The 283,153-nt window shown below is 51.6% G+C and overlaps 5 protein-coding genes, 1 long non-coding RNA gene and 2 other non-coding genes across 17 annotated transcripts; 5 read left to right on the top strand and 3 right to left on the bottom strand.

The window, feature by feature from the left end:
- Window positions 1–20,285: 20,285 nt before the first annotated feature.
- Window positions 20,286–21,455, top strand: TPBGL (trophoblast glycoprotein like). Its single transcript, XM_044260714.1, has one exon. It carries the CDS (start codon window positions 20,286–20,288, stop codon window positions 21,453–21,455), a length of 1,170 nt encoding a protein of 389 aa, XP_044116649.1.
- An 11,162-nt stretch (window positions 21,456–32,617) lies between these two features.
- ARRB1 (arrestin beta 1) lies at window positions 32,618–106,597 on the bottom strand. 6 transcript variants are annotated; one of them, XM_044258520.1, is made up of 17 exons: window positions 61,615–61,685; window positions 58,749–58,779; window positions 56,862–56,922; window positions 53,734–53,778; window positions 52,681–52,877; window positions 51,349–51,408; window positions 50,435–50,502; window positions 48,107–48,242; window positions 47,206–47,290; window positions 46,695–46,767; window positions 45,742–45,879; window positions 44,503–44,586; window positions 43,242–43,265; window positions 40,922–40,992; window positions 40,004–40,055; window positions 38,482–38,626; window positions 32,618–35,157 (listed from the first exon to the last, which is right to left on the bottom strand). In XM_044258520.1, the coding sequence occupies exons 1-16, from the start codon at window positions 61,668–61,670 to the stop codon at window positions 38,515–38,517; spliced, it is 1,293 nt and encodes a 430-aa protein (XP_044114455.1). In that variant the 5' UTR covers window positions 61,671–61,685; the 3' UTR covers window positions 32,618–35,157; window positions 38,482–38,514. The 6 variants fall into 6 exon arrangements, with proteins under 6 accessions (XP_044114455.1, XP_044114457.1, XP_044114458.1 ...); XM_044258522.1 differs by lacking the exon at window positions 61,615–61,685 and adding an exon at window positions 106,485–106,597 and having other exon boundaries at window positions 32,618–38,626; XM_044258523.1 differs by lacking the exon at window positions 61,615–61,685 and adding an exon at window positions 71,982–72,022 and having other exon boundaries at window positions 32,618–38,626.
- Window positions 106,598–122,801: 16,204 nt separating this feature from the next.
- Window positions 122,802–136,378, top strand: LOC122914078. Of its 2 annotated transcripts, none has more exons than XR_006385768.1 (3): window positions 122,802–123,172; window positions 134,489–134,544; window positions 135,857–136,378. It is a non-coding gene; the product is annotated as an uncharacterized LOC122914078 (long non-coding RNA). The 2 variants fall into 2 exon arrangements; XR_006385769.1 differs by lacking the exon at window positions 122,802–123,172 and adding an exon at window positions 132,097–132,116.
- A 5,951-nt stretch (window positions 136,379–142,329) lies between these two features.
- RPS3 (ribosomal protein S3) lies at window positions 142,330–147,924 on the top strand. The gene is made up of 7 exons (XM_044258518.1): window positions 142,330–142,396; window positions 143,577–143,707; window positions 144,154–144,247; window positions 144,642–144,736; window positions 146,543–146,730; window positions 147,189–147,385; window positions 147,850–147,924. The coding sequence occupies exons 1-6, from the start codon at window positions 142,367–142,369 to the stop codon at window positions 147,380–147,382; spliced, it is 732 nt and encodes a 243-aa protein (XP_044114453.1). The 5' UTR covers window positions 142,330–142,366; the 3' UTR covers window positions 147,383–147,385; window positions 147,850–147,924.
- LOC122914848 lies at window positions 143,275–143,422 on the top strand. The gene has a single exon (XR_006385914.1). It is a non-coding gene; the product is annotated as a small nucleolar RNA SNORD15 (small nucleolar RNA).
- On the top strand, window positions 146,939–147,083 carry LOC122914847. The gene has a single exon (XR_006385913.1). It is a non-coding gene; the product is annotated as a small nucleolar RNA SNORD15 (small nucleolar RNA).
- Window positions 147,925–160,035: 12,111 nt separating the features above from the next.
- KLHL35 (kelch like family member 35) lies at window positions 160,036–173,556 on the bottom strand. The gene is made up of 8 exons (XM_044260204.1): window positions 173,388–173,556; window positions 170,311–170,443; window positions 166,722–167,606; window positions 165,382–165,566; window positions 163,650–163,768; window positions 162,846–163,034; window positions 161,285–161,473; window positions 160,036–160,317 (listed from the first exon to the last, which is right to left on the bottom strand). Exons 1-8 carry the CDS (start codon window positions 173,554–173,556, stop codon window positions 160,129–160,131), a joined length of 2,058 nt encoding a protein of 685 aa, XP_044116139.1. The 3' UTR covers window positions 160,036–160,128.
- GDPD5 (glycerophosphodiester phosphodiesterase domain containing 5) lies at window positions 172,911–255,524 on the bottom strand. Of its 4 annotated transcripts, none has more exons than XM_044258515.1 (18): window positions 254,820–255,524; window positions 225,375–225,458; window positions 214,166–214,342; window positions 199,158–199,261; window positions 196,016–196,109; window positions 195,329–195,388; window positions 189,285–189,383; window positions 188,859–188,952; window positions 188,375–188,520; window positions 183,756–183,838; window positions 182,567–182,717; window positions 181,839–182,057; window positions 181,221–181,378; window positions 180,840–180,987; window positions 179,552–179,634; window positions 178,997–179,011; window positions 176,711–176,823; window positions 172,911–173,912 (listed from the first exon to the last, which is right to left on the bottom strand). In XM_044258515.1, the coding sequence occupies exons 3-18, from the start codon at window positions 214,280–214,282 to the stop codon at window positions 173,764–173,766; spliced, it is 1,833 nt and encodes a 610-aa protein (XP_044114450.1). In that variant the 5' UTR covers window positions 214,283–214,342; window positions 225,375–225,458; window positions 254,820–255,524; the 3' UTR covers window positions 172,911–173,763. The 4 variants fall into 4 exon arrangements, with proteins under 4 accessions (XP_044114450.1, XP_044114448.1, XP_044114452.1 ...); XM_044258513.1 differs by having other exon boundaries at window positions 254,842–255,524; XM_044258517.1 differs by lacking the exon at window positions 178,997–179,011 and having other exon boundaries at window positions 254,842–255,524.
- Between the last annotated feature and the right edge of the window lie 27,629 nt (window positions 255,525–283,153).

The raw sequence follows: 283,153 nt of genomic DNA, 5'->3' as shown, positions 1-283,153 counted from the left end.
GTTCAACAATGAAAATCTGACCATGCCTCTCTCCTTAGCCTAGCATTTAAGGCCCTGAAAACTCTCCTGCAACATATCCTGCCTCCAAGAGGTGGGGGTGGGTAAAGAGGAAACCAACACGTCCTGGTTTTCCCTCTGTGCCAGATCCTGGCTAGGCCCTGAAGGTTCCCTGAGAAGTGTTGCCTTGTGTAGAAGGACTCACACCTGCAACACTCTGCCAAGTGGTATCACAGAGGGCTCCATGGGCAGGATGCAGAAGGAACCTAGACAGTGAGGGAGGCCTCCCAGGGCCAGTGCCAGAAGGCTGCCTGGAGGAGGCAGTACTTGCACTCAGTGAGCCTTAAAAGAATGGATTAGTGGGAGTTCTTCAGGCTGACCTGGTTGAGGGAGGGCCTTGAGCAGAGGGAACAGCATGTGTAAAGGCATGGCAGTGAGACTGCCTGGCACACATTCAGGGAACTACTTGGTGTGGATGGAGCCTACAGCATGAGGTAGGAATGGGGGAGATGAGGCAGAAGACATAGCCAGGTCCAGGTCTCACTTCTGATGGCATGCCAAGAAAGGACTGAAGCAATAATCCCAGAGTCTCTGACCAATCCACACTTCCCAAGCACTGATATTATGCCAGGCCCTGTTCTGGAACTGGGAGCAGGTGGGGGTGGGGGAAACAGAGATGAACGAGACTTGGGCACTGCCCTTCAGAAGTTCTAGAAGGACACACAGATATTCCCCCTTATATAGTCCCAGTTTGGCTCCAGACGGGATTCAGGCCTGAATGGTCTCTCTGGAGTTCCACTTGCTGGCTGGTCCTACCTTCAGTCCCCTGCCTGAGACACCCAGGCAAGCAGTCTTACTGGCCAAAATTGAGCTGGCTGCTGGGGATCCATTCCTGGACGCCTAACTAGCCTCCTGAAGATCAGTCCTATGATGAGCGAAGTCCCCATAAGCAAATTCAGAAAAAGAGAACCAGTGATGGGCTAAGATGATATTCTGGGGATGGAGGCAAGGTATAGATGAAGAAATGTTTAGGAGGTGGACTGGAGAGACATACCAGGGTTTTTCTCTTGGGCCATGTCATCTTATGGGAAACCCAGATCGGGAGGGGAAGAAAATGAGCTGCCAAGGTCTCAGGCTGCTTAAGTCACAGGATTCACCTGGTGGAGGTCCAAGGAGCCTGAGGAATTCCAGTGAACAACACACAAGTTGCCTAAAGGACGCAAACATAGAAACCCATCCCATACACACTATCTCCTTTAATTCTTTCTTTCAGCAGCTCTGAGTAAGTCCTCTCTCCAGGCTGGCTCTGTCTGGGCTGAGCTGGGAGGCAACGATCTAGGATCATCCTGTTCTTTGTCCAAAAGGCCAGCAGTCAGCACAACACGTCTAGCACATTCAGGACCTTCTGCATTAAAACTTTGGCTGGTAATTAAAGCGAGTGCCTAAAATTTATTTCCCTGTTGAAATATTTAGGATCTAACCTTTGTGGTTGCAAGCAACAGAAACTGACTCAGACTAAGCAAAATAAAAAAGAAATTACTAGCAGTTCCACTGGGCAGCTCAGAATGGAGGATAAAGCTGGAGAATCAGATGAGTGGGCACCTGAATTCACAGCCAAGGTCATACCATAGGGACAGCTGGTCCTGATGCCTCTAACAGTATGGCCTGTGCATTTCTTCACAGCACTACACACCCAGACACGGCACTGTTGCATTACATAAGTGCAAATAAATTATCTCTTTTAGAGTTTAATTATTTATTTGAGAGACAAAGATTGAGAGAACAGCGGGAGGAGGGGCTGAAGGAGAAGCAGACTCCCTGCAGAGAAGGAGCAGAGAGCCTGACACGGGGCTCCACCCCCAATGCTGGGATCATGACCTGAGCCAAAGGCAGATGCATAACCAGCCGAGCCACCCAGGAGTCCCAAGCACAAATACATTCTAAAGAATCTTCCTGCAGCCTCACTAACTGTCGCATCAAAATCCTGAGCCAGAAATGGCTGGCCAAATTGCTAGGGGGTGGCAGTGGGAGAGTATCTGGCCCCCTTTGGGGGCAGAAGTAGAAGGTGGGATCCCACCTTCCATAAGGACTCACCTCCTGGGAGATTCATTCAAAATATAAAAATTTATTTGTTTTAGGCAGCAAAAAAAAAAATGTGACAACAGTCTACTACATGTTCATAGAGGACTAAGTGCTAGATGCATTGCCAGATGTTTCATTTACACACATCTGTGAAGCAATTCTCTGAGTGATGGTTGATCTCATTATCTAGTTAAGGAAATTGAGGTTCTAGAGGTGAAAGGAACCTTCCCAAAGTCACTCAGCTACTAAGTGATAGAGCCAGGATTTGAAAACAGGTAGGTCTGTTTGTGTAAGTAGGGTCCACGCCCAGTGTGGAGTCCAAAACTGGGTTTGAACTCATGACCCCGAGATCAAGACCTGAGCTGAGGTCAAGAGTCAGAAGCTTAACTGACTGAGCCACCAGTGCATCCTCAGGTGGGTTTTGTCGTTGTTGTTGTTATAAATACCTTATGCTGTCTCCCACACTGTAAACAGAGCACTTGTACTTAGGGTTACTAACGTGTTTAAAAAAAAAAAAGTGGGGCAGAGAAAAATAACTAGATGTAAATATTTCAGTGTCTTCACACAACAATGGGAAATTGGGATTATGAGTAATTTTTCCAGCTTTTTAATGTTCCCCTATAATTTATTTTAAAAAAAAGGCAAAATAAAACTTAGAGCATGCTTTACCTAAAAAATCCTAAGGGGGAAAGAAAGTAATAAAACAGTTTTAAAGAGGAGAGCGGTGTTAACACAGTGATGGAGAAAATATGCATAGGAAAAAGACTAGAAGGAAATCTGTCCAAAAGTTCTCTGCATAGTGTGATTATGGGGGTGTTTATGTTTCTTTCAACTTCCATTTTCCAAAATTTCTCCAGTGAGCACACTCTAAAAAAAAAAGCAAAATGACTTTTTGAAAACAAGCATGAAATGATATTAAGGAGACAGCGCTGCCATGTTTGGGTCCTTTTAAGTTCCCGTAGTCATGTGTAGAGTGGTTTGGAAGTCAAGGCAGTTCCAGGTTTCCCGGGGCAGCCTGGCAGTCCCTGTAGCATCTGGCCCTGTCAACCTGGACTGCGGCCACCTCGGGTTATCTCAGGGGGATGCTCTGAGCCAGGGTGGGAATAACCCAACATTCCCACCTCTTATAACAATGTGTAAGTGATCAGGCCCTGCCACACTGTGAGGATTCGGCCCCTGAAGCTGGAGTCCTCCTCTCTGTTGGTTTTCTCTCTCACCTCACAGGCTCCAAGGTTCACCTTCCCCTCTGGGAATGAGGCAGGGCTGGTCAGTCATGTTTAGGCCCCTCTGAACGGCAAGTCCCCAGTCCCTTCTCTCCCCTAGCCCCCAGGGCCATGGATGGACAGAGAATGGAGGTTCAGTCCTGGCCTGGCCTCAGTCTGGTGGGGGAGTCAGTCTTCTAATTTTTGGGAGATTCCAGACTATTCCCTGCCTTAGGAACATCTCAATCAGATGGAAGAAGCAGTCCTTATTTTCCAGGAGTTCCAGTGTGATGCAGAGACGAGATGAGAGAGTGGGGCTGATTCAGTCTCAGCCAACCTTGACTCCAGAACCTTCTGTCCCAGGACTCCCATACCTCTCCAACCCCTCCTCCAGGTGGGATAGTTAACTGCCATGGCCTTCCCCGGCCTCCATGGCCCTCTGCTCCCCCCATCTTCCCCACCTCCCCAATCACATGGAGGTTTCTTATGCCCTGTATATCCTCTGGCAAGTCACACTCCAATCCCCACCCTGGAAGAGTCCCCCCCACCCCACCCTGGCTCCTCAGTTTCTCCCCAGCCAAAGCGAGGGAGCTGGATACTCTCAAAGATCCTCCAACCCAGTGGAGACATTGTTAGCCCCTTTCCAGACCTTCTCTCTCCCTTCTCAGCTTCTTATCTAATCTGCTCCTACTCTTCCTCCTTCCAGGTACATCCCCTTCTGGCAAAGCCCCCAGAACCTCCAGGCTAAGACCCACTTTGGCTCTTGCAGTGGCCAAGCTGCTGCAGTAAATGTTGCAGTGGGTAGAGCAGAGGTGGCCAGGGAGGGAGGAGGGCTCAGGCCAAGGCCGAGGTCGAGGCGGCTGGGCAGGGCAGGCGGCCAACCCCAACAGCCCCAGCCAAAGCTACCTCAGCAGCTTCTGCAAACCCTAGCAAGGCATCTCCGCTTCGGTGGAGCTCCAGAGTGGAGAGGCTTGAGGGGGAGGGGAGCACTTGCTGAGGTCAGCACAGCCTCCAGAAATCTCTCCAGAGGAGGAAGAAACCACAGAGAGTCCCAGCCCAAACTGGACTCCCTAGGGGAAATGACTCAGGTCCTGGAAAGCTAGAATGCAGGGTTGAGAGGGTCCCCAGAGGACACCTGCTAGGAACAGGAATCTCCCCTACTCCCCCATGGGCCCACAGAACCCCTGCTCTTGTGCCTTCTGGAATAGGAGGCTCATTCCCTTCTACGGCAGTCCCTTCCTCTGAGAGTCCATTCACGCACCAATTATCAAATTGCACCCCACCCCCAACGCCTCCTCTGTGCCAGGATCCGTGCTGGCCTCTGGGGATGCAGAGATACATGTGGTCCCTGACCTCATGGAGCCTGCCATTAAAGGGGGAGGCAGACGCCAACCACCCTCTGCAGTGAAAAAGCTCTGGAAGCCCAGAAGGGGCTTTTGGGGGGGTCAGGTACTGCCTCTCAGAGCAGGCAATGGACCCAAGGGGGCCTCGGTAAGCAGGCAGCTTCAACTGGCCCCTAAATACTGACAACTCCAGTTCTGCATCTCCAGCCCTGACATGGCTGTGAAGTCCAACCTTAAATATCCACCTGCCCATTCAACTTGGATGCCTCTGTGTCTCTAATGCAGAAGCACCAAGGCTGAGTTCACCCTCTCTGCCCAACCTGTTGCTGCCACCATGCACAAACCAGATATCCCAGAGCCATCCCTCCCTTGGCCCCAGCAACAAGCCCCCCACCCCTCCCACCTCCACACCACCACCGGCCCCAGCTCCACTGTCTCCCACCTATACCACAAGCACTTCCTTTGTCTTCTCATACTTGGGCCCACTTCAATCACATAGTGACAGCAATCTCTCCAAAAAGCAAAGAAAATTGTCACCTCTCTGCTTAAAAGCCTTCGGTGGCTTCTTCTTGCCTTTGGGATAAAGGTTAAAATCTTGAACAAGACCTACACGGCCTGGCCTTTACAGACCTTTCCAACTGTATCCCAGCAACCCCCCCCCACCTCCTCCATCTCCAGACCTCTTGTCTCTGGCCCACCAAGCCCATGCTCTGAGCTCAGACTTCTGCAAGTGCTATTCGCACTGATGGCCCATGGCTTCAAAAATCTGGGTTGCCCTCCTTCCCTCTTCCAAATGACTCCCAGGACATCTCTTCTTTGCATGTTCCCTGGCCCTGAGCATCAATCTCAGGCCCCTGAAGGAACAGCTGTGGCCACAGCCAGTGGTTACAAAGTAACTGGCAGGTTTGGAGCCCAAGGTTCCAGAACCTCCCAGCGTTCCCAAAGGAAAACCCCTGACTCCAGCTCCCAGATGCCTTCCAGATCTCCCACTCCTCTCCTGCTCTCTTCTTCCGTTCCTCAGCTGTGAGCTGGGGTGGGTGGGGTGGTAGAGAATGGACAACCTCCCCGTCACCGCGGCCTGGTTTCTCTCTGGGCCTTCCAGTGGGGCCCAGAGCTGAAGGGTAAAAGAAACCAAGTGTCCAGGCTGCTGCACCCCACCTGGACTTGTGAGCCATGTGCTCCCTGAGCTCCCCAACAAGCCAGCCAGGCTCAGGCCTCAGGCCAGGCACTGGCTCCTCCGAGCAGTGTGCCAGGACTCCCTGAAGAAGGAGGCCCAGTTTTCCCCGGGGCTCCCGTGGCATTTGTGTGACCAGCACTATCAAATTTGCCTGTTGTGTGGGTTTTTCTCCTCCAGACAACTCAGCTTGCTTCCGGGCCACATGATTTCATCTCTGTACCCCAAGCCGGGCTCCAGGGTGGTCCCAAAAGAGAGGCTCAAAATATACTTGGCATTACAATTTGGGATTAGCATCACATAAATATGTGTTTTCTTGTTTTTTCCTGTAACTGCCATTAAACTGTCTCCTTTGTCTTGAACATTATGCGAGAAGGTGGCTGATCAGCCTCAATTTTGAGCTAAGCTCCCCCTTTACTAGCTATGACTTCAAACAAATGCTCAGCTTCTCAGGACCTCGGTGTCTTTCCCTTATAAAATGAGAACAATGTCCTCCTCTGAGGGTTTTCATAACTAAGTGAGTCCTCTTATGCAAAAGTTATAGCATACAGTATGTGCTCAATAATCCCTTTCCTTCTCCCCACCCTGGCCTTTGAGCCCCAAAAAGGAAGTTGGCATTTAATTCCATGAACTTGAACCTATGATTGTCACTGATACATCAAGTCAATACAGATCATTTTGAATCCCAGTCCTGCCCCTGACACAGTCTACAGATTCGATATCCATCTTTTATTTGGCTTCATCCAAGTCCTTCAAAAAGACATCAGACCAAGCATATCAGCACGGAAGACTGAGTCCTGAGCAGGGCTGTAGTTTGCCCTCCAGACTGCCATTGATCCACCAATCAATTTTCCTCCACCAGCTGTCCAGGCAGCTAGGGATTCCCCTAGAGTATCACTATTTGATCCTGCCCCTCATCTTGCCATAAAAATACTTTGGGAGGTGTTCCAAATGCCTTTTTGGAATCAAGATTCTCAGGACTCTGACAGACCCCTAATCCACCACTCAGGTTCTCCCCAGAGAAGAGAGGGGAAATTAGCCTGACTTCCTTTAAGCAAACCAACCTCTGCTAGGTCCTGGGAAGCCCTACATTTTCTTCTACTTTCAAGGACACAGATCATTCTCTTTCTACCGTCTTTGCTAGTGCTGTTAAATCTGCAGAATTTTTAGTCTTCAGTGAAAAGTTTCACTTAGAGGTGATCGAATTAACACAGGCGACTTGCCTACAACAAACAGTTCAAAACACTTAAATGAGAACCTCCCGCTCCCACAGCAAATCTGCTTTCCAAATGAATGAAGGTTTTCTATAAGAAGGTAAATGTCCATCCTGTTCTTCTGACTCATTATAAAGGTAGAACTGTTAAATTCAAATAATGGCTGTCTTCTTGTACTATTGAGCTAAACATTCACTCGTTAAAAATATAACAACATTGTATCTTAATAAAAGCTTAGCTGTGTATTTTAAGACCAAGAAAACAAGCTTGGCCAACTGTGATTTTCAAAGTTTTGTAAGATTGAGAACACAAAAAGCCAGACAAGAGGGAGCATAATGAAATCCAGCAGGAATAATTTGTAATTAGAAAACCCCACGCAATTCTTCAGCCAAGGATAATGGTGATCCCTCTTAAAAACACATGTGTCCCATGCTGGGCACTGATGAGCCTAATCAGACACACTCCACTGACATTCTTCACAATGCCGAGGGGCCCCTAATTGCTGGTGGGTGCAGACAGGCAAGCTTCTGCTGCTGCTCTCAGGAGATGATGATGACGAAGGGCAGGCCTGGAGCCAAAGAGCCAAGGGTGGGATCCCAGCCCTCCTCCTACTCACTCCATGGCCTTAAACAAGTTACTTAGCCAACCTGTGCTTCAGTTTGCTCATCTTTAAAATCAGGACTGATGGGCACCGAGGTGGCTCCATCAGTTAAGTGTCTGCCTTTGGCTCGGGTCATGATCTTGGGGTCCTGGGACTGAGTTCCACATCAGGCTCCCTACTCAGTGGGGAGCCTGTTTCTCCCTCTCCCTCTGTTGCTACCCCTCGTGCTTTCTCTCGCTGTGAAGTGAATCAATAAAATCTTTTAAAAGTTCTTAAAAATAAAATAAAATCACGACTGAGAATCACTACCTTTGAGGCTGGCGGTTATAAAGACAGTGGCTACGTGAAGTCTATCTGACCAAAATGTTTTCTCTCCTATTTCCCAGTTGCTACTGGGCTGATCATAAGCAGGGCCGGTGTGGGGGAGGGGGGTCTCCTTCCCTCTCCCATCCTGCTGCCTCTCTCCTCTGTTAGGGATGCTCAGCCTCTTGGCCTGTGTGGGGGAGCGCTGTGCCCACAGCAGCCCTGCCCTGAGGCCCAGTGTATCCTCTCCTCCTCGGTGCCCCCCGCCCTGCTCTGGACCACAGCCTGGCCCTGGCCCAGCTGGCCTGCTGGGGATCGGCCCAGGCTAAGCAGAGGTGGCTTGGCTCCAGCAAAGGCTAAAGGTTCTTCATTTTGTTTTCTGCTTTGGCTTAACCATCTGGGGTGGGTGGGAGGATAGGAGGAGTGGCAAAAAGGAAAGAAGAAATGCACTGTTCCTGCACGTCTTCCTCCCCTGCCTCCCCCACAGCCGGGCACAAACTGTGTTCTGGCCTGCACTGTCCTCGGCCCCAGCAAAGCTGCCCCAGGGGTCCCCTGCACGATGTCCCAGAGGATAGAAGTGATGTGATCTATCTCTGTCGTGCCTCCATCTTCCCTCTGTCCCCCTCTTTTTATGTCCTTCCTTGGATCAGCCTGTCCTGCCTCTTGAGTGGAACAGCTCTTCCCTGCACTAGCCGTACGCCTGCCCCTCCCTGGGCTGTGCACTGGGACACAGGCGATGATGCAGGCCAGGGCTCTGCCCTCTAAGCGCTCATTTTTGAGCACCAAGAGCCCAGGCTGCCAAGCACACAGCCTAAGCTGGACTTTCCACTCGGCCCCTTTTAAGCTGTGTGATCTTGGGTCAACTACTTAACCTGAGTGTCCACTTCTTAATTTAAAAACTGGGGCCAAAGTACCTCCATTTCAGGACCACTGTGAAAATTAAATACAATCATGTATGTAAACCTCTCAACTTAGCACACTGTGTACGGTCGATGCTCACTTGAGTCTGTCTGCCTTCCCTCCCTCCCTCCCCCCTACCCTTTCCTCTTTCTTCAGAGCCAGCCGCCTCTTCTGGAGGAGACAGCCATGACAGGTCTATAGGAAGCTGCAGAGCCCACCCTGAGCTGAGGATCAGATGGGCTTGTGTGGGGCTAAGCCCCATGCTGTGTCGTGTGGGGGTGCAGACCAGCCATGGTTCTGCCTGCCAGGTGCTTTCTTTCAGAAGTAGACTCAGGCCTCTGACCTCCTTTTCTCTCTCTCAGTGGCTAATTAGGGCCCATTGTGGGCTCCTTTTTAGCCTTTCCTTTTCTGAACTTCCAATTGGCTTCTTTTTTCCTTCCCCAGGGCAGGGCTGGGACATACTGGCAGGCCAAGCTGAAGCCCCTGCCACAGCAGGCAGTGCATTGAGGAGGGGTGAGGGCAGTGTATGCCGGCTGTGTCATGGGAGATACTGAGGCCCAGACTCGGGTTGGCCCAGCACAGTACTGCTTAGGCAGCTGTCCACACATCTGTCTTGAGGTTCCTATCCTAAGTCTTGGAATATGTGGGACATCCAATAATCAGTGTTCTGGCTAGCCTTCCAGATCTTCCTACCCACCCAGGGTCTTCCAGAAAGTGATGGGCCCCTAGAGATTCCCAGGGAACTCTGCCCTTAGAGTTGGGGGGAGCTACCCCAATGCACCTGAAGCTGAATGTTTTCTGGGACACAGCTGGGGAAATCTAGGAATTCAGAACCTGACCTGCTGGGGGAAGCCAGCACTTGATCATCCTGGCCAGTGTAAGGTGAGAAAGGCAAGAAGTAGCTCCTGGGTGGCAAGAACCTCCAGTTCTTGAGGTCTAGTCTGGTGGCAAAAGATGATCTAAGTACAAAGAGCAGGGATCTCTGTGTGTTCCTTCATAGGCTGGGAGCTCCTGCACTCCAGAGATGGGAAATGAGTCAGGTGTGAGTCCCAGGGCCAAGGATTAGCAGCCAAGGGGGCTGAGACCCAAGGTGGGACCCAAACATCTTCAATCACTAAGACAAAACTGAAACCACAGTGAAATAAAGCTGCTCTAGGGGCACAGAGAGGAGGACCACAGTGGCTGAAGCCAGGCAGGGCTGCCCCTTACAAAGAAGCACAGATCCATGGAAAGGGTAGGCATGTCAGGGCGATGTTATATAATATAGGAGCTTTGAGAAGAAGCAGAGAATAAAGCAGAGAGCAAAGGAGTCATCAGGAAGGCTTCCTGGAAGAAAAGTATCACTGTGAAGGTCAAAAAACCTGGCCTCAAAAGTTCACGAGATGAACTGAAGGTCAACCATCTTGAGCGCCAAGGTCTGGGTTACCTTTGCATACCAGGTGGGGGCCAGGGCAGTGATGCTGGAAATTACTTAGGCCAAGGTGTCCTCCACCCTCCAGCTCCAGCGGGCAGGAGGCTGCCACATGTTCTCATCACGCCTTCTCACCTGGAGCCAGAGCCTGCTGCCTGATGGCTCCTCTGCTAATGGCTTCCAGGTGTGTCCTTGGGCCCCTGGGGGGAGACATCCTGGAGGACACACCCTGTCCAACCTAAGTCCCACCCCTCTGGTCACCTTCAGCAGCAGAACCTGGGCTGGCCTAGGGCGGGCCACGAAGCACTAGTGCAACCTCACTCCAGCGGGGAGGAGTATCAGAGGTCACACTGAGCTCTAAGCCCCCTCAGCAGTGGCATTTCTGGCCCTTGGCACCTTCAGGCCATGGGAGCTAGGACAATATGAAAGTTGTCTTGTGGAATAAGATGGCTGGAAGTCCTGTGTTTCTGGGGAGAAGGGTTGGCCTGGTACCTCCCTATGAGACAAAGTATGTCTATGGGTCTCCGTGACTATGGGGCTGTTTCTTTCTTAATATCTCTAACTCTCTCTGTATGTCTGTCTTTGAATCTATTTATCTCTATTTCTGAGACTAATGTCCATGTGTTTCTCTGTGTATTTCATAGCAAAGCCCTCCTTGACTGCAACAACAAATTCCCTCATTGTTTACGGCCTAATAAATGGAAGTTCAAGACTTCCCTTGCTGCTTCACCACCCTCAGGCCTTAAGTTTTCATTCCAGAGTGATTTCCAGCCTAAATGGGAGGAATCTGATTCATGCTCTGCTGAGCGTGACTTGGACCCAAGACAGGAAGAGGCTCAAGGCTGATGAACTGCAAAGCATCAGTGCCCCTGTGGCTTGGGGAAGGCCCCAAACTCCAAACACCTTGTGTCACTGAGTCCATCTTCTGGTATTTTGGTCCAGGCTGATGCTGGAGTGAATCTGTGTTCCTGGACCAGAGCTTACATGGACCACCAGTTTTATCATTACCATTCTCACCACCGTCTTCTTGATCACCATCACGGCTACCATTGCCACCACTACTGTTATTATCCCCTCTAATACCACCAATACCACCATTACCATTACTGTTCCATCAATGCCACAGCTAGTACACCACAGTCACCCTCTCCATCAGTGCCATTGTTCTATTACTAATATCAGAGATTTCTAGTTACTTTTCAGTAGCTATTTCTCCTTCTTTCTTAATAATAAGGACTACAACTTTTTGCTGGGCACATCACCTCCCAGTTCAAAGACTATTATTTACCATGTTCTTTGAAGTTAGTTAGATGTGGCCATATATAGGTGAAAGTACTGAATAAAATTATGGGAAGTAGCACCGTTATTTATCTTTTGTCTCCATCTGCAATCTGATGTGATGGGTGGTGCTCTAGCAGCCATTCTGTACCAAAGAATGAGGACCACACTCCAGAGGCAAGTTTCTAAGGAAGGCAGAGTAGGAGGTGGGAAGGAGTATTGGCTTCTCATGACTGTGGAGAAACCATTCAGATTCTAAACTGCTACATTTCGATTTTTTAATGAAAAAATGAAGTTCTATTTTTTATCATTTAAGATACTGTTGTTCAAGACATTCTGATGCATACCCCTGAAACTAATCCTAATCAGTGTATATCACCACATATTAGCTTTCTTTAAATGTTCCAGGCTAAAGATCTGTGTAAGTGATTAGGGGGGCTGCAGGAAGGTAGAAATGGGAGATGCAGAGGGAGGAAGAAAGGAGAGGAAGACAGAGAATGAGGAAGAGGAAGGGAAGGAGAAGTGGAGGCATTGATTGAGAGGTTTAATTCTAGGACATAGAAATGATTCCTACCTTTTGGAAGTAGCCATTCTGAGGCAGACCGTGGCAAGAAGGAAAAAGACATTCAGCACCACGGACAGCTCCAGGAAACCTGTGGCAACAAGGAAACCGGAAAAAATTCGTTGTTTGATGGTGGTGGTAGGTAGTTTTCTTCAGTTTATGTTCATTAACCCACACTCTGTGCCAGGTATTGTGCCAGGAACTGGGATTAATACCAAGACAAGTTATCCCCACATCAACATTTAGCTCACAAGGCCAAAACAAGCAGATCACCATAGGAAGGCTTCCTAAAGTGGAAGGAAGGGATTGAAAAGCCAGCTGAGGAATGGGGCAAGATGACCTTGTGACAGAATGGGCAAAATGCCAAAGAATAAAGGATACTGTGGTGGGGGAGGGCTCCAGGTTGGAAGAAGGTGAGTGGATCAATTGGTCTAGCAATCAGTCTGTAAAAGAGCTTGTAGCACTGAGTGGGAGTTAAAAAAAGTAAGGGCCCGCTATTCCTCAGGTACTAAATACATCAATGATTCCAGTCTCTGGTCCCAAGAACCAAGATTCATGCTCATAAGGGTATATGGAAACTATGACTAATTAGAACAATTCTAACTCTAAGCCTCTGAGTCTACTGCTGTCTAACAAATCACATCCCCTCCAAACTTAATGACTTAAAACACCAACCATTTTATTCACAATTCTGTGAGTCAGCAATTTTGAGCTTGGGTCAGCTGAATAGTTCTCCTGATCTTTTCTGGGGTCACTCAGGCAGCTGACATCACCTAGAAGTTCACCTAAGAGTTGGTTGATCTAGAGGGTTTCAGCTGGGATGGCTCACTTCCGGTTTCTTCCTCTAAGAAGCTTGTTTGGGTTTCTACACATGGAGATCTCAGGGAAACAAAAAGAGGGAGGCCCCAATGCACAAGCACTTTTAAATCCTTTGCTTGCATGACATTTGCAGATGTTTCATGAGCCAAAGGAATTCATTTGGCCAAACCAGTCAGTATGGGAAGGGACAGCCCAAAAGTATGCATGCAAATACACAGGATTCATTGGGGGAGATAATATAACAACCTTCCACAAATTCTAAGTGGTTCATTTACCACTCTAAGAGTCTTACATTCTTATTCAAACAGACCATGGTTCTATGGCCTTCCAACTCTGTGGTTCTTATAATTCAATGTTTAGATTCCAAGATTCTGTAATTCTAGGAGTAGAAGGCTGAGGAGGATCATGAAGACTCAACAAGAGTATACTAAGGAAGTCAAGCAAACTAAGGTTACTCCCAGATCTGGGGCACTTGAGTGGCTCAGTGCGTTAAAGCCTCTGCCTTCAGCTCAGGTCATGATCTCAGGGTACTGGGATCGAGCCCTGCATCGGGCTCTCTGCTCAGTGTAGAGCCTGCTTCCTCCTCTCTCTCTCTCTCTTCCTGCCTCTCTGCCTTCTTGTGATCTCTGTCAAATTAAAAAAAAATCTTAAGGTTTCTCCCAGACCTAAGCAAGAACCCACCTGCCTCTCCCATTCCCATCCCTCAGCCCCCAAATTCCTGCATGCAGCAGGATGGTGGGATGAGCACCAAATTGGGAATCAGAAAACCTAAAATATAGGCCCTGTTCCATCATGAATTTGGGATAGCCCCAAGCATCACTCTTAACCTCCCAATGTTCTCTTACAACCAACAGAGATTTCAATTCCTATTTTCTGAAAGACAAGAATAGTGGTAGAGCCCACCAATTTCCATTATCAGGACCCTGAACCAGGTGCAGCTTAGAGTTTTAATCCCACCTCCTCAAACTGCATCTACAGCTGCAGAGACCCTTTCTTTTTTTTTTTTTTTTTAAAGATTTTATTTATTTATTTGACAGAGAGAGATCACAAGTAGGCAGAGAGGCAGGCAGAGAGAGGAGGAAGCAGGCTCCCCGCTGAGCAGAGAGCCCGATGCGGGACTCGATCCCAGGACCCTGAGATCATGACCTGAGCCGAAGGCAGCGGCTTAACCCACTGAGCCACCCAGGCGCCCTGCAGAGACCCTTTCAAGGAAACCAAAATTTAAATAGGTTATTGCCCTTGATCTGTCCTGACCTCTACTTCTCTACTTGCAGAAGAAAGGAAGAAGGAAAGGAAGGAGATTGGAAGGGAGGGAAGGGGAGGAGAGGAAAATTCCCCAATGCTGCTCCTTCCCTTTTCTCCCATCAACTCTTGCCCCAGACTCAACTGAGTTTACACTGGAACCCTGGAGCCAAACCCTGCCTGGCCTTGAGCCTCAGTCTCCTCTGCCTTCAGCTTCCCCAAGAAGAGGAATGTGGAGTTGAAAGTAGCTGCATGAGAGAAGACCTAGGTCAGGGCAGCAACCCATGAAAACTTTATAGCTAGAGGACCCAGCCACAACCCACCAGCTGAACCATCTTGTAGCACAGTTAAGGAATTAAAAGCCCAGACTAGGACATGAACCTGCTCACTCACAGTCACAGAGCCAGCAACTAGTAGACCAAGACCAAAAATGAGATGGGGGTCACTTCCCTTCTCTAAACTTCAGGTTCCAATTCTAACCGGGAGATGAGAGACCCAGACTGGGACACCACTTAGAAACTATAAGGCATAGTGCAAAACTAATAAGCAATCAGGTTTTTCCCAATGGCCTGGGAGTCTGGGTGGGGGAGGGTGGGTTGAAGTGGAGGCAGGAGCACTTACGACTTTCAGAGGACTCATCCAGCTCATTTATTCTAGCCTTTCCCCCAGAGGCCCAGGCTGCAGAGTGGAGGAGGGTATTAAATATCAGAGAGTTATTTAAAAGCCAGTTGCTGGCCCCTCAGAAGCAGAGTGTGGCCTCTGCTGACTCAATGGAGAAAATGAATCTTGGGTCTATGGATTTTCCTGAGTCTCATGTTCGGTGCAGCAGGGGGTAAGGGGAAGTGAGAAATGGGAGCAGCAACGCCTGTGATGGAGTTTTCCCCTCGCTGCCAGTGCAGAAGCTACACTAGAGGAGAGAACCTGGGGCCTCCCCCACTACCGAATGACTGAGCTTCATCATGTCAGCCCTGTCCAGCTGCTTCTCCACTTGCCTCAGAGGAAGGGGGGGGGTCAGAGGGAAAGGGAGTCTGCCAAGATAAAGGGACCCTGGATATCACAGGCTGCTATTGACAGAAGGACCCTCCTCCCCCACCAGACTATGCTACCAACACTTGAGTTGGGGTGGGGCCAAGTTCAAGGTAATAGTATATTGAGGTGGGGGCACCAAATGGAGCAAATCACAGTATTACCTTCCCCTCCATGGTCCCCATCCCTAAAAGGCCAAGAGGCACAGGACCAAAAGCCTTCCAAGATCATCCTGTCTACACAGTTTAACGTCTTTGCAGACAGGAAACAGATCTGAGAGAGAAGATTTGCCTAAGGACTTGAGGAACACTGAAGCACCTCTGATGGACAAGTTGGAACTGGAGGCAGATAGGGAAGGTGATCCCTGGTGGGTGGCCCCAGGGAACTTGTCAGACCTCTGCAGGCTCCCTATCAATGCTCAGTGGACCTTATGGAAAGCAGGGCTTTTGTGGAGAGAAAAGGACCCCAACAAAGGAGCTGGAGTTAGGGGAGGGGCAGTACCTTGGAAAGCTCAGAGAGGGGCTCTGGAACCTAGGAAGGGTAATAAATTCAAGAATTGGGTTTCAGGGGGCGCCTGGGTGGCTCAGCGGGTTAAAGCCTCTGCCTTCGGCCCAGGTCATGATCCCAGGGTCCTGGGATCGAGCCCCGCATCGGGCTCTCTGCTCAGTGCAGAGCCTGCTTCTCTCTCTCTCTGCCTACTTGTGTTCTCTGTCAAATAAATAAATAAAATCTTAAAAAAAAAAAAAAAAGAATTGGGTTTCAGGGGCATCTGGGTGGTTCAATCAGTTAAGCTGATTTCAGTTCAGGTCATGATCTAAGGGTCATGACAGAGCCCTGTGTCTACACTGAAGATGGAGCCGGCTTAGGATTCTCTCTCTCTCTCTGCCCTCCCCCACCCAGCTTGTAGCATGTGCTCTCTCTGAAAGACAAAACAAACCAAACAAATGAAAAACAGGGTCTAGTGTAGTTGACATGGGGTTGATTCTCAACCCAGCAAAGGACAATCACTCTGCTTAGGTGGGCTGGGGTGACTAGTTTGCTGAGTACTAAGGCAGCCCTGAGGCCCTGAGCTCTTTGTGCACAGGGTCCCCTGGGGCCTGACCCAGCCACACTCTCCAGAGAGAGAGAACCTAGAATGGGGAGGGCTCCAGCATAGAAGATGAGTAGGAAACCCGAGCTACTGTCAGGATTGAGTCTCACTCAGTTGTGCAACCTTGAGGAAAGCGCTTCACCTTTCTGGGAGCCTGCCTCCTGGTATAAAGTATAGACAGGAGCTCCTCACCTAGTCTGCCTCATAGAGATGAGAGGAGCAAGCCAGAGATTTTTAAAACATTATCTCATCCAATAAATGTTCCCTGGTACCCTCTCCATGCTGAGCTTTGGGCTGACGACACAGGAGAGCAGCCAGCCCTGAGTCCCAGGTGCTGACAGTTAGAGGGGTCAGAGGAGTTCCAGCCCTCTGGCTGCTAAGTGAAATTCAAAGGAGAAAGAAGGAGCCATGAAAGCTTCCTGAAAGGGGAAGAACTCAAGCCAAGCCCTGAGGATCAGTGGGCTGGGCTGAAGAAACAGTCAAGGGGAGAAAGAACCCCAAGCGGGGCAAACAAACCGAGCAAATATACTTCCACTGGATGCATTAGAGAATGAACACAGCCCCAGACACAATTAGACGTACATTTATTGAACACCTACTGCATACAGAATACTGACAAGATTGAGGGAAGTTTCTCCAGAGAACAGAAACCCCTAAATGGCTTGCAGACTTCGTTCCAGAGTGAACCTGAACAGAGTAGGGGAACAGCTCCATGAAGAGGGGAGGGCAGGGAGGCTGGGAAGAGGCATTCACAGGGAGAGCAAGTAGAGACTCATTCCTTGTATCATCTACCATGAACTTGCTATGGGGGAGGAAGACGGAACAGGGCAAAATGACATGGGAGCTAATTTGTCCCAGAAAAGCTTAATGCCTCATCCAGTCATATGGTAAAGGCCCCCAGACCCTAGATGATATGGCCTTTCTTGTTTCAAAGCACTTTCCATTCACTTTGTCACGATGGCCTTGAGAAGATTAGGAAGGATAGGATTTCAGAAGCCCATCTACTTTCCAGAAGTAGAAGTCGACATCCCAGAGGTGGAGAGAGGTCCAACGTCACATCACATTCACCCTGGCATCTGTTGCTGGGTTCAGCTTCCTGGGGTCAGGATGAGATTTCCTGGTGCACTGGCCCTTCTCAGATGCAGCCACTATCTTGGAAAACGCCTTGGGCACCGAGCCTGGGGCTAGGCTAAGCCCTGACAGCCACTGGCTTTGAGGCAATTCCCTGGCCCTCTGGCTTCAGACTCCCCACTTACAAAACACAGTCCCTGCCTTATTCTCTGGTACCTGATGGTTCTAGGTTCTCTCTGGACCTCCTTTCTTCAATTGAGATGTCTAGTACCCCCCAGTCAGTTTATGGCTATACCATGCCTGATCTCATTTAGTAACCCCCAATCAAGGCTGCCTGCTGCCCTGAGGCACTTTCCCAAGGAGGCCATTAGCCCACCAGGAACCAGTCAACAAGGGGCCCTGGAGAGGGTACTCTTGCCTTGGCAGCTGGTCTGTTGATTCTCTGGCGGCTGAAAGCAGAACGGGCTCTATGCAGAGGCAGAGGAAAGCAGAGACCTTTCCATTCATTCGTCCGTCCATCCATCCATCCATCCATCCATCTTTCTACAAGCACTTACTGCACACTCGCTCATGCTAGTCCCTTTGCCGGAAACAACAGGGAAAAGGAGCCGGTGCCTCTCACCAGGGAGATGTCAGAGCTGGGGCTTGGAGCTGACATGGGCCAGGGCTCAGGGGAGCACAATAGCTGAGGGTACAGCCCAAGGGGCTGTCTGAGCACCTACGTCCATATGAGCAAAGGTAGCTCAGCCTGTTACTTATACAGACCAAGGGCATAGTGGAGGTCAGGAATGGGCTCAGAGTATGTCATCTAGTCCCTGGATGCACGTGCTTGCATGCATGCATCTGTAATGTTGCATTGCCCCTCTGGGAATGTCCCCAGGAACCTACATGGTCCCAGAAATATGAATGTTCAAGTATTTACGTGCTTAAGAGTGTATAGACACATACCAGGATGGACTCAAATCTGTGTTAACATGTGCACCTGTATGAACGAGCCTGCATATACCTGTGTGAGGCATATCTGAGCCTGCCTACAACCCTGTGTGGGCCTGTACCCACCGGCCCATGCACGTGTACGCACATCCAAGGAAGCGGGAGTCTGTTTCCTCATATGTGGATGCATCTTGAACTGTTTATGTGTCACACATGCCTCCACATATACAGGCACGTGTGTGCGTGTACAACCTACATGTACACCTTTGCAGACACATCCAATCCTGCAGGAGCAAATTACAGTTTTCATCTGCCAATACCCGGGAGTGATGACAGGGATGGGGAGAGAGAAGGAAGGGGGAGAGGAGCCCCTACCCCTCACCCCAGCATCAACAGATCTGGCCTACAAGGTTGGTCTTTGCCTGGGGCCCAGGCCACCACAGGGTCTGCCTCTTCTCCTTAAGTGGTATTGATCTCTTGGTCAATCTGTTAAATATAACCTCAGGGAAGAAGTCAACCCAACAATGTCCCTAATTCAGGAGAAAGACTGATTGTTATGGGGGGGGCAGTGAGAGGGGGGAGCCTCTATCCCAACCAGCTCTGCTGATACCAGAATGGCCTGTGGATCAAGTGTCAGCCTCTCCAGACTGAATAATTCATGCCAAGACCAGGAGTGCTCCCTTCTCAGGAGCATATCTCTTTAAATCAAGTCTGGAGCTTCCCAGTTCTGGAAAAAAAAAAAAAAATCCAGAACAAAACAAACCTATAAACAGCTCAGGCCCTGGCCCCCTCTGGGACCACCCCCCCCCAACTCAATGCTGCAAAATCCGTTAGGTCTCCAAATCTCTAGAGCTCCAAACCCTTCCACCCTTTCAGCATTTACAGGTGGGATACCCTGGAGGGGAGGAGGAGCAGTCCAACAACCCCAGGGGCCTGATACCGGGTGGAACAAGCTAATGGGGTGCCCAGGTGCTGGAGTAGGGAGAGGATGGCAAAGAGCTGAATCACCACACCCACCAAGTTCTAGGGCCTAGGGAGAGTGCCTGGGGGAGGAGTCCAGCCTGGTGGAGGAAACCAGATGGCAGAACTCCCAGCAGAGCAGCCCGTGAGTTGGAGGGGAGTGGAGGGCGCGCGGAGGGGTTGTTGCTTTCTTCCCTGAGTGGTGGGCCGATGGGGTCGAGAAAACGCTGGTCCCACAGGACTTGCAAGAGTGGTGACCCAGCCAGGCCTAATGTAACTGGCGTTGCTGAGGGGGTAACCAAGGCTGGGGATTTTCCAGTCTCTGCTAGTACAGCCCCCTCCTTGGTCACACAGATCAGGAAGAGGCTGAAAGATGAGTAACTTTCTTAGCCCACCCCTCATCCTTGCCTGTGCTTGTAGGGGAACCCTAAGGTTCTCCCCCCAATTCTTGCTCTGTGGTGCTGACCCACCTGCCAGCTCTCCCCCGCTCGGCCCCGCCCCACACGTGCTGTAGAGGGAGGAGGAAGGAACCAGCTTAAACGTTGCGGGGGGGGGGCGGAATGGGGGAGATGAGGGTAAAAGCAAGTCAGAGCCTGGGAGCGCCAAACTTCTCAGCAGCCCCGGAGCGGGAGAGGGGGGAAGAGAAAGCGCAGCGGCCGATGGCCCTGATTCTCGGGAGCCTCCCACCCCACCTCTCGGCGAGGAGGGCGCGGAGACTCCTTTGAGGGGAGGAGGAGGAGGCCGGGAGGCTGGGAGGCTGGGAGGGCGGGGGGGTGGGGGGGGTGACAAACCCTGCCCACTCGGCTTGGAGCCCGGAACGGCCGCGGAAGTCGGAGGCCGGCGCGCAGGGCGAGGAGGGCACCGGGGGCGGGGGGCTCCGCTCCCCGCCTGACCCCTCTCGCCCCAGCCAGGAAAGTGAAGGCTCCTCGGACTTTAGAGCCAGCGGACGGACCGACCGCGACCGCCAGCCGCTCCGGGTCAAGGACTTGCCCCGCCCGCCCCCCTCCCAGCCCCCAAGGCGCTCCGAACTCACTGGTGAGCGCGGCGGCCCGGGCGCTGGATGCGGGGGCAGCTGCGATGGCCCCGCGCGCGGGACAGCCGGAGCAAAGGGGGCCGCTCCTGCCGGGGCTGCTGCTGGTGGCGGCGGCGCTGAGCCAGCCCGCCGCACCCTGTCCCTTCCAGTGCTACTGCTTCGGCGGCCCCAAGCTGCTGTTGCGCTGCGCGTCGGGCGCGGAGCTCCGGCAGCCGCCGCGGGACGTGCCTCCCGACGCGCGCAACCTCACCATCGTGGGGGCCAACCTGACGGTGCTGCGCGCGGCCGCCTTCGCCGGCGGGGACGCTGACGGGGAGGCGGCGGCGGCGGGCGGTGTGCGCCTGCCGCTCCTGAGCGCGCTGCGCCTCACGCACAACAACATCGAGGTGGTGGAGGACGGCGCCTTCGACGGGCTGCCCAGCCTGACGGCGCTCGATCTGAGCCACAACCCGCTGCGCGCCCTGGGCGGCGGCGCCTTCCGCGGGCTGCCCGCGCTGCGCTCCCTGCAGCTCAACCACGCGCTGTCGCGAGGCGGCCCCACGCTGCTAGCCGCGCTGGACGCCGCGCTCGCCCCGCTGGACGAGCTGCACCTCCTGGGCCTGGCGGGCAACGCGCTGGGCCGCCTGCCGGCCGCCGCGCTTCGCCTGCCGCGCCTGGAGCAGCTGGACGCGCGCCTCAACGCCCTGGCAGGCCTGGGCCCCGACGAGCTGCGCGCGCTCGAGCGCGATGGCGGCCTCCCCGCGCCGCGCTTGCTGCTCGCGGACAACCCCTTGCGCTGCGGCTGTGCTGCGCGCCCCCTGCTGGCCTGGCTGCGCAACGCCACGGAGCGCGTACCCGACTCCCGGCGCCTCCGTTGCGCCGCCCCGCGGGCGCTGCAGGACCGGCCTTTCCTGGACCTGGATGAGGCGCGGCTGCGCTGCGCAGACGGCGACGCCGACAGTCGCGGGGAAGAAGTGGACCTCGCCGGCCCGGAGCTCGAAGCCTCCTACGTCTTCTTTGGGCTGGTGCTGGCGCTCATCGGCCTCATCTTCCTCATGGTGCTCTACCTGAACCGCCGCGGCATCCAGCGCTGGATGCGCAACTTGCGCGAGGCCTGCCGGGACCAGATGGAGGGCTACCACTACCGCTATGAGCAGGACGCCGACCCGCGCCGAGCGCCCGCCCCGGCCGCCCCCGCTGGGTCCCGCGCCACCTCGCCGGGCTCGGGCCTCTGAGGGTTGCCCCTCTGGGGTTGACGGCTGTCCCTGCCAGCTGATGACTTTACTGGGATTGCCTGGCCTGAATCATGGGTGAGACGCCCGCGAGTTGGGGGCTTTCAGACTTGCTCCTGACCCCTGAGACCTTTGGATTATGGCATTCCCCCACCCCACCCCCACCCGGAGGCCCCAAGCTGTATCCCTCCTCCCCAACCTCTGAGAGCTCTCACCATCCAGGATCAAGAGACACCCTTGCTGATTCCAGAAACCCTATCTGCCCATCTCAGGCTCGGACACATCCTTCCCGAACCCTCAAAAGCACCCTCCCCCTCGAGAGACTTGGCCAGGAAACTTTGTCCAACCATCCGAAAGCCCCGGGACTGCCTCCCACCACCCTATGCTTTGAAGCCTGACCTCTCTGGGAAGTATCACCTTAGAGACATCACTGACACCCATCTCCAGCTTGGAGAGCTCAATTCCCTTCCCAGGCCTTGGGGACCCTCTCATCCCATTCTGGTCTTGGAAGCAGAGCACCCTTCTGAAGGCTTTTGTGGGCTTTGACCCTTTTTTCTCACCCCGGAGCTCTGAGCCTTCCCATTGTCCAGACACCCACATCCCAGGGCTCTGAGGGTCGGGCACCCTCCCCCAGTCTGGGGTTATATTTCATACTATCCCCAGCACTGCAGCTCTGACTCAGGCTCTTCCCTTCCTTGACCCAGGCTTGGGGCTCAGCTCCATCTGTCTCCCATCCCAGGGACAGTCACACCCTATTATAGCCTTAGTATGGAACAGATCCTCAGCCTTTCTCACTGGGGCTCTGATCCCCCAATACTCAGTGCTTGTCCCTAATCTCAAGACTCTCAGCTCTTCACCTTGATCAGAGTTTAATCCCCCTGCCCAAGTCTTAGACTCTCTAACCCCCCCCACACACACACACCCATTGCTTGCATTCACTGGGGCATGGTCCAGTGAGGAATCCATTCCTGGGGTGCCCACCTCCCCTTTCCTCCTGGGAGGAGCTCTCCAGACCTGCAAGACAGGTCCCGAGGCCAAGCATCCCCCAACCATACTGGCAGATCCCCATGGAGGAGGAGAGAGTCCTAGGGGTTCAAAGCAGTTGGTTGGGCCTCAGAACCGGGATCACCCATACATCGTGGCCTCAGAGAGGGGTAAGGGTGAAGGCTCTGAAGGGCTGGGTGCTGCTGCCCGCAAGCTCTTTCCCACCCCTGTAATTCTCCTCCCGTGAAGATCCCTTGCTGCCATGCCCCCCCATGCCTTTTAGAAGAGGTGAGGGGCCTCATCTCTTGTCTCAGGCACAAGTCCTCCTGTTTAAGGTCAGAGCCTCAGTGCCCTGCCTTCTGCATGATCCCAAAGCACAATTGGTGAGTGGGGAGGGGGCTGCCCCCCCCCCCCGACTCCCATCCCCTAGGTCAGGCAGAATGGCTGGCCTGTGCTGCCTCTGCACACAGGAAGTCCCTCCTCCCCAATATACTGGCTTGAGGCCTGCCTTCCCATCCCCTCCCAAGACATCTGGATCTCCCTTGGGCAGTTTTCTATAAAGTCTACAATAATCTCGGATACTCTACCCTTGTAAGTGGTGCCATGTCATTCCTGCTGACCTTGGGGTGTTGAAGGAGGTGGGAGGGGACACTTGGTAGAGCATTTGGGACCTCCCTGAGGTGAGGCAGTCACCTTTTGGTGTCTTCTGGTGTATGGGAGAAGAAAAAGGCTCTGACTGCGTGTAGCAGGATTGAGGTGAGACTCACAGAGGGACTTCCCACTGGGATTCCATCGCTCTCCAAACCAGCCTGCCTTTTATCCTCTGAGAGGGGGCTATCCATAGCCAGGGTGACATCCTGCACTTCCTCTACATCCTTCCACCCTGTCACTCCTCATCACTGCGGTGGGGGTGGAGGAGGTGAGGTTGGACTAGAGGCACGGGGGAGGTGCTGTTGGACTGGAAACATTAATTAGAATCAGATGAGGCCATCAGGGAGGAAATCCAGCTACAGAGAATCAGAGGCAGTTAATTCAGGCAGGAAAGGAGGGATCATTATTTAGTGCTTTGGTGTCATCCCCTCTGATGAATTATCTGACACTCCCTTATAACTTGTGTCATGCTATGCTGTCCTGGGGAGAGGACCACAGACTGCACCTCGGGTATGTGAGAGGCTGAGAGGGGGTGGGTATGGATAAAATGACCTCTTGAGATACGGGGATCGAGGAGACAGGTGAGTTCTGGGCCAGCAGGGCCATGGTAAGAGGTTTATTTCCTGCCCCAGGGTCCCCAGACTGGATCATCTCACATTCAGTTTCTCAGACCCCTAGAACCTCATGGCAGAAGGCTAGTATTCTGGCACTTGTGCATCTTAGAGCCACATAATGCTAGAATTCGTGCCTTTTAGACACTGGAAAGGACCTCAGAGATAATGTGGGAAGCCTCCTAGACCCTCTCAATAAGGGGCACCCTCTCTTGGTGAGGGGTACACTTCCTCCCCTCCTGGGAACATCCCTTTCATTGCCAGGGGCATCTGCCTGGAATTCCCTGACAGCCCCAGCTATGCCTTGGGCCCAGAAGTATACCTCACCCAGCACTGCTCCTCACAGAGTTGGAGACTCCCAGCCATTCCTCGTGAGAAGGGCTCAAATTCCCTTGAAGCGATCCCACCTGTGAATGACCTTCGGAATGACCTTCTCTGGGTTCTCCAGGACAAAATGGAAGGCTATCTCTAACACAGGTTAGAGACCTGTGTGTCTATCAGGTCACCTCCCCAGTTCCAAAGACATGCCCTCGTAATGTAGCCTGAGACTACAGTAGGTCTTGGCAAATAAAACATGGTGTTCGCTGTGGGTTCGTTGTCAGCAAAAATTTTTGAGGGTTTTATAGGAGAGCTGCTGCTAAGCTAAGTACCAAATCAATAGTTGTCAAAAATCAACTAATTGAGTGTCTAGTGTATGCCAGTTGATATTTAACCTTAGTGCCATTCACCAATTCCCATTAAATGTCCTTTTTGGGGTGCCACCCTTTTTGTAAATCCATCAGTGACTTTAGCCTGATGGGACTCAGTAGGGCCCTTGGGCCCCCAGTCTTGCTTCCTTTGCAAATCCAGCCAGCGATTCCTCCTCTACTGACTACAACTTTGTCAGTTCTAGAGAAGCTGATGACCCAGGGAGAATCATATACTTTTATTTACTTTTAAAAAATTTTTATTAACATATAATGTATTGTTTGCCCCAGGGGTACAGGTGTGTGAATCATCAGTCTTACACAATTCACAGCACTCACCATTGCACCTATCCTCCCAAGTGTCCATCACCCAACCATCCCATCCCTCCCCCCACCCCCCCACAACCCTCAGTTTGTTTCCAGAGATTAAGAGTCTCTTATGGTTTGTCTCCCTCCCCGGTCCCATCTTATGGGAGAATCATATTTAATCACAGTCTAGAGAAAAGAAGTCCCGGGAAACAGAGCTTACTTAGAGTAAGGGCCTCTGACCCAGCCTAGAGAGACTTCTACTTAGAGGAAGTTCCTCGTGAGCAGAGTTTTGAAAGATGAGTAGGATTCTGAACAGAAGGATCAGCGGTATCCACTCTATGCAAAGCCCTGGAGGCAGGAAGATCTTGGTAGTCTGAGAACGGGGAAGACCACCAGTGGCTGGGGTTCAGTAGGTGGAGGTGTGTGCCTGAGATGGATCTGTGCTCCCCACCTTCACTGGGAGGCTCTAGAGGGACCTCTGCCCTTGGAGGAGAACTCAGGGAAGTGGAGACTTGGAATATGAGAAGCAGGAGAGCTGCCCAGTGCCTCTTACTTTTGCTTCCTTCTGTCCATCCTTTTTATGCCAGACCTCATGCTGGGCACTGAAGACAGAGGAGTCAGACAAAGCCATGCCCATGGGAGCCCAGATGGGAGGGGGACAAGTGCAGTGGCTATTTTAGGATCCCAAAAGAGAAAGGAAAGGGTGATATGGAGGGGTCTGGCTGGCCCTGCCCTGATACCCTGCTGTCACCCACCGCTCCAGCCACTCTCAGCAGCACCCAAGCCTCACCGAATGACCAGCGTCCCCATCTACCCCAATGCTGCTAATGCTGCTAGACGTCTGAGGGGGGCAGGGCGGTGCAAGGGCCAAGTGCTAAGGGGGGACGAACTCCATCTCTTTAAGGATGTCCCCTTGAAGAGCAGCAGAGGGGCGGAGAAAGGGGTATAACTGCCAGAAATGTGATAGACAGGAAACGACACACTTTGAGAAACGTGTCAGACTTTGCAGGGTCTGTGGTCCTATAAAAGCTGAGCTTTCCTTTCAAAAACAAAGGGAAGCCATGATCACTATCTCCTCAAGAAGCCTTTTACTTCTGCCACCCCTTTCCTCCCCCACACCCCTCAGGTCCGGTGTGGGAACTGGTAAGCGCCCAGCTAGAGTCCAGAGGACTGGGTTTGGGTCTGAGTTTCATATGACTTGCCACACCGTTTGGTCCTCAGTCAGAAGTACCGGTTGCGCCCCTACTGTGCGCTGGGTGCTGGGGATTCAACAGTGAACGGAGCCACTCCTGCCTTCCTGGCCCAGGCCAGGGTGTTCATGCACACCCCAGACCCCTCTCTGATTCCAGGTTCCTTTTGTCCAGGCTGGGGCTGGACCTGTGACCTCCAGAGAGACTGCCTGCTCTCACTGAAGTTCACCTCCTTCTTCATTAAGTCTCTGTCTGGCAGACTCACAGCCCTAATTTATGGACACAGCCTTTGCCAGACTGGGAGAAGCGATGGGACAGTTAATATTCCTGCGGTAATGTGCTTGGCAGCCTTTGGAGTCCCCTCCTCCATGCTCCCACCCCTCCTCACCACCCCCCTCCTCCCTCAGTGCTACCTCAGACCAGTTCACTTGGGGCGAGCTAATTTCTTGCAGACCACCCCCAACTAACCCTACATAATACCCATGGGGAAATTGAGGTACAGGAATTGCAGGAGCCCATCCAGAATCAGAGCAGATCCAGAACCCAGGATGGCCCCGGGGCCATCCCTGTCCTACTCTGGGTCTGAGTGTCTGGCAGGGCTGTCCTATCTTCTCGATCTCCTCGAGATCGAGATCGAGATCTCCTCTATCTCCACCCCTCTGTCATTGCCTCCTGCAGCCAGACCCACACCTGTGGTGGCCGGGAGGCAGGGGGCTGTGGGAGGAGGAAGCCACCTAACAGAGAGATGTGGAGGACTTCTCAGCCTCCATCAGCGGCTCCCAGCAGGCCTTGGAAACCTCCCTCAACCTCTTATGGGCAAAAACCCTGATGGGCATCCTTCCCCGGGGGAGGGGCATCTCTATCCCTCCCTGAGAGGAGAGAGGGCTTTGCTCTGGTACCCCAAGCTCCATGGTCCCCAGATATAAAACTCCTCCTTCCTGAACCTCTACTTTCTGCTGAGCACTGGATGAGATGGGCCAGATCCTGCAGCTGTCCCCAGTAAAGACGAGGTCACTATAATAATGGAAGCACACGCGGCCCCTAAATAAGGGGACCAAACAGTCCAGGAAACTTCAGGGAGTGAAAGCGGCCACTATTAAGAGTTAAATTGGGACAAGAACAATTCAGGACTGTACCAGGCTGGTGGGCCTGGGATTCCAGTGACTTTTGACAAGACTGGAGGGGAAAAGAGAAAGTGCTAGACTGCTAGACTTGCTAGTCTACCAACACTAATAATAATACACTCCCAATCCTTGACCTTATCCTCCAGCCATGATGAACACCTTCGTGAATGCCGTTCTCCAGCTACAGCAAGTGACTCTGATTTAAGTACCCAAGCCCAGTGATTCCAGGCCCCGTGTGCCTTTGCTCACATAGCACTCTCTGCCTACTATGCCTTCCTTATGCAGAGAGCTTCAGGACCACTTGAGTCCCCTCTGCTGGTCCTAACCTCACCTTTCTTCCCATCACTGCCCCGCCCCCAGACCTTTATTTGTATAGATCAGTTTTCTGTCCCATTGTCCACACCAGATGAGAAGTTCCCCTTGGGGGCTGGACTCCCTTTTGGTGACCCCCAGTCCTGGGGCACAGAAGATTTACCAGCACTGTCCCTGCCCCACAGAGATCCACATCACACAGGGCTCATGGCCTCCCTCTGCTGCACTCAGATCTGAGCTCACTCCCTTTGACTCTCATAATCTCCCACCTCATCCAACTGAGGTTGTGGTTATATAAGATGCCTGCGTGGTCAGCTCCTTGTCACTATTTGATAAAAGTGATAAAACAGAAAGAAAATGCAGCTATAGAATATGTTACCGTGTACAACATAATTCAGCCTTAGCTTCTCAACCTTGGCTTTTCAGTGTGGTTACAACTTTTGGGCCCTCCACTTGAAATACTTGTCTGGTATCCTATCCGGGTAACATAGCTCACCCTGTCACAGGTCTTGGTTCCTTTACCCAGAGAGCCGCAGCGACATCTGTTGGCCAATTTGTGTCAGGGCAGAACCAGTTTTAATTTTTCTTGCATACATGCATCATCTGCTGGTGAACGTGGGAAAGTTCCTTCTTTAATTTAGCCACAATCTGTCCAACAAGTATTTTATAAAGTGCCTACTATGTGCTAAGCACTGTATTGGGGAGAAGCTGGGAGTTGTTCTAGGCACTTTAGATATATTAACCCATTTTAGCCTGATGACAATTCTGCGAACTAGTTATTATTCCTACTTAGAAATGGAGAAGTCAAGGCACATAAATGCGAATGATTTGCTCAAGGTCAGATTGGATTTAGAACCCAGAGCCCACGTTCTCAGCAAGGGCTTAAGCAAGCAAGACACTTCTTATGAGGGAAATAAACAGAGTGATAGAAGAGCGATGGGGAAGGATAGTCAAGGACTACCCTGATACCAGGGTAGTCAGGCAGACCCTTCTGAGAAAGTGGCTTTCCATGTAGGCTGGGAGCTCCATAGGAGCTATGAGGTTGCGCAGAAGAAACAGTGGGTGCAAAGGTGCTGAGACTGAATATCCAAGTATTGGATGGGAGGTCAGTTCTGGCCAATGTCCATAGCCTCCCCTCACCTGCCTAACTCCTTCTCAGCCTTCAAAACTCAGTTGAAGCAATTCCTCCCCTAAGAAAGCTGCCTGATTCCCCATCTCACTCACCCCAGCTAAACATGATGACCCCTCCTTAGTGTTCTCACGGCATGCCGTGAATACATGTCAACCCCATCTCCAGTAATCCTCAGCAGCAATTCCAAACCTTTGTTGTCATGTCTTATCCTCCTGTGAATCTGTGAGCTCCTGAAAGAGATTATCTTATTTATCTTTATGTTTTCAGGGTCCAGCATAAACTCCAGCAAAGGGCACCTGCCTAGTAAATATTGTTTGCATTCTGTGATATAAGCTGTTTATTTTGGGGATGCCTGGGTGGCTCAGTTGGTTAAGCGGCTGACTTTGACTCAGATCATGATCCAGGGTTCCTGGGATCGAGTCCCACATCAGGCTTCTTGTTCAGCGGGGAGCCTGCTTCTTTCTCCCTCTGCCTGCTGTTCCCCCTACTCATGCTATCTCTCTCTCTCTGCCAAATAACATTTAAAAATAATAATGATAATAATAAATTGTTTACTTTCTTTGTCCTCCCCTCCTTTTTTTTTTCTTTTTGCTTTTTTATTGAGACACATATTTGCAAAAAGTAAAATCCACTCTTTTGGGCTTACAGATGATTTTGACAGTCAAGATACAGAACAGTTCCATTGCCCTCTCCCCCAAAATCCCTCTCCTTAGTCCCTTTATAGCTGACCCTCCCTCAAACCCAGCCACTGGCAGCTAGTGGTCCGTTTTCTGTCCTTATCCTTTTGCCTTTTCCAGATGTCATATAAGTAGAATCACACATATGTGTCCTTTCAAGTCTGTCTTCCTTCACTTAGCGCCATGTATTTATGATTCAGATCATTGCAAGCATTGCTAGTTTGCTCACTTTTACTACAGAGCTGGATTCCGTGGTACAGCGGTACAATAGCTCATCCCTCTACTCCAGTTGAAGAACGCTTGGGATGTTTCCAGTTGTTGACAATAAAGCCATTTTTAAGGTTCACATACAGGTTTTTGTGAGAACATACCTTTTCATTTCTTTGGGGAGTAGAACTGCTAAGTCTTACGTAAGTATGTTTAAATCTGCAAGGAACTGGCAGACTGTTCTCTAAAGTGTCCACACACTTCCCATTCCCACCGGTAGTGTGGACTGTTCACTCTCTACAACCTCCCAGCACTGTTCACTGAAAAGGCAATTGTATTGTCTTTGCACCTTTTTGGAAAATTGATTGGTGGTGTATATACAGGTCTATTTCTTGATTTTGTCCCATCTGATGTCGATCTCTATTCTTTTTTATACTACCACACTATCTTGGCTATTATGGCCTCGTGATAATTCCTGAGATCAGGTAGCAGAGAATCCCACTTTTGTTTTTCCTTTTAAAGATTGCTTGGCTAGGGATGCCTGGGTGGCTGTCGGTTAGGTTCTGTCTCTGGCTCAGGTCATGATCCCTAGGGTCCTGGGATTGAGCCCTGCATCGGGCTCCCTGCTCAGAGGGGAATCTGCTTCTCCTTCTCTCTCTGCCCCTCCCCCTGCTCATGCTCACTCGCTCACTCTTGCTCTCTCTCTCTCTCAAAGTACTTAAAATCTTCAAAAAAAATTGCTTGGCTATTCTAGTTCCTTTACCTCTCCATATGAATTTTAGAATCTGCTTGTCTCTATCTGAAAAAAAAAAAATCCTGACACAATCTTGATTCAGATTGCATTGACTCTAAAGTCAGTTCAGAGAGAACCGATATCTTAACGTATTCAATCTTCCAATCCATGAACATGGTAAATGTCTCAATTTGGTGATTTCTTTCACCAGCATTTTGTGCTTTAGAGATGTGTGTAGAGATTATGTGTATATTCTGTCACATTTGTACCTCAGTATTTCCATGTTGGTGCTGTTGTAAATGGTGTTATCTTTTGATTTGGCGTTGTCTTTTTAATTTCAATTTCCAAAGTTTAGGTGTTACTATCCAGGAGTACAATTGATTTTTGTGTATTGATCATGTATCCTGTAACCTATGTAGACTCATTCATTAGTACTAGAACATTTTTGGGGTAGAATTCTTGGGCTTTTCTACATAAATAATCATGTTGTCTGTGAATAGAGAACATTTTATTTTTTTCTTTACAATCAGTAGGCCTTTTATATCTTTTTCTTGCCTCCCTGTATTGGCTAGGATGTTAAATAAGAGGGCTAGGAAAAACCATCTTTGCTTTGTTCCCAGTCTTCAAAGAAAATCATTTGCCACCACCACGACACCATTTCATCACTAAGTATGGTTATTAGATTGTTATTAGATTAAGGAAGTTCAGTAAGGCTTCAGGTTGTTGTTGCCTTTTTTAATCAAGAGTGGATATTGAATTTTGTCAAAAGCCATTTCTGCATCTATCAAAATAATTTAGCAGCACCTCACAGATTTGTTTATTTTTGTTTTCATTTTTATTTAATTCAGAATATTTTCTAATTTTCCATGTGGCTTTCTCTTTATTAATGAGATTGCTTAATTTCCAAGTATTTGTAAAATTTCCAGATACTTTTCTATTATTAATTTCTAATTCAATTCTGTTACAGTCTGAAAACCTATTTTCTATTATTTAAATTATTTTAAATTGGTTAAGGTATTTTTAGGCCCCCAAAATTATCTTTCTTGGTGAATGTTCCATGTGCACTTGAAAATGATACACATTTTATTATTTTGAGGTGAAATATTTTATTAAGATAAAGTAAGCCATGTTAGTTGATAATGTTCAGGTCTTCTCTATCTTTATTCATTTTCTATCTTCTTACTCTACTGATCACTGAGAGGGGAGTGTTGTAGATTCGTGTATTTCTCCATTCAGTTCTATCAGGTTTTGGTTCAAAAACAAATACTTCTTCCATATTTATGGTCCTGTGTGGATATCAGGACACTCCTTCTCAATTGTGGTATCCAGGCCAATATGACTATTTCTACTTTGGGGGTGCGAAGATTGAGGAAGAGCTGGTGATTTGCCTATTGGGTCTCAGATCTAATCTCCTGACTTTTCTGTTCTGTACTGCGAGGCACCAAGATCTTCCAAAAGTAGGCATGGGCCTGAAATCAAGGGGGCAGAAAGAGAGGAGTGATTCTCTCTCTGCTTTGGGTAGCATCCCCAGCGACAGACGTGTTTCTCCTGTGGTCTGAATTCCTCAGATACCTTCCTCAATGCTCCTATTTCCTCAGGGCTGTCACTCCTCACCCTGTCCTTCCACTTCACAGGTAGTAGTGGTTTCCGGTTTACACCTAATCTCTGGGTCGCCTCACATCCCTTGCCTCACTTGCATTTTAACTCTTGCAACATTATAGCCAGTGTCATCAGTAAAATCCCTGCTACTGAAGTATGGGCGGAGGCTATTTCTCTGGACCTAGACTGATACAGACCATATGGGAAGGCTGAATGAGAGCCCCGAGCTGAAGCCTCCTGATTCAAATGTCAGCATCTTCCCACCACCCTCTCTGGCCCAAAGGGAGCATCAGAGGAAAGAGACTTCCTTCTGGTCAACCAGCAGGGCAATCTTTGATCTAAGTCACACATATTTTAGAGGAATGTAAAAACAAAATCTTTTTCATGCATAATCAGTTTTCCAGGAAAGCCATCTCACATTCATTGGCATCCCCCTTTTGTGTTAACGCAACACATTATCATTTAGAACTTCTAATCTTCCTCACATATATCCCCATACTTCCCATGTGTTCTTTCGAACAGGCATTGGGTAAGTCATAGGAAAGTAAAGTGACTTTGGGGAGACCCGCGGAACAGGAGATAAGTACTGAATAAGACCCAGGGCTGAGACTGGGGCAGGATTCCAGCTGGAGTGGTTGGTGGTGCCAAAGAGAAGATGGGATGGCTTTAACCTGAGCAGCAAGTCAGGGGTCATGGGATCCAGTGATGTCTGAGAGTTTTGGCAACATCCCCAAGGCCAGAAGACTGGTAACTGATGGGGAGGGGAGGATCTCTTTGTTAGTTTCCAGAGAGGGTGCAGAGACTAGATTGGAGTTGGGGCCACAGAGAAGGGAAGACAACACCTGACCCAGTCACGGGTCCTGTCCAACATTCCGAGGCAGTAGGGACAGGATTTGCTGATCTAGGTCTTGCCATAAGCTGATGAGACAGAAATGAATGCACGTGGAGCATCTGTCACAAAAGACCTTTAATGGTCTCCTAATTATGGTTCTCTTGTTCATTTGTCCTGTTAGAGTTGAATAAACTGTAATAACTTATCTGACATAATAAGGAATGCCACAGGTACAACAGATAAACCTGGCAGGTGGCCCAGGAAAGAGGGTGTCACAAAATAATCACTTAACAGAAGGGCTACAGACCTGGAGACCTGTCCCAGCCACCTGTCACTCCCTGCGTCCAGGATCCACAGTCACTATGCCAGGCTGAATGCTGACTCCCATTGGGTAGGAAGAGGAGGAATCTCCCATAGCATCTGTGGTCCTTAGCTCTGAGCAGAGATGGGGAGCAGAGTCGAGTCTGGGAAGTGCAAGAGTATGGGAAGATGGCATTATCCCATACTCATCCCCTCAAGTGCTCTGCTGATCTGCGGTGCAGGCCATGACCACACCCCGAGTTTGTGCGGCTCCCACCTCTCATAGGACATCACCTATCATACCCCCCATGACCTTCCTTTTCAGTAATCTGCGAGGTGGTCAGAGCCCGGCACAAGCCCCATCTTACACACTGGGGAAACTGAGGTCAGTGGGATACCTAAGAGTGTACTCGGACTGAACATAGAACTCTCTTTCTCCCATGCTACATGATCTGCTGGGCCCTGAGACCCGCATTTTCACCTAGAATGCTCTCAGTGAGAGCCCCAGGCAGGATTCTGTGTCAAGGGCTAGTCCGGGTCTCACCAATGTGCCACCCCTCAGCCAGCCCTGGTGGGGGGGCCTGAACAGATGGACAGGTTGGCAGAGACTGTGGGTGGAGGACCAACATCTCTTCCAGAACCTTCCTGTTGCCCACATATTTGCTTGTCCACAGATGTGGGAGTGGAAGCCTAGTAGAATTTCTCAAGGGAAACTGGCTGCTTTAAAGGTCTCTGGAGGGACCCTGTCGTGTCCTCATGGAGGGACTTCTGTATAATGTCCTCCCTCAATTTTCTTTTGTGAGAACCCAGACATCCATCCATCTGGCTCTATGTAAAGAGGAACCTGAGACTAATTTCTCCTTCTCCCATCATGTGTCCCATAGGCCTGGGTCAGGGAAGTGGGGTGCAGACATAAGTCGTGAGGTGGGGGCTGGGCCTATTTCCTTGCTCTGTTGTCCCCCACTCTGCATGGCTGATACCAAGGTAAGACCAAATCAAACCCAAGACAGGGAAGCTTCCATGGTGGGTGAGCTATAAAACCATCAAACGAGTACGTGTATTTAGTGTAAGCAAATGCTTGGACTTGGGTCTGCAACCCAAGTTCCAGTACAAGCCACTTTGTACTGGAATGCTAAAGCCATTCCAACATGAAAAGCAGGAAGAGAACCTGTGCTTGCTGGTTGAAGATCAAACCTCAGAATGGTGGTTTGAAGAAGCTTTTCTTCAAAAGTTTGAAGGTGGAACCTCAAGAGGCAAGACAGATAAAAGCAGAATTGTCCTGGTGGAAGTGGGGATTGGGGAGAGCTGGAGACCGAGCCTTTGCCTCCACCCCCACTGTCCCACGTTAGCAGCCCCTGGCGAAGCTCTGTGGAACTCCAGGGGTTCCACAGCACCTGGTTTGAAAAACCACTGCATCAGAGTGTCTATAGGTCATGGGTCCTGGGGACCTGTGCTTTGATTTCCCTTTTGGAGAGAGTGCTGGGGTGGGAGGGTGCTCCCCCTTTGTTGGGCCTCTCGTTGAAGCCACCGTGTAGACACGGGAGTGGAAGAGGTGGGGATCCTGCCCCACAGGTAGGCCATTTCAGCCTTGGATGGGGGACAGAAGTGATGGACCTCCCTGGACCAGGATGGCAAAATGCCATCAGACTGCTCGACACAGCCTTATGCATGAGGGTCGGAGGGTCTATTTTGGTCCTTTTTTACTTTAAAAAGAAAAAAAAATTAGAACATAAGCCTGTGCCCATGAGACCCTATAATACAAGATTGGGGTCAATGCCTTCCTCTGGGATGGATGGAGAATGTCCAGCCCCCAGTCACTGGCAGGAAAGGCTGCATTTGTGAGAGGCTGTAACCATGGGGAGTGAATGAGTCCACAGGGACTCAGCTCTCAGGGGAATGTGCCTGGGTTTCCCCTGGACCCGAATCCCTTCCAAGTATCACGAAGGAGCCTCAGCAGCTGTGCTTGATCCTGGATTGCGGGGCGGGGGGGGAGGGAAGGGCTTCTACTTTGAAGGGCAATTTCTGTTCCACCTCAGCCTTGGGGTTCTTTGATGGAATGATAGTTCATCCCTCCCTGGGCCTGGAAGTGGGTGGCTCTCCCTCATCTGGGATCAGAGCCAAGGCTTCCTGTCCTCTGTGGGATCTGAAAGACGGGAGATGGGGGTCCACCAGGCCTGGAAGGGTCCAGGATGCCCCCTGCCCAAGCCCAATCACTTGCAATATCCATGGCTTGTCTCTCTGTCATGATTGCTGGGACCACTATCTGTGGGCAAGGCATTCCTGAGCAGTGTCCACATTTGTCTCTCAGGTGGGTCACCAAAGCCAAGCTAACTGCATCTCCTCCGGGTTGATGTCTGCCTAAGGGAGAAGGGGGCAAGAGATGAAGACCGGTGGGAGGAGGACACAGCCCGCAGCGATCTTCCTGTGTGACTCGGAGCTACAGAGCTGACTCTTGTCTCTTCTGGGCTTCAGATCCCTTGCATCAGGTGGGGAAGGGATTACAGTCTCATTTTCTAGTTAGGGAAACTGAGCCCAAGAGGGTGAGAGACTTGCTCAAGGCTACTCAGCTGGTTGGTGACAACTGAGCTGGAGACACCGTGGGCTTCCAGGCCAGCACGCTTTTCACAGCACCATGTGGGAACCAGCTCGTCAGGGACAAGCCAAGCAGCTGAAGCAACCCCACCCCCCACCTGGTGTGCCTATGGAGGCCGACCTAATTCAGCCCTTCTCTTCACAGGACTTCACCCTTCTCATGGTCGGAAAGCTGAGGGAGCCCAGCTTGCCTCCGCCTGTAGACTTTCCCCCAGCGCCTGGCCTCTCCTTCCTGCCCAGACTGCTCTCTCTATGCCACCCACAAGGGGCACTGGGAGGTACCAGTGCAGAGCCCTGGGGTCAGCACAGAGCCAACACTGTGGGGTCTGGAGCCAAGCAGAAGCTTTGAAAGATGATATGGGTCTTTCTCTCAGGAAGTGACCCAAGGAAACACTCCAGCCTGTGTTGCACCTGGCTGGGGCGAGTGGGGCTGAACTCCAGCCTATGCGCCATTCTCAAAGCTGAGCATTCAAATGGACGGAACCCACCTGGAAGGGGACTGTTTCTACTTCACATCAAGGCACTATATGGACTAGCAGCAGCCAAGGACCCCTGACTCCAATGGCCCCCATTGCTTCCCCCTAGGACTTTCACCTGACCATGAGCTTCCTGAGGACAGGGGCCGCCCTTCTGCAGCCCTGGGCCCAAAGAGTAAAGGTCTAGATGGGAGTATGGTACTTCCTGCAGCTGGGGGAGTCAGTGATACATGGACAAATCCGAAAGGGGGAGTGTGGATGTTGAGGTGAAGAAGCTCCAGAAACCAGAGTGACAAATCTGTGTGCACAGCTGAGGGATGGAGGAAGAGGCCAGTCGGTAGGGGAGTGATCCCCTCAAATCCTCCTACCAGCCTCAAAGTTCCCAGAGGAAGACACAGGAGAGCATATGCTTGGCATGGGTTCCAGCCCTTCATCAACTCTTCAACTGTCCGAGGAGGTGCGAACTGCCAGCAAGTTCTGGTAGGGGCTGGATGCCTGGGGTACCCACAGCCAGGACCCCAGAACTGGCCAGAAGATCGTGGCCGCTGCAAGCTGACTTGGCCTGCTGTGGGGTAGGGCTCCCTAGAATTGCAACTTCATGAGATTCAGAAGGGTAAGGGCCAGGGTGCTGAGCTGGGCTTGTGAACTGGGCACTCTTGCCGTGGAGAATGGTTACCCAGCCCACCCCAGGAGGGGCTGCCCTGAAAAGGGTGGAGTCCCCATAATAACATTTTTGTTGTCTCCTTTTCCAGGCAAGCATGGGAACAGATAAAAGGGAGCAGGGATGGAGGAGACATTCCCCTCACCCTGCTAAGAAATATATTTGCTTGTGTATAGGGTGAGCCTTAGGGGGTCTGCAGCCACAGGGAGCTATGAGGTACCCAAGGCCCTATCATAAACAAATATAAGCTTTGTCTTCTTTAATACTGGGTCTTAGGGCCGAGCAGCTCATGCTAGCTACGGCCACAGCTTAACATCAGACGACCCTCCAGTGGCCCAAGAAGGGCACGGAAATGGATGGGCTAGGAGATCTCCAGGGCCCTGCCAATTCTGGGGCCCTGAATCATCTCTGGAGGCAGAGAGACCAGAGTCAGTGGTCTGGATGGTTCCACCCATCATACCAGAAGCTCTAAGGTTTACAAATTCTTCGAGGCCAGAATTGGGAGTTCCCACTGACCAGAGTCAGTGGTCTGGATGGTTCCACCCATCATACCAGAAGCTCTAAGATTTACAAATTCTTGGAGGCCAGAGTTGGGGTCTCCCTTGGAGACCAGAGTCTGGTCAAACCCTTCAGTCTTCTAGGTGAAGAACTGAGGCCCAGAGAGAGAAAGAAACTTGTCCAAGGTCACACAGTAAGTGGGCATCAAAGACCAGACAAGAACAAATACCTTTTATCACTTTCTGCCTCATCATCTGCCTTGCCCTGTCCCAAGTCCCAATCACATCAACCCCAGCCAATGGGTACCAGGCATCCATGACACCAGGACCTACTGGGGGATCATTAAATCCCCAAAGAAATGAAGGGTTCCTTGCTACCCAGCAGCCCCCTTCCTTCTAGGGGAGGGCATCTTGATGGATCATGCCACCTCCTGGGGCAGGAGGCCCTTTGACTGTGGGCGTGATGACCCCCAAGCACACTCTCCCATCCTGCGGGGCCAGCCCAGCTCAGCCCTGGAGGGCTGTGAAGGGAGGTAGTAGGGGACCGGACCAGTGTCCCCAGCCCCATCTGAACCTCCAGCCTTACTTCCTGTGGGATCACTAATTGCTCTTAAGTCTACAAAGGAGGGAATTGAGCAGATACTCATCTTCCTACCCCTAACCCCCATCTCTCGGAGCCATCCTTCTGGAAAAGCCCCCAGGAGCTTGGCCTCACTATGCGGCCTGTTGGTGCTTTGCGAAGACTCCTCCCTTCTCCCTCTGTGCATGTGTATAGATATGACACACGCATAAGGTACAAGGTAGCTAGGATGTCACATCCTGAGAGGATTGAATTAGACTTGGGCTAGTTCACACAGCTTGCCTTAGACTGGGTAACTGCTGGTAAGAAAGTCAGTCCAGTGGCTTTTCTCTACTTCTGGGGTCTGTGAACCTTCACCAATGTCACTGTGAGACACAGAGGGACACAGGATGGGGACGGAGGGGTGGAAGAGGAGAGGTGTTTGGCGGGTCCGGACTGTAAAAAGTATTGAGAATCAATCCACAGGTGTGCCTCTCATGGCCAGAAGAGGGTAGCCCTCAGTGTGGTCATCTTTTAGCTGCCAGAGCTGTGCCAGCCACCTGGGGCCACAGGCATCCTCTCCCGTGTCTCTGCCCCACCCTCCCCGTTCTGCTCCTCATCCCAAGTAAAATCCCAAGGCCAGAGCCTGGATGGCCTTTCTGGGGGTCAGCAGGAAAAGAGAAGAGGCTGGAGGGGTGACCCATGAGTGGGGTGACGGGGGAAGGTGGTCCTCGTGATCCTGTTGGCGTGGGGCCAATCCTGAGGCCAGAGGTTCACCACCGTGACCTGGAAGACCGCTGGGTACCCCCGTCCCCCGGAAGGAACTAGAAGGACAAGGGGGAGGGGTAACAAGGACAGGAAGAAGACGAATAAGCATCCTAGTGCATGAACGCGGACCTGGAGCTGCCCGGAGGAAGGGCCGGCCCCAGTCTATCTGTCGTTGAGCTGTGGCGAGCCAGTACCATCCTCTTCCTCCTCCTTGTCGTCCTTCATGCCTTTCAGTCTCTGGCGGGCAAAGTCCTCAAACACGATGTCGTCATCGCTGGTGGGAAAGACAAGGAAAATGGGGCCTGTTTGCCAGGCAGGGAAGCAGGAAACCCCAGAGGCTCAGAGGGGACTCAGAGGCCGGTCCCTGGGGCAGTCTGTGGACAGAAAGCCCTTCCAGGCTGGCATGTCTAGATGCCCTCTGGAGACAGTGGGACTGGTCGCATCCCGGCTCCAGCTAGTTTTGGAAATCCCAGAGGGATGCAGGAGTTCAATTCTCATGCCTAAGGGCTGGAAAGTGACCAGCCTAGAAAGTGACCAGGACTGGACGGTGACCCGGTTCTGAAGGATCTGGGAGTGGGGGAGATATCAAAGAGGGATGAAGGTGCGGTGTAGCTAGGCTAGGGCCAGAGGGAAAACGTAGTCCTACCCGGAGAGGCCAGGCCACCAGCATATTTCGAATCCCCCAGAACCGGCCCAAGAAACCATACCACCCACCAAAAGAACTACCCTCAGGAAGAATTCTTGTTTTTGCACAGCACCGTGTGGGCTTGGCTTGGTGGAAGAGAAACCCACAAACGCCCTTTCTCCAGGGAGCTGTCAGCCCACTCTACTCTGAGTGATCTTGGATAGGAGGGGGTCTGGGGGTAGCAAATCTAAATTGTGGGGTTAATGGAAGGGTAGGTGGGGAAAGGGGGCACCTGAGTGGGCTTTGGGGACGAAGGCTGCTTCTAAGAACAGTGAGTTCTGTTCTATCACGTAACATGTAGAGTTAAGCCCACCAAGTCCCCCACCCCACAGAATTCAGCCAGCCCCGTGAGACATCCTCATGGCATGACTTGAGACCCCACACCCCCAAATATCTCCTGGGAGACAACGAAAGGTGGATTTGGAGCTGGAGAGAAAGCTGCTTGGCTCTGGAGGTGGTTCAGGAAGTCCGCCCAGGTCCTCCCCCTCCGGCCACTGTCCTGTGAGGCGACGGCCTTTGACAGCAGGGAAATCCGCATCTGTCCTCAGGAGTCAGAAGCAACAAGAGCTCCCCGAACCTTCCCCACCCCACAGCCTGATTCCACTGGCTGGGTGTGGGCAGGGCTGGAGAGCCGGACCCAGGGCCCCCAAACCCAATCAGCCCTGTGAGAGCCGAGCAGGCGCTGCGGACGGACGAACGGGATTGACGGACGGACGTGCAAGGATGAGGGAGGAAGACAGACCCCACCAAGGCAGGAGGAAGAGGAACAGGCACGGAGGGTCCTTCAAGTCACATGCAGGCAAGCGGGTTGCTGAAGAGGCGAGCAGAGGCAGCTCTCAGCACATGGGGTTAGACGGACTGTTCCTCAGGGGTCAATAAGCATATATGCAAATGACCCCATTGCCCCGCCTCCACCCCAGGCACGCCCCCCCACCCCGAGACGTCTGCAGACAGGGTTTGGCTTACTTTGTGTCAAGTTCTATGAGATTGGTATCTACTGGCGCCTCGTTCTCTGGAACTAAACACAGGGTGGGCAGAGGCCCGTGGGTTAGTGGGCAGGGCAGGGGGCACGGGGCAAACGGGCACAGGTCCCCACCCTAAGGCAACCAAGCTAAGGTGGGGAAGGCTAAGAAAGAAGGGAGATGGGGAAGAAGTGTTGGTCCCTGGTCTGGAAAACACCCCCCAATCATCCTAATGGCAGGAAGGAGAGTCCAAGGAGAGTCCAAGGAGGCCCCAGAGGCCCCTAGCACTGCAGGACAGAAAAACCTCTGGACCCTGCTCTTTGGCATGTGTTCTGCATGACTTAGATTCTTTTCTTAAATACATGACTTGCATTTAGTGTTAAGACAACCATTACTTTCCCCCCACACCTGCGCACCTGCACATCTCTGAACTCAGGGTGTATTTTACAACCAATGGCATTTCACAGTTTAATTGTGGGAACATTTTTCTTTCGTTGTGGTACAGACTATAGTGTTGCCTCTTTCAACTTAAACAGTCTTAGATTTACAGAAATATGACCAATCTGATATCACTTCGAAAAACCACTAAGATATGTCCAGGGACCATCTTAATCTGTGCAGCCCCTTCCCGATGCCTGGATGCAAGACAAGAGCTCCAAGAACTGCCTGAAGAGCTCCAAGAAAGCTCCAGCCTCCCTCCCCATGGAGAAAGGAGTCAGACTTCTGTTTCTTAGGGGAGTCAGATGCAAATAGAGGACTGTAGGCCTCACAAAAAATCCTGGGGAGGGTGAGGAAAAAGGGTGACCCTGGCCTGCAGGCTAACCCACAGTTAGATGGTGTGATGGGGAGAGACAGTAGCTGGTGGAGAATGGTTTGGGCAACCAGGAAACCCCCACTCCAGTGACCCGCAGATCCTGCTTACCTTCACGATGTGGGGGTTCCTCTTTGGGCTTGGGGTGCATTAGGGTGAAGGGCAGTTCTACGGCCACGTCACTGAAAGAAGACCCAGACCCAGTGAGGCTCAAGGTCAGTCTGAGGCTAGAAGACTCAATGCCCTACCAGTCTGAGGCCTGGGGAGCGGTTTATGGTTGGAGGAGGTAGCTCTCAGTTGAGGCAGGGAATCCAGACTCAGGCCCCAGTTCTGTCATTCTCTGAAGCTTACTTCCTCTAGAAGTTGAATTAGAAGACCTTTTCTGCTGCCTCCAAAAAGAAATGGAAACCTCCCTTTTCCTGATAAGGATCCCTGGGTTCTCATGAGCTGAGACGAGGCAAGGGGGTGGGGAAAGGACTGCCCAGGCCCATGTACACATTGGTCCCTGGGTGACTCCAGAGGCGCCCTAGGACCCCGAAGGCCTCAGACTGCTGTGGCCAGCCCAGCCTTCCCTAGCACTGCCCTCCTGCCCTTCCCTCTCCACCCTACTCAGTCCCACCTCCCAACATCTCCAGGAGGCTCTTTTAAAAGTTCTCTGGGGGCCCTAGCCCCCTGCCACCTGGATGATGTACTGCTGAGGTGAGTTTAGTCAAATTCAGGTTGTCTGGGCCCAGGGCCACTGACATCATGCACTGAGCCTTCCTTGAAGCCCTGTAGGGATGGAGGGTCTGGGTGGGGGGTGGGGGTGGAGAACGGAGGATGTGCTGACACAGGCCAGTGCTTCTGATCCAGACTTCCCCCTGCTGGGCCCTGACAAGCAAAATAACAACAAGAGCAGACACATGGTACTGACTTCGTGCCAAGGATGTTAAGTAGCTCATTTAATCTCCACAACAGTCCCATTATTGTACCATAGGTACAGACTAGGAAACTGAGGCACAAGGAGGAAAAATATATCACACAAGACCACACAGCTATTAATGGGAAATGAGAGACAGGATTCCTCTTTCTTTCTTTCTTTCTTTCTTCCTTTTTTTTTGGAAGTGAGAGAGAGGAATCTGACCACATAATTCACATTCTTACCCAACCTCTGCTCTCTACTCCTAGAGAAGCAGCCACAAAAGTGCCTCCTCTCAGCTCAGGCAGGCTGGTATCACTTAGGAGTCCCTGTCAACTGTGACCATGTTCAGGCACAAGCTCATCTTACTGACCTTTCTGCCTGGGGCCCAGGTGGCAGGGAGGAAGGGAGAGGGGAACAGAGCAGGAAGGGACAGAGGCTGTTCAACCAGAAAGGTCCATTCTCAGGCCCCCAGCAGTGTCTCGGGGGACACTTTTGTGTCTTCAGATCTCACTGAGCTCATCTGGAAAATGGGAATAACAACACTTAACTTCTAGAACCACTAGAACTTCTAGGAGATGATGTAGGTAAAAGGTTTGATTGAACTGTGAAACTTACACCTGCCAGATTCAAGCTTTACTTCCCCTCCATGGGGACATGGGGATTCATAGATTATTGAAAAAAATTGGCTCCTTTTTTTTTCTTTTTGCTTGCCAAGCATATTGCTTTTCCAGATTCACTTGGAAGAGTGAACTAACAGAAGGGAAGAATGCTTTTTGCCAACCTTTGTGAAAGCCATACAGTAAATGGATGGGAAAATCTGAACATTAACCTTCCAGCACGCCATGAGTGATCAAGGGCGGGGTAGGTCTGATTCTTCCCTGGGGCCCCAGAATTGTAGCACAAGGCTGGGCATAAATCTGGATTCCAGAAATCTTTACTGAATTATATTGAACTGAACTCAAATAATTAATTTCACCTCTCCAAAGAGCCTGATTTCTTGGGGTGAACACTACTGCCATCTGGTGACAAGATGAGGCAAAACCACTGCATGTGGGGCACATGCCTTTTTTGGAAGGTGCAAGGATCCAGGTGCTACAAGGAATCTTGTGTACAAGATCAGAACCGCAGGACCTCTCCCTACGTCTCCCTCTCCACATGGCCAGCAGTTAATTCTCATTAGGGTACAAGTCTGGAAGCCATAAAGCCTGCATTTCTCCAAAACATCAGACTATGTGATGGGGGCCGGGGGTCTATTCCCCCAGATCCAGGAAGCTGACTTTGTTATCTGCAAAGGTTCCTTTCACTTGGCAGGGATGGAAGAACGGGGCAAGGTTGTTTTAAAGCAGAAACTGAATCTCCCTAGTCCCTCTGGAGAGGATTCTAGTCCTAGCACTTTTGCCCGAGCCTGGCCATTGAAAGTGGCTGCTAAGACTCCTCCCAACCCAGTGCCCTATAGTTCCGATGGTCAGCCCAGGGGTCTCTGGACCCTCCAGGAAGGTGCATGGGTCAGGCTGAAGGGAGGGGCTTTACCTGGATGCAAGGTCTCCCAACAGGCTGGGTGGGTCAGAGGAGGCGGGAGAGGTGTTCAGGAGAGAGTTCAGAGAGGAAGAAAACAGAAAGCACGTTCATTCACCACCTTGCTGCCCTCCGGGGTAGGGTAGACCCTGAGACGCACTCCCTCCCACCCACCGCTCTGCGGCTGTGACTTCTCATTCAGAGATACACAGAAATGGCTTTAGCCTTGCGGGGTGAGGAGGAGGGGCGGGTGGAGGACGGGGGGTGGTACCGAAATCCCAGGACTCACTGAGCCCCCAGAATCCCCCTCGGCAAAGGAGACATGATAGCCAACCCCTGTGCGGCCTGCCCTGCGGAGGCCTCTCTGACGGCAGAAAAAATCAATTTGGGATTCACCGAGATTTCCTCAAGGAAGTTGTGGAGAGTCAAAGAACACAGGATTTGGGATTTGCAATTCTGAGATGTCCTAGAACATGCAGTCAGTATTAGATAAAGCCATCTACACAGGGCATGACTCTAACATCTAATGCTATTAGCTTGTAAATCTTTTCATAGAAATTTATGAATCAGATGAAAAGCCCAGATTCAGAATTCTAGGTTTAGGACAATGCAGGCCCCATCTGTGGGGAAAAGTTGTTCTATCTGAGCTCCCCCCTTTTGAGGTGGGGCACAGACCATGCTCTGGGGCAGAAATATTTCTGGTCCACTGCAGTGACCCCAGTGCCCAGCCTGCGACCTGAAGGTAGGGGAGGACATTTCAGGAAATGTCTGGAGAATGGTTTGGGCCTCTGCTTCCCCATCTGTAAAACGGGAGAGTCCGAACATCCCTAATCCAGCGCTGGGATTCTGAGCCCCTTTAACCATTTCCTTAGCAGATCAGCGTGGGCATGAGCAGGGGTGGGTGGTGGGCCCCAAGACATAGTGAGGGAATAGAACCCTCTGGAGACCCCACAGCACAGACTCTGAGGAAGCTTCCCCCACAACAACCCTGTGTGTCCAGACAGGGACAGGGAGGAAGAGGAGGGGGAAGAGGGAGAGAGAGACATGGAAAGGGCAGGGGAAGGGTCAAAAGCCTCTGATGTGGGTGAGGGAAGTGGGGGGGAGAGGAGGAAGAAAAGGGAGGCATGAAGGAGGAAGAGAAGGAACAGGAAGTCTTCAAGCTTGGTTTACCCTCTCGGTGGATGCAGCTATCAGACAGATGGGGCAGTGAGCTGCGGGTGATCTGGGACACCCCGTTATACACTTAGGGAGTCTTGGGCTGGCCTAGAACACTCACCCGCCCCGTGATACCACAAGCTTCACTTTCACTTTGTAGGAAACAATGATGCCCAGGATTTCCCGGTTGGCTCCTTCCCTCAACCTGCAAGGTGACACAGGGAAACAGGTTCACCAATGATCGCTGGGTAGAAAAGACACGGTAAGAGGGGGGTGCAGTGGGGGCAGTTGCCATCTGTCCCTCTCTTGAGTAACTTAGCCACCATGTGCAGAGCCCAGTATATAAGAAAGGGAAGCTTTGCCCTGAGTCGGGGGGTAACCTGGATCCCTGGGTCCCCTATCTGGCCGTGAAATTCACTCCTCGGGCACACTTGATAAGCCCCATTCCTCCCTGGGTCTGAGTCCCAGCAGCATGCGGAGGGGGGGGCTCCTACTACCCTTGGGTGGATGGATGTTTCTCTCCCACTACTGAGCAACCCATGGGGCACAAAGGGCTAGGCAGGGAGTTCAGAGAGAGGGAGGGAAGTTGGCAAGGCAGGGGAGGAGGTACTGGGGAAGACCCAGAAGGAGGTGGTCCCTCCACCAAGTCTTGATGACTGGTAGGATTTGGGCCAGGGTGGAAGAAGAGGGCAAAGGCTTGGAGGTGAGCGGCTAGCATGCCTGTGACCAGCTGTGTGGCTGGAGCACAGGGTCCACGTTGGGAGTCCAGGGTAGGGGTGCAGCAGAGGCAGGCCAGAGTCCCGCAGAAGGGTCAGACCTCAGTGGATAGGGTGAGATGAGCTCCCTATACCCCAGGTCTCCACGAGAGCAGGGCAGCCTCCAAGTCAGTGATGCCCATAAGACAAGAGTGATCATGTGGCCCAGGGATCCCTTAGCCTAGCTCGCTGTCCACATCTCCCCAGACTCCCCACTCACCTCCTGATCCATCCTCTCCCACCCAAGCCACTCCTTTCCTTCCAGCCTTGCTCTGCCTCAGGGACATACCCCACCTGACTCAAGACACTAGGTCAGGAGCTGCTGCCTCCTGCAGGAAGCCTCTCTGGGTTGCCCTCCTTTGGGAAGCCAGCAGATCCCAGCACTGATAGAGGGAGCTTGGTCTAGGGGCCCATCTGGCTCTCTGGGGCAGCCCTGGATAGGGATGGGAGTAAGGGGACAGTTTCCCTACAGTTCAAGCTCCTGAGGATGGGGCCAGGGACCATGCTTGGGGAAAGGATGACCACAGCATGGACAGGCACTGGTGGGAAAGAAGGCTGTGGACCCCCGGGGAGGGGGGCAGGGAAAAGGGCAGGTGGGTCCTCACAGGGTGCTGGAGGCCAAGTTCGTGTCTTCATGCTTGAGCTTCCCGTCCAGAGCGAGGCCCCGCTTCTCTCGGTTGTTGGCCAGGAATGGGGTCAGTGTGTAGACCTTGCAAAAGGTTGAACTGGGAGCCACGGTGTCACTGGGAAGAAGGGAGGCAGGTATGGAAACACACCCCATCCGTTACCCCCATAGCCCAGTTATAACAACTCAGAGAACACAGAGTAGCATTAAAAACATGTTTGTAACTTTCCAAAATACTGAGGGCTAGATTAGTCCATAAACACACAGGTACACGAAAAATTACACGTAATGCACTTGCTTCCCAAAGGGAGGCAGGGCCAGGAAAACCCAAAAACCAGGTGTGTCTTCTAACAGGAGCATCTACTTCCTTCAGGTGAGAAAAGACATTTCACTGGAGAGCTCTCCCCTTGCCTGAGTTGCAAACAAGCTTGAGACAAAACTCCAAGCCCAACCACAGTAGCTGCCCCTCAAACCTAAATTTTTTATATATAATTATTCTCGACCTTCCCATATACAACCATTTTACCCAATGAGCTGGATTAGTCTTTCATCAGACAAGAAAAGCTATGTACCTAGTGCCTTACCCTCTTTGCCCTGGCTGCCAGGAAGCTCAGAGCAAAGTCTGCCCTTTAATCTAGGTTTCTGGCACAGTGTAGTTACAGCCCCGGTCCCCTTCAATTCAATAGCTCTCATTTTGTCATTCTAGTTTGAGCAGATCTTTCCCTTGACTGTAGTATGCATTTTCTTGTAGCTAAAATCAAGTGGGTGTTTTCTAAAAGGCTGTTTGGGATCATGTACCATGAGTGGCTGGGAAGTCCAAGGCCCAGCCCTCTGGCAGGTGGGGAAAAACCATGTGCCCCTGTCCCTGCAGCCAGGGCTTCCCATTTCCCTGCCCAGCCCCACACATCCAAGGCTGGGCTTGTGCTCACTTACTCGGCCTCTTCCATGGCCACGGGGCACTTGTACTGGGCTGTGTTAAAAAGGCAGATGTCCGCGTACTGGCGCACTGGGAGGAAGAGGGAGACAAGGTGGTGTGAGCCAGGGCTGCCACTCCCAGGCATCCAGGCTCCCTCGACTTGGGGATGTTCATCCCTGGAGTGCACCAGGGGATCCTGCAAGAGACCACCCCGTCTGCACCCGAAGCATAGCCCAAAGACACCCTTCCCTCCCATCATCAAAACCCTCCCTTGGGGACAGCTCTGCTGAGAACCCAGGGGACCAAAGAGTAGGCAGCTTACACAGTAAACTTATTACCTGGCCAATGAGCAGCCTGCATTACTAGCCTCAAAAGCCTTCCCCTTTGGCTTAGAGGAGGCCCTGGTCTTCCCCTCAGGCTGGTAGTTCTCTACAAGGCTGTTAGCAAGGGGAGAGCCTTCAGCTACCCCCAACCCTTGGGAGGAGTCCCTCTTGCCCTCCCCTTGGGTTGGCCCTCTGCCCTGGATACCCGAGATCTTAATCTTCTTTACTGTCTTGTTGGTGTTGTTGGTGACGTGGACGTTAACGCTGATGGGTTCTCCATGGTAATAGATCTGGGAGGCAGAAGAAGGCAGGAGGGTTGGACTGGTGGGGGTACCAAAACTCTAGACAGAGGGAGGGAGAAGAGGCCCCACACACAACTCCTGACCACACAGACTCTGGCCACTCTGACATTGGTCTCAAGTTCCTGAGCCACGTCCCACTAATGCTAAGGCACTGGGCAGGTTAGACCGGTGCTTTCATGGGGTTTTGAAAGATAACTGGATTAGAAGGTGATATTCCTGGGCTCCAGTCCTGATCTGGTCACCAGAAAGTGAGAACAATAGTAATAACAATGATGAAGAGAATGAGAGCGGCGTAACCTTGGGAAAGTTACCTAAACCTCAGTTTCCCCCTCTGATCTGTGGAGGATTTGGACTAGGTGGTGTGTCAAGTCCCTGCTGGCGCTGGAGGCCAGGAATTCTAGACTCAGGGGGGTCTGGAAGAAGCAGGAGAAAGGCTGGCTCACTGAGGAAACCGGGTCAGAATTCTCACTGAAGGACCTCAGCTCAAATCGTGCCACCAGCACTTGCCCTCAACTGTCTCCACAGAGAGAGGCATGCCCACACTGCAAAAGGGGGCGAGAGGTGCAGGAAAATGGCCAGGACCCATATCCCTTCAAGAGGTACCCTGACTTCAAAGTCGATCCCATCCTTCAGCTTCATGCTCCACTCTGCCCCTCCTTTTGGCCTCCAAGGCTTCCCTACAACCCCCAAGGGAGGTCTCCGATTCCCTGAATCCAGGAGCTCTAGTGACCAGGAGCGAGCTGAGCTGGAGGTCCCCACCACCACTGAACAGCCCCCACCCCTTGCCAAGTCCAAGCCTCCTACCTCCTTGTCCAGGGAAGCCTCAAGATGCAAGGGCTTGTCCGACATAAGGAACTGTCTGGTGGTCTCAGCTGTGGGCTGGGGGCCAGGCCTCTCAGGGGCATACTGAACCTTCCTGATAACCAGGCGCACAGAATTCCTAATGGACATGGGCAGAGCAGAAGATAGCCAGAGTCACGTGCCTCTATCCCCTTCCCTTGTAATCCTCCCTTCCCTGCTCAGGAGACTGCCATGGCTCCCGTGGCCTTCGAATCCAGTCCAAACTGCAAAGGCAGACACAGGGGCCTTGTCACCACCTGGTCCCACTCCATCCTCCTGCCTTATGTTTGCAGCCATCCCCACTTCCTCTCTGTCATCCTAGTCTATCTAGTCCTGTCTCTGCAGCTTTACCTCCACTGCCTCCCCTCCCCCCCCCGTAATACCTTCTTCCCACTTCTGCCCTCATTTAGGCATTTAGTTGGGCCTTCCTTCTTCAAGGCCCAGATAAATGCCTCCTCTTCTAGGAAGCCTTCCTGAATCAGCTCACTTGATCTTCTCCTGTCTGAACTCCCACCCCATCAGAGCTGAACCCCTGTGGCCAGTCTTCAGGATGACAAGAAAGGGACTACGTTTCACTTCCAGCCTCCCTTAGGTTACTTAATAGTGGCAAGCTCCGTAAGGAGATAAATTTTTTTCTACATTGTTCACTGCTGGGTTTTCACCACCTCTGACAGTACCTCCCACATAATGAACACCTTCCAAATATCTATTTGATCAAAATATGCAGAGGGGCCCCGTGAAGAAGTGGGGTCTCAGAGAGGTGAAAGTGTTCAGTGAAGGGGTGTGGATTCAGTCAGGGGGATGCAGGTCAGTGAAGAGAACAGAGACCCAGTGAATAGATGGAGGTCCAGAGATGAGATGGATCTCAAGGATGGTGACAGGGGCTTAAGGAGGAAATGAGGACACAAGGATTGGGAAGGGATGGGACCTGGTGAGGGAGTGTCTGTGGCGTGCTAGGGGACCCGGCATCCCTGTTGCTCACCTTCACTCCCTGGAACTGGACAGCCAGGCTTATGGCCTTAGCTCTCCCCTTACTAACTATACCCCCTTGAGTAAATTCACCTCTGGGTCTCAGTTTCCTCATCTGTAAAATGGTAATAATAGCAACACCTCTTTCCCAGGTTTGCTGAAAGGATTAAATTAGTTCGTACATGTTTGTCACTCTGAATAGTGTCTGGTCCTTAATAGGCCCTTGATAAATGATAGTTGCTATATCATCATTAGTATTAACTCTGGTATGGACTTAAAATGTGCCATTACGGTGAGCCGAAGACAGTAGCCCTCAGTGTTGTTCCTCTTCCTTGCTCTAGTCAGGCCCCCTTCAAAAAACCACACCCTCCCTTCTCTCCCCTGTTTCGGGTCTTAAGAGGAAAAGGAAGACAGAAAAGCAAGGGGAAAAAAGTGCCCCATCTCCCGACACCCCAGAGTTGCCCAGGCTGGAAAGGGAGATGCCTGCAATACACTCTCCAGCCGCCAGGTGGCAAGCTCAGCCCACTTCCTAGGAAGTTGCAGCGCCCACCCTCAGCCAGCCTCCCATAGGGTCACTGACTGCCTGGTGAAGTGGGTTCATCAGAGCTGGGGGCTGAGGCCAGCCTCACCAGGAAGCAGGGCAGGGCCTGCCTTGAGGAGGAGCAGGCTTGAGAGCAGGGCTGGGCAGTCCATCTCAGAAGTCAGGGCCAGCTCTTTCCAGCTGCCAGCCTGGGCTCTCTGCCCAGGGCTGTGCCTCTCCAGGAAAATGCTACCTTCTCGGATATGTGGGCTGACTTTCCCCCCCTCACTCTCCCCAGAGGGGCTTCTCTGACTACAATTCCCTCCCTTGCTTAGAAGTTTCCACTGACCCCATAACCAGTCCCCACCACCCGCCCAACCATCATCTGCTGTTAATGGCCCCCCAGGAGGAGAAGTGAGAAGTGGGGGTCTAGGATGGCTGGGAAAAGTCTTGCTCACTGTTAAAAACAATCCAAATTTTGTTTCTTTATGAAACAAAATAAAGAGCCATGCAGTCTGGTGGGGCAAACCGAGAGGCAGGGAGCTGGAGGAGGGGGTTTAGGCAGTGTAAAGGGAGAAACACTGAGGCCTGAGCCCAAGTCCTTGGACCACCTGCCCCAGGAAATGTTCCATGACTCGCCAGCCTTCCAGAGCACCCATCTTGGGGTTCCTGAGGCTGGAATGCGTGGCCCCTCCTTGCACACTTCCTGGTATTGTTACTTATCTCTTCAGGCTTTGCTGGCCCTGTCTCCTTCCCACTGCCAGCGGGCAGCCCACACCCCACAGAAGCTGCGCCCGTCTCACCGTTTGTGGATCTTCTCTTCCAGGTTCTCGGCACAGAAGGCTTTGACTTCATAGTCCACACCGCAGGCCTGAGGGGAAGCAGCTGCTGACCACAGGGTCTTGGACAAGGCAGGGTCCCCACATCACAGACAGCTCCCTCTCATTTTACAAACCAGGGCACTGGATAGGAACACCCAATCCCACAGCCTGGTGCGCAGCCTGACTCAGGACCCGGGGTCAGCCCCAGCACTGCGCTTCCTCTGGGGGTGGCTGTCTCCCCCACTTGACCTTCCCACAGAACTCTCCCAGCACCGCCCACCCCCGCCCGCCCCGCCTCTGGACATCCCAAACTGTCCTAACTGGGCTCTACCTTCAGACACCTGACTGGTCTGCGTGGCTGTCCTCACGGAGGCAGCTACCCGGAAATCACAACGGATGCCTCCACAGCCCTGCTTGGGGAGGCACATACTGTGTGCAGACCGTCGGGCGCTTCAGGGCCTCACTCCACTCTCAACCACAGAGGGCAGCACATCCTACTGTGCCCATTTTTCAGATGAGGAAACAGGGGCTTAGATCTAGGGCCTACAACACAAGTGGTGTCACCTCTTTTGGGACCTCAGTTTCCCCACTTGTGAAACCAAAACGAATGCACCCCCATGCAAGGTAGTGAGGCCAGGTGGTAGTTCAGAGAACATTTTGGTTTTGCTGCAGCCAAAAAGCAGCCCAGGAGAGACGACACATAACTGAATGCAGGGGGCAGGGGAGTGACACCCTCTTTTTATGAGAAGAGACTGCTTATTTGAGGCGGTACTGAAGTGGCCTAGACACAAAGAGGCTTCCACACAGAGGGGTCCATGCCTCTCAGAGAGCAAGCCAGGGCCCTGGTGATACAAATGTCCTATGCCCAGAGAGATGCTACCAAAGACGTGACCCACCTTCCCTGTGTCTTCAGGCCCTGGCTGCAATGTCACAGAGCACGGGAGGTTCGGAGGGATCTGTTAAGAGGATAGACAGAATAGGTCTCCTGTCATATTGACCCTAACCTCCCCATGTTGCCCACACCACCACCCCCATACATGTTCGTCACACCAGGGGGCCCCTAGCAACAGGCCATGACTCATCCATCAGACTAGGGGCTCCAGAGGACAGATGATGTCTTCCCTGTCAAATCATCCCAAGGATAACCCACACTGGGCCAGAAGCCCCTTTGGCAAAGCCAAGGATGTCAATGCTTTTCTTTGTCTAACAGGTCACCCCTAGCTTGTGGTAAAGACAGAATAAGAGCCACCCCCCTACATCCCCCTGCCCTCGCCAATGATGCCTACATCTTAATCCCCAGAACCTCTGACTGGCAAAGGGGACTTTACAGGTGTTAAGGATTAAATTAAGGATCTTGAGACGGGGAGAGTATCCGGGGTTATCCAGGTGTGCCGGATGTGACCACAAGGGACCTTAGCAGGGAAAGCCAGAAACAGAAGTGTCGGTGTCAGAGTGTGGGCTCAGAGGTAGACTGGCCAGCCACTGTGGGCTTGGAATACAGAGGTGTAAGCAACGACCGGCCAAGGAACACAAGCAGCCTCTAGAAGTTGGAAAGGGCGGGACCTAGAACCTCCAGAAAGAATACAGCCTGGTTGACACCTGGATTTTAGCTCAGTACGACCTGTGTTTGATGTCTACCCTCTGAAACAGTAAGCTCATCCACGTGTGTTTTCACGGTCATGTTTCATTCCCCCCAGGTTGGCGGTGGCTCGTTACGGCAGCCACAGGAAACCAATACATGCACGCTGGACGGAATGACCGTATCCTCCCTCCCGCTCTAGCTTCCCAGAAAGCCGGTGGATTTCACTGAATCACAGAATCGGAGTCTGAGAAACAGGAAATTTTAAAACCCAGAGTCTGGGAGCCTTTCTATTCGGAAAAGGGGCAGAGCAGGGAACTCGCTACGTGCCGTGCCTCGTTTATGAGCTGGGCTGGAGAAGCCAGGCGTGTGGCTGGTCTGAAGGAGGAGGCAGTCCCGTAATGACTCAGGGGCAAGACAGGGCTCCCTTCTTTTTCCACAGCCTCTCCCCCACTGATGAGCTGGACTCTGGAGGCTCCAAGAAGGAGCTCAGAGGTAAGGTGACACCCTGGCGGTGGCCAGAGAAGAGACACTTACCAGGCAGGATCAGTGACAGCGCCCCAGGTCCCAATGTACACTGAGAAACTGAGGGCTGCCCTCATGTGCCTGCCCACAGGGCTTCCTAGGGGGGGGCGCGGCCGGCCCTAACCTCAAAGGTGAAAGGATAGGCATGTTCGCCCAGCTTCTTGATGAGGCGCTCCTGCAGCCGCGTCAGGGCCTTCTTGTCCTCAGGGGCTGGCGGGAAGGACTGCACGTTGGCCACAAACAGATCCTTGCGAAAGGTCAGGCCCAGGACATCCAGGTCCTCCCGGCCATAGCGAAAGGCGCAGGTCAGTGTCACATAGACTGTGGGAGTAGGGGATGCTGAGGATGGGCCCAGAGGGCAGCAAACAAGTCCTCCCCCCCCCCCCACAACCCCAGCACTCCAGAGCACCAGCTGAGCCCTGGGACTGGCCCAGTGGGAGTTCCCAGGTCTGTCCCAGAGCTCCTGTAGGAAAGGCTGTGCTACCCTGGGGATGGGGGAACCAGGTACCCAGGGGAGCCACTCAAGCCTGGTCCCAGGGGTCGGGGAGGTAGGGTCTGACTACTGGATTGGTTCTGTCCTTCCCCATCCCCCACCCCCACCCACTCTGGCCAGTGGAGTGCGCAGGAGCACGGGAGATGGTCTGACAGGGTTGGTGAGGGCTGGAGTAGGCTGGCAGGATTGTGGGTGGGGGTGGCTGGGGAAGAGTTGTGGCTGGAGAGAGCGGGGGGGTAGGGGGAAACAAGTGCTGAGTGGTGTCTGGGAGGCACGGGGTTTTGTCCTAGCTCAACCTCCACCCTGTGTCTTCCTGCAGACCCTGGACAATCCCTTCACCTCCCTGGGATTCAATTTCCTCATCTATAATGAGACCCTTATTCTTGACCTATTGGGCATCCTAGCCTTGCAAAAATCACCATATATTGACGTTAGCATGCTTGGGGCACTGACCAGGTTCTTCTAAAATGGGCAAGGGTGGACTGCCCAGGCCAGAGGAGGCCAGGGCACCTGCTCTGATGTTTGTTGAAGCTACCAAGGGAAGAGCCAGTGGGGCTGGGCAGGTCAAGGCCGCAGAATTAGTTAATGTCCTGCCTGGACACGGTCTCAGGGAGGCCCTGGGCTAGAGGTCAGTGGGGAATAGGATGCCGCCTCACAGGCCGGCGGTGGGGCCTACCACCTCACCTCTCCTCTCCTTGAGATACTCAGGATCCACGAGGACCACGCCATCTAGAAGAAGGACAGAGAGTAAGCATTCCCTCCCAGCTCGACCTCTCAAATTCCTGAGCCAAAACACACCAAGCCAAACCTGAACCTAACTATCCCTCTATCGGAAAGCCTCAGGAGAGACATGGGGAGGCCATCACCCAAGGGAGGGCGCTGCTGTGCCCCACCCCCTCCCTGCAGGCTGGACTTATAGGCCCAGCAGATGACTTAGGGCAGGTGACTGCTCTGTTTCTTCCCTGTTCATAAGAACAATACAGGCCCGAAACTGCTATGATCAGGTGTACTTTAGAATTTTGAGGTTCTGAACTGTGGAAAGGCCACAGGGTACATCGTCCATATGCTCTGTAACACCCTCTGCAGGATCTGGGCTCAAACCCATTAACACCACTGCAGGGAAACAGGAATATTTTCACCGAGAGGCGGAAGTATAAAGACCTTCCTGTTAGTTCAGGTCAGGTTTTGCCACTAAATGAATCCCATGTCAAACTTAGAAACGAGTGCAGACTTCTAGAGATTGTTGGATTTGGGATTTGCCATCAGAAGTTGCAATCCTGTAGAACCAACCTCCCAGGGCTGCTGTGAAGAGGAGTTAATACATCTAAGGCTGAGACGGTATCCCGTTCATGTGATCCCAGAAAATGTCCCCAGGCCTGACCGAGGCCATGTAGAGACCAGCTGGACACAAAGGACATCTTCTCCCGGCAGGACCCCAGGAGACCAGAAACACAGGCTCAGGGGTTGCCTCCTTGCCTGACATCCCCAGTGACCTCTGGCCGAACCTCACCCAGCCATACCCATGGAATAAGCAAAATGTTCTCTCCCCAGCTCTCATCCACTGCTACCCTCCCCCTAGCCGCCCACACAGCAATCTCTCAGGGAATCTCAGGGTACCACATCTGGAAAAGAGTGCCGGAGGGCTCCTGGTCCTATCCAGCCCTGGGCGGAACCAAGGGATACCTGATCAGGGGAGTGTCCACCCTGTCCCCAAACCCGTCCATCTTCTCTCCTTCTGCCTCTATCCCCAAGCACCAGGGGTTTGCACAAAATCTGGGGAGAGGGCACTCCCACAACCAGGGGTGTCAGGGAAGGCTTCCTGAAGGAGGGAAGCAGGAGCCAGGTCTTAAAGGGCAGTATGGGTCACCAGTTAGATGACCATGGGGCATAACAAAGCGGACAGGGGGAAGGGTGTGGCTCTGAGGCTTGGGAGAGAAGATCCTGGGGGTGCTGGAGGAAGCAGGGCCAGGCCTGACCAGTGGCATCCTGTCTATAAGACAGGGGGTGGGGGGGCGCATGTGATGGGAGTCTCAGACTTGCCCCGGAGCCTAACAGGGAACCCTAGGGGACAACTATGCATTGGGAATTCATAATCAGCCAAATGTCATGATGGGCAAGATATTTTCTCTCTGTGGATCATATGATCAACTCTGGACAGTGCCCCAGAGCTCTCTGGGATCCCCAGGGCCCAGCACAGGGCCTGGCTCAAAGTAGCTGCTCTGCTCTGAGAACACTGACCAAATAGTTCTCAGGGTGCCTGTGTGCACTAGAGAAGCTGGTTCCCTCCTGCTCCTTCCCTGCCCCCCAGCCTCAGTGCCACCCCGCTGCTGTCCTTAATAGGCCAATGAGTAGGGACAGCCTGGCCCCAGGTATTCTGCCGGAAACTATGCTTTGTAGCAAGCCATAGATAAACACTGGGATGCTTGCTCACTTCCTCCAAGAGGCAGCTTACGGAGGAGACGAAAATGGCAGGGGGGACAGGGTCCCCAGACAGCACAGGGGAGGAAAAGTGGGGTCATCCTACTCCAGGCCAGGAAGGGAGGGCCTAACGGGGGGCTGACCTCCCTGAGCCACAGCCCTGTACACACCCCCTCAGCAGAGAGACCCCAGGGACTCCCCAGTTCTCCTGCCCCCACTGTCACAAAGGGATTCCTCCCAGTGAACCAAAACCTGCCAGCTATGCTCTCTCTGCTCCCACCTCGGCTCTGGAACCGCATGCTCACGTCTGGCCCCAGGACAACTCCAGGGATATGTAACAGAGGCCACATTCTCTGTGAATGTTCCCTACGTAACACATCTAGTTTCTTCACCTGGACTTGGCCTCAGGCAGTTTCCAGTGTCCATCCTCCCCAGCGGTCACCTCCTTTGGCCTTACTCTGGTTTGCTCTCGTCCCTCTGAAATCAGAGCTGCTTTGGACCTCACCATCCCCCTATGTGAAACAGGGATAATTCTGGGCCTCCCCCCTCCCTCCTATAGCTGTGGAAAAAAGGCAGTGAGGTCAGGCTCTTCTAACGAGGGCTATGGTTCTTAGAATCCTAACTAGGGTTGACTGTACCTCCTAAGAGGAGATCTGGCCATGTCCAAAAACATGGGATGGAGAGGGTAGTCCTAAGGTCTAATGGCTAGAGCCCCGGGATATTGCTAACCAACCTACAACGCACAGGACAAAGAATCACCCAGCCCAAACTGTCCAGAGTGCCGAGGGTAAGAAAACTTGAGCTAGAGTAAGACTTTGAAAGGTGACTTTAGCCCCAACCCGGCGCATGCCAAGACCCCCATGTGGGTGAGTACAGCCCCCATTTCATAAGCTCCAAGGTTTTCTTCTCACCTTTGCCATCAGGATGCAGCAGAACAAAGGTTCTGTGGACCCAGGCTGCCCAGGTTTGAATCCAGGCTCCTCAAACCACTAGCTCTGTGACCTGGAGGAAGTCACTTGACCTCTCTGTGCCTCATTCTCCTCAGCAGCAAAGCAGGGATAATCATGGAGCTACCCCAGTGTCTATGTGTAATGAGCCTCGCACTGGTGGCTGCTCACCGTACTCACGATCATCTGGCCACGCTCCAGGCATCCCCCCTCAATCCACCTGCACTTTCCCCCCACATAATCCTCGCTGAGGGACAAGGAGCTGCTCAGTAAACATGGTATATGCTTGCCAATGGTCACAGGAAGACACTCACTCCCTGTTCTTGGTGCCAGGCCCATCTGGAGACCTGAGGGCCACTCCCAGGTGGCTTTAACACTCCCTTCCCTAGAAGGGACCAGGTCAGCTCCACCTTTCCCCACCTTCCTCCACAGCCTACAGACACTCACCCACAGGGTCCACGAGGTCGATGTGGTCCACAAAGTCCCGCTTTCCCAGATAGACAGTGAGCTGGGGAAGAGAGGCACAGGGGACATTAGCAGCTGTGGACCTAGAGGACACATCCCTGAAAAGCCCCCAGCCCTTGCTCGGGAGGAAACCCTGGGAGCTGCTTCTGCAACCACTAAACCCAACCCAAGCCCACACTAAAGTCCACACTGGACCTGGACCTGAGCTCCAGCCCTAATACGAACCAAACCCTTGTACAATTTTGAAAGTGCCTATTTATCCTAAACCCCTTCGAAGCAGTTGTTACTGTTCCCATTTTACAGATGAGGACACTGAGGCCTGAGATCTTCACACCAAGATTGACTGCTAAGCGTCAAGCAGCAGCAGCAAAGAAGTCTGCGGCCCGGGAGGTGCTGGGCACATCTCCGAGACAGCAAGGGCAACTCAGCGTGGGCTCAAAGGCTCACAACCCTGAGCTCTGTGCTCCTCACTGCTCCTTGCCCCTGTGCAGTCTGGCCGGGCTCCACTCATCCTAGGATTGGTTTTTCGAGGCAAATGAGGAACGGGGAGCCAGTGCCCTGCTGGGAAGACCCTCCAGAGCTAGGATCCAGAGTGTCATGCCAGACACTTTGTGTTCCGGCACAGTCCCTGCATCGTGCTGAGTCCCCCCTCACCCCCATCTGTCTCGGTCCAACCCTCCTCCTCCCCACAGCCTCCGTTGCCTGGACAACACACCAGACACACCAGCCCCCTCCATGGCCTGAAGCTGGCGGCCTCACATGCTCTGGACTGGAGGCCTTTCTCCCCTCCTTAGCCAGACTGGTTCTCCTAAAATGCAAATTCAGTGCTGTCACTCCTGTCTGAAAACCCTCTAATGGTTGCTGTGCCCAGAGGTGATGACAAAAGGGTTTCATTCCAAACGCCAGCTCTGATAGGTCAGGGGGGCTGCCTAGGGACTCTGGGCGGAGAAGGCATCTAAAATGGAATCCTGGCTCAGCAGGAAAGGGCAAACAGGGATGCGTGATATCTCCTTGGGTGCAACGCGGTGCTATCTGCCAGCCCAGGCCGCAAGTCCAAGCTCCTGTACCCGGCAACCGCCTCCCCTCAGCTCCCAATCCCCCAGCGTCCCTCTGGGCATTCCAACTCAACAGCTGTTGATGCCTCCACACTCCCGATGAGTTATGTTCATGCCTAGAATGCCCTTCTTCACCCTGCCTCGCCTGGATACGCAGCCTCTTTGGAGAGAAGCCATCCCTGACTGCCCAGGCTGGGTCCTGCCATCCCCAGGCATCCCTTGATCTCACCCCTGCTGCCACACATTGAAGTAATGGGTGTCTGTGTCTGCCTCCCCCGTCTGGCTGGGAGTGGCCTGAGCCGTACCTCATTTGTCTCAGTATACCCTGTCCCGGGCCCCGCCGGCCAGGCCTGTACCCGACAGGGAATGATGTCAGTAATATCTATTTGCTGAACTGAAAGGAAAGCAGGATGGAGCCTGGGGCCTGTGGAAAGAGAGAAAGCAGGGCAGGCCCTGGGAGCTGCTCCAGAAAACTAGGTGAAGCCATGGTTCAGAGGAGAGGCTCTAGTGGCCTCTCACACCAGGGGACCCAGTGCTTCTGAGGCCCTTGGCACTTAGTCTAATGACCACACTTGCACTGAAGTGTCTCTAAGAGAGGCTGTGCCTCAGCCTGGAGTAGGGGCTCCCTGAAGTCCAGAGGAGTCGGACTGCCCCCCTCAGACAGAAAGTTCCCTGAGAGTCCCTCCCCTGTGGCAGACAGCTCCTAGGGACTGACGGGGCTGTGCGGGGGTCCTGCATGGGCAATAGAAATGCCCAAGAGAGGACAAGAATGTGGGGCCAGGGAGGAGCTGGGGTGCGGTTGTTATGGACTCACCTTTCCATTCGGGCTTGCCTTCTTGAAAACCCTGTGGACAAAAAGAGGAAGCTAGGATTAGTGCATCCTGCCGGGTGGGAGATCTCCACACGCCATCCCTCAGCAGGACAGAGAACAAGCACCTGGAGTGATCTCCAGTCACTGTCAAGCCTTGAGAGCCAAAACAGCATCTGCAGTCATCAGATCTTACCATCTCCGGCGCTACCCCACCCAAGCCTCTGTTAACTGCCATTGTAGCTCTCGTGGGATCTGCCGTGGCCCCCTCAGCCTCCTCTTCACACAGCAGGCTGAGGGGCTCTCAAAAAACATGTCAGGCCTTGCCACTCATTTGCTCAAAGTCCTCCCAGCTCATGCAGAAGATAAGCCCTGTGAGTGGTCTTCTCTGCCTCCTTCACCCGTCGACATCAGCTCCCACTCTCTCGCACCCTGCCAGTCACAGTGTCTCTCTGCTGTTCCTCCAACTCACCAGGGTGGGTCCTGCCTCAGGGCCTTTGCTCGAGCAGTACCTGCCCCATCACAGATCTGCTGGCCCAGCCCCATGCCTTCTGTGATGGGGCTTCACCATGGCCACGCCCCGCACTCCCTCTCCTCCTCTGGCTCTATTTACTTTCCCACAGCACTCAGCACTTGCTAACCTACTCTCAAGTGACTTGCTAATTTATGCCTGTCTGGTCTGCTAACATGCCAGCTCCATGAGGCAGACAGCCTGAACTTTCTTCTCCACGGATGTGTCCTGAGTCCCTAGAATGGTGTCCCTAGTAGGCGTTTAATAGATCTGTGTTAATGCATGGCAGGTAGCAAGCACTTGACAAATATTAGTTGAGTGGGTGCCGAAGGAATCAGTGAAGGAATCAACTAAGAGACTGAGGCCCAGGAAAGACAGGGGATGTGCCCTTGGCCACAGAGCAGGGCACTGGACACCGAGTCAGGCAGACACACAGCCCCCAACTCCTGCGAAGTGCTCTCTGGGCCTTCTAGAGCACACTGCAGTCTCCACCAGGCCCTGTCCTCTCCCCCAGCTTGGTCTGGGAGCCTGAGACCCCCTCACCTAACCCCATCATCTAGCCCCAGAATTGCTCAGAGTAATGTTGGAAAGAGAGAAGAAAAAGCAAGGAGGCAGAGACCAGAGAATGTACTGGAGGAAGAGGGAAGGAGGGAGAGGAGGGGAGAGGGATGCTGCCCTGCAGGTGTGAGCATAACAGATGGAATGAGAGATGAAACAAACCAGCCAAAAACCCGGAGTCAGGCCACCAGGGCAAGGTGGGGTGAGCTCCACAGTGCCATGGGGACAGTTGCTCCTCCTTGAAGGGGTGGGGGGTGGCTCTGCTCTGCTCTGCCTCCCTGGACTCCACCACCCCACTCCCACCCTAACATCTAGGGCGCAAGGGACCACTGAGAGGGCTGAGCTTGGCTTGCAAAGAAGGCACTGGCACTTCTCTCCCCTCCACCTACCCTAGTTCTGGGCTTTTCTCCTCCTCATAAATATTTATCAGTGTTTGGAGTGTGAAAATGCCACAGTCAGCTGGGGTGTAATAATCACTAACGTGAGAAAAAAAAATACAGATCACACAGTTTGAACCAGCAGCTCCCAAGCTAGGACTGGACCTGTGTCCAGGAGACCAGAGAAGTCACAGGGATTCCCAGCTGCTTCCAGAAACCTCAGCCCACCTCTCGGGAGCCTGGGGCCTGACTGAAAGGAGAGAACACAAATGCCTGAGTTCTAAGCGAGTCAGGGAAAGCCACTGAGGTGATCCTGGAGAGGAGCGAGGGACATCCTTACCACAGGTGGGGGCTGGGATCCAACCAGGATAAACGATAGTCGAGAAGAGAGGGAGGGAAGGAGGAAGGGCAGTAAGACATACAGAACTAGCATTTGTTGAGTGCCTAATTAGTTCTTTCTCCTAACACACTGTAAAATGTAACTCCCATTTTACACATAATGAACTCAAGTTTCAGAGAGATGGAGCAATTTGTCCAGGAACACAGAGCAAGCCAAGAGTCTAAGTCAGGATTCAGACCCAATTCTGTCTGCCTCCAGAGGCTGAGTACTTTATATCCAATTCTGCTGCTTTCCTAAAGCAGGTGTTTTAAAAATTTATTTATTTATTTATTTATTTTCTTTTATCAGCTTCGGGGAAACGCAGAAAACAGGGGAAATGAGTCTGGAGAGGGGAGGGGAAGGGAAAAGGAACGAAAAGGTGCGTATGGGGCGAGAAGGAGATTGAGGGCAACGAGGGCAGGAAACATGGCCAGTGTGGGGAACGTCCTGAGCTAACTCAATCAGCCCCCAGGGCCACCTCCTCAGGAAGCCTGGACTCTGACAGCTTCCTCAAACAACAACAGCAGCCTCCCATGCCCCAAGTCCATATTCTGCCCTAGTCCTGCCTCTCGGTAATTTTCCCAGGACACTGCTGATCCTTCAACAACCCCATTTCAGAGATGAGGCAACTGAGGCTCTGGAAGGTGAACTCTGGTTGTGTGTCTCCAGAGCCCATGTCCTATCCGCTTTGTTGCATAGCCGAGGCCTCCCTGAAACAACCCCAGGAGGGGGGTGCGGGTGTTCCAGTTCCCTGGACCCTGAGATTGTGCAGCACCACGCAGATGGCTTCTGCCTGTCCACTGTGAAGGGCAAGGACACACGTGCAAGACTGTGGGCTAGCTGGGTTTGGTCCACCACCCCCTACCCCCTCAGACCCATCCATGCCCCACTAGCCTGATTCTAAGAGTCAAAGCTGAGTCCCGTGTAAGAGAAACACCAGGGGTTGGTTCTAGAAGACTAAAGCTCCCTGGAGACAAGGAACAGAAACCCAGCGAGGGTGGCTAGAGGAAAGGAGGCGGGAGGAGAATAAGGAGACAAAACTCTCACGGGAAGGATGCGCAGGCAGGACGCAGGAGTGCTGGAGCCACGAATGGGGAAGCCATCAGCCTCTCGGGTGGTAGCTCTTTCTCAGCCTCTCCCCCTGGGGCTGCATGTTCTCGGGGCTGTGCTGTTCTCCAGTCGGCTGCTCCATTGTCTCTGGGGACCAACTCTCTCTGCTTACTCAGGCCTTTTCTGCTCCTCCGTCATTCTGGCTCGCATGCGTCTCACTCCGACCCTCTTCCTACTCAGCCTCTCACTCAGCTTCACACTGTTAACTGGCTGAATGGCCCAATTCCAAATTCCCAGGAGAGGAATTTGATTGATCAGCTTTGGTCAGGTGCCCCCCTGCCTGAACCAATCAGCTATATCGAGGGCGTGTCATGTGTTCCATGAGGGTTCGCGGAGGAGGGTCTACAGAGCAGTGTTTTACTAATCAGGGCGTCGCAGCCCATTAGTGAATCACAAAATCGACTTAAAAGAGTTGCCACAAGGGGCGCCTGGATGGCTCAGTGGGTTGGGGCCTCTGCTTTCCGCTGGGGTCATGATCTCAGGGTCCTGGCATGGAGCTCCATGTCGGGCTCTCTGCTCAGCGGGGAGCCTGCTTCCCCCTCTCTCTCTGCCTGCCTCTCTACCTACTTGTGATCTCTCTCTCTGTCAAATAAATAAATTAAATCTTTTAAAAAAAGGGGGGGGGTTGCCACCAGCACTTTGTTGTTTTGTTTTGTTTTCACGGACTAGAATAGAAGACATCAGCAAGACACACAGATAGCAGGGGTAGAGCAGATATGACTATATTCATCAATATGCCATTTCCCTGTAAGGCTGGGCACGTTTCTCCAGTCCTATGAAGTTAGGCATGCCCACGTGGCTTGCTCTGGCCAACAAGAAAGGAGTAGAAGTGTCACATATCACTTCAGGGGAGAAGCACATAAGGGCTACTACACGTTCTGTCTCCTACCAAGCTTGTGACAAATGACTGCAAACTTCACAGCTTAAAACAACATCGTGATTTGATTCCCTCAGGGTGGTGCTCCCAAGGTGGGCAGACAGGTCAGCTCTCCAGTAATCAGAACGCTGTCTTTTCCAGTGAGCCCCGTTCCCCACCTGTAGCAGGAGATACCTTGAATATTCTGCTGCCTTTTTGTGAGCCACCTGGCCTCCCAGTGTCCCCTTGTGCCTGCATCATGAGGGGCCCATGACAGATTAGCCAAAACCCAAAAGTTTATGATTCTGTGTGGTACAGCTAAACAATGGAATATTACATAGCACTAAAATTATTCTTACATCTTTTAAACACAAGGAAATGCCTATGATAGAATATTAAGCAATGTAAGTTAGGATTCAAAACAACATATTTGGCATGAGCTCAACTTTATATCTAAAAATACCAAAAGAAAGTATGAGAAGACTTAATGTTAAGATGGCAATACTTCCCAAATTGATCTATAGATTTAGTGTAATCCCTATCAAAATCCCAGCTGGTTGTTGTTGTGGTGGTGGTGGTGGTGGTTGTTGTTTTCCAGAAATGAACAGGCTGGGGCACCTGGGTGGCTCAGTTGGTTAAGTGTCTGCCTTCAGCTCAGGTCATGGTTTTGGGGTCTGGGATAGAGCCCCACTCAGGTGGGTGGGTTCCCTGCTCAGCGGGGAGTCTGCTTCTCCTACTCCCTCTCCCTCCCCTTGCTTGTCCATGCTTACTCACTCTCTCTCCCTCAAATAAATAAATAAAATCAAAGAAAGAAAGAAAGAAAAAGAAAGGCGGCCCTAAAATTCATATGGAAATGCAAAGGTCCAGAATAGCCAAAATAATCTTGAAAAAATATAAATTTGGAGGATTTATACCCCCAAGTTCAAAACATACTACAAAGCTACAATAATTAAGACTGTGTGAGGCTGGCATAAAGATAGACACAAAGATCAATGGAACAAAATTGAAAGTCCAGAAATAAATCCATATATTTATGGTCAATTGATTTTTGACAAAGGAGCCAAAGCAAGTCAATGGGGGAAAAAAACACAAAACAGTCTTTTCAACAAATGATGTTGGGACAACGGGATATCCACATGTCCCCTCCCCCACCAAAAAAAAATTAGACTCCCTACCTCACACCATATATGAAAACTAACTCAAAATGGATCAAGGACCTTAATCTAAGAGTTATAACTATAAAACTCCTAGAAGAAAGCCTAAGTGTAAATCAACATGACCTTGGATCAGGCAATGGTAACCTTACATATAATACCAAAAGCATAGACAACTTTAAAAAGAGATAAATTGGAGTGCCTGGGTGGCTCAGTGCGTTGGGCCTCTGCCTTCAGCTCAAGTCACGGTCTGAGGGTCCCGAATCGGGCTCTCTGCTCAGGGGGAGCCTGCTTCCCCCTCTCTCTCTGCCAGCTGCTCTGCCTACTTATGATTTCTCTCACTTTCTGTCAAATAAATAAATAAAATCTTTTTTAAAAAGAGAGAGAGAGAGAGAGAGAGAAATTTGTCTTTTATTAAAATTAAAAACTTTTGGGGCACCTGGGTGGCTCAGTGGGTTGGGCCGCTGCCTTCGGCTCAGGTCATGACCTCAGGGTCCTGGGATCAAGTCCCGCATCGGGCTCTCTGCTCAGCAGGGAGCCTGCTTCCCTCTCTCTCTCTCTCTCTGCCTGCCTCTCTGCCTACTTGTGATCTCTGTCTGTCAAATAAATAAATAAAATCTTAAAAAAAAATTTAAAAACTTTCGAGCTTCAAAGGTCACTATCAAGAAAGTGAAAAGACAACCAACAGAATAGAGAAAATACTCTCAAATCATGTATCTGATAAGGGTTTAGTATCCAGGATATATAAAAACCCTATTACAATTCAACAATAAACAGGCAATTAACCCAATTAAAAATGGGTGATGGATTCAAATAGACATTTCTCCAAGAAGATACACAAGTGCCCAATAAGCACATGAAAAGATGTTCAACATTATTAATCATCAGAGAAATTCAAATCAAAGGCATGATGAGATACTTCATACCCACTAGGATACCTACAATCCAAAAAAAGACAATAACAAGTGTTCTCAAGGATGCATAGATATCAGAACTCACCTCATACATTGTTGGTGGGAATGCAACGCGGTGGGGTCACTTGGAAAAACAGTTTGGCTGTTCCTCTGAAAGTATGACCCAGAAATTCTATCCCTAGGTCCATACCTTAGAGAATGGAAAACAGATCCCCACCAAAAACGTGTACATAAATGTCCACAGCACACATTATTCATAATAGTCATAAAGGGTGAAAAAGAAAAACAAATTCTCATCAACTGATGAATGTATTGTTTAAATGTGGTATCTAAAGAAATATTATTTAGTTATAAAAAGAGATGACATACTGATTCCTGCTACCACAGGGACAAACCTTGAAAACATGTCATAGAAAAGAAGCCAGACATAAAAGACCACCTACTGTTTGATCCCACTTACATGAAATGTCCAGAATAGGCAAGCACAGAAAGCAGGTTAGTAGCTACCAGGGGCTGGCATGAATGGGCAATGAGGAGTGACTGCTAACGGGTAGGGGGGTTCTCCTTGGGGAGATGAAAATGTCCTGGAATTAGACAGTGGTGATGGTTATTCAACCTTGCGAATATATTAAAAACCACTACATTTGGGCGCCTGGGTGGCTCAGTGGGTTAAGCCGCTGCCTTCGGCTCAGGTCATGATCTCAGGATCCTGGGATCGAGTCCCGCATCAGGCTCTCTGCTCAGCAGGGAGCCTGCTTCCCTCTCTCTCTCTCTCTGACTGCCTCTCTCTCCGTCTACTTGTGATCTCTCTCTGTCAAATAAATAAATAAAATCTTTAAAAAAAAAAAACCACTACATTTTACAGAAAAATTCTGACTATTACAGTATGTAAATTATATCAATTGAAAAAAAAAAAAAGACTAAAAACAAACCCCCAAAAAGTATGTGAAAGAAAAGGAAACATGACCAAATATTACCAGGGCTTGAAGGAGACTCCCTCTACCCACCAACCCACTTCTTTATAGATCTTATTTTTCTGTGTTGTACAATAGGCATAAGTCACTTTGTAAAGATGCCAGGGCTTCCCTAACAAGATACGTCTCAGGTCTTGGTGAAAGAAGAGCCTGGAAAAAAAAAATATTGTTAGTAGAGAAATATGGAACCTATTACTCTAAATCCTTTGATGTTAGAGTCTCTGATTCTGCGATTTTACACTGTGGAGTCTGTTTCTCTGTGATTGCTCAGATCCCTCCAGGGCCTGCTGTGCCAGCTATGAGAACTGCGGTGCTGTCTTCTGCTCAGCTATTTCTTTCTCCAGGAAGCCCTCCCTGACTCTTCCAAGCCCTACACCCGGCAGGGAGTCACAGCATGTCCCACATTTGGCAGTGGTTTGTTTACTTACTTTCTGCCTCACTTACATAAGTGAGAGCACAGATCTTACTTGTGTTATCAATCCCTGGGGCATAGCATGGTTCCTGGGGCACAGTAGGGGCTCAGTAAATAACAAGGGGGTGAATGCTGTTGAATGAATGAATGAACTCTTTAAGAGAGAATGGTCAAAAGTGAGGATGGATGAAGTTTAAAAAAGATGGTGAGTTCATGATGATCTTCTCTGGCTAGCAGACTCCAGAGATTTCTTCTTGGAGCTATCCTTCTCTTTGGATGTTAGGATCTATGAAAATCAAGCTTAGAAAATGCTTCCTAGGGGCAGGGTCCCAGCCACCATCAGGCTAAGTCAAGAATACAACTGGTGTATCCCAAACAGGTCTCCTCTACTCAGCTTTGATAAAGTTTATCACTCACCTGCCCACCTTCACAGAGCCCCTGTCACTGCCAGGCTCTGGGGGTACTAAGGTGAGCATTTCGTGGTCCCTGCTGACCAATGACCATGGCATAGTCAAGTTAGAGGAACCAACCACATACAATGGCCACCATGCATTAAGCTCTCCCTAGCAGTCAGGTGCTATGGTGAACACTTTACACACATTAAGATACTATGTCATTCCAGGGCACCTGGGTGACTCAGTCAGTTAAGCGTCTGCCTTCAGCTCAGGTCACAATCCCAGTGTCCTGAGATCGAGCCCCGCATCGGGCTCCCTGCTCAGCGGGGAACCTGCTTCTCCCTCTCCCTCTGCCTGCAGCTCCCCCTGCTTGTGTCCTCCCTTTGTGTATGTCAATTAAATAAATAAAATCTTTATTAAAAAAAAGATACTTTGTTATTCCATCTAAACATTCCTATTTTTTCCAGAGGATAAACCTAAGACTCCAATAAATAACATCCAAAGTCATGACGTCAGTATCAGAAAATTATACCAGAGAGAAACCCCACTTACAGGGAATCATTTAGACAGAACTTGTCTTACTCACTATCAGATAGAACTTGAGGTCCAGGAACCTCATCCTGGACTACCCACGAATGTGGGTTCACTACCAGTGAACTGGAAGAGTGCTGGTTATAATTCACTCCTTTATGAGCATCCGGAAATTCATGGTGGAGAAAAACGCAATGAATACAGTGAATGGGGGAAGACCTTCAAATATTACTCAATCTTCAATCAACATCGGAATACTCACTCTGGAGAGAAACCAGGTGCCAGGGACTTCTCTAAGTGCATCATAAATATCAGCTCTTGTGTTCCTCCAACAACATTATAAGGAGGTACGACTCCATCTCCATTTCAGAGATGCAGAAACTGGGACACAGACAGATAGTCTCATTTTCCCAAGGTCACACAGCTAGTAAGGGGTGTAGCTAGATGCTGGAGCCCAGGCCCGTCGGGCTCCAGAGATCACACACTTTTAACCATTCACACTCCCTTCTAAGTGGGATCGTGTGGTTCTGTCTGGCGAGTCAGGAAAGGCTTCCAGGGAGGATGGGGCAATGAGGAAGACCCTGAGGAACGGTCAGAGATGAAGGCCAAGGTCTGGAGAGGGCGACTGAGTCCACGCCGTGCTTAGGAAGTGGTTGGCAGCCTGGTGTGGCTACTGTTTGTCCTGCAGGTCTGAGAGGAGCACCAGGGAGGAGGACAGGCCAGAAAAAGGTCCACTCACAGCCCAGACAGTCATGGAGCACCTCCGTCCATCAGGTCCTGGGCTAGGTGTGAAGGGCCTTGAATGCCAAGCTAAGGAACGTGAACCATAACCAGAAGGCAACAGGGAGCCTTGGGCCTTTGGGGGAGGGAGAATGATGGGCCAGGATTGTATTTTGGACACAGACGTGCCCCCAACCCCATAAATTTCCTCTATCCCTGGCCTGATAGGCAATCATGGACTCAATTGGGCAGGGTGGGGACAACACAAGGGGGCATTCCTTCTGCCCTACATTCTGACCCACTTTCTGGGTGTGAGAGCAGCCATCAGGGAGCAGGGAGGCATGAAGAGCAGGTGGCTATGGCAGCAAAGAGGTTTCTAGGGCCCCTATCACACGCTCCCTGGTAGCAGAGTTATTTATGTACAAGCTCGTCCGCTCTGGCAAAATTGAACACCCCGCCCTGTGTCAGAACATCGCCTGCTTGTTTACCTACCATTAGTGCACCTGCAGTTCAGGACAGCCCAGGAGGGGGAAAGGGCAGGAAGACAGGAAATGTCACCCTCATTTCACAGATCTGGGGAGCCTGAGGGAGCGCACTACAGCCTGCTTCATTCCACAGATGGAGAAATCACAACCCAAGGGAGGGAAGGGTCCCTGCGGAGGCCAGGAAATAGGCTCAGAGAGATTTGCCCACGTGCACAGAGTCCCAGACAGGGAGGGGAGCCCCAGATTCCTGGAGTTCTTGTCCTATTGCAGCAGCTCAACACCTGGCAAGGCTCCTGTGTCCAGAGGGCAGCGTGTCTGGCAGGGCTGCGGGGCAAGGGTGGTAGATGGGGGCTCTGACCAAGTCACGCTCCCAGCCTCTGGACTTCCCATTGGCTTCTGAGCTGACAGCAACCCCTCCCCCTTCTGCTTGCATTCCCAGGTTCCCTTTTCTGGCCTTGAGCCAGATCTACAGGGTGCAGAGTCAGGAAGGAGGGGGCCCACCAGGTGGCCCTGAAGAGAGAGGAGAGTTTCTTAAAGAAGCGTGGCGCATTTGCTGGTAACCTAAGAAACTGGAGATCTGAACATCAAAGGCTAATAAAAATTTCAACAAGCGGGCTGGCAGCTGGATCCCAAAGAGCCCACAGACCGCACCTGAATACTCTCCAAGCTTCTTTAAGCTTAGGGAAGACTGCTGGCGGAAAAGTAGGCAGACCCGGCCGGAATCCTGTGTGTCCTTGGGTGAGTTTAGCACCTCTCTGAGGCATACTTTCCCCCCTGAGGAATATGGGGCGCTATCTACCACACAGCATGAAGGCACATACAAGGACTTGGTACACAGCAGGGAACTGATAAAAGGAAGCCAACATGATTGGTAATATGATGATTGTTGTTATCATTGTTCCCCTCCCCCTCCAGCACCCAGGGGAGAGTTCTTGCCTAAATGTCCCTTGAGTGAGAAGGCCTTGGGGTGGGAAGAGATAGTTATGTTACCCTTGCTGGGCCAGGCAAGTTTTTTTAGTTGTCTGTCTTCCTCTCGGTCTCAGATGGAAAATAATAGTTTGTAATGTTCTCTTCCCAGTTTAGACCCTCACAGTTCAGAAATCTCTGGGGACATGCCCTATTTCTTCTTTCTGTACTAGCCTTTCCGTCTGTTCTCCCAACTGCGATCCTTTCTTCCCGATGTCACCTCATCCGAGAAGGCTTCCCTGACTGCTCTCATCTCCAGAGGGACTGTGCTGGCTCCTCTCTCCTGCCTCTTTCCCATCTCCCCTCTTTCTATCCATCTTCCTTCCTTCCTTTATTTTCTTCCTTTTATTTTCCAATCTCTGGGCCTGCCCCAGTTCTTACCTCCAGGAGATCTAGGCCCCTGCGCCCTGTCCCCAGGGTACCTACACTCTGGAGCAGGAAGACAGATGCTCCACAAATAAACAAAGCTTCCCTCAAAAGCACAGTGGGAGGGCGGAATGAGAGGATGTATAATGTCCAGCTCGGTTCCAGGCACAAAACAGCCACCCACACACATTAGCACCTGTCCCTCCCCTCCCCCATCCAGCGCCCATGTCCCCTCGGCATCCGCACTGGCTTGTATCCCACCTCTCCTTGGAGACAGCCATGCAACACTGAGAAACTGCAGAGATCAGAAGCCTCTTCCCTCAGTCATTTACTTTCCTCGGTACATGGCTGGTGCTAAATAAATATTCTGTATGAATGAATAAAGGAATTAAAGAGAGCCAACCCCCAAACATGAAGCTGGGGAGAAACAGACCAGGGCCAAGTGGCAAATCAGAGGTGGGCAGCCTGGCCAGCAACAGGAGACGCGGCGCGTGGGCCTCAGCGGGAGCCCGGGACACACAGGGCGGCCCCAGACACAAGGCAGTCAGATGTCCCCAGAGGAAGACTTTATTTGAAGTTTCATTTGTTTGGGTTTGGTTGTTTTGTTGTTTTGCCAATTCACACATACAAAGTTTTAGGATCATAGAATAACATATCAAAATGAGACAGCAATACTTTTTTCCTTCTAGTGGGTCATAAAACAGCAGAGCCGATCTCTATGGAGCGCATCTCGGACTCTGTGTTGACCTCCCCAGGGGCGGGTCAGAGGCTGAACGTCTTCTGTGGTCAGGGGCTCTGTCCAGACTGAAAGCTATGGCCTTGGTGGCAGCTCCTCTCTGAGAAAGAATTCTAAGGGAAAAAAGCCATGTCTCATATTTAGCCAGACAAGGTGCCTGTGACCTGCAGGAGGAGGCTCGTATGGGATGAACAGAGCCATTGCCACGGCTCGCCACGGCGGGGTGAATGCGCCACCCCCCATCCCCCACCGGGGACATTTGGCAACGTCTGGAGACATTCTGGAGGATGGGTGCCAGCAGCATCCAGTGGGTGGAGGTCAGGGATGCCACCTGCACAAGACACAGGTCAACCCCATTCCCACCACCAAGCAAGATTCTGCAGCTCAAAGTACTGATAGTGAGAAATCCTGCTCTAAACTTAGAGTTAAATAAATTGTATTAAAAACAAAGGGAATACATACTCCAAATTTATCATTACTGTAATTTCACTAAATTTCCCTACGATGCTCTTGAGGCTACTTATGTCGCCGTGGGAATGCTGTTGGATGGTGTCCTACTGCGCATCTCTCCCCATCCCCACGTTCAATGACATCACTTTAGTAGTGCGAACTCCTTGGTGGGAGAACTTGGTGGCAAGTACCACCACACCACCTCCGTTGTCTTCTGGACAGCCAGTTGTTGTCAGTACACCACTGGGTGTAACCCTAAGTAAAGAAGGGAATTCACAAGCCTGGGAGATGCTGGTCAGTTTCCAGCCCAGGTAGATGACTCAGAACCAGCCTGCTTCCTGCAGTGTGGAACCAGGATCCAAATGTGCACAAAGTCTACACCCCTCATACACACAAGTGCCACGCACACCATACACACACACGCATAGACACACACACCCCACACATACCCACAGAGACCACACAAACACTGCACATCCCTCACCCACACCTACAGACACCATGCACACCACACATACAGAAAGCTCCCACATATCACACATGCCACAGCACACACTCACTGTGCACACTTGCCACCTACACCACACACGTCATCATATGTGTGCCACACCTCAGATGCACACGGACTCCACAGACACACACACCACTCACGCCTGCAACACATATCTCACTCTAATATCCCCACACACAGGCCGTACACACACCACACAAACACACACATAAGGAGCCTTCTGGTCGGCAGAGACCAATAGTATCTGAAATCATGCAAACAGTGAAAGAATGCCAGTCTGACTGACCACCTTCTTCAATGTCTCAGTACCTTTACCTTTACTCCCTCTTCATCCTCTGTGGCCTACCCTTCCCCACACACCACCTCCCCACCAGCCTCTTGGTCACTGGAGCCCTGGCTGCATGGTTCCCCATCCCTGCTCTGTGTCCAGCTCTCTGTACGCTGAGCCCTGAGGGCTGTGGCCTCCGGAGTCTGGCCCTCCACTCCTTCCCAGGGCGCATGACAAGCAGTTCCCTGGGTGACTCCACCCACCCAGCCACTTGGCTGCCACTCAAGGGTGGTGAGTCCAAACCCCATCTTCAGCCAGATCCTCTCTGACCCCACACCCACCAGCTTTGTGACATCTCCACTCAGATGTCCTCCAGCTCCTCAGACAAGTCCCACACGAACTTCCTGTCTGTCCACATCTGTTCCTTGCTTCTGTTCCATGCCCCTGCCCAACCCAAAGCTCCCAGGTGCTCAATGTCCATCTCAGGAATAAAGGAGTAAGTTATGTAAACCCTACACAGAGAGGAAAAAAACAAACTTCCATGTGAGGCAGATAGGAAGTCTTACCCCATTTTACAGATGAGAGTCCTGAGTTTTGGTGAAGTGAGGGACCAGCCCAGAAGCAGCAGCCAAGGGGGCGGGTAAGGCTGTGTGTGTAGGACCCAGAGCTGGGGGCTGGAGGCAGCAACAGCCAGGCCAGGGCAGGCCCTTCAGCTCTCCCCAGCCCCGAGTGAGGGGGTTAGTTACAAAGAAAAGGAAAAGGCGTTCCTGATACGCGTCCTGTTTCCTCTCCTCCTCCGGGCTTCTCGGGCCTTGGAGGGCGGATGTCTCTGGGCTGACCGCACTCAGCTGTGTACAGACAGAAGGTGAGGGTCTCCCTGGGGCCCGTCCACCCCAGCAGTCAATCCTGCATGAACAGGGGCTCCCTGGAGTGACCTCTCAAGTGTTCCTTCCCAGCCCAGGGGAGCCTCTACACATTATCCCCCAGGGGATACTCATCACAGTCAGGCACCTCTTGTGCATCAGACTGTCCCATAAAGACACCTCTACTGGGAAGCCTTCCATGTCACCCTCACTTGCTATGAAGTCCCTCTGTAGTCCCTCTTCTTCCCTTCCTCCCTGCCCTATAGCAGCCACCCCCCCCCCAACATACATGGCACAGCCTTCTGTGGCTATTGTCTGTAGATCTATGCGCCCCATAAATCATGCTGGGGGGGGCGGGTAAGCAGAGAGGAGGGAGACAAGGGCAGAGGCCATCAGTGGGCCTTCCTGAGTGACAAGATGAGCCTCCCTCAACAGACAGGAGACCTTCCTGAGGGCAAAGGGCAGATCTCCTCTATCAAATAAAGATTTCCCCTGAGGGAAGTGGCTGTGACTTTCAATCATTAGAGGTTCTTGCAGGACAAAGATGATGCCTCCTTCCTTAAACAACGAGAGCTGCCGGTGGACAAGAGAGCTATGTCCCCTCCATTAAATGGGGAGCCCCAGGAAATAGGAGCCACATCCCCCCCCCCCATCAGACAGGAGTCTCTCTCCTGGAAGATGGGGCCATTCCTCCTCCATTAGACTAGGAACTCCCAGAGGGCACCCCCCCCACATCTGCTTGCCCCGACAACAGTCCTCGGAACAGACTTCATTCAGTCAAAGAGGAGAAGGGCTTCCCTCTGGGGGCAGAACCAGGGGGAGTTCTGCCCAATCGTCCCTTGTGCAGGGTCTCCCGCCACCTCCCATTCATGCCCTCAACCGACCCAAAGCAGCCTTGCTGTACTTAAGATAGCCATGTGTCTGGATGGAGGCCAGCGGCTGCCTGTCCCAATCCAGGAATGTTGACTTCTCAAGCGATTTTGAAGGGGTGACGAGGAAAGCCCTGACAGGAGGATGGCCAGGACAAGCTGGGCACCCAGCTCTGGCCTGGATGCCACCAGATGCGCGTGGGCTCCCTGGGTTTCTGGTCCTGCCTCTTCTGCCAGCCGGGCAAACCTCTTCCCCCGGGGACCACTAATGCCCCACCAGCCCCCAAATCAGCACCCACTGCTGGCTACAGTGACAGGAGGCACAGGAGAGGAAGGACAGGTCCCGCTGTGAGGACATTAATGGCCTCCCCGAGGGCCAGGTGCCATCCCTGAGCCTGGTCCAAGCTGCCTTCACAGTCCTCTTCCCTACATGTGCCAGCTCAGGGAGCTGCTATTAGTTAGCATCGATCCACAAAGTGCTTTGCTGACACTTTTTATGAGCTTAGCCTCACCCGGGGCCCTGGAGGCTAGGAGCAAGATGTGGAAATGGAGCCGGGAGGCCCAGGCCACTGCGCAGAGGGAGAGAGCAGTGGAGACCCGAGGCCAAGGCCCAAACAAGCCCAGGGCCGGCACCCAGTAAATGTCAGCTGAATACATATTCGCTGAAAAGCCACCTTAATCTGGTAACTTAACCTGGGTATATTTTGTTATTATTACTATAAGTTCTATTTATTGCATTTAATACAAGCTCACTGCTATTGTAAACACTATATTAACTCATTTAAACCTCACAAGAACCCTGTAAGGTAGATACTCTCATTATTCCCACTCTACACAGGATGAAAATTAGACACAAATAGGTTAAGTAACTTGTCCAACATCACAGAGCAGAAGAGAAAAAACAGAAGCAGCTCAAATGATCTGCTTCATCAATTAAGAAGTGAAAATATAATTACAATGCTTCTGAATTTTAAAAGACTTATATACTTTTGAAAGATATAATTTATCCTGTGTTCCAAATCAAATACATTCATTATTGGACATACCCGTGGTATTCTCAGGATGTGAGAGGTCCTCTCAAAGAATAATAGTACGGATTTGTAAAACACAAGTTTTTCAGTCCTCTCAAAATACAGTTCTCCTCTCTTTTTTTAAAAGATTTTATTTATTTTGAGAGAGCAAGCAAGAGTGAGCCCGTGTGCCAGGGGAGGGGCAGAAGGAGAGAGAGAGAGACCATTTCAAGCTGACGCCGATGCAGGGATTGATCTCACCACAAGATCGTGACCTGAACTGAAATCAGGAGTCAGATGCTTAATGGACGCAGCTGCCCAGGCACACTTACACACTTCTCCTTCTTTTGAAACTTCTCACTGAGCAGTTTTATTAAAGTTTAGAAAGTAAGAAAAATCCACAATAGCAATCGGTTTAAGATTTCTCATGTATTTGTTATGTGCTAGGTATTTTGCATAGTTCTCATGTTTAATCTTGAAGACAAATTGAGAAGCCATTATTCCCTTAGTCCCTTGAGGGCGCCTATCTGCAGCACCTTGGTGGGCGTGGTGGTGGATGTGACCCACTGATGTCCGCCCCGCCCAGGCTGGGAGCGGCTCCCGGGAGGGGGTTGCGCTTGGCACAGAGAAGGTCCATCTAAGGGGTTAGCGGCTTGAGGTCAGGCAGAAGACGGGTGGCTTCATCAGCCCGGGCTTCAGCTGTCTGCAGGGTGAAAAGTGGTGAAAATACTAACCACCACCACCATAAACAAACTTGCTGAGTGGCCTTGGGCAGGTTCCTGCCCACCTTGGCCTCAACTGGCTCACCAGCTCTCAATCCGGGTCACGTTACCTTGATGGGCCTCCGCAGCTGAGAGGAGGTAATGGGTATGAGGAGTTCCTAGGAGGCCAGAGACAGAGGCCTATTATGAGAACAAGGCTGAATTAGCAAGCATTTTTAAGAAATCCATTTTCATTACTTTCAAGAACACAGAGGCCTACGGATCAGGTGGGCACAGCAAGGCCAGCGAGAGCAGCTGTCCTCAGTGAGGCCACAAGCAGGAAGGAGCCCTTAGGGCATCTCCAAACCTCTCCCAGAACCACACCCTGGGACTTAGTAATCAACACCTCCATACCCAACCCAAACCCTCCACCTGCTCCTTGGGATTCCCTTCTTTGTCCTGGGAAGTGTAAGAAGCCTGCCAGGAGGAACAGTGTGGGGCTCCTTCGTTAGCCACCCATCTGGAGTGACAACTTTAGAACCAGCTCTGGCTGCCCAACCCAGATGCTTGTAAATCTAATGGAGCTGGTTGTGGGGACCTGCTCCATTCTGAGGATCGGACTGCCCCGTGGGGACCTTGCCCCAGCCAGATCCCAGGAGGCCAGCTTGCCCAGCCTTCACCATCCTGCCTCTATTCTACTGCAACTATGGCAACTAGGGGGACACTGAGAAGCAGAGGGGGTCTGGGGTGAACACAAGGCCCACATGTGGTAGGGGACGTAGATGCCACAAACCAAAAACAACCCTGCAAAGGGACTATGAGAGAGAGTTGTAAAGAAGGTGACAGTGATTCCAGGAGGTGGCTCGGAAGTCACAGAGAACAGGCGACATGTGAGATGGGACTTGGAGAATGATTAAAAGTTTGCCGGGTCATCAACACTGAAGTGATGTGAGTATGCGTGGAATTCTAGAGCAGACTGTATGCTTCCAGACCATTCCAATATCACGATCTCATTCAATTCTCTCAAATCCCATAGTGGTGTTCTTACCTGCCCTCTCTCACTGCCCCTCACGCACATGCAAATAAGGAAAATAAGGTCGAGGGAAGACAGATGATGAGCCCAACGGGGGCCAATTTCCCGGGGAGAGGGTACGAGTAAAGGAGGGATGCTGGCCGAGATAGCCTCTCCCCATGAAGGGGGTGGTATTCTTATTCCTGTTGGGCAATAGCCCCTCATTCCCCGCCCCTGCTGGTCTGTGATGCCCTCTTCCCAGCCCCAACATACGTGCATTCTCCTCCAGAGAGGCCAAGGCCCCTCAGCAGGGTGGCTGGCAGAGGGACAGAGCAGCCTTCAGAGGAGGCCAAGGAAGAGCTGAGCTTCTGAGAGGCCCAGTTTGGAGGCGCCACCCCCCACTCCCGAACGCTGATAACCTCGACCTCTCCTACTGCAAATATCCTATCCTCTCCTGAGCTCCCACAGCTGCCGCCAGCCGCTCCCTCTCCTCCCTCCAGCTCTTGCCCTCCCCAGGGAGCAGTGAGCTCAGCCTTTCCCATCAGCCATCCCTGGGAATGCTGGGAAATGCACAGAAGGCCAGGAACCGGCAGAGACCTGCCCCAGAGAGGGAGGAGGAGGAGAAGATAGGCTTTGGGCTTTTCCGAGGGCCACTGGGGGCGTCCTGGAGGCAGGGCTCCATTCTGCTGCTTCTGCTGAAGCCCAGGCTAGGCTAAGGGCACAGTCTGCCTGTCCTTACCACTTGCTCTAGATGAAGGTGGGATCTAACTGCTGGGGCTGGAATGGGCCTCTTTTTATGGATAGGGAGACAGAGGCCCAGAGAGAAGAGGTCAAAGAAGCATGTATGGAGACTGACTGCCATGTCCCAGGCATTGCTGGAAGCTTTCACATTTCTGGTCTCCTTAATCCTCACAACCACCCTGCAAGGTATGTGTGGCAGGCTGACGAATGGCCCCCTGAGATGCCCACATCCGAATGCCTGGAACTGTGACTAGTGTAGCTTACATGGTAAAAGCGTCCTCGCAGGTGTGATTTAGTTAAGGATCTCCAGATGGGGCGACTCCCCTGCATTATCCAGGTGGCCCCAGTGTCATCACAAAGCTCCTTATAAGAGGGAGGCAGCAGGGTCAGAGAGAGAAGAGGCAACTTTGTGCTAAGGGAAGCATCGAGAGAGAAATTGGAAGATGCTAGGTTGCTGGCTTTACCGGGAGCCAAAGAATGCAGGCAGCTTTGCAAAAGCTAGATAAGGCAAAGGAACAGATTCTGCCCTCAAACCTCCAGAAGGATCGCAACCTTACCAACCTACTTGAGAACTTCTGACCTCCAGAACTGTAAGAGAAGAAATATGTGCTGTTTTAGGCCACTAAATCTCTGGTAATTTGTTATAGAAGCAACCTGAGACTAATCATCCCATTCCCATTTTGCAGATAGGGACACAGCCTCAGGGAAGGCACGTGACTTCCTTGGGTCCTGCATGCTCCCTCCCACAACACACTTCCTTGGGTCCTGCATGCTCCCTCCCACAACACACTGGAGGACCCCCTGGGACTCTCCATGGGCTATGAAGGCTGGGAGCCCCTTGGCCAGGGCTGAAGGCTGGGGGAAAGTCTGAGAGGGAGGCAGGGGTCTACTACTGCAGGGTCAAGGTAGAGGAAGGATGGGATCTGGGGAGGGTAAAGCCGTGCCTACAAGGAACTGTATTATGGCTGGGGCCTCCTGGAGCCAGTGACTGAGTACTACCCTGCCCCAAACCGTGAAGCGGGGGAGGCCTGTGACAGGGAAGAAGGGCCCTGGCTACGCAGCTGGGCTGAGTGGGCCACGAATTTGCAGGATTAACCAAGATTAGATGAAGTCTCCCCATTATCTCTCTTTGCTCCTGATAAAACCCCTGAGAGGAAGACTCCTTATCCTTCTTCCCATAGGACTGGTGGGGAAAATGAGGCCCTGGAGGTTAGTGGTGGCCTCAAGTTCTCATAGCTGGTAAGAAGAGGAATCTGCGTGTTTGTGACCATCAACGTAAGGAAACCATGACCAATGGCTACTGAACTCTGTGTCTCCTGTCGCTGACATTTTCTGTCAGGCTTGATGTGTACCTGTTGAGTCTCTCCTTGGCCTCAAACCCCTTCACTGCTCCCTGCAAGCCTTTCACAGTCTGAATCCACCCACTCCCGTCCCCCCACCATACACACGCCCTCCAGCCACACTGACTGCGGTTACTTCCCTAAAGACACCAAATTCTGTACAACTCTGTGGACTTTCCCACAGGAGAGAGGCTCCTGCCTCATCAGCCCGGTACACACGCACTCATGGTCCTGGCCACACCCGTTCCTCTTTGTGGGTAAGGGAGAGGGAGCAAAGCCAGAGGTCAGCCCTCAGCAGCAGGAGGCCTGGCAGACTGGAGCTGAGAGGGCCCGAGTGAGCCAGTCATTTCCTACACAGTAAAGGAACAGCACCCTGGATGGGGCACAGAGTGTGGTGGGTTATCTTCGCGGGGGAGCGGGCCCTCCCAGAAGTGCAGACCCCAGGAGTGGGGCTGATGGGGTCTCTAAGAACGTTAGGGCCCACCCCTCAGGACACACGTAGTGGCACGGAGGCCCAGAGAAGGACAGAACTCGCCCCTCGCTCCACACTGTGTCACTATGGGAGTTTGGGGTCTGCCACTCACAAGCTGGGTGACCTTGGGTAAGGAACGAGTTGTTCTGATCCTCATCGATAGAATGGAAATAACAATGCCTTTCTTGATGAACGCATGGACAGGACCTGGTGCTGGGAGGCCTGCGTGAAGTGAAAGCCACTCTCGCCATTGAGAGAGCGGGGACTGGACTCAGGACACTGGCTGGGGGAGCTCATCCCTCTCTGTGATATAGCCGGTGGGTTTCATTTAACGCCGGGCTGGGCCCCGAGGTGGGGGACACCCAGACAGAAGGATACTCAGCTGTCTGCAAAGCCGCTGCTTCTGGGCCCCCAAAGCTGGTTAGTTCTTAATCTCACCAGATCGTCTCTAGGAAAGGGATTACCAGCCTGATTTTCCTTCCCATTAAAGAAAGGACTACCCCAAGGGAGTCAGCCTGGGCTACAGGGGCTCCTGATCCAAATCAGGGCACTGCACTGCCCTCCCGGAGGGAAGAATCCACTTCCCACAGGCAGCACTGTGCTGGGCTTCTGGGCTGTCACTTTGCTTATACCTCACTCACCACAGCCACCTGAGGGGACTAGGAGGCCCATTCTGATGAAGAGGAAGCTGAGGTTTATGGAGGGTCAATAACCTGCCAGCCACGGGAGCTGGCAAGGACACATTCCTACTGCTCCAGGAGGCCTCCAGCAAGAGTTGTTCCTATTCTAAAGCCTTGGGTCCAGGGGAGGAAGCCAGAGCCATGATCCGGCCCCAAGGCAGCCAGCCTCCTGACCAGTCGCCTGCGGCCCCTGGGGCCCATCACCTCCCTCCAGGCCCTCTCCCCTTACCTCAGCCTCCCCAGAGATCCGCTGTTGGTAACTATAAACAGAGCACATGGCGTTTTGTTGCCTCCATCCGGACAAGGCTGTCCACCCCCCACGCCAAGTTCACATCCACTCCATCTCAGATACTCGCTCATTGGGTACATCCTCAGAAAGCCTTTGGTGACCTCCCCCAAGTAGGTCAGCACCCCCTCAGGTATTCTCAGGGCACCCCTCACAGTGGGAACTCTTGCCATCTCTCTGCTCCAGACTGAAAGCCCCATGAAGCCAAGGACAGGGTTTGTGTGCTGCCCTGGTTTCCCCAGGGGTGTGCCTAGAACTGGCACGTGGCCTCGGCAGGCCACTCTACACTGGCCTGGGCCGGGCACCGGGCTGACTGCTGAGCCCAAGCTTCATGCTGAATCCTGCGATTACTAGGACATGGGGTTTCTCATCCTCCTGTATAGATGAGCATGTGAGACCAAGAGAGATAGCGGCTTCCCTGAGGACACCCAGTTAACCTGGCCCATGGCTGGGACCAGCTCCTAGAACCAGCTAAGTCATCTGCGCACCCAGTGCCAAATGGAAATGCAGGGCCTCTTGTTCAGATGTCAAGACAGTGACAGAAAAGCATTTAACCAATCCAGAGGGCCTCCTGAGCTTGGGGCTCTAGGTAACCGTACAGGTCACCCACCCGGAAGCACTCCCATGTTCTGACTCCTGACCCAAACCCAGGCTCCTCTGGCTGAGAGGCCCTTGGGCATCAGTCTCTTTTGGGAAAGGTTCTCACACCTGAGCATGGGTCAGAATCACGTGGGAGACTTGTTAAAACCCAGCTTGCTGGGTCCTACCTTCTGAGTTCCCATTCGGTGGGGAGGGGGGGAGAGGTGGGCCTGGGAATATGCATTTCCAACTGTTGCCTTTTTAGAGGTACTGCAGACACAGTGGCCCCGAGATGCTGAGAACCGCTACCCAGAGGAATGCACACTTAGAGGCATGCAGAATCCAGGGCGCTGTGGAAGAAGAGATGGGCTATCAGCGTTGAGAATATCCTGCGTCCTTGCCAGCGGACCCAGGCCCCCAGTGCAAAGGGCCAGCCCTGCCAAGAAGGAGTGTGGGAGTGGAAGGGGAGAAACGAGGAAAAAGAAAAACTTTACACAGGTTACCTTAATTTTTGTAACGGTCTCGAGAGGCAGCTTGTGCTTTTTTATTGAAGAGGAAATCTCTCATGCAGAAGTCAGTGATTTGCTCAGGGTCCCGGCAAGGAAATTATGGAGACCGCAGCTGAACCTGGTTCTAACTTAATTGTTGTCACAAGCCTGCTTCATCCAGCTGGCCCTGACAGGTTCTAATCCCATGACCTGCTCTGCCCAGGGGAACAGAGCTAGTGGCCTTGGGTTCACGCAGTCCCATGCCCCAGCAAGGCCTCGAAAACCCTGAGGACCCTCCCCCTCCACCACCTGCCTGCCCCCCCCAAACCCAGGCCTACAGCACAGAGACCTGGCACCCTGCTGAGCGGGCTAAGTGCTGGCACCATTCCAACAGGCCGGGGCACCCATCCCCAGAACAGAGGCTCCTCCCACATCCCAGTCCTTTCTTTCCAGCCTCCCTTCTTTCCACTTACTCGCATCTACTCTCAGCCCCAGATCACACACCCTCTGTTCCTTCTGTCTGGAATGCCCTCCCTACCCTGCTCTCTGTCCAGCTCTGACCCATTCTGAAACACCACACGTCACCTCCACTAGGAAGTGCCCCTTCAGCACCTTATCCGTCCTCACCCCTCTAACGTGCCACACTCTGGTTCACTGGCTGCTCCTCCAGAAGTCATTCTACAAATATTTACCAAGTTATCTGCCCTATTCCAGACACGGTGCAATGTGCTGAGGGTACACAGCCCAGGCTGAGCTCCATTGGGCCCGGGTATGGGTCTCCTTCACCCTGTGAACCTCCTCCAGGAGGGGCAGATGGAGAAGGGGTCCTTGAGGGTCCTCAGGGAATGATGGGACCTCAGCTGGGAACATGAAAAGGTGGTTGGGGCTGGGGGGTGGGTAGTGCAAATTCTGTACTCCAGGCCACTGCCTAGCTGGAGGGAGCAGCTCCCCAGTGTCCCATGCCTGGAGCACAGATCCTTGCCAAAGCAGCACAAAACTACAATGAAATGAACACAAGGCACGTTATGTGCCCTGACACCAAGGGGCTGCTTATGCCATGGGCTCCACAGGGAACCAAGGCCTGGAGGGGAAAAGGGACACCTGGAGCAGGAGGCAGCTCTAGAATGGGCCTGCAGCCTCCTCTCCCAGGAGACGTGGGTTTTAAACAGGAGGGGAAGGTGGAGGCAATGGGCCCCCACCCTGAAGGATATGTCCCGTGGACTCCTCGTCTGGAGACAGAAGGCATTAAGGGAAAGCCACAGCCCGCAGAAGCCCCAGGCGGGAGAGGACGGCTACTGAGGAGCAGGGAGCCTGGAGTGCGGCCAGACTGGCAGAGGAAACATCTTGAGAGGCAAGAGGGAGGAAGGGAGGAGGAATGAGAAAGGAGGAAAGAGCCAGACACGCAAACACCTCCGCCTCCTCTTTCCAACCAAAACAGAATCTCCAGAAGACAGACCTGTGAGGAAGGAGACAGGGAAAGAAGCCGGGGCCTCAGAGGGGCAGTGTCTGGGCAGGCGCCCAGGGCTGGAGTCTCTGGAATCTTCAGGGACTGGGTAGCCCTGCTAGAGACTGGAGCTGGCTGGCATGGGGGGTGGGGGTTGGGCATCAATCACCAGTGCCTGCCCAGCTCTGTACCCACAGGAGCTGGGGCTCAGGGCGGGAGGTGACAAGGACTCTGGTCACTCCTAGTGCTCCTTCAAGATCCACTCAGGTACCGACTTTTCCCAAAGCTCCTGAACCAACCTCTGGGCTGGGCTGGGCTCCACACAGGATTGAACACAAACTCAGAAAATACTGGGCAGCAAAACTGACCTGATGGTATAGTCAAGGCTTAGCCCTCAGAAAGGCCACAGGCCGGTGGGAAAGCCAAGGAATTCAACGGATGGAGAGCAGGCACTGAGGCAACTCCGAACTCCCAGACAAACAGGACTGGCAAGCACTGTGGGACAGTCCATAGAGCCTTAATGGGTCCCTTTTACTCTGGTGGGACAGGCTGCTGGGATAAGGAGTCAGGAGGAACCAGGGGAGAGGAAGGGGGAGTCCTCATCTTTGTCCCCCACCCCTACTCCACACTCATACTCTCATACACACACACACTCCCACACACACTCTCTCTTGCAACACAAAGAGAGTCCTGGTGCTGAGGGGCTTCCAGGGATCTGGGTTCTCATCCTGGCTCTAGGACTCAGATCATTCCCTTGACTTTTCTGGGTTATTCCATTCCCTCACCTGTATAATGGAAATTCTCCTATCTGTTTTCCTCTCAGGAGAATCACCAGGTTAAGGACAGGTCTCCACATAAGTAAGAGCTGAGGCCTCTGGTATGACGTGGGCACATAGGAGAGTCCCACCCCATCCCTGTCCCGGCTGGTACCTTCTTTCCTGAGGCCTTCATTTTGGGATAGCGAGCTGGGGAGACAGAGGCTGTGGTCAGGAGAATGTGGCCAGGTCTGGCATCCAAATGGGAGAGTGGCCCCAAAGCAAATTCACTTCCTGCCCAGGGGCCCTTTCTCTCCTTCCTCTCTCCCTACTGGAGGAAAACAACCCTCCCCGCACTACGTCCTCACCACTATGTGAGAAGCTTTATTGCAATGGGGTGTGTCTGGGCTCTTCCTCATCTGACCAGCTCTAAGCTGCTAGAACTGAGGGATCCTTCTCTTGTTTGTTTTTTTATCATAGTGAACCAGTCAGCCTCGGGTGAACCTTCCACTCACTAGAGGACGTAAGTCAAGTGACTCCCCCTTCCTCAGCCTGTTTCCTCATCCAAAACGAGGCGATGACAAGAGGGCCTACCCTTTAAGGTTGTTCTGAGGATTGACCAAATATAATGCCTAATGCTTGGTAACACATATAGCTCTTATTATTATGAATAATATTCCAAAAATATTTACTTCCATGTCAGACACTGCTGACCACCAAGGAAGAATGGTGACTAGGGCAGGTTTGTGCAACGGACCCAACGTTTCCCTTCTAGCAGCGAAGACAGCAGGGCTCCACACTGCCCAACACCAGGGGGTTCCGTGGCACGGGCCACAATGCCAACAGCGTCACCCACAAGTGTACAGCTCCACAGCCCTGCAAGACAGACATCCGAAAATAGTCCACGGTGACTCTTACAGTAAGGGCTGCCAAATACAGGGCTCCGAGAGCCCAGGTTAGGTAATGGACCAGCCTGGGAAGTTGAGAAGGCTTCCTCAGGAAAGGAGGTCTGAGTTAGGAGCTGAAGCAGCAGCGGTAAAAACTCGGAAAGGGGCAAGGGGTGGCCCATTACACAGTGGCTTGGAGGCAGGGGCAAGCCTCATTGAAGGTGCTGAGGGAGAAGGGGCATGCGGTGCAGGGGACAAGACCAACAGCACCCAGTCACCAGGTGGCCTTGGTCACCAGTCGGGATTTTAATCGTCAGCCTGATAAGACATTGGCAGGGTTTCAGCAAGGAACGGATGCAAACAATGGAATGACCCTTAAATGTGCTCACTTTGGCCACTAGGCGGAGAATGGAAGGGCAGAGAGGCTGGAGTAGACCCTGGGAGACCAGTTTGGGTGAGGGAGGCAGGTTCAGTAATAAGGCTGCTCTGGGTTCAGATCCCACATGTGCACTTTCTGAGCGGGAAGCGAGATCCCAACAGCACCTGCCTCCTTGGATCGCTGTGAGGACTCAATGAGCAACTTCACGTACGTCAAGAACTGGCAAGAATCCCAGGCCCACAGACAGCCCTGTGTGTTCAGCTGGCATGGTTTGTCCAGGGGAGACACGGACATGGAGGCTGCCCTCATGTGAGAGGGAGCCATGAGACAAAGGGAGGCAGGGCCGGACTCCAGTGGTGATAGCAACAAGAGCCCACTTCAAGCACCAGCTGCTCCAGCCCCAGGGCCAGCTGTGACCGCGCAAGACCCTGAGCCAGACGTGCCCAGCTGAGCCCTTCCCACATCCTGACCCGCAGAAACCAGGAGAGAAAAAAAAAAAAAAGAACGTTGTTATTTCCAGCTACTAAGTTATCAGCTGATTGTTTATGCAGCCAAGGAGAAATGCAACAACTTGTACTGAGACTGACCTGGCGGGCGCCTCCTCTCCCACAGGCAAGGCACTGAGCCTTCACAGCGAGAAAGGCCTGCAGGGGAGAGGGAGGACGGGCAGCTGCAGAACCTGGGACCTTTGCAACTTCCAGGATCCTGCCCTCAGAAGGTCACTGGGTGGTTTCGAAACTAATTGTTTCAGCATTATTTGGAATAGCAAAAAAACTAGAAATAATGTCTATGCCAAAGAAGGGGAGAGTTCGGTAAACTGAGGAGCATTTGCATGAGGAGCTCTGTGTGTCATTAATAAATATGGATTTATTAATGCTAGGTTAATAGCAGGGAAATGCTGGAGGAAAAAAGACACTAGTCCAGATGTCACAGACAGCTTAAGCACCATTGTGCCTGAACACACAGGCACCTGCACACATACACGTACACACACATGCATAGCAGAGAGGGCAAACACTGAAAAAAAATTTTTAATGTTCTTCCAAAGCGATGAAATTATGGACAACTGCTATCTTCTCCTTGTCTAAACTGAAGGTTTTGTGTTTTTATTTTTTTTTAAATTTTACTTCATTATTTATTTATCGGATGGAGAGAGACACAGGGAGAGAAGGAACACAAGCAGGGGGAGTGGGAGAGAGCGAAGCAGGCTTCCTGCTGAGCAGGGAGGGACTCGATCCCAGGATGCCAGGCTCGAACCCTGGACCCCCGGATCATGACCTGAGCCAAAGGCAGACATATAAGGACTGAGCCACCCAGGCGCCCCTGATTTTGTGTTTTTAAAAATAGTTATTGAATGATAAATATTAGTTCTTTTTAAATGTGCCCTCAGAACTCTCGTCACTGTGTCTCTGGGATGGCACAGTCCCAGAAGGCTAGCCTGGTAAAGGTAAGGGTTCTTGCCTTTGTTGTTCTGGGCCGGTGCCCTGGTGCTAGAATGGGGCCTGGTACGCAGCAGGTGCTTAGCAAGCCTTTGTTGAATGAGCAAACGAATGCATGGCACTTATCAGACCGCACTGTGTGCTTCTGAGTGCCCAACAGCCTCCGGAACCAGCCCTCAGACGGGGACCTGGTCTGGCCCCACTCCATATCCCCAGGATTCGGCACAGGGCCTGGCACTGAAAAAAGACCCATGGATGAATGAAAGGCTGAATAAATGAGTGTTCTACCCAAGAAAACTTCCCTGAACCCAGTGTGCCAAACCCTTGAGAGCCAGTGTCCACATGTGCAGGAGTGTGCTGTCTGTGTCTGGGAGAGAGGGGAGGGGATATGAATGCATCAGGGCTTTCTGAGAAGCCAGAGAACTCTGCCTGGCCTGACGCTGGCTCTGCTTTCTTCCAGAGGCCCTCTAGCACAGCGCCGCTGCCTGTTTTATCCATCCTCCCACCACCAGGGAGGAGTTCTGGAAGCCTGACTCAAGCTACTTAAGACGTAACTTTGTTTTGAGAGAAAGCAAGCTCCTTCCTGGAATGACTTTTCTGCTCCTTTGCCTGGGGACAACCTCCATGACAAGCAGCTGGCAGGGGAGCCAGCAGGTGGAGACAGAGCTCTAGGTGGAAGGAGGGCAGGTGGCTGGGGGTGAGCTGAGGGATGCAGGTGGAAGAAGGGGAGTACAGGAGCTGAGCAAGACTCCCCTGTGGGTGAACGGGAGTCACCAGGACCTGGTGATTGTGTGTGTACTGAATGTCACAGGGAGGGAATGTGACGGAGTGGAGTGACGGGCTGAGGACAGCAGTGGGAGGGGTGCCGACATGGACGGATTGACAGAGCAGAGATGGGCGGCAGCCAGAAACAAACTGTTTCAGTCCATGAGACTCTGAGCCTGAATGACTGCTAGAAGAGTCGGGGAGGCCGACAGAGGCTGGCCAGGCCCAAAAGGAGGCAAAAGCTTGAAGGCGGGAGCTCAGGAGAGACCCCTGACTCCCTCTTTTATTTTTTTTTTCTTTCTTCCAATTTATTTATTTTCAGAAAAACAGTATTCATTATCTGACTCCCTCTTTGACCCCCTACCTCAGTTGTCCAGAACGCAAGCCCTAAAAATACTATCCATTTTTTATAAATTAAATCTCCACAGATGTGACATGTCAGGCCCATCCCACGCATGGGCTCAGGTTTGGAGGTTAAAAGACACTGACAGCCCCAGAGCACAGCCTGACCTCTCCCAGGATAAGCAGGGAAACCAAGGCCCAGGGACTTACTAACGTTCCAGAAAGCCCAAGGCACCAGCCCCCAAGACCCAGGTGTTTTCAAAAGCCAAGAAAGAGGACTGCCAGGTCCTAAGGGAGACAGTGCCTGCTCAGGAAGCTCCGAGAACCGGGAGGTGATGCACGATTTTCATTAACAGCTGGAGCTACAGGATCAGCGGCGGGGAGGAGGTACAGTAGGGCCTGACTCTGCATCCAGATATGAGGGCGGCCCTGAGAACAGGACCCGGCCCCTCCCCTTCCCACCCCCACCTCCCTGCTCTCCCAGCCCCGCCCTCAGGGCACAACCTGGGCCTGGTGCTAAGTGAGCAAATAAATGAAAATATGAATGAGCGACAGTAACAGCAGCTAACACTCAACGCGGTACCCACTTTGTGCCAAGCACCGTTCTCAGCATTTCGCAAATATTAATGCATTTAATCCTCAGGAAAATCTTATAATTTCCATAATAAAAGATTACGAGTCCCATAATAAAAACTTCATTACTCCCATCTCACACCTAAGAAAACAGAAACAGAGGGGTTAAATAACCTGCCAAAGACCACAGAGCTCTGAATCCCCTGTCTTATTCTAGAACCCTTGGTCCTACCAGTCTGCCAAACTGCCTTCCACTTGACACCTGCACACTTCACGGCTGTTCAGTCTCACCCCACCTTCCTCCAGGAGGCTCACCCCAACACCCATGTCCCACCTCCAGCATCCTTTCCTTACGGATGTGTCTTTTTTTGGGGGGGGGGCATTAAAAAAAAATAATGTATTGAGGTGAAATTCACATAACATAAAACTTAGCATTTCAAAGTGAACAATTAGTGGCATTTAGTACATTCAAGATGTGCAAAAAAAAAAAAAAAAAAAAACCCAACAACAACAAAACAAAAAACCTACCTCCTCCATTTCCAAAACATTTCCATGGCTCCACAGTGAAATGCCTCACCCATAGGAAGTCTCTTCTCCCCATTCTCCCCTTCCCCCAGCCTCTGGCAGCTACAGATGGATCTATTCTAGACATTTCATATAAATGGAATCATACAATGTGTGACCTGGGCAACTGGCTTCCTTCACTTACAGCAATATTTTCAAGGCTCGTCCCTGTCACAGCAGGCACCACTGTGTCATCCCTTGTTATGACTCAATACTCCTCCATGGTTTGGACTGACCACAATCGGTTTAGACATCCATCCACTGATGCACATTTGGACCATCTGTTTTCACTTTCGGCTGCCTTTTGATCCTCACCATGACCCTGTGAGTGAGGACTATTGTCCTGTCTCCTTTCTGGAAGCAATGCCGATATTCATCTGTGGTCCAGAGGTGACTCGGAGTGGAGCCCCCTGCCTGCCACCCTCGTCTACCACCAGCCAGTCACCCACCCTGCAAGCCACACCTTCCCTGGACATCAGTTACCACAAGCCAGGCTCTGGGCCAGGTGCTGACAACACAGAGTGGAGGGCTTAGGTGAGGCCCCAGGGTGCCCCAGGGCCTGAAGCTGCAGAGATGTGCTCCTGCCCACCCCCGGAGGTTCCAGAATCCAGGCACACCACATCCAGAATGAGTGGGGCAGGAGGACCCTGCTCCTTTTCCTCCCTAAGCCTTAGCTTTCCTTCCAGCATAGAGGGAAGATGGCCCCAGCAGGAGGCTCTAGAGAGTTACACAGCAAGACTGCGAGTGGAACAAGACTCCAGAAAACACAGGACTCACAGCCACGGAGTGGAGAGGGGGCATGGGATCAGGACAGCCACGAAAGTTTCCCCTACGATCGGTCGTTTCACCCCTAAGACATAAATGCACGAGATAAAGCCCTTTGTCTGGAATGTCCACTAAGCCTTCCTGCTGTGGAACTTTGAGCTAAACCTTCTCTGAACCTTCTCTTTGCCCAAAAGTTGGGGCTTGGGCGGGACTCTAGAATTCTAGATTCTAGGTTGAGAGGAGTGAGCTGCCTTCAGAGGGCCCTTCCTTTTGGTATTTTTTGTTTTGTTTTGTTTTGGTTTGGTGTTTGGGTTTTTGATAATGAGGGGGAGAAAAAAAGAGAGAGGTACGGGGAGGTGGGCGGCGGAGGTGGGGAGAAAGAATCTTAAGCAGGCCCCGTGGCCACTATGGACCCAGACGTGGGGCTCAATCTCACGACCCTGAGATCATGACCTGAGCCCAAATCAAGAGGGAGATGCCTAACTGACTGAGCCATCCAGGGACCCTTCTGGGTTTGTTTTTTTGTTTGTTTGTTTGTTTGTTTGAAGACTACTCCCCTTCAGGCCACCTCTCTGTTTAAGACAGTGGGACTCTGAGCTCTAGAGACACACAGAGGCCACCTCCTTCCTGTCCTCCAAGAAACTACCTCTGCCACATGTTTGACTGTTAATGGGACCATCCTGAGGGAGCTTCTGGAACTCAGTGTGGAGTTGGTCAGTCTCAGTCGTCACTAACAGTCAGCACCGCCTCCTCAGGCTCCCCTCACAGAGGCCGGACAAACATGTGGCAAATGAACAAGAGAACCAACAAGCAATCCCTCGATGATTTCCCAGCTTCTAGCCTCCCTTCCCAGTCTATTTTTCCACATTGCTACCACTTGAACCTTCACCTCCTGCCCCTCCTGCAGGTTCTGTGGCTTTAAGCAGGCTGCTTAATTTAGCTGAGCCTTGATTTCCCCATCTGCACACAGGGACTCTCCTTGGCAGCGAGGGAGATGAAAAGAGAAAGCAGAGGCCCAGTACCTCAAGGGCTAAGGAGTCCTCCAGGGAAAGCAATTGAAGGAAAGCTGTTTCTCTTTGGCACCCCACCCTATCCTACACCTCTCAGCCTGATCCTCTGATCTCCCTCTGTTCCAGAGCCTGGAGGAAAGAGCCTAGCCCCTGGGCTGGCCCCTGGCTGGATGTAAATGTTTATGCCAAGTCCAGCCTCCCAGGGACAAGTTATTTGCTCTGCTAGTAATTAATTGCAGTAAGACTGCCTGGGTAATAAACTCTGCCGGGGAAACATAAACAGTTTGCACTGAGCTCCAAATCCATTGTGAGGCCAGCAGAGAGGGTCTGCAGGAATGGAATGTTCCCCCTGCCAGATGACAAAGACCCCTGGAGATCATGCAAAAAACAGCAGCTGACATTATGGGGTGCTTACCTTGTTCTTTGGCACAGTTGGGCCCTTGGACATCTGATACCACTATTTTCCCCGTTTTAAAGAGGAGGAAGCTGAAACTGAACAAGGCAGGGTGACTTGCCACAGCTGGAAAGTGGCTGGGCTGGGAGGGACACAAAGCCTGACTTCAGAAAGGAGGGGGGGAGAGAGGGGAGGAAGGCAGCCATTCATTCACCAAAAATGTATGGGTACCCCTTGTGCCGGGTACTGGGACCAGAAGCAAAGAAAAGAAAGTCGCTGGTACAGAGGGTGACAGCAAATTACTACTGACAGTCAGTGGCCATTCAAGTTACTACTGACAAGCAGGGCACAGACCACCCATTAGGCCTCTGGCAGGAGCGCACAGTAGGTGTGCAGTAAGTGAGTTTCTGGCTTAAACGTCCTGCACCTTTCTTTGACCCAGTGCAGCTTCTCGCCAACCAGTTCAAGGTGTCTGGAAGATACTGTGCCAGGGCTGGGGGTGTAGTGATGGATGAAAAAAACACAACATTTGCCCTCCGGGATCCCAGTCCAACCAAGGGTATACGCATATGGATAATGGAGTAGAATGCAAGACAGTTGGATGAGGGTCATGGGGGAGGAGTGAGGGATAATCAGTATTTACTGAGCACCTACTGTGTGCCAGTGCTAAGCCCTACACCATCTCATTTAGGCAGTGGGGAGAGAATATTATCACCCCCATTTTAAAGATAGGAAAACAGAGGTTCAGAAAGATTAGGTAACTGTTTCAAGGTCAGAGACATAAGCAATAGTGGCTGGATTTGAAAGGTAGCCTCACACCAAAGTTTCTATTCCTTCCTCCCAATCCCCACCTCACTGCCGTTCCCTCCCCTCCCTGAAGGGGGCGCTGAAGTTGTGAGGGGCGGGACCACCGTCATTAAGCTACCTTCCCCTTTCCCCAGCTCAGCGCCGGCCTGCACGACGTGGGAAGCAGCGCACCCTGCCGGCCTGGTTTCCCTTCTAAGCAGGAAAGGTCTGGCTTGCCTGCTTGGGCTGCTTCACTCAAACCAAACAGGTCAGGCTGATGACCTCTCACCCCCAGCAGCAGGAAAGTTCGATCCAGATTTCCACTCTGCCCTCCCCCACCAAAGGGCCACTCAGTTTACAATGGCCCCTTCCCAGGAAACTGTACTCCACAGCTATTAAACCCTTTTCCCCTCTTAGCTCATCTGACCACCGGCACCCACCCTAGCTGTCTGAATGCTGGCACCAGGCCCAGCACAGTATAAGTGAATCTGACAGAGACCCCAATGGAAGGGGTGCCTCCCACCCCGTTCCCCCAAGCCTCCAAATCTCCCTACCCCCCATCTCTATCCAGGTTCCACTCATTTACTGAGCTCCCGCGACAAGCCGGGGGCTGTCCCAGGAGGTTTCACCTGCGGCACATTATTTAGACCTTTCCAGGCCTTTTCACGTAGGGATGATGTCCACGTTACAGATGAGTACGTCTGAGGGCTGAAGGACTTCTCCAGTCTTTCCTTTACACAGCCAGGGAGCTTGGCAGCTGGGCCTGGCCCGGAAGTGGCTCACCCAGATGGCTTTTGGGTCCTGCCTCAGCAGGGAGGGCCGTAACTGATGACCAGGTCCGCGTGTGTGGGGTGAGACCTCCCCGAGCACACGCAGGGACATGGCTCTGACATCCTGGCACAAAGGACCACCTGGCCTGAGCAGGGGCGAATTGAGGCTTGAATGAGTTCATAGAGTTTGGAAGCCCTCTTTAAAAAAAGAAAAAAGAAGAGTACAAAAATATCTTCTTTTTGCACCATTCACAGAACCTCTGAGTCCACGGACACAGCGCTAGGTCTTGGAAGGGGCCCTGGAGCACAGAGGGCCTGAAGCTGAAGCTGCGCCAGCCTCACGGTGAGTCCGCCCCTGGGCTGGAGGAAGGGCCCAGAGGCGATCCGAACACCACCCGCCTTCACAAAGGCCCTGCCTCCAGCCCAACTGACAGAGGAGGCTCCAGAGGACATTCCTTCTTCTGGTCACGCGTCCTGCTGCAACTAAACCCTCTCTGCCACAGGACCAAGTCTGGCTGGCTGGCTGTCTCCCTCTCACCAGGGTTTCAGAAGCTGCAGAGCTCGTCTGAGCTCAGGACCCGCCCACGGAATGTGCATGCTCCCATGGACAGCAGCGCTGGACTTCTCTGTGATCCTGGAGCACGCCTCCAGGAGGGTCCTCCATGCCTGGGTGGGCAGGGTCGCCCCCACCTGTGCCTGGACCTCTGGGCCAGCAGAAACAGCCCCACCAAGAACCCCAGCCCCAAATATTTTAAGGCTATGACACTGTTTACCCAGTGTTCCCACATCCCGCATCCCATCTGGTCCACACATCAGCCCTGGAAGGTAGGCAGAGCTGATTGTATTGTCCCCATTTACAGAAAGGAACAACAGAGGACACGCATTTTATGCCTCGTCTGGGCGAGACATGCCAAGGGATCTTTGCAGGTGACATCTCACAGACACCCTGGCAGGAAGGGCTGGATCCTCAGGGAACAGGTAGGGAACTGAGGCCTTGCTAGGTCTCTGGGCCAAGACCAGGGAATGGGGCTAGAGCCCTGCTCTCCCATCTCCCAGCCTGGACCTTGGCCTAGTCTCTTCACAGTCTGGAGTACACAGCTCCTGAGGAACACCATGTGTCCTGAGGAACACCATGTGTCCCATGAGGAACAATAGGCCTCCAGCTTCTGAAGCAGAGGAGCAGCCAGTGGCTTATTACAGGCCTTCCTAGAAAAAGGGGATCAGACAACGAGTGCATATGCTTTGGAAGCCTGAAGCTTGCTTAAAAGCAACAGCCTCGCAGACTCAGGGCCTGTACCTTTCCCTATGCTGCCAAGCAGCAGAAGGTCCTGAGCCCACCTCCCACCTTCCACCTGCTCCGCTACCCAGACCCTTCACGAGACCAGCTCTCCCCTGACAAGCCAGCTGCCCCGTGCTTGCTTTTGCTTGCCCAAGTCCCAGCTCTGTCCTTCCCTTATGATTTACCCACTCATATGTCTGTTCTACAAACCCTTATGGAGAATGTAGTGTAGGGTGACCACCTGTCCACAGTCGCCCAAGACAAAGGAGTATCCCTAGATGGACCAAGACAGTCCCAGGAAAACTGGAATGACTGAGCACGCCGCTGTACTGTATGTCTGGCCCTGTGCTGGTCAAGGAGGACACACAGGATCCGGCTTCCAGCTGGAGAGTGGCTCTCACTCAGTGAGGAACTACCATCAAAGGCGCCTGCTGGGCACCTCACACATATGATCCATTGTAGTCTCAGGAGGAGGGTATTATCATCTCCATGGTATACAAAGGAAACTAAAGCTCAGAGAAGTGACTTGACCGGCCCAGAGGCACAGAGCTATCAGTGACATGCCAACACTTGAACTCAGATCCCCTGAGACAGAAAAAGGAAAGGGCAAGTTCCAACATGAACATTAGGAAGACAGAAAAATATAAAGATATGTTTTATCTGATCAGTTTTGTGTATCAGCCCCCGATATTTGGCATGTGCTAGAGGTTCAGAAATGTATGTGGAAGGGAGGCAGGGAGGGGAGGGAGGTGGGAGGGAAAGAGGGGTGCTGGAGGTAGAGAGGGGAGCAAGGAGGGAGGGAGAGAGGGGAGGCAGGAGAGAGAGAGGTGGGGCAGGAGGCAGGGAGGGGAGGGAAGAGGGAGGGAGGAAGGGAGGAGGAGGAAGGGAGAAGATAATGGAGACTGGGAAAGGAGGGAGGAAGGAAGGGAAGGGGAGGGACTACTGGGAGGGAGGGAGGGAGGGAGGGAGAGAGAGGGAGAGAGAGAGAGAGGGAGGCAGGGAATGGAAGGGAGGGAGGGCAAGGAAGGAAGGGAGGGAGGCACGTGCCTAATTTAATCACCTCCAGGCTCAGAGATCCCAACCCCCAACTCACAATACTGACATTTTCCTTTCCACAGCCGGTGTCAGCTGTTTTCTTAAAGCGCTAGGGCCAGGAAGGAAGTGAGAAGAGGGAAAGAGTGCTTCTCCTTTGGGTCAGCAGCTCAGGGCTCGCTTCCTCCAGGGAATCTTCCCTGACTCACACCTCCACCCAGTTCTGGCCCCTACGTGTATGAGTACAACAGCCATGGGTGTCAGAAGTGTGTGAGTTTGCACACATGCCCATGGGTGTGTGGGGCTTGTACTCTTGCTTCAGTTCACTTCTGCAAACCTAGACCTCACGGGGCTAGGCCAGCCCTATCAGGAGCTGGGGGGCCAAGAGGTACCAGACACAGGTCTGCCCGCAAGCACAGGAGACTGATGTGTCAGCAGCCAGCTCTGACGGAACGCGCCATCCCACCCGCAAGACTGTGAGGTGCGAAGGAGCACGAAGGAGGACACTGACAGCCTTGGTGCAGGGTGCCCAGTCAAGGGAAGGTGTCACACCTGAGGTGCTCAGTACAGATCAACTATACTACACGGGGGTGAAGTTCAACCTTCAAATAGAAGGGAGCTGTGCCCAGTCAGAGAAAGAAGGCATTCCATTTGGAGAGGCCGGCTTGAACAAAGGCACAGTGCGGAGAAAATGTGAAGACTGTAGGGGAATATCCAAAAAAATCAGTGCAGCTGGGGTGTGGGCTGGGTGGTGGGGAGAGCTGGGAAAGGAGCACAGGAAGGAAGTTTGGCACAGACGGTGGAGGGCCTCCAATGCCCCCTGGAGAATGTGGACTGTCCTACAGGAAATGGGGAGCAACCGGCCAGTTTCTAAGACAGAGGAGAAAAATGGAGTCAGATGTGAATTTCAGAATAAGAGGACGGTGTGGGGGGCATCTAGACTGAGCAGCAGGACCAGGATGGAGCCAGAAGATTCTGGTAACAGTCCAGGCCGGAAGCAGCGCTTAGCTTGAGCCAGCCAGCCGAAGGAGAATAGGGAGAAGAAAAGCACTTCGGTGATAAGGACATGTATATATCACCATGAGGCTGGGTGTCCCAAAGGTAAGGATCAGGAGCTTGGCACATCCCTGCCCTCAAACACTCCAACAGAAGCTGAGGCTGGAGGGAGCCAAGTTGCTGTGTGTGTGGCCTGGGACCGGACTCCATCTGGGACTGGGCTATGGTTCTTTGGTTGAAAGTTCTACTTACCAAAAAAACTTTTACCTTTTTTTTTTTTTTTTTTTTTAGCAAAATTGACTGTAAAAAAGTGAACATCAGAGCTGATCAGATTGTCTGAAGTCTGCACACTGAGACCTTGCTGCTAAAGTCAGCCCTCTAAATGAGAAATGAATACGAGCATATTTAACCATTCCATTATCCCATGTGATCATCTTTGTCATTTTTAGGATATTAAAAAAAAAAATCTCTTGCAAAGAAAAAGTTCTCCTTACTGAGTTTTAAAAATGCTTCCTGGTTTCTTCCACTGCCCTGGGGCTATAAATGTCCATAATAAAATCATCCTGCTGATGTGCTGGGCACTTTCATTAGCACAGATACAACAGAGAAAGACCGGAAGCTTTATGCCCATAGGCTGAAAAACCCTGGGAAGCTACCAGGGATACTGGAGATCCTGCTAGAAGGAAGGTGCTTCTCTTGGCCACCCAGCCCCTCACCTCCAGAGACGGACCTCAGACCCACGTGTCCCCCACCCCCACTGCCACGCCACAGCCCCAAAGCTTAGCACTGTTTCTCAAAAGACATTGTTTCCCATTTCATGTCCATTGCTCATCTAGAAGTCATCAGACCTTCTGCAGATCTCCTCCACTGGGAAAAGTCTTTGCTCTGATGGCCCTCCACCAGAAGAGACCAGGACAGACCCTCCCCCAAACTGCCTCATTTCCGACGGTGGGTTTGCAGGACCTGGTGTCTCCTCCTATATCCATCCCATTTCTTCCGTCCAGGCCCCAACATTCACTGTCAGGCCATGAGGTAGAACCTTGAATTTCACCCTAAATATTGTGCCCCCCCAACCCTTTGCAGCCCCACCTGGGAGGCTCAGTAAGTTAAACGTCTACTTTCCGCTCAGATCATGATGTCGGGGTCCTCGGATCAAGCCCAGCCTCATTGGGCTCCCAGCTCAAGGGGCAGCCTTCTGTCCCTCTTCCTCTGTGCCACCCCCCATGCACCCTCTGTCTCTTTCTCAAATGAATAATATCTTTTAAAAAAAATTTTTTTTGTTTAAAAACAATCTACAGCCTCCGCCTACCCCTAATTAACAGCAGCTGAGGGGTCTGACACTGTGCCTGGTACAGACTCACCAGCCAAAGCCTGCTCCAGGGTCCCCCACTTCTAAGGAGCTGCCTCTGACCCTGAGCCACTTGGCGGGCTTTGGCACCCCCCCCCACCCTATATAAACGAATCCACCTTACCCCCTTCTTCTAGTGTGTTGTGATGATCTATTTCCTCTCCCCTAAAAGACAGGAGCAGCCCCAGGGCCGAGACTTGCATGTTTCCTCCTCTTCGTGCTTCAGATGCCCAGCCCTGAAGTGTTCATTCACAGGTCCCTTCTTGGGAGGACTGGGGTGGCAGAAGAGAAAGGGATAAGCCAAGCCTGTAAATGCCCAGCCCAGAGCAACCCCCATGGTGTTCTCTATCATGGAGGTCTCCGCCACCCCAGCCCCCGAGGGCTAGGCCTTTGAGAAGGGCTTTCAGGTGGGGGACAGGAGCAGAGCTGCTCCGCAAGACAGCCAGGCAGCGTGGAGACATGTGTTGAGTGGAGGTCTGGGCCTGGCACCCAGCGAGTGCTTGAGAAATGTTTGTGGAACCTAGTGGAACAAACTGAAAAATGCTGGCTATTTGTTCCTCTGGCTGCAAAGAGGCCAGGTCCCTGCTGGGGGTACTTCGTGGGCAAATTATCTCAGGACACAGCCTGTTTCCTCTAATGAGGGCTTCTCCCCCTTGCAGCTCTACTCCCAGGAGTGTGGGAGGGGGCAGTGCCTGGAGCCAACCTCAGCGGCCCTACAGCTCTCCCCTGGAAATGGTGTGGGCAGCACATACCACCAGCCCAGGCAGGGGACTGCTCACATTGACATCTCAGGCCCAGAAATCCCCAGCGAAGCAGTTCTGGCCTCCTCCTGGGCCCCTCTGGGGAGGAAGAGAAGAAGGAACCAGGGAGTTGGGCCGAGTTATGTAACCAGCTTCCTTGGAGTCAGAGGCCCTGGCATGTCACAGCCCAGCACTGCAGGGAGAGGCTGGGGGAGGGCGAGGCAGCTTGCTTCCCTTCTTTGCTGCCTCTCCTCCAGACCTCAGCAGACCTCGGAGGCTGGCGCTGCTCTCCAAGACTCTCAGCTCCAAGCAGGCACCCTCCTGCTAGGGGTGGGAACCAGGAAGGGCTGTTGTCATCGGAGTGTGTGAAACAGTGGCCTGCTGGCTTCCTGGGCAGAAAACCTGGCTCTAGTCCCCACAGCAGCACCTGAGGGCATGGGCTACGGGAGAGAAGCCTGGGGCCCTCCACAGTGTCCACCCCTGCCCCAGCTTCTTGCCCCCCAGATTCTCCCCACTGCCTCCTAGACAATCTGTCATAGGTGAGGGGCCATAGGGCTGGGGGCTTAGGCTGCCCCGCAGCACCCAGCTCTGCCCCTCCCTGGCCTCTGGGCAATCTCACTTCCCTTTCCTGCCTCCATCTGAACTTCTTCTCTAGCCTGGTGCAACCCCCACCCCCGCATATTCATCTGTGTGCACAGCACCAGACAGGGCAGGAGGGAGGGGATGCGGGAGACAGGGAAGCAGAGAGAAGAGCTGAGACCCACTCCTGGTCTTGAATGACAGTGAGGGCTTCAGCAAATCCTTACCCTCTGGGCCACAGCAACCATATGCACTAGGTGATGTTATCATGCCTACCGCACAAATGAGAAAACTGACACCCAGAGAGCCTTCCCCCGAAGTCATGGATCTGGTGTGCAATATGCTGGACAGCAGAACTGCCCAAGTCTGCGGGACTCTACCATCCCTGTTCCAGACTTCATGGCTCTAGCTTTGGGGATCCCCATACATCCAGGGGTGCTACTATTGGGAGACACCACACAGCCCTCACTGGTCCCCACTGAGGAGGCTAGTTTGGGAGCTAGAGGATGGCCATGAAGACAGGGACAGGGCACAACAGAGGCCAAGGGCTTGCCTGCTGCCTGCCACCCAGACTCTTCCCTTCTGATTCAACTCGAGGCATTCCATCTCAGGCGGGATCACACCCACCCACTGCCTGCCCCTTCCAGACACAGGGCTGCTGGCGGCCAAGCTATCCAGCACAGAGCACAGCCTGACAGCCTGCTGTCTCTGCCTTCTCCCCTTCCAGCTGTAGAACTGAGAAGGAAAGAGTACTAAGGCCCTCCTAGGCCAAAGCCCTTTCTCCTTCCTTCTTGACACACGGAGAAACTGAGGCCCAAAGAGGAAAAACAGCTCATCCAGGGTATCAGAGGGATAGCAAAGAAGTGGGGTCCCTGTTTCCCAGGTCAGCACCCCTCTCCTTGACTTATCTCACTTGGCTGTTGTCCCCAGATAGCACTCTGGCTCATCCGTCTGTCTGTCTGCCTCTCTCCCAGCTCCCCCACTCTCTCTCCCCACCTCCTGATTTCTTTTCCTAGCTCTGCCTGCAGGCCCCATGTCTGAAGCCTCCTTCACAGCCTTGCTCGCCTTCTCACATTCTTCTGAGCCCCACCACCCCCCACGTTCTTCCTTCCCCTCCTCAGGGCCAATGAGCAATTCTTGGGTGGTTTAATTAGCTGATCATGACCGCAGGCTGCTGGTCATGAACGCAGGCTGCTGCCCAGAACGCTGTCCCCAGTAATTAGGTGGGTCCTGAGTACTTGCCCAGTGGGAAGCCAAGGGGGGAGATCTCTCCAGCTGCATAAAGAGCTCCTTGATCACCGGTGGGTCATCGGAAGCCACGGACCCCTCCTCAGGCCAGGTCAAACCATACTGGGTGTTCTGGGGCCAGATCCACATGTCCATTCTAAAGACTCTACACTCACCTACACCATAGTCCAGACCCAGGAAGGCTCAGGAAATGTCTGAGGATGGGGATGAAGAATGGAACCCACACTCTTGGGGCCAGCAAGGGACGGCTCCACGGCTGGGGCACTTACTTAGGGAGAAGGATTTGGACAAGCGGTAAGAAGCAAGGATGGCACCCTAAATGGGGGGAGCAGGAGACGCAAAAGCAAGAAGGCTGGAACGAGCCACCAAACCCCATGCCGGCTAGCTCTGGCTATCAGAAAACACGTGCTCCTAGCCAGGTAAAGCCGCTCATCCAATGACCTCCGCCCTTTGGGTGACACACACACACAAAATCACTTGTAGGTGTCTCAAAGCCGGCAAAGATATCCCATTGTCCTCACCAACCATACTGCCCATCCCCCTCCCCTGCCAAGTATATCTTCTCCCAGTGAAACACCTACATTCAGCCTCCTTCACTGAACAAATATTTACGTAGTTCAGTGCACCATGCCAGGTCTGCACAGGTACAGGGACAAAAGACTCAGGACAGGTGTCCTTGGTCTCACCCAGGGGACACTGCAACTATGTAAATAACCAGGACACATTGGGGGTGTGGGTGAGTGGATCAATGCCAAGACTGAGAGAGAGAGAGAGAGAGAGACAGAAAGAATGTAAAACAAAACAAAACACACACACACACACACACACACACACAAGAAATAAAACAAAAACCCCACAAGGTACTTGGTGATCAGGGTGATCAGCGAGGGCTTCCTGAAGAAGGAGGCCATATATGATGCAGGCCTTGAAGGACAGACAGGAAGGGCACTGTGTTGGGTCAGGTCACCACCTGTGTACTAAGGGCCAATGATGAAACAGGCTTGTGCCAAGAACTTTGAGGCCTCAGGAGTGAATCACAGAGGGTTACTGTGATCTGTGGGAGCTCACAGCCTGCTGAGGGAGCTGACCTCAAGTAAATACCGCCCTTTGGCCAGGGACTTGTCCCTGAGCTTTACCTATTTCAGCTCAGTTACTCCTTGAGGCAACCTACTCTATAGGCACAGTTGCTGGCCCATTTCCCGGAGGAGAGTTCTACAGCAGAGGAAGGGTTAAATAATAGAAGTCACAGAGCTGGTAAGTGGCAGAGCTGGCATATGAAACCAGGAAATCTGGTTCTTCCTAAAGCCTACCCACTATACTAATCAGTCTATATTAATCGGATCACAGAGTGGGCTGAGGGCACAATCCACAGTCACCCAGGCCCAGCTCCCCTGCAATCTCGGTCCCACTGGTCTGTGACAGAGGCCTGAACTTTGCCCTATTCCCCACTTCTGGTACCCTCTGGAAGAAAGATCACCCCCACGCCCACTAGCAGAATACAGGAAAGGGGATATCTCAAGGAGAGTTACCTCCTTGCACAGCATGGAGGATTTGACTTCCACAGAGACACCAAGACCCAGAGAGGGTGAATGTGGTGCATGGATCACACAGCAATGATTAAGCTTTAGAGCATACCTCTGGGACCCTCCAGTGATGGTACATCCCAGCTGTCCACTCCGCCCCGCCCCTCCCTTGGTCAAAACACACCCATGCCCACTAATGGCATGGGAGAAGGCAGGAGGATAGAGCAGCAAAAGAACCAGGAGGACCAGCTGTGGGGCCAGAGGCACACAACCACTATGGGAGGGCCCTTTGGCTTCACCCAGGCCCATACCCATTCCGTTTCCGGACCTGTGGGTGCCTGCCATGTTGCCACTGAATGCTCAGACTTGAGCAAGGAGTAAGTCTCCAGCCGGCCTGACATTAGCCAGAGTGTCCCCCTTGTTCCAGGCTCTTCGGACCAATAGATGGATTCCTCTCCAAGTACAAGGGGCCCCACGGATTCGGCTGTGGTCCCAGCCAGGCCCAGCCCCATCCTCAGCAGAGGGAAAACCACTCAGTGGCTGCGGTGACTTCAGCCATACAGAACTCCAGGACCTGTCTGGTCCAGTCCCCGAAGCCCGGCCTCATCTGGCACCAGGTCTCCTGGGAAGGAACAGGCAGTTCCTCTCAAGTGGACTAAAGATGGGGCCTGTCCCAGGAAGGAGGAGGCGTCTCCAGAGAGATGACCCTGCCAGGGCCCCTTGGGGAGGGAGGGCTGGGGCTGGGACAACAGACGCCTTTGTTCCCCTCTCAAAAGCAGCCACCCTGTCCTGCCCCACCCCCTCTGTTGGTTGGACACCCCCCCCCATTAGGACTCCAGCCACTCCTGGGGCAGGACCCATCCTGCACACAGAAGACAGAGAAGGAGCCTGAAACCATCCCAGATTAATACCTACTCATACTGAGACATGCCCCACCCTCAGCAGCCTTCAGTCTGATGGGGCAGACAGACCTTCCTCTTTCGGATGCCTGTCTGATGGGGGAGAAACCAGCTTCACTCTGAGGAACCCCATTCTGATAGGGATGGGACCTCCCTCTCCTTCAAGACTTCACAATCTGATGGAGGAAATGGACTCCCCACTCTCTACCCACCAAACCTAGTCTAATGTGGGAAACATGGCTATCATCCTTAGAATTCCCTAATGGGAAGGGCCTAATATTAGCCCTTAGGATGCCCCTGGGCTGACAGCAGAGGCAAGAGGGGAGGAAGGATTCAGTGCACTCAACTACCCTTCCCAGGCATCTCCAATGAATCAGACCCAGAAGTGGATAACAGACCAGCAAACAGAAAACAGAAATAGCCCCCAAACCACAAGAAGCTCACCAACTGGGAAATAAAAACACCTGGGGTATGGATAAATGTGTGAGAAACTGCCAGGAAATTCACCCACCCAGTACCCAAGGCCTACTTCCTAGGGCGGCCTCGTCCCTCAGCAGCCACACTCCTGCGCCTGCAGCTGCTGTCCGCAATTTCTGTCTAGACGACTCGGCCTTCCCCTTGCTCCAGAACCCAGCTCAGAAGGCACTTCCTTATGAAAGGCTTCCCAAGACCCCCAGCCACAATCAGAGGCCCCTCTTTCACCCTCTCCTGTGACCAGCTTGCATTTCTACAGTGTCCCTCCCACCCCTAGCTGAGCCTGACCCCCAGGTTCCCCCACCCCCAGTCCCCACCACCTGAGCCCAGGGCCTCATACCCTTCCTCCATGAGACCCACCTGAGCTCCAAGCACGGGGGAAAAGCAGGTCTTCCCCTCTCCCCTGTGACCCAGCTTTACCCTCACCACCCCATCAAAAGCCCTCTCACCAAGTCACCAGCCGCTGCCTTCTGGCCAACTCCCAGGTGCTCAAGCTGGTCCCCTCTTCCCCCTCAGGCACCTGAGCTCTCCAAGGCCCCAGCTGCCCCTAACTCTCCTCTCTGTACACACCATAACTCTTCCCTATGCCACAGTACCCACGCACCCCTGGAGGCAACTGCCACTTCCAAACCCAGGACTTTCCAATCCCCACCTCCCTCCACCATCCCTACCCCCAGGATCCTGACCCATCTATGCAGACAGAAGTCTCCCTACATCTTTCTCAACTTCCAGTCTGGCTCCCTGCCAAACTGCCCCTTCCCTGCCGGCCTCAGACAGACAGATGGCCAGAATGGTCACTCTGGAAGCAGTGGAGGGTGGCCTGGCTGACGCCAGGGGCCACTTGGGTGGTGTTGACTCTCTGTTGTTTTTCCATTGTCACAGCTCCGAGGTGTGACAAGCCCCCTGAACCCATGCCAATGGAAAACTTCAGCCTCAGGCAAGGATGCCCAAACTTGGAAGGGAAAGAGCTGTGGCCAAGTCTGAAGCCCAGAAGCCAGCCTAGACTGGGCACCAGAGATGGTAAGTCAGGTTCAACACTGCCATTCCCAGCAACCCCCGATGCGTCCTTGGACAAAGCCACAAGACTTCTCCCTATTCCTCCCAAGATAGGTCACAGAGGGCTTGACTGCTGAGAGAGAGATGACAGCCAAGGTTCGAAAAGCTGGTGATGACATGTGTCTATCACACCCGCCTTCCTCCCCTTCCAACAAAGAAAACTTCATAACCATCTGTAGGAACAAGAATTCCATTCCTTCCCATTGCCTCTCGGGAAGTCCCTCCTGTTATCTCACTCTGATCGTTAGTGTTGGCAGCTGAATTAGGAAGAACAGCAAGAACCAGAAGGGATGCACAGCCCGCGAGAGAGTGGACTGGCCAGGGAGGTGCGGGAGGCTGTGTGGGCCATTCAGCCCTCTCCCTCTGGGTGGAAGCGCGGTGCCGCAGAGGGCTTTGTGAACACACGGGCTGGCTTCTCCGCTGAATGGCAGTGGACAAATTACTTAATCTCTCTTAGTCTGTTTCTTCAGCTGTAAAAGGGAGTAACAATCCCTCCATTAACAGGATCACTGGGAGAACCAAATGAGATCATGCATGTCAGTTTCCTGACACATACCAGATACCGAGCAGTCAGACTAATGGACACCACCTCCTCATTCATATTTCTCAGTTGCGTCCTCTCCCCAAGCCTAGCTTGGATCCTGCTTTCTCCCAGGCTCCTCCATGGCCTCCTCACCCAATCTCCCTGCTTCTGCCCTCTGCACCCCTGCCACTGCCAAAGGCGTCCCTCTGCAAGGGAAATCTGCTCTCGTCTCTCCTCTCACACTCCCCCCTGAACCTCCACAGACTCTCTCCTTAGTGACGTTCCAGGCTGTTGCTGACTAGCCTGCACTTTTCTCTTGAGGCTCACCTATCATCACCAGCCCCACCCGCAGGTCGCACACACGGGGTGCTTCGAGCCTCCCAGACCTTTTCACATTCTGCGCCCTCCGCCAGGAACACCATCCCCAGGGCCACCGCCTTGGCCTCCTCATCTTTCCAGATGAAGCTCAGGGGCTCCAGAGCCACCTCTGTCCCAGGAAAGCGTCCCTTACCATGTCCCCCACTGGGACTGGGGTGGGGACTCCTCCCTAGGCCTTCCACGGCACCTGTCACCCTGCAGTGTAGTCACCTGCTCGGCTCTAAATCCTTCGGCGACAGAGTGGGACCCTTCCTCTCAGAAGCCCCAGCCCCGGACACTCCGTCAACATTTGCTGAATGGGTGTACGATTGCTCCCAGAGCACCTTGCTAGAACAGTCATCGTAACACCTGCCCCGTAATTAATCCCATCCACACATTGGTCTCCCTGGCCTTCCCCCTGGACCCTAAGACTTCCTAGAGGACAGTGACAGTTTCTGACTAATTCTCACTATCACTTCCACATGGGGCTGAGTCCAAGTGCTTAGACGGATGCCATGACTCCTGAGCCTTACAGTATGAGGTATTTGCAGTTTCCTCTTCCAGGTCAGAGAAAGAAACCCATGGCCTCCGAAGTGAGGCACGGTACAGCCCATTATTGATTTCGTCCTTCTCTTCCAAATTCCTCAGGAAATCTGGCCTCCTGGGGCTACAAGAGAGGGCGGGGGGAAAGCAGGGCCACCATCCATCAAATGGACTTTAGCCAAGCCTGGGCTCCAGGCTTCAGGCAGCACCTCTTCCCTGCTCAGCAAATTCAATAAACACAACAGAGCCTTGAAATGCTTAAGTACTGACAGCTCCAATTTACAGACAGGAAAACTAAGGTCCAGAAAGGTAAGGACAAATGTCCAAGGCCCCCCTGTGAGTTAGAGGCAAGTAGGGGGGGGGTCGTGGGAAAGATCTTGACCCCAAAGACAGGATCTCCAACAGGTACTGCGCTGCTCACAAGCTCCCCATCCTGCTGGCACTCTATGCCAGCATGGGCAGCAGTGACCCACCTCTTCAAGTCACAGAGAGGCAAACCAAGGCCCAAGAGGGGCTGAGTCACCCTGATGGTAGAGCAGCACAGGAGGAATAAATGAGAAGGGCAAAGGCTCCTAACGCTCACGGGGAGAAAAGTCTCATCTCAATGGTCAGGAGGATCTTGGCTTTGGGGGACATTAGCCATAGCAGAAGAGAGAGTCGCACATCCTAGTGAGGACAAAGACATGGTTGCAGTGCCGGCCAGCCAGCTGCAATGAGGACTAGTCATCAAGGTGAATGCAGAAGCTTCAGGATCTTCTGCAGCCTCGCCTCCGAGCCCGGGGCCTCCACACACAGAGCAGGGCACCCTCAGGGCCCATGAAGGGTTTGGCACTGCCCAAGAGCAAGCCCCAGAGAAATGGACTAAGCGGAGTCCAGCCTCTGCCCAGCTTCTGATGTCCCCTGACCTTAAGAAAGTCAGGTAACCTCTAACACTCTGGTTCCTCTTCTGGAAAGCAGAAAAGGAAAATTAGCCTCCTTGAAAAAGATGTCAGGGGGATGGTTGGGAAGCAGTTTCTAAATTATCTTCAAGCCTCAGTTTCTTCTTCTGAGGAGAAGAAAATAGTCTCTAGAGGATCTCACTAATGCTGTTGAGGAAGAGTGTCAGACAGCAGGCTGTGTGAAATTGCTTTGTCGTGGTCGCGAAACGTAATGACCACTGGGGTCATGTCTTCCTAGTCTAGCTGCTCTTTTGGGAAGGAATAGGTCTTACATGTCTTTGATCCCCACGCCATGCCTCGTACACAGCAGGAACTCAATAAATAATTATTGGCAGCAAGAAGAGAGGGAAGAGAGGAGAGAGAAGTGGGGCACAAGGATAGAAGAAGGTAAAGAAAGAAAAAAATGAAAATGAAGGGCTTGTAGAAGTGGTAGGGGGAGGAGAGAGGGAAGCATCTAGTGGCACTTAAAGGAGCAGGCAGAGGGAAGGGGTACAACCAGGGTGACAAACCAGAGTGCCTGATCTCGGCTTGTCTTGTCTACAGAGGCTATCCCCAGGGGCTGCCCTGCCCCAGCTTCCCCCCCTATTTTGTACTAGTTTTCCATCTCAGAGGCAAAGCCTCTCCCTTTTTGAGCCATGCCAAGCTCCTAAGGAGATAGGAACCCCTCTCCCCACCCCAGCTTCAGACAGATGGTGGCCAGCCACCCCAGGCCTCTGGAGGTCAGAGGGAAGGAAACAGAGTGGATGGGATGCATTTTTCCCAGGCTCTGTGGGGGCCTGCCACCCTGTGTGATGTGTGTCTTTCCACTTCGTGCCATGTAGGGACTGGAGTGAGTGTGTCAGCGGCCCCAGGGTCTGTTGGCTAGTGACCATGGGGCGCCAGAGTATGTGGGCTTTAGTCTGACTGTGGGGGTCAGTGTTGGTGGGTCTCACAAACAAGGTGTTGGGGAGATAGGTGCCACATGAGTGTGAGAGGGTATATCCCAGAGTGTTTGTTACAGTGAGTGCAAGTGACAGTGTCTGTGTGTATCTGTGTAGGCCACCATGAGTGTGCCAACATGAAGGTGTGGTAGAACTGATGTGTGTTAGTGTGTGACATGTGTACGACAACATGACTGTCAGCAAGAATGTGTTCATGAATGTGTACCAGTGAGTGTGTGACGGTGTGTCATTGTATGCGATAAGCTTGTGGCAGTGAACGTCCGTGTGTATGCCAGCAGGAGTGTGCCCATGGATGAGTGTGCCCGTGTGTCTCCAGGAGCGTGTGTGCCATTGTGTGTTAACCTGCCCCCTTGCGTCTATGCGTCTGCTGGCCTGTAGGTGCTGGGTGTCAGCAGTGAGTGAGTGAGTGTGTGTGTGTGTGTGTGTGTGTGTGGCGGCGGCGGCGAGGAGCTGCGAGCCAGATGGGGCGTCCAGGTCCTCGCTCTAGGTACCCCCACCCAGGACCCCCCGGGTCTCCTCGGCCCCGCCAGCGACCACACACAGGAGACCTCTGGCACAGGAGAGCTGCGTGCCGCGGAGCCAGGCGTCGGCGCTCCCGGGGTGACCGACTGGAACCCCCGCCCGAGCCCGAGCCCAGGTCGCCCCCAGGGCACCCGGCCGGGCCGCCGCCGGCACTCACCGCGTCCCTTTGTCGCCCATGGTCCGCCGCGGCCGCAGGAGGTCCGAGGCGACAGCGCCCAGGCTGGAAAATCCCCGGCCGGCAGGAGGAGCGCGGGCCAGCCGGCTCCCGGCTCCCTGCTCCGCCTCCTCCGCTCTCCCGGCCGCAGCCGCCGCCGCCGCCGCCCCCGCCCCGGGCCCGCCCGCCGCGCAGCACAGCGCCCGCCGGGGCCGCGGCCAGGGGCGTGGAGCAGTGCGGGAGGGTGCGTGTGCCTGCGCGTGTGCCTGCGTGTGCGCGCCAGGGCAGGGCGGCGGGCGCGTCACGGCCTCAAGGCCGGCATTTGGGGGTCCACACCGCCGTGCACCCCGCTGTGTGTCTGTGTACGTGAGGGCGCACGCTGGGGTGTCTATACGTGCGCGTGTGTGCACGCGAGTGTGCCGGTGCGTGAGCACGGCCGTGTGCTCCGGCCGAGTCGGGAGTGTGTTCGTGCGGTGGAACGGTATGCACGTCTTTGTGCAGTTGTGCGTGTGTGCAGGAGGGCTCCCCGGTGCTAGCGAGGCAGCCTTTTGTGTATGCGGGAGGGTGGAAGTCCAAGGTCGGCCCACCCCAAGGCCTAGCTCCCTCCCAGCGGCGCCCCTGGTAGGGGGCGAGTGGGGACCTGTAGAAGACCCCGGGTGCCTGGCACCGCCTTAGCCCTATGCCTCACCCTCCTCCACCCCAACTCCCCGCCCTTCTGGAGAGATAACACCCAACAACCCTACGGGGACAGGAAGAAGGGGCGGGGTCGGGGGGAGGTTGGAGAAGGCAGCCATCAACGCTGGGAAACTGATGAGGGGGCGTGGGCCGGAGACCAGCAGGGGGCGGGTGGAGGTGGCTGCCTAAGAAGAGGAAGCAGTGAGCACAGGAGGTAAGGAAGAAGCTTAGAGCTGGTCTCCTGTGGCCTGGGAGTCTGACCTGGTGGGGTAGCACCGTGGAAAGGCCCCTACCGAGCTTCATGGCTTTTTACGGGTGACGCTGGACACCAGCCCTCTCCAAAGGGCTCCAAACACACAAAGTGAGATACTTAATATGGCTTGCAGAATTGTTCACAGTTGTTTGCTGGCCTCCCCGAGTGCCTGGCAGGGGGTAGGAGCCCAGTAGATGTTAGCCCATCCCTCTGCAGACATCTTGGAGTGCTGTAAAACCCTGGCTTGGGACCCTGCTGCCCCTTCCTGCTGTCCAGGTAGTGGAACAATATGAGGTCCTTCCCATCCCTTCACTGCTGGGATTTGACTAATTGGACCAGACAGTTCCCTAATATTGGCATATTAATGGGAGGAAAGGAAGCTATCATTTACTCTTATGTGATTGTGGGTCTGTAAACATCTCCTGTAATTATGTTCAGAAGCAGTTACCTATGCTGGTTATATATAGCTGGGTAAGGCTATCCCAATAAAATTACTGTAATTATGTCCAGATAGGCAGGTGGTTAAGGAGGCGTGTGCTGATAGGCAGACAGGGTGGTCCAGGGTCTGGGCAATGTTGGGAATTAAGAGAGTGTGGATTAGAGCCCAGGACTTTCTCTTGGCCTTGGCCTCTGGGCTTCACCCTCACTACTTCAGGGAAAGGAGAGAAGCCACCTGCTGTTTCTGCTGAGCCCAGGGACTTGAGAGGAGTGTACCAGAGTCCTCTGTGATGACGGGAGGCTCACTGTGTGAGCTTGAGAGGACCCTAACTGGGATGGAGAGACCAGCTTCTGCCACTCTCCGCATCAGTTTCCCCTGGGAGAATGGGGTCAACCCAGCCCCATGATCTACAATGGCTCTCCTCATGGTGTTGCCCAAAGCACCTGGATTTTACATCTTAATTCTCCCTTTGACTCAATAAATGCTTATGTTTAGTTTGCTACAAGACATAATGTGCATTACTTCCAAGGAAAATGAATGGTCCAGGAAGATGCATCAGATTGTTTCAAGTAAATCTTGCCCCCACACAGCTCTTCCCAGCCCATTTAGGGAAGTATGGCTCTAATGCTCTGGGGACAGTGAACAGATTGGTAGGCTGTGCAGTTAACAGGCACGATGTCAAGTACATCCCCATTAGCCCATAAACTTCATGAGGGAGTTAATGGTGTCCCTGACACTACTTGATATTCAGAATTCTATGAGATAAATTCTCTTCTCCCTGTTTTATAAATAAGAAAGCTGATGCTTGGAGAAGCTATGTAGTTTGCCCAAATCCGTAGCCTTCCCGGGGACCTTGGCCTCTGACCTCCCCTTCTCCAGCTCCCCCCACCCCCACCCCCACCACCAAGGGAAGCTAGTATATGGAAGGGACGCATATGGAAGGTCTTTGATTTACTCTTCAATCAATAACTGTTCGTCAAATATGCCATGCGCTGTTCTGGGAACTTACAAATCAGTGATCTGTAGGACAAACAGGGCTGTCATTCCAGTGAGGGATCTAGGGTGGGGGAAGAGGAGTTAAGAGGTATTTTTGCTTTACCTATCAGGACCTTCAGACAGTATAAAATATTCTTAGTATCCTTAAAATTAACAAAGGTGTAAATGTGGTATGTTGAGGAGAACTCTATAAGTATAAATGATCTAATTTCAAGCAATACCAAGTATTAGGAAGGAAATAAAACAGTGAAGAAACAAAAGTGTGATGGGGCACGTATATTCAGAAATGGGCTCTTGACCTCTGGGTAAAACCTGCAGGTAAGGACCCAGTGATGGGTGGTGTGCGGTGAAAGCCTGCGAGGAGAACTGCCCAGGCAGAGGGAGGAGCAAATACAGAGCTGGACCCTTCTGAAGCCCAAGAATAAGGTCAGGGTGCCTGGGTTTGAGTGAACCAGGGAAGCAGAATACAGATCCTACAGCATTTGTTGTTGGGCTGAAGAGTTTGGAGAGTCAGTGGAGGACACAAGAGATGAGAAACAGAACATGCTTATATTTTGAAAGGTCACTCTGGCTGTTGGCTGGAGAGGTGTTGGACCAGACAAGCACGGACAGTAGGCAAGAGAGAGCGGATCATGGTTTGGACAATGGTGGTGGCAGCAGAAATGAGAAGTAAAGGGGTTCATGTATATTTGGAGGTAGAGCACCTGCTCGGGGACCAGTTGTGGACAGTGGGAGATCCAAGGTTGCTCTGAGGTTTGGGGCAGTTCTGTTTGTTCCACCCCTCATGCAGGCCACCTCCCCCACACATTTCTTCAAGGGCACCGAGGGTTGAGAGTCCTGGAGGCTCCCTCCTTCTGGTCTTGACCCATTTGTTATACAGCCTCCATCTGCAAACCAGATTGGTCTTTCTAAAAGGCACATAGATTCTACTCCTGAGGTTCGTAGGGGATGGTCATGTCCAGCTCTGACCCAGCCTGGGCCAGTCATAGCCCTGAAGTTCACCACTCACAATAATAACCCCTTACCAATAGAGAAAGAGAGATATGAAGTATTATTCCTGCTTTATAGATGAGAAAACAAAACCTCTAAGAGGGAATGTGCCTAAGTCAAGGACATAGCAAATAAAAGGTAGTTCAAACCTGTAGTTGAAACCTAAAGCTTGTGCTTAGTTGGTCAGGTAGTTGAATATCAGATTGAAGAAGGAGTGAGTGGGGGCAGGGAGGGGGGGTTGTTTCTAGCTCCTTGTTCAACAAAGGATGTGAGGTTGACTGATGCATGCCTTTGAGATGTTAAAGATTGATAAACTAGGGAGATTCTCTACTTTTGCCCCAACCAGAAATCTAGGTGTCATCTCTGACTTCTCCTTTGCCTCGCTTAATCCCTATTGGGCCATCTTGGGCATCTACCTCCTAAGTGTCTCCCAGTAAAGCTGAAGACATAGGCAGGACCCGGACCATGCTGGGCCTGGAGGGCCATGTTAAGGAATTTGGTCTTTATCCAAAGATCAATGAAGATTTTTGAGCTTTGAAAGATTTTAAGCAGAGCGGTGACAGGCTCTGACCTGTATTTTGAGACAATGGCTCTGGCTGTTGTAAAGGATGGATTGGATGTGGGCTGGAGGGGAGGGGATGCAGGGGGGAGGGACCTTGTTTGCAGTTCAGGGAAAGGACATAACCACATTCCAGGGAGAGGACATTCAATAGCTGCAAAGCCAGGCAGGAAGGAAAAGGGTACAGCACTTTGAAAGAATTCAGATGGGTCTGCGGCCAGAGCACAGAGAGGGGAGGAGCAGGACTGGAAAGGAGGATGGGGCCGTTATCTTGAGGAAGCAGGCTCATAGCTGGGTCAGCTCCCCAATTTGTCAGGGCGTAACAAGACCTCCAGCTTGTTGAACAAGATTGCTGTTGGTGGGATTGTTGGTATCTAACTATCACTCAGTGGATGATTCAAGGTTCTCATTTGTAAATTACAAAACCAATTCTGGCTGACTCGAATATCTGAAGAACTTATTGGCAGGATATTCAGATAGCTGCTGCTGCTGAGGAAAGAACACCACAACTCATACCCCCAGCTATTGCCAGCCTCAAGCCTAGCCCTAGAAAGTAGGTATGGCCACTGCCACATCTTTGTCCCCGGAAAGGATTCTTCACTGGCTCTACATTCCCTGAGGCAAAGCCCTCCACTCTTCAAAATACCCCATGGTTGGTTGAGCCTGGTCACATGATCCTAGGTTTGCAGGCAAGGACCCTGAGAAACTGCCTTGTTGGCATTTGTGATTTCCATACTGGGAGGCAGCCTTTGACTTACTCCAAGACTTGTAGGGCAAAGGATTCCCCAAACATAAGATGGGAATTTAGAGGCTGAGCTGCCAAAAAGTACAAATACCCACTCTACTACGAAATGCAGCTGAGTGAGTTATGGTAACCACTCAGAGCCAGAAGATGACAGGAAGGGACAGCTACCCTTGCTAACTGAGAGGTCTTTGCTGGGTCGGCGTGATATCGTTAGCTTTCTAAAGAAGAGAGGCAGCAGATAGGATTCTAGTAATAGTGAAGTATCTTCTAGATGACTAACCCCTGTAGATAGCAATATAAACTTTGAACAAAATATAAAAACAAGAATTTGAAGGCACTGGAGAACAAACAGAAACAGTCCAAAACTGGAGGGGATTTTGCTCTTGAAAGATGGGAACCGCACTGGGGGAAATCTGCCTTTATATGCTCTTCTACTGAGGGCCCTTCCCTCTAGGGAAGCTGGAACTCAAGCAGAAAGCTTGAGGGAGATGAAAGCTGTTTGAATGACTAGAGATGAATGACTAGAAATTGACAGGGGAAGTCCTGGGAGGGAGGGAGCTACAGAGGGGCTAAGACTCCAAATCTTTGTATAGGTTATCCTCAAGTCCTCTCTGAGGCATGGACAAAATCATGTAGTTTCAGCCCCAGAAAAAGAAGTAACATGTCACCAAGGCAAATATGTGGGTGACAAATAAGCAAATGAAAAAAGGATCCATGTCTTCTGTCATTAGGGAAATGTAAATTAAAACAGCAATGAGATACTCCTAGGCACCCCTTAGGATGGACAATTTGAAATACAGACGTCAAATGCTGGCAAGGATGCAGGGAAACAGGAACTCTCACCCATTGCTGATAGGAATGCAACTTTGGAAGACAAGTCTGATGGTTTCTTACAAAACTGAACATACCCTTACCATACAATCCAGTAATCAGGCTTCTTGGGATTTACCCAGATTAGCTGAAAACTTATGTCTGCATGAGAACTGAATAGGTGTTTATAGTGGCTTTATTCATAATTGCCAAAATTTGGAAACAACCAAAATGTCTTTCAGTAGATGGGTGGATGGATAAATAAACTGGGGTACAATAAAATATTATTCAGTGCTAAAGACAAATGAGCTACCAAGCCATGAAAAGGCCTGGAGAAAACTTAAATGCATATTACTAAGTGAAAGAAGCCAATCTGAAAAGACTACATGCTACATGATTCCAACTATATGACCTTCTGAAAAAGGCAAAAGTGTGGAGACAATAAAAAGATCAGTGGTTGCCAGGCATTGAGGGGGAAGGGAAGAAAGAATAGGTGAGCACAGATGATTTTTAGGGCAATGAAAATATTCCTGGGGCACCTGGGTGGCGGAGTGGGTTAAGCCTCTGCCTTCAGCTCAGGTCATGCATGATCCCAGGGTCCTGGGATGGAGCCCCTCATCAGGCTCCCTTCTCCCTCTCCTCCTGTCCCTCCCCCTCCCCCTGCTGGTGCTCTCTCTCCCTCTCTCTCTCAAATAAATAAAAATCTTTAAAAAAAAAAAAAAAGGAAATAATCTGTATGATACTATAATGGTGGATACATGTTATTACTTATTTGTCCAGACTCTTAGAATGTAAGACACTCCTAGTGAATCCTAATGTAAACTGTGCACTTGTGATTATAAGGTGTCAATGTAGGCTCATTAATTGTAACAAATGTACTACTCTGGTGGGGGATGTTGATAGTGGGGGAGGAGATGCATGTGTGGGGGTGGGAGGTATATGGAAAATCGGTACCTTCTCAGTTTTTCTGGGAACCTAAAATTGTTCTAAGCAAACTTAAAGACTGATAGTTTTTTAAAGGAAGTGAGAATGGGACAGAAAAACCATCTGAATAAATAATAACTGGGAATCTCACAAATTTGATGAAAAAAATCAGCTTGTAGATCCAAGGAGCTTGGCAAAATCCAAGTAAGATCAATACAGAGGACTAACGTCTAAGTACATCATAATCAAACTGCAGAAAACCAGAGATAAAGAGAAAATCTTGGAAGTGGCCAGAGGAGAAAAGACACGTTACAAACACGATTATACACAGTGAAGCAGCTACAAACGAGGGTTGACTTCTCATCAGAAACAACAGAGGCCGGGAGACAATGGAGTAACATCTTTAAAGTGCTGGAAGAGGGGGAAAATGGCCAACCCAAATTCTCTATCTGGCAAACACATCCTTCAAGAAATGAAAGTGAAATAACGACATTTTCAGATAGATGACAGGAGAGCGTGTCCAAAACCAGCACACGGCAGAGTAAAAAATGCTAAAGAGAGTTCTTTAGGCTGAAGGATAATGACACCAGATGGAAAGGTAAATCTTTTGAAAGGAATGAACACCACCAGAAATGGTAACTCTATGGACAAATAAGGGTGCTTTTTCCCTTTACTTTTAACTGACTGTTAAACACCAAAATAACATTTTATTATGGGGTTTTTAATTCATATAGAAGTAAAATATATGACAATATTAGGACCATAGGACATGGAGGATGGAGATAAATGGAATTATATTGTTGCAAGATTCATATATTCTATTCTGAGTAGACTATGATGAGTTAAGGTGCCTATTTATAATCCCTAGAGCAACCACTTAAAACTTAAAAAGTAAATAAAGATGAAGTATTAGAAGTATTTGACTAATCCAAAAGAAGACAGGAAAGGAGAAACAGAGGACCAAAAAAAAGATGGGACGAAAGAAGAAAACAAATGGCAAAATGGTAAACCTAATCCTACCATAGAAAGAAAATTACATTAAATAAAAATGGAATCAAAGAAAAGAATAAAAAAGGTAAGATCTAACTATACACTGCCTTCGAGAGCTACACTTTAAATATAAAGACACAGATGGATAGAATATAAAGGGGTGGGGACAGATATACCACGGAAGCATAAGAAAGCTGTGAACATAAGAAAGCTAATTTAGCTATATCCATGCCAAAGAAAAGAGACTTCAAGAAGATTATTATCTGAGATTAAAGAGGGATATTTCATAACAATAAAGGCTCAACTGATCAAGAAGACATAATCATAAATGGGTACGCACTTAATAAAAGAACTTCAAGATACATAAAGTAAAAATTCACAGAACTAAAAAGAAAAATAGATAAACCTACAATTGTGTTGGTGATTCCCTTTTTTTTTTCTTCTTACAATATTATTTATTTATTTGAAAGTGAGAGCAAGAGCAGGGGCAGAGGGTGGGGGAGGGGGAAAGGTGGGGGTAAGGGGTGAGAGAGAAGCAGACTGAGCAGGGATATTGATAAGGGGAGGGGCTCGATCCCAGGACTCTGGGATCATGACCTGAGCCTAAGGCAGATGCTTAACCGACTGAGCCACCAAGGTACTTTCCTGTGTTGGTGATTCTTAATATTCCCCTCTCGGCAAGTAAGAACATCTAGAGAAGCATAAGTAAAATTCAAAAAGATTTTAAAATTAATGTCAACAACCTTCACCTAATTGACATTTGTAGAAGTATACAGCCAACAATTGCAGAATACGCATTTTTTGTACATAAAATATGTACATAAAATAGTCGCCAAGGTAGACTTTATGCTGGGCCACAAAAAGACCTCCCAAAACAAAACAAAACAAAACTCAGTAAGTTTCAAAAGATTGGTATCTTACAGACTATATTCTCTAAACACAACAGAATTAAATTAAAAATTAATAAGATTAAGATACCTAGGGCTTGGGGCGCCTGGGTGGCTCAGTGGGTTAAAGCCTCTGCTTTCAGCTCAGGTCATGATCCCAGGGTCCTGGGATCGAGCCCCACATCGGGCTCTCTGCTCAGCGGGGAGCCTGCTTCCTCCTCTCTCTCTCTGCCTGCCTCTCTGCCTGCTTGTGATCTCTGTCTATCAAATAAATAAATAAAATCTTTTTAAAAAAAAAGATACCTAGGGCTTTATGCATTTAAAAACTAAGTAACAGACTTCTAAATAGCACATGGGTCAAAGAAGAAATCACCAGGAAAATTAGAAATTATTTGGAGCTGAATGGTAAAGAAAATGCAGCATATAAACACTCGGGGGAAGCAGTTGAAGTAGTGCTTTGGGGAAATGTCTATTTTATATGCTTATACTATAAAGGAAGAAACAATTAGAATCAATCACCTAAATTTCTACCTTAGGAATCAAAAAAACAAAGAACAGATTAAACCCAAAGCAAGTGGAAGAAAGGAAATAATAAATATCAGAATATATATCAATGAGATTAGGGGCACCTGTGTGGCTCATTCAGTTAAGTGTCCAATTCTTGATTTTTGCACAGGTCATGATCTCAGAGTTGCAGGACTGAGGCCCAGGTTGGACTCTCTGGGCGTGGAGCCTGCTTAAGATTCTCTCCCTCATCATCTCTGCTCCCCTCCCCTCCACTGTGTGCTTATGCTCTCTCTCAAAAAAAAATTTTTTAATTAAAAAAAATCTGAATTCTAATCAAATCTGGTTTTATTATCAAAAGCCTTGTCACCAAAAAACCCTGGGGCTAAAGGATTTCAGTGGTGAATTATAAAAAATATTTAAGGAAGAAGTAACACTAATCTTACACAGACAGATTCAGAAAATAAAGGAAGGAACACTTGCCAACTTGTAGTAACCACCTGAACAATCCTGATACCCAAACCTGAAAGACATTGCAAGAAAAAGAAAAACTGTAGGTAAATATTCTGCATAAACCTCACTATTCATGAGTACAATGTAGCTTAATTATCAGAGCATAGTACACGGTAGGTGCCAAAAACAAAAATTCCAATGTATTACCAAATTGAATCCAGGTGCAGATGAAAAATACAATATATCATGACCAAGTGGATTTATCTCAGGACATAAGACTGGCTTAACATTTTAAAATCAATGTAATTTCCTGCATTAATAGATTAAGGGAGAAAAGCCATATGAATATCTCGATAGATGCAGAAAAAAGCATTTGGCAAGGTTCAACATCCATTCATGATAGAAACCCTCACTCAGTAAATTAGCTGTAGAAGGGAACTTCCTCAACTTAATAAAGAGAAACTATGAAAAACCTAAAACTAACATGATACTTAAACTTGAAACATTAAATACTTTCCCCTTAAGATCAGGAATAAGGCAAAGATAGTTCTCTCTACTTCCAGTGAATGTGATAACAGCGATCCTAGCCATTGCAATAAGGAATACAAAGAAATGAAAGGGACGAAGACTAGGAAGTAAGTACAGCTGTCTATATCTGCAAATGACATGATTGTTAATACAAAAAATGCTTAGAAATGTGCAACTGCTGGAATTAATAAATGAAGTCAATACATAAAATCCATTGTGTTTCTGTATACTAGTAGGAAAGAACTGAAAATGAAATTAAAAATTCTATTACAAGAGCATCAAAAAACATAAAATACTTAGAGATAATTTTTTTAAAGACTTTATGATTTATTTGACACAGAGAGAAAGAGAGTACAAGCAGGGGGAGCAGCAGGCAGAGGGAGAGGGAGAAGCAGGCTCCCCGGTGAGCAGGGACCTGAGCCAAAGGCAGATGCTCAAGGGACTGAGCTACCCAGGCACCTCACTTAGGAATAAATTTAACAAAAGACATGCAATACCTTATCCCTTACACTAAAAATTATAAAATATGGCTGAGAGAAAGCAAAGGAGAGCTAAATAAATGAGGAAATATACGAAGTTCATAGTTTTGGGAGACTCAATATTAGTCTATTATTCTCCCAAATCAGTCAATACAACCCCAATAATCTTTTCAATTTTTTTTTTTAGTAGATATGTATATGGAAATAGTGAAATCAGCCTGGGGGAGGGGAAGGAAAAGACAAAGTTGGAGGACACACTCTACATGATTTCAGATCTTAATGTCAAGCTGCATTCATGAATCCAGAGTGGTACTAGTTTAAAGATAGATTAATAGGAGGGAAATAAGCTCACAGGTCAGGTGTCAACATTCCCTTCTGGCCTGTGAACTCTATACCTGTATCTGAATCTGTCTGGTTCCTTGCTGCATCCCTGAAGTGTAAAACAGGCCTGAATTAATGAATGAGTATAATGCAACTTAATTATCACAGCATGGTACATAGTAGGTGCTCAGTAAATATTGATTAAATAAGTGCATTTTAAGGAGTGGAGTGGACATAATGACCCAACCTTCTCCTAAGGTCAAACTATATGTGCCCGTCAGATGTAATTTCTGAAGGCGGAGCAAACACCCCACTTTAACCTACCTCACCCCATGTCTCCTAGTTCTCTTCTTCAGTGTCCTCTCTTCCCTTCACCTTCATCTTCATCATCCAGAAATCGACATCACCAGCTTTCTGATCCATGTTTCACCCTCTCTCACTGCAGACCCTCTAAAATTCAGAAAGCAGATCATGCTAGTGGCTCTAGTGGTGACACCCACAAGCCCACAAGCCACGGGCTTCCCTGGTCTCCTCCAGAACAAAGACGGAGGAAGAGTGAGAGTCAGGGCTAGAGCTGTCCCTTTGGAAAGGGCAACCCAGTGCCCAGGTTTGCCCAAGACAGAGGAGTCTCCTGACACAAAGCACTTCCCATTTGAAAACTGGGATGCTGGTAGGCAAACCTGAATGGTTGGTCACCGCACCTCCTGGGAATCCTCCCCGCAGTGACCTTCACCCTGGAAAGGAAAGTACAAAGGGACTATCCCCTGGCCATGGTGGGGAGCTCCTCCTCCAGGGTGAGCAGCTTTTTCAAGTTTGGTCAAATGTCAAGAGCCAAGATGCCTCCTATCCTCAGCCCCAAAGCAGGGTCTGGAACTCAGCGAGCGCTGGATAAATTGCTGAATGAAGGAACATATTGAAGGAGCAAAGGGGCCCTGCCTTGCAGAGCACCCCTACCCCAGGAGGGCTCTTTCCTGCAGCCACAATCCCACACACATGGCACTTCATCCAACCCCATCATATCCCTGCCCACCCAACGTGGTCCACCAAGCACCAGCCTGTTTCTGCACTACCATTTACATACATTTAAATTATTTTAATAAAAGTAATACATTTTTCTTTTTTAAAGAGAGAGACAGATAGTGATAGAGATGTGATGTGAGGGAGAGGAGGAGCCTGGGAGAAGAGCAAGAAGCCTGACGTGGGACTCGATCCCAGGACCCCGGGGTCACAACCTGAGCCAAAGGCAAACGCTTAACCGACTCAGCTACCCCAGGGCCCCAAACGTAGTACGCTTTTTAAGTTTTTCAATATAGAATGCTACTAAAGAAAAACTCGGTATTTCCCCACCCTACCTCGCCCTGCCCTGTGTCCCCAAGGAAACCAGCAACCTCTTCTGCTTTTAAACGTGGTGACTTTCACCACAAATCTGATTCATAGGCCGATACCTTCATGTCTTGATTTATGAACTAATTAAGAGCTAGTGAGTCCCTTCAGGAAAAAAATGAAGAAACCTGACCTCTTACTCTCCTGCTCATCTTCAGATCCCCCCCACATTGCCCTGGTTGTAGTATTAGTTCATCCTTCTACTGAGTGTTTCCTCAAGCTCCATAGTCATTGACAATCTTTATTTCTGGTTCCGTCCATGTTAACTACATCTCATACTTTCTACTTTGTAAAATGGAGACTTCGCCTCCCTGCACCGTTTTGCCTGTCCCCCACCCCATTCTGACTCTGACAGACCATTACTTTTACATTGCCAAGAGTTATAGTTATATATGTCCTGTAACCGTAATTGAATCTTTCATGCTTTATCTAGAGAGTAATTCTGATCATTTAAACCCAGTAAACAGCATCTACAACCTTATGATTAGAAATAGATTCTAATTAAAGATCATCATGGATTCATAAAACAAGAAATACGTGTCTTAAAAAACCAGGGAGGAGTTCTGGGAAATGAAAAATCTGATTGCCAAGGTAAAAAAAAATATAATTTAAAAGTCTAGAAGCTAGTGCCTTGGGATGCCTGGGTGGCTCAGTCATTAAGCGTTAAGCATCTGCCTTCAGTTCAGGTCCTGATTCCAGGGTCCTGGAGTGGAGCCCCTTGTGGGGTCATGTAGGACTTCCTGCTCAGTGGGAAGCCTGCTTCTCCCTCTCCCACTCCCCCTGCTTGTGTTCCTTCTCTCACTGTGTCTCTGTCAAATAAATGTAGAAAATTAAAAAGAAAAATAAAAGAAAAAAAGCTAGTGCCAGAAAGTAAGGAAGGCCTTAAATAAACCGGGAGAGGGCGGGTCAGTAGGACACAGACGCCAACCTGAAAGGGCCATCAGTGGCCAAAGCTGCCTAAAGTACAAAACAAATATACACGAGTCCAGACTGACCTACAGGACTGGATAAATAAATAATTGCGGGGAAAGGATAAATCTTTCTTACAGAATTGTTCCAAGGAACATATGCAGCTACTCTCTGCTCCAGATGGAGCTTAATTGTCTCTTCTCCTTGAATGTGGCTGTAACCGAGTGACTCACCTCCAAAGAATAGACTATGGAAAGGGGGAAAAAATGGTAACTATACAGCAGGCTAATCTGACACACAAACAGTGCTTTAATCAAGTGATCAAGGTGACCTTCACCAGCTGATATCACAGGACGGAAGAGGACCTTCCCCTTTGTGGTATTTTCCCCCAAGCAACCCACCCTGCTCTAGTCCTGGGGAAAAGTCCTACTTGAGGGGTGTTCTACAAAATACGTAATACTCTTCAAAACTGTCAAAGTGATTAAAAAAAGAAAAGAAAAAAGGCGAAAAACTAGGAAAGACTGAGAAACTGTCCCGGGGAGACTCAGGAGACAGGACTAAAGACAGTGCGCTATACTGGATTGGGTCCTGAAAGGGAAGAAAGATGTTAGTGGAAAACTGTTGAGATTTGAATAAAAAATCTGGACTTTCAGTAATAGTAACTTATGACTGTTCATCTCTTAGTTTTGATGTGCCGTGGGAATGTAAGATGCTAACATTAGAGGAAATTGGGTGAAGGGCATATGGAAACCCCCTTTATTGTCCTGTCAGCTTCTCCATAAATCTAAAATTATTCCAAAATAAAAGACTTACTGAAAAAAATATCTAGAAGCAGGGGGAACCTGGGTGGCTCAGTCAGATGACTCTTGATGTTAGCTGAGGCCTTGATCTCAGGATTGTGAGTTCAACACCCATATTGAGATTCATGTTGGGCATGGAGCCTGCTTTAAAAAATAAATAGGACGCCTGGGTGGCTCAGTGGGTTAAAGCCTCTGCCTTCGGCTCAGGTCATGATCCCACAGTCCTGGGATCGAGTCCCGCGTTGGGCTCTGGGCTCAGCAGGGAAACTGCTTCTCTCTCTCTCTGCCTGCCTCTCTGCCTACTTGTGATCTGTCTCTCTGTCAAATAAATAAATAAAATCTTTTTTAAAAAATAAATAAATAAAATAAATCTAGAAGCAAAAGTCATGGAATTCTCCAGGATTATAGAGAAAACAATTTTTTTACAGAGTGGGGGGAAATTGAATCACAAAGGATTGATTCAAGAGAACTAATGTTTGTGTAATGAAATTTCCAGAGAGAAAAGGGAAAGTAGAGGCAGGAAAATAGTTAGAAATAATAAAAGACAATTTCCCCAGAGAAAGAACAAATCTTTAGATTAAAAGTACACACTGAATGCAGAGCAGAATAAAAAACAAACCAAAAAACCATGCCTAAGGTCTCCTGAGGTCTCAGAAAACCTAACTTTTCCTAGAAATTGAAAACAAATAAACAGATGATCTATAAAGGTATAAAGATCAAATTAGCATCAGGCTTTTCTGGAGCTAGAAGTTAGGAAACAATGGCCTACAAAATCAGGGCAAATGTTTTTGAACCACCCAAACTAAAAAACAAGCGTAGGGTCCAAATAGACTTGTGAGAATAAAGAAGTCTTACTTCCCCTGCAATCTTGCTGGAAAAAGTAACCTGAGTTTGTGCTCCTGGAAAACAGAAAAAGGAAGACATGATGTAGTGTTCTCCTTCTCTTAGTTCCAGGAGCTGCACCTCCCAAGGTGTTAGAAATGCAAATTTTCATGCCCTATCCTGACCTATTGAATCAGAAACTTTGGAGGTGGGCTCAGCGATCTGTGTCATTTAACAAGCTGCAGAATCCATGGAGTTTTTGGGTTACGCTCTCGAATTCTGATGCACCCACTGCTTGGTTGCTGTGAGTTGCTGCATAAAATGCAGCTGCCCTCTCCTCCTTCCTCTCCCCTCAACCCCAGTCTTAAGGGGAGACAGTCTCCAGAGTCTTCATGGAACCCCTCTAAAACTTTCTTGCTTAGCTTCCGGAATTCCCCTGCTTTATTCTGGTGGTGGTGATCCACTGGGGGAGTGGTCTTACCCCAGAATCCTTGCCTCAGGCTCTGCTTCAGACTAACACGACCTAATAGCCATGAAACAGTAGAACTAACCCCCAATACACATTTAAAAGAACCTCCAGGGTAATAACTGTTTGCCTAGAAGTATTTCATTTAAATTAGAACAGGAAAACGTGGGCTCTGATAACAGCGTCTTAAAAATGTCTTCAAGAATAAATTGACTTCCAGTTAATAGATTGTACAATTAAGAAGTTAGAAGCTCTTAGTCATACGATAAAGAAGGAGCATGTTTCTTCTCTCAGGAAGAAATGGGAAAGATGCCAAGAAACTCCAGGAAAAACACAAAACTGTATCAGAAAATTGTGATTCAATATGAAGTAAACAAAAATGTGGCATGATTCTAATGATTGATATGTAAGGCAAGAGAAGTATTTGGTCTTAACATTTGAAACACTCTTTTGGGGAGCCTTATTTTCTTTCACTTATATTATGAAAAAATTCAAACACATGCAGAGGTAGAAGGAATAGCAAATTCAGTTGCATGTACCCATCACTCAGCTTCAGTGGTTATCAAGGTCTGCTCAATCTCAAAATCTAGTCAGTTTTGTCTTTTATACTTAATTTGTCTGAATGAGGATCCGAACAAGGTCTGTGTATTGTATTTAGCTGCTGTGTCTTCTGTGCCTCCCATGGGTTACTCCGCTTTGGATAGCACCAGTTAAGGGACTGAAATGACATTTCCGTCTCTACTGATCCATCATCATCTAAAATCTGCAGGGGTTCTTTTGTTCTTCCTTTAAGGCCAAATCCTTTGTCTTAATCAATATCATCTCCTGAAATAACCATGGGGTCAACTTCAAGTTCATGCTGCCTCAAGCTCTCTCAAATCTTCAGTTTCTTTAGAGGCAGAAGAATTTCCAGGTGCTTTATCTTTAGGTTTTAAAGGACCTTTTCTTGGTGACCCAGTCCATGTAGAAATTTGGGATTCCTCATTCCAGCATAAACAGTGAGACAGGTGTCTACTGTCTAGCAGTCTTCTGGACTTTTCTGTTTACCGAAGTTAATATTAAAAGCTCCCCGGGTTAAACATGCTATGGATACTTGAGTGCCAGAGGAAATTAAAGAGACCAAACAATGCTCTAATTTATATATGTACTCCTCAGAAAATCCAGAAAGTCTAGGTTAGGGGCCAAAAGGTTTTTGGAGCTGTAACCACAGAAGACGCCCCTAGGAATGAACCCATGGGTTCCAGTTTTTGTCATAAGTTGCTCCCTTGACCTGGAGGATTGCCATCCTGCAACCTTACACCTCCAGCCCAACCCTGCCTGCACCGGTGCTGGACTTTACCCCTTCCCTCCCCTTTATCAGGTGATTGATTCTAGGAAGGGCAGGAGGGATAGGTGGGGCTGGAACACAAGATGAAGGGAGTTTGGATCTCAGTTGCCCAAGACTTCTCAGTTACCAATAGGTTGGGCTAGCTTTGGACCCAGGTCAGTCTGGCTCCATATTTTACCCACTTCTTCTCCTTCCCCAATCCTAAAACACTTGGGAGCCGAAGGGAAAGGTCCTAATGGAACTTGGGTGTTTCCTGAGGGGTCCAAAGGGGATTTCCTGGAGTCAGAATGGCCAAGTTTCCTGAAGTTAAACAGTTGACACAGACAAATAACAGACACTCCCAGAAACATGAAACCAACAGCCAACGAACCGACCAACAGTCAACCAACGGACCTACAGCACCACCAACAAAAAAATGGTCTTTTCAACAGGTGAGGAAAAATTGGAGAATTATTCAAGTCAATTTCTTCACTCTTGGAGGGACGGGGCCTAAACATTAACCAGCTTGTGTGTGTGTGTGTGTGTGTGTGTGTGTGTGTATAGGGGGCTGTCTATCTTGAATAACCCAGACACTGAGCCCCCACCCTCAAGGAAACTTCCTGAACATAATCTGCCTGTGAATGATGAAGCCCAGTTGGCAGGCAAGATTTTCATCATGTTCTCCTTGTCCATTCTCATTGCCAGCGCAAGGTCAAGCACAACAGAAACATTCTATGGGTGAATTCCATTTCTGAAAATGAGCCCACTTTCTCTGCCACCTGATCATTCTTCCAGTATTCAGTGATTTTTTTAATTATTAGAAAAGAGAAAACTGTAGTCAGGGAAGGGAATTTACAGGGGAAATTATGCAGGTTGCTTTGTAGAAATATTTTTTAAATGCCTTCCTGGATAAAGTAGGGGAAACAGAGGGAGTAAACAAGCAGCCTTAGAAATCTGCTGAGGAAAAGGCTCTTCATTTCTGAAGGGTGTGTGGGACCCATGCAGACCATGTACTGTATTCAAGGATCTCTAAGGATTCATAGCCCAGAGGTTGGGAAGGGGGCAGACGTTCATGTGGGTCATCAGGAGCATACCTTCAGGCTTCCAGGAATGGGTTCCTCATCATACATATTGAATAGTCCATTCAGTATGTACTAACTGAGCACCTATTATGCATCAGAACTTGTTTAAAGTACTGGGGATACTGGGCTTTACATTCTAGTTGGAAGAGCAGGAAAAAAAAATAAGTAAGATAAAATTAGAAATGCATTTACCCCTTGACCCAATAACCCCCCTTCTGGGACTGTAGCCTAGAGTTCTGCTGCACAGTAAAATGTAGGCATGAGGTTATCCATTGCAGGACTTGGTGCTGGACACAACTTTGAATCTTGAACTGTGGGAACATATTATCCATTCAAACCAAAACAAAAAACTTTTAAATTTTAATGTACGTTTTATTAGATGGTAATAAATGTGTGATGGGTAAAAATAAAGTAGGGAAGGGGACTACAAATAAAAATATAAAAAATAAAAATATAGAAGGGAAGGGTAATGCAGGGAGGGATGCTCCTATTTTAAATTGATTGTCAGGGAAGGTCTAACAAGGAAGATAACATTTGAGTAAAAACCTGAAGGAGATGAGGTTGTATTAGGGAAGTGTTCCAGACAGAGGGAAGAGCAGGTGCAAAGGCCCTGGGGTGAGAGCCCATTTGGCATATCTGAAGAGCAGTAAAAAGGCCAGCTGGGTTGGAGTAGAGTGAGCAGGGGGCGGAGTGGGTGCCAGTGTTGCCACCCCAGGCACTCTGAGTCTGAGTGGTTGCAGCTGTGGGTCACCCATGACCCTGGGAGGCTCCCTTTTCATGCTGGCCTCCCCAGTTCATTCAAACATTTCCCCAAATGACACCTGGCCCTTCCCCGAATCTTCTCTGCCTGTGAATATTCATCTGGAAATGGAGGCCCAAAACTGTGCTGGCTTGTGTCCTTGGTGCCCCCACTGCCACCTCCAGCCCACCTGCCCTCTCCGCAGTGCTACCGGTTGCCCACCGCTCCCTCCTGGGACCTCTCTTCTGTGCTGGCCCTCCATACTCAAGCCCTATCTAGGCCTCTGACTGTTTTTTCAAAGTCCCCCTCACTGCCCCTGCTTACCGAGGTTCCCAGGCTCTGTCCCCACCCTCTTCCCTCTCTCCTACCAACTCTTGCCATCCTTCCCCAGGGCTTCTGAGTACATTTCTCTCTGGAGCCCAGATCCACAGTCCTCTCGCTCCCTGGACCCCAGATGTCTCAGGCACCTTGAATTCTACCTACACCCAGAGTTGGGCTTACCACCCACTGATCACCCATCTGCCCCCCAGACCAGTTCGAGCTGGTCCTTTGGATGCCCTTCCTCTCCCAGACAGCACCAACTGTCCTCCCTGCCTGCACCTTCCATTTGTGCCCACCTGAGCAAGGACAAGCTCCTCCTGTTTCCCGCTGCCTCCCTAGCACCTAGCACAGTGCCTTGCACACAGTGAGCTCTCCATAAGTAAACTTTAGTAAAAGACCTGACAGTCTCATCCACTGTTTCTGGGTTCTGAATCTGCTCCCCTCTCACAGTGACCCCTCCCAGGCTCAGTGGCCACCCCCCAGACCCTCACCTCTTCAAACCCAGGACAGTGGGGGAGACCCTGTTTTGTCTGGTTCGCTGAGGCAAGGGCTCTCAGCAGAGGGTGGTCCCTCCCTCCCCACCCCCAGGGCGCCTGATCAAATGCATGCCACCAGTTTAGTGTGAGTTCTAGATAAAGTAGTTTTTCCGAAAAAAAAAAAAAAAAAAAAAGTAGTTTTTCCGTGTAGCTATGTCCCCGACACTGTCTTCCTTATATACTTATAGTAGAAAGTTATTTCTTGCTTATCTGAAATCCAACTTCCGTGGGGCAGTCCTTTATTTCTGTTAGCTAAATCTGGCAGCCATATCCCTAGGTGACATTTGGCAAAGTCAGAAGACATTTTTGGTTGTCTCAGCTGGAGGGGTGGTATTACTGGTCTTTGGTGGGCAGAGGTCAGGGAGCTGTCAAACACCCTCCAGTGCATAGGAGAGTTCCCCACAACCAAGAATTATCCAGACCAAAGTGAACCTCTCCCTAGGCATACCCAGGGCACACAGAACTCCCGCCCCACCTCCACCTCTTACCCCTAACCACCCGCCTTGCCCCCACATCCCCAGGCCATTAAAAGACGTGGAGAGAGACTCATGGTCCTGTCTCACAACCAATGCCAAGTTACAAAGTTAATGGGAAAAACAGGATATGAAATCGTGTTCTCTCTCAGCACTGCGCAGGCGGATCTAGGCACCAAAAAATTCAATGAAGGGAAAATGTAAAATGTCAAGGTGGTTACCTCAGGCCATAGAAATATTTCTTCCTCTCTCCTTTTCTCTTTTTCCTTTCCCACACGTCTCTAGAGAATCATGTTTGTAAAATACTTAACAGTTTTTAAACTTTTAATTTCTTAAATAATGCATGAGAACCTTCTCCTTGTATTAGAAGACATGGGGAAGAGTACAGCAAGGCCAGTGTCCTCGGACCAGTGCCTCCGGTCTAGGCCCAAGGCCTCTGGGGACAACTGTTCCTGCAGGGCTAAGGCAGAGCCTTAGAATCAGGAGGGACCTGATTCTGACTCTGGCCTTGAACTGGCATTGAAAAATGCATCCTACTAGGTACTGCCAGATTGTTTTAGAGGTAGCTGTGTCCTTTTACTCTGCCACCAACAGGATCGGACAGAGTCGGTGTGAGCCAGCACTTGACCCCAGACTTGATAATGCTGGCCAGGGGCGCCTGGGTGACTCAGTCTAAGCGTCTGCGTAGTCTCAGGTCATGGTCCTCAGGGTCCTGGGATGGAGTTCCATGTCGGGCTCCCTGATCAGCGGGGAGACTGCTTCTCCTGCTTGCCACTCCCCCTGGTTTTTCTCACTCTCTGTCTCTGACAAATAAATAAATAAAATCTTAGAAAAAGAAAGAAAGTGCGTGCTGGCCAATCTGATGGGTGAAAAGTATAATCTCATTGTTTTACTTTGCACTTCCCTTATTACAACTATTTTTTTCAGTTTTATCGAGATAAAATCACCATATAACACTGTGTACATTTAAGGTGTACAGTGTAATGATTTGATACACACATATGTTGGGACGTGATCACCACTCTAAGGTTAGTTAACAATCCATCACTCACATAGCTACCTACCCTGTGAGTGTGGACGTGTGTGATGAGAACTTCTAAGATCTGTGCTGAGCAACTTGCAAGTGTGCCACACAGTATCGTTAGCTACAGTCACCGCGATGAACGTGATCATCTTATAACTGAGGGTTTGGCCACCTTCACCCACTTCCTCCACCCCTGAGCTTCTGACAACCACCAATCTACTCTCTACTTCTATGAGTTCAGGCTGCTTTCTTTTTCCTTTTTTTAAAGATCCTACATATAAGATCATACACTAGGGGCACCTGGCTGGCTCATTTAGTAGAGCTTGTGACTCTAGATCTAAGGGTTGTGAGTTCGAGCCCCACGTTGGGTGTAGAGATTACTTAAATATAATATCTTTATTTTTAAAAAAGATTTTATTGATTTATTGGACAGAGAGAGCACAAGCAGGGGGAGAGACAGAGGGAGGAGCAGACTTCCCACTGAGCAGGGAACCCAATGCAGGGCTCAATCTCAGGACCCTGGGATCTCAGGATGCTTAACTGACTGAGCCACCCAGGCGCCACAAAAAATATAATCTTCAGAAAAAAAAAAAAAGATCTAAGATCACACAATGTTTTTTCCCTCTGACCTCCTTCACTGAGTATAATGCCTGCAAGTTCGATCCGTGTTGCAAATGGTAGCATTTCCTTCCCTTGGTTGAAATGTATATTCATTTCCTTATCCATTCATTCATCAGCCACCACTTGGGTTGGTTCCATGGCTTGGCTATTGTAAATAAAGTTGCAATAAACATGGGCTAAGGATATCTCCTTGAGACAGTGACTTCACTTCCTTTGGATCTATTTCCAGCAGTGGTTCCCTTTTCTCCACATCCTTGCCAGCATGTATTTCTTGTCTTTTTGATAATATCCATTCTAATAGGTGTGAGGTGATGCTTTTGTCTCGTTGTGGTTTCCATTTGCATTCCTCTGATGATGCACGATGCTGAGCATCTTTTCATGTGTCCATTGGCCATTTGTTTATCACGTTGAAAAAATGTTACAACTGAGACTGGATATCTTCAGGTGTTCCTCTTTATGTTTAAATTAATGAAAAATTTAATCAATATGCATGCACATCTTACGGCATTCAGAAAGGGTGGTCTGTGAAAAGCCAACCTCCTTTCCATGTCTGAAGCCCTGCTTTGCAGTCTCCTGTCCAGAGACCACATCCAGAAGCAGTGTCTGGGATTTCCTTCCAGAGATACTCAGTGCAAGTGTAATTGCTCACATACATAACCTTCTTCTCTAGTTTCTGCACAAAACATAACATTTTCCCATACTGTTCTGCACTTGGCTCTTTCCTTTTTTAATCTGGAAAGTGATTCATTCCCCTACACATAGAGCCATTTCATTCTTGTTCATGATTTCATAGTAGCCCATCTGATGGATAGATTACAACTCATTTAAACAATCCCCTAGTGCTGGAGGCGCCTGTGTGTCTCAGCCGGTTAAGCGTCTACTTTGGGCTTGGGTCCTCAACCTGGAGTTCTGGGATCCAGTCCCGTGTTGGGCTCTGTGCTCGGCAGGGAGTCTGCTTCTCCCTCTGCCTCTACCTGCGCCCCCCTCCCCGCCCCCGCTGCTTGTGCTTATTCTTTCTCTCTCAAATAAACGAATAAAATCTTGAAACAGTTTCCTAGTGTTGGACACTTTGGGGGAATCCAGTCTTCTGCTACAATGCATGTTCTTGTGCATAGGCAGTTTTTCACTTAGAGGAATATATTTGTAGATAATTTGCCAGAAATGGAATAGTAAGGTCACAGGGCAAGTTTAAAGCATTTATGTTTGTAACCAAATTGTGTGCTGTATCAGTTTGCTGATTATGTCATTTCTTGATTGTAAAGAAACTTATTTTTTAATTCACAGAAAAAATGTAGCATAATCTTTGTCTCTGATGATAAGAAACCATGATTTATAAAACATCTACTGCATGTCAGGAACTTGACACCTAGTGCTAAAAGCACTAGAGACCTAGCAGGAACAGTGAAGTAAGGCTTTTGTTTAAGACACCCATGATGTAAGGAGCAGAGCCAGAAATCAAACCTTGGCCTGTCCAGCTCCCTCCCCCAGGCCTGGACCCTGGAATGAGGAACTACTTTCTAGCATGGCTCACAGTGATGTCACGTGACAGGTGTCCAGCGGGAGGCCTGAACCCTGCGACTGGGAACACAGATCCAGGAACACAGGACAGGTCATGGGGGGTGGGGGTGCAGAAGGAATAAATTTGCTGATGAAAAATAAAAAGGATGGCCTAAGCTCAGACTCTGGGGCCAGACCGTCTGGATTTGAATCTTCTGTCACTTCCTAGCTCTGTGACCTCTCTTTTCATATGCAAAATATAAACTCTGATTCATACTTGTTGTGAAAATTCAATGCCTTAAAGAATGTTAAAAAAAAAAAAAAAAGAAAGAAAGGGGGGCACCTGGGTGGCTCAGTAGGTTAAGCCTCTACCTTTGGCTCAGGTCATGATCTCAAGGTCCTGGGATCGAGCCCCACATTGGGTTCTCTGCTCAGCAGGAACCCTGCTTCCTCCTCTCTGTCTCTCTGCATACTTCTGATCTCTATCTGTCAAATAAATAAACAAAATCTTTAAAAAAAAAAAAGGAAAGAAGAAAAACACCCGAAACTTTGCAGGCATTTGAAAGAATTAGCCATGTATTAGCAAAGAACTAAATTGTGTTTAAAGGTATTTTAATTGGTAATCTTTGCCTTTGTGTTGTTTACAAATTTTATTTGGGTCCCACTGGCATTGATGGGATCCATTTAGCCCAAGGGGACGGGAGAGGTAACGTCATAATGTCCCGGTTTGCAGGGACCACATGTAAGGGTTTGATCAGAGCATTGCCAGGCCCATCTGGCAGCACAGCAGCTGAGAGAGTTCCCAGAAGTTTAAATATTTTGCCAAAAAATAATTGTTTAGAAGTGTTGAAATGCTGTCATGCCAACGGAGTTTTCTCGAAGTTAACACTGATTTAGCTCTTACTATGTGCCAAGCACTGTTAGAAGTCTCTCGTAGAATCCTCACAGCTAGCCTAGCAGGGAAGTATTCCTATTATCCCCGTTTGACAGGTGAGGAAACCCTGACAGAGCTTTAAGCCATTTGCCCAAGGCCATCCCATCTGATATGTGCGCCAGGCTCCAGGAGACCAGAGCCTGTTCTCCTCTCTGAGCATCTGCCTCTCTCAATGGGCAACTGGATCGAGAATCAAGTTATTGTCCTCTCAATCACAGCGCTCTTTTGAAATGAAATCTATCGAAACCCTCACACCTCCCCAAGCCTGAACAGCTCTGATGTCAGACCAGAGTGGACGGGGAGCCATAGAGGGTTCCGAACCTGGGGCATGACACATTAACTTACATTTTAAGAAGTAGCAAGAATGCCCCTGACAGGTGAGGAGAGAGAGAACACTGTGCCCTAGGGGAAATATTTGTGGCAGGTGTGTGAGGGGAGGGAACGGGGATGGGGCAGGGGCTCTAGGTCAAAACTGTGGGCAGAGCCAGGTAAGGTCCTTGGACTGTCCTCTCCGGGACTACTGGAATCCTCCTAAGGCCCTTATCCAGCAAGAGGTACTTCAGTGATGTAAATTAAATGTCTATAGTCACAAGGGGCTATTGAAGCCTTGAAATGCGGCTTTTTGAAATTGATAAGTGCTGCAAATAGAAAATACATGTTGGATTTCAAAGGCTTAATGAAAAAAGCAAAACATCTCGATAATTTTCATATGAATTACATGTTGAAGTGGTAACATTTTTGGATAGGTGGGGTAAATTAAAAATATTAAAATTAACATCAACTGTTTCTTTCTCCCCCCTTCTAAGTGGCTACCAGCAAACTTGAAATTATGTCTGCGCTCACATTACATTTCTGCTGGACAGGGCTGGTGCATAGCCTTCCTCCAGGCACCTGCCTCTCTTGCCCTTCACGAGAAGTTGTGGAGGTGTCTGCTGAGGACTGGGCAGGCAAAGGCGCACACCACCGCGCTCATTAATCTGACACACGGTCAGAGGCTGAGGCCGCCCTTGACCTGTCTGGGTCTGCTGTGCTCTGCCGCCCTCTACTGGCTGCTCTTTCAAGCTGTCCCGCTCTTCAATGACCTTTCATTGTTGGAGGTGGGACTGGACTTGGTATCTTGAAATACTTTGTGGTCCCAAATCATTTATTGCATTCACATACTGTCCTGTTTTGATTTTAGTCTTGATTTTAATTCAAAGTCACTTTACATAAAGAATTTAAGAAATGTCCTGTTCCCCAGTTACTATCTTCTCAACGGGTCTCAATACAATTAAGATGTCTCAGGTAAGTTCTTCAACTGTGGCTTCTGGATGGGGGAAAAATATCGATATTGTGTAACTCTTTAAATTCCTGGATGTTAATAGTAATTTTCTTGATGGGGGTAGATTTCCAGTCTGGTCTTAGAAGACCTTGGTTGGTAAAATGGGCTAATATTATAGTAAGCAGGTTAAACTGCATCATGGGAATTATGGGGCAAAAATGTATAATGTATATGAAGTACTTAGCATAGTGCTTGGTACATTATAAGCTCTCAATATGTCCAGCTATTAGTATATAAAATTGCTTGCTGTTTACATAAGCGGAAATCTTTTACAAGTGTTGTGGCTAGAAGCTTGTACCCTGCAGGCTAGGACTTTGGTTCAGACCCTTCTTTTTTTTCTCTTCTTTTTTTTTTTTTTTTTGCAGGCCCTTTTTGATGAGTAAACAAGGGGTCACGGGAAGGAAGGATTTCAGCAGATTGCTAAGCTAGGAAAACACCCAGCTGGTGTGGGGTCTTCCTGGAAAACCACCTAAATCAAACCTGAGTCAGCTTGGCCAACGAGGGCAAGGAGTGTTAGTGGGAAGGGTCATGGATCCAATCCAAGGGAGCTCTGGATTTGTCAGGGTGCATGAAGGCATTCTCGGGGTTATGCACAATAAAAACATAAGTTTAAGGAGAGACTGAAATAATATAAAAGGTGCAGCTGTTTGAGAAAAGTGTGTTTGTGTATTTTGTTTTAAAGATTTTTTATTTATTTGTTTGACAGAGAGAGACACAGTGAGAGAGGGAACACAAGCGGGGGAGTGGCAGAGGGAGAAGCAGGCTTCCCACCCAGCACAGAGCCCAACGCAGGGCTCGATCCCAGGACCCCGGGATCACAACCGGAGCCGAAGGCAGGCACCTAACGAGTGAGCTACCCAGGCACCCTGTGTTTGTGTATTTTTAAAGTGGATAATTGTGGGTATCAAATCACTGTGGCATTTATCTTCCTATGGATACATTTAAAATGACTAACTGCTATATTTTAAGGTGTTGACATTATGAGAGTGCTGGAAATTGTAGTCTCTGTGAGTTTATTTAAACTTCTGGTGAAAACTTCTACCTATGTTAAAGTTCTACGCAACTCGAAATGTGCAAAGGAAAACCATCCTTTAAATTCTTGTAGGGAGGATGGGAGCACACAATTTTGAAGACCGGGTCTAGGTTGCACACTCAGGAGTGGAATGGCTGAGGTTTGTGCATGTATAATCCAGGTTCCTCAAGGGTACTGAACTTTCCAAAGCAGCTGGACTAATTGACATCCCCCACCCCGACCCTCCTCCCCTTTCCCCCGCCCCTAGCAGTGGAGATGAATCCTATTGCTGTGACTCCTCCCCCGTGCTCCATGACTGTGTGGAGGTCTGCAACATTCCGGAAGCTGCTATGTCCATGTCTTTCTGGGAAAGTACAAGGCTAAGTGGAGGTGACTTGCTGCCAGAAATCCAGGGCTCCCGAGCCTGTCAGATCAGGGTCTGGAGAACTAGATCAGAAGGTTCTAATGGCTTCTCTCTACAAAAGCCCAGAGCAAGCACCTCATAGAAGGAGCCCTCTCTGCTCACAGCCAGTCGTGTCATACCCTAGGCCTGGCTCCTGCCCCTGAGCTTTGATGGCTACAAGTCAGCTCTTGGCTCCTGCCTTCCTCCTTTGTCTCCAAGCTAACTAGCCACCTGTTCGCACAGCCTTGGTGTGGGCAGGAAACGGGGCTTTTGGTAGCACTGGCTTGTTACCGTCTCATTCCTATCCTCCAGTCACTCCAAATGGAGTCACAGTAAGTTTTGTTGTGTGGGTTTCACTAGTCAAATCCGGGGGAGCCAGTCTCCTGCCTCTTGTTTGTGGAGCACGCCCACCTAAAGCTGTGTGCTATCGTACATTCTCAGCCCCTGGAATTTGACTACCAAAGATGCCCATTTGGTTAGCGTATCAGTTGAAGGGTAAGGAGTACCCGCTGGGAAGAGCAACCGGCCCCACTCCTTTGTGGGAAAGCCGTCTACCAAAGTGTTGTAGTTACAGACTGTAGCCGCCAGAGGGCAAAGTAAGCAAAGCTTTGGGAGAGCCGATTTGGGAATGGTGGAATTTGCACTTTCTGAAGTAAAACTAGAAAGGGTCTCTGGGTACTTCGTGTTTCCCCTTCTTGAACTGGGTTTGGTAAACTCTCTCAGGAAGGGTCTAGCCGGCCTTGCTTACCTGCCCGCCACGTCCTTCCTGCTCCCTGTTACAGCTGTTCTTGGGCCCCACCTCTCCAGACCTGACACTGGTCCCAGGCCATCAGAGGAAGCCTGATGGGTTGAGGCTCCCGTGGCTTTTTTCTGTCCCATGGCCACATCTTTCTGCTTCAGCAGTTTTTTTGTTTGTTTCGTTTTGTTTTGTTTTTTTAAGATTTTATTTATTTATTTGACAGAGAGAAATCACAAGTAGATGGAGAGGCAGGCAGAGAGAGAGAGAGAGAGAGAGAGAAGCAGGCTCCCTGCTGAGCAGAGAGTCCAATGCGGGACTCGATCCTAGGACCCTGAGATCATGACCTGAGCAGAAGGCAGCGGCTTAACCCACTGAGCCACCCAGGCGCCCCTGTTTTGTTTTGTTTTGTTTTTTAATTTAATGCTTCAGCAGTCTTGTCTTTGGCCCAATTATTTCCACATCTTCCCTTTTAGGGACTTATTTCTCCACCTTATACATTACAGTAGTACGGTCCTTTTACCAGTAGTCAAATTGTGTGAGAAAGAAAAGTACCAGTGTGGGGGCGCCTGGGTGGCCCGGTTTGTTGAGCTCCCAACTCTCGGTTTCAGTTCAGGTGATGATCTCAGGGTCTTGGGATCAAGCCGGCATCTGGCTCCCTTCACAGCATGGAGCCCTCTTGAGATTCTTTCCCTCTGCCCCCCCCTTCCCCAACTTGCGCAAGCACACACTCTCTTTCTCTCTCTCTCTATTTCTCTCTCAAATAAATACGTCTCTAAAAAAAAAAGAAAAGAAAGGTGCTAGAGTGTTCTGGTCTTCCGCAAAGATCAGCCGAGTGAGCCCACCTGTTAGTGTTGGGAAGCATTCAGTGAGAGAACTCCCCTTACCCCAAAACATGGAAGATGGAGGCAAACCTAAATGCCAAGTTATCTGTGCTAAAAGCAATGCTACTCTGCTCCACGTAACAGACAGTTTCCATGTACTGGCAACTATATCGAGTGTTTTAAGCTACCATTTAATGGGATCACCGAAATCCTATGAGGGCAATGATTGTTTCTCCTCTTTCCAGATGAAGAATCTGAGCTTCAGGAAGGTTAAGCAGGTTTGCTTGAGATCACAAAGCTGGTAAGTGGCAGAACTGGAAAATGAAACCGATGGGGCTGGCTTCATTATTTCCCCGGTGCCTCCCCCCACCTCCGATCCAGCTTCCATTCCCTCCTAGTGTGGCACAAGCATCCTTCTTGGCAGCTGTGCTTCATGAGGACACCGTGTGTGTGACATTGCAAATGCCCATCTGTCCATCACAATCTAGCCCACCGCCTAAGGAAAGATCTGAGGAAATGTGCCCCAATATGTTTATACTGCTTAACCAGAGCACTGTTTTTATATTCTTGATTCTTTTCCAAGTTTTTTACTAATGGATTTTACTTTTTGAATCAGAAAACTATTTTCAGCATGGGGGAGGTCCTTCTTCTGCCCCCCGAGATTTCAGCCCATTCATTCTGCCTGAGGTGTCTCTTGGTCCAGCAAACACCTGAGTGTCTTGTGAGCCTTAGTGCAAGGACTGGGTGTCTGTGACATCCTTTCAGACACTCTGCCCCCTCAGTACTCTATGGTCCCCATGATCTGGTATGATGCTTATTATCTGTAACCCCCACCTCACCTACAGATTTGAGCAGGGGTTCAGTTAGATTCATCAGTTTCCCCAGGACTTGGCAAAAGCTGCAGATCCGTATACTAGCTAAAGCTAATTGAGCACTTACTATGTTTTAGGTGCTTTATTCTGTGCTAAGCATTTTGCCTCTATTAATTCATTTAATCTCACAATTGTCCCATGAGGTAGGTTTACTACTATTTTCATTCATTTTTTAAAAGATTATTATTTATTTATTTGGCAGAGAGAGAGCTACAGCAGGAACACAAACAAGGGGAGTGGGAGAGGGAGGAGCAGGCTTCCCGCCAAGCTGGGACCCCAACATGGGGTTCGATCTCAGGACCCTGGGATCATGACCTGAGCCAAAGGCAGATGCTTAATGACTGTGCCACCCAGGCACCCCTATTTTTCATTTATTTTACAGATGAGGAAATTTATGCAGAGCTAACTAGCTGGAGGTCATGGAGCTAGAAAATAACCATACCAGGGATGTGTACCCAGGCTGTCTGGCTCAAATCCATGACCTTAAACATTATGCTATACTGAAAAGATGCTTGGGAAAGTTTTGCTGGATTAGGAAACCTGGAATTTCTCCAAAGTGTCATTCCATGTGAAAAGTGTTTTGACTGACCCCAAAGACAGGGATTTAACTCCATACCCCAACCTCCCCTGTGGCTCTAGTGACCACACAGGCAGTTTGTTCAGAAAAATGTGAACAAAATAAAATGATTGCTCTCACTGAGCTCACTGAGTTCACCCCCATTCATTCCCTGGACCCCACAGGCCATAGAAGAGGAAGGACGTGTGAATGTGGAAGATGGGTTGTGATGGTCTGACTTTCCTGGCCTGAGGACAGCAGCAACAATCCTGAATTCCTCTGGATGGGTCTCTTCCACCTGTCTGGAGTGGATCTGGGACAGAATTGGGGTCCTAGGATCTCAACCGAGCATGATGAAATTTAGCTCTGAGTTTCCCAAGGCCCCCAGACAAACAGAGAAACAAGACCAGTATGTAACACTCCACGTGAGCTATCTTCGGTTCATTAAGTCCATGAGCAGTTACTGATTACTATGCTCTGCAGATCCCTGCGCCCAATCCCAAGGAAACAACAAGTCAAGCACCATGGATCTCTGCAGTCAAAAGGACTCCAGCAGCACTGTCCAGAGGAAATGTAAGAACCACAAATGGAAGCCACATATGGGATTCTAGTTTTTCTAACAGCCGCATGAAAAAAAAACACCAAAAGAAACAGGTGAACTTATTTTAATAGCCTGTTTTAACTCAATATACATAAAATGTTATTGTCTCAACATGTAATCAATATAAAACTGATTAAGGAAATGTTCTTTTTTTTTTTTTAATACTTTGAAATCTGGTGTTTATTATATCCTTCCAACACTTTCCACTCTGACCAGTCACAAGTCCAGTGCTCGGTAGCCCTGTGAGGTCAGTGGCTACTGTATGGGACAGTATGGATTTATAATCTAAGAAAATAAACTTTTCTTTTTCTTCAGCTTTGAGAAGAAAGGGTTATGGCATTTGGTGCTGGAGGCTGGGACATTCTCATTGTTTCACAAGTGATCCCTTGCATTTCTTTTTCTTTTCAATTTGTTTTTAAGTTCACAAGTAGTGAATAAATTTTTATTATAAGGGAAGCAATCAAGTAAGTTGCCCCTTAACCCTCCCTCAATACTGTTCCATTCCCAGAAGTAGGCTTATCTATCCCTTGGCTATAGATTCTTCTATGTTTTTACATGCATGTATGTCTTATTTTATTGTGCAAAAATATCACACAGTCCCTATTGTTCTGCAACTTGGTTTTCGGACACAGCAGTATTTCTCAGTGCTCTTTTCACGTGCGTATGTTGAATCACCTCATTCTCTTCAATGACTGCATGATATCCCATGGCCATTTCTCTGTTGAATGGCTTTTGGCTGTTTCTAATGTGTTTTTTCATTATTAGTAATACAGCTATCATGAGCATTCCTGCCCTTTCATCCTTGTACATTGGTGTAGGTGTTTTTCTGGAGGAGATAAAAAGGAGTGTATTTGCTGGGAAATCCACATCTTAAGTGACAGCAGGTACCATCAAGCTGCCCTCCCCAAAGAAGTTCAATTCATACCCCTTCCCCCCGCTCAGTGTGAGGTTTTCTTACAACCTTCCGTCATACACCAGATCTGATTTGTATTGTAAGGAGGGGTATCAGATTTTAGTAGTGATACCAAAGCAGCAAAAAAAAATTTTTTTGAGATTAAACAAAATTTTTTTAGATTTTATTTATTTATTTGACAGAGGAAGACAGTGAGAGTAGGAACACAAGTTGGTGGGGGGGTGGACAGGAGAGGAAAAGCAGGCTTCCCGTGGAGCAAGGAGCCCCATATGGGGCTTGACCCCTGAGATCATGACCTGAGCTGAAGGCAGACGCTTAATAACTGAACCACCCAGGCGCCCCTATTTTGAGATTTTTTTCTACAGTATTCTTCTGCTCATATCCAGAGACTCAATTCCAGGCCCAGAGTGAGTCCCTGTTGAATTTCACTGAGAATGTGACAGCATCATCACGTCCTATTGTGGGGCATTAGAATCTAAAGGGAGTGATAACTAAATATGGTCACTGTCCCAGCTCCCTTCCCCCTACATGATCCCTCAGGAAGTGCCCTAGTGGAGATGGGTGTACCTTCTCTCAGTGAATTCAGCTTTTCCTCCAGGCCTGCACGGATCTCCAGTTCTTTGGTCAAACACTAGATGGAGTTATAAGCTTATTTGGGGGTCTTGTAGAAAAAAACATAAATCTTTGAACACGGAGCCCACCTAGCTGTTTGCCTCCTGAAGGGTGAGACATCTGCGAGGGTGGAGATTCCCTCAGTCCATCTCATTTGGAGGATGTGCTCATGGAGCAGGGGGTAGGCACCTCTACACACACACACACACACACACTTTTATTTATTTGTTTTTTAAAAGATTTTGTTTATTCATTTGGGAGAGGAGAGTTCGCATGGGTGTGAGCAGGCGGGGCAGAGAGAGATTCTCCCAGCCTGGAGCCCAAGGGCGTGCTGGATCCCACAACCACAGCCAAAACCAAGAGTTGGCCGCCCAACCAGCTGAGCCACCCAGGTACTTGCGCTTGCGCTTTTTTCTTGCCCAACTCCTCCAGTGGGAGCCAGGTTAAGTTCAAAGCTTTCTGTGAGATTTCAGTGTTCTGGTCTTCAAGTGACTAAACTGTCTTCAAAACCATGCAACCAGGGCAAATCTCACCTTCCGTTTTCAGGAATTTCAGGGCAGCACCCGTGTGGCATTCACAGAGCCCAGGCATGGCCTGATTAAGTAGATTAAGAGTCTGCTTTCACACACACACACACACACACACACACACACACACACACACACGGCTCCCTCTTCCTGCTTTTGAGGCCACTTCTGTGGCACCCTGGGTTCAACATCAACACAGTAAGCCTTGTCTACACTTCAGATACCAAGGGAGAGATGAAGTCACTCTTACTGTCCCTGCTTGGATTAGAGTTCAATGTATTGTGACCACTATTATTTTTATGGTGTCATTTTGAGTAATACAGTATCTTTTTCCAGCAGTCTTAGATAAAATTTAAGGCATCAGGATAAAGACAAAGGCTTCCTTTGTGTGCTTCCTTCTGGAACCAGAAGGCAATACCCAGGTGGGCAGCCTCCTAGTGTCACTGGGGGAGGGCAGCGGATGGGCGGCCATGGAGCCTCCAGCAGGATTTACCTGCCATGGTCTGATGCTCACCTTGGAGTCTCCAGAGCTTGGTTCAGAAACGGCATTTTCAAGCAAATTCATATGAATGATGCTACTAGGAAATGATCTAAAACCAGAATCCATGTGTTGATTTACTTACTCATCAAACTTTTACTGATGCTGAGTTTGAGCCAGCCCATATCCTAGACTCTAGATATAATGAACAGAGACAAGTTTGGTCTTGGTGGTCTAGTGGGGGACACAAGCAGGCCATTCCAACCCAGTGAGATGAGGTGTTATGGTTATGGGAGCAACAAAGAGGAAGTGACATATCTAGCACTGGGAAGGAAAGAGCCAGCCAAAGAACAGTATCACAGGAAAGAGAAGGTATGACTGCAAGAGCAAGGTCTCCAAAGAGAACTGAACTTGAACCAAAATGCATGGGGGAGGTTGACCTTGGGCAAGAAGAGTCTCTTTCCTAAACAGGAAGGGGTGGCCAAGAACACACAGAATTATAGGATGGGTGAGAGGCAGTTCTTGCCTGGTTCTATGCCCAGGTAGATTACACAAATATACTTGGTGGCAAAAGCTTAGTAGGCAAGTTCATTGTTGAGAGTGAGGAAGAGATTCTGATTTGGCAAAGATCAGAACAGGAACTGTGGGAGAATGAGGGGCATACCCGAATGAGGAAATATGCTGATCCCAGCACACAAGGCTGCTGCTCTCCCACAACACCCACATCCCTAATGAGGGCATAGAGAAGTCAGATTCACTAGGGCGAATACTTGATCAGCCTGGCACCACGGAATTAATGGAGCATGGAGCTGGATGAGGAATGAAGAGCATAGGGAGAGAATACATGGAAGAAAAACCAAATCCTGGGTTCCTCATCTCAGTGAGGGCTGTTACCAAGTGCCCACCGCTGGAGTCAGAAACTGGGGTATTGGGGCACCTGGGTGGCTCAGTTGGTTAAGCGTCTGCCTTTGGTTCAGGTCAAGCCCTGCATCAGGCTCTCTGCTCAGTAGAGAGCCTGCTCTTACTCTCCCTCTGCTGCTCCCCCTGTTTGTTTTCTCTCTCTCTCTCTGTCAAATTAATTAATTAATTAATTAAAAAGAAGAAGAAGAAGAAAGAAACTGGAGTATCCTTCTCAATTCTGCCTCAACTTCAATCTATCACCAAAATACATAGGTCCATAGCCTACTCTCTCTTTGGTCCACCCACTTCTTTTTTTTAAATTAAGATTTTATTTATTTATTTGAGAGAGAGAGAGAGAGAGAGAGAGCAAGCACAAGCGGGCAGAGGGGCAGAGGGAGAAGAAGAAGCATGCTCCCCGCTGAGCAGAGAGCCTGACTGGGATCATGACCCGAGCCAAAGGCAGACGCTCAAGTGACTGAACCACTCAGGCATCCCAGTCCATCCACATCTTTTCATCTTCCCTCTGGTAATTCCATGATTATAGGATAGATCTTTGCATCAGAGTCTTTTTACTGTTGGGGAAAAGCTCAAATAGCTTTTAGGGCCAGACAATAAATGAGTGAAACCACCAGGGACTCTGGCACACTGGAAAGCCCTTTGCTATCTAACAGGGAAGGAGAATGCTGCCATGAGGAAATATTTTGATAGGTCTTTCTACATTTTTAAGAGAAGCTTAAAATAGTTTTATAACAAGAATTCCTGATTTTTAAATATAGGCCAACTATTCAAATTTAAAATAAAACTGTTCAGAAAAGCTTTTTTTTTTCTTTTCTTCTTTTCTTTTTTATTGTATCTATATGACATGATGGGTGTTAGCTGAAACTATTGTGGTCATCATTTCACAATATTTGTAAATCAAACCATCATTCTGTATGCCTTAAACTTATACAGTGATGTATGGCAATTATTTCTCAATAAAACTGTTGTTGAGATGTTTCAGAGTGAAGTGTGCTGATGTCTGCCCCTTACTTTGAAATGCATCAAAAGATTCACCCTTGGGTGAATAGACGGACGGATAGATATATGATAAGGCAATTATGGCAAAAATGTTAATTGGAGCACCTTGGTGATGCATATATACAATTCTTTCAACTTTTCTGTATGCTTGAAATTTTCAAAATGTAAGGAAAAATAATTTTTAAAAATTTTAAAATTTTGTTATAAACATATAATTTATTATTAGCCCCAGGGGTACAGGTCTGTGAGTCGCCAGGTTTACACACTTCACAGCACTCACCATAGCACATACCCTCCCCAATGTCCTTAACCTCACCTCCTCTCCCGACCCCCACCCCCCAGCAACCCTCTGTTTTGTGAGATTAAGAGTCTCTTATGGTTTGTCTCCTTCTCCATCCCATCTTGTTTCATTTATTATTTTCCTAACCCCAAACCCCCTACATTGCATCTCCACTTCTTCATATGAGGGAGATCATATCATAGTTGTCTTTCTCCAACTGACTTAGGAAAATAATTTTTTAAAAAAGATTTTATTTATTTATTTGACAGACAGAGATCACAAGTAGGCAGAGAGGCAGGCAGAGAGGAGGAAGCAGGCTCCCTGCTGAGCAGAGAGCCCGATGTAGGGCTCAATTCCAGGAGGCTGAGACCATGACCTGAGCCTCAGGCAGAGGCTTTAACCAACTGAGCCACCCAGGCGCCCCTAAAAATAATTTTTTTAAAAGATTTTATTTATTTATTTGACAGAGAGAGATCACAAGTAGGCAGAGAGAGAGGAAGGGAAGCAGGCCCCCCGCTGAGCAGACAGCCCAACAGGGGACTCGATCCCAGGACCCTGAGATCAGGACCCGTGCCAAAGGCAGTGGCCCAAACCACTGAGCCACCCAGGCGCCGTCTGGGTGGCTCAGTGGGTTAAGCCGCTGCCTTTGGCTCGGGTCATGATCTCAGGGTCCTGGCTTCAAGTCCCGCATGGGCTCTCTGCTCAGCAGGGAGCCTGCTTCCTTCTCTCTCTCTCTCTCTCTGCCTGCTTCTCTGCCCACTTGTGATCTCTCTCTGTCAAATAAATAAATAAAATCTTTAAAAAAATAATTTTTAATGGAAAAATAATTGCGAATCCTTGAACCACTACTATGTGACTTCCGTTACATATTTTACTTTATGAAAGGTAGAGATAAATGAGTTCATAATATAAAGGCATAGAACAGTCCCTAGAATGTTTAATCAATATTAGATATTAATATTGCCATCATTTGGAACAGAGGAAATGGATACAGATTAGAAGGGCTGGACCTAAACGAATTTCATTGAGTGCAGAGGGTAGGGACCAGAGTTCCATGCTGTTACTGTGTGAGCTCATACCTGGAATTTCCATCTCTGCCTCACGTTCTCACTTTTAAGCTAATAAGAACTGAACTCTAGGCTCTCTTGCAGTTCTGAAGTTCCGATTGAGCGTCTCCCTTTCCTGTTTCTGCCTATAGGTGTCTCCATTACCCTCCTTTTTTCCTATAATGCCTTTCTAAAAACTACAATTCCCAGGAGCACGTACAGGCGTCGACGTCGCACCGTTCTTACTCGTCGCTCGCGCTCTTTATACCTACTTCCGCCCACTAACTACTTCCTTTTCTTTCCGGGGCGCGCGGCGGCAAGATGGCGGTGCAGATTTCGAAGAAGAGGAAGGTGAGACCCTGGGGCCCTGGTCCGGGGAGCTGGCGCCGCGCGGGTCTTGGTTTGTGGAGACGCCGTCGCGAGACTCGCAGCTCCATGCCCTGCTTCGAGAAGCGGCCTCGGCCGCGTGGCATTCCCGCGGGCCGCGGATGGCGTTGGATTGAACGCGGGGCCCGAGCCTGGCGACCTCAGTTTGGCGGCGAAAGGGAATGATTGATCGCTGCCGCTTCTGGGCGAATAGCAGAGATGAACACCGGGTGTCCCTCCTGCCCGGGATGAAGCCCTTGTGAGCATTTCTTGGTTAGCAAATAGCTTCAGTAAACATGTGGTCCTTTGAGAGGTTGAGCCGTTTCCCCTCAGGTCCCGTTTGGGAACGGGAGGTGGCAGCGTACATGCTTGCTTCGAGTCGGAGTGCGGCCTTCGGACCCCAGGGAATTCGCTTGGGAAGGCTGCTGACGGTTTCTTGCTCCATCTGTACCCCAAGGAAACTGATGGGCTAATGGAGGGAGGAGACCTGGAACAAGCACTTCATCGAATTTCCACTTTTCGCTTTTCCGTGGGCGAGGACGGTGTAAAATCCATATGCATTAGAAATAGGCAACTAACTTGTCATTTTGTGTGGACATGATAACGTGTAAATTCACACCTTTTCTCGAATTAGGACTTGCCGGCTTTGTAAGACATGCGCACTTTATGGCAGGATAACCTGGCTGGCAGTCTTCAGGTGGTCCAAGTTGTGTCTACAATTGCGACTGCTTACTTAAGTCAGTCTATTTTCGTTAGTTAAAAGGGCAGCATCTCTGCCTTAATGAATGAGTTGTGGATGTGCCATTTGAGGACCGCTTTTTGTTCAGCATGTGTAGGTACATATGAGCAAGTCTTAAAAAACCCTTCAATGAAGAGAGGATGACGAGTCTGACTGGAGGTATTATCTTTGCCAGGTGGCCCCTACTCCTTGCTGCGTTCTGTGGCGGTTTTAAGGGCCCTTGGGTTAAAGTAACTTCCAGAGGACGACCTAGAGGCATTTGTCTGAGAAGGGTTGCTACATGAGTGTTGGAACAAGGGTAATAGGGTGATGATGGGTGGTTTTTTCAAGGTGTTGAATGTTGATGAGAGTTGCATTGGCAGAAGGACTAGGCAGGAAAATGACCCTGCGTCCAAGTTCTAATTGTGAATTTTCCCTTTCGGTTAGTTTGTCGCTGATGGCATCTTCAAAGCTGAACTGAACGAGTTCCTCACTCGGGAGCTGGCTGAAGATGGCTACTCTGGGGTTGAGGTCCGAGTTACACCAACCAGGACAGAAATCATTATCTTGGCCACCAGGTGAAAACTCATTTTCTTGGCTATCACCTGTAATTGCTGTATATATAGGATGGTGTATTTTGTAAACTTACAGGGACAATCAGTGCACTGGCCTTAGCAAATGTAAGTTTTCTTTTTTAAGATTTTTATTTGTTTATTAGAGCACAAGTGGGGGTGAGGGGACTGAAGGAGAAGCGGATGCCCCATGGAGCAGGGAGCCCGATGCTGGGCTCTATCCCAGGGCCCTGGGATCATGACCTGAGCCACCAGGCTGCCCGCAGATGTAAATTTTCTTAACTATTTTAAATCTAACTCTAGTTCTTGTCATCCAAAATTTATAGTTTGTATGTTAGGTAAATGGTACTTTACTACATACATGTAAAATTTAAAGCCATGTTTGGAATTTTGTAAGAGCTATAAATTGTCTGTTTTTTTTTTTTTTTTCTTTTTTCTTTTTCTTTTTTCAGGACACAGAATGTTCTTGGTGAAAAGGGCCGGCGGATCCGAGAATTAACTGCTGTGGTTCAGAAGAGGTTTGGTTTCCCCGAGGGCAGTGTAGAGGTGAATGATTGTGCCTTGTGCCAGAGATTACTGTGGATTGGTATTTTTTTCAAGTTCTCTTAATAAGCAGTGGGCTTCCTTTGGTAGTCCTTTTCTGCTCATTTCTGGTGGTGAAGGGATTTTTTGCTTTCAACTTGGGAATAGTAATGGTACATATGGTGCATTGGCTGCCTCATCAGTTGGTGTTGCTGTAGAAAGAGCTAGGGGTGGAAGGACAGTATGGAAAGATTCGGACTATGTCACAAAGTGTAGGCTACATGTGGGTAGTGGAAGTGTTTTAGTACTTGAGGGATGCCACAGTGGTACATGTTTGTATGATGAGTGAAGTTTTTTTTATTGAAAACTGTGGGGAAAATTAACAGGTTTAAGGGTATGCCTTGTTTCTTTCTTACAGCTTTATGCTGAAAAGGTGGCTACAAGAGGTCTGTGTGCTATTGCCCAGGCAGAGTCTCTGCGTTACAAACTCCTAGGAGGCCTTGCTGTGCGGAGGTGAGTGGCCTGAAACTTCTAATGATTATGTTTTAAAGAGTGGTCAGTACCGAAAGGGAGTAATTCCTTGGTGCTTTGGGACTAGAACAAAACTCTAGGGAGGGGAGGTTAGAATTCTGTTGAAGTTAGCTTCCTTAAGTGTGGGGATTATAAAGAGATAAGACGTAGTCCTAAGGAGAAGAGTATCTGTAAGCAGTATGTAGGTAGTGATGTGAGCAGAGGTGGACTAGAAAGGGCATGAGGTAGCTAGATGGGGTCTGGAGCTGGGCCTACTGATGAGGTCTCAGTAGGAGTTCTTTGTGGAATTTCACTGTTGTGAAGGAATTGGAATGCTTTGTCTTGGTGTATGAAATTTAGTTGGCACTTCCTGCAGAGCCCTGCAGAGGGAGGTTTTCAGCAGGGGAAGGACATGAGAGCTGTGTTTTAGGAAGGTTGACCTGGTGGGGAGGTGGGTAGCAGGAAAGGCTATAAGTAGGGACATACAAGAAAGACTGCCTGTCTGCCTTGAATGCCTACTACATCACTTAGACCATGGTCCTCAAAAGCTTGGTTCCTGAGCCAGCATCACTGCCATCATCAGAGGACTTGTTAGAAATAAAAATTCGCAGTCTCTACCCACTAAAATGGAAAGTGGAGGTGTGGCCCAACCACTTGATCCAGGTGGTTTTTGTACGCACTGAAAGTTTATTTTAAGATTTTATTTATTTATTTGACAGCACTATAGGCAGAGTGGGCGGGAGAGGGAGAAGCAGGCTCATCGCTCAGCAGGGCTCAAATGCAGGACCCTGGGACCATGACCTGAGCTTACTGAGCCACCCAGGCGCCTTTTTTAAGGTTTTTATTTATGTGTGCATTGTCAATTTTATAGGCCTTAGAAATACCTTTTTCCAGTGCTCATTCGAGAGAGCTAGGAGCCTACTGTAGTAGAGTTCCTAATGAATGTGAATTCCAGAGGTTGAGGAATATATTACAAACCATAAAAGGGCCACTCAGTGGCTGGGGTACTTCTGGATTCTTATTGATTGCCATCCTGATTGTGAAATGTTGTGCTTGCAAAGAAGGAGTGGACAGCCTATGCTTGAGTTTTACCACCCCCAGCATTTAATTGCCAGTTTAGGGGCACATAGGTGACTCGATCGGTTAAGTGTCCGACTTTTGGGTTTGGTTTAGTTTATGATCTAAGGGTCATGAGGTTGAGACCCATGTCCAGTTCTGTGCTAAGTGTGGGGCCTGCTTAAGTCAATTTTTTTTTTTAAAAGATTTTATTTATTCATTTGACCGAGAGAAAGATCACAAGTAGGCAGAGAAGCAGGCAGAGAGAGGAGGAAGCAGGCTCCCCGCCAAGCAGAAAGCCCGATGTGGGGCTCGATCCCAGGACCCTGAGATCCTGACCTGAGCTGAAGGCAGAGGCTTCAACCCACTGAGCCACAAAAGCGCCCCAAAAGAGTCAATTCTTGAGTCCACAGTTGCCCGTTTAATTGGCCTGCTGTGAGGACTCGACTTCATAGGTGTTTTTGTTTTATTTTAATCTTGTTGAGGTGACTCTAATGTGGATCCAAGGCTGGGAAACACTTGGTTAGAAGGAATTGGCTTATATTCCCTAAGGAATCCGCTTAAGATGTGCGATAGGACTGAAAGAGAATTGACAGGCTCTGGTCAAATTCATTCCATATTAAAGGCACATGGAAAATAGTGCATACTAGTGAGTCTCGTGTTCATGCTCTTTTTAACATGGTGGTGTGGGATAGGATCAGAGAGTCTTGTCTTCCGTGATAACGTGTGGATATCTGTCTTGTTCTCCCAAAGGGCCTGCTATGGTGTGCTGCGGTTCATCATGGAGAGTGGGGCCAAAGGCTGTGAGGTCGTGGTATCTGGGAAACTCCGAGGACAGAGGGCTAAATCCATGAAGTTTGTGGATGGCCTGATGATTCACAGTGGGGACCCTGTTAACTACTACGTTGACACGGCTGTGCGCCATGTACTGCTCAGACAGGGTGAGCAGCTGGGAGTGCTGGAGGCAAAGAGCCTTTAGCATATGGTTGTGGTTTTTTGTGCATACTTCAGTGCTAGGAAATTCATTTTGGAGAAGTGGAGCATGTTTATACTCCACTTGGGTTTATTGATGAGCTGTGTAAGAACTGTATTGCTGAGATAGGTCAGATCTGAGAGTTGGTTTGCTCTTGTCTCAGCCACCTGTGTACCCTTCAGTGATGACACGATGACGAGTCAGAAAGGTCACATCCTGCTCTTGGTCCTTGTCAGTGCCACGTTCTGTGGTGCTGTGCATGTGTTCCTTTTGCAAAAGTGTCCTGTTCATTGATTGATTAGAGGCATTTGTCTGAGAAGGGACCAGACTCGGGTGCTTGAGGAACCTACTCTTGTCTTCTTTCTGCCCTGTCTTATGGTGGGACTGGGGCAACCACAGCTAGATACTAATTATGGCATCTTCTAGGTGTGCTGGGCATCAAAGTGAAGATCATGCTTCCTTGGGACCCAAGTGGTAAGATTGGCCCTAAGAAGCCCCTGCCGGATCATGTGAGCATTGTGGAACCCAAAGATGAGATACTGCCCACCACCCCCATATCGGAACAGAAAGGTGGGAAGCCAGAGCCTCCTGCTATGCCACAGCCAGTACCCACAGCATAACAGGTGTGTCTCTAGGGGCCTTTTGGTGTGGAGGAGGACCCTCTTTGTCTTCCTGCTACTAGTGTGTCCCATACTGTGCTAAGCACTAATACATAAACTCGGACTGTACTTTCTTGACGCTTCACAATGCAGGCTGGAGTGGGGGTCCCATTTAACCAGGGATTCTGTAGGGGAGGGGTATACCCTGGTCTCCTAAGAAGTTCTATGTTTACCACTGAGTTTGAAACAAGATGTTTCCTCTTATTTGCTTAAAATCAAGCACTCTTGTTAGTTACCTGTTCTTCAGCAGCCCCTTAAGCAGTTGAAACAGTAACACCAAGCCTCCTCTAAGCCTAGCACCTTTTGTTTGTTTCTGGGTGTTCTGTGTGTGTATATATATTCTTCATGCACATCCTAAGTGGGACATGGAAGAACCCAGTATTCAGGTGAAAATTCTGTTCTTACTGTTGTGCTTTATTTGGTTTCAGGGTCTCTCCGGCAGCTGGATCTGGAGACTGGATTTCAATCCGCAAAGAACTTTAATAAAATCTTTGAGAAAGATACATGGCGTGGATAGACTGTATGTCCTCTTTTTGGTCTGAGAATTTTTTTGCCCCAAGGGAACATTACTTGATTGATTTTTCAGGGCTCTCTGGCTCACTTTCCCTTCAATTCTTGGTTTCAGCTGTGCTTGTGAGGCAGGAGCTGCAACAGGAGGACCCAAACAGAGCTAACCAGAGTAATATCCTATAAATCTGGTGAAAGTGAAGGCTGATTGCTAAGAGGACAGCACCTTGATTAGTTGACCTTCAGTTTGGCATTATAGGTTTAGAGGAGGGGTGTGTGTGTTTATATACATATATATATATTTTCACATTTTTAAAAAGATTTTATTTATTTATTTATTTTTAAAAGACTTTATTTATTTGAGAGAGAGACAGTGAGAGAGAGCATGAGCGAGGAGAAGGTTAGAGGGAGAAGCAGACTCCCCATGGAGCTGCGAGCCCGATGCGGGACTCGATCCTGGGACTCCGGGATCATGACCTGAGCCGAAGGCAGTCGTCCAACCGACTGAGCCACCCAGGCGTCCCAAAATTTTTATTTATTTATTTGACAGATCACAAGTAGGCAGACAGAGTGGGGGCAGCAGGTTCCCTGCTGAGCAGAGAGCCTGATGTGGGGCTCGATCCCAGGACTCTGGGATCATGACCTGAGCTGAAGGCAGAGGCTTTAACCCACTGAGCCACCCAGGTGCCCCAAGAGGGATATATTTGTGTGTATTTTTCAAGATTTTTATTTATTTATTTATTTGACAGAAGTGGGGAACACAAGCAGGGGGAGTGGGAGAGGGAAAAGCAGGCTTCCTGCTGGGCAGGGAGTGTGATTCCATCCCAGTACCCTGGGATTAGGACCTGAGCTGAAGGCAGCTGATTAACCGACTGAGCCACCCAGGTTCCCCAGGGATATATTTAAGATGGTTTTCTTTCGGGGAACCTGGGTGGCTCAGTGGGTTAAAGCCTCTGCCTTCAGCTCAGATCATGATCCCAGGGTCCTAGGATCGAGCCCCGCATCGGGCTCTCTGCTCAGCAGGGAGCCTGCTTCCTCTCTCTGCCTATTTGTGATCTCTGTCTGTCGAATAAATAAATAAAATCTTAAAAAAAAAAAAAAAGATGGTTTTCTTTTCCTGATGCATAAGGAAATTTATTTTAAGATTCATTTGTCAGAGCATGGACGGGGAGCAGCAGGTAGGAGAAGCAGGTTCCATGCCAAGCAAGGAGCCCAAGGTGGGACTCTCCCCCCGACCCTAGGATCACGACCTGAGCCAAAGGCAGGCACTTAACTGAGCCACCCCGGTGCCCATAAGGAAATCTTACTGCACATAGAAAATAAATAGTGTCCATTATATTTTAGGTCATTCTACAGTATAGATAGTTTTTACATAATTCTCCCATTTCAACCTGAGCATCTTTGAAGTGTAAAGGGGATTTGCTTTTGCTTCTGAAGAGCCTGAAATAAGTAGATTTTCCTAAGCAGTGTGTAGCTCTTCTGTCCTCTTAGCCATTATACTCCAGGAAAGTGTAAAGAACATTTACATTGTGTATAGTTTGTCATATTTGAATTGTTTTATATTGATAGCTATAAAAAATTGGAGTGCCTGGGTGGCTCAGTTGTTAAGCCTCTGTCTTTGGCATGAAGCATCAGGGTCCCTGCTCAGCAGGAAGCCTACTTCTCCCTCTCCCATTCCCCCTGCTTGTATTCCCTCTCTTGCTGTATCTCTGTCAAAATCTTTAAAAAAAAAAAAGAAAGAAAGAAATTGGGTCCTCCTGGTTTCTTCAGGTGAAACTAGTGTGGAACAAAGCGGCATGGAAATCCTACATGACTATATAGGGATTAAGTTCCATTGGGAGCACAATGGCAGATGTATCTCTGCCCCAACTCCTGCCAGAACCTTTGATGTTTATACTGTCTGGACCGTAACCTCTTAACTTTTTGTCAATGATAATGGAACTGAAACCACATACCTACCATTAGTAGAGACACTTCCTTTAGAAGTCTCTAGCCTCTGGCATAGCTGATGTGTTAACCATTTACAGTGGTCTAGGGAGTGTGGGCTGTGTGTATTACAGTTACTGTATTAGGAAGTAGAGCCAAGTATACAAAAATGTAAATGTTCCTTATTTCCCCATGCTTCCCTTCACCTTGAGGTGACGGTTTTTCAGGCTAATGAAAGTTTTCTTGGGCTGAGGGTGAGGTGGTTTTGAGTAGAGAAGCTAGTGTTGGTTCCTCAATACTACACACGCATAAAGTGAGATTCGAGTGCCTTGAGTAAATGATTCTCTACCCACCCCAAACCTAATGTAATACAGGCAGCTATCATAAGGTTTCATATATCCCTTCTGGGTAAAATGAATGGCATTTTGCAATTTTACTGAAAAAGTGTTTGAACTAGGCTGCTAAATTCTTTTATTTCTGGACTTCTATAGTTGTTGTGAGGGGATTTTCTGTTGGGAAAGTAGTTCAGCTAGTATAAGCATCCAGAATACTGGGTGTTGGAAATCAGTGAGGGCAGACCTCAATTTCTGGTACTAGCACAGGTGTTTGTGTATCAGGTTATATGATTGTTTAAATTCCTAACTCAACTTAAAAACTGAAGTTGGTCTGTTGGGATTCAGAAGTGCCATTAATGTCCCCACCAGGGGGTGCTGTAGCAGGACGGAGGCACCAAAGCACGAGCTTGGGGAAGGAAAGTAAAACTAACTGAATTGCATGGACCTGCAGAATACTATGCCAGTTAGTGTGCGCATGTAAAGTTCGAGTTTTCAATATGAACACCCCTGGATAGCCATTACTCAGGTAAAGAAAGGAGAGGCTTTGGGGTATTTTTTTTTAACCATTTCAAGAAACCATGTGAAATAAGTGCATAACTTAGGTAAGCACTGACTACAGCCCATGAAGAAATGCAGGTTACCTTAAAGGATGTTACCACCCACCCTTGGACTTAAATGAGTTTTTCTACTGCCTCCTATCTTTTTTTTTTTTTTTTAAAGATTTTTATTTATTTATTTGACAGAGATCACAAGTAGGCAGAGAGGCAGGCGGGAGGTGGGGGGAGGAAGCAGACTCCCTGCTGAGCAGAGAGCCTGATGTGGGGCTCGATCCCAGGACCCTGGGATCACGACCTGAGCCGAAGGCAGAGGCTTAACCCCCTGAGCCACCCAGGCACCCCACCTCCTATCCTTTTAAAGTTCAAAATTCCAGGTGTGAATATCTGACTGGCTAGCCCTGTGTACTACCCAGCTCCCTGAGGTGGGGAGAAAGATAGCTCCTTTGGTTTCCATAATAGAGGTGGGGCCCAGACTTGCACAGTGCACAGAACCCCCTGGTGGAAATCTGGCTGTGGGAACATGGAAGCAAATGACATAATTTCATGGACTTGTCACCAAAAGTTTGCTGTCAAGCTCTTAAGAGTTAAGTCTAGTCATTAGGATTCCTGGCACCAGGACAGGGGCTTCAAGCAGAAACTGTTAGATTAACTTGTCCATCAGGCAAAGAAAGAATAGCTGCTGGAATGAGAGAACTTGGAAATAGGCCCACAGGGCAAGCAAGGGTCCAGAACCAAAGGCTAGCACTGTTAAGATGGAGAACCAGGAGAAGTACAGAAACTGGCGGCATCAGAGGACAATGGGCGGAGGGTGTCTTGGACATGGGGGTCTGCCTCTAGACAGAATCTTCCTTCTGGAGCCCACAGCAGGGTGATCATGTGGGATCTGCTCCTCACCTCCAGTCAGCCAACCCTCTAGCTGAGAAATTAGCCAAAGGCTATGGGAATGTTCAAGCTTGGTAGGATGGAGGATGCCTTTCTCTGCAGAGTGCTTTGAAAAGGAGACTTCAGAGGTGGTGGGGAGAAGCGAGGCTTTGCATTCAGACCTGGGTTCAAATGTGACAGCAGCACTGATCTACTGAGGGTGAATCTTTCCAGTCCTCAGTATCTCACAGGGCTGTTGGAAGAAGACCTAACAGTCAATACCTGTCTGTAGTGTTTATCATCGAGTGTGTTATCTCTGGAGACAGTTAAGAGCCCAGGCTTTCCAGCCAGACTCTGGGCTCAAAACCAGGTTCACAACTTAGCAGTATGAGCATGGGGACATCAGAGAGTTAACATCTCTGAGCCTTTGCTTATCTGCCTCTGATTTCATAGCATAGTGCCTGACCCATTGGAGGTCCTCAGTAAATGTGGGATGTTGTTACCGTTGAGTACTTAAGCATATCCTCTTGGGAATGAATAGCTTTAACTTCATGGTATTGGGTTCTACCCATCCTAATTGTAAGGGCTCTGACCATAGATACTGTGCTTTTTACTTCTGGGGTGAAGTGGGCATTGCTGGTCAGGTCTCACTGCCACATTTTATAGGTAGTGAATTTGGCTTTTACCATGCCATGTTCCACCTAGTGAATGTTTCTGAGCTCCAGTGTTGGCTATGTATAAATGTAGCTGCTTCATGTTAGGGCTTGCCAACACCAGGGCAGGAAAGCATTCAGGTATCTTTGAAGGTCAACATTTTCAACCTCTAAAGACAGTTTTTCTTACTATTTTTTTTTCTTCTTCAGGAGCATGAGATTTTGATGTTATTTTATCTACGAAACAAACCATTTCCCTATTGTTACTGATCGAAACTACATGGTTTTTAAAAAATATTTTATTTATGTATTTGACAGATCGCAAGTAGGCAGAGAGGCAGGCAGAGAGGAGGAGCAGGCTCCCCACCCAGCAGAGAGCCCCATGTGGGGCTCGATCACAGGACCCTGAGATCATGACCTGAGATGAAGGCGGGGGCTTAACCCACTGAGCCACCCAGGCACCCCTACATGTGTAACTTGATAAGCAACATGACCTTGGTGAGAAGATAATTGTTACATGCCCAAGCTTGCTGTAAACACTTCATTAATCTTCTCATCATCCCTGTAATGGCCAGTTCCATTACTAACTTCATTTTATAGCAGCTTTAACCCATATCATACATCTTAGGGGAATGTGTTATTTCTCTTAGGCTTTGGAAAATATTTAGAGTATCTCAAGATCCCTATTTCTGGTTTGAGAGCAAATAGGGAGCCCTCGGTTGGGAAAAGCTTATCTGATTCTAAACACTCATTTTTACTAATTAGAGTCCCAGTGGCTCTGAAATTCATTTTTTTTTAAAGATTTTATTTATTTATTTGACAGAGAGAAATCACAAGTAGATGGAGAGGCAGGCAGAGAGAGAGGGGGAAGCAGGCTCCCTGCTGAGCAGAGAGCCCGATGCGGGGCTCGATCCCAGGACCTGAGATCATGACCTGAGCCGAAGGCAGCGGCTTAACCCACTGAGCCACCCAGGCGCCCCTGAAATTCATTTTTTTTTAAAAGATTTTATTTAGTCATTTGACAGACAGAGATCACAAGTAGGTGGGGAGGGAGGCAGAGAGAGGAGGAAGCAGGCTCCCCGCCGAGCAGAGAGCCCAACGCGGGGCTCTATCCCAGGACCCTAAGATCATGACCCGAGCCGAAGGCAAAGGCTTCAACCCACTGAGCCATCCAGGCGCCCCTAAAGGTTTTTATTTATTTATTTGACACAGAAAGAGAGATCACTAGTAGGCAGAGAGGCAGGCAGAGATAGAAGGGAAAGCAGGTTCCCTGATCCCAGGACCCTGAGATTGTGACCCGAGCCAAAGGCAGAGGCTTAACCCATTGAGCCACCCAGGTGCCCCGGCTCTGAAATTCAAATGAGACCACGCCTTTGCTGCTCATTCCTGTGTTGTACTAGCAGTGCCGCTGTACAAGTACAGCTGGGGCTTTGTCCACTGATTGGGGAGTGCTGCTGCTATGGGTTCATCCCCCTGGCCCAGTCCCATCCCCCTGGCCAGGGACTGCCCTCATGATTGGCCTGCTCCTGCTGGTCCTTCGTGTGGTGAGCCAGAGGAGCTGGACCTTTTGAATCCCAAACTGCCGAGAGAGGATAGGGCTCCCCTGGCCTTTAATTAAGAATATTTTTGCTTTTTAGGGGGAGGAGAGGGAGAGCACAGACCCAGGAGGAGGGCTTCTTTCCCTTCAGGGATCAGAGACCAGAGGTAATGGGTCTTTGCTCAATGGTTTTCCCTTAGGACAACAGAAAAAATAGCCATCGCTATTTACCATTTGAGTCTAATAGACACCCTACCTTTTTTTTTTTTTTTAAGATTTTATTTATTTATTTGACAGACACAGCAAGAGAGGGAACACAAACAGGGGGAGTAGGAGACAGAGAAGCAGGCTTCCTGCCGAGCAGGTAGCCTGATGTGGGCCATGATCCCAGGACTCTGGGATCATGACCTGAGCCAAAGGTAGACGCTTAACGACTGAGCCACCCAGGTGTCCCAAGACACCCTACCTTTTAAGTCACTTTACAGATAATTTACATAAGGAAGAATAAAGGGAAAGTGGAAAACCATTTTATAAATTTTACAAGTATTCAAACAAGTATTTAAAATTAATAAAATTTGGGGACACCTGGGAGGCTCAGTCTGTTAAGCGACTGCCTTCGGCTCAGGTCATGATCCCAGGGTCCTGGGATCGAGGCCCACATCAGGCTACCTGCTCGGCAGTGAGCCTGCTTCTCCCTCTCCTGCTTCCCTGCTTGTGGCACTTTCTCTGTGTCAAATAAATACATAAAATCTTAAAAAATACTAAAATTTCAGCAAGAAATAATAGCACCATTCTGAATATATTAAAAAACATTGAATTATCCCCTCCAAATGCATGGGTTTTATGCGATATGAATTATATTTCAATAGAACTGTGATTCATATAGTCATGAAAATAAATACTTGTGTATATAATTCATATATATATATATATATATATATGAATTAAAACAGTAAGCATTTTCATATTTTCCTTGCCTGGAAGACATATATGCCCCCAAAGCACACCATTCAGTGATGAAGTTAAATGCTTCATCAGTCACCATGTGTGAAGCTGGCATGTATGCATCTTATAACTACTGATCCCAGATTCCAAATATATCTCTAGTAGGCTCTAGCTTACTGCTTCTAGGTTTTTGTTTTTGTTTAGTTTTGCACTTGCATTGTCAACATGGAATACTTTAAAAATTTTTGATGGCTCATAATGTTGAAGAGGGGACAGTCATTTTCTTTGCTCCATAAAAAAACATTTTTAATTTTTGGTGTATAAGGATCAATTTGACCAATCTAATGAATTTTTAAAAATATCTACAGTATCTGTTTCCCTACAGTCACCTTAGTAACACAACTGCCTCAGCATGTAACAAACAATATCAAGTAAATTTGGGGGCATAGGCATCCTAAAAGATGAATACTGAATACTATACAAAACAGAATAGTACAGGTCTTTGTCAAAAGATATTATGTGGGGGGCACATGGGTGGCTCAGTAGGTTAAGCCTCTGCCTTTGGCTCAGGTCATGATCTCAGGGTTCTGGGATCGAGCCCTGCATTGGACTCTCCGCTCCGCAGGGAGCCTGCTTCCTCCTCTCTCTCTGTCTGCTTCTCTGCCTACTTGTGATCTCCATCTGTCAAATAAATAAATAAAATCTTTAAAAAAAATTCACGTAGGAAAGATTTTGTTTATATGAGCAATTTCCCCATTCCCAGAGACTAGAGTACTACCATGTATCTCTGCATTCATTTTCTGATTTTCATTTTCTGATTTCATTCATTTTCTGATTAAGTGTGAAAGATCCTCTGTTTACTCCTCTTTTGTCATTATGGGTGAAAAACCCTGAATTCTTAGCCAACATCTCTGGACTTCTTGTACCTTCTTGAAAGATGATCTGTAGTACTTAAGGGAAGTTCGGTATGGAAACTGAAGGACGATGTGATGGCAATACCATCCTTCCATTTTATCATCGTGATCTTGTTTGGTAATCACTGATGAGTAACATGAAATAATTTGTAGGATGATGAAAGAGCAAAGCTTTTCAAGATACAGGAAAAATAAATTCATCATAATCTCATAATGTATTTTAGATTTATAAAAGAATCCAATGAATCCATAAGAGTTTTATGTCTTTGGAAGGTAAATAAATTTCTCATTGTTTTTTAGAAGCCCGCTAAGAATAACAGTCATAAAACATCGATCCTTACAAATAGAACTTCTTAAAAGTGAAACTCAAAAACTAAATTTGGGTCCAGTGGCTTCTGATGGCATACAGAGAGTTAAGGGTGTTCTCAGTTGGGGAGAGTATAGCAAACCCCTGTAGCTAAGGAGTCATATACTCAGAACTTGTGGTCTGGTTTCCTGTTGTGTAGTGACGTCCCTCTCATTCAGCAGGCAGCCCAGTTGTGGGGAGGAGCAGTGGGCTAGAGCCAGGGAGGCCCTCCATATATGTTCTTGGTCAAACCCACCGTCCTAGGAAATTAGGACACATGGGTGTGTATCTTTGTATTGTGTTCTGTGAGCCTCACTCACGAGGGAGATGAACGATGTTTCCCCCTCATCCAGCTGGAGGTCCCTAAGGGCAGGGACCAAATCACATGAGGCTGGGATTTCCCAGGGTGGAGATGATGTACAGTAGTCCGCCGACCCCTTTACCCGTGGCTTCACTTTCTGCAATTTCAGTTACCTAAGATCAACCGCATTCTGCAAGCAGACGATCCTCCTTGTGACTTGGGTCAGATCAGTAGCAGCCTAATGCTACATCATGATGTCTGTGTCATTCACCTCATTTCATCTCATCCTGTAGGCATTTTATCAACTCACATCATTGCAAGAAGGGTAAGTATAGTACAAAAAGGTATTTTGAGGGAGCCCACATTCACATAACTTTTATTATAGTATGTTATAATTTTTATAATTATTTTAATCTATTATTACTGTGCCTAATTTATAAATTGAACTTTATCCTATGTATGTATGTATATATAAGAAAAACAGTGTGTGTTCAGGGTTTGCTACCGTCTGTGATTTCAGGCATATGCTGGGGTTCTTGGGATGTATCCCCCACAGATAAGGGAGGACTGCCATATTTTCTACTTCTAAATAACTCATGTGCCACCCTCAACACTGTTTTCTCAGATTAGCTTTCTCAGATCAGCAGAGCCTTGGTGAGGTCACATGGAGAGAGCAGGCTTTGGAGGTAGCTGGACCCAGGGTGGAATCCTGGCTCTGCCACCACTCACCAGACCAGTGACATTAGTAGGCAAATCACTTCACAGCTCTGAGTCTCTGTTTCCTCATTGGTAAGTGGGGCAATAGTATCTACCTTACCTTCTATAAAATAGAAATCCAGGAAACTGGTATAGCATACTGAGGTGGGAGTGGGGTGGGCTCCTGTTCCGGGCATTGGGGGATAGAAAAATCAAGCTGACACCTTTCCTGCCTCAAGAAGCATTCTATGGAAAAATAAAAAATAAAAAATAAAAAAAAGAAGCATTCTATGGGTATGTCAGGGAAGACTAGAGATGTCATATATAAAGGCCTGGCCATATGCCTGGTGGGAAAAGGGGCAGACAGATAAGGAAGGGCATAAGGAGAGAGTAGTCAGCTCTGGAGTGGAGGGTGTTGGATCTGCCCAGGCAGAGAGAATAGGAAAGGGCATTGGTACTTGGATGGGATAGCATGAATGGTCATTGTTGGGGAAATGGGGTGGCCTACTTGGCATACAGGAAGTGCCCAGCCCAGGTGAGGTGCCCATGTTCTCAAATCTTACCCTGAATTTGCCCCTGCCTTTTCCATTCAGGCTTTTGTTTAGGTGGTCAAACAATACAGCACCTTTTTTGCTTTGTCTTGGGCGTTATCCCTGCGGTGGGGATAGGCAGGCTCTGAGGGTCTGGGCCTCCCCACCACACCCCTCCCCTTATCTCCCCTCCCCTCTGCCATTATCAGCTGTGTCCAGATGGTCACAGGCTCCCTAATCTGAGATAATCAGAGGGTAGCAGCTCAGCTGGGACCCAGGCCTTTGTCCTGGGCTGTGATGGGCCAGCCCCAGCTGGAGAGACCCCACAGATAGGGCCCTGGGGCTTCGGAAGACAGGGAGGGGCATGGGGCTGGCCCTGTCCTGGAGGGGATGCAAGGAGCAGATGATAGCTCTTCAAAAGGCAGTCGGAGTGCACATGATGGCGAGCTGCAGATGGGACCTGGCCAGCTCCTCTGGGCCTCAGAAACACAGGCATAGGACCTGAACCTGCTGAGTCTCTGCCTCACAGAATATGTCACATCTTTTGTCCCCTTTTTCCTCTGAGCTTATCCTTCCTCCTCTAGCAGTTTTATGTTGCTGCCCATGGAGCCTCAGGCCACCCAGGTGCTTATGATGGCATGAGAGGCGCACCCCTGGTAATGTTGGGGCTCATCCAGGTGCAGAGCTGGGATGGCTGGGTTCTCAGGCCTGGGGCTCTGGTTCCTACTACCCTAGGCCTGCAGTTGCTGCGAGCCTTGGCCTCAGGGCTGCTCAGTGTCCCACAACAGTTTTGTTTTGTTTCTGCTTCTTTGAGGAGATGGGGAGCCCTACATTGGCCCTGTCATCTAGCAGTGAGACTGGCTTGTAATCCCTTTTTTTAAAGCTTTGTCCTAGAGTCTGAAACCCAGAGCTGAAGCTTCTCCCTTCCTCATGGTTTTATAATTCCATTGTTTCTGGTTCTTGGACATGTTTGTTCACTTATAAACCCAAGCCTCTGTCTTTTCAGTTGTTTGACTTTTAATTTTATCTAACTAAGTTATCACTTAGTGTTTGAATTGGAGAGGATGGAGAGGGTGGTTTAAAAAGAGAAACATCCTGACTAGAAGTGCTTCATGGATTCTGAAGCTTCATGAAATCTTATGAGTTATGGACTCTGCCAGTTACTAAGTATATGATCGTGGGCAAGTCTCCTCATCTTTTAAGGCAGTTAGTTCCTTTTCTATAAAATACAAATCTTAATAACTAGCTCATTAAAAGTTTAAAAAAATGCCAGTAACTTAATTTAAGTATAGTGATTCCCTCTGGGAGGAATGTGGGAAGGAATGGGTTTGGGAATGGAGGTTATCTACAAAGGCATTTGTAACAATCTCTTTTTTTCTTTCTTTCTTTTTAAAAAAGATTTTATTTATTTATTTGACAGAGAAAGAGATCACAAGTGGGCAGAGCAACAGGCAGAGAGAGAGGGGGAAGCAAGCTCCATGCTGAGCAGAGAGCTCAATGCAGGGCTCGATCCCAGGACCCTGAGACCATGACCCGAGCCAAAGGCAGAGGCTTAACCCACTGAGCCACCCAGGCACCTTTTTTTTTTTTGTAAACTTTCTTTCAACCAGCCACCCCATCCCTCCCACCTTCCTCCCCTCTAGCAATCCTCAGGTTTGTTTCCTGAGATTAAGAGTCTCTTACGGTTTATCTCCCTCTCTGGTTTAGTCGTTTCATCTCTCCCTCCTTACCCTTATGATCCTCTGTCTTGTTTCTCAAATTCCTCTTATCAGTGGGATCATCTGATAATTGTCTTTCTCTGATTAACTTATTTTGCTTAGCATAATACCTTCTAGTTCAATCCACATCGTTGCAAATGTCAAGATTTCAATTTTTTTTTTTTTAAGATTTTATTTATTTATTTATTTGACAGACAGAGATCACAAGTAAGCAGAGAGGCAGGCAGAGAGAAAGGAAGGGAAGCAGACTCCCTGCTTTGCAGAGCGCCTGATGCAGGGCTCAATCCCAGTACCCTGGGATCATGACCTGAGCTGAAGGCAGAGGCTTTAACTCACTGAGCCACCCAGGTGCCCCAAGATTTCAATTTTTTGATGGCTGCATAATATTACATTGTATGTACATTTTATAGACCCTGCAAATATATATATATACACCACATCTTCTTTATTCATTCGTCTGTTGATGGACATCTAGGCTCTTTCCATAGTTTGGCTATTGTGGACTGTAACAATCTATTTCTTAAGCTGGATGGTAGAAACACAGATATTTATTTTATTGTAATTCTTAAACTGTACAAAAATATATATATACTTTTTATGCATGAAATATTTTATAATTTTAAAAACTTGTCCACACTGCCATTTTGAAGGTAAATGAGGTAACATATGAAGGTGATTTGTAAAGAGTCAAAGTAGGGAGCAGATACTGGGCATTACTTTTCCACACAAAGCAGGCTTGAGCTGGAACACAGACCCAACCTTTGAAGGAGGTTTTATTTCTACAAGAAAGGGGGGCAATAAATTAAGGGCTATTTACATGGAGGTGCCATGAGGGGAGCAGTGGTGAGCCTGCTTCCTGGCTCAGGCTTTTCAAGTCTGAGTCACCTGCCCAGGCTCTGAATGATGGTGATACAGCCATGGGAGCTGGTACAGCGTTGTAGGGATGGCTGGGCTTCTACCTGCCCATTGCTGGGGTCAAAGGTGAAGACCTTGTCGGTGCTCTCCCCGAGATCATCCCGCCCACCAAGGATGTGGACCTTCCCGTCACACACAGTCACACCACAGCTCTCCTGGATAGACAAACAGAAAGATAATCAGCTGTGGGGTCCAGTGTGGGGCTCTCTCTATCCCTAACAGGCCAGGCCAGACAATAAAACCTTGACCCACAGAATACGAGCAGGCAGTCTGCATGGCAGAAAGGCAGGAACTAGGTGGATCTGAGTTCAATCTCTGGCATAACCCTTACTAAATGGCCTTAGACAAGTCACTTAAGCTTTCTGGGCCTCAGTTTCCTCCTCTGCAAAGAAGAATAATCGTACCTTCTTCATAAGGTTGCCATGACAGTTAATGGTATTAAGCATGTGAAGCATTTTACATAGTGCCAGGAAGACAGTAAGCACTCCAGGAGCAGTGACAGCCATCACCATCACTGCCACCACTACTGCCCTGAGATCTCAGACTCAGAGAAGCCAGGAATCTCAAGCTCTTAGAATCACTGAAGGTCAGAACTGGCAGGGAACACCAATCCAACCACACCCCTATGTAGTTTCTTTGGAGTTTCGGGGAATGGTACAAGAGATAGGGGAGGCCAGGAATGCAGGGGCCAGAGCCTCCAGGGCCGGGACCTCCCTGCTCTGATATAACTAGGGCAGGGGAACTTAACCAAGTCTCTTCTCTACCTTGACCTCCCTGCAACAGGTTCCCAGCTGGTGGCCTTCAGGACAACAGACTACAGGGTCATTTAGACCAAGACCCTCATCTAAGGCTAAAGCACTTGGAACTGGGGTTCCATGCTCTACCTTAGCATGGCTTACCTGGCAGCCTTGGGCAAGGCCTCAGTCTCTCCAAGGCTGGTCTCTTCATCTGTGGAACACAAGGCTGATCATCCTAATGAGGACAAAGCTAAGAAACTATGTCTAATTGCCTAGCATGGAGTCAGACAGACTCACAACCTCTGAGTTCCACATTCTTCAACCCAGGACTTTGCTCTCCTGAATGGAACCAATACTAAGGCTGTGCCTGGGAGCCTCTACTTACCACAGGGCTGGGGAGGACAGCTGCCTCCCCCCAGACATCTGTGCCAGGGTCATAGGTGAAGATTTTGCTCATGAGGCCCCCAACCACATAGATGGTGCCCTCAAGGGAGACAGCCTCGAGACACCGCTGTGAGAAAGGCGCTGGAGATCGCAGGCTCCACCGGTCCTCCTTGGGGTCAAAGCACTGCACCTGAGGGGCAGGAGAGGCTGTAGTGAACCCTCACCACCTCCCCAACAACTGCCCTGCTGTGCAATCCTCCCACCTCCCCAGCAGGGGGACTCATTCAGCATGTTTGCTTCTGTCTACCAGATCTGAGCTAGCATATGGGGGTGGAGGGGAGGGCAGAGGAGGCCCACCATCCCTGCCCTCAAGTGTGCTCAGTCTGGTTCTACATTCTGGCCTCCGCCCTGGACTGCTTTTGTCCAAAGCATCTTCATCTTTCGGGGTCCAGAAAAGGTCTGCATCCCAGGAGGTGGGAGTACCATCTGCACTAGTGCTATAGAAGGTCCTCAGAGAGCAGGCCCAGCCCAGAGATGCATTTCTTATTACACTGTCAGCCCTCTTCTCTCCCCCTGGTGCTCTGAGCTCATTACAAGATTCCAGCTGGGATGTCTTGCAGCCCCCATTCCTACAGCTGTCCACAGGCTTCCCAGGCCCAACACTGTTCACACCTTCCAGAGTTTCTGAGGGCTTCTACTACCTGCATGTTCACCTTTATTCTGTTTCCTCACTTGTTTTCTTGGAGACACCTGTAATGGCCTATCAGTGCTGCAGCAAAGGGCAGTTCCCCCAGCCAGCCCCAGGAAGGGGTGTGTGTGTCGGGGGGCAGTGGGAGGGGTGTGGGATAAGGAGGGATGAGGGATCCTATTTAGGGAAAGATTCAAATCCCAGGACCACAGACTTGTGAGGCCATCAGGGGAGGGAGGAAGCTGCTATGAAGATTAATTTTCATTAGCAGAAAGTCTAAATATCCAAGAACAGAAAATTTGGTTGCTAGACTATGGTTCATCCACTCCATAGTCTATTACACATTGAAATAATGGCTGTGAAGAGTTTCTAAGCATGTGGAAAATGCTTACTTTTAAATGAGAATAAAAAGAAGAATGCAAAATTTACTAACAGTAAGAACACACAACTAAAAGAAACACAAAAGTAGATTCAGAAGAAGCCTGAAAGGCAGTGCACCAAAATATTAATAGTAGTTATCCTTTGGTGGTGGGATCATGGGTGATTTTTTTTCTATTTCTCTGTGCTTTCTAAGTTTTCAATAGTCTGGGGAGCTTTTTTTGTTTGTTTTGAATGAAGGAAAAACATTTCAATTGATCCCACCCTTGCCCTAACTTAATTTTTAAAATCTATGAAACCCATATGGCACCAGCTCAAATATTCGGGTCTGGACCCACTGTGTGACCTTGGAGTCATGTCTCCCACTCACTTCCTTGCTGAAACCCAGGGTGTCAACTCCTCAGGGCTGTTGGGAGTGAGAAAACAGACAAGGACATGAAAGTGCCAACGCTGCGCCCAGCACACAGCAGGCTTCCGGCACCCTGTTCATGCCCACCTTGTTGGTGCTGACACCGTCCTGGCCGGCACCCCCGATCACGTAGATCCTGCCCTCGCAGGACACCACTGCCGCCGAGCTCACCGCCTCGGGGAGCGGCGCCGCAGATGCCCAGCTGTTGGAGAAGGGGTCGTAGCGTTCTACACTGCGCAGGCGCCGCAGACCATCGAAGCCGCCTACCACGAACAGCTGCAGATGAGGACAAGCAAGGGTGGGATGCTGAAGATGCCTCCCTGAAGGCTCAAGGCCTTCTCTGTGTCTCAGCCCGCTGCCTCCAGTATGCACGGAGAAACTATCACCGGACCCACAGGAGGTACATCCCAGCACTGCCAGCGCCTGGGCAGCCTCCCTTAGGGGGCTTCTTCTATTAACTGGGAGTAATGATATCCACCTCCGGGATGGGTATTAGACCTGTCAAATATCCAACACCAAGATGATGCTTAATAATAGCTAATAATTTATTGAGAGTGTATCACCTTACTCAAGTGATCCTAAGAAGCATTTTTATTTTCTGAATTCAGGACGTAGCTTACAAAGATAGTTTTTTTTTTTTTTTTTTAAGTGGCCGGTCAAAATTCACACCTAGTCTGGTCCCACAGCCCACACTTTGACCCCTGACTACTAGGCTGTGCTGTTAGCATAATTAGTATTATCAGTAGCATTATCATGTAACTTCGGGCAATTATCTTTTCTTTTTGGTGCTTGAGATCCCATCTTTCAGAGAGACTGTCTTATAGGATCTTCCCCCAGGAAGTCCATTGATCTGTGCCTTGAGCCACAGGGCAGCAGCTGCTGTGTCCCTACCTGCCCCTGCATGACTGCCATCTTGTGCCTCCACCTGCCCTTGACCAGCGAGGCCACCTTGATCCAGGAGTGCAGAGGGGTGCTAAACATCCACACATCACGGCTGTTGATGTGGCCTCCTGGGGAAAGAGAAGCAGCTGTTGACTCCAGACCCTCTTGGGGTCAACAGGACCTCTAAAGACCTAGAAACAAGGGCCCCCAGATCCAAAGGAAGAGTTAAGGGTAGACAATGTACTTTGAACAAATGGTGGGAAAATGTGAATTAGAACAAAGGGTGGGGAGTTTTAAAGGGAAAGGCCTGAGAGATTTAGGGAGAAGGAGATGATCTTTACTGGGTGCCTTATGGTGGTATGCCAGGCTCTGTACTCTGGGAAGCAAAGAGGGGGCCACTTAGAATTCAGCTGGAGAGAAAAGTTAAGAGTATGCCCAAAACAAGCATCAGCAATGGCCTGGGGGCAGAGGGAAAGCAGAGCCACCTGCACTAGATGAGAAAAGGTAGAGAGTGATTGATTCAGTAACCCTCCCTCATTTCTGCCCTTACCTTCATGATTTCATGTCTGTTCTCACCCCTTCAGGTGTTAAGATTATTGTACCCAGTTTACAGACAGGAAACTCAGATGTGGCTTAGAGACCAGGAAGGCCCTGTGAAGGCCCCATAGCCTTTCACTCTAGTCCTTCCAATAACCAGAACCAGAGCTTCTAGTCTCCCAAGTTGAGCACTGGTATGCCCTGTGGGGTTAGGCCTTGGAATGCAGACTGTGGACTCTTCCCTATTCCTCCTGGAGTTACTGACCAGCGACTCACCTCTCAGAAGCAGCCTTCCCGGGACAACCCTGACTGCATCCCTCAGCCTGAGCCCATGACTCAAGCCCCAGCTCTGTTTTTAGCCCTTGCCTCTGTGTATTCCCACCAGCACCCAGCAGAGGCCCTACATGGTGTTCACCATGTAGGCCATCTGCAGCCCTGGATAAGCTGTCCAGTAATAAGTCCAGAATAAGTCCCTGGCTCATTCTGCTGCTCCTTATCCTTCCCAGACACTGACAGCTCCTTACAACAAGTGCAGTCTACCTCGGCCTGGAGTCAAAGCCTCCCTGATCCCACTTGACTCCCTTTCCTGCCTCATCTACAATACCTCCCCTCCTCTCCCAGACGCATTCAACCTGCACTTTGGAGACCTGAGCACCTGGGGTTCCTTTCTTCACATTCCTGTCTTCATGCCTTTGTCTATGCTGTTTCCTCCAGATTTTCAAGATCCAGCTGAAAAGTCTGGTGGTAAAGTGAAGTCTCTGTCTACCCATCTCCAGGGGGGCAGGGCCTGTTTTATTCTCTCTCTAGGGCCTGACCATCAGGAAGGGCACAATCCACTGGTATCAAACCAATCCGTGTTCTTCCCTTTAACCATTTTTGAGATAATGGGAAAATTCTTAACCTCCCTGTAAAATGGGGTTGTAGCAGAAATTGAGTAACTTATGTAAGCTGTGAAGCATAATGTTCTGTACATAGTTGGCTAGAGAAAGAGAAGTAATTAATAGTAATACGAATCAAAGTGGACATTGCTGACAGTCGGGGTCCTACCAATCACTGGCCCTGCAGGACTACATACCAGCTCAGCCAATAGCTGTAGGTTATCAGGGAAAATCCCACCCCCACCTCGCGGTTGGAGAAAAAGGGAGTGGCGTGAATGAGGCAAACAGCCAATCCTGCGGGGCTCCCGTTGCGGCCCTGCCCTTACCGGAAACATAGACGTCATTGCGGAGAGCACAGGCAGCGAACTCTGAGCGCGTGTAGCCTGGGAGGCTGGGCAGTGGGGTCCAGCGCCGGCTCTCTGGATGGTAGGCGTCAGTGAAGGGCAGCTTCAGGAGCCCCTTGCGGTCGCAACCGCCGATGACCACGATCACTTCAGCTAGGTCCATGAATCTGGCGTGGGGATAAGCCCAATGCCCGTTGACCCACACCCAAGTTTTGGCCCTCTCTCATCTTCTCTTTGACCACACTGTACCATCCTGCTGCTCTTCCGTGCTCTTATGCCCTTTTGCACTCCCTGCCCGCCTGTCCCATGCTGGACTCTGCCACTTCCAACCTCCTTCCCTAGTATCGATGGGAAGACAAGTCACCGATCCTTAACCCCAATCTACCGACATCTAAATTACAGGGAAAGGATCATTACAGAGTCCTTACCTAGAGAAGTCACCTCGTTTAATCCTTACGATAGTTTTATTAGGCAGGGGTTTTCCTCCTTTTGCAGAATGGGAAACTGATGCTCATAAACTTTGGCTTGCCATGAATCATGGAGCCAATAAGTGAGAGAGCTGGAATTCAAGCCCAGGTTGGCTGCCACTAACCCATTCTCTTTACCCTTTTCTGCCCTTCATCCCTGGCTGCTAATTCTGCTGCCTCCCTCCTACTATAACCATTTCCTAAACCCATTCCCTAATCACTAATTCCACTGGACTAGCATACACACCCCTTCAGTAAAACATTCTTCCCTCCCACTAACCAACCCCTCAGGCTTCTGACTCCACCAGAATTTCCAAACCAAGCCACCAGCTTCCTATCTTATTTCTTTGACAGATATTGAGCACCTTCTTTGTAGCAGGCCCTGTGCTTAAGTGTTGGAGAGAGTGTGTTAAGACAGGGGCATCCTGTCTTCTATCCCCTGGAAGACGACAGCTTGTCTTGGACTACTTCAACCAAAGTCTGGCCTGGCATTCCAGGGGTGGGAGAGTAAGTCTCTTTCATTTTTTACCAGGCCCTATTTTTAGGATAAAGGGTATTTCCAATTACGGGACACCCAGACAAGATCCACACAGGAGCAGCACTCAGAATTATGGATGTATGGGCAAGAGGAAAGATGTGTGCAAGGTGTGAGATCCCTGCCTCTCCCCCACTGGGCTGTGAATTCTCCAAGGGCAGAATTCCTAATACCAAGCCCATGAAATTTGTACTGAATGAATGAGCAAAGCCCATTCCAGAAGCACGATTAAGTGATTGAATTAAAGGATGCCACAAGTATGAATGGTTGCAGAATTGGGGATGAGGGCGGGTGGAAGGCAAGGGGGCAAGGAGCCATACCTCCGTGGCCGGGCCCGCAGCGTCCCGGCCTCGTGGCCCAGGATGAAGCAGGCGCGGGCCTCGAGCAGCAGCGGGCGGCACTCGCGGCTGGCCTGCAGCAGCTCGTCGGCCTCCACCTTCTCCAGGAAGTAGGCGGGCGCCAGCAGGGGCAGACGCACGTGCTCCAGCAGGCGCCGCAGCTGTCCACGGCGGGCCGGCGCGTCGTGGCGCACCCAGCGCATGGCCGCCTCAAACACGGCCTCCTCCCGCGCCACGCCCAGGGCCGGGTCGGCCAGCAGCGCCGCCACTTCGTCAGGCGCCAGCTCCAGGAAGTCGGCGTGGCGCGCCACTTCGACGAAAGCCTGGCGCAGCACGCGGCCACAGCGCTCGGCCAGCGAGGCAAGCGAGAAGGCGGCGGCCACGCGACGTAGCGCCAGACTGTTGGCGGCGCGCAGACGGCCCTCCAGGAAGCTGGCGCAGGCCTCGCGCAGGCCCGCCACGCCCAGACGCTCGGCCAGCGCCAGCACAGCCGCCGCCTCGTCCTCAGCGCGCAGCCGCACGCCCGCGCCGTACACGTAGTCGAGCACCACTGCCAGCGCCGCTGCCGCGTCCGGCCCCGCCTCCGAGGCCACGGGCGCCAGGGGCACCACGGGCAGGCCGCGCTCCGGTTGCCCGCGCTCCGGTTGCCCGGCTGCGAACAGGCTGCGGAAGTAGGCGCTGCCCGCGCTGAGCGCCGCGCGGTGGCACGGGAAGTCGCGGCCACCGGCGCGCAGCACCACGTCTGTGAGGGTGCCGCTCCGCCGGTACGCGTTGAGAGTCTGTAGAACGCGCTGTGCGTGGCAGGACCCCGCGCACGGCGCCAGGGAGCCGGGCTCCGACTCCTCCAGCAATGGGCCCTCCAGCATCCTGCCATGTAAAGAACACAAACAGCGTCGGAAATCCGCCTGGTGGGTTGGGAGAGAGAGCAGGAGGCCCTTCATCCGTTGGTTCCGTCGTTTGTTCCCTGGTTTACCCAAGCCGGCATGTGTGAATGTGATGCACGTGCTTTCATTTACGCAGCTGCTCTTCCTTTCATCCCTTGATCTGAGTCCTAATGGCTGCAGTGATCTAGTCCCTGCCTACTAGAGGACTAGGCCCTGCCTTAGCTATATCCCCTCCTTCCTCACACACTTCAGCCATATTACTCTTTCTGTTCTTCAGACTCGTTGAATTGTCGTCACCATCAGCAGGAGACAGATGGCAAGCTCTCAAATGGGATAATTTGAGGATAGTCTAATAAGGGAACGATTTACAAATACGTAGACAGTGTTTAGGACCTCCCACCAGGGTTAAAGCAGTGCCCGTGGCCGCCAACAGTAGGGAGACTTTAGCTCTCTAAGGTCCGGAACGGGAGGACTGGGACCTTACAGGAACCTGCACAAAATACCTGTATAGGAAGGGTCCCCTGACAGGAGCTGCAGAAGGGATTCAGGCTACCCCACAGAGACCTAGTGTGGTGTGGGGAGGAATAATTGTGCTCCTCCTTGTCACCCTGTTCTGTCTCCTGATCCCCTTAGGTGTTCCGCACTGACCAAACCCTGATTTTTAAAAAATTTATATATATATATATATATATATATATATATATATATTAGAGAGTGTGTTCCATGAAGGAGCTGGGGGAGGGACAGAGGGAGAGGGATGAGCAGACTCCCCGCTGAGTGTGGAGCCCGACACTGGGCAGGATCCCAGGACCCCAAGATCATGATCTGAGCTGAAGTCAGACGCTTAAGGACCAAGCCACCCAAGTGCACCCAATTATTCTATTTAATATCAGCTTCTCCTACAGCAAGTGCTCAGTTAATATCTGTTTAAGCAGAGTGAATATCTGACATATATTTAGAGCCTTTTCTGTGCCAGGTAATGAGCAGGACAGGCATAGATCCTGCTCTCCTGGACCTCACAGCTTGGTGTGGGTCTCATGGGGTACTGTGGGAGCCGATAGTAGGGGCACTAGTCCCTGTTGGAGGGGAGTCAGGGAAGGTAGCCCTGAGGAAGAATCTTCAGACTGAGAAGCATAGGGAGAAAAAGCCCAGAGAACGGAAGGGAGTGCAGGGAGGACGTCTCCATTTAGAGAACAATCTTTGCTAAGGCCCAGAGGGAAGGAGGGCAGGAGACTAGAACCCAGTCTGAGAGCGAAGTTAGCCCTCTCTCTAGTGAGTTCTCTCTGTGTTCTCAAGGAAGCACTGGGCCAGGGGGATAGAAGGAGCTGGCTCTAAGGACTAATCCGGGTTCTATACCTGCCTCTGTCACTGACTCACTGGGCAAGTCACTCTCCTTCAGTTTTCTCCTCTGAAATGGGATCGTGACACCCACCTCACAGCACTGTTGCAACGCTTGCTTATGAAGTGGAATATGAAAAGTGCTAGGTACATAGCACAGACTCAGCTAACACAAGAGGAAGGGAGCACATCAGGTGTGCTGGCTTTTATGTACGTAATTTCGTTTGATCCTCACAACCCTTAGATGCCCCCGCCCTTTGTTAAGTTTGTCCTAAGGAAAGAAGCACACAGGAAACTGGCCCTTCAGAGGTTGCTCTGAGGATCAAAGGAGGGGTGTTTGTGAAAGCACTCTACAGACTGGGACATGGTACTGGGCTGGTTATTATTTGATAATTATGAATACGCAGTCTCTGCTTGCACACCTCCCTGGGCAGGGAGATCACTTCTTTATGTGGCAACTTACTCTAGGGGAGCACAGCTCGGCCCTCTACCTCTTGCCTCTCCCTCCATCTCCTAATCCCAAGTGTTCTGCCGCCTCTGAGACTGCTTTGCCCTGGAGGTCAGATCTGGCTTTCACTGCCCGTGCCCCAGTCATCCGGGGTGGTGTATCCCCTTGTCAGGATTATAGAAATGAGCTCCCTGGTGGGCAGGGTCCCAGGAAGCTAACTATGCCCAAGTAGAGGGGCTGGGCCCTGAACCCACCTGGCACCAGATTCTGCATGCCTAGGTACTCAGCCATACTTGCTAGGGTGAGGGCATCTCCTAAGCAGCAACCCAGGACCAGCTGAGGGAGGTGAGAGAGGTCACCTAGAGCATGCTGCCCCCAGTCCATTCTGTGCTGGCTGCTTGCCAAGAAAGCAGCCAGCCCCTGAGCTGAGATCCAGGAGGACAGGTTTCTTTGGGGGTGAGGAGGGCCCTCTTCCTGCGGCACAAGGGGCTGGCTGCGAGGGGACAGGGAGTCGTCTGGGAAGTGCACCAGTACTTTTTCATTCTTTCTACTACTATCTACTGTGCCAGGCACTGTGGTCACACTGGGACCTCGGACAGTTTCCATCCTGGGGATTCCCAGTCTGGGGGCTGGAGGACGCACTTGCAATGTGGACAGTAGGGATTCCCAGCACAGGCTCCACTGCACATTCTCCCGTCCTAGCTAAGAATCTAGGTACCTCCAGCCAAGAGTCCTGATGAAAACTAAGAGGTTCTGCCCCTAGAAGTTGGCATGCCCCCTTGTTACTTGTTCACACCCACACCCAGTCACACGCACACAAACACACACATACTCAGCCTTGTAGACACCACACAGCCCTGCCCGTTCAGGGACCAAGTCCCTGGATGTACCTGGCACTTACCTGGCCATGGCCTCACCCAGGTGCTCTGCAGCTGCTGCTCTTCCTGACCACTCCTGTACGTCCCGCTGCTGCACCCTGGCAGTCTGCGCTCCGGTGTCCTTGCCGCTCTGCCTGGACTCCTGCTCCAGCTCAGCTGCAGGAGGACAAAGGGGCTGGACGCCAGCGGGGAGGGGGGAGAAGAGGAGGGGGAGGAGGGGACGCTGGGCTTTTGTTCCATTCTTGGGCCAGCCCCAGGAGGGAGGGAGGGAGGGAGGGAAGGAAGGAGGTGGAAAGTAAGCATGGCATTGACCGTGCATGTATCTCGGGGATCCTTGTACCTGTTTGGAGCTGATCTGGCCCTGGCCATGCCCCTGAATAAATGCATGGATGTGAAGGTGTGTGTGGGGCCTGCCCTAAGCAGTCGGAGTGTTTCTGGGGGGTTGTGAGGGTGGCGGTGTTCCAGGGCCCCTGTATGTGAGTGTGGGAGCATGCAGGGACGTGGTGGGTGTGACTGTGTGGTTGCAGGTGTGACTCACACCATGGCTGGGTAGCTTAGGGGTCTCAGATTCCCTCCTGCCTCTGTGAGACTCTGCTTGTGTTCCTGTTTGACAGCAGACATTGTCATAGTAGGACTTCATGTGTCTGGTTATCTGTCCGGTGTGTCCATCTTTGTGTTTGTGTGATCCTGTGTGTGATCACATAGGTCTGTCTATGCACGAAAGGGGGCTGTGTCTTGTGGCCCGTGAGTGTCCTACGTTCGTGGCATGGTATGAGTTGAGGTGGTTTTCAGCAATGGACCCGTGTTGGAGGGGACTCATTAAGGAGGCCATGGTGCTACGGAGCAGGCCTGGTTGGTGTAGATGAGAGGAGGCAGCTCTGGGCCGGCCTGGCCTCCAGGAGCCAGAGGAGGTCACCCCATATGCTGGTCCCAGATCATTTACTGCCTCCACAAAGGGCCACAGGGCCTGGTGTTTGAGAGGCCGGTAAGATTTGCCTTCATGGAGGAGGACAGCAGTTGGGAGGAGGTTACTCTGATGAAAGCCTAGATAGGCCCAGGGCACTTGGGGTCTGGTCCAGGAACTGCCGTGCCCCACCACGTAGCCCTAGGCAGATCATTGCCCATCCCTTGGCCCAGTTCTTCATCTTGGCAGGAGGGAGGCGCACAGTTCCTGCCCTGCCGTATCTTATTGAGTTGTTGTGACCCTCAAGGGGAGGTTTGTCAGTGAAAGCTATGTGCTGTGTGGAGTCCGTGAGGCCTGGGTGCTGCAGGAACGTGGCCTGGCCAGCTTGGATGGGCTGAGTTTGTGGAAGGAGCTGTGGTGCAGTCACTGTGATGCTGGCCAAGTGTGTGTCCTGAGGCCTAGGGGCAGCGTCTGTTTCGTGTACCCCATGCCAGGGAATGGTATATCTGCTTTCTCCCTAAAGAAGGAGATGTGTGTTGCTGGGCGTCAAAGGACAAGAGAGATTTGGGCCCTTTTATATCTGTACCTGGGAAGGAGGGCCCTGGAGCAGGTGGAGGGCAGGCTCTGCCTGGTAGGGGCCGCACCCCTGAGGTCCAAGGCAGGAGGGAAGAAATGGGAAGGGAAGGGGTCCCATCTCTGGTTTTCCTGCAAACAAGGCAGTCATTCTGTCCTCTGTAGACAAGTGGAGAATGTGGGGGACGGCATCAGGAAGATGGGGTTCTCAGTAACTCTTCAGGTCAAGTGGTATTGATCCCTGAAGGATCAGGGATGTCTCAGATAGCCCAAGTGTGGCCATGAGCCTGGGATAGCCTGGCCAGGAGCACTGATGGGACAGGGAAAGGCTGGAATGAAAGGTCAAATCCACTTTCCTGGGTGCATCTGCCAGAGGCTGGAGCAGTTACTGAGGCATTGTGAGCGGAGCAGTGTGCCCCATCCCTGATCCAGCCATTCAGGATTCCCCTTATACTTCATGGCCAGGGAGAGGGGGGAATTGACCTCTGTCCCAGGAAGGGATGCACTTGGCAGATGTTCAGTAGGAGGAAAGGAGGGTGAATCCCCTCACAGTTCCTAGAGGGCAGTCCTAGAGGTTAATGTGGGGTCCCAGTCTGAATTCCAGCATTTGGGAGGGGTTTCTTTTCCTTTCCTCCAAGAAGGTGCCAGAATTGCTCAGACCCCAAGAATTCTATCCAGAAGACCCCTATTTGGAGAAGAGATAAACTTCTTGGAAGCACCTCAGAAAGCCTCCATGTGGCTGTGAGGGGACCTGCTAGTTCCGCCACCCAGCCCTATATCAGACCCAGGAAACTTCCCCATCCGCCTTGCCATTCTGGCTGGTTACAGAGGCCATGCATCCACTCTGGGGCCAGAGCTTGGGTGGGCTTCTGGCTTTGCCCATACTAAGTTGTGTGACTTTGGATGGTCACTTTACCACTCCAGGACCGTCTCCCCCCACTACAATATGGGGATTCTAGAACCCAACCCCAAGGCTGTTCATGAAGTCGCGGTGTCCTGGTGATGCTGGGTAGGGGTCCAAACAACCTGCGCTCTTCCATTCATTTCTGAGAATGCTTCCTCCTCAAATCATTGACCTCAAAATGAATCCCAAACCCAGCAAACCCTATCCCTTCCCTCCCAAAGACCATTCAGAGACGACACATGTCAAGATGGCAGCTTTAATCATATTGGCCGAGGCCCTCAGGCTCACTCCGCTGTAGACCTCCTTGGGCACATGCCCACCGTTGGCCATGCCTAGAACGCTCTTCCCAAGTGACCACTGCCCTGTGGCCACTGATGCGGAAACCTGAGGTTGTGTCAGTCTGTGGATCTCTTGGGTCTCTGTGCCTGTCTGCCTTAGAGACCTGCTGGAAACTTAGGTCAGGGTTTGTAAAAGTAGCCTTAAGCCTACGCTTCTGGCCATTTCTAGCTGCTCCTGGGGACTTGGCTTCGGTCCTTCTCCCAGGGCAGGGCCAGTCGTGGTATGAGGCTGGTTGGGGAGGAGTGTCTCCACCACTGCAGCAGGCTTTCCTCCTGGGCTGAAAATCCTTGTGCTTTTGAGACCGACATGAAGAACAGAGCTGCTGGGGGCAGAGGCCTAGCCCAGGCCCTCAAGGCAGGAGACATGCAGAAGTCAGTTGCCTCTGAGCATAGACATGTGGACATCCACATTCTCAGCTGCCACAGGGGCCAGGGCATAGTCCAGTGACTCAGCAACCTTCCAGATCAGGATATAAGGGAAGGCCTCCAGGGGAGGGCCAGGCCCCAGGCCCCAAACTTTCCAGAAGGAGCCCCAGGCCTGCAGGGGCATCTGCAAGGTTGGAGTCCTGACCCAAGCGGGCCTCAGGAGAGAGGAGAGCCCCCTCCAGGGGAGGCCATGGCTGACAGAGGGCTGGAGCCAACGAGGAGGCAGTGGAGCCAGCTCCCAGTGCACTCCCCATGCAGACATGCTTCTGCCAGCTCTTATGGGTTCCCTGATCTCCACGTTAGGTTCAGGCTGAGACAGACAGGGTTTCAGCTAACGCCCATCCCGGTCCGTGAGAGTCTTGGTGCGGCTGCCACTCCTTCGGTGATCCGCAGGGGTGGAAGCACTGGTGGTGTACGTGTCGTAACTGTGGTCTGAGCATCCAGAGAGCTCATCGGAGACCTCCATGCCGTCGCTGATCTCTGTGGGGCCGGAGGGAGGCAGAATGGGAGTGGGGAGAATGGGGTCAATGAGGATGGCTGGCAGATGAAGTGGGAAGAGTACCCTGCAGCAAGCCCTGGTCAGGCACTTGGAGGCTGATGAGATCACTGGACTTGGGTCTGCTGCTGAGTTGGCTTTCAAGGCCCTCCTTGGACTCTGCAGACACTCAGTCTCCTTTCCTCTGCTGTTCCGCCTTCCAGCCCCAGAAAACCATCTGTCCCCTCCTGACCTTTGTGCCCGTGTGTTTATTCTACTCAGGGCCTTTGTACACATTGTCCCCTCTCCTGAGAGTGACCTCCCTGTCAACACCTCCTTTTCTTAAAATCTGGCTCAGTTGTTCTCATATCTGTTATTACCACCTCCTAAAAGCCTCCCCTGAGCCCCCTCAAGCTGGAATGGGGCCTCCTTACGGCCCCCCGAGCTCCTGTTTCCCCCTGCCCCATCACCTCTTCTATCATCCCTACCTGTGACCCCACTAGCCGGAGTACATGCAGCACAGCGGGGAGGTCTGGGCATCTGTGTCTTGCTGTCTGGTACAGCACTGGGCATAGAAAAGAGGCTCAGAAAAGGTCTGCTGAGTGGAGCTAAGCCCACCCTGAGGGGAGGGGAGGCTGAGGGGCTCTGTAAAGGACTTTTCAGCCTGGAGTGGGCAGGGTGGGGGAGGACTGTGGCTGGCCTGAGCCTGCCCTCAGAAGGTGCTCAATGAATGGCCTTTGGCACTGAAGGATGGGGGTGCCTGGGGTGCCAGGTCCAGGGGCTGGCCTGTTTTTTCTGTTCATTCTCCCTGCTCCTTCTGACTTCTCTGGGCCAGGCTATAGAAGCCTGGGCACCCCAGGTAGGTACCTTTGGCCCCTCATCCCAGGAGCTCCCCAGGTTAGAGGGCTGCGGGTCACCAGGGGAGGCACTCCAACCCACCCTTAGTGTTCAGAGAAGCTCCTTTTGAGCCAAGGCAGGAGAATACAAGTGCCCCATAGGCAAGAATCTGGGACTCCTAGGCACCTAACACAGTAACGAGTTCATATGATGAAGGAATGAATAAATAAAGGGGTGAATGAATGAGTGGATGTTCACACAGTCCCGGGAACCAGTCCCCAAATCAGTCACCCCCACTGGGGTGTCATTTATTCAGACAGTGGTTACTGAGCATACCTCTGGGCCAGGTGTGGTTCTAACTGTCAAGCACACTGTGAAGGAGTGCCAGTCCCTTTTACAGAGGAGTCTGACACCAGCATGCTCTCGTTCACCTGTCTAGGTGGGGACAGAGCTGGGATTTGAACCCCAGCCCATCTGGCTTCTAAATATCCCTCAAATCTCTCCTCTCCTCTGTGTTCCCATGTTCAGTCTCTCCCAAGTTACTGGTTTCTTTGCCTCCAGCTTCCCCCTCTTGTCCACCATCCATACTTGTTATAGGTGGAATTGTGCTCTCCCCCAAAATCATAGGCTGAAGTCCTAACCCCCAGTACTGCCAGAATGTGACTTTGAGAATAAGGTTGTTGCAGATGGTAATTGGTTAAGATGAAGTCATTAAGGTGGGCCCCAGTTGAGTCTGCCTGGTGACCTTATGAAGAGGGGAGGTTTGGACACATAGATGCATACTGGGAGAACACCATGTCAACACAAAGAGGACCACCCACAAGTCAAGGAGAGAAGGACCAGATCCTTCTCCCATGGCCCTCAGAATTAAGCGACCCTGCCAACACCTTGATTTTGGACTTCCAGCCTCCAGAACAGAGACAATAAATTTCTGTTGGTTAAGCCCCCCAGCTTGTGGTGCTTGTTATGGCCCTACTGTAACAAGGACAGACCTGCCCATGACCTCACTCTGCTTTCAGGGTGAGGCCTGAGTGTCTCCCTAGTGCCTTGCTGGGGTAAGTGAACATGAGGCCACCCCTCATGCCATATGGAATGGTGGATAGTTCTTGGTACCCCAGTAAGCCATAGCCCCTCACTACCTCTGAACATTGGCTTTTCCTGCCTGGATACCCTTCCTTTCCTCTGCTCAGTCAGCCTTCATCTCCAACCAACTACCCAGGCTCCTCCTGTGTGTCCTTCCTATTCCAGCTAGGTCACCCTGCAAAGTGGGCCCCGAGACCCTCACTGCCCCAGAGAGCTCTGACCACTCTCCTCTGTACCCCACTCTGGCTCAGCATGCCCATTAGAGCTCTAGTGGCACACAGTTTTCTTTTCTTTTCTTTCTTTTTTTTAAAAGATTTTATTTATTTATTTATTTATTTATTTATTTATTTGACAGACAAAGATCACAAGTAGGCAGAGAGGCAGGCAGAGAGAGAGGGGGAAGCAGGCTCCCCGCCGAGCAGAGAGCCCGATGCGGGGCCCGATTCCAGGACCCTGGGATCATGACCTGAGCTGAAGGCAGAGGCCAAACCCACTGAGCCACCCAGGCACCCCGAGCTCTAGTGGCACCCAGTTTTCTATGTATTTATTTATACAGCTCCCTCTTCCATCAGACTGGAATGTCAATGGGGTCTGGCAGCCAGCAAGAGTGAAAAATTAATATTTACGGTGTATAAACAAGCAGAGAGAGGTGAGACATAAAAGCAGCCCCTGCCCACCACCCATGGGGCTGACAACCATGGGGTTTGGAGCTGATGACCGCGTGAGGAGGGGTGTGAGTTTCTCTCTGTGTCTGTGAAGCCAGGGGCACAGATGTTTGTCCATGCTGTGTTCCTGCCTATATGTGTCACCTGCAGGTGTGTGTGCATGTCGGGGGCTGAGGTAACCGAGCCCATGGCCTGCCTCAACTTGCAGGGCTGCCTACCTGAGAAGATGAGCTTCTCCTTCATGATGCTGACGTCCCGGCTGGTCCGACGCACTGCAGCACTCAGCATGATCTGCTCAGGGTTGTAGCTCCGTATGCCGCCCAGGCGCCACCTGCAGAGATGGCCCACGGGCACAGGTCCTTTCCCACCCTTCCCTGGAGCAGGGTCCTGTCCAGTCCCAGAGCCTATCTGGATTTGGCCTGAGAGACCGGCAAGACTCTTGTCTGACTACAGATGGGGAAATAGAGGCCCAGATGAGGGCAGAGCTATAGGGCTTGAATTGGAGTCTGCTGACTCTCAGCCAGGGCTCTCCGGCCTCCCCCTTGTCCCCGGAACCCACGATCAGGTCCCCTTGCCCCGAAGATGGTTTGTTTGGGGCTGGGGAGTTGTGTGTCAGGTGCCCACAGTTGCACACAGACTCTGAATGGGACAAATTGGGGGAGAGCTTAGCAGGCATGACTCTGACACCCATCTGTGGGGTACACACCAATCTCAGGGAGTCCCAGCTGCTGTATCCTCCAGCTTCCTCATCAGGGCCAGGCTAGTGAAGCCAGAGGGGAAGTGAGGGAGGGAGGGGAGGCTGTGGGGGCCTTGTCTTCACAGGTTCAGAGGTAAGGGTGTCTGGGCCATAGGCTGCTCTGCTCCAGCAGCCCTGGAGGAGGGGCCTCTTCCCTCGTGGGGAGGCGGGAATAAAAGGAGGCTGGCGGGCAAGAGATGGGGCTGTGCGGGACATGCAGGGGCCAGGCCGAGCCGGGGAGGTGGAGTCCTGTGCCCAGACCAGGGCAGGTATTGCCTCAACAGGTCTTGCCCTGCAGTTCTTCTCAACCAGCCCTAAATCCCTGGTGTCCAAACTTAAGACTTTTCCTGCGGACTAGACTGCAAGATTCACTGGACCCCCACCCCCACTCCCACCAAGAGAAGCAGGGGTCAGCTTGGAAATAAGAACCCAACCCCCCAGGCACTGAGTCCTGCTGGGGTGGGAGGGGGAGCCCAAACTCCATGAGAAATCAGGTGTTTCCAGATGGGGTCAGCACAGCAGAAATGGACAGACAGATGGACAGGCAGGTGGGTGAATTAAAAGAGCAGACAGACAGGGGAAAGCAAGAAGCAGAGGGGAAGGCAGCCTGTGGTCTGGCTGGGCTGGCTGCCCTACATGTCCATGAGGGCAGCGACTGGGTCTCTCATTTGTCACAGTGTCCCTGGCGCCAACCTTAGTACCTGCTGTGTGACAGGTGCCCAGGGTATCTGTTGACTGTATGAAGGGAGGAAGGGGTCCTGCGGGGAATGGCCTCCCTCAGGGTCCCCTCCTCTGTCAGTCCTCTCCTGACCCCCATGAAGACCATGTCATGGCCCTGGCTGGACACTGAGTGGGCCTGGCCTGTCCATTCCAGCACTTGGGCCACCTCGGCTGCCCCCTAGCACCCTGGGGCTCCGACAGTGAAGGCCTGGCTCCTTGCTAGAGGCCCAGCACAGCAGCAGCACATGGGGGCGTCTGCTGATGGAGAGGAGGAAGGAAGGACCAGTACGTGTCCCTTCGCTGGGCAACGTCCCTCATCCAGGGAGCAATTTGGGAAGCTGTCACCAGGAGGGCCAAGGCTTTGGACCAAGGTGGGGGCTTGGATCCCCCAGACCTAGGACTCATGTTGGAAATTCATAGTATTCCTCCTTCCAGGAGGAAGGAGTCATGCCAGGGTCTCTGCAGCCAGGTACATCTAGGACAGGAAGCTCAACCACTGGAGGTTCCCCCAGGGGAAAGCAGGGAGGCTGTGTGTATAAGGTGGGAGGAGTCGGGTAGGAGGCAGAAATGGGGAGTGAGAGAGATTAGAGACACACAGAAAGATAAGCAACGATTCAAGAGGCAAAGCCCAAGGGGAGACACCGAGAGATGGGAGGGGAGAGACAGAACTTGGTAGGGTTTGCTCGGGGCAGTAGTGAAGGCCCCTGCAAGTGCCAGCCTTGGGAGGGGTGGCCAGGCACAGTCCCTCCCTGGAGGGAGCTGCTTTGGCGCTGAGAGAGGCCAGGTCAGCCACCTGCTAGGAAGCGCTGGCTTCCTTTCATCCACAGAAACAGCAAGGGGAACCACACATGGTGAGATGGGGAGAGGAGTGCAGGGGACAGCAGGAGGCATCAGGCTACCAGGGGAGGATTCTGGGAGGGTGGCCCACCAGGGACCCTGACCCAGGCATAGGCTTGGTGCACAGCCGGTTTTCGGGTGGAACTGGAGAAGGGGATGGTGAGGAGGAGGGAGAAAGAGGAGCAGGAGAGGAAGACCACACCAGAATTACCTGATCAAGTGATAGCTGTGAGAGGCCAGAGTGCAGCAGAGAGGGGGGTGGGGAGAGAGAGGAGGGACATGCGCCGGATCAGAGCGGTGAGTGACAGAGAAAGAACGTCAGTCAGGAATAAAACAGCCAGTTGTTTGTGGCCGGATTGGGGGCCCCTGCCTGGCCCTAAGCCCTCCCCCAGACAAACCCCCCACTTCCCCGCTGCCACCCTGACAGGCAGGAGGTCTCCAGCATGGCACACCTGAGTGCTGGGTGTTGGTGACAGCCCAGACCCTGGGGAACAGGTGAGGACACAGCCGGAGAGGAGCCCAACCCGCCAGAGTCCACAGAGCAGGTCATGGCCGAGGCTGGCTCTGGGCTCCCAGCTGGGGGCTCATTCCAGAAGCCACCCGTGCTGGCTGAGGAGGAGGGGCTGGGGGGCCCCCGCTGGGCAGTCCTACCCTGAACAGGCTGCCCAGGCAGGGCTTCTCCTGGCCACGGGCTCAGGAGGAGGGTTACCTGGCTGGGGCAGGGGCTGGGTCTGTGGGGCACGCAAGGGGGTCAGAGCCCACTCACTTCTGGAGCACGAAGATGCCGATGATGAGCGTGAAGGAGATCAGGTCCGCGGTCACCCACATGAGACAGTACTCATCAGGGGGCTGTGGACAGATGACCCGTGGCCAGTTTTCAGTTCTGGCTGGTTCATACCAGACCTCCAGACTGAGATTCCATGGGGAGGACGACCCCACGTCACCATCAGGGAAGGGCTACGGAGGATCTAGAGGGGACTTTGGGGCTTGGGGCCTTGAGATAGTATTTTGTAGGTGTGGGCTCTGAGCACTGTGGGCTTGTGTGTGTGGCGTAAGAGACACAGTGGTCAGGGTGAAGGGGGCATGTGTTAATAAGCTTGGAGGATTTGTGTGTTTAAGGGGGCTCCGAGTGGAAGGGGAGTAAATGGCAGACAGCTGAATGTGGAGGTGTAAATGTAGGCGTATGTGTGGAGAGGCGTAGGACATCTGTGCGGGTGTAAGAGTACGTGTGTCACCGTAGGGTGTGGAGTGCAGGGGCTCCCCCTCCGGGGGCCAAGGAGGGCGAAGCCTCCAGTGCGGCCAGGCCTCCCGGGCCCTCGAGCTCAGGTAAACTGGAGGAGGGACGGGGCTGCGCCTGGAGTCCTTGCTGTTGGTCAGCTCCTGTGACCTGAAAATGCGAGTGTCCTCATTGCTGCTGCTGCTATTAGTAAGTCACTTCACCTTGTCCTGAGCAGAGCCCTTGGAGGTTTGTAAGGACAGTGGGCAGGTGGATGGACACATCGTCCATAACCTAGATTTGGTTCAGTGAGCCTGACACTGTCTCAGCCATAACGAGACCCTTGGACTGGCTATCACGTCCTCAGGGAGGTGGCAGTGGAGCACAGCGGGGAGGTCAGGGGTGCCCCGAGCGACTGGAGCTCAGGCCTGTCAGGAGAGCTTCGCTCAGCCAGGTAAAAATTGGTTTTATTTGCTGTACTCTCGGAATAGCATATACTGTCCCCTATCCTTGTTCTGTTGTTACTCTTTTTCTAATGCCTTCCCTTCCTTTAAAACACAACATTATCAATCCCCAAAACCCAAGCCCCAAGTAGTAATTTACTTCTCTAGGGCCGTTGAATGATGTTGTTCTCCCCATGGGTTGGGCCCAGGTTCTTCCCACCCCCTAGTGCCCCAGTGCAGAGCCCAGAGGTCATGAAAATCCTCCTCCCACGCTGTTCCCCGCTTGAGATCTCACCAGAGAGCCCCAAGCGTGGGGCCTGCCCCCACCTCATGCCCCAGGTTCTCTCGACACACCCCCAGGGACCCGCTGCCCCCCGCCCCATTCCCCAACTCACCATGATCCAGAGCGGGGAAGGCACCTGGGACAGGGTGTGGGAGTTGTCGGACGTGACGGAGGGAACCCCCGCGCACCACAGCAGCGAGAAGAGCCAGGGCGCGTTGACCGTGTAGAGGTTCACACTCAGGTTCCAGGACGCATAGTCCCTGTGGGGCAGGCAGACAGAGGCGGTCAGCCCTCTGAGGGGGGCTTCTGGGCCCAGCGTGGGACCCCTTTATGAACCCGCTGTCCTCATAGCTGTCCCCGAGAAAGGAGTCTCCATCCCCAGAGGACCAAGCTCAGACAACACCCAGACCGGATACTCTGGAGCTCTACTCTCTGAACCACGAGCCCCAGCGCATCCGACCCCCACCCCCACCGCGTGAGCTGGGGTGGGTACCTGAGCTCCTGGCGGGACACCTGAGTGTAGCGCAGGTTCAGCCTCTGGATGTGGCCTCTCCGCAGGCTGGCGGCTGCCTCCTTGGAGCCTGAAGTCTGCTGGAAACCAGGAGCCACCTTCCGCACGAAGGGCCTCTGCCAACTGGGCAGCCACATGACCTGTAGGCGGGAGCAGGCGGCCTCACCTGGGGTTACAGCGTCTACCCCTCCTAAAGCTCCTGGGAGGGTTCAAGGCGATGGGATGCGGCCCATGGTGAGGCTCACGTGTTATAAGCATCTACAGGGGACAACATGGTCCAGCCGAGCCTGTGAAACTGCTCTCCCCTCCAGACCCCTGTCCCAAGACTGATAACCCACGTCACTCTGCAGCTTGCCACCAGTCCCTTGTGCTGACATGAAGTGGTTTCTGATTTCTCTGATCTCCGAGTGTGAGTCCGCAAGGATGCGGAAATAGCAGTGTTCCAGAGAGCCTGCTCCTGCCCGCTGTCCACTCTGAAGGCCTTCCTTTTTTCCCTCTGGACCCTGGGCTGACCTGTCAGGAGGGCAAGGGGTGTGCTCCCCCTTTTTGCCCCGGTGGAAGTGGAGGTCTGGGCAGGCGGTGCGGAGGCGGGGGCCTCACCTGGTGCTGGGGGAAGCCAGAGTGCAGCAGGGCATCCAGCGTGGCATTGAGGAAGCTGCTGCGGTAGGGGTGTTCACGAGGTGGTTCTCGCAGGTTAAGCAGCAGGGTGGCGTTGCCCTTGGCCAGCTCCAGGAGCTCTGCCAAGCTGCAGATAGACTGGTTCTGTGCCTCCCTGTGGTCGGAGGGCGAGAGGGAGCTGGCCGTCCAGAAGGGGTCCGTCTGGCAGAGACAGGGGTACACACGGCTACATCACCAGCACCCCCAACACCGAGGGGCTGCTGGGGCACGGGGTCAGGTGACCTGCTGGCTGGGGCCCTGTGGGGGGGTCTAGGAGACCCCAACCCTAGCTTACCCACGCCACCCTGGTTTTCTGGAAGTCATTTGCTTGGGACTTCTCCCAGACGCCTGCACATTCTTCTTTAGTAGCATTTCATAGGAACCAGTCTCCCTCTGGAGTTTCACAAAGTCACAGTTTTTACCTGTTAACTCTCATCATTGCCGTCAACTTTTTCTGACGGGGGAGATAGAACCAGAACAAGCAGTGACGATCACGCCACATGGCACCCCGGCTCCAGCGGCGGGAGCTCAAGCAGGCCTCTAACTGGCCTGGCTGCAAGTCCCTGCTGCTAGGGTACTAGCGGTCCTCTGAGCTGCTGGCCACCCCCCCTCATTCCGTGGGGTCCTGCCTGTGTAGTCCATGCCTAGGGCTGGGACAGGTAGAGCCACACCTTCAGGAACCACTGGCCAGCATTGAGCCTCTGTAGGATGGTCCAGTTGAGCATGGAGGCGGGCCTGCGGGCGAGCTCTGGGAACTCTTGCTCCACGTTGGTGGTTCGACGTAGGGTGTTGTCATGCATGAGGAAGGGCACGCCGTCCAGGCTGCGGGAAGGTGGGACCCCCACGTCACTGTCCACCCAGGTCCCTCACCTGCCTGCCAGTGATCCCTCCCCAACCCCCACACACTCCTTCCCACCCACGTACACCAGCCCCCATGGGACCCAAGCGGGCTTTGCTTCTTTCTGGGCCTCAGGCTCCCTCTGTGCACAAGGTGGATGGGGTGAGTCCCTCTGGTTTTTTGTGAGCGTTAGAGTGGGATAGCAGAAAGGTGCTACCTCATTTGATAATGGGAAAGGCAATTATCTAGCTTAAGCCCACTAGCCCGGGAAGTGGTAGAACTTGATGAGAACCCAATCCATGTGATGCCATAATAGGACAGGACAAATGCAGGCCCTCTGGACACATTCCCCTCTACCGCCCTCCTCCGCTACCCCACTGGGGCTGCCAGTAGCCCATGTGGTATCTTAGAAGAGGTATGCATGGCCCACTTCCTCAGGGCATCTTACCACCACCTGCTGGAAGGGGATGAACACACAGTTCTGTGGTGTCTACACTTGGAGCCTCACACGCATGGTGCCCTCACTCACTGCACCACTGTGTAAACTGTACGTGGTAGCCCCCACTTTCCCATTCTCAGAGCTCCTCTGTTGTGAGATGGCTATGAATTCTCAACCTTTGTACTAATAGGTGCTTTTGCAATCTCTATGTTGAGAACATAGAAGTCATTTTTTGTGGTCTTTGAACATCACAGCGACTGTCTCGTTCTGCATGTGCTTATCTCCCTTACCTGTGTTTGAGCTCCGTCTTGCTGAGCCACATACAGCTGGCCTCTCCTTCGACTGTATCTGTGGCAGGACTCTAGATCCCACTCCCCTACCTCTGCTTGAACCATGAGCACCTATCTGTCTCCCTATTTTGTATCCTGGCATTTGGCACAAACAGGGTGTGGGCTCTCAGTGGCTTATCCAAGCCTCTGTCCTCCCATCTCTGAAGCTCTGGGACCTGAGGTTCAGCAGAGTCCCAAATGTGGATGCAGCAGGGATGATGGGGGACTGTGGTCCTCCCAACAGCCACACCTACCTGATGGTGACGTCAGCCTGTAACCCATACAGCTTCTGCTCCAGGGCCTTCCGGAAGGACATCAGCGTGTGCTCTGGGGCCAGCTGGGCAGGAGAGGAGAGCCAAAATTTTAGCTGATACACATCTCCCCCACTGATGCAGAAACTTGTGTGTTGGGAGGCTGGAGTACGCCTGCTTTTAGTTCCCGCTCATCCAGGCAGTAGCTGTGGGACCCTGGGCACCCATGCAGCTTCTCTGAGGCTCCATTTCCTCATCTGTTAAATCGTGCCTGCCTCACAGGTTTTGTTGGTGGGGGAGGAGGCAGGGGTGGTTAGTATTGATATACATAAATGTGGGGGTGTGAAGGCTCTTATACAGCTCTCTGCCTTGTGGCAGTCTTGGGCTGGAGCTGCAAGCCATGTTTCCTCCTGGTTACCCCCGGGGTCTGGGTGGAGATCCCAGAGGGAGAGGAGGGGGTACTCAGGATGGCAGTTTCCATGGGGTGCCCAGTTTTTGCATCTGTACAGACATGACAAGACCATCTCCTAGATGGTTCCATGGATTATAAGCCCCCAACATGTTGCCTGATATGCAGTAAGTGCTTAATAAGGGACTACTATTAATCCTATAGCATATAAATCAGAAGATTCTGGTTCTAGCCCTGGCCCTGCCATAGCTTTGTGACCATTGGTACATCTTTTTCTCCTATGGGCCTCAGTTTCCCTGTTTTCCCCTTGGGGGTGATATTCAGTGTTCTCTGAATTCACTTGTCCTTCAAGTTGGGAGTCAGAGTTCCAAGTGTCCCTCCCCGGTCTGTTTGGTCTGAAGACCCTGTCATACCCTGTGTCACCACTGGGGGTCGCGACCATACCAAGGATTGGACTAGGAGCCAGAGCAGTACAAGCTAGGCTGGAAGGGGAAGGGAGGTCTGGCAGTGAAGGGATGGGCAGATCTCATTCCCACCAAGACACACTTGTGCCCTTCTTCTCTCCCTCTGGCTGTGCTGCTCCCACATGTAACACATCCCCTTCCTCTGGGAGGCAGCCTGGTACAGCAAGGGCTGTGGGGCTGAGAAGGAATGATTCCACTTCCCTCTCACCTCACCTCTGCACCTTGGCTTCTCTAGCTGTAAAACAGGCTAATGTTATCGAGCTCATAGAGAGAAGAGAGACAGCAGCGGTCTCTATAACTGAGCTCCTTTCTTCCTCTTTCCTTGGGGCAGAGCAGCTCTGGAGGACAGGGCTCCCTTCTCCCATTCAGGTGGGCTGTGTGAGGCCCCCTCAGAGACATCAGAGACAGGCATGGGCTTGATGGAGTTCCTACCCCTCCCGCCTCTAAATGCCCTGCAGCCAGGCCTCCCCCTGAGGGGTGCCAGCGCTCCCCTGTGGGCTGCAGCTGCAGAAGGTAGAAGGGGAGACACAAAGGAGCACAGCAGGGGCAATAAATACTCCCGGGGAGCAGAGGCAGTGAGGGGGAAGGGCAGAGGCTTTGTAAACTCAGTTCTCCTGGGGTAGGTGTTGGCCCCTGGAGAAAGAGCTGTGGAAACTTAGCCCTCCCTGGCCAGCCTGGGGACCCCAAAAGGGCTCCAAGGAGCACGCAGGATTTCAGGGTGAATCTTCATCCCTACATGCCTCAGGCCTAAGCCCAGCTGGAATTCTGCTGTCAGGAATGTGTATGTGGGGGTGGCTGTCACAAACGGGTCCATACACCCAAGGGCACACAGAGGCCCTCTCGGAGACAGTAGTGTGCACTCAGGCTTGTCACACCCAGATGCATGGGTCCAGAAGCAGTGACACACTCGGGTGTAGACCCCAACACACATGCAGGCACAGTGACACATGGGGCCGTGTCAGACATGTGTGCCAGCCATTCTGCAGCCGCCTTGGGGACGTGATCAACCAGAGGCACAATGTGGGAAATTCTACAGGAGAGATGACTCCGTTTCTTTGACATATAAACAGCATATGGAAAAAAGGGAAGGGGATCACCATATACTAGAAGATACTGGGAATATGTGTCAGCCAGATGCGCCACGTGGTCCCCGTTTGCATCCTGATTGTTAACAACTCCACTGTAAAAAGGAGCTTTTGAGTCAACAAAGGAAAGCTAAACATGGGTGCATTATAAGATAATATTAAAGAATTACTATTAATTTGGTTGGATGTAACAGCAGCATTGTAGTTGTCATTATATTAAAACAACAACAAAAAAAGTCCTTATGGATTAGAGATCCATCCTGAAGTATGTATAGGCAAAACAATATGATGTCTGGATAGCTGAGATTTGCTTTAAAATATCACAACAGAGGGGTGCCTGGTTGGCTCAGTCTGTGGAGCATGAAGCTTTCTTTTTAAAAAGATTTTATTGGGGCGCCTGGGTGGCTCAGTGGATTAAGCCGCTGCCTTCGGCTCAGGTCATGATCTCAGTGTCCTGGGATCGAGCCCTGCATCGGGCTCTTTGCTTGGCAGGAGCCTGCTTCTCTCTCTCTCTCTCTCTGCCTGACTCTCCACCTGCTTGTAATCTCTCTCTCTGTCAAATAAATAAATAAAATCTTTAAAAAAAAAAAAAGATTTTATTTATTTATTTCTGAGAGACAGAGCGAGAACACGGGGTGTGGGGCAGGAGGAGCAGAGGGAGAGGAAGAGGGAGAGAATCCCAAGCAGACTCCATGCCAAGGGGAGAGCATAGCCTGACCTGGGGCTTGATCCCACAACCCATGAGATCATGACCTGACCCAAAACCAAGAACCCGATGCTCAACTGACTGAGCCACCCGGGTGTCCTGGGGAGCATGAGTTCAAAACCAGCATTGGGTATAGAGATTGCTTAAATAAATATACTTTTAAAAAAATCTTAAAATAGGGGTGCCTGGGTGGTGCAGTCAGTTGAGTATCCAACTCTTGGTTTCAGCCCAAGTGGTGATTTTGGGGTCGTGGGATCGAGCCCCGCATCTGGTCAGTGCTCAGTGTGGCGCCTGCTTGGGATTGTCTCTCCCTCTCCCTCTGTCCCTCCTACTTGTGTTCTCTAAAATAAATAAATCTTTTTAAAAATCTTAAAAATAAAATATTGTGGAAAAGAAAAAAGGGAGATAGAGGAAATGAGAGTGGCAAGAGAACTGATAAGTGTTGAATGTGGTCTTGGAGTCATTATACTATTCTTCTTTCTAGGATTCCTTATACCATTCTTGCAACTTCTATAAATAATAGAAAATTTTCCTATTAAAAAAAATAATCCATGCTGGGGCTACCCGGCTCCTTCCCTTTGGCTGAGCACCTCCCCTTCAGGGCATGAGCTTGTCCTTGGACCTCTAGAACAGGTGGGTGGGTGATCTGGGTCCTGGATGGAGGAGGGGCTGTAATCTGGGCTCCACCCACCTGAGGGGGCTGTGCTTCTAAACTCTGCTCATGATCCTTTGTAGCATAAATCTCAGAGGGGACTGGTGAGACACACAGGCAACATGGGGCAAAACTGGACCCCAACCCCAGATCCCTCTGACTCCACAGCCATGGCCTTTCTAGCTAGTTTCCTCCAGGTACTGGGACCAGCAAGGGATATATGTTGGGAGGACTCCAGGGTCCAGTTTGGGCACAGGTGTCTGAATCTTACCTAGAAAATGGGCACAGTAACACTCACCACAGGTAGTGAGGAAGAACCTAAGGGTGATTTACAGCCCCATTGGACTCAACACCTCCTTTTTAAAAGTTACTTTGTGAGGCCACCTTGACTACCCTGAAATTCAGTAACATCATGGAACTCTGAATCACTGCAAAAACCAAGAAAAACTCTCACGATGTCCTCGAGCGCTCCCTGGGGGTGGGAAGTGGTACTGCTTCTGTTAAGAACCACAAGTTCAGGGTGTTCTTGAAGGAACCCCTGGTCCAGAGAAGGGAGAGGGCCTGCCCCAGAAAGCAGGAATGTCTCCCTCTTACTGTCTGTGCATCAGGCTCATAGCCGGGCCCTTCACGTGTGCTAAGTCCTACTTCACATGGCCCAGACACTTTCCATTAGCCCAGGATATAAGATGAGGAAATGGGCACGGAGCAGATAGGGATCGATCCAGGCTCCCACAGCTGCCAAAAGACCAAGGAAGCATGCCTCTGAACCCGTCCTCTGAAGTGGAAGGTCTGCTGTGGGGTCACAGAGCTCAGACTTTGACTTCTTCCTCTCTCCATTTCAACCCTGTTCAGCTACATTCCGATTAGCAATGGTCTCTGAGCTGCACCCATCCCCTCCGGCCCCCACAGCCTGGAAGGTGTTCCTTCTGGCTCTTGCAACCCAGGGTCCTGCTGTTCTCCCCACACCCGGCACTCCCTCTCCTGGGCCTTCCCAACCCACAACCTGGCCGGGTCTGTCCCCGGCCTGAAGCCTTCCCGTGTCTCCCCAGGGCCCTCAGGATAAAAGTTAAATATTTTTAGCAAGATGCCTTCAGGATGCTTCAGGATTCAGTCCCATCTAAGCTCCCTAGCTTTTCCACCAGTTCTCCCACATACCCTCTGGAAGGGATTACTACGGTTGCTACACTATGCTTATTCTGTCCCTTTCCCTACAAGGTCCTCCTTACAAGGAGCTAGTCTTGACCTGTTTCCCCCAGAATGGCAGCTCCTCCCCCCAACTCTGTTAGGACCCTCAGGTGGCACTCACCATGGGGGCGCCACGGTGGCCGATGAGGGCAGGCTTGGGGCCCAGGTCTTTTTTCTCCATGATGCAGGGAGAGGAGATGGTGAGAGGTGCCAGGTACAAGGCAAACACAATGGCGAAGAAGGTACAGAGAATGGCCATCTGGGAGGCTGCAGACACAGGCTGTGAGTGAGGCTGTCTGGTGAGCCGTTTGGCTCCTAGGAGGCCCACCCACGAACTGTGGAGGATGCTGGACCTTTCTTCCCTCCATCTGTCAGGACCCAGATACTCTCTGGGGACCCTGCACCATGGGCAGCTGCCATTGGGATGGTGAGCTTGACTTCTAACTCCCACATAGACAGGCATGCAGATGAGGAGACCTGCAGGGCCTACTGGGGCTGCAGTCTTCGGTGGAATGTGTGGGCCACTCTGAACCAGAACCCCCCCCAAGCCGAGAGCGACACTTTGTCCCCAGGCCACCTAGGTGAGGGCAGGTAGTCATACTTACAGGTCCGTTCTGCCCGGGCGAACTGTCCTGCCACGATCCAGGAGAGTGCAGTGATGGCGGCCAGGGCCCCGACGTGCAGGAATGGTGCTGTGCCCTTGTGTATGGGAAGGGGCAAGAGGGACCATTGGCTCGCAGCCATGTCCATTTCCTCTGCTCACCAGCATCCTGTTAGCCTGTCTCTATCCATGGGGCAGGCAACTCTGTCTCCATTTTTCAGTGGAGGACACTCAGGGTGCAGAAACCCCAAGCTGTTGCCTCCTTCCTACTCTGACTTACTCTGTGACCCAGACAGCTCCCTACTCCCTCTGGGCCTTTGGAGATATGTGAGCCATGAAAAGGCATGAAAAAAAAAAAAAAAGCCATGAAAAGGCCTTGTTTGGAAGGTTCTGAGGAAGCGGCTGCCCAGCACCCCTTCCCCCCACTCACCTGCAGGGAGATGAGCAGCACCTCCCATTCGTCCTCCCACAGCTGGGCCACGGCTGACATGGCTACCACTGTGGACACCAGGATGACCACCAGCCCTATCTGGAAGGGGAAGAGTCACCAGACAAGAGGATCAGAACAGGTGTGCCTGGACAGCCAGAGTGTCCCCAAGTGTGTCTGAGAGGGGAACAGAGGTGGCGGGAGAGGCTGAGAGATACAGGGAGGAATGGAGAGTGCAAGAGAGACCCACAAAGCAGGGAGGCGGGGAAGTGGAGAAGAGGCATGACTGTAAGAGAGCCAGAGCTGGCCAGCCAGAAGCAACAGTGAGGGACAGAGGCAGGAGGAGGCTAGCGGACCTCAAGCGAACAGGAGGGAGGCTGGAGAGGAGAGAAGGTGGGAGGAAGCTGGGGGGAGGTAGAGGCACAGCCCAGTGTTCAGCCCCACTGAGGGTGTGAGGAGGGAAGATATTCGGCCAGTGGGGACATCTGGGCTCAGCCGGTCACTCTCCTAGCTCAGCTAGCAGCTCTTGGGGTGAAGGGTGACTTGTCCAGGCCATGGGGCCAGAGGTGGAAGAGCTGGGTCCCCTGCAGGAGCTGAGAGCCCCGGAGGTTGGAGCAAGCTGGAGTGAGGCAGGGTGCAGCCCCACCGGCCCCACTGCCAAGGCTTGCTCCCAGCCCCCACCTCTGAGCTTTGGCTTGGGTGGGGGTGCTGCCCTCTGAGCTGTCTCCTGGAGGAAGCAAGGAGTGTGACTCCAAGGGAAGACAACACAGGACCTCCACAGGACAGAGAGCTCCGGGGACAGATGAATATGGAACATTTCATGCAAAGCCAGATGCTCCCCAAAACTAAGCGCAGCCCAGTTTTTAACTACACCCTCCCCGCCCCCCGCACAGCCACCTTTGCCTCACTGCCAAGCCTGGCACCTTAAAGCTCAAGCCACACCTCTTCCCCAAATCGCCCAACCCCTGCTCCATAATGCACCAGTCAAGGTCCCACCCTGCCCTACAGCTGCTGTCTCCCCACTCTCCCCCTTCCTGCATCACCTTCCTCAAGGCAGCAGCCTTCTGAGAGCCCTCCACCAACTGAACAAGCCCGGATGGCGAGGGCAGAGACCGCGGTGGATCCATCTCCGTCCCCTGCCAGGCATGGAAGATTCATTCCTCCTGGGATTAATTTTCCTTTGGAGGTTTGGCACTGCAGCCCATCAGCTGGGAGATGAACGTTCCCATAAGCAGCAGTGATGAGGCTGAGGTGGGCGGGGGCCTTTATGGTTGTAACATACTGGCCTGGGGGACACGGGAAAAGGGGAGGCACAGGTAGACAGAGGGCCTGTGTGCCCGGGGTCAGGGAAGGGAAGTCCTGCTTTCCTTGTGTTTATTCTTCTAATGTCCCGGGTGAGGTCATGATCACCCTGATTTTACGCGTAGGGAAACCGCTCAGCAGAAGGGCTGGCGTGTGTGTAGTTCTGAGGGGGCAGATCCAGAAGCAGACCCCCTCCTGCCTGTCCCAGAGGTCGTGCTCTTTCTGGAGTGTCACACTGCTGTGGAGGGAGGCCGAGCGGTGTGCTTGCCATCCCGCTGCCCCCTCCAGGCCAGCCCTGCACACCGCAAAGGTCTCTGGAGGGTTGCTTCTGACAGTCTTAACTACATTTAACTGCTAGTGGAAAGGCTTGCAGTAATGCTGATTTCCCATAATCCTAGCACAATTAAAATTGTTATTCTCTCTGAGTCTTGCCATTGCTGTCGTGGCAACCATTATGCTTAGAGGCGTTACTGCGGTGTTCAGTGTCTGTGGGGTCCCCCCCTACCCCTCTGTCTCCTGAAGCCACAATAATAGCACTGACGCCCAACATGACCATTGTTCCTCACATCTGACTGGAAAGAATAGAGTTCATGCAGAAGGCCCAGGGATGGCTCGCTCGGCTCCTGTGAAAGCGGTCTTTGGTCTTCTGCACAGGTAGGACCGTGGTTTGAGAGGACAGTGGAAGGGACAGAGACACAGGCAGCCTGTCCATGCAGCAAGGGGCTGGAAGCCAGGCTTGCAGAGGGGTCATAGGGCGGCCTCCCAGGGGCAGCTGGATGCTGGGCTCTGTGGTCCTCATGGCAGGCTGGGGTTCGGGGCTCTGCACATCCCATCCTTCAGTCAAACCCCAACTCTGCAGCCCTATGGGGAGAGGCTAGCCTCCCGAAGCACATCTTTTGAGCTGTGCAACGGACAGAGAGAGTGCCCACCTGAAAGGGGTGTGGGGACAAGGGACAGAAAGCAGGTAGCGTGCCGGTAAGCACAGTGGTCGGCGCCCAGAGAGTAAATGCTTGCTAAGTGTTAGTGGTAGCATTTGAAAAAGCGGGCATTATACCAAATGAGCAAGATTATTACCGAGAGTAACCGACATACTGTGTGGAAAGTGTCAGACACACAGAATGAGCACCGAGGACACAAGGCCATGGCTACCGTGAGGAGCAGCACCTAGCGCAAGTATGCCTTCCTGAACAGCGGCTGGACAGGGAGGGGGCTGGACACCAGGAAGAATTGGGGACCCCAGCCTGGTTGGTCAGGAGGTGTGGGGGAGGCTGGGCCCAGCTCCCTTGGTAATTGGCGGTGTGGCTGCACGGTGCCCCACCCTCTTTTCTGGGCTGCAGCTTGAGTCACTGGCAGACACCTCCTCCAGGCAGCCCCTAGACTGGGGGCTGCTGCCGATGTGGTAGAGGAGTCAGACAAGGCCACATTTGGGGGCATGGCAGTGTCGGGACGGGGAACAGCCTGGGAAGGTGGGAGCTATGGTCAAAGCCCCTCGCAGCACTGGCCTCAGAGCCAGTTCTTGGAGTGGAGGGTGGGGTGGAAATGGGGCATCTCAGGGAAAGGAACTCCTGTTTACTGGAAAGCCCCAAACACACTTCGACCTTCTTACCTTCTGGGCCCCTGGACTTGGCTCCTATTTCTGGGAAACAGAAGCCTTGGGAGGACTGGGGAGGAAGGGGGAAGGTCCCCAAGTGGACACCCAGATCTGCTTGCGGTACCCTGCCTGCCCCAAATGGCTCCCTCTCTGCACCATCCTGGGCCCTCTGCTCTGCAGGCCAGCCCTACTCACGACCTGGGGAACCAGAGAGGCTCAAAATAAAGCTAACGATTAAAACATCAAACTGTCAGAGGTAAAGCAAGATGATATTGGCATGAGACCAGAGAGAGAAGTGGAAGTAAATAAAAAGCTCAGAAAGATCTCTTTTCTTCTCTTCTCTTTTCTTTTCTTTTTTCTGTAGGCCCTATGCCCAGTGTGGGACCCAGCGCAGGCCCTGAACTCATGACCCTGAGATCAAGACCTGAGCTGAGATCAAGAGTCAGATGCTTTACTGACTGAGCCACGCAGGTGCCCCCAGATCTACATACATTTAAAAAATTAGTCTAATATAAAAGTGTCATCTCCAATTAGAAGGAAGGAATGGATTACTGAACAGAGAGGACCTGGGAAGCCATCTAAAAAAGAACAAAGATAACACTATATCCCTAAAAAACTTCCAGAAAGATAAAATAGGTAAATTAAAAAAAAAAAGGTAGAAACCTACAGTTACCAAGTGATACCAGCAGAGACATTTTTTCTGGAAAGACTTTTCTAACTCTGACACAAAACCCGGGAGACATCAAACAGATGATATATTCACACACTGAAGAATAAAAAAGTTCTTATGGCAATAATACAAGCCCAGTGAAAAGATGAATCAGGAAGAATTATTTGCAGTTCATCAGCCAAAGGGCTAATTTTCTGGACCTATAGAGCAGTCCTACAAATCAAAAAGCAAAAAGCAAATCCCATCACTAAAAGGACAAGAGAGGAAGAGCCAGTTCATGGAAAAGGAAAGGTAAGTGACTCCAAATGCAGGTTCAAATGAAACGGCATCTTCACCCATCGGGTTGGCCAAAGCCAAGAAAGAAATTGGTGAACGCTTTATGGCGAGGGTGTTTTCTAAGCCCTGACTCTGGGGCGTGGATTTGTGGCACAGGGCAACAAGGCTCCGTCGCAAGAACTCTCTGCCCAGCTCACTGCCACACCATGCTGGTGAGGAAAGGAGGGTGTGGGAAACCAGGGAGGAGCTGGTGGGCAGGCGCGAGGGGTAGACACTGATGGCAACATTCTCAGTGCCCGAAGGGCAAGGAGCTCTGGTTTGGCCAAGGTGCAGGAGAGAGGGAGCAGGCTGCTTAGGGGAAAGGAGGAGGACAACAGGAAATACACATGTATATTTGCACATTTAAAGTATCTCTGGGGAGATAGGGAGATCTCCATTGCATACTTTCTAGCTCCTTTTTAATTTTGAACCATGTCAATGTATTAGGTGGTCAAACATTGGTTAAAACAAAAAAGGAGAGGATTCCTTAGAATTTTAGAATCAAGTGACAGAATCTTTGAAGCAGAACAGGAGAATTTCTGACCCCTGCTTGAATACTCCCAGCCCCTCAGGGACCCCTCCCTCCTGGTGCAGCAGGTTTAGCTGTGGATCAGTTCTGCCTAGAAAGACCTTGCTCACGCTGAGACCTCATGGGAGGGGACTGAGGGGAGAGGAAGGCAGGACTGGCACCCCAGGAGCTGGCCATTGTGCTCAAGAAGGATCTGATCCTTCCAGCCCCAGGGGACGACTCCCTGTACTGATCTGCTCCCCAGGGCTGGCTCTGGGCCTCCACCAGGATCAAGCAGGTGTGACCTGGCCTGCTGAGAAGCAGTCTTGAGCTAGAGGAGGTGACCCCAGTGGATGCCCCCCCCACCCGCGACGTGCCAGTTGGAGCAGTTCTTTCAAGTGTCAGCTGCCCAGCCGGAAGAAGAAAGTGCCCCATGAGGGGACTTCAGAAGCCCAGAGGAGACCTTAGGAGAGAGTGACAGGTGGGAGGAAGCGGGAAGGGCTGCCGGCCAGTCTTCAGGCCTCTCAGAGTTCAGTTGCCAGGTCTGACTCCCCAGCGCCTGACCTCGGAGGCCCCCTGGATGGCCACTGGCACTTTCCCCTCCGCCCAGTCCAGCTTCTGGCTCTGTCCTCTTGTTCTTGCTCCGTGTCCCCCTTCTAGCAGGAAGTGAGCCCCTCCCCTGGTCACTCTGCACCCCTCTCATGGACTCATGGTTACCTCTGTACCTTTCTACCCCGTCTCAAATGGCATGCTCACTCTGAGCCAGGCTCTGGGAAAAAAGACGTGTCCAGCCTCCCTCTAAGGCCCATGTGCTCTGGGGAAGGAGAGGCTCTCTTGCTCGGCTTTTACCACACCCCATGCCCACTGAGGTCCCAGGAAGGGCAGACCTCAGCCACGTACCTTCAGCACCAGGCATGCAATGAACGGCCTGAGTGCTGAGGCTCGGAATGTATGTATGGGCCCAGTCCTCAGTGGGGCTTGGAGGCCACAGAGAATGGCAAATTCTATCTGGCCTGCAGGGGGCTCCCAGACTGGGGAGGGTTGGGGTGGGGAAGCCAGGCAAAAGTGGACAGCACAGATGCTCAGGACTGTGGTAGGGGGGCCTGCCAGTGCTGGGGGATCTTAAGCAACCTGTACATGGGAGAGGCAAACCAAGGAAGGAAAGAGGGAGGCAAGGGCAGAAAGGTAAGTAGAGAAGAGGCTATCGTGCTGGGAGGGCCTGGGCTGTCTCATGCAGCACAAGCTGAGGTGACCGTCCCACACAGCAGCTGGGAGGTGTGAGCGGGGCCCACGTCCTGCAGGGCCTTAGTGCTAGTTGGGGCAGTAGGATCACCGAGGGAGCAAGGGGAGTGGTGGGAAGGGCTCTGAGGGGGGAGTCCCATCACCGGGAGGCGAACGGTGGGAGACCCTGGGCAAGTTTCTTAACCTCGCTGTACCTCAGTTTTCCCAACTGCAAGATGGGATAATAACATTACCTATATCATAGGGCTACTGGGAGGGTTAAATGAGTTAACAGAGGCCAGCCTGTGGGAACTCTGGTAGCCACTAGAACAAGCGTCAAGTCCGAGGAGCAAAGATGGTGCGTCCAAGCTCTTCCTCTTCTGTGGCAGCCGTTAGTCCCGTCTCCCTTCCCCCAGTCCCCCAACAGAGGCAGCCCTTACCTTGTGCAGCCAATGGAGGTTCATCTGCTGCCCCACAGCGATGTGACATAGTGCCAGGACCTGAAGAGGGGGCCCCGAGGGGGACAGTCAGGGCCCATGTGTGACCCAAAGGTTTCTATGAGTTCCCAGACACTCTGCCGCCTGCTGCCACTCTGAGCCTGGCTCAGAATCATCTACCGACCCTCCCTGTAGGCTTGGGAGTGCCCAGCTTAGCCCAAGCCTGGCCACCTCCCAGATTATTCTAGGCCTCTAGGCTCTTCCACCTCTACAATTTCTCCCTTGAGAGTTCACTGGGCCCTGCTGCCTTTGGGCTCCCCAGTGAATGTTTTGGGAGTTCAAGGCCCCAGGATTCTGAAGCAGACTTGAGCCTAGTCCCCTGAGAGCTTCTAGTCAGCCTGGGGACTGACCTGAGTCTGAGGGAGTAGAGAATTGGGAGCAGGAACCAAAGCAAAAGCTTCTGGAAGAGACAGTCTGCAGTGGGCCCTAGCAGCAGGATGGCTCTCACTGGGTCAGGAGGAAAACATTCCAGGATGGGGCAAAAGCCAGATGACCTCCCATCTTGAGACCGAGCCCCAGCGGTGCAGGAGACTACAAGGCCCTGGGAAAAGCCAGCTCCCCCCTTAGACCAGGGTGGCTCACCCTCCCCCTGGGAGCAGGCCTGCCTGCCTTCCGGGCAGCCGCACATACCAGGAGGCCCGCGATGTAGGTGAAGGCGGCAGCGGTGGTCACGAGGATGGGCACCGACCAGTCGCTCCAGTAGCCCATGCGGTTGTAGAGGTACCTGCCGGGAGGGGGAGGGGTCAGACTTGCACCAGGGAGCCAGGAGGTTCCCGGAGGTCCAGCTGGCCATCCACTCTCGTGGCCAGGGTCAGCGACCAGGCTGGGACCGCTCCGTGACACCATCACAGTTTCCATGCTCACCGGTCAGGCCAGTGAACACCCAGGCAGGCCCAGAGGCATAAAGAAGAAAACAACAATTCACCATCATTCTACTGCCCAGAAGGAACCATCACCAAGACTCTGTAGACTTCTCCTCCATGAGTTTCCCCTGATTTTATATATTTGTAAAACAGCAAAGCCAGGACCCTGTCATGCCTAGCACATGTGCTCAGCTTGGGTTTTGGAGGGAGGTGTGAGGGTTCCAATCCCCACTCTGCCTCTCACTGCAGGACCCTGCAGGGTTCCTTGAGGACAGGCCAAGGTGAAGATGCCACTGACTGTGACACTGATCTCAATTTCAATGTGAAAATATTGAAATTTGGGGGTCCTAGGATTGCTCAGATATCATCATCCCTGACTTCTTAGAGCCTTTGTTTCTTCTTCTATAGGATGGAGAGAACAAAGTGCCCTTCACCAGGCTTCCTGAGCACGAAGTGAGGCAAGGCACGTGGTACGTACTCAATCAATTCTCTTCTCATTATTCACCCAAGAATTTACTGATGTCAGTAAAAACCCCGAGGAAGCGTGACTTTCGAACAGCCATGTGGTCTGCTGAATTAATGTGCCATATGTAGCCAACTTTCTACTAATGAAAACAGTTTCCAATGATTCAGTCTTATAAATGAACACACACACACAGGTTTTTTTTTGCACTGTATTATTATTTTCTTACGATAGGCTCCTACAAATAGAATTATAGGGTTAAATGGAATGTCATTTTTAAAGCTCCTGGTAGGTGCCGCTTAGTTGCTCTCCAGAAAGACTGAACCACCCGCATCCTCCCTGGAGCTGGGGACACTGAGGCTCAGAGAAGGCGCGATTCACTGAGGGTGATCAGAGAACATGAGCCGGCACCAGTCAGTCTCTGGCTTGCTGCCGTCTTGGGCCTGGGCGGGGACACCAAGAGGACACGCTGGGGGCACCTGCCTTCCCTGCCACCCCCCGCCCCGCCCTCATCTTCAGATTCCAGAGGAAAACCTACTGCTTACACCACTGAGTGTACTCTTCTCACCATACGGCTGGAGAAACCGAGGCCCAAAGACGGGCAGGACCTGCTCCTTGGGAAGGACTCCTGAAAGAGATTTTGTCTCTTACTTTTGGCAGGGAGCCCTCCTGGAGAGCAACAGCCCACAGGGTCGCTCCCCGGCTCTCGACATCCCACCCTGACCACCTGCTTCTTGCTCACATCCTCTCACTGCGTGAATGATCCCCAGATACTGTCGAGACCTGGAGGGCCAGGCCAGGGTCTCCTGGATCCCAGCACTGACTCTAAGAAACCACAGCGACATGTGAGGGAGCTGTGGGTCTCCAGGCCTTCCCTAAGTCCCAGGCAGGCCTTCCCCCTACAGTCTCCCCCTACACCCATCCTCTGCTTGAACTGCCCTGTAACAGGGCACTTACTCCCTGGGCAGAGTGAGGAACTTCTGTGGACAGTGTGACACAAGTCCCCATCCCAGATCTGCCCACATCTTGCTGTGGGACTCTGGAAAGTTTACTTAACCTCTCTAAGCTTCAGTCCCCTCAGATGGTCCCCAAACTGTTTTGGCACTAACTGGCTTTGCAGCTGTGGGTGAGTGCTGCCCTCTCAGGGCCTCAGTTTCCCCATCCATACATGATAGGGGGTGGACCCAGTGATCTCCCAGGCAGCAACCCTCCAGTTCAGAACTGTCCAGGGTCTGCCGTGGAGGGCCAGCAGGCAACGTTTCCAGCCACGCACTACACGGCCTATGCTCTGGATACCTGGGAGGATGAATAATTGATCGATGGCATTTAATAAAGGCCAGAGGCCACCTCTGGGACCCAGGCTTATCTTGCCAGGCTGCAGGGGGACAGCAGCACATCCTTTATTGTACTCATTAATGATAGGGCCACAGCCTCATGCCGTGCAGAGGAGAGTCGATCCCCAGACTCCATTAATGGCTCATTAATAGGATCAGCCCAGAATCCTAGCACCACAGACCATCAGAAGCTCAGAGCCCTAGAAATCCCATATTCTAACCTCATGGCTGCCTTCCAGCTGGAGCTCCAGCCTCCCAGGAAGTGGCCCTGAGGGTGACCTGGATCTCTGAGCCCTCCCATGGCCATGGTCTCATTCCAGCCTCAGAAAGACCTGATGAGGGGGGAGTTAATGCATCTTACAGAAGAGGAAACTGAGCTTAAGAGGGCCTCGGCTGAGTGTGCTCATGGTCACAATGAACTGAGTTTGAGCTGAATATCCAGCAGGAAGGTAAAGACAGCAGGGGATGGCAAGCGAGGAGGCCTGGCTTCCAAGTCCCATCTCTGCTCCCAGTACCTGCGTGACCTGGGGCCTTGGTTTCCACACCTGTCTGTGGGGAAGTCCCCCGCTAGAACCCAGGGAAACTGCTCCCCTTCTCGTGCCTTCCACTGTCTGACAAAGGTAGGCCACGGAAGGGGTGAGGAAGAAGCAGGTGCCCTTGTGTATCCAGGTACGAGCCTCAGAAGGCCCTGCCCTTGGACCTGAGGCTCATGCCCATAAAGCACGCTGAGCTATCCTGGAACCGTAGCATCTTCCAGCCCAGCCCAAGGTCCTGCACAGGGATTTCAGATGCCTGGGATCTGGGATCATTTCCCCTGCTGAGGCCCTGGTCTTTTTCTGAGCCTTGGTGTTCTTACCTACAATGAGGTCCAGAGGCCCCAGACCCTGGCTGAGCCCTGCCCTAGTCTTCCGTTCTTATTTCCCATGAAAGCACACAAGGAAGGAAGCCGTGTTCTCCCCAGCTGGTCTCCGCTCCTGTAGACCTTTGTGCCTTCCAGAGGACTCTGTCCCCAAAAGCCACACAGAGAGCTCTGAGGGCCAGCCTGGGAGACAGGTTCAAACCAGAGCCCCCCAGTTCCAGCCCAAGGCCCCGGCACTGTGTCCCCCACTCACCAGTTGAATTCATCGTAGTCGTTGTGGGCCTCCCACCAGAAGTACAGCCAGGTGAGTGTGAGGCCAAAGGTGAAGGTGAGAAGCAGGAACCAGAGGCGCTCCCACTGGAAGAAAGAGCAAGGAGAGGGTCAAATGAGGTCGGGCTGGCCCCTTGGGCCACCTCCCACCTAGAATGTTCCTCCCGCCTCCCCCTTTATGGCTACACTTGCCAGGCAGAGATTACCAGCCTCTTCGTCCTCATGGGGACCCGAGGCTCAGAGCAGGAAGCGACCTGCCCAATACCACAGCGCCCAAAGCCACAAAATGGTAGGGAGCTAGGATCGGAGTTAGGGGTCTGCCCCAGGAATCTTTTCTGCCACTTTGGTTGAGGCTTTTCCAGGGAGCATTTCTGCCCGTTCTGCCCATTTCTAGGAGCAGTATGCGCATTCTGGTAATGGCCCCCAGGAGCAAAGGCCATGTCTGCCCTAAGCCTTTGCACTGGCGTGGTCCTCTGCAGTCTGTGAGGTCACATCCCTCACCTTCCCTTCCCACATACACCTGCAGTGCAGGTGTTCCTTCCCACCTCTGTTCCATGCTCCCCATAGACGCACGGAGGCCCAGAGAAGTAAAGTGACTTGTCCTAGTCACACAGCAAGCCAGCAGAGACATAAAAACCAGCACCTCGGTCTCTGGACTTGAAGCACAGGGTTCTGCCCCCCTGTACCAGGTGCCAGCCCCTCGGACCTGGGCCATGTAGCCTCCTGTCTCCTGCAGGGATGGGGGTGAGGCCCCGACACTGCTGCTTCCGGAGAGGTCTGTAGGCACTTCCAGCTGGGCCCTCAGGTTTACCCCTGCTTTCGTCTGTCCCCTTATCTCAGAAGCACAACCAGCTGGGAACATCCTGCTCTCCAGGAAACTGCTGAGGTCATCAGAACAATCCAGTAGCGGGTGACAGGAAGTCAGTGCAGAAGAGAAAGAACCAAGACCACCCCCACCTTGAGGGGCTGCAGGGCTCTGGTAGCCGAGGCGTCTCTCGCCTGGCCACCACCCGGAATTCCCGCAGGCTCCCCGCGGCTCCTCTAGGCTTTTTTGACCCTTCTAGCCCAGAGGCATGGCTCTAGCCCTGGTATAACCTCTTGATGGCTCCTCACTGCTTAGCTAAGCAGGGAGGCCCCTCCGGGGGGGTGTTCCGCCTACCTCCCTAGCTGCATCCCCTTCCTCTACCAGTTCTCTCACCCTGGTTTACTTGCCTGACATTCCCATTCACCTTTCAAGTCAGCGCACATGTCAGTTCCTCTGTGAAGTCTTCCTGGATTCCACCTCCACCACCACACTGCTCCCTCCCGCGCATCAGAGCCCCTGTCTTTAAACTCATGCCCCGTGCACCGCAATCTGCTCCTGGGACCAGGTCTCCTGATCAACTGCAGGGTCTGCAAGGATACATGCCCTTATAATTTATGACTGCAGTAGGAACACGTACAAGAGGAGGGAAAGATCATTCACTGCCTAAGACGCTTCCATCTTGTGCCACCAAGAGACACCACCGTGGAGCGGCTGTGTGTACAGTGTCTGGAGCCAGACTAATTGTCTCCCAAGCTGTATCAGTGCAGGCATAACCCCTCTGTGCCTCAGTTTATTCGCGTGTGTGGCGAGGACAGTGAGAGTACATAGGCCATGGGGTCGATAGAGGATTAAATGAGATAATAGGAGCCAAGTGCTCACAGGCCCGCAAGCCGTCAGTGCTCCAGCAGCGTCTTCCAGCAAGCTCTGCCTCCCAGGCATACAGGAAAGGCCCTCGAACCCAGAGGCGCTGTGACGCTCCACTCCCATCACCCACTCCACGCCTCGCCCTGGCCAAGAGGGTCTGAGTTTGGGTGACAGTGAAAGCAGCCTCCTCCATTCACTGTCAAATGCAGAGCTCGGGCTGCCTTGCTTTGCCCCACTTTATACATAAACAGAGCCATGGAGGTCATAGCTCCCTGGAAATGGGGAGGTGGTGGCTTCTCAGACGGGTGAGCACTTGTGTCTGTCCCACCCAGACAGAGAGCAGCACGAGCCCTGGCTCCAGGCCCATGAGGCTCAGCTTTGCTTAGGAATGGAGAAACCCCAGATGGGAGCAGGGCAAGCCGTGGGTCTTCCTGGAGCACTGGAACCCTGACAGCCACCCATGAACAGCTGGCATGCTTCCAGGGAACAGAGAAGGGCCAGGCTTCAGCCGTGGGGGCTGAGGGCTATGGAGTGCCCCATCAGAGCCAGCACCCCAGCCTGGCAGGCCTAGCATCCCCTGGGCCTCGACTTTCTCAGAGTTCTTCTTGCTGCCTCCAGTCCCCATTTGCTCACAAATATGAATTCATTCGCCGCCGCCAACCACCCCCCCAACCCCCCAATTTCCTGCAGAGTGCAACTGGCTGGTCCCAGGCCAGCTTAAACATTGGTCTTCCAAGACTGAGCCACCTCTGGTCATGCCCCAGCTCAAAAGTCTCACGGACTTCAGCTGTCCTCTGTGCCCGCACCTGGGCCTTAGAGGCCACGCACCAAATAGCCCCCAGTTCCTCACACAGGCTCTCACAGGCATCATTCATGCTTCTGCACAAGCCAGACCCTCCATTTAGAAGGCAAGCCCTCTGGTTCACGGGGCGACCTTCCTCCTCCCTGTAGCCTTCCCTCTCCCAGCAGGGAGAACCTCCTCTCCACAGAGTTTCCAGAACCATGGCCCCCATGTCTGTTTGGGCAGAGACCCCGCAGCTCTGTAGTTGCCTCTGTGGGTCTTCTCTGCTCCACCGTAAGTGCCTTTGAGATCTGGGTGGTCTTCACATTCCCCGGGTGGGGTGGGAGCATAAGAAAGATTTGATAAGGAAACGATAGCTGAGAAAGACCCTTTCTCCCACTCCGGCATGAGGACACCCACCCAGGAGAGGTTTCACGGGGGGCTAACCACCCATCCCCCACAGAGGGGCCCATGGGCTTCTGTGCAGCCCCAGCTGCCAGTGGTGGTGGGGGGGACATCTGTCCACAGAGATCGTCCACCTCAGCAGGGGCAAGGCTGCTGTAGCTGTGGTCCATAGATAAGGTTCTGAGGGGGCTCTGGGTGAGGGGTGAGCCTCAGCCAATGATGGGTCCTATCCCAGGCAAGCAACCTGAATTCAGGGACCATGGCAGGTTAGAGAACCCACTCCAGGGGCTGGGAAGGGGGCCTAGGGTGAGGTTTGATGCAGGACCCGGGGGCAATTCCAACAGATGGCCAGGGAGACCACAGAGGTTGGGGGGCCCACAGCAGACAGGAGCCCTCTGCACTGAGGACCACTGTCCCACTTGGCCATATCCTGACAGCAGGGCAGGGAGGACAAAGCAAGACTGAGGAACTGCCCTGCCCTGGGCCTGGACAGGGTCCCGGATGAGAAAACTTGAGATGGCAGGTGGGTGAGACACCCAGGGTATGGAGGAGATGGGGGCCAGGCCTAAGCAACAAGGAGCTAGGAACCCCATTACCAGAACTAGGCATGAGCTGGGGTTGGGGGCCACCTAGAGATGAAAATCTTGGGAGCTGGAAGGTGGGGGCTCCAAGGCCACAAGGAGCCCACAGATGGGGATGGAGAGGCCCAATCCCAGTGGGGAGGCGGCAGGTCACTGTAAGAACAATCAGAGGAAAAATGTGGATGGTAGGGGCTGGAAGAAAGGGGAAGGGAAGGCCAGGAACTAGCAGAGGAAGAGGCGGGCAGCAGCTCCACTAACAAAGGGGCTCCAGACAGCAGCACAGGTCCTTGTTGGGGCTACGACAGGAGAGAGGCCTGGGCCTCCTCCCGGGAGGAGTGCGCTCCGGGGTCACGGCCAGCTGTGAGGGATGGTGGACCCGCTGGCCCTCCCTCACCTCTCCCAGTCTGCACAGGGCTTAGGGGTCTCTATCTGTGGGTTTTTATTCCCATCCAAGAGCAAATGAAGACCCCAAGCCTCGGAGAAGGGCCAGTACATACAGCTGAGTGAGCAGTGGACCCCATCACTAAGAAGGGGCACTCATGATGCTTACCATCAGTATGTATTTTTATCATGGCCCTTTCCCAGCAGACCCTGGACATGGCCCTGGAGGAGGGCAGCCGTTTGCTAATTTCACCAAGGCTCAAATATGCATGAGTAGAGGGGAGTCAGAGGTTGAGCGACATACCCAAGGTCACCTAGTAGGGGAAGCTGGAGGTGGGATTGAACCCAGACATCCTGATGGAAGCAGTCCTCTGCGGGTCCCCTTTGAGAGCCAGCCCTGTACAGCTCTTCCCCTAAACCCACCCTTGCCAGCTGGGACTGTTGCCCGGTATAGTTGCCCAGTGTGGGTCACTGCGATTCCTCGCTCCTCTCTCCCTGGGCTCCACACTGGGCCAAATCTCCTTCTCCTTCAGGGAGCGCCCCCATCCCTCCAGCCCTTGAAGACCTTTTCCTGAGCAATTCTGCACGGGCTCTCGGTACCCACCAACTTGGCCTTCAATCCTGTTCTGAAATCTGGAGATGAAAAGAGCCTGGGCTCGGGAGGCAGATGGACCAGTCTCTGCCTCTTGGGCAAGTGAACCCCTCTGGGCCTCAGTTTCCTCATCTGCAAAATGGGAAAATAACCCCCTACCTTGCAGGGCTGATATTGAGTATATGTCAGTGGCATAGGGGAGGTACATAAAAGGGCACCATTCCCTGGGCTGTGGACTCCTTTAGGGCAGGGATGGCTGAACTAGGTCTGTGTGACCTGGGCCCACAGAGCACAGGTGGCGTTCGGACCTTGGGTAAAGAACAGAAGAGGGTGCCAGCATGACTGACCCAGAAAGGCTTTGGGCCAGTAGCGGACAAGGTCATCACCAACCCAGACGTAGCCTCAGGCTGAGGCCGCGGGCCTCCAGGAACCAAGGGAAGGAGGTCCTATGATACGCAGCCGCTTTCCTTCAGAACCTTCTAGCCGCCGGAGCAGAACAAAGGTCAGGTAGTCCCTGAACTGACCGGGCACAAGGGGAAGCGGAGAGCAGCGGGAAGGGGCCAGGCCCTGGCTGTGAGCTCACTAGGCTGCTCCATCCCTGAACCAGCAGCAGTGGGAGAGAGAACCACAGAGGCCCCAGAGGCCAGGGCATCCAGCCCCGTGCCCCCTGCCTCATCTCCTCCTATGCTTGTCCCCCGCTCCCCCCCAGGAAGGCCAGTCCCTCCATCTCGCACCAAGCCACAGTGTGCCAATTTCCCAGAGGCCACTTCTCCTCCTCGCTGTCTCCTGCTGATGGTCACGTCTTCTCCTCACCCCTCTCCGTGTCTGTCCCGCCCACCCCAGAGCCTTCTGCCTTCAGAGAAAAACCTGCCATGCTGAAAGAGCTTGCAAGCAGCAGGGTCTCATGCAGCCACAAAGCCTGGGCTGCAGCCACATCCCCTGCACAGGAAGTGTGGGCCCAGGCCCTGCAGCTTGCTGCTCACCTCAGGTCCCTGCTGGCCCCACGCTGCAGCCCCGAGCCAGGATGCACCCCCTCAACCACCCCCCAACTCCCCAGCACCCAGGGTCCAGAAGTCAGCCTTGGCTTGCCCACAGACTTCAGTGTCACAGGACGGCAGAGCCAGCACTGGGTGCTGGCCTCTTGTTCCCCAGCTGTCACCACCCACCCCCCTTTCCCCGGGCAGAGACTGCCTCTGAGCCTCCAGGAGAGGTGCCCGCCCTGTGTCTCTTCCTGCAGCTCCAAGGGTGGGTGCTCTCCCTCTGAACTGAACGTCCTTCCTTCAGAGACAGCAGCCGGATAGGGACACGCTGCCTCTGGGAACCCAGCAACACTGGTTTCGGACCCCAGACTGGCCACCAGGAGAAGACATGCATTTATTCTCTTGAGCACCAGCTGCCTGCACCGTAAAATGAGGACAGCAGGTTGGCAAGGCGGCACAGACCCGCAAGGACCTGCCTGTCCCTGTGTCCCTCCCTGAGGTGCCACTGACCTCTGCCCCCTCCACGGCCTCCCTGAAGCTGGCTCTCCGATACCACACAGAACAAGTCCAGCCAAGGGGCAAGAAATATTGGGGTCAGATGACGAGGGGGTGGGAGGAATGCACGCAAGAGCCACTGGACTGTACTTCTCAGACCTCTTCCCCCCAAGCCTCGGGGCTGTGTGCCACGAGCTTAGGATCAAGCCTCAGCTTCCTCCTCTGTTCACGGGGATGACATCACCTCCACGTCATGGGAGGGCTGCCAGGCCCGCATGTGATTACAGATGTAAGCTGTAAGTTGCCAAATCCATGGTTGTTCCTTTAATTATCATTTCACATCTGACAGCCCTTTAATTACGTGAAGACAGTGATCAAGACTACCACCCCCCCGCCACCCCCCCTGCCCTACACCAGATTTTTTCCGGCTGCTGAGGACAGCCAGTAGCTCACCTGCCCCCAGCCTAGGGTGGGTGCCAGGGTCGGCCGGGTACACGGATGCCCCGCGCCCACTCCCAGCCCCACAGTGCCAGCTGCGGGAGGACAGAGCCCTGCATGAGCTCTTCACAGGGTGGGGGCAGGGTGCTCCTGAGACACCCCCGCCTGCTCCATCTCCTTTCATCCTCTCTTCTCTCAGCTCTGCAAAGCAGGCGCTAGAGCTGGAGGAAAGCAGGGCTTGGAGAGGGGAAGTGACTTGCCCAAGGCCACAAAGGGCAACCCTAAGAGTGAAGCCAGAATTCACACCCAGGTCTGAGTGCCTTCAGCATCTCCAACTATCCCAGAGCAATGGTAAGTAGGACAGGTAATTATCCTTGTCTGACCAAGGAGGAAGTTGGCTCAGAGGGGTAAGGCCTGGCCCAAGTTCACCAAGTGAGTCATAGGCAGTGCCAGGCCAGGAACCCTGGAATTTCAGTTAGAAAAGTGTTCAGAGACCATCTCGCCTCATCCTCTACAGACCCCATTCTGAAATGGAGAAACTGAGACCTGAAGAAGGGGAATAGCCTAGAAGCAAGGACACAAGATCAAGACATGGTAAATCAGTACGGAAAGGATGGCGCATTTAACAGATGGTGTTGGGACCTCTGGACATCCATTTGTTAAAAATTTAGACCCCTACCTCACACTCCATACCAAACCAAATCCCAGCATCTGTGTCCTTGCCACCACTCTCTTCTAGTCACCCTAGACACACGTGCTGAGCCCTGCCTGCACAGTGGAAGGTGAATGAGGTCTGGAATCCCGTTGGAACAAACCCCACAGATGACCAAGCAGACAGCAGGCAGCTCCAGTCCTAGGAACTGGTGTGGAGAATAGGACTGCTCAGGAGAGCACAGCCAATTACAGGAGGGGGGCAGCCTGGAGGGCTTCCTGGAGGAGGAGATGCTTGCAATAAAGGTGGAAGGAAAGGGCTTGCTGAGATGACAGGTCAGGGGGCCTGGATTGGGGCAGAGGGAGGGAGTAGAAGTATGATGGCGCAGAGCTCAGCAGCTTTTATTTGGGGGAACTGGCTTCCTTTCCTATGGGCGTATAAAAGCTTTCTCTATGTCAGAGTATTTGCTTGCATCTATACTGTATATTTTCTCTTATTTGATCATTTTACTTTATTATTTTTTTTAAAAAGATTTTATTTATTTATTTGACACAGAGAGACAGCAAGAGAGGGAACACAAGCAGGGAGAGTGAGAGAAGGAGAAGCAAGCTTCTCACTGAGCAGGGAGCCCAAAGCAGGGCTTGATCCCAGGACCCTGGGATCATGACCTGAATCAAAGGCACACACTTAATGACCGAGTCATCCAGGCGCCCTGACTTTATTATGACTTTTGCATAAAAATTTAAATTTTGGGGGTGCCTGGGTGGCTCAGTCAGTTAAGTGCCTAACTTCAGCTCAGGTCATGATCTCAGGGTCCGGGGATTGATCCCTGCATGGGGCTCCATGCTCAGTGGAGTCTGCTTGTCCCTCTGCCCCTCCTCCCCCACTTGTGCTCTCTCACAACACATGCACAACACATTGAATAAATAAAATTATAGGTTTTGTCTTTGGTATTGTGTTTAAGAAAGGTAGCTCTGGGGTGCCTGGGTGGCTCAATGGGTTAAGCCTCTGCCTTCAGCTCAGGTCATGGTCTCAGGGTCTTGGGATCGAGGCCCGCATCAGGCTCTCTGCTCAGCAGGGAGCCTGCTTCCTCCTCTATCTCTCCTTGCTGCTCTGCCTCTCTCTCTGTGTCAAATAAATAAATAAAATCTTAAAAAAGAAAGAAAGAAAGAAAGAAGGGTAGCTTAAGTCTATATATCTGACTTGTATTTTATACTGGTAATTTCTTGGCTTCATTGTTTACATTCAAATCTGTAATCTGCCCAGCTCTCTGTCCGCCTCTGTCTATGGCTCCACGTGGACGTATGCGTGCAGAGAGAGAAGCTGGAAAGCCATTTCTCTCAAGTGTTAAGATTAGAATTCCTTCTACTTTACATCTTTCCAAGTCGTTTGAATTTTTTCAACAAATGTGTACTTCCTAAATAGAAAAGAGGAGTTTAAAAATAGAAAAAAAAATACAATTTAATCCATCTGGAATGTATTTGGGTGTGAGGTAAGAGGCAGGGATCTAATTTTACTTCCACCAAATGGATGCCTCAGCTGTCCCTGCACGGTCTGTGAAGTCTGGCATCATTTCCGTGCTCATGATGTGCGTGCGCTGCTTCTAGGCTTTCTAGTCTGTCCCAGAGCAGCCCGTTCCCAATGGGTGGGTGCTGCCTGGCTGAGCTCTGCACCCTGTGCCTGCGCTGGGGTCCCCACTCTGATTTAAGGTCCTCGGCACCACATGGCCCTGCAGAGCCAGGAGAGAGGTTGAGGGGTATCTGCCCATGGAGTCTGCCCTCTTGCAGGCTAGGTCTCAGGCATGCCAGCTCTTCCAGTCATCGGCCTGTTTCACCCATGCCACGTGCCAAATAGGGGGACTCATGTACCAGAAAAGCCTGGGAGATGTCAGCTGGGAAGGGTGTGGAAGGCCCTGGCAGGATTACTCTGGCCCTGACCCAGGAGATCTGGGGGGGAGTGGGTGGCCTGGGGAGGTTTATAGCATTAGGGCCACAGCAGGGAAAGGGATTAGAGTCCCCACCCACAGCCAGCTCCTGACAGCCTAAGAGGCCGGATTGATTTTTCTGGGCTACCGAGAGCCAGGCAATTAGGCCTCTGACTGCCCTTGCTTCTGCTGGGGACTGCTGAGAACGGCTCATTAGGTGGGACGATGGAACCAGGCCTGGCCTGCAGCATCCCGCCTCCCCACACACGTCCTGTGGGCTACACCAGCCCACAGGGAGATGGGAGTGGGAGCACTGGGGGACCTGAGGAGGGGTTACCCCAGGCTCTTAGAGGGCCCTGCCAGGGTGGCAGAGTGCTGGGTGCCAGCGCCCCCTATCATCTCCCACCCTGCTTGGGCTCCCTAAGCAGACACTCAAGATGGTCACAGAATGTTAGCCGCTTCCCCTGGAGTGCGCACGGCCATGCCGCCACACTGCCGGGTACCCTGGGCACTGGCGGGGGAGGAGCTGGGTGGAGTGTCGGGGTTCCTGAAGGCCAAGACGGTTGTGGCTTTATTGCTGCAATAAGGAGGATAACACAAGGTCTTATCTCCATTCTATTTGTTTTATTATTTTATTATTATTATTTTTTAAAAGATTTTATTTATTTATTTGACAGAGATCACAAGTAGGCAGAGATGTAGTCAGAGAAAGGAGGAAGCAGGCTCCCTGCTGAGCAGAGAGCCTGATGTGGGGCTGGATCCCAGGAACCTAGGATCATGACCTGAGCTGAAGGCAGAGGCTTTAACCCACTGAGCCACCCAGGTGCCCCTATTTTATTTTTTAAAATCCCCATTTTAGGGATTTAGGGATCAGAAGGCACCCCTCTGACCTGCTAGGCCCCTTTTCGCCAAAGCACCAGAAAAGGGAACAGGGAAGTTTATAGGGTGAACACGTTTTCACCGAGGTTGGGACAGCGGTCTCCCTTGTACAAGATGTGAGGTGCACTGGTACCCCCTTGGGGCATATGACTCTGCACCTCCATCCAACCCATAAGCAAGCTGAGGCCCAGAGAGGGTCTGACCTTGCCTAGAGTCCCACACTAAGTCGCTGATGGAAGCAGGGTGGAGTTCAGGCCACAGGTCCCTGGCCAGGGATGCCCAAGTACTTTCAGCTGACTGCAGTGACACCCTGGAGCCTATGGCAAAGTCGGCTTTATCCAGGGAGCCCACCTTGATTCCCGAGTAGGACACACTCTCCCCTGGAGGCCCACCTGGTAGGGCTAGGACAAAGAGGTGGGGACCCAGCTGGGGAAGTCTCCACCCCGGGGGCTCCTGCACACTGCCAGCAGGGTCCAGTCTCTGCTCCCAGGGTGGCCTGGGAGGTCCCACAGCGAAACCCACACCCTCATCTGCCAACCACAGCCAGGAGCACCAGAAGGCAGTATGCACCTGTCTACAAGTGTATGCTCGCCCCCTCCCAGACCACCCAATCCCCAAGAGCTCATCAGAGGCCTTGTCCTGGGTGCAGTCAGCAGGACGGCAGGCCTGGTCCCTAACTGGCTTCCTCACTACTCTTCCGCTCCCCAGCTCCGTCATCCTGCTGGCCCTGCCCCAAGACCTGGGCCCTGCTCCCATAACACTGAGTCCCTTAGGACACACGGAAAGTCACAGTCCATGGGGGCAGCCCAGGCCGGAGGTGCTACAAGAGCTCAGGGAAGTGGGCCTGGTTCTTTTTTTAAGGAGATAACTCTTAGAGGAGTAGGCATTTGCTATGAGCCTCGCAAGGTAAAGAGAGAAGGGGCACTGCCAGCGACAGGGCAACCTGAGTACAGGCCCAGTGCCATGAAGAGGTGAGGCCATCCTGGGAGGGATTGGGTATGGGGGGGAAATGATGGACTTCCCCCAGCAGGGGTCTTCCTGAGTGGCTGCAGGGGCTCTGGTCAAAGGAGCTAGGCCACTGGGGGTGGGGAGACTTTGTTGTGTCCTGGACTCTGTTCCTGGACTCTGTGGGGACCACTCTCCCCTCCCATCTCCCCCCACCCACCCCCGGGAAACATCATGCTTTCCCATTTCCATCTCTGGTCTCTGGAATAGCCTCACCCGGCTAGACTAGAAATCAGGCGATGGGAGGCATCATACAGGACTCCCTCAATCTCTTCCACAGATAGCTTTTTGATTACACCTTCCAAGCGTCTCTAAAATCCCTCCCTTTGCCAGGAGCCTGCATATGCCTCCCCCAGGTGAGGCCTCAGCCCCGCTATCTGGCTCCCTGCTCTTTCACCTCCCCTCCAGCGTCTCTGTGCACTCTCCACAACAGAACCAGACTGGTCCTCGCCCAGCCTGAGTCTGGCTGTGCTCCCTCTGCCTGGGATGGGAAGCAGGCTCCCCAGCACAGCCTAAGGCTGCTACCGCCTAGTGCCTAGCAACGACCTCCCTCCTCACACAGAGCCACACGGAGGCCAGATTGCTCTCAGTTTCCAAGCACAAGAAGCTCTGGCACCCAAAGCACCCCGTCCTTGAACACTTCCCCATCTGGCTAGACAGGACTAACTCTCAGACAGCAGCTCAGGCCAGCTCTCCTGTCTGGGGTTTTCCTGGGCCTCAGCAGTGAGCACGCTGGGTGGCCTGGCTGTGTTGGTTCTTGTTGAGGAAATTGGAATTGGAATTGGTGCGTCCCAGACAAGATTGCTGGTGTGGAGCCCAAGGTGGGGGGGCACAGTCCTGGGGAGGCAAGCAGAGGGCCGCACATGCCTGACCTCCAACCCTGTGGCTTGAACAGATCACCTACTCTTCCTGGAGCCCTCTCTGGGAGACGGGTCAAACGAGCTTAAAACAGCCTTTGAAAGGCAAATGCACTACAGAAATACAAGAGAGATGACAGCTGATGTCCGTCTCCTTCCTCATCTTGGGCTGGGAAGCTTCCCCAGGTGATTGACCTGAATGCCCCTCACTACATGAGAAGCTGGTTTGGACACTGTGCTGTCTCCCCCAGATACGCAGTCTTCACGGAGCCCTGGGGGACAGCCTGAGAACTGTCTTCTGTCCTACCCGGTCCTTAATTGGCAGTATTAGAGTAATGAGTCACAGACAACAACCAATTAATTATCTCCAGTTATAAAAAGCTTCACTTCCCCTTCCTAGCTGTCGAGTGAGCCAGCCTCCTGCTGCCGGCTCCTCCGCTCCCTAGGGGCTGGGGGCAGAAGAGGGCATTTCACCTCTCCCATTGGGTCCTCAGTTTCCTGTTCCCTTATGTGTCCAGTGTGTGTCCTGGGGCTGGGGGACAGTGAGAGCAAAGGCTCGGGGGAGGTGGGACTGCATCGGGCTGGGGGGACAGGAAGGAGACTGCCCCCAGGGTCCATTCCAGTAGGGAGGGGCCCCTGTTCATCCCAGAACCTCTGAGGGCTCCCAGTCTGGCATTTAAGCCATGCCCACTCTTGCCCCACTTGTAGGGCTCCTGGTCCCATGCTCTTCCTCCCTTTGGCAACTTCCCCAATCCTCCTCCTGCCCCTCCTTTCTTCCCCTTCTGGCAAGTTCTCACTTAATCACATACGCAAAACCTGCGTGTCCTCCCCTCCAGACTTCATCTTCCTGTGGTTCCTCTAGTAAATCTATCCTGGACTCCAGGTGTGACGTGGCTTGAAGCCTCAAATTCTCCATCAGCATCACAGTAAAACCCACCGCACAGCAGAGAACAAACAGGGCAACTCATGTAAGCTCTTGCACCCCTGCATACAATAGGTACTCAATAAATGTTAACCGTTACTCTTGGGCTTTATTTCCCAGCCTGAGCAGGGCCATGATGAAAGGCTACTGTGACTCACCACCAGTCTGTCGCCCCATTTCACAGATGGGGATCAGAGAGGTCTGGCTTCACAGAATAAATTGATTCAGGGCTTGTCTGAGTTGGGAGGTGCTAGAGAGGCTCCCTCAAGAGGACTTGAGGGGAGGCAGTGCCTGGGCACGGGGAGGAGAGGGGTCCCCAAGGTCTTCACTGAGGGAAGGTGGGGATGAGAAGAGGCACAGGCAAAGGTGGAGCCCCTGCCCCTTTTGGGGGCCTTTCCTCCACTGCCTTGGCAATGCCCCTTCACACCCAGCCTGTCCCCCCAGAGCTCACTCCCGGGCCTGTCGGTTCAGCAAAGCTTACGCAACACCTGCTCAGCCCCAGCCCCGACTCTGAAACACCGGGTCACTATTCTCCCTGTATCAGGCCAGAGAGCCCAGCCCCCATCATGGTCTCCACCCGGGCATCTAAGGAGGGACTGGGAAGAAAGAGGATGGGAGGAGAGAGAGAGAGAGAGAGAGAGAGAGAGAGAGAAAGGATGAGCAGGCTGAAGCTGGAACCCAGGAAGTGGGCGGGGAAGCAGAATGAGGTGGATGACAGGGAAGGAGGAGGAGGCTCATCTCAGCTGGGAGCTTCGGTGGGTCGCCTGAGGGGAGATCACCCCAGTCGGCAGAGGCCCTGACACCCAGAGCTGCCACAAAACCTCCTCGCAGCCAAGCTGGCCTGGGGCCTCCTGTAGCCCCTCCCACCCTTGCTCCATCCCTGGCACCCCAGGTGCTGGCATTTGCAGACACAGCCCCGCTCGGGCTCCCAGTCAGCTCAAAACCCACCTCAGCCAACCACTTCCTCCACCCTGGGCCCCGTGCGGGCCGCAGCAAGGACCTATCACTTCCTGACTCTGAAGCCTGGGATAGGCCTGCCCTGGGCCCACAGAGGGCTGTGAGATGTCCTGGGGGCTCTGCCTTCCCCCAGCAGCTACTCTGATGAGGACGACAGCCAAGTTGCTCACTGCTGGGGAGCTCAGCCGTCCTCCTTCCTACGCGTCACTGCCCCAGGTCCAGATCACAGCTCTGCCTCCTCACTGGCATCCCTGGCTTCTGCTTCCCTGTGCACAACGGTGGCGATGACACCTAGCTCCAGGGCTTGGTGGGAGAAGCGAGAGGGGCTGCGTCAGAGCTCAGCACTGTACCCGGCACAGACACCTGGGGCCAGCCACCCACTGAACTCCTGCCTTTCCTGACTCAGGGAGGACCTGCTGCTGGCCCCTGTCCCTGGGACCTGCCCAGTGGCCTGGAGCAGGCCCTTGCCTCTGTTTGGCATGTCCTCTTCTCTGGGCTGGGAGTGGGGACATGGTAATGTCAGACCGTGTACTCACCAGTAGCACTTGCTTCTTACCCTTTGGGGACTGTGAACCCAGGCTCCTGACTCAGGCCAGGGCTCTGTTGGTCCCAAGCACAGACAGAGAAGGAGGGCAGGAAGGTAGACTAGCTTCCCCATGCTCCCCTAATCCAGAGAGCCCCCCCTCCCCAGTGATTCTTGGCTGCTGACCTCAGCTGGGTCACCCACACCGTTGGTCACTCCAGCCTGTTTCAAGGCTGGCTAAATTTGGACCCTGGGTTCTTTGTTTAGACAAGCAGGAGAGAGGAGGAGAGCTGTTTTCCAGGCAGCAAATCTTTTAGATAAATACTATTTATCTCCCTCCCTTCCCTCTTGAAGGAGTTGGGTTCCTTCAGGGAAGAAACTAGATCCGGAGGCTAACAGTGCCCCAGGGACGGAAGCGTCAGCTCAGCTGAGGGTCTGGCCTGGGGTGCCGGCTGCCAGCTCAGACAGGCCTGTGGCTCAGGTGACGATGCCCTGGTGCCAGCCCATGGCCCCGCCATTTCCCAGGTTCCAGGATGGCCCAGCCTACCTCCTCACCCTCCCCTCCAGCCACCCGCCTGCCCACCTGCCTAGCTGCCAGGAAGCTGAAAACTTCTGCTCACCTTGGCAGGGGGCTGGTGGGGGTGAGAGCCCTTCCTCTTGGGAGTGTCCCTCCTAGGTGCACCCCTTTCTGCCCAGACCTCAGGAGCAGCCCAGGTCCTGGGTGTCAGGGGAGAGTTCACTGGCTCCATCTGGGACAGGATGGCCTACTTCCCTGCCTGCCTAGTCAGGTAGATTCTGAAACGACCATGGGCCTGTTTTAAAGAAGGAAAAATTGAAACCCAGGAGGGCATTGACTTGTCCGGAGTCCCATGGCAGAGTGACAGAGCTGAGAGCCTTCCCCCAGGCACTGCGGTGCCCCAGGTCCCCTGCCTGATCCCAGGGCAGCTCACCGGCGTGGTGTCATCGTGGGACCGCTGGTAGCGCTTCCAGCGGCAGCCGTAGATGCCTGTGAGGCAGGAGAGGCACAGCTGGGGCTCATAGTACTGGAGCGGCTGGTGTCTCACCATGCTCTCGCCTGCCGCCCCGGCGCCCGGCCCTCAGGCGCCCATGGAGGCCCCTGGCGGCTCCTGTGGGAGGAAGCACAGGCTTGTGAGGAAGGGGAGGTGCAGGGTCTTGGCCCCAGACACAGCCCAAATCGCTGCCACGCAGTTAGGTGCCAGTCCCCGCCCAGGGCCCTGCCGTGAGGCCTATACAGCTGGAGGCCCGCACACTGGCAGCGCCCCTGGGTTGGTCTCCCGCCCCTCACCCCAGACCCAGTCACCCCCAGCCGCACCTGCCCCGCACCTGTTGCTCCTTCCTGCGCCCAGAATGCCTTTCCCTTCGAGCTCCACGGGGCGCCATCATTCCCCTCCTCTCCTTAGGTCTTTGCTCAAATGTTCTTTCCTCAACCACGCTTTCCCAGGCCCCCTTCTATAAAACCTCGACCCCTTCCCAAAGCCCTCAGCCATCCTCAGCTTTATTTTCTCAGTCACGACCTCCAATGTACTTGGTCGAAAATAGGCCAGGCACGGGGTGACCCCAGTATGTGTCCCGTGGCAGGTGTTGTGTCCCGGAGCCAATGGATAACTGGACAAACTGAGGCTCAGGGAGAGAAAGGGACGGTGCCCGGCAAGCAGGCCGGTACCGGGCTGGGGCCAGTCTGAGAATCTGCTCTCGTCCACAGTGCTCACGGCTTTGGGTTCAGGGAATCCTGTTGTGGTTGCGGGAACAAGGAGAGTTGTCTTGTGGGTTGAGTCGCTGCCACCAGCAGCAACTGGCCCAGCCCTGCTTGGCACCCTGGAGATGCCTGCTGGGGGCTCTGCCACTCGGGGCTAGCCTCGGCCACATGGCCTCTGGCTCCGGTGCCTCACACACCCTGACGAGGGGCCTGGGACTCAGAGAAGCCCAGTGATTTTCCCAAGGAGCCAGGACTCAACCCTGGGTCCGTGGGACTCCATGGTATGTGTGAGCCACATGGTATGTAAGGGGTCCTGTCCTCGGTCTTGGGGACAATGTGAACAACATGAACGCAACAGGCACACAGATGCCTTCAGGGCCCCACAGGGCCAGTGAGGGACAGACAAAGCCTCTCACTTGCACTAACTCTTCTAGTGACCTTGGGAGATATTAGCTTTTTATCAAGATCAAATTCAGAAGCCAAAAAATTCACCCTTTTAAAGGGTACAATTCAGTATTTAGCATATTCAGTTTTTTGTGTAGTCACAAAGTTATACAACCATCACCACCGATTCCAAAGCATCTTCCTCATCCCAGCAAAACAGCCAGACCCATTAGCACTCACCACCCCTCCCCCTCTGCATAGCCCCTCTTCTCTTCCCCCAGACCATTAATGTACTTTCCGCATCTATGGATTTGCCATTTCTGGACTCCTTCTGTCATTGCAGTCATACAGTAGCAGCCCTTTGTGTCTGGCTTCGTTCATTTAATGGTTCTCGAGGCTCACCCTGTCGTAGCGGGAGTCAGTGCTGCAGGACACTCAGTTGAACGGACAGACCATTTTACCCATTCATCGGCTGTGAGACCTCTAGGCTGTTACCACTTTCAAGCTGTCAGGAATAACACCGCTAATGAACAAGTTATCATGTGAGCGTGCTTTCCTCTCTTGCGCGCACATGCTTTGGAACAGAAGTGCCAGGTCATACGGCAACTCCATGTTTAACCTTCTGAAGAACGGCCAAGAGTCGTTTTCATAAAAACAGCAAAGCAGTGCACCATTTTACGTTCCCCACATGTCGTCATTATCATCCCCTTTCTCCAGATGGGAAATCTGAAGCGCAGAGAGGTTTAGCCATTTGCCAAAGGTCACACAGTAGAGCCTGTCAGTCTGGCTCCAGGGGCCTTGCTCTAACCCGGGAGTTGGTAAAGTGTAACTCAGGCACCAGATCTGAGCGGCGGACTGTTTTTGTATAGCCTACAATCTAAGAGTGACTTTTCTCTGTTTCTATAGTTCAGGGGCAAAAAAAATAAAAAATAAAAAAAGAATCAAAACAAGAATATTTTGTGACACATGAAAATTATGGGAGAGTCAAGTTTCAGTGTCCATAAATAAAGCTTTATTGGCTGCGCCACATCGTTCGTTTACATATTGTCTATGGCTGCTGCAACAGAAACTCTAGAGGGGAGTGGTTGTGACAGAGACTGAAGGGCCCACAAAGCCTAGAACTTACTGCCCAGCCCTTGATGGGGGCAGTCCGCTGACCCTGGCAGCCTCTGGGCTGGCCACAGCGGCTCATGAGCTGATATTCTGGAGAGAGGAAAGGCAGGTTGTAGGCACTTAGCATTGTGCACGGAGGATCAAGATACGCTTCCAGGAGGCAACCAGCGGCTGAGGCCTGTCTCTAAGTGCCCCAGGGGCCTCACCAGAGGGGCAGGCTGGGCCTCAGGCCCACCCACTACTTCCACCTTGGCCTCACTCAGGGCCTCTACCTACCCTCATCCCCCCAACCCGCCCCCCACCAAATGCTCACCTCAGCACTGGGATTACAGCCTCAGTTTGGCAAAGGGGGTGGGGAATGCATTAGGGCTTTGCTGGGAATATCGACTGACTGACTCGGAGCCTCCTAATTGCTGGGAATTGTGTGATGTAGCCTCTGGGCCCGTGGCTCCCGGGGGAGGCCTGTGGACCACAGTGCAGCAGCCCGGGGCTCTGGGAGCCAAGCCCAGCCCAGCGCATAAGGGCAGAATGGATGGTGTGCGGCTGCAGTCTGGGGACTTAGGTCCCATGGGGTTGGGGACAGGGGAGGGGCCATGGGGGGGTTGCTCTCAGCTCCGGAAGGAGTGTGTGTTCACAAATGTACTCCCACATTTGCAGCCTTGCAGAAGGGGTAGAAGGCCAAATCTTACCCCAAGATGAGGCCTCTACCGGTCAGATCAATCACATCTGTCTCACCTTTGCTCTGTGGCTGGGGCCTCCGGGATTCTTCCCTGATGCTTGGTTTCTCAATCTGTGAAATGGTTAATGGCCTTTGCCAGGACTCCTACAGGAGACCAGATTACAGGGGGAAAGTGCCAGGAGGGCAAATGGCTGCAGGGACCAAGGTACAGCAGGTACCGTGAACAGGGCATTCTCTGAACAGGAGCCCACACCCAAGCTCCCCTGTTCTCAACTGCCTCTCCCGGGACTACCAGAACCCAGAAATGATTCCCACATGTCCTCGGCCCTCCCCTGCCCCGCCCACCACACTGAGCCTTACAAGGCACAGGAATGGAAATTCCACTTCAGGTTAGGGAAGCAGAACTGCCTGCACTAGGCCTCAGCCCAGGGCCTAGCTGATCGTGGCTCTCAGAATCGCCTCCCCTCCCCGGCCCCCGGCCCCGTGAGTTTTCACACTGTTCATCATGGCAGGGGCATTCTGGGGAGGCAAGCCTCCTCTCTCTCTCTGCATGCTCTCCTGGGACCTTTTCGTCCCAGTTACCAAGTGTGGACGAGCCCACTCAATCGTTCCCTCCTGACTGGGATAGCCAGTGACTCCTAGCTGTCTCCAGGGGTGTCCCCCAGGCCCTACAGACCTAGCACAGGCCACACTGACCTCCTTACCACCTCGACCTTTTTATAACATCCCTCATAGCCTCTTCTCATGAGCCCCTTGGCCACTGGTCCGGCCCGAGTCTCATATCTCCCCTCGATAGGAAATCCTCTGGCCTCCTACGGGGGTCACACCCCACCAGTTTAAGGCCTGCCCTGTGGCCAGAGTGAGCTCTTTCACAGACAAATGGCCAGGATCTGCCTCTGACTCTCCTAGCTTCACCTTCCAGAACTCGCTGTTCCTTCTGCTAATGAACACCTCCCCACACCTTGAGTCTCAGCTCAGATGTTAACCTTCTCCAGGGAGCCTCCCCTGAGCTCCAGGTTTGGTTAGAGGGCTTCCCAGCTTCCCATAGTCCCGAGTATCCCTCAGTCTTCCCCAGGCACCCTGGGCAAACACGGCTGACAGGCCTGCCTTCCCCATGGAATGGCCTGAGTTATGTCCATGTCCCCAGTGACCAGCCACAAGAGGTGGGGGGGCACTGGGGACCTTCCGGACTGGATTCCTGTGGGGGCCTGGAAGTTCTGCTAACAGAGGTGTGCTGTTCAGTCACTGAGCAGTCAGACATGCTCCCAGAGACCAGACTCTCCCCAGCCTCCCTACGATACCTCCCCTTCCTGCCAGGGCTAATGACATTACTTAGGATTGATCGATTTCTCCAAGCAACCTCCAGGGCTGCTAATACCAGCCAAGTTCCTAAGAAATCCCTAGCTGGGACCTCCTCCTGGCTCTAGGATAAGAGAAAGCCCTCACCTCTGAGCCTGTTGTTCAAGGGCACCCCTCGGTCCAAAGTTCCATTTTCTGTCCAAATTCCCGGCCCCTGCCCTGAACTTTTATAGCCTCCTATTTTATACATGGAAGGGCCTGCAAGGGGTTGGGCCTGGGATGCAGTGAGCCCTTGCTAATGGAGCAGGAGCATGATACTGACACCTCCAGGCTCCTCTCCCATCTTAACATCTCGGGCACAGAACTGACCCTTGTCCCTATACTTCCCTCACATGACCACCACCTTCACTGTCCAGGACCATGCTGCCTGCAGCCCCCAAGCCTGTTCTCTCTCCTGAGAGTAGAAAGAATTTCAGGCCAGCTGTCGGTGCCCTGGTTCCACCTTGGTCTTCAACTGACTTGCTGTGCAACCGTGGATGGCTCACTAGCTCTCTCTAAGCCTTACTTTACTTGCCTGAGAAATGGGGGAACTAGATGGAATGACACCAAAAAGGACCCAGGGGCACCTGGGTGGCTCAGTCAGCTAAGTGTACGGTTCTTGATGTCAGCTCAGGTCATGATCTCAGGGTCGTGAGATTGAGCTCTGCAGCGATCATCACGCTTGGCACAGAGTTGGCTTGAGATTCTCTCTCTGTCTCACTCGCCCATCCCCCTGCACTCTAAGTACATCTTTTTTTTAAAGATTTCATTTATTTATTTGACAGAGAGAGAGAAGGCACAAGCAGGGGGAGCAGCAGGCAGAAGGAGAAGCAGGTTCCGCTGAGCAGAGAGCCTGATATAGGGCTCTGTCCCAGGACCCTGGGATGATGGCCCGAGCTCAAGTTAGCCGCTTAACCAATTGAGCCACCCAGGCGTCCCTCTAAATAAATCTTTAAAATTTTTTTAAAATGGGGCACCTGGGTGGCTCAGTGGTTTGAACCTCTGTCTTCAGCTTGGGTTGTGATCTCACGGTCCTGGGATCGAGCCCCACATCGGGCTCTCTGCTCTGTGGGAGCCTACTTGCCCCTCTCTCTCTGCCTGCCTCTCTGCCTACTTGTGATCTCTCTCTGTCAAATAAATAAATAAAATCTTTAAAAAGATTTTTTAAAAAATTCGTTTAAGGACGCCTGGGTGGCTCAGTGGGTTGAGCCGCTGCCTTCAGCTCAGGTCATGATCTCAGGGTCCTGGGATCAAGTCCCGCATCGGGCTCTCTGCTCAGCAGGGAGCCTGCTTCCTCCTCTCTCTCTGCCTGCCTCTCTGCCTACTTGTAATCTCTCTCTGTCAAATAAATAAATAAAATCTTTAAAAAAAAAAAAAAAGGACCCAAGGCTGCAATAAAAAGGAACAAAAACTGGATATATACTATAACAGGAATACATCTTGAAAACACAGGGCCGAGTGAAAGAAGCTAGTCACAGAAAGTGACATGGATTATACCTGTGTCATCTCCTGATGACAATCTTCCCAAGTCGAGCTCCATGGCCTCTTTTATGCATTGGAAACATGGGCCCTAGGTGAATGGATGAACAAACCGGTCCCCCCCGACAACAGAATCAGTCTCAGTGACAGAGAGAAATGCACAATCGAGCCACATACATGCATGAAGAGACCTTAACAGCGTGTTATTCCATGACAGAGGCCAGTCTGAGAAAAGACTACACAACTGCGCGATTCCAACTCTGTGACACGCTGGAAAAGACAAAGCCGTGGGAGCAGTAAAGAGAGCAGAGGTTGCCAGGGGTTGAGAGCGAGAGAAAGATTTTTAGGGAAATGACACGATTCCATACGATGCGTTAATAATGGGCGCATGTCATCAGACATTTGTCAAACCCCATAGAATGTCCCACAGCACAAGTGAACCCTGGTGGAAACTAGGACTTTGGTTAATGATACTGTGTCAGCATTGTCTCAGCGTTTGGAACGAACATACCACCCCAGCATAGGATGTCAATAAGGAGGGCATCTGTGGGGGGGAGGGGAGAGTATAGAGCAGTTCTTTACTTTGTGATCGATTCTTCCGTAAACCTAAAAATGTTTCCCAAAGGCTATTAATTAAGTACCTGTGCATTCAACTTGATACCTATATCAGTCGACTGATGAATAGACAGATAGGTAGGAGGGAGAGACTAAGTGATTCACCCAAGGCCAAACTGCTAACTGGGGAGAAGAGAAGATGTGAACCTAGGACTGTCAAGTCTTTCCGTGGCCCCAGCCCCAGGGGGAAGGTCTGCCCACATTCCTGCTGCCTTCCATGTCTGCGCCGGCCACGACGCCCAGCAAACTGCACATCAAAGGGCCAAGCCCAATATTTTGGTTGGCACCAGGGGAACAGAGTCAGGGAATAGGGCTGAGAACCCAGGGGAGGAAAAGGGAAACCCCTGAACCGGCCTGCCAGGGCCTCGGGGAGGGAGACTGGGCACATGAGGGCACAAGGAACAGCCCCCTTTCTCCTTGGCCACAGCTGCCCTCACTGGCCTCAACCCCAACCCAGCCTTAGGTGACCAGCAAGCTGGGTGGACCCCACAAGCCTCTGGCCTCGGCTTTCCTGTCTTGGGATACATGACACCAGATGACAGCCTTTTAACCACTTTTCTCTTCAGCCTCCGGAGAAAACTGGAGACAGGGCAGGACAGGAAGGAGGGAAAGACAAACCCCATGGTCCTTGCCCAGTCTGAGAAAAGGCCCTTCCCTTCCCAAGAGGAACGCTGGAAGCCCTGACTAGAACAGTCAAAACAATGATGACAGCTGCAGGAAGGCCTGTGACATGGTTAGAGCCCCAGGCCAGGGCTGCCTCCGCCAATATACCTCCACCATCTTTGACGAGGACCACGGTATAGATAGTCACAGGCTTGGTAACTCACAGTGATTACCCCAACATTTTCCTAGAGTAAAACCTCAGGCATAAAAGGCACAGGGTTATGAGGACGCCTCCCCATAATGCTCAGGGAACACGGCCTCCCTGTGGTCCTTCCTCACTGCCTCACGTCCAACGCCTGTGCCCAGCACAGGTATACCTGTCATGGCCTTTGCTCTGGGCCCCTCTGCCCATCTTCAAGGCCTGGAAAACTCCTACTGAGCTCAGCTCAAAAACCCCTCTTTCAGGAAACCTTCCCTGCCCACATCAGGGTCTCTTCTGAGTCTCACTAACTCCTGTGCCTCCTTGGATCCCGGCACTTAATCATTGCAGGGTGACTTCTAGGACAGGGAAGACTTATGTGGAATTCAGAAATAAGGAAGGATCTGTGGCAAAGTGGGGGGACACGGGGGCTCTAGGTAGGGGGACAGCACAAGGAAAGCCTGGTGGCTGAGAGGCATGAGCAGGGCTGAGGGCGGCCCCAGGCTCCAGCCAGCAAGGGAAGCCCCATGTGGGCACCATCTGGGGGAGGGGGTCTGTTGCCAACAGGAGACTCCTTGCCCTCTGGGAGCCCAGGGGTAGCAGGGCACCTCCAGGTCACCCATCAAGATACCAAACCCAAACCCACTGAGACAAATCCCTGGCTCTGGCTCAGAGGCCAAAGCTTGGGCTCTGCAGGAGGCTCAAAGAATCAATCAGGCTGTAATTAGGGTCATTATTCGTCTCTTTCCACAGTGGTGCCAGGGCTGCCTGTTTATCCAACACTTCCGTGCCAGGAGACCTCTGATTTCCCTTCCCCTCCAAGCAGGCCAAGCCAGACTGATATTCCGGGCTGGCTCCAGATCCCGGCGAAGGGCTCCCCAGTTCTTCCGCCCCTCTTGGCTGTCCTCCTGCAGAAAGGGCTCTCTGCTTCTCTCTTGGGATGGGATGGCTTCCTTGGAACTGTGGCCTCGGGGACGATTTATCCCCTACCTAAAGCTCTTGAGCTCCCTCAGTCTATGTTTAAGAAGCCTCCGCTCTGTGGCAGGCCCTGCTGGGAGCCAAAAATGATTCACAGAGAATGAGACACGAACCTTCCTCTCGAGGAGACAAGCACGCTGCCCAAACGGCAGCTACAGCTACAGCTACAGCCCGCACCCAGTGCTTTCCAGGGCATGAGGGCCTCCACACACCCGCTCACAGAGCATCTGGCCAGCTCCACGGGGCAGGAGCAGATCCGCGATTTATAGATGGACAGGGAAGAGAGGCTGGTGGAGGCCTGGATAGGTGTGCCGAGCTTCAGTGAAGGCCCTACAGGGACAGACATGGGGGTCTCGGGCGTGTTTGCGGCTGCAGGCTGGACAGGAGCCAGGAATGGACCCTGCCCGGGGGACCTGGCTTCTCTTGACATAGGTGGGACCACTGTTTCCTAAGTCGGGACTATGTGTGTAGGCTGAGTAGTTCACGGGAATGACCTGGCCTTGCTCCGAATGTGGAGCTTAGCATCTCAGAACTTAAAATCTCTAGCTCCAAGCTCTCAAAACCAGGGTCTTAGAATCGACTCACTCAAGACTCATACAATCACGAAATCCTGGTGCAGTCCAACAGGGATCCAAGAACTATCCTTGGATTTTCAGACTATCTTGGGATTTCAGACCATTTCAAATGTCAGCAGAGAAAGATCTGGAACATTCCATCCAGCCACCCTTCTCATGCAGAAATCCCCTGTACAGCTCCTAGGGGTGGTTCCCCAGCACAGGGGCCTGCGTGGGCTTGCATACATCCTGTGATAGGCCCCTCCCTCCCTGGAGGGCTGACTTCTTCCCCCCTGAAGCTGCCAGGACCCCTACTGCTGCTACCCACTGGCACTGACAGGTTCTCCCCGGAGCAGGCAGAGTGAGCAAATATTCTCAGGGCTTCTGGCAGGGCCTCAAGAATCAGCCTGGGGGCTTGGTGAGGGGGAGCCTTCCATCAACCTCTTGTCTCGGCTGACACCCCAGTCCCTCCCAGGAACACGGTGATTCAATCACAGGGACTAGGCTGACTTTTTCCGAGGCCTCTCCCTGGGTCCTCATGAAGGAGGAAAAGGAGAAAGCTGAGTATGGCAGAGACTTGCACTAAGCAAACCTGTCCCTGCCCAGTTTTTACTCCCGGAGGGAATGGAGAGCATTGATTTATTTTATTTATTTATGTAAAACAGCAGTTATCATACAAACGGGCTTCCCAAGCAGGCCCTTGGGGTTGGGGAGAGAAGCGAGGCCTACCACTTAAGGAACCTTTCTCTTGCTTCCTTTCCCTTAGATCTACCTGCATAGCCTCACCTCCCCCTTACCCCTCTTCACAGCACTCTGCTCCAAGCGCACCACATTATCCCGTCTCCCCACCTCCACACCTTTTGCTCAGGCTGGGCTCTCTGCCAGGAAAGCCTTCCCCACCACCCCAGTTCAAGTCCTGTCCATCTTAACAAATGGACCCTGTGCAAAGCTCGGTCGGATCCCCCCCACCCCCCAGATGCCCACTGCCTCCTATCTCCGTGTTCCCGTCATCTGGCAGAACTCTCCAGACATGATCGCAGGCCTCTGTGCCCAGTAATTATCTGCTTCCCAAGCTGCCTTGCCTACCAGGCAGGATTTCAGAACCATTTAGCCAAGCTTTTCTGAGGAGCCCAGTGTCTGTGACCCTGCACGGGGCGACGGGGACACAAGATACCCCAGTCCCCATCCCCACGAGGGGAGTCACTGTGCAGGGGGCCTGTGTCTCTGCACTGGGCCTGGCACCAAGGAGGCCGCGGGGTTATCTGTCAGTCGGAAAAGCTGGTTGAATGTGCAGCGGAAGGAAAGGAGATCAGAGCCTCTTAAACCACGCAACTGTGCAGCCGTTTCTGAGCCCTTTCCACTTCTGCTCCTGAAGAATAATTAGCTTCTCCCAATTGACAGGAAAAAAGGTTACTAAAAAAAGTCTCAATTAAGTATTTTCTCCCACAATTTTTGCTTAACCCCCTGAGATCTGTTTACACACATCTGCTCTGGGTCTAGAACAAGATGACCTCAGCCTTAGCACAGAATACTGACTTCCTGTTACTCTGTCTCTCTTCATCGTGGTGTCCTGTGAAGGACAGGGGCCCCTCTATTTCCAGGATGTCTGAGAACCGGGGCCTAACCTTTTCTTCCCTCCTTTCAAATGTCTAGGTCTCCCTTCCGTAACCAAAGAAAACTGGACTTACTCGAATGCTGAGGAAGAAAGCTGCAGGAATTTGCTGACCCAGCATGCTTTGAAGGTTCATGCCAGTTCCATGATTCAAGACCTCCAATTCCATCATTTGCTATTCATTCCTTTGGCTGAAGCATAACTTTCTCTAGGATTATCTTTTAAAATACTGATCTCTCCTGGAAATGGGAGCCCTTTAAACTCCCAAATTGAAAGTCAAGGAAACTTAGTTTAATATATGGCTCTAAAGGCAGGAAATCACAGGGACTGAGAATGTGCACTGAGAGCCAGTCTGCCTGGGTTTGAGACCCAGTTCTACCACCTACTAATTGGTATAATACAACCAGACCTCAGCCTCCTTATCTATAAAGTGGGGATAATAATAGCACCTCATGAGGCGCCGGGGTGGCTCAGTGGGTTAAAGCCTCTGTTTCGGCTCAGGTCATGATCCCAGGGTCCTGGGATCGAGCCCCACATCGGGCTCTCTGCTCAGCAGGGAGCCTGCTTCCCCCTCTCCCTCTGCCTGCCTCTCTGCCTACTTGTGATCTCTGTCTGTCAAATAAATAAATAAAATCTTTTTAAAAAAATAATAGCACCTCATGGGTTGTCGTGGGGATGAAACGAGCCAATATGTGTCAGGGGCTTAAGCACAGGAAGAAATGGTCTACCAGACAGTTCTACTGAGGGCTTCTGATTATTATTACTCTGGTTTTTTTTTGTAAACTGCACGGCGCTGTCTCCGTTAGCAGCCAGCATGCTGCCCTCTGTAGCTTGTCTCTAACCTCCCCCTCCCCCCCGCCACCAACACTTCCCTTCGCTTTTCTTTACCTGGAAGAAGGTATCAGTGGCTGTGACTGGGGCTCCTTAGGATGTCCTGTCCACAGAGGTGGTGATGTCACTTCCCTGGGACAGCTGAGGGGACAAGGGGACAAACCCAGTCATATCACTCATCAGTCCACCCTGCCTTCTCTTCTTCCACCTGACCCTTTGCAAGTCCCCACACGCGCCCACCCTGTGCTGAGTGTGGGCCCCAGGGATGGGCCACACCTTGTCGCTGCCCAGGGAAGCTGCCAAGCTGACAGGGGGATGTAGCTGTGAGCAACCAGACCCCGCACAAGCAATCCTACCTCCATGTATGCTGCCCACAAACCAGCCCTAACCCTAAACTCAGGGCAACAAGTACCCCGAGCCACTCCCACCCTCTCTGGAACCCACAGAAACGCAATTCAAGTCCCAGCTGTCTTGGAGAGAGACTGGGGCTACTTGTGGCTCCTGGGGTGAGGGGGCTGAGGTCCTTTCATGCAGCCCAGAGACCTGCTTCTCTGGAGGTAGCCACCGAACCAGCTGCTCTTCTAACCCAGCTACCGAGGGAGGGCCGGGGGGCTGGAGGCAGGATCCGGGGCACCGCAATTATGTGGCTAACTTCTGACTCATGCTCTGCCTCCCCCATCCCCAGCTCCTACAGCTAGCGGGGCAGCCCTCCTGTCTAGGACTGGGAGGAGAGACGGTACCCATAGGCCGTGGCAAGAAAAGGAGAGAGGAGGCAGCCCTGGGACAGTGCTGCAGGCTTGCGAGGATGCGGCCACATTGCCCACAAGGGCTGGCATGACTGGGAGCCTCCCTGGGCCTCTCAGAGAGTCAGAGGCAAAGCTAGGCCTGGGACCTTGGCCTCCTGCTGCTGTGCAGACCCACAACACGGGTGGCTCAGGCCCACTCCCACTGCCCAAGCCCATACTAACATGAGAACTCTCTGATGCCATCGGGCCCTGAAGTCACTCGCTGGCAAGAAACACACGGCCAAGGCTCAGCCTCAGATTGGAGCAGGATGGAGCTTAGAAGTGACATCGAGCTCCTGAGACACAGACCCCCAGGGCACCCGAACCCTGCCTCCCTCTACCTGCAGTCCCCAGCTTTCTCCTAGTGCTACCGTCTACAAAGCTTTCTTATTTCTTGTGTCTCCCATTAGGACCATAAGTGACAGATGGACTATAAATAGAGCAGGGCTTCTCAAACTTCAGCGTGCAAACAAATCACCTGGAGACCTTGTTAAAACACAGTCTGACACAGTGTTTTCTAGGAGGTCTAGACCGGGACCTGAGATTCTCCATTTTTTTTTTAAGATTTTATTTATTTATTTGATATATAGAGAGAGACAGCAAGAGAGGGAACATAAGCCTGAGGAGTGGGAGAGGGAGAAGCAGGCTTCCTGCTGAGCAGGGAGCCTGATGCAGGGCTTGATCCCAGGACTCTGGGATCATGACCAAAGCTAAAGGCAGATGCTTAACAACTGAGTCACCCAGGCACCCCAAAAACACAGTTGTTAATGCATGCACACTGGGGTCAAACTGTTCAAGTTAGGATCTTGACTCTTACTGTGTCACCTTGGGCAAGTTACCTAACCTCTCTATTCCTCCATCTCCTTATTATAAAATAGCAACAATGACAACAGTATTAAACCTGACTCATAGGGTTGATGTGAAGATTACATTATGTAAAATGCTTAAAGTAATTCTTCTTTCAAATTTAAAAATGGAGACTCTGAGAGACGGACACAGCCAGCAAGGTGGCAGAGCCAAAATTCAACCCCAAATCTCTTCACACACATCCTGAGACACCAAGCCATCACAGAACGCCACAGCCAACAATTCTTCCTCCACACATGGAGACTGAGGCCTAGAGAAGGGTGGGGGGCAAATTCATGAGAAAGTTGGTGTCACAAATCCAGGTAGATGACTCCCAGGCTCCTGCTCTTTCCACCTCACCATCCTTCTGCACTGAAGAGAAAGTGACACAGATTCTCTCTGAGGGGTCCCAGCCTCTGCTGTCAGCCTGCACATGGCCGGTAGCTAGCCTGGAAGCCAGATGTGGGAATGACGCGATGTGAGGTTGCCCGCCTGCCCACCATGGCCCGGGTTTCCCTGTACTCTCAGAGCCCTGCCCAGCAGGCTGGGTGAGAACAGTCCGGCGGCCTCCTTCCATCTCCATCTCCTCCTACCTCCAGTCTCTGGTACTGTGTGGTCTCGGGGTCCCCCAGCTGGGGTGGCAGGCAGAAAGAAGGGGACATGTCTTGAGCCTGGCTCCACCCCCACCTTGGTTTGGGGCCAGTGGGAGCCTGTGAGTCACTTCAAGGAAGTGCTTGGCCCCAAACAGGAAGTGGCTCTTCTAGCTGAAAACCCCTTCAGGATCCCCCAGGGCCCTGAGCAGCAGGTGGCTAAGGGAGCAGAGCCTGAAGAAGCTGCCTGGGATACAGTAACACCTATTTGGATTTTACCTGAAACTCAAACATGGCATCCATCCCTGGACTGTGAAATGTGGCCAGGAGCTTTTTCGCTATGTGATCTTAGGTACATCAGTACCCTTCTCTGAGCCTTTATTCCTTCATCTGCAGGATGTGGGGCAGCATTACAAGACTGCCTAAAGGGACGCCTGGGTGGCTCAGTTGGTTTAACGTCTGCCTTCAGGTCAGGTCATGATCCCAGGGCCCTAGGGTTGAGTCCCACGTCGGACTCCTTGTAGGAAGCCTGCTTATACATGCGTGCGTTCTCCCTCTCTCTGACAAATAAATAAAATCTTTAAAAGAAAACAAAAAACAAGACTGCCTATGGCCTGGCATTCCACGATGAAATGAAGGGCTGGAGGAAGCGAATATGGGTTTTAAATAAATGAGAAAATGCATATATGAATGGAAGGCATTGAGTAATGTGGACACATAGATTGAAACACCCGCCAAAGGACAAGCTCCATCATTTATCTGCTCTGAGTTGTACGATAGAGATCTCACCGATGAGATCTCCTCCCACCCCCTGAATCACCCTGAGGCACGGGGAAGAAAGGCCACTGCCCAGAGCCCACATATCACAGAAACACACTCAGAGATGAACACGGTAGAGAACATACAGGAGCCACGGGATATCCGTGGGACACACAGGTGTAATCTGCTCCCCTCACGCCACTCAGGCCCCCCTAAACCCCTTCTCCATTCCTTGGGCATGAAGAATAAAAGGTGATTCTGTTCAGATGAAGAACTATGGGTCACTTTGTTACTGATGGGGGAGAGGGACACTAGGTGGTGGTGGCCCAGGTTGGGGGGAATGGGAGGGGACCAAGAGGCAGGAAGGTTTAGGGGGGGAAATTCAACTTGTCTAATCCTTTCTCTCAGACTGCAATGAGCAATGGCTTCTTGCATAATAGAGTATCTGTTTCCCAGGAATGCCGAGCAACTGTATTATTTATTTATTTTTGGCTTTTCTCCCTGTTCCACTTTGTGGTTCTAAGAGGGTGGTGCCCACAATAAATGCACAAAGTGGCTGAAGAATGCTACGGTATCTTAGAATTCACATCACTCTGATTAACGTGACATGAAATGGGACACGAATTCTTTACATTGACAATGAAAGGCTGGGACTGAATGGTTTCAATTCTATAAATGTTCAAAAAGTTGAATATTTCATCTCTATTCAAATGATTTTATTTTAAAATCTGATATTCATTGATTATAATATGTATAGTTTTGATTTCCATACATAATTTCGAGGCATAAAAATTATTTTTGAAGAAACAGGTTCTCCTTTCTTTGCATTTAATTTACATTTTTGATGGAAATATACTCAAATTCCATGCACCTTAAATATAACTGCATTTTGTTTTGATCCTTCAGACTGTTTCTATCAGTACCTAATTTTCAAATGATGTGCAAATCCTGATTATAACACTATAACTGTGGCAATCTCGCTAAAATGAACAAATATATTTTATGAAATGAATAAGGAGTAATGTCTTACCTCTCATCGAAACATCACTGGCTTACCAACGAAACACCCAGATGTGTACTTGTAATTATGTTCAGTCTTCTTTGCTATTTTGTCAATTTCAGTTGTATAAAATCCTTACATTACATGTATATTTCAATTTCTATCAAGAAGATATAATTGTCAAGGTGAGAAAATCAAATTAATTGTCTGGGCTTATTTTATAACCTTCAAATACCCAACAGAGATCTACGGGCCTCTATTTGTATTTCTGCCCTGGGCCCTGCACACTTCGTAGAGGGCCTGCCCGTCTACCCTCTGCTCCTCGGGGTGGTGGCAGGGAGGGTGGGGTGGCGAGGCGGCAGGGAGGAGCCTGGGCCTCAGGATAGGTCTTGCAGTACCCTAGTCGTTAAGCCTGGTGAGAATAAGACCCTGCACATCTGAGCAGAGTATGAGCACCACAGACGCCTGTCAGATGTGCTAGTGATTAACAGCGGTGACAGAGCACTCAGCTACCCAGCTCAGTCCATCCCGATCGTGGTGAACTTAGTTCAGGTTCCAAGTTAGACAGGGCTGGAGGCTGGAGCCAGGTCTCCCAGCTGGGGAGCTCTGTGGGATTCTGCTTCTGGAAGCAGAGAGAGAGAGCACATGGGCCTGAGGGAACAGCGGAAGCACAAGGAAGCTCTCAGAAGGCCCCATGTCGTGTGGACCATACTGTCGTGCGGCACCTCTCCCACACCCCCCTTTCTAACAGGCGAGAAGAGCTGTCCCTTATTGGAACTTCCTGTGGGCCAGACTCCAGGTGATCAGCTCCATATACGCTCTATTGGAATATAATCCACAGACGAATTCTCAGGAGAGGCCTCTGTCATGCTTCACACACGCTCCCTGGATCCCTTTACCATTTAGGGGCACACCGGCTTGCACGATCCCTCCTAGCCGCCAACATGTATGGAAGTGTGGGGGCAGATCACCCAGAGCCTGCCAGAATCCCTTCACTTGCAGTCATGGTCATTCCCTGGGGCCCCCTTTACCACGACCACCTGGGTAAAGGTCTGAGTTCTCCAGCATCCTTGCTCTGGCAGTCAGCTCTGGTCCCCTGTCCCCAGAGCTCCCACGCAGACTAAGCCAAGCACCCTTCCACTCTTGCTTTTCCTCCTCTTTCTGGTTCTACTTTCTCTATGCCCTTAGCAGCTTCTTTTCTGGGAAAACTTCTTAATACATCACTCTCACCTGAATCCTTGCCTCACGGTCTGGTTCTAGATCACCCAACCCAAGACAGCTAGGTGATCGGTACTGTTAATTTTCCCATTTCAGAGACAGGGAAACTGAGGCTCAGACTTTGAGTTGTTAAAGCTTCCCCATATGGCAAGCAGCAAAATGGACTTGAGGTGGGCAAAGCCTGAGCCCTGACCCCTCTACCAGCCAGCATGGTCTGATCTGCTTACAGCCCTGAACGCTGTCCCCTCCTGGCCATCTGAGCTTTCATTTTTTTTTATTAGAAGGAAAGCAGAAGGATCTGTAGATGATCCAAGGAGAATGACTAAGTCCTCAGATTCTTCTGGTTGGCTCAGATCCTGTTTTGGTCAATCCTTGTGAATCAGGGCGGGTCTGACATTCTGGGAATGCAGGGAGACTTCAAACCAACTTTATGAAAACAAGTTGTAAAAACACTGGCCGCCACTCAAAGAGGCCGGCTGATCAGCTTGGCTCCACGGAGCAGGGTTGAACAAGTTCACCAGAAGGGAACGCGCAGCAGGACAGACTTCGGCTAGACCCAGAGAAAGAACGTCCTGGTCACTGGGAAGAAAGGGAGTGCTCACTGGAAAGGGGTGGAGGGGGACAAACTGGGTGAGACTCATCTGTTGATTGCCCCTGGAAAGAGCCAGCCCCGAGGTGGTGTACAGGGAGGACGAGGAGGGGGACTCGGGCTGTGAACACCTGCTCCAGTTCCCTGCAGGCCAACCCTGCCCCGGCTTCCCCAGGGAGCTGGGTGTGTCCTCCTTGGAAGCCCGAGGATCCCTGCCCTGACCTTCCCAGGCTTTTCTTGTTTGCAGCAGCTCCAAAGTCACCCTAGAGTCCTGGGACAGAAAAACATGGTAGCGCAACTTTGCTCAGCCCTGAGCATCATTGCTGACTTGGAACCTGCTTTATGAGGATGCTCAGTTTGCGGGGTTCCTGCCTCCTAGGACGCCAAAAGTCTCCACAGGAAAGGGTTCCCCGATCCTCCCACCCCCAAGATGGATGGAGGTCCTGGAGCCTGGCAGAGCTCAGGGCAGGACTGAGGGCTGCCACCTCCTTCTCCCCCGCTCCATATAACCATCCTTCCAGGAAAATCTCCTGACCCCTGCAGAGGACTAAAGAAGGTGCTCCTAGCCCGTCTCACCCACTCCTCCCTCCAACCTCCGCTGGGCTGGCTCCTTCCAGGTGGCAATGAACAGGTGTGAGTCTCACCCAGTTGGTTCCCCTCCACCCCCTTCTAGCCTGCACTCTCCTTCCTTCCTTCCCTCTCATCCAAACCTCTGAAAAAGATGTCTACACTCATGTCCCCTCTCCCTCCCTCCCACCTGCTGCCAAACCCACAGCTCTCTGTTCCTGCCAGGTTCAACTGTGACCTCCATGTGAGTGAGGCCACTGGGCAGCTCTCAGTTCTCCCTGATACGGTGGGCTTCACCCTCCTTCTGGAAACATCCTTCATTCCTGGCATACAGGACATCACTTGCTCTGGCTTCCCTCCTTGTCTCCAGGCCCCTCCCTCTCCCCAGGCCTCATGCAACATTTCTTCCCAAGCCCTTTGTCCTCCTTTGCCCTTCACCTTCTCCTTGTCCAAGATCATCCAGCAGTGCCATCTCTGGACCAAGCTCAAAGCCCGAGTATTCAGTGACCCCTGGTCATCCTGGCTTGGGAACCTCATACCTGTGGTGACCCAACAGGAATTCATCACATTCCCCTAAGTGCCCTCCACCCCTGTCCCTATCTCAAGAAACCTCCATTCTTCAGTCTTCCAGACCTGGCAGATGAGAATCACCCTTCCCACCCACCTTCCTCAAGCCCCTAGGCCTACCTGAGACCTGTTCCCCAACCTTTTCCCCTCAGCTCCCACCAAAAAGCCCTCAAGTATCAGTTCAAACCCCTCCTGCAGGAAGCCTTCCTTGACTCTCCTGGTAGATTGGGCATGCCTCTTCCTGTTTTCATGAACCCTGCACAGCCTGCTTCAGGAGCCACGCTGTGTCCGGCTGCGTCCTGACGCCCCCGTATGGCTCTGGAAGGGCTGAGGCAGTGCCTGATCTGACTGTGGGTCCTAGCATCCCGCCCAAGTTCTACACACAAGAGCCCCTGGGAGAGAGTCCCCAGACCTGGGGAACTCATCTTTCTGCTGAATTTGCCCCATCGGTGAGCTCTGGATCACCCCTCTACCCGCACACCTACCAGGGTAAAGGTTGTCTCTGCTCCGCCCCTCCCCTCCCCCTGGGGCTTAAAACCAGGAGCTCTAACAGCCCCTTGTAGACACAGTCTAACCTGTCTGCCGTGTTAAGGCGAGACCCCCCGGGGCCTGCAGGAAAGCAAGGGGCCCCTCTCATTCTCCACCCCTGTCCCTATCTCTATCCCTATGTGTGCGAGCAAGCACATGCACAAACACACAAAGGAAGGCACACACAAATACAGAGCGCATGTTCACAGGCAGCCCGGGCAAATACACATGGACGCACACACACAAACACAGGCTCGTGGAGGTGTAGACAGGCCCACAGATGCAGCATCCTGGAAGCAGCATGGACTTGGGCTTCTGCTTCCCCCATGGGCACCATGGGTGCCAAGAGTCAAGGTTGGCTTGGCTGGGGCTCAGGGCTGGCTCTCACCTCTGCACACCAGGGGCCTGGGGCAGAGGGCGGCAGCAATAGCTCACAGTTTTGCAGCTTCTGCCCTTCTTTCCCCCTCAGTTTCCATAACCTCTTTCTCTAGGAAGCCCGCCCTTTCAGTGCTAGGTGGGGAGTTGGCCCCCAGAGGAGATCCTGCTCAGATCCCACCCTGATCTTTCCCTTGGGCCCCCTCTCCCAGGTAAGGGAAGGTCTGGCCCAGCTTGGTCACAGCTCAGAGGTTTTAGGATCAAGACTAAGTCCCCTTCCCCAGCCCTGGTCCTGCCTTGCCTCCCCATGGCGGCCCACATGCCCCACCGAGTAATCCTTGACTATTCCCTTCCCCAGAGTCAGCACCAACATCAGAGGCAGAAGCCAGCCTTGGCAAGTCCATCTGCTCGTCAGGACAGAAGGGTCTGGGGGGCTGCTGGGGGGCTGCTCCTTTACAGGTGAGAGACAGGTGAATTTCCCAGGGCCACATGACTGCTAAGCCCTTCTTCTCTTTCACTGAAATCCTGTGCCCAGCCACGGCCATGGAGAATGGATGGGAGGAGGCTGCAGGAGCAGAGCAGAGGCTGGAGGGGCTCGCAGGGAGGAACCCAGGCCTACAGAGCTCTTATTCCTGCTGAACAGAATCAGAGGCACCCTGAGTGCGGCAGCCACATGGAGCATCTGGGGCTGGCTCCTTCACTAACTTGCTGTGGGATGTGGAGCAAGTCCCCAGGCCTCAGTTTCCCCATCCGTGATGTGAGTGGGAGGAGGACACCACAACCTTCAGGATCTGTTCCACTCAGACCCTGCAAGTCTGCAGAGTAGGAAGAGGTGCTGAAAGGAGAGGCCAGGAGAGGTGCAGGGCTGAGGCCACTGGGTGTTCTCTGGCCCTGCCGGCTTCCTCAGGGTTAGCTTCTAGGTTCCCCCCAGACCCCTCTGCCAAGGCAGGCACCCTCCCACCCTTTCATCTCACCTTGCAGCAGAGGAAAATTGCAAAGTATCCAATATACCAGAAGGGGAGAAAAAGGCAAGTGAGGGTGGGTATGTATATCACATGCAAAATGGATGCAAATGCCCTGGGCAAACACCTGGGCATGTGCCCCAATATCCCTGTCCTCTCCCTGTACCCCCTAAGCCCAGCACCTTCCCAAATCCTGCTGACTACACCTCAGAAGTGGCTCCCTCATTAGCCAGGCCCCTTCTCCAGCCTTTCATATCTCTGCCTGAGAAACAGCCAAGAAGCCCTACATGCAAAGCTTTTCTCACCTTCCCAGCCCCCCACCTCATCTCAGGGGAGCCCCAGCCACCTGGAGCTAAGTCCCTGCCCCAGGAACACCACACTCCACACCGTTACACGGTTATCTCCCTCTGTGCATCAAACTTCTGTAGATCCCTCAATACCCAAGTGGGAAATGCTGCAGTTCAGTGAACTGGCTTCTGTATTGGGCATCAGGTCTTAAAGTCAGCACTCCATGAGTAAATTGCATATGGTTAAAATCACCCTTGATTATATATAGCTATCACTTATTTATAATGCCTAGTCACTGTTCTAGATGGCTCCTATGTTTTAACTCACCTAATTCTCACAACCGTGGCAGACTGTATTTTCAGAGACATCTGCAGCAGTATCTGTCATCCCACATGCTCTTTCTACAATGTTCCCAGGGAAAGGTAGGGTCTATGCTACCCCCACTTCAATCTGGGCGGAAAGTTTGGACTAATGGCTGAAGATACACCATGAGGCTCCCCAGGCCAGCTCATCGAATGTGATGCAGCTTCTGCCACCCTCACCGGGATACTCCTGCTGGAGCGCTGGGCCGCTGTGGGGACTACCTGACAGCTCCGAGGCTGCTATTTCATGGGGAAGCCCACATGAGCCCACAGCTAGGAACAGAGCCCTGCGACGAGAGGCCCAGCCAACCACCAGCTGCCCCAGCTCCTCGCTGCCCTAGTTGTCATCTGACTATATTGGTGCCAGAAACCCTCAGCTGAGCCCACCTTAAGATTCCTGACCTATACATGCAGAGATAACAAAATGGTTGTTCTTTTATAAAGTCACAAAACTTTGAGGTGGTTTTGATTTGTAATAATAGTAACCGGAACATCAGTATCCCTGCTTTAGGGAATTAGAATTTGAGGCACAGAGAGGCTAAGCAGTTTGGCAAAGATCACAGAGCTGGTAATGGTCAGGTCCAGATTTGAACCCAGGCAGTTCAGCCCCAGAAAGCACGATATTCACTGCTATGCCATACTAATTGCCTTCAAGGTCTGCTTGGGACCCAGCCCCCAGGCAGGCCTCAGGGAGATGCTGCTGAATAAATGACCGAGTGAAGGAGTAAGCAAATGAACAGGTGAGTGAAAGCAGAGCGTGAGCTCCCAGGTGCAAGGCAGGACCTCAGGCAAGCCTGAGCCATGAGCAGGAGTCAGACACAAGCCCCTCATCGCTGGGGCAGCACTGCCGTCTGCAGCCCTGGGAGAAGGTGGCCATCAGAGGAGCCTGGCAGATGCCACCTGCCTCAGGCCCCACACAGAGGAGCCTGAGATGCTCATCTCCCTGCTCCCGGTCTTCCCCAGCCCTGCATGCTGCAGGATTATACACAGGCCCCTGGAGAGTCAGGCCTACCTGAGGACAAGGCTCCTGGAGCCTGGCTACCGCAGCAAGAAGTTCCCTGAGCGGGAAGGGTGGAGACAGTGTAATCCTGGCATGGCCACTGACCCACTGCGTGAACTTGGGTGAGTCTCTGTCCCTCTCTGGGCCCGGGAGCTCTCCAGCTGCTCATTCACCAAATGCTGAGCTGGCCTCATGGAAGAGGGTTAAGGTGAGTTTGGGTATGTGGGTCCCCAAAATCCCAAAAGGGATCCATCCAGAGATGGAAAGTGCATAATGAGGATGAATACCACCCCAACTGGGAACCTGCTTTGCTGGGCATTTTTACATGCACGAATTCTAATCCTTGCAACCCCACCAAGCTCAGCAGTGAGTGACAAAGGACTGAGACTCACAGCTCAAACGATGCCAGAAGCCAGGGTTCGAACCAGGCCCATTCACCTTCAAAACTCCCACTCTTCACCACAATCCAAGTGTCCAGGAACAGACAAACGGATAAACATGTGGTACGCACCTATGGCAAAATATTATTCAGCCATGAAAAAGGAAGGAAATCTTGTCACACACAACAACATGGACAGATCATGAGGACATTATACCAAGTGAAATAAGCCAGTCACAAAAAGACGAATACAGTAGGATTCCACAGATATGAAGCACCTAGAATAGTCAGATTCATAATGGAATGGAGGTTGCCAGGGGATGGAAGGTGGGGGAAATGGGTGTTGTAGTTTAGTGGGTTGTTTTTTTTTTTTAAAGGATTTTATTCTATTTATTTGAGAGAGAGAGAGAGAGAGAGCATGAGCAGGGCGAGGGGCAGAAGGAGAGGGAGAAGCAGACTCCCCACTAAGCAGGGAACACAATGCGGGACTGGATCCCAGGACCCTGGGATCATGACCTGAGCCGAAGGCAGATGCTTAATGACTGAGCCAGCCGGGTGCCCTGGGTATTTCAGTTTTGTCAGCCGAAAACTTCTGGAGATGTGTTGTGCAATAATGTGAATGAAGTTAACACTACTGAATGATACACTTAAAAATGATTAAGTTGGGGGACACCTGGGTGGCTCAGTCAGTTAAGCATCTGCCATCTGCTCGGGTCATGATCCCAGGGTCCTGGGATCAAGTACCACATTGGGCTCCTTCTCAGCAGGGAATCTGCTTCTCCCTCTGCCTGCCATTCCCCTGCTTGTGCTTGCTCTCTCTCTCTCTGAAAAATAAATAAAATCAGTAGAAAAATTATAAAGATGGTAAATTTTAAGTTATATGTTTTTTACCACAGCTTAAGAAAATTCCCACTCTCAGGGTAGAGAGGGAGGTTATAAGGACAGTTAGGGAAGGGAGTCCAGGCAGGCTTCACAGAAGAGGGGGCTTTGAGTTAGACAAGGTTTGGGCAAACACAGATGGGACTGGGGGATTATAGGCTTGCAGCATTGGCCCCTGCCTTCCTCCCTCCTTCCCTCCCTCCTAGGATCAGGCTAACTCTATTCCCCGTTCCACTCTAGCCCTTCAGCCCAAGGGAAGCAACACTGGAAGAAAGAAGGGATTTCTTAAACATCTACTATGTGTTCCCACCACATTTACTTCATGACCTCAGCCTAGCCTCTATTCTCCTGGGACTCAGGCTTCCCACCTGTATAACCAGAGCATGACCTAAGACTCCTTCCAATTTTCACACTGGGAGTAATCTCTAAGGGGTAAGGGAGCTGGGAGGTGCCAGGGCCCTGCAGAGAAGGGGGGACCTGGACACTCACTTTTCAAAACACCAGGAATATGGAGCTATAGCCTCATGACCCTGCCCCAAGCAGCTTCAGTCCACTTCCCAGAAGGGGAGCCTGAGATGCACAGGATTTGGTTTCATTCCAACTCAACAAACAGGTGCCTGCATCTATTCTGTTGTCCTCCCCATCCAGTTCTGGAGTAACGTAAAGTAAAGCACAAGTCATTGCTCCGAGATGAAGTCCTCCCTGCCCAGGGCTCTTTCCAGGAACCAGGACTCTCACCTTTTCCCCAACTCATGAGGAAGGACACATCTTGGTTCTGATCTCAGCTCTGCCAAGTAGTAACTGGGTCTTGGTGTCCTCGTGCACATGGTGAGCATGAGGACACCTTCCCACAGTGCCCCTGTGAGGGTTAGATGAGCCAAGGGCCCCAGTGTGGAGCCCAGGTTCTGGCATACAGTAGGCCCTCAATAAATGACCGCCGTCATCAGCTCTCCTTGAAGACAAAGCTATTTTCATCGATCCGTTTGTTCCTCTCGGAGGCCAGCTTGTTTGTTTGAACACATTTCAGAGAGATTTTCCCCCAGGAACCCTGGGTAATGCTCCCCAGCCAGCCCCAGGGACGAGAAGGGAGGAGCAGTGAGCCTTACTTATGGAAAAAAATAAAATCATCCTCACGTGGAAACATGAGAGAAGTCCTGAGGAAGCCTGTGGTAGCCCAAGCACCCTTCACCCACCCTCTCCCTCCTCCACCCGGGAGGACCCACAATGGCCCCAGATCCTGCTTAATAAAGCCCTGTGGGCCAGGCTAGGAGGACTGAGATGATCCGGCTGCTGCTTAATTCACACAAAGCCTTCTATTCTTAGCTGAGCAGGGGCCTAGTGCCTTGCCAGCTGCCAGCTGTGCGGCTAGCCCTGGGATGCTGGCCTGGGGGTCAGCCATGACCATGAGGTGGCCAGCAGTCCCTGACCCGGCCAGAGCCCGAGACCAAGGGAGGGCTGCAGAGCATAGCCATGACACCAGGAAGGAAGCAGAGGCTGGGTTCTCTGCCCCAAGCCGCTGGCCAGCACCTGGGGCCACCTTCCTGCAGAAAGCCCCCAAGCACCCACTATGTGTCCATTGTGCTTTTTTTTCTCAGTAGAGTTTTACTGATCATTTCTCACCTGAATCTCACCACTCAAGAGAGTTAGGTGCCCATTCCCCTCCTTCCATGGGGACGGGGAGACTAGGGACTCACCCTGGGCCACTGGCAACATGCCGAGTCATGCCTCACACCCTGGGCGACCCGGCCGTAGAGGCTGGCCTGGTCCCAGAAGGAAGTTCCCCAACACCTGGAGACTTAGAAGCGCCTCTGCTGGGGTCATAGGTTTGAGAACACATCTAAAGCTGTGCTGACCTTTCCAAGGATATTTAACGGAATGTTCTCTCTCCAGCTTAAACACCACATCGACTATCTAAAAATCCGATTTCTTTGCTCTGGGCCATAATTAGATCCTCCCTGTGAATTGGTGGCCTACTATGTGCCCAGTACCTTACTGAATGTCCCACCAGCTGGGGGCTTTCATCTGACCTTACAGTAGCCTTGTGAGGCTGGCCTTGTCATCAGCATTTTCCAGCTGAGCCTGTGTCACATATCCAAGGTTGAAGAGGCACTGGATAGAGCTGGACAGGAACTGGGGTGTGTCAGACCTTTTTAGGATGAGGGACAATTGATGCTTATGTTTCCTGGCTCTTCTTTCAATAAACTGCTTAAAATGACGTTCCTGTTCCATTATATCCTTCGGCCTGCCTGTTCCTGCTCCCCTGCCCCCACGCCAACCTAAGAGGAGGGAGCGTCTGTGACACCCCTCGTTGCTGGCTGAGTCCAGCTGTCTCCAAAGACCCCAGCCCTACTTGAGCCAGGACACCATCTAGGAGCCTCTCAGGAACCAGGGCATTGAGAAGGCCCCTCAAAATGCTGAGGGAAGGGAAGCTGGGCACAGCCCACTCCTCTCCCCCTGTGCTTCCTCACAGGCAGAGTGGCTTTGACCGAGCACCCTGCGACAAGCTGCAGGCTGCCCCCAGAGTGGGCACCTGGCCCCCAGAAATAAAGTAGCATCCACACCAGAGATCAGAGCCACCTTGACTGACATCTCCTGGTACCCTCTGGGAAGTGGAAGGGGGGGGTAACTGTGTCGTTCTGCCCATGGACCCCAACCACTCCCCTCCCCCTCACCTACCCAGGGACACAGGCCAGAGTCTCCTGTAGGACCTGTGGGACCCAGCCTCCTGAATAGGAGAGGTGAGCTGAGGAGAAGGACTTCCTTATGTGTGCTCCCCATCCTTCCCCGGGGCTCAGGACCCAACACACTGCAGACCTCTGGGAGACAGCCAGACAGGGGGCTGTATCTGGTCCAGGGCCCAGCACACAGGAAGGGCAGGGCTGTCTCTCCTGTTGGAATGCACGCCAGCAAGGGAGTGCAAACACAGCCCAGGCCTGCATGTGCTGCTTGTACATAATTCATGGGCTCCTATCGCTTTGGCCTGGATAAAATGTACTCAGCAGGAGAAACCGCTTGGTAAATAGTAAGCAGGTACGGGTGGGGTGGGGAGGCTTCCGGAAAGAAGTGAGTGGGCCAGAGGCCCTGGGGGATCATGGAAATAGGACAAATACATGTTATTGACAAAATGGTTTATACTTGTGTGGGGTAAGTGAGTTTACTATGCATTTCCATAAATTTTATCTCATGGAATCTTCAGAAAAGGCCAGAATGGGAATTACGACTTTCCCATTTTACAGATGAGGAAACAGGCTCAGAGGTTAGATAACTTGGCCATTTTTCCAAAGAGGGAAGGAGGAGAATTTCCTACTCTGCACCAAACTGCTTCATGCGCACAACCCTCAACCCCGGGCTGGCTCAACTCCCCCTCCCCCGGGAGCACAGTCTGGGGACTGAGAAGATCTAGTAGGGAGAGCACGAAGGCACTGTCCTGAGCCCACTGCCCAACTGCTGAAGGGGGAGAGAGGAGCGAATTCCACCAGCAGAGCCAGCCTGACCCCAGCCCCAGCAAATGGGCTGCCCCAGACCCAGGGAGCCTCTGGCCTGTGCCCAACTGGGGCAGCCCAGTGGACCTCAGGGGGCAGGGAGAAACGCTCTCGCCTTGCCCTGCACACACATCAAGAATTCCTGAAAGTCCTTCAGAGCTGGAGGGGAAGTGCTAGGTGACTTTGCCTGACATGAGCATGAGTGACTCAAGGTCCAGAGAGGAGGACTTGTTCAAAGTTCCACAGCGGAAGGGTCCAGTCAGTCTGCAAACGGGGCACCGCCAGGTGCAAGGGACACTGGGATGAACATGACATGGTCTGGCCCTTCCAGATGCTTCCCCTCAGCTGGTGTTCAGACCCTCCTGATCTGCCCCAGGCAGCTTCTTCACCCCCATCTCCAGCAAACCCCCTTTCCTCCCTCTTCCCCCATCACCCTCGCTCCTTCCAGCTTCCTGAAGACGTACGTGACCCACTTGTTGCCACCTTTCTACCTTTGCTCAGGCTCTTGTCTTCCAAGAATGCTCTTCCCAGCTGGCTAGAGCCTGCCACCCTGACAACTCCCAGGATAACCTCTGTGCTTCTTTGTGGGGATACCCCCCCACAGCACCCCCCCTTGCCCCTCCCCAGCTCAATCCCAGGGGAAGTACTCCTCCCTCTTTCCTTCCCCCTTCTGGACCTCCCACACTCCTGCCCTCCCTGATGACCTCTGCGCCCTCTGCCCAGGGTAACTGCTCTTGGAAGCGGCTCCCTCACGCCCTTCAGAACCCAGGACTAAAGCCCAGATGAAGAAAGCGTCAACCCACACTCACCACAAAGACCCCTGAAAAACGAGAAGAATTACTTATTCCTTTTAGGGCTTGAATTTGGCTTTCTTTAAAAACCCTTGGCGGGCACAGGGAAATGAAATGGAAGCTTCTTAGTCAGATTCATCTTGGCATTTCCAGATGCTGGCTCTGTGCCTGGCGCGCGGTAGATGTCTCAGATATGTTTTGTGGAGGATGAAAGAATAAGAATGAGAGGGTCTCCACCTTGCACTTCCTCTCGCCCAAACTCTGCCGTTATTACTGATTCCTTCCTGGGGCTAAACCATGCTCCCTGTGATCCTCTGTCAAAATGCAAACAGCCTCGGGCAAGGAAGCTACTCTAGCTGGAGGCCTCGTGTACAAGATGGGAAAGCGAGGGTTTGTAGATCAGCGGTTCCCCAAGTGTCCCCTCTAGGCGGTGAGTCCCAGAGTCTGCTCTGTGACAAAGGAGTTGCAGGCTGGGGAAGGCTGGCTGCCTACTGTACAGCCTGTTGGGATCCCTAATTGACATCAACACATTGAAAGCCCTGAGGAGTCCTATTTCAACTGACATGATCCAGCATTTCCCGAATTTGTGCGCGCATGCGTCCTAGGACCCTGACCATCACAGGGAAGCAGGGCTCCTGAGAGCACAGTTGGGGAAGTGTGGCCTGGAGGATGTGCGCTGATCTACTGCAGAACAAGGTATGGGCACTACAGGGCACTCTTCCTCACACTGGCCTTTTTACAGAGGCATGGGTCTGACCTAAGCCACCACCAACCATCTTTCAGGACAGAAGCAGAAAATGAAAGGGACATCATCTAGCTGACAAACGGAACACAGAGGAAAAGGAACAGGGGACGGGACAAGCTAGAGACCTGAGCTCCCCTTGCAATTCCATGCTCACTGCTGGCCACTGGGCGGGAGACCTCATCTTGCTGAGCTTTGCTTTAATCATGCACAAAACGGGGTGAATGCTATTCTCAGAGCTGTTGCAAAGACTCAGTGTGCTGATGCACACAGAGGCAGGGTATAAACCGGAGGTCCTGTACCAGCATGTGTGAGGTACATCGCTCTCACCCCGCACACACTGCCTGGAGGCTGTGGTCACGTCTGGACTGATCACAAGCCACTGCAGAAGTCCTTGATCAGGGAGGGAGGGTGGGCAGGCGGGTGGATGGACAGACGGATGGATGATTTCCTAGCAGGACCCAGAATGGGTCTATTTGAATAGGTATGAATACACAAATGAATGAACAAATCCAATAAATTCAATTGTCGCATCTCTTCGTTCCTGACTGGTAGAAATAGTAAATCAGAAAGGAAACACACACGCACACGCAAGAGGGAAGAAAGGTACTGGATAGCTGGAGGCTGGTCTGTGGGCAGCAGAATGAAGGTCAGGGTGAGAAGAACCAGAAGCCTGCCAAGGCCGACAATCTCATGGAGCAGGTGCAGCAGCCCCGGCCGCTGGGTACAGGGGTCAGCGGGGCTTGGCACTCCCAGCAACGCAGTCTGTGCCCCAGGCCCATCCCTGAGAGGTTAACCATGTCGGCATTGTGCATGGAAAGGAAGTGATCTATCCTTTTCACAAAGGTTTCCAACCCAAACTGTTAAAAGGTTGTTTTTAAAGGGGATAAGGGAGCAGAAGGAAACTTTAGGGACACAAGCTTAGCCGCCTGGAAAAATACTTCTTACGTTTTCCTACCAAGTTACCAACATATTCGTGTGTGGGACAAACATCTTAAAAGTGCCTACTGCGTGCAAGGCAAGCACTGTTAGGTATGTGGGTGGGGGAGGGTAGACTCAGAGCCTCATCAGATAGCATCACGCTGAAGACTGGATAAATGAGGTGTGAGGTCACTTGAAGACAGAAAGGGAAGAGTTGGAGGAAAAAGCCACAGACAGGAAGTCTGGAGGACCAAGCTAAATGACCTCGTGACCTCAGGCAAGTCACCTTCCTTCCCTGAGCCTCCATCTTCTCGTCTATAAAGTGGGGAGATACTAAATACCATGAAAACTATGATGTTGCCCCAGGCGCTGGGCCAGTGGTTACAGACGTGTTATCCTGCCCTGGCCAGCAAGGCCAGCCAGACAGCTGTTGCTATTTGTTGCTGGGAACGATTGTCCCTTTCACAGATAAACAAACTGAGACTCAGCTGCTCACTCACTTGCTTGAGGGCAGAGAGTTGGTGGGAGCTGGAATTTAAGCCCCTGTTTGTCAGATTCCAGAGTTCACCTTCTCCGGCCCTCCCGGAGGAATCCCAGGCTGCCTCTCACTGATTGCTGAGGATTCGGTAACACCATGGATATCAAAGTGCTTTAAAAAACGTAAACTATTAGGTATCCCAAGCCAACAAGAAACAAATCTTGATTTCTCCGTGAAACCAAACACTGAAGTTCACAGGGGCGTTCAGAACAGGCCGCAGCTCAGGACTCCTGGGCTCTTGACCCCTCTGCCTCCTCCATTCCTTGGCCAACTTTTTCCCAGATCTCCCATCCCAGACCAGAAACAGCCTTATTCATGACCACTTGGCTCCCCCATGCTCTAGTGGACCAAGGACCTAGAAGACACAGAGTGGCCCAGGTGCCATGGGGGACGCCAGGGCAGAATTAGGAGTTCTGGGCACCCTCACCACTCCCCACAGAGAGGCTGTGGGGTCCAGGCCAGTCTTCTCATCTCTCTAAGCCTCGGGCTCCCCCCACAACATGAGGGGTTAAAGCAGACTTCACAAGGGAAAGATACTCTCCAAGGAGGGACTCAAGAAATGTGACTGACCTGGAGCTGAGTGAGTTTAGCTGGGTGGGTAGGAGGAGATGCAGGCTCTCAAAATCCCTGGTTTGAAGAGGAGGGTGCTACCCCACCCACCAGGAATCCCCCATCTAAACTTGAACTCCCTAGCTGCCCTTGGGAGCCCTGGTCTGAGAGGGGACTCAGCCTTTACCAGCACCAGCAGGACCCTAACCTGCTGGTTTCCCCAGGTGTCTGGGGCCCAGGTTGGGGGAGAGGTAAGAAAACAGTCTTTAGGCAGAACTGCATACATCTTCACGGGTGAGAGTTGAACCCCAGGCACAGACATCCTCACCATGGCCCAGAGAGGTCGCTAACTGGCTCCAGACCATACAGCAAGACAGGTCAAGTGGGCACCAGGATCCAGGTCTCTAGGCCCAGCTCAGTCCACCTCTGTGGAGCCCTCAGCAAGAGGGAGGAGGTTCCAGTTACAGCACAATGGCTCTGAGTCAAACACAAGAAAGAACTTCCTGAGGTGGCATTAAAAATGGACCGGGGGAGGGAGAGAAGCATGAGGAGGACTGCGGAGTCCCATCTAACGTAAGAGGCCTGAGCTCACCCACTAGGGTCATTTCAGCAGTGAAACAGGCCTGCAAGGTAAGAGCTGCTGCCCTTGTTTCATTGGTGAGTAACCGAGGCTCCAGGAGGTGGAGTGACCAGCCCGGTGTCTTCTAAGTCCTGATCAAAAGAGGCAGAGCTGGGCCTTGCAGCCAGGACAGGCTCAGAAGCCACACACCTCCCTTCTCAGGAAGGCTTCTGAGGATCAAGGCCCTACCACACCCGCTCTGGGCATCTCAGCGCCCCTCCTCAGACGCCCAGGGCAAGTTGTGGCAGAGGCACCCGTTCTGTCAGGGAGGAGGGAGGGTTCAGGGGAGGCTGGATGCAAAGAAGGGCTCTGTGTCCCAGGCCTGTGCAGCCACCCCCAAAATGCCGCACATCAGGGGCCTCACAGGAGTCTTCCATTCTTCTATGTCATGTACCCCAACACATCTTCCTTCTGACCATGCCTCCAGCTCCCTGCTTGACAGGAAGCCCACATTACCCCCAAATGGAGGGTCAGAGAGGCCAATCCACCTGTTCACCATCAAAGACCAATACGAAACTAAGCCAGGATTCAAACCCAGGTTGGCCTAAATCCAGAAGCCTGATTTCCCACCACACCACTCTCTCTTTGGGTGCCTGCTGTGAGCTCTGGTACTGCATGCCCCACTCACTGCCCCCCTAGGGCCATGCATCCTCTCCCCTCCAATACGGCCCAACAGAGGGCCTAGCCTACCTTTAGGACTCATTTCATACACCCACTTTGCCATAAAGCCCTCCTAATTTCTCTCATTCTCTTCTAGCTCCTGTTTTCTCCTCTGCCTCATGCTCATGGCTGCCCAGCCCGCCCGTGACGAACAGAACTGGCCTGTGTCCTGACCACTTGCCTTCACCCCATCCCCTGCCCCCCACCAAGAGATCCTCCATGGGAGGGACAACCTGATTCCTCTTCTGGCACAGATGGACTCGGGGGCACAACTTGGCAACACCCAGTCCAGCTGCTCTGTCACAGATGGGGAAACTGAGGCTTGACAGAATGAGAAGCCATTTCTCACAGGACATGGTTTGCAGCTGAGGACTGGGGGGAGGGGTGGATAGCTGATACATGAGTGTCCACAGTATTGCCAGGCTGCATGACCCTATGAGGGCCTTGTCACTAGAGCAGAGTCTAGACTGAGAGCAGTGACGGTCCCCGTCCTCTCACTGATGGTCCAGCCACAGCGTGAGCTCTGGGCTCCCGCTGTATTATTTGTGATCACGGCAAAGGCTGTCATTTTCTGGGCACTCCCTGCTCGCCAGGCACCGTCCCGAGTACTCACACTTCCTCACTCATCTGTTCTTCACAGTGACCCTGTGTACCCTCTGTTACCCCCATTTCACAGCTGAGAAAACCAAAGCATAAGGGATTAAGGGGCACAATGTGTCACTCTCCAGGCTTTTATGGTGGAGTCAGGATTTCAGGAAAGTCTGGTTTCGGAGCCTGTGTTCTAACCACGACTCCACACTGCCTGACAAGGAGGGACAGAGCCACAGGCTGTTCAGGTGATCAGGCTGGACAAAACTCAGAGCCAGGTCCTCCTGGGACCAGTGGGAGTGGAGCCCAACAGAGCAGCAGGCACGGTAGGCAGAGGCCCAGGCGCCAATCTCAAAGGCAGGCTAAGGCACCACTGGTAAGCCAGGGATGGAGAGATGGGCTCCCCCCAGAGCTCTCTCTCTGGGAGGATTGCGGCAGGTGGAACGCTTTAGTTCATCTTTGGTGGGGGGCTGAGATCCCCGTCAGAAGGGGGATGCTCAAGTAACAACACATTATCCTTAAACTGCTTCTTGAGGAGGGTGGGCCCGCGGGACTCCATGGCTTTTGAGTGAGCAAGTGAGGAGTACCTTCCATTTGCCACTCCAGGCCCCTCCCCACAATGCCCAGGGCCAAGGAGCCTGATCCCCATGGGTTGGGCTGCACTGGGTTCCGTGCCATCAGCTTCTGGGTAAGTTCACCCATGGGGGAGCCCCAGTGGGAGATTGGAGGAAGGATTAGAGATAGTTGAGGCTTTCCATCCCACCACCATGGGTCTTCGGGGTTGACTCCCTCTACTGCGGGCCACAGCCCCAGTCCCTATCACTGGCCACTTCCTCCCTTGGCCACATCGGCTCACTTTAGCCCTGGGCGGTGACTGCTCCCGGGGGACTGTGAACCCTGAGTGCTGCCCACCACTTTACGGGTCTGCCATGCCCCTACTTCTCCCCTGAGCAGCTCACCCTGGGCTGAGACACCCTCTCTGGCAGGGCCAGAGCAGAGGAGACCAAACACCACCCCTGACAACTCTCTTTCTGCAGCCTTCTCCCTGAACAGCCCTTGAAAGTTGCTTGTAAATACACAAGGGGTGAACGAGGGGAGGGGGGCAGCTACGGGGGACTCGTTACTATTACTGAGCACGCAGGCCTCTGCTGTCCCAGCACAGGGAGCAAGCAGGAGGCAGGGGTGGGGCCAGGCCCAGGGAGGGAGGCCTAGGAGGCAGCATTGGGCTCCAAAGGAGGACAATCGAGGACAGTTTCCCAGTGCTCACTCTGCAGGAGGCACCAAGCAATTCATTCACGTCTCACTACAGCCCAAGAAGGACATCCTATTTAGGCATTTTCCAGAAAAGAAAACCGGGGTTTAAAAAGTTGAAACAACGCACCCAAGGTCACGCTATCGGTAACCAACAAAGAGCACAAATGCAAGTTCTTTGGCTTAAAAAACTTATCCTGGTGACTCCCTTGAAATAATTTCATTGAACTGGCTTCCAACAGAGACAGCTGTCTTAAATGGGGTCAATTATTGGTGAGGGCCAGACAGAGGCCTCCAATGTCTCCCCGTGACCCTCCCCTAAATGAAAAAAACAAAAAACAAAAAAACAACCTTCTGACATTCTTCAGTTCTCCCAGGTGGGACAGGGCCCCAAGCGGGTGGCGCAGCTGGGTGTCCAGGTTGGAAAAACAAGCAGACTCAGACAAGGCTTCATTGTTACAGAGGGTCTGACGCTTTGGCCATTAAAACAAACCCCAGCAAAACAAAATGCCTGCCGCCTCATCTTATCTCTTAGAGAAGGGGGAGTAGGCAAGGGCTCCAAGACAGGGTGTGGGTCCCTCCTCACACCTCTAAGAGACCCAGCCTCAGGTGGTTAGGGCAGGAGGAAGAGCACTAGTCGGGGCAGGGGGGACACAGAGGCTCAGAGAAGATGCCAAGCAGGGAGCAGAGGAGGGTTGGAACCCAGACTTATCAGACTGCAAAGTCTTCCCACTCCTCCATTTCTCCAGACAGGGAGCTCCCGGGGAGGGCTGGGCCCCAAAGGAGGACACAGAGTGGAAGCCATGAGCTCCATTTCACGGGGGTGTGTGGGTATCCCTCTGAGGACTCTGAAGAAGAACGCAGGCCCCAGAGGGTGGTGTGTGGTTGTCAAGCCTGGGGAGCAGACATCACCCGGGAAGCTTTAAAAACTCCTCATGCCTCGGTGTTTGGCCCAGGCAGGACTTTTAAAAGTTTCCTAAAGGATTCTGGCGTGCAGCAAAATTTGAGAGTCATGGCCCAGATGCCCACTAGAGCCTCTCCCACCCAACAAGCTCCCCGCCTGCCTCCTAAAGAAGAGAAAGTCTTTATTACTCAGAGCCCATTTCACAGCAAGGGTGAGGTCTTGTCCTCAAGACACCACAGCCAACCAGGACCTCAGGCAGCCCCAGGGACTTCAGGACTTCTCAGGGGCGAACTCCTTTACAATACTTGGGGATCCCAGCTCCTGTCAGCGTCTTTGAGCCTCTTGCATGGGAGGGTGAGACAAATTCTTCACGGTATTTTTTCCTTCAGAAGCGTCTATTTATTTAAAAACTAAACAGCCACCAGAGTGATAATGCTGCAAGACCACCTCTAGGGGTGGGAAACCTGTTTCCCTCTAGGGGAGCAAAACCTGTTTCTTCTTTTCCATGGGAGATTTGTCCCAGGCCTGGGAAGAGCTGAGACTCTCAGGTAGCCCACACATCCTCCGTACCTGCCTTCCTCATGCCCTCAAAGCAGGATGTCACAGGTGGTGAGACAGCGTGTGGTCCTGGGAAGAGGGAAGCCTGTGGGGTTTTCTGCCCAAGTTAGGCTCCCCACCAGCTCCCCTGGCACAGGAGTCTCTCCTCTCTGAAGGAAGTGCATGGCACCGTGGTCCTTCTGTGTGTTAAAGGATATGCTCACACTCAGCTCTAGGGACACCACCTCCAGGAAGCCTTTCCTGATACCCTCCCCACCCAACACTGGACAACCCCAGCCCCTGGCCTTCTTTGCTTCATTCTATCCCATGCTATGCTGTCACTGCTCCTGTGTCCTCCCCTCCCTCCCAGGCCATTCATTCCACAGAGCCCTTTGCCTGGGATTCCTTCCACAGGCTGTTCCTGATCTCTGTCAAACTCCCTGCTGTGTGCTGGGGATAGAGCTAACAATAGCAGGTCTTGAGTGCTTGTTGCGTGCTCGGTAATTTTCTGAGTGCATTATACATATAATTTCTTTACTCCTCACCCCAACCTTATGCACCAGGTGCTATAATTGTCCCCATTTTACAGACGGGGACACTGTGACCCAGAGAGGGTAAATCACTTCCCCAAGTCACATGGTTAATGAGTATGTGCACTCAGGCTGTGGTTTGAGCATGACTATGACCATCCACAAACACAGATGGGACAGGCCCTGCCCCAGGAGCTCACCCTTCACTCTATCTGTGTGCCCACTTGTTTAGTATCTGTGTCTCTCCCCGCTGCGCCCCCCGCCACACACACAACACTGCCCGCAGATGAAAATCCCCAACAATCGAACCACATTTTGGATGTTCATGTGTGCCAGGAAACAGACCAAATGAACACTGCTTCCGTTTAAGGAAGGACTCGCTCTCTGCCCAGCCTCTGCTACTTGTAGGGCCCAGTTTGTAGAACCCAAATGGCTCCTGCCAGCTGGGCCCCTGCTGCTCCTAAGGCCTGAGAAGAACCAGGTCGCTGGCCACCCCGGTGCTGCCACCTGTCCTGAACTTAGCTCCGGGCCCTCTGTGTATGACAGCTGCCTGCCCCCAGGGGAAGGTACACGAACCCCAGCTCTCTGACAGAGTCCTCCCCCCCAGGCAGCAGAGTGTCCTCCTCTGGAAGTCCTCCACCCTCCCTCCTGATATCACTGGCCAGACTCTTCAATCAGCTTCTTTCTGACTCACTCCCTCACAGGGCTACCCAAGGACAGGGGAGGGGACTCAGGTTGACCAAGCACTGGCCCACGTGCCAGACCTGGCCGGGTCCCTCCCTTCTGTCATCTCATTTAGCGCCCCCCCCCCCCGCTTTTATCATTAGCCCCATTTTACAGGTAAGGGACCAGAGGTAATAGGGGTTGAGAAGGCTGCCCAAGGGGCTGCCTCCCCTGACTAGGGGGTCACTACTTTGTGCCAGGAGCTCAGTCAGCAGGGGAGAATTGGAGAGGTGGAGAATCTAGTTCTGACAAGCCAGCAAGGGAAGCAGACATGCACAGCCCCCTTCTGCAGACCACAGTTCATAAGTGAGGGCCGTGGGTCTGCAGAAAATGCAGCTCGGAGTTCCCCTGCTTCAGGGAAGTCATGGAACCTTCTAGGAGGAGGCATCTTTGGGCGTGGCTGGAATCCTCACTGCTCTACTCCCATGACCACCACAACAGGAAGAAGGGCAAGCCTTGGCTTCCAAAATTCTGGTGCCCAGTGAGTACTTGTTACTACCTTAGAGGCTGCGAAGGAAGAAGAAGGAGCTGCCTGGCCAGCTGCCCTGCCTCTGACCCTGCTGTGGCCCCGCCAGCCTGGCATGGCTCCGTCAGCTCCCAATCACAGGGTCTTCTCCGTCCAGCTAATGACTGTGCTGCTGGTAGCCCAGGCCTCCACCCTCCTTCAGGGGAGGCAGCAGCTAACTACAGAGCCTGCTGGCCCAGACAGTGGCCAGGCCAAAAATCACAGCTGCCTGTCACACCACATCCTCTGGCCCTGGTTGCTGTGGTCTCCTCCTCTACCTTCCAGAATCACAGAGGATACTACAGAAGACTGCAGCGCTGGGGGCTCAGAATCCCCCACTCCACAGACATGGGCAAACAGGACCCCAGAGGAGGCCCAACTCACACCCAGTCACACACCTGGGCCTGGACACCTGGCCCTTCCTTATCCTTGAGAATAAGGCTCATTTCCAGGCATTTTACATGTGAGGTATGTTCTCGAGGTACTTGGGGAAAGTTGAGGGGACAGGACGTTTGTTCAGTGCCAAATAGGGGGCTGATTATTCATTCCCTGCTGTCTAGCTGTGTGACCTTGAACAAGACAGGGTACCTCTCAGAACACAGTTTCTGGGTGATAACAGTAGCTACCTCCCAGAGCTGTGAATGAGAGTGTCTATAGAGTGCTTAGCACAGAGGCGCCTGGGTGGCTCAGTGGGTTAAAGCCTCTGCCTTCGGCCCAGGTCATGATTCCAGGGTCCTAGGATTGAGCCCCACATTGGGCTCTCTGCTCAGCAGAAAGCCTGCTTCTCCCTCCACCAGCCCATCCCCCTGCTTGTGCACTTGTGCTCACTCTCTTGCTCTCTGACAAATAAATAAATAAAATCTTTACAAAGTGCTTAGCACAGTGGCTCATGGAAAGTACTCAAGGGCATTAGCTACTGTCAATAGCATCAGTATAGTGCTATGAATACGGAGAGACACCCTACACACTGCAAAATGTGATGCAGGGGTAGGTATTATTTATGACTATTCCCGGGAAGTGTTAAAAATTCAGAGGAGATGTGACCAGAGGCTTAGGTAATCCAGGAATGTTTCTGGGGGAAATCATGACTGGAGCTGGGCCTAGAGAGACAGGGAGGTGAGCAAAGCAGCAGCAAAGGGGCCGTGATAGGCCTCCATGGGACAGGTCCAGGAGCTGGTGATGAGCACTAAGCCAGAGGTCCCTGCAGCGGCTGTGCCAGCCAAGGGCTTAAACGCACAACAAAGGGGCCTTCATCTTACAGACAAGATGAAGACGGGGGCAACATAGTGCTTTCTGAAAGGTGAATTCTGTCTTACATTCAAGGCCCTGGTCACCTGCTCCTCGTCTCCACACCCCTCGCTGAGCCCACGAACCCCTGGATGATGACCCCAGAGTTCTCCCTGCCTCTCTGCTCACTACACCATCTTGTCTGCCCTTCTGCAAGCCCACCCCATGTTTCAAGTTCACAGTGAAGCACCCTTTCACCAAGTACCCATCACGCCATGTACTTTATGGATATGACCCATAACTATGCTTATTTCACAGAGGAGAAAACGGAGGTATGGTGGGGTCGGTGTCCTGTTCACCATCTCACACAGCCAGGTTTCAACCTTGAACTAATGTCAGGACCCCTACTGGCCATAACAAGTTGCCTCTTGTCCTAGCCTAGACACCTTCCTCCTTGATGAAGCCTTCTGGGTTACTCCGGTCCTCAAGGGCCTCTCCCTTCCAGCCACCACCACCCACTTGGCATCAGAGGCCCACAGCTCAATCCTAGCTCTTCTAGCTTGGTTTCTGTTTCTTCCTATGGGTCCACCTTGCCCCCGCCTCCAATAAGAGAAGAGCCAGGGTTGAAGATAGGTCACATTTTTTGAGTCCTGTCCCCCCTCCCCCCATACCCAAGACTTCTTCCACCACTGATAAGAACCACCCACCTGCTCTGGAGGGGTTCAGAAGCTCCACTGAGCACAATTTCCTAGAGCCTGCCTCCCAGCTCCGTAAATTATTCACCACACCTTTGTGCCCTGGAGGCCAGACAATGGGCCACAGACAGAATGAGTACCAGCAGCCCCCAACCCCAGGAGCCAATAGCCCTGGGGTGAGGGGCTCAGAATCTAGAGGCTCCTTGCCGGGTCCCCAAGCAGATTGTAGAGGGCTGCAGAACAGGGGAGCATGACCCATTCAGGAGTCCCAGCTGAGCAAACCCAAGTCTGTGAGCCTGCAACAGAGCCTTCTAATCTAAGGCAAGCCTGAGGATTTCCTGGTCAAAATTCAAGCTTCCTTCCTTTAGGAAGGAAATAGGTATTCGGCCAAGCGCTATACATTTATATCTCATTTCATCCTCAGGACAGCCTTGGAAAGGAGAAATCCTAATTTACAGAGAAGCCAGGGGCTCTGAGGAGTGAAGAGCTCTGCCCAGCGCCACATGGCGAGTGGGAAGAAGCGCGGACTCACGCCCACCCGGTCTGTCTGACTTAGTGCGTCTGTCGGCGCTGTTTAGTCCACCCAATTGGGAGCTAGTCACCCCACTGCCTTTTCCATCTGGGTAGCTTCCAGAGCACCTGGCATGAGTCAACTCTCAGTTCCTGAAGCAAACTCAAAGGTCCTGGGCAAGTGGCTTCATCACTCTGAGCCTCAGTTTCCCACACGTGGTAGCCGTTGGTAACAAGCCCAGTCTTGGCAGAAATGAAAATCTCCTGAGCACTTGACAGTTTGCCAGATGTGATGGCCCCATTATCTGAGCATGTAACAAACAGCCTGCCTTGACCCCATTTTACAGGTGAGGCTTGGAGCCATGGATGCATCCGAGAGGTCCCAGGTGCCTCCCCAACCCCCATTCTGCCTCACTCCAGGTTCCAGGTTCTTCCCACCATGCCATGAAATGAGATCACAGGTGTGAAATTATCTCACCAAAAAGGAGCTTTGTTTAGATGCAGGGATTATTATGAGAATTTGAATCCTCACCGATGGGAGTGGGGGTAATCCTAAGCCCCTCAGTTACCTTCTCTTCTGGTGCCCCCAACCCCTCCAGCCCCTCGACCGAGACTCCAGCCTTCAGCCGATCTCCCCACCTTCCTCCACCTCCCAGGGGCTTTCCAGGGTGGTTCCCCTAGACTCCGGGAAGCTGGGCACAGCAGGGGTTAACTAGTCCCAGCCAAGGCCACAGGGCTTAGACCAAGGCCACATTCCCTCCCCCTCCCGATTCAGAACAAGAACCCACAGAGTTCATGCCAAGCTATCTTTCACAACACCCCTCTTTCGGCACAGCCCCAAGGGGCAACAGAAGGAGCCCTTGCCTGGGAATCCAGACTCATGGGACTGTGCCCCCAGACTGGCAGTCCCAGCCCTGAGACCTTGAGCGAGCCCCTCCCCTCCAGGGCCAGAGGTGTCTGGCAGGTTCCCCTGCCCAGGAGTAGTTGAGGTCAGACCTCCAGTCTGGGCCAAAGGCAATGAGGCTGCTTGCTTGTCTTGGACCCCAGCAACAACCACACAAGACTCTCAAAGCAGCCTCAGAAGTGGCCACCCTGACCTCACATGAGGGCTGGGAAAACCCCAGCCACCCACCCAGAAGATGCTAGCTGGGAGTAGATACCTTGAAGGATGTCTGGGAAGGCTTCCTAACGTGCACTTCTGCCTCAGCCACTAACTTACTCGGCCCCAGGGCAGTTGGGACCCTCCACCCCACCAGCCTCCCATGTCCCATGGACAATGTGAAGGATGGGAGTTGGAGAGTGCTGGGAGACCTCACCTCCCCAGCTCTGATGGGCTCTGACTTGGGGACCTTTAGAGTGAGTTTTCCCAACATGTAAGCAGCATCTCAGGATGCCACCATGTCTTAAGGACCGTAGAGTCTGGCACACAGGGGCAAGGAGCCATGGCTCCCTGGTCTGGGGCCCACAAGGAGGGAAGCTGTGGAACTGGGAAGCCTCCTACCTCTGCCCTCAACTCTGGGTCACCTTTCCCCGGACGTGACTTGGCCTGGGAGTGGGAGGGAAGGAGGTCAGAGGAAGCCACCTCCCGGGCCTCAGGTTCAGCTCTGGATGCCCCAGTGGCCCCACCTTGACCCCTCCCCATCGCCTCCTGCTTGGCAGCTATCCACTTCCTTTCTCTCTCCCTTCCCTGCTTCTTTCCCTCTCCACCCTAACCCTCCTACCCACTCTCATCCCCAGAGTGAAAGAGCAGGGTCACTCAACCCCGCTGAGCCTCAGCTTCCCCATCTGTAAGAGCCGGCAACAATACACAACACCTTTTTATCTCGAGGAATAGTAGTGAGCCGTACAAGAGGGACCGTTTGCGCAAGGGTGGGGCGCGGACTCGCACACAATGGGCGCTCAATAAGTGCCTGTTTTCTCCCTTCCTCCGTCCTCTCCCGCGCCCTCTCCTACCCAGCTGCAGCCCCAGCTAGTGACCGGCACACGCCCGCTGCTGGCCCCGGCGCTGTCCCGCTGGGGTCGAAGGCCGCCCTTACCCGGCATCCGGGGCTCTCTCACCTGCAGCTCTCGGCTCTCGCCGGCGCCGCGCCAGGGGGTAGCCCCGTGCTCCCTTCTTCGGGGCAAGCGCTGAGCCCCTCGTCCGAGGCGGCAGAAAAGGTGGCAGCTTCGGCTCGCAGCACCAGCTCGGTCCGGCTCAGTCCGACTGCCCAGCCCGCCTGGGACTCCTCACGGGGCTCTGGAGCCGGGCCGGGGCTTCCTGGGCGTTCGCACAGTCCCAAGTCCGAAGCACCGGGGCGAAGGCAGCTGAAGGTTCAGGTCTCGGGAGCCCGACGCTGGGGACTTCTGAGCCCCTTTGCACTCAGCCGGGGGGCTGCTGGGCACCTGCCTTAACCCGAGTGTCGGGCGGAGGGCTCCGACACACACTACTGAAAGGCTGGGAACGAGCCCGCAACCGTGGACCCCTATGGTGGGCCAGGAGCGTCCCGCCCAGGTGCGCTTCAATCGGGTCGGGGGCTCAGGGCGTCCCGGCCACAACGCCCGGGATCGCGGCACTGGGAGCGTCCCGGCGCAGAACCTCTGGCTGGGGCAGGCGGGGCAGGGCAAGGCGCAGGCGAGGACGCTCGCAGCCGCCGCGGCCGGAGCCCCGCGGGGAAGTCTTCCCAGGTCCGGACTCGGCTCGCTCTGCAAAATGGGGCGGACTTCGGCGCGGCGGCTGACTCCGAAGCTCCTGGCTCCGGCTCCACTTCCTCCTCTTCCCCCCACCAGCTCGTTCGCCGCTCGCTCAGCCCCGAGCGGCAGCCGCTGCCACCCCCGCTGCTGTCATCCCCGCGGCCCACCCCCACAGGAGCTACAGCCGGAGCCGGAGCCCAGCCCAACCGTGGCAGCGCCGCCCAGCGCCTGAGCGCCAGTCGGCGCTGCCCCATCCGAAAGGGGTGGGGTCAGCGGTGGCCCCGCCCCCACCCGGGCCACGGGCAGGGGGCGGGCACGCCCCAGAACCCCTCCTTCGGCCCCGGCGTAGTCCGGCAGCAGGAGCCAATAGGAGAGTGGGAAAAGAGCGGCGCTCTGCGGAATGTGTACTCTACCCCAGAGAGGGCGGGGCAGACAGGGACGAGGTTGCGGCTGGGGAGAGGACAATGCAGGGGTGGGGGGTTTTTAAAGAGTGGAACAGGGTACTGGGTCACCTGGGGACCCGGATGGTGGCAGAGGCGATGACGGCTGGTTTGTGTGGGATGAGGGCGTGGGGGCTGCCGTGTATTGAGGAGTGGGGAGTCAGGAGGTAAGAACAGGGGTTGGGGTCGGAAAAGAAGCTGGATGGAGGTCAGGTGGGTTATTGGCGGGTAGTGGAGTCTCCCAGAGTTGGGGGAGCTCTCCGGGGTGGTTGGGACAGCGCCCTCACAGTACTCTTCCCTTTTCCTCAGCTTCTAGGGCTCAGGGCGCGGAGGTGAACCTTGGAAGCTGTGAAATACTCAGATTTCAGGAAGCGATGAAAAACAAGTTTTTTAAAATAAAGAGCGGATCTTTTCTTTCTTTTTTTCAAGATTTTATTTATTTATTTGACAGACAGAGATCACAAGTAGGCAGAGAGAGAGGAAGGGAAGCAGACTCACTGCTGAGCAGAGAGCCCAATGGGGGGCTCAATCCCAGGACCCTGAGATCATGACCTGAGCCGAAGGCAGAGGCTTTAACCCATTGAGCCACCCAGGCGCCCCTTTTCTTTCTTTCTTAAGAGCGGATCTTTCGTCAACATTACCCCCTTAAGCGCTCATCCGCGGGAAGGAGAGTCATTGTCAGTTTTAGAAATACAAAGTCAAGAGGATGCCTGGGTGGTTCTTTTGGTTGAACATTTGCCTTTGGGTCGGGTCATGATCCCAGGTCCTGGGATCAAGTCCCACGTCAGGCTTCTCACTCAGTGGGGAGCCTGCTTCTCCTTCTGCCTGCTGCTCCCCCTGCTTCTGCTCTCTCTAGCAAATGAATAAATAAAATCTTTAAAAATACAAAAAAAAGAAATATCAAGTCACTAGTAGTGTGTGAGGATATCACACATACATACACACACTCTCCTTGAGTAGTGACGGAGCTGCCGTCTGCTCCAGCCCTTCTCCTCCCCTCCCTTTCCTTCCCCCACACAATGGGCAGGAGCTGTGTCTGATTATCTCCAAGAGTCCCCAGTCAACTGGGCAGGGCACGGGGCAGGGGTTGGAGATTATTGATGTACAAATGAATGAGTCGTGGATGTGCCTCTGGGGCCATGTGAGAGTCACTAACTGGTCTGGGGAGCCAAGGAATGGAGGCTGCACAGGACAGCTTTTCTGTAAGCCCCGTGTCAACCTTGCACAGTATGGTACCCCATTGCACTGATGAGGACACCAAAGTACTGAGAGGCCAAGTGATGTTCCCAAGACCATATACCTGGCACAGGATTCTAGCCACTCATCACTATCACTTTCCAGGGCAGAGCTGTGTGGCTTTGACCAGGTTACTTGACCTTTCTGAGCCTCTGGTTCCTCATCTGTAAAAGGGATCTAAAGATGCAGCTACTTGGCAGGGACTGGGCAGACAGGCACCAGACTTTTAAGAGGTGGAGGGAAAGGTATTCCTAGCAGAGGACACAGCATATGCAAAGGCAGGAGTCCAAGAACTCTGTTGGGATCTTGCTCATGATCCCGAGCCCAAGCAGGCTTATTCTGAGGCCATAGCCTGGACTTACTGGTTGTCAGAGGGGTGTCCTGGAAATTTTTAAGCCAGACATTGATACGGGAAAGACTTTGCAGGGAAACCAGGTAGCATGAAAACATTTAACAACCCGAGGAAGCAAATCCTCTGGAGCCTACACAGTGAAGGGTTGGAGTCCTCAATGAGGTCTGGACCCAGAGGTCTGCCTCATCCCCTCTTGAGAGTACCCCATCCTTTGAGTCTGGTTGGAACAACAAGGAAGAGGGTAAGCTGAAAGCTGAAGTCCAGGCTGGGGGGAGGGGGCACCCTCTCTTAGCAAAGTCCAGGGGTTGGGGTGGGGTGTCTGGCCCCAGGAAGCTCACACTGGTGGCTGTGGCAGGAGGACTGCGAGGAGGCTATTTTGCTAAGAAACCTTTGCCTTCTGCCTCTGTTTAGAACCTTCTATGGCTCCCAGTTGCCAGCATGATCAAATCCTAAATCCCTAGTCTGGTGTTAGAGGCCCTCCTTGATTGCTCTCTGCCAACCTCACCAGCCACATCTCCCAATATACTAAACTCTCAGCTCTGTGCACAGGCAGGATACAGTCTGTCCCTTCGATGGGGTTGCTCTTACTGTTCTCCTTGCCTGGGATCCCATACCTCTTTTCACTCCTGAGTAATTTCTACTTCTTTGCTGGACCAAAGAGAAGGAACTTTAGGGCAAATGCCCACGTGGCCTCTTTCCTTTATCCGTAGAGCCTAGCCCAGAGCCTGCCACATAGTAGGTGCTCAGGAAGTAATGGCTGAGTGAATGTTCCATCTCTCAAATCAAGTGTCACCTTGCTGAGAAGCCTTCCTGGACTCCTCCAGGAAGTCTGCCTTTGGTATAAGATCTCTTGGCTGGAAGTCGTGGTAATGACGTATTTCTTGTCTAGTTGGCCCCATGGGGGTTGGGAGCACCTCCGTGGCCGTGTGGCCCCACCCACCAGCAGCCAGCAGAGTCTGGAGCAGGCCCCTGGAAGACCTCAGCCCTGGGGAATGAATGAGACTCTCAGAGCTCCGTTCTCTGGCTGCCCCTGCTGGGAGAGCTTCCCAGGCGGGTCAGATGAACAGAATGCCAGAATGAAAAGGAGGCTTTCAGAACAGCCCTGCCATCACCCCTGAGGCCCAGGAGAAGAGTGCCCAAGGTCACCAGGAGGGGACCAGCAAAGAGTTCTCAGACACCCACATTCGTCCTCTGGCTACCCTCCCAGAGGGGAGGAAGTCTCCTGAGCTGGGAGAATCTGGGCCTTTTTGCCACCAGAGAGGCCCACAAAGGGTGACAGAGTCACGGTCATGGTTGCTTGGCTGGGAGGGTGATTGAGGGCTCACAGGTGGGCTCTGAACCTGAGCGTCTGGCACTGACAGGAGAGGCTAACCTTGTCAGTCTTGTGCCCCCGAACTCCCCGATCCCCCCATCCTCCTCACAGCCTTCTGACCAGAGGATGGTGACAGTGAAGCCGCCGTAGCCACCACTCTGTTGCACAGATCCTTTGTATTTTCATCACAAATAAATACTCACTTTCATGCCTACATTTATAGTAGGAATTTTGTGTTCTTTTTCTTGAACACAAGGCCACCAAATTATGTGACTTCACACCTCATGAGCTCTGCTTCTCACAAATCCTTGTGGGGCACCCACCACATACAGGCACTGTCCCCGGATTTGGGGGACTCCTCCTGGTGGGTCCTGGAGGCTCAGCTGAACTCCCCATACGTGCTGCTTTTGGACCTCTCTGCCTCTGCCAGCCTGGAATCCTTGGCCGTGGAATTTCCTCCGTCCTTCAGGGTGGGCGTGGAGGGTCAAGAACATTTAGTGGGGAAGGGGCAAGCTACTGGTGGTGTCTCTGTGAGATAAGGGAGATAGAGAATCTGTGGGGTCTGGGCCTATCTTTGGGGTAAGAGGGGACCAGCCCCAGGGAGGGAATGTGGTTCACAAGGATGCCATAGGAAACCCCACAGGGGATGGAGGCCAGGACAGAGTCAGGGAAAAACTGGTCAGAGAAGGGGAGAAAGGCACAGGCTAGGAGCATCTGGGCTGAATTGTTAGGGTCAGCAGCTGGGGACTGAGGGTGGTTTCCGGGAGAGGTAGAGGCAGGAACACGTGGACACGGTGTGGGCAGCCTTTTCCAGAGTTGCTGGCAAAGGGGGGGGGGTCACACTTGGGTGGCAGCTGGGGCAGGAGGTAGAGTTGGAGGCTTTGGGTTTTTGTTTTTGGAGGAGGACTTAAAGTCTAAAGCCACGTGAGGAGAGGGAGTAGCAGTGTTGGAGAGAGACAGGGCACTGACCAGAGACTCAGGAGAGCCAGTACTTCCCAGCTTCCAGGTGGCGGTGGTGGTGGCTAGAGCTGCTCGGGCAGGTGAGGAAGATCAGGCCTGAAGCCTCACGGAAGCAGGAGCCAAAGCGGGAGGCTGGGAGTTGCGGCCGTGGAAAGTGGAAGGGAGACAGAGGTGAGAGGCATCGATCTGTGCGGGCCTTTTTCACATGGTGAAGGGACTGGGGATGGCTCTGGGCAGTAACTCTTTCGGGTAAGAAAAACTTATACCTGACTTGCTTCTCCTTCTGCTGGATCTTTGGCTCCAGCCTTGAAAAGATGGGGAGCCTCAGGGTCCTTTCTGACCCCAGATCCTGTGGGCTCCCTCCCTCTGGCAGGCCTTGCCACAGTGGGAATAACCGGGATCATTATGACTTTACCAGCACCTCCTGATGTTCACAAGAGGGGGGATCATGGCTCTCCCATTGTCGACTGCATTACCACTGGACCATTGAACTCCATGTTGGATTTCTTCTGTGTCTTCAGCAGCAAACGGCACTGGTCACACCCAAAAAAGTACCTAATAGCTTTAAAGACAGACAAGGGGGATAACTTTCTCGGGCTGTCTCTGCTGCCTCCTGGTGTCTGATATGGGTTGGTGCAGCATTATTGTTCAAAGGGCTGATACTTGAGCTCTCCCTCTCAAACTTGTGGATCTCAGGGACAGTTTCACACCTAAAAATTATTGAGGACTCCACAGAACTTCTCTTTATGTAGCTTATATTGGTATTTCCAGTGTTCTAAATTAAAAGACATTTAAAAATATTTATGTAATTAACTTAAAATAACAATCGTATTAAATTTTAACATATTTTTATGAAAAATATTTTTTCCTAAACAACAACAAAAACTAGTGACAGGAATGGCATTGTTTCATAGGTTTACAAATTTTTTTAATGCTTTCCTAATAGATGACAGCTGGATTCTCCTGTTTCTGCCTTCAGCAGGCACAATACTTTGTTTTGTTTGAAGCTTATAAAGAAAATACAGGCTTCTACTGATTTGTAGCTGGAAAAGGAAAGGTATTTTCATTGTCTTTTCAAATAATTGTGCATATTCTTCTTTGATACTAAACCAAACTCCATAAATTTCTTGACAGTTAGTTGCTATTAGAATCTGAAATCATAGCAATGAAATTTTCTTCCTCAGTTACATTAATATTCATTGGTCTCTTTTGCATTTTTGGTTAAGTGAGCTCTCCGTTCAACATGGGGCTCAAGCTCCTGACCCCAAGATCGATGCTCTACCAACTGAGCCTGCCACATGCCCTTCTTTTGCACTTTGAATGTATCTTTTGCCCATGCATGATTTTGTAAGAGTATGCATTGGCTGTTAGGGGAGAAAATAGTTCATCAATTTATCTTTCAAATACTGACAAATTTTAGCATGTAATGTAAAAAAAATCATATTCATGAATATCACTGCAGATCTCATCAGAGAAACCTTTACAGATTGAGAAGCTGTCAGGCTTACACTGGTGAACACAGTTTTCCAGAATTCTAATTTTCACTTGAAAGGTTGAATTTTATCATTAGCAGCAAATACTGTCAGTCTACCTCAAACTGTCAGGCTCATTTATTCATTTTTGAGAACTGCCTGCCAGATACTCAAGTCAGCATAACCATAATTTGCCTGTCAATTTTTCTTCCAAGTCAAAATGCTGTTCCATGAAAAAAGTGGCTAGTTTAGCTCACAATTCAAACAATGGCACAGACGCTTTTCCCAGAGATGGCCATGACTGTCTACAGCAGAAGTGTTTTATGATACTTTCCTCTTGGCCACACGGAATTTTTTTAAAGGTTTTATTTATTTATTTGACAGATATCACAAGTAGGCAGAGAGGCAGGCAGAGACAAAGAGAGGGGGATGAGCAGAGAGCCCGATGTGGGACTCTATCCCAGGACCCTGGGATCATGACCTGGGAAGAAGGCAGAGGCTTTAACCCACTGAGCCACCCAGGTGCCCCCGCCACATGGAATATTAAAAAGGTGTATATTCAAGGTTCAACATATAATGAATTGGATACATTTTATTGTTTCATCAATAAAATAATGTTATTGCTTTCTTGAGTGATGTTGGCAATGTTTTACTGTGAGGGCAAGGCAGCAAAGAATATGGCTATTTCTAGGACAGTTTGGCACTCTCATGGGTGTGGGGGCAGCCCTGGTCCCACCCCCCTTGTTTGGCTCCATCTGTGAAACATCACCCCAGTGAAAAAGGCAAAAAACGAAAGAAGTTTGGATCTGAAAGTGTTCCCCCATCTGCTCTGGAGTGTGTATTGTGTACTAGGCACTGGCCCAAGCATTTTATTCCTTTTTTTTTTAATTGTAGTAAAATATACATAAAATAAAATTTGTGTTTCACTGTCAGTGTCCAGTTCAGTGGCATGACATTCACAGTGTTGTGCCACCATCACCACCATCCGTCTCCAGAACTTTCTTTGTCTTACCAAACTGAAAGTCAGTACCCATTAAACAATGACACCCCATTCCCTCAACCCCCCAGCTCCTACCAACCACCATTCTCGGTTCTGTCTTTATGAATTTGACTATTTTAGTTACCTCATATTAGTTGAGTCGTACAGACTTATTCACTTAGCATGACGGCTTTAAGGCTTATCTGTGTTGTAGCATGGATCAGATTGTCTTCCCTTTTGAGGGCTGAATAATATTCCACTGCATGCATTTTCTCCATTCATCTGTTGCTTCCACCTTTTGGCTGCTGGGCATAACGCTATGAACATGGGAATAAAAGTATCCTTCAACCAGCCAACACCACAGGAAAGGTGATATTCGCTGTGGCTTCCTGTAATGACTCAATTCAATGAAACTTTGCTGAGCACCCAGACCACACCAGACCTGAAGCTGGCACAGGAACAAGCAGAATGGAACCAGGCCCCATCTTCCACCCTGTAGGAGTGTCTGGTTTAGTGGGGGTAAACAGACGTACCACATCACAGTACTAACTATACCAAAGAAAATTTCATGAACTCAAAATGCCTCCTATTGCTTCCCACAGAGTTTTCTTCTGATTCAGTTTCTGTAATAGAACAAGTTTCAGCCCAAAGGGGAATTCAGTGGAAGGTTATTGGGGAGTCCCTCAAGCTCGAAGGGCAGAGGTGCCATCAGGCCTCAGGATGAGGCAAAAACAGGGCCATCAAACAGGTCCTAAATTAATATTATGGTCCACCCACCTCCAAAGAGAAACTGAGTTTTCTATCTCTGTCCTACTTCCAAAATTCTTGGAAAGAAGGCATGTGGCCTAGAGTGACTATGCCCTCATTTCTCATCATGGAGGTTGAGAGCAAAGGACTGTGGTATCTTTGTCTGCAAATGTGGACGGAGGAGCAGAGGCAAATCTCGGAAACAAGGTGCTTGACAGACCCTCTGCCTAGTTGGTCCCATACTGACCAGGACACAAACGGGTCTTTTGTTCAATCACAATGAAGTTTGTTGATAATATGCTGAACTTTTCTTTTACTAAACAATTCTATATGCATAGTGTTGATCAGATTTACATGCTGTGACTTCTAGTGTAGCCTTTTGTAATAAGACGTCTCTTACCTCGGGGCTTCGGTCAGCTATTGCTACGATAAAGGCGCATAACAGAAAACTAAATCTCTGAGTGGCTTATAAGCAATATTCCTCTGTCCTGCTCACAGTCTGCAGGTGGGCTGGGATGGCAGGGAAGGCTTCCGGCTGTCTTTCAGGCTCAGGTCTGCCCCACATGCCTCTCATTCAGGGATCGCTGGCTCCCCAGAGCACGCTTTCCTCAAGGTGGATGACAGAAATTCCCAGGGTGCAAGTGAAAACACGTGATGCCTCTTAAGGCCTGGGCTCAGACCAATCGCCCCGTCCCTTCTGGCCCTATTCCACTGGCCGAAGCAAGTCACATGACCAAGCCAAGGTCAGCGGAGCAAGGAAGTACCTTTACTCTCGGTGGACCATGGCAACGGTAGAAGGAAGAATGGAGAACAAACGACATAGTTTGCTCTGTTTGGTCTCTGTTTCTTCAACTGTAAACACCATAGTTTGCGAATGGTCCGTCAGATCTTATGGATGCTATTGTCCCTGGCCAAGAGGCCCCGGGCTTCCTTCCACTCTGTGCTGTAGGCTCTCTCTCTCTCTTTTTTTTTTTTTAATTAATTAATTTATTTATCAGAGAGAGAGAGAGGGAGAGAGAGCAAGCACAGGCAGACAGAATGGCAGGCAGAGGCAGAGGGAGAAGCAGCCTCCCTGCCAAGCAAGGAGCCGGATGTGGGACTCGATCCCAGGACGCTGGGATCATGACCTGAGCTGAAGGCAGCTGCTTAACCAACTGAGCCACCCAGGCATCCCTGCTGTGGGCTCTCTTGAACAGAGATCTGAGTGGTCAGCTTCCACGACCTGACTGAGGTCTGCCGTCTGGAGGAATCTAGGAGAAGTTCCGGTCAGCAGCTGGCACGCTTTCCATGGGAGAAAACTGAGACTTGGTGAGGGAAAATGCTTTGCCCAAAGCCACCCGGCCAGGAACCCAACATGGAAACCCCGGTAGTTCTGACACCACATCGGGGCAGCTTTATCTCACTGCTCCCTCAGGGTCTTCGGGAGGCTTAGAGGAGAGCTGAGCAGAGAGTGGCTAGGTAGGACTCAGGCAGGGCTCAGGGGTCCCCTCCTCACAGGAGTCTTTCATGGGTAAGCTCTCCTGTGGGTTGCCACAGGCCTCCTCTGGGGGTTCCCTCTGTCCCCTCATTTATCACTTGTCTATCACTTGTCAGCGTCTGTATCTGCCACACCCTGCCTCCAGCGCCCACACAGGACCTGGTACATCTTGGGACTCTCAACAATAGTCATTGTCACCCCCGTTCTAGTGCCCTCTTTGGGAGCCCAGCCCCCTTGGGCAGGGAGAGCAACTCCTTTACATAGTCACTGCTCCTTGCTTTTCTTCATTCTTTAAATACATTCACGTTGGGTGACAATTTTGTGCTTAGCATTGTTTGAATGCTGGGGGTACAGCAGGGAAAGATCTCTACCTTCATGAAATTTACTTTCTAGTGGAAGGAGGTAGACAATAAGCAAGAAAAAAAAAAAGAATGGGATATGTGCTATGGAGAAAAGAAAGAACACCACAGACAGAGGAGAACATGAAAGGTGAACAGGGGATTTACCGTTTTAAATGGAGTGGTCAGGAAAGGTATCATTTGAGTAAAAAAAAAACCCAAAACTGGGGCGCCTGGGCAGCTCAGTGGGTTGAAGCCTCTGCCTTTGGCTTGGGTCATGATCTCGGTCCTGGGATCGAGCCCCACATCCGGCTCTCTGCTCAGCAGGGAGCCTGCTTCCTCCTCCTCTCTCTCTGCCTACTTGTGATCTCTGTCTGTCAAATAAATAAAATCTTCAGAAACAAACAAACAAACAAACAAACAAAAAACCCAAAGCTGACCACAGGTGCAAAGGCCCTAAGGTGGGGCACAGCTAGTATGTTCAAGCCAGGAGGCCAGTGTGGCTTGAAAGAAGGAGGTGATGGAGGGGTGGTGTGAGGCAGGGAGAGAAAAATGTGGATCCATGAGGTCATGGAGATCAGAGCACAGAGGGACTAGAACCCACAATAAAAATTTAAGTCTCCATCCAGTTGAACTGGGAAGGCACTGCAGAGTTCAAAGCAGGAGGCCGTCAGTGTTTTTGCCTCATGAGTGAAATACACCAAGGTGGGTAGTAGGGTTGAAGCAGATGTGACAGTTAAAGGACAGGTTGCTGAGGGGAGGGCCCCAGCAGGGAGTGGGAGAGGGAGTCACATTCTGGGATGTCAGATCAGAATTCGGATCCAGATGTGCTAATTCTCAGATGTCTCTGAGAAATCCAAGAGGAGATGGTGGGTGCACAGTTGGGAGATACACGTCTGGAGTCTGGGAGAGGTCCAGAAACATGGCAGTTGGGGAAAAGAAAAGGTATTTAAAACCTTGAGGTGGGATAAGATCAATAAGGAAATGGTGGCTGCTGGAGAGAAGGTTGGGGACCAGCCCCAGCCTCCCATGTCAGGGGAAGAGGAGGAACGGACAACAGAGACAGAGAGAAGAGGAGGAGGGAACCATAGGGTGTGTGGAGTCCCGGGAGAGGAACGGCCCCCGACGAGGGACAGGCAGCAGCGTCGAACTAATCACTTACTGGGTCCACAGTACAGAGCGACCTTGGAAGGACCTTCGGTGGACAGGAGAAACGCTGGCTAGGGTGGGCGTAAGAACGAAGAGGAGGCTGGAACTGGAGACAGAGGTCCGCACCGTTCCTCTGAGGGGTTCTGCTGTGGGAGAAAGGGAAGACTGGGGGAAGGAGGGAAACAGAGAGGGCCTTCATGAGCTAGAACTAGAACATGTGCACGCCCAAGGGAAGGATCTAGAGGATAGAAGAGCTGAAGGGGTGGGAGAGAGCGAAATGTCCATTTTCTTTCCTTCTCTCAGTGACTCAGGAGGCAAGACCATAAGAGGGGAGGTGGAGTGGGGGAAGGGGTCTTGGAAGCTGTTGCCTGGGAGGGCAGGCCCTCGTATGCGTGCATGGACATTTGCAGGGTCCTGGGATCAGCGGACATGCACTAAGCACCAGGCAACCTTGGAGGACCCCAAGCCCAGGCACCTGCCCGGAAGCATCAGCTCTTCCAGCCTGGGTCGGCGGGCCAGGCAACACGGCGTGGATGGATGTGCAGCTCGGGGAATAAACGACATGCTGCCGATTGGGGTCCAGGAGAAGGAATGTGCCCAGCACACCTCAAGCTTCCAAGACTGGACTGACATCTTTAGGCAATCCCCTGCCTCCATTTCCAAATTGCTTGTGTGGGGAGTGGGGCACTCAGCGGCCTCTCTTTGGGAAGGTCTTACCAACCCTACTATACCCATAAATACTACAGATAGTATCCCTGTCATGTCCTTAGGAAGGAGACCCCCATCTCCAGGGCAAGAGCCAGTGTGGGGCTTCCCTGACTGGTTTCACTGTCCTTGTATTTTGGGGTCTGTTTTTTGGCAGATGCTGCTTTTCTTAGATGACTTAACATCTGTTAGCTTGCTTCTAAAATAAAACCGGACAAATGTGACTCCCTGGTGTTCTCCTCTATGGCAACCATCAGTAAAGTCCTGGCTCTTAGGAACCCCCCTGCCCGCTGCCTTTCTGCCCCAATCTCAGGCCACATGGGTGGACTCTGGTGTCCTGCCTGGCATTGGTCAAGCCCTTTCCCCTTAATGGACCATCTCCCGCCTCCAGCTTCTGGCCTGGCTATGAGGGCTCCTTGCCCCTCAGAACCCCACTGCTGAGCTCCTAGGGGGCTGGCCTTCAGTTGTGGGAGGGGCACAGGTTGAGCCTTGTGGTACCTGGGGATGTTCCTGACTCTTACTTCCCAGTCAGTCCCAGCTCTGCTCTCCTCCTTCCGTGTCCCACCGAGGCACCCAGGAGGCTCTGTGCTGGTTCAGGAGCTGGAGCCCTAAGCTTTCTCAGGCTGCAGAGAAGGAGCTCACGTTTGCTGAACCCTTCTGATGTAGGTCAGGCCCTGTACCAGGTGCATGCGGCCAGCCCTTCTGCTATTTCCCCAAAATCTGTACCCTCCTTCTTCCATAAGAATAGCACTCCTGGGGCACCTGGGTGGCTCAGGTGGTTAAGCGTCTGCCTTTGGCTCAGGTCATGATCTCAGGTCCTGGGATCGAGCCCACATTGGGCTCTCTGCTTAGCGGAGAGCCTGCTTCCCCTTCCCCCTCTGCCTACTTGTGATCTCTCTTTCTCTCTGTCAAATAAATAAAATCTTAAACAAACAAACAAAAAAAGAATAGCACTCCTGATTTTACCAGGCCCCTTGGAATAAAAGTACATCTCACAGACTCTCTTGCTGTGACCTTAGGACTCAAGTTAGGACCAGTGGAATATAAGCGGAATTGCTGCGGCCAACTTGTGGGAAGTACCCTTAAAGGGAGTGGGATGTGCCCTTCTTTGGTCCTTCTCTCATCTGCTGCCTGAAACAAGGATGTGATGCCTGGGGCTCTAGCTGCCATCTTTGTCTTTGAAGACAAGGGACATACCCTAGTGTTGGAGGAGCCATGAACTAGAAGGAGCCTGAATGCCCAAGGAGTTAATGAAGTAGAGCCTCCCCCCGACCCTGGAACCATCTATTCCAGACTTGCGTCTGAGAGAGAAATGAATTGTTTAAGCCAAAACAATTCTGGGGATCTGTTTTTCTCAGTTGAACCTGATCTTGCAATGATGCCTGCCTTTTGCCGGGTTATCTCATTTACATCCTCCTAAGAGTCCCACCAAGCGGATGTTACCCACCTCATTGGAGAGAAAAGGAAAGGAGGCTCAGGGGTGTCATTTAGGCAAGTGGCCTAAGGCCCTTGACCAGATAAGGCTGAAGTGAGCATCAGCCCCCAATGCTCTGACAGCTGGTCCTGCTCTTTCCACCAGCCCCTGGGGCCACAGCCAGGCCGACCAACCTGCTTGCACTGACACCTGGTCTTCCCAAGAGTGTTTCCTCCAGGGCCCACAAGCATCTAGTGAGCAGAAACATCTAAAGTTGCAGGGTGACAACTGCTTCCTGGACAGTTCTAGTCCTAGAAGCCCCTTACCCCTCAGCCACAGGCAAACCCAGATAGGTGGTCACCCAGAACTGCCCAGCCAACCCCCATCGCTGCATTGTGACACCCAGACCTTGTGCCATTACAAGCTGTCTGTTTCCAGGGATGTGTTTTCTCCCTCCCAGGATCCCTGCCTGACTTAACCTTGCACTGGCCTCAAAGTCAGCAGCTCCCATGCCCATCTTGACCCTTCTGTATCCACTGATTTCTCTGCATGTCCTGCAACCCCCAAGAAAGCACAGAGTCCTGGCGTGGCAGGCTCTGAGGCCATCAGGCTGACCTAAGGGGGCCCAGCCATCCCTGCCCCCATCCTGGTGCCTATCAAGCATGACTGAGCCCCAACTCAGTATAGCATAAGGGGCCCCGCACCCAGGAGGACTTGTGTCTACTCCTACTCTCCTGCCTTCAAGCCATGTAACTTTGGCCAGTGACTTCCCCTTCTGAGCCTCAGTTTCATTCTCTGTAAAACAGGGATAATAGTACTTACTACTTAAGACTCGAACAGGATTAAGGTGATAATTCACCACGAAGCTTGGCACAGGGCCTGGCATGCAATTTTTTAAAAAAATTTTATTTATTTATTTGACAGACAGAGATCACAAGTAGGCAGAGAGGCAGGTGGGGAGCGGTGTGGGGGGGTGGAGCTGGCTCCCTGCTGTGCAGAGAGCCGGATGAGGGAGCTGATCCCAGGACCCTGGGATCATGACCTGAGCCGAAGGCAGAGGTTTTAACCCACTGAGCCACCCAGGCGCCCAGGACCTGGCATGCAATTAACCCTCAGTGGAGGTTGTCATCATTGCTGTTCGTGCATTACTACTCCTTGGTCTCTGGCAGCCTCTGTGCTGGATAACCCCAGAGACAAACCAGAAGCCATCCAGAGATATTCTTCAAGAAACTCACAATCTGATGAGGAAAGATGACACCAGACATTTCAAAAGTACAGGAACTAGAACAGTTTTTATAGGAGGAGAGAACAAGGTAGGGTGAGAGCCCCAGGGAGGAGGAGTCTCAGTGTGCTCCAATCAGGGAGGTCATCCTGGAGGAGGCAGAGCTTGACTGGAGGCTTGCGGAGGAGCAAGTTTTTGTCAGGCAAACCCAGGTGATGGAGGAGCCTCTGGCAACTAAGTTGGGGGTTCTCTTATCACCTGATAGACTGGGGTGGGAATGCAGCTCGTACTATGGCTGGTGTCTTGCCAAGGGCCCCAGCTGAGAACAAGAGGTCCCCAGCACCCAGAGTCCTAAATGGAGTGCCAGCCCATCCTGCAGGAGCAACAGAGGGAAGGCTCCCAGACCGGTCCTGCCAGCCTCAAGCTATCACCCAGCTGTGGTACAGGGGTTGTTTAAAAGACAATTGTCTTTCTGCTCTGCTTCCCTTCCCTCCTTGAAGCCAAATGAGGGGTCTTCCAGAGCACTGTTCAGACAGCTTGACCTAGGTGCCTTGAGTCTGGGAGACACTGGGACCAGAAGGGCTCTCACATGCCACGCCGTCTAACAGGAAGGGGCTGTGTGCGACGGCAGAGTGGAGAGAGCCGCAGTCCCGCTGGGAATGGCTCACAGCCCGGTAGACCAGGCAGAGGACGCCTGATTTTCCAGGGGACCAGATGAGGGCCTGCCCACCTAAGCTGGTGTCCCGCTGCCTGAGGACCAGTTAGGGGGTGGTGAGATCCCGACAGAGTGCGGACAGCTAGAAACCAACAGGGAAGTGCCAAATTGGTGGAGGCCCTACTTTATCAGGGGAAATCTAAGTGAGGGGGCCCCAGAGGAGGAGTTTTCCTGAAAAATCTCTAGGAAAATCCCATGAGTTAAGATCAACTTGGGACATCCACCATGGCCAAAGGGTTCCCAGGCCAGGTTACAACATGTCAGGCAAGGAGGGCCTCTTCTGCCCTCTCTCCCACCTGTACTCCACTCTGGAGGGACCATGGGTAGCTAGACCATGGTCATGGTAGGAGAGCAACATTCTCTCCAGGTTTCCAATCTCTGAGGCAAGCCTAGCCTGAAGGAAGGGTCTCATTCTAGACTAGAAAGATTTTGGAGTCTTAATATTACTTTGAAAAAGTAAACGTGTGCAGGACACCTGGGTGGCTCAGTCAGCTGTGTGCCTGACTCTTGATTTGGGCTCAGATCACAGTCTTGGGGTTGTGGGATCGAGCCCCGTGACAGGCTCTGCACTAGTTCTGGAGCCTGCTTCAGATTATCTCTCTCCCTCTTTCTCCCAGTACCCAGGACAATGCCAGGCACAAAGGAGGTGCTCGATAAATCATTCTGGAGCCTCTCTACCTGTTCTTGCCGTCCCAGGCAGCAACTTTCCTGCTAGGCTGGAGATGAAACTCAGCTTTCCAGTCAAGGCTGCAGCAGGGCTCTGCCCACAGTGCTCCCACCTAGAGGCCTGGGCCAGAGGCAGATTCCTGCCCTAAACATGGGAAATGAGGCCGCAAAGTGCCCAGCTCAGTGCTCTTAATGGCAGGTGGCTGGTATAACAAAGACAGCAGTTAGAAGACACCCCGAGAAAAGTTTTGAGCAGGAGGGTGGCATGGCAAACATTTGGGGGAGTTCACTGAGTGGACCCAGGAAGAGAAGGGATAAGGATGGGGACAGCTAGACAATGAGGAGACACATAGTACACACTGGGGAGAGGAGATGAAGGTTTGACCCATCCGGCCAGGGAGCAAAGGGGGATGTGGGAGACAGGGTGTCTGGGAAAACTCAGAGGTATGGCTCAGCGGCTGGAGGGCAGACCCCTCCTGTCTTTGAGCTCTTGGTTCTGAATATTCCAGATAAGGCTTTGCAAAGGTCCTTACTATGACTCAATACTTGTGCAAAATGAAAATGCAGGGCTTCATGTCCAAAAATTATTAAGAATTGGAAGATGGATGGGGCGCTGGGGGGCTCAGTTGGTTAAGCGGCTGCCTTTGGCTCCAGACGTCAAGGGTTCTGCAATTGAGTCCTGCGTGAGGCTCCCTGTTCAGTGGGGAGCCTGCTTCTCCCTCTCCTTCTGCCCCTCTCATGCTTTGTCTCGTGTGCTTTCTCAAATAAATAAATAAAATCTTAAAAAAAATTTTTTTCAAGATGATGACACCAGAGCATTAAACCAAGAGAAGAGTTCTTTGCTTAAGACCTACAGATTTAGGGGCGCCTGTGTGGCTCAGTGGGCTAAGGCCTCTGTCTTCTGCTCGGGTCATGATCCCAGGGTTCTGGGATCGAGACCCAAGTTGGGATCTCTGCTCCAGAGGGAGCCTGCTTCTTCCTCTCTCCTCTGCCTGCCTCTCTGCCTACTTGTGATCTCTGTCTGTCAAATAAATAAATAAAATCTTAAAAAATACAAAAACCTACAGATTTAGAAGGGGGAGAAACAAAGGAAACCCAGTTAAAGGTGAATTTCAGATGAACAACAAACAATGTTTCAGTATAAATGTATTTGGTATGGGGCACCTGGGTGGCTCAGTCATTAAGCATCTGCCTGCAGCTCAGGTCATGATCCCAGGTCCTCGAATCTAGCCCCACATTGGGCTCCCTGCTCATCCGGGAGTCTGCTTCTCCCTCTCCCTCTGCCAGTCCCCTTGCTTGTGTTCCCTCTCTCGCTGTGTCTCTCTCTGTCAAATGAACAAATAAAATCTTTAAAATAAAAAAATAAAAATAAAAAGTAAATGTGTCTGGTGCAATCGTTGCAATAAAAATCTTTCATGGTTTATTTGAGATTCACCTTTAAGCAGGAGTCCTGTGTTTTAACTGCCAGCCCCACCAGGTAGGTCCCCTTGTCTCCTCCACCGCCTGGGGCTCCTGGGAGGTGACTTGTCAAACTAGCTTTCATCAGAAGCCCCTGGAGGGCTGGTTAAAACAGATTTCTAGGCCCCACCCCTAGGGTTTCTGATTCATAGGTCTGGGGTGGAGTCCAAGAATTTTCATTTCTCCCCCCCCCTTTTTTAAAGGATGCTTTATGCCCCAGATTGGGTTTGAACTCAAGACCCTGATATCAAGAGTCGCATGCTCCATGGACTGAGCCAGTCAGGTGCCCCAGAATTTTCATTTCTAACAACTTCCAATGTGATGCTGGTGCTATGGTCCTGAGGCCACATTCTTCTTCCCTTTTTTTTTTTTTTTTTAAAGGTTTAAAAAAAACCTTTTTAGAGAGACACAGAGAGAGCAAGAGCAGCAGGGGGAGGGGCAGAGGCAGAGGAAGAAGCAGACTTCCCGCGGGGCTAGCCGCTGGGCTAGATCCCGGGATCCCAGGATCCCAGGACCCCAAGATCATCCCGAGATCGTGATGTGAGCCCAAGGCAGACGCCCAACAGACTGAACCACCCAAGCGCCCCCTGGCGGCACATTTCGAAAACCACTGTTTTAGGAACCAGTTCATTACCCTAGTGAGGTACATAAATAGGACACAGAAAAGCGCAGTGATCCAAAAGGGCCACCAGATGGCAGAAGTGCCCACTAGTCAGGCCTCAGGCCTCCCGCTCTCTGGAGGCGGAGCTTTTATAGCTTTGTTGAACATTTGCTCCATGCCTGACCCTGTCCAGAGCCCTTGCTAGGACAAAAACATAGGTCAGATTCAGTGCCTACCTTTGAGGAGCTTAGGGTCTGGAGAAGGAGACAGAATTGGTGCTGAGATGGTGGGAAGCACGGAGTGGAATGGGGAGGCTGTGGGAGCCCAGGGGTAGTCAGGGCAGGATTCCTGGAGGAGTTTGTCTCCTGAACCATGAGTAGAAGTAACCCAGGTGGGGAGAAGAGAAGGAAGGGCTTCTGGGCTTAGGAACCCACAAATGGAAGGGCACACAGGCCGGAAGGTATTTGGTGTGCTCAGCGGATAGTGCAGGAGCAGGGAAGAGAATTTGTGGGTGAATGCCTAGTGAGTCTGGCAGCTACTTAGCTGGTTTCAGGGAGCTTCTGGAGGGTTTTAATTAGTTTTGCTAGCATCCTACTAGAGGTAGGGAGACTGGTGAGGAAGCTGGTGCAATGGTCCAGGGAAGAAGTGATCAGATGAAGCAAGAATGGCAACAGTCCCTCATTCATTCATTCAATACATTTATGGAAGAACTTCTCTGAGCCAAGCCCTGGGCTGGGTGCTGGGCCTTGGTGTGTTCAAAACAGAGAGTGTCTGGCCTTCTAGAGCTTCAGTTCTAACAGGAAAGACCACCATCCAACAGCCAGTGGCCCAAGGAGGCAGCTGTGGTCCCTGAGGGACAGTACGAGGGATGCTAAGGAAACCAACTGTACAGGCAGAGGTAGGGGGTGGGAGGTATATCCTAGGAGAGCCTCTGACCCAGAGATCACAGATGCCTCATTCAGCCAGACCCCGGAGCCCTTCCTGCCACAGTACAGAGCTAACAGTGTGGCCATTGAAGGCCGCTGCCTCTACTAGAGGCCTAGCCTTTCCTGCCCCCCTCCTCCCTTAGCCACACAACCCTGGCCTTCAGCAGAGAAGAAAAAGCAGAATTATGTGCAAGTATCAGGGGCTGGGCCTACTCCTTGACCAAAATCAGTGTGGCCTCCAGCTCTAGGTGGCTGCCCAGGCAGGCCCCTTCTTCAAACACCCAGGGTTCTCATTCTAAGCATGTGAACGGCTGGCCAGCAAGAAGTCGGGGGATGGAGGAGATGACCATAAGTGCCCAGGGACTGCTCCAAAGGGGTTGTCCTGTATGCTTAGGGTTCCTGGAGGACAACACACTCATCTACAGAGGTGGGACTGACCTCATGGATCAAGTTGACTAAAATCAAGCTAATTGGAACAAGACTCTCTAGAAGGGTGGCCTTCTTGCTATTCTGAGAACATGCCTAGCCTTGAAGCCTTTGCACACACAGTTCCCTCTGCTTGGAGGGCTTGCTGTCCTCTCCTCAAAGGCCCTCACAGGGTTAGCCTCTGTGGTAGGCAGAACAATGGTCCCCCAAAGATGTCTGGGTCCTAATTTTGGATATGTTCATTTACATGGCAAGGGTGAGTCGATTACAGATCTTAGATAGGGAGATTACCCTAGTGGGCCAACACAACCACATGGGTCCCTGTAGGAGGGAGGTGGGGACAGGGGTTCAAGTCAGAGAAAGAGGTGTGATAACACAACAGGAAGCAGAGAGAGGGGGAGATAGGATGCTGCTGTGCTGTTGCCTTTGCAGAGGGAGAAAGGAGAATGGAGGGACAGAGGGACAGAGGGTCTGAGTCATGAGAGGGGGGGAGAGGGTCCCAAGCATCCGTGTAGGAGCAGAGTGGCATTCAGCACAAAACTTGGTCATGTACTTTCCCATTTACAGGGCAACTTTTTTTTCTTTTGTCCCTCAGAACAACCTGGAAGAGGGGCTGTTGAAAGGAACCCTGTTCTCACTTCCCAGATAGGGCACTAAGGCTCTGGACAGCGATTGCAAGGCAGGGAGACCTCCAGGTGCCTCTCTTGCAAGGACTCTGTGGCTCACCAGTCTCCCCCCAGCCCCCAGCCTTGCTAAAACTCCTCACAGGCTGGTTCTGCTAGCCAGGCCGGCTTCTGACCACTGCCCTGCGGCTCCCTCTACCCCAGCTGCCCTTCCTCAACTTCTAGTCAGGGTGGGACTGGGGGAGGCCAGGAGGCACTCAGCTGGCTGCTGCAAATTCAAAGGGGCATCAGAGGAGCAGTGGGTGGCTCAGTTGTTGAGCTTCTGCCTTCAGCCCAGGTCATGATCCCAGGGTCCTGCGAATCGAGCCTCGCATCGAGCTCCCCCTGCTTGTATTCCCTCTCTCACTGTTTCTCTCTGCCAAATAAATAAAGAAAATCTTTTTAAAAATAAATAAATAAAAATAAAAGGAGCATCAAAAACTTCAGTAATCAAGAGAAATAACATTTGCAATATTAATAACAGTTTTTGTAAAAAAAAAAATCAAAGTTAATGCAAAAAGAAATGTTTATATTTTCCTCTTTGGGCTCAGGCTCCAATACAGCAGGACACAGGACTGTTTTACTGTTCTTGCCCAGGACGGGTTACATGATGTGTTGGGCCCCTTCTTCAAAAATTATTTGGAATTTCATGATGGCAACAGAAGAACAGTGTGGGGACCCTGGAGACCTCACGGGTTGAACGCCCATGAAGTTGGCTTGGTTCTGGCTTTACTTAAAATTTTGATATTTTGTTCATCATGGATTTTTGTGTGTGTTGATTTTGATTTTTGAAAATATTACTTACCTTGATTACTGTGGGTTTGGGTGTTGCCATCAGTTGTGCACCTGAGGTGAGCACCGCGCTTTCCTCACCCTCCCAAGCCTTCTGAGCTTACTGTGAGTGCCTTCTCAACCCCACGCAGTCTCCTCCAGGAAGTCTTCCTTGCCCTTCATTCCTGCATGGGGCTAAGTACTTTTGGGTTCTAATACCCTCTCCCTGTTCCCCTCTGTCATATCTCTGAGCATCCCACGTGAGGCTCATTGCTTAAGGACAGAAAGTGTCCAAGATTTGGGCAACTCTGAGTTCCGGTCATCAGTGATGCCAGCCAGCCTCAGCCTCCTGATGCCCTCAGGTACGACCCAAGTTGTTAGAGTTGACAGAACTCCAGACAGCAGGGAAACCTGGCTTCAAATCCAGGCTCTATCATTCTTGGGCTGTTTGAGGCTCAGTTTCCCCATCTGTAAAGTGGGAATTAAAAAGGCCTACCTCACAGCTGGGTTATGGGACTTAACAGAGAAGGCACACAGTGGGCATCACAAATACCATTTCCTTTTCCTCTGTGGCTGGTGTGGGGATTCGGACTAGTCAGCTCTGCTCCTGATGAACCCCCTTCCCGCTCCAGCCCGCAATCTCCAAGTCCTTTTCTATAACTGTCTGTCCCAGCTAAAGAGATAGCGAAACAGGCTCAGAGGGATGAGGGATTTGCCCGAAGAAGTCACGTACAGAGTCAGAGGCTGAGCACAGTTGGAAACCCAAGACCCGACGCTCAGACTGGGCTCCGCAGGTGCCCAGCTCCTCCCCTCCTCCTCTTCCCCCTCCTCTCCCTTCTTCCCTCCCCCTTCCCCTCCTCCCTGTTTGGCCTCAAGAACGCTGAGCTGGAGAGGGACGGCGGAGCTGGCGCCTCGTTCGCGGCCCCTCCCCCAGCCCGCGCCCCCACGCACTCGCACCCAGCTGAGGGCTCTGGGTGCTTCCATGAAAGGCGTGTTTCCCTCGTGAGTCATAACAGACGCACCACAGACAGCCTTGGAGCCTGGCTGGGCCGCAGTCCCACAGCTCTGGCCTCTCCCCCCGCCCCCCTAAGAGCCGGTCCCCGCTCCCCGCTGGAACCTCTGGGCCACGGCCTGCACAGCTGCATCCCCTCAGCGGGGCCGGCAACCATAGGCCCACGTTGCATCAGCGCGGCGTGTCTCTGCGCCGGTTCCCGCCCGCCAGCCAATGGGGTCGGGCCGAGTGTACAGATCCCGGCTCGGACGCACCCCACCCGCCATGGAATGGGGCAGCCCGGTCCTCCCTCGGCATTCCCAGCGAGGGAGGAGGGGACCAGGGCACGATTTCTCCACTGCATCCTGCAAGGCTTTCTTCCCTCTACCTCCCTTCCCAACCCCCCCAACCCCCACCCCGTCCCCCTTTCAGGGTGGCCCGGCCAGCTCCACTCTGATCCTCCTTCCTGACGGTGGCAGGGGAGCCCCCTCTGCCTGGAGTGGCCCTGTTTCTCCCTGGGCTCAGTTCTTCTCTCGCTCTGGACCGGCCCTCACCCACCTCCCATCCCGTGATGTCGGGTACTCCCAAATCGTCCTCTCCAGCCTGGCCTTCTTGCTTGAGCTCCATAATAATGGATGCTACAGCCTCCCAGATTCTCCAAGCTACAGACAACACCTAACCTCCAGAGTCCGTCTCAGGAAGGGGACCGTGGGCAACCCATTCCCCCAGGCTGCAGGCCCCAGAGCCCTCCTTCCTCCTGCTCCTGGCCCCTCCATGCTCAGTCTGCCACCAGGACCTTTCTGGTCCTATGATTCCTGTCAGGGTGAACGCATTAACACCTACACCTCGCTTGGGACTGTTGTGACATTCTCCTCCTGGCCTCTGTCACTCTCCACGCAGCAGGCAGAGAACTACTTTAAAAACACCTCTTTCTCTCTCTCTCAAATAAATGAATAAATAAAATCTTAAAAAAAGAAAAAAAGTGTGTGGGTGCCTGGGTGGCTCAGTTTGTTAAGCACCTGACTCTTGGTTTTGGCTCAGGTCACAATCTCAGGGTCCTGAGATTGAGCCCTGGGGTTCACTCCTGGCTCAACCAGTCTGTTTGTTCCTCCACTCCTCCCCACTCCCCCCACCTCTAAAATAAATAAATAAATAAATAAAATCTTTAAAAACACCAACGTGACCTTCTCCGTTCCCTGCTAAATTGTTTTCAGGAGGAAGCTCCAAGTTCCCTGTCCCCAAGCTCCTGGGACAACCCTGGCTGGCCATCATCTTCTGCAGCTTTACCCACACATACTCCCAACCCCTCACATAGTGACCTTTGTCGGGACCTTCTCTGCCTGCCTTGGCGGCTTCCCATGAAGTACTATTGGGATCTAGCTCATTTTAGCCTGAGGCCTGAAGCCAGCAGGCTTGGAGTGGTGGGGGTGGAAAATGCCAGGCCTAGCCAGAAGAGCTCCAGCTCTGGCCTCCCACCCTCCCATCCTCCCCAGAGCTGCAGTGAGGGGCCCTTGGCTTGCACTTCCCCGGCCCCCCACTCAGATGTGGTCTTCAGGTCCGGCTTGACCTCCCACTGGATGTTTCTTCCCTATTCACTTTACTGATTTTTAGAAACTGACTATAGAAATGATATATACTATTGAAAATTTTCAGAGAAGCAGAGAGAAGAAAATAGAAATAATGTATATTTTCATCTCCAAAGATAAACAGTATTAAACCATTTAAGAATATTTTCTTCTGGTCTTTTTCTATGACTTTTATACACATTTCTTTATATTTTTTATTAACACACATTTATTGAAAAAAATAAAACAACTTCAGGGATGCCTGCCTGGCTCAGTCAGTAGAGCATGGGATTCTTGGTGTCAGGGTCGTAAGTTCGAGCCCCACGTTGGATATGGACATTACTTTAAAAAATAAAATTTTAAAAAATAAAAAAATAAGTAAATAAGACAATGTTGAGCAGCAGAAATGTTTTAAAAATTCAGTGGAAATAATCTAATACCAAGAGTGGACTTCTCAGGGTAATGTGAACATACTTCCACACATCTGTCCCTCTGCACAGAGAGTTTTCATAAACATGCTGTTTTATAAGCTGCTCTATTTTTTAATCCACCAAATCCTTTGAGCTGTCTTTCTCTGCTTGAGGATTAAAACAGTTTCCCGCATTATTATGGCTGCCAACAGTCCATCCCATACTGACCCTGTCTCCAATTTTTGGCCCTTACACACAGAGGCTGTAATGAGCATCTTTGTAGATGTTCCTAGGCTCATATTTTCAAAAATAATTTCCTTAGGCTAAATTCAAAAAAGCTGATCCCCCCCCAAAAAGAACAGAAATAATTTAAAAATTTAAAAATGTGTAAATACATAATGCATTTGTATATAGCTGACCCTTGAACAACACAGGGGCTAGGGGTGCTGAACCCCTTCACAGTCAAAAATTCCACGTATAACTTTGGACTCCCTCAAAACTTAACTACTAATAGCCTATTGTTGATCAGAAGCCTTACTGATAACATAAAGTCAGTTAACACATATTTTGGATGTTATATGTATTATATACTGTATTCTTACCATAAAGTAAGCCAGAGAAAAGAAAATGTTTTTAAGAAAATCATAAGGAGGAGAAATTCACTTATAGTATTGTACAGTATTTATATATATATATATATATATATATATATATATATATAAAATCTGCATATAAGCGGACTCACAAAGTTCAAACCAGAGCTGTTCTGGGTCAGCTCTGAGTCAGTCCAAACGTATGTGTCACCCCTCCCTTTCCCCCTTCCCTCCAGTCCTTCCCCTGCAGGGAAGAATGGTACAAGCTTCTCACCCCCCTGCAGGGGATGCTGTGTGGGGGTCTGAAAGACATCATTGTAACTTACACATTCTCCTTCACTTTCCTCTTCCATGTCAGTATCAGGACATAAAGAACTTCTTACTTACTGTTTTTCCCAGCTTCTGGGTATTCCCATTCCCTACCAACAGAGGTATTATTCCCAGTTTTTGCTATTAAAGCAAAGTTGCAGGGAATTATTCAGTAACATGTCTTGAAAGCTCCTGGTGCAAAGTGCCTTCTAGAAAGGCTAGGCCCATTTCTTCTCCTTGCAGAACACTTCCTCCTATTTAAAATGAAATCTCTCAGATCCTTCTAGATCCTGCTCATACCCCCATGTTACACATGAGGAAACTGAGGCACAGGGAGGTGCAGTTACTTTCCAAGGTCACTCAATGAGTAGTGGCACCCAGATCTTCTGACTCCCAGGCTGGGTTCTTCCTCCTTGGCTGGGCTGCCATCCTCTACCTGTGCTTCCCCAGGGCAGTCGCCATGACACTCACAGCCATTTGGGATCCTCATGTGTATGTGCAGGGGCAGGTGTGAGTGAACCAACAGGACAGGGCTCAAAGGACAGAGCAGGAGTGGCCAGGTAGGACTGGACTAGGCAATGAAGAGGAGAGCGGAGTGGGAACTCATCCGGAGTTCTCAAAGTGCTCTCCAATTCTTTGTTTCATCTGTGCTCATTATCTTTGAGATGATGGTTCCTAGTTTAAGGGGGTTTGGGGGCGTGGTGGTTCTAGATCATGGGCATGAGGCTAAAATGTAGCAGACCTCCAAGCTAGGACTTCTTGGACTTGTAACACTGGGGAGGCTGCCCTGGGCTGAACCAGATTAGACCTGGGGGGGGGGCGGGGTGGTCAGGACTCAGGGGTCCCTTTTCTGAGTGTCAGAGATAGACCATGAAACAGGGAGGGCAGCCCTGTGGCTGAGCTGGGCATCACTATTATGACAGCTGTGGGTGTCACCTGGGGGGAGGAAAAGAGCTGGGTGCTAGGTGACGGGATGGAAGAGGGAGCAGGGGAAGGGAAAGGCCAGAGTGTATTTAACAAGCATCTACTACCATACCAGCCCTCTTGGCCTGGCCTTGCAGGCAGCTGGAGCCATTTCCATGGGGTTGCCAAAGGAGGCCTAGGAGGAGGAGGCCAGGTGCAGGGAGAGAGCTACCAATCCACCCAAAAGAGAATGTACTCCCCCAGTCCCTAAAGCTGAGTTTTTTTTTTTTTTTTAAAGATTTTATTTATTTATTTGACAGAGCTCACAAGTAGGCAGAGAGGCAGGCAGAGAGAGAGGAAGGGAAGCAGGCTCCCTTCGGGGCTCGATCCCAGGACCCTGGGATTATGACCTGAGCCAAAGACAGAGGCTTTAACCCACTGAGCCACCCAGGTACCCCTAAAGCTGAGTTTTTTATAAAGAGCATTTTCCCTCGCTCTGACCCTTAGAAGGCAGAACATCTCTGCTCCGGGGCCCCAAGACCTGCACTTACAAACTGGCATGCCTGATGCACAGGGATGAGGGGAAGAAGGGGCTTGGACTTTCTCCAGGGACTGTTGGAAGCCACTGGAGAGCTGGTGCGATGGAGGGAGCCCAGGCTGGGGTCAGGAGCCCTGTCCCTATGCTCTGTACCTAGCTCATTCCATTTCCAGTGGGAAATGTGTCTTAGCCTCGTAGTGTTTGGGGCACCCCACCCATGATAGATGCTCAAGAAAGGCCTGCAGATTTTTTTAAAGAAGATTTTTATTTATTTATTTGAGAGAGGGTGAGCAAAAGAGAGAGACCACTCAAAGGGGTCAGGGGGCGGTGGGGAAGAGAAGGAGAAGCAGACTCCCTGCTCATCAGGGAGCCAATGTGGGGCTTGATCCCTTAACCCTGAGATCCCGACCTGAGCCGAAGGCAGACGCTTAACTGACTGAGCCACCCAGGTGGCCCCGACCTGCAGGTTCTGAGGTGAAAGCAGGGTGAACGTTCACAGGGAGTGGGGAGTGGGCTGGCAAGGAGTCCCAGCCTCTCATTTTACAAATGGAAACTCAGAGAGGGCAGTGACTTCCTCGGTTCTTTACAGCTAGTAAAGGGTAAAGAGATGAGAGTGGGACCCCTGACTTCCTGGCGGTGCCTCCCCACCTCCCCCCCCCCCCCCCCCCCCCGCCCCAGTCCATACACAGGGGCTCCCACAAGGCAAGCTTGCTCCTCGCGGTGCATTTGTGTTGCTAGAGAACACATGTGCATCTGCAGTGTCACATGTCTGTGGGCGTGTCTCCTGGGTGTCGTGTCAGGCGTGTGAGTGAAGGCACTGGACGGCCCCTGTGATTTCCCTCAGCAGCAAAGGACTGCGGAGGGGTGGGGGTGAGGTGGGCGGGCTCTTGGAGGAGGAGGGGAGAGACCCCGTGCCCGCCCAGCCCCAGCCCCACTCAGGCCTCCCACCCTTCTACGTGGCAGCTTATGGGACAGCCCTTTCGGTGGGAAGGCCCCACACGCCACGGAGAGCATCAGAGATCGCAGAAATTGTGTTTCCCTGACTCATGCTTTGGGCTGCGAGCAAATTCTTGGCTTCCGGGCAGCTTCTCAAAGAACTGCATGTGATTGCACAGGCTCCCTGAGAAAGAGGGCCCACCATGGTCTGGTTAGCAGAGCTTTTCTTGGCCAGTTTTAACCCATGTAAAAAGGAGAAAGGGATTAGACTTCTTTCCAATTAGTGTCCTATAATTAAAAGTGAGATACTGTTTAGGTGCCCAGCACGACCAGCCAGAGCAAAGTGACCCATAAATGCCATTTCTTTCCCTACCTTCCCTCGGACAAACTGACCTAGTTCAAATCCCTGGGCTGAATGCAGCTTGCTCTATGTCCTTAAACATGCCACTGGGCCTCTCTGGGCCTCAGTTTCCTCGGGTTTAAAATGCTCACATTCTGGGGTGTCTGGTGGGTTAGTGGGTTAAACATCCAACTCTTGATCTCAGCTCAAGTCTTGATCTCAGGCTCGGGAGTTCGAACCCCACACTGGGCTCCATGCTGGGTGTGGAGTCTACTTGAAAATATGATGGTGACATTCTTACTTAGTCTGAAAATACTAAATAGGGGTATGCTGAGCACTTAAATGATATGTTAGTTTTCGCCCTAGGGTTCTAAGGGCAAGGACTGCATTAGTCTAGCCACTGGAACCAGAGAAAGCTGTTTCTGTAATCCCTGGCCGAATGGGGCCTGCCTGTCGGCTGGATCAATCAGAAGGTGGTTTGGGGGTAAGAGAGCCTGGGACTCTGGCCTAGCTCTACCTCTACCTCGAATCTGCCAGCCCAGCTCTACCTTGGACCTGCCCTGTGACCTTGGGCAACTTTCCACTCCTCTCAGGGATGGGATGTGGCTGAAGGGCAGCAAGAGCTCCTTCAGGGAGCCAAGGCACTGGAGGGAAATCCAGACCTGAAATGCTGGAAAGCCTCACTGTAATTCAGGCTTTTCTCCCTCCAAAGAGAGTGCTTTTTCCAGAATGTGCAGCCTGGGAGTGTGGGGGAAGGGCCACAGCCAGGCCTGGGCTGGGCTCAGAGCTAAGAATAATGTGGCAAAAGCTCTTAACATTTTTTTTGCTGATCTTGGAAATTTAAAGGAGCCGTGGTTTGTCCTCGGGGAGGCGGTGCTTGGAGCCCCACAGACTCAGGCAGCAACTTCCCACCACTTGCTCTCTGACTGCACTTACCAAGTTCCTCTTCTGGGCCTGTGCTGTGCTGGGTACTGGGGACTCCTAATGAGAAGAAGGCCTGGGTCTCCAGTGACACTCAGTGACACTGTAGGGTGATGATACAGAAATAATGCCATAGCGAAGGCTTCTGGCTCAGTTTGAGCTACAG

This window comes from Neovison vison, chromosome 7 (genome assembly GCF_020171115.1).
Source record: "Neovison vison isolate M4711 chromosome 7, ASM_NN_V1, whole genome shotgun sequence".
NCBI lineage: Eukaryota > Metazoa > Chordata > Mammalia > Carnivora > Mustelidae > Neogale > Neogale vison.
The sequence above is the reverse complement of the archived record's forward strand: the minus strand, read 5'-3'. Positions and strand labels throughout refer to the sequence as shown.

Bases quoted from the DNA above. Each gene is read 5' to 3' on its own strand.
- TPBGL (XM_044260714.1), top strand. From the start codon at position 20,286: ATGGCCCCGCGCGCGGGACAGCCGGAGCAAAGGGGGCCGCTCCTGCCG.
- ARRB1 (XM_044258519.1), bottom strand. From the start codon at position 61,670: ATGGCTTCCCCATTCGTGGCTCCAGCACTCCTGCGTCCTGCCTGCGCA. The intron at 56,923-58,748 runs GTGAGTCCATAA...TCTCTTCCCCAG, and splicing joins AGGCAAGCCCGAATGGAAAG to CTCACTGTCTATCTGGGAAA. The intron at 44,587-45,741 runs GTGAGGACCCAC...GTCACCTTGCAG, and splicing joins AACTTGGCCTCCAGCACCCT to GTTGAGGGAAGGAGCCAACC.
- RPS3 (XM_044258518.1), top strand. From the start codon at position 142,367: ATGGCGGTGCAGATTTCGAAGAAGAGGAAG. The intron at 144,737-146,542 runs GTGAGTGGCCTG...GTTCTCCCAAAG, and splicing joins GGAGGCCTTGCTGTGCGGAG to GGCCTGCTATGGTGTGCTGC. The intron at 146,731-147,188 runs GTGAGCAGCTGG...GGCATCTTCTAG, and splicing joins CCATGTACTGCTCAGACAGG to GTGTGCTGGGCATCAAAGTG.
- GDPD5 (XM_044258515.1), bottom strand. From the start codon at position 214,282: ATGGTGAGACACCAGCCGCTCCAGTACTATGAGCCCCAGCTGTGCCTC. The intron at 188,521-188,858 runs GTAAGTATGACT...CTGTGTCTGCAG, and splicing joins CGCCCGGGCAGAACGGACCT to CCTCCCAGATGGCCATTCTC. The intron at 182,718-183,755 runs GTAGGTGTGGCT...ACCTTCCCGCAG, and splicing joins CAGGCTGACGTCACCATCAG to CCTGGACGGCGTGCCCTTCC.
- KLHL35 (XM_044260204.1), bottom strand. From the start codon at position 173,556: ATGCCCCTGCAGGCCTGGGGCTCCTTCTGGAAAGTTTGGGGCCTGGGG. The intron at 163,769-165,381 runs GTAAGGGCAGGG...CTCTTTCCCCAG, and splicing joins CAATGACGTCTATGTTTCCG to GAGGCCACATCAACAGCCGT. The intron at 163,035-163,649 runs GTAGGGACACAG...CCTCATCTGCAG, and splicing joins TGGCAGTCATGCAGGGGCAG to CTGTTCGTGGTAGGCGGCTT.